Source organism: Camarhynchus parvulus, chromosome 4 (assembly GCF_901933205.1).
Source record: "Camarhynchus parvulus chromosome 4, STF_HiC, whole genome shotgun sequence".
Taxonomy (NCBI): Eukaryota; Metazoa; Chordata; class Aves; order Passeriformes; family Thraupidae; genus Camarhynchus; species Camarhynchus parvulus.
This window is the reverse complement of record NC_044574.1, coordinates 22,045,566-22,333,923: the sequence shown is the minus strand read 5'-3', so window position 1 is coordinate 22,333,923 and position 288,358 is coordinate 22,045,566. Positions and strand designations below refer to the sequence as shown.

Here is a 288,358-nt window from a genome sequence, read left to right as displayed (position 1 = left end):
AAGCTTGTGTGAAACATGATTTTTATTTATTTGAGCATATGTAATTTTTATGAACATAATCCACCCACACCTTGAAGGCAGATGCCACTGGTATTTTCCAAGATTTCCTTCAAATCGTAATAAACACATCTGTGTACTATTTTTGTCTATGTCAACATCATGAGATACAAAAAGATACATTAATCCTTTTACATGGTAAATTAGGCAATAAGCTAAGGGCATTTCCATTCTCTAATAAACCAGTGAATATTTCTGGCTTGCCCTCCTTACACTGGAAGTTTTCAGCATAGTAGAGGTATAGAAAGCAATGAGAATGGAATTGCAGAGATTTGGATGCTTAATTTTATTTAAGTGAACTATGTCTGGGTGTATTTTCAATTTCATGTATTTTACTTGGAGAGCTCAGGGATGTCCATCTTTTCGGCTTTAAAAATAAGGCTCTGTTTCAAAGGTGCGTGGTTGATTCTGACAAGTGGATGCATGTTACAAAACTCGCACTTTCTGCTTCAGAAGGATGATTAAGTGCCTCCTACTTACATACATAGACTGCTCAAGGCAGATTAATTAGCCTAGAAAAGAATTCTAAAAATACTTTTTCTTCTTATCAATTTGCCATGAAAACTAATACATGCTCTGTTTCTTACAATGACTTACTGCTTTGTGGATAGCAGAATACTAAAAAAATGACCAGAAGTACTCTAGTGATTTAGTCCATTGTGAAAATATTTAGAAAGGAAAGTGCCTCTTAGTTCATAATTGTTTTTAAAAAAGGACATTAAATTCTAATATACCTTCTCAAATTTGATCTTCTTTTCTCAGAATATTCAACAACCTGTGAACAGCAGAAAATGAGACAGGATCCCCTCATTACCTACTGCCTTTGGAGGGGGGTTTTCCCTGAACATGTACAATACATCTTGCATTTTGAATTCAATTTAGGAAAAAGAGTTATTGAAATAAAAAATTACATAACTCATATTTTTCTACTTGTGTAGTCTTGGAAAAGATGTTTTTCTTTTTTGAGATTATTAGAATTAGGTCTTCCTGATAATACTCTGCTAGATAAAGCAGGTTATTAAATCCTCTGAATTATTATTTTTTAAAAATAGATCCCTATACATAAACATTCATCATAAAACATAATTGAAATGGGAAAATATCTACACTAGCAGATCTCAGCATTAAATATTCACCCTGGCACCTATAAGAATTCCTGGAGTAATGTCTAGGTAATTTATACCCAGTCTTCCAAGTTTTCTGCAACAACTGACTGGACAAATGACAGCCCTGTTGAGACAGAGACTTGTCTTTCTGATGTACAAGTAATGAGAAAGGTCTCTTTGGAGGAGTTATACTGTTCTGACTCAATTTCTTGTGCCATTATGACACAAATAGTGTAAACACTGATTATGCAAGGTTTTCTGTATTGTAGATTTTCTGGATTGGAGCCAAGTGGGGAGTAAAAAGAGAAGAATGAAATTAGCAGAAACTGTAATCTGCTGGAGGATTTCTAAAGCTGAGTTTCACCATTACATTAGACCACAAACCAATCAATATTCTAGAAATTGGTCTGATCATCTTGGTTTCTCTCCCAAAACCTTTGGGAGAGAAATTGTTGCTATATTGCACCTTAATGGGACAGACTTGTTTGTTTTATAGCTAGTAGTCATCTGATCTGATGATCTAAATAGCCCCAAAGCTTATAAAGTCCTCTGCACACTCTTATGTGAAGGAAAATAGCTAGGAAGGACATTGTGTATAATATTTAATAGTGTAAAAGTGCTTTTTGTTACCTCAGGAATAGCCTTTCCTTCTCTTCTCCAAAACTGAGAAGTGGACAGTGCTGAAGTTCAGGGGGCATTGGTACTCTCTCTTGAGTGTGAGGTGCCTGGTTAATTTGTTCTCATATGCTCAGGATGAGAATGATTAATGAATTCATTGGAGTTTCTGCCTGAGCGTCTCTTGCACATATTCACACACGCAAGCCAATGTGCACGTGACTGGCTGTAGACCCTGCTCTGCCATAAGCTCTTTCAAAGGAAGTTAACACAGACTTTCTAGAAAAACTTAATGAGAACACCAAATCTGTTCTCTCTAAGATTCAGCAGTGGAGATGGATATTTTCAAATTTTCTTGACTTCGTGGGAGATTGAATTTAGTTGATATTGGTAACATCGTAAATGTTCTTATAGCTAATAGGTAAGTTAGAGTTACAGTTGTAGCTGTAAAAAAACGGTTACAGATAATAGGGAAATAGATGGCTTCCAAATGACCAAAACCTGATTGCTTTGAAACTTTTTTTTATCAAATGGTGCAATTCTTTATTCAAGTAAGTAACAGTTCTTAGTTCAACAACTAATGCAAAACTCAGCCATAATAAGTATAATAACCTTCTGCTACAGGATCAATTTTCACATTTGAAGTTTTCAGTCAGATACTGCAATAAAATTTTTAAAAAACATTGCCAAATTCTTCATTTACAATTTTTTTGACTAGCACAGCAATAGCAGAAATTATTTATATTCTTATTTGAATCTCCGTGTAAAACTGGAAAAAAACCCCACCAACAAAACAACAAAGCTAGAAATAAGTACAAATTCACTTCAACAAAGTGTGACAATATAAAAGGAAAGCTATAATAACAAGATGATAAGCAAGATAGATACTGAAAGTGAAATTATCTGTCTTTGCATTTTTCTAAATTGGTATTCACATTAGTAATTGTTGTAGTAAAAGAACTGAATGAGAGAAGTTATAGTAAAGGACTCTGAAAAATTAAAAAAATATGGAAAAGAGTTTACACAGAAAATATATTTATTGCTTCTTAAAATGAAATAGGCAGTTGTATTAAAGGATGGTGCCAGGCAGAAGATTTTAAGTAAACAATCTGAATTATTTTTGAAAAATCTATACTTTCACTGTGAAACTTGTTCATAAAGCTGTGGTGTTTAAAAGAATAAATGGAAATCATAGCTAGATTAAGCAAATTATTTATGTAATGCAGGCCAGGCAGAGACATAGTCTTACTTCTGCGACTTGAAAGGACAGAGAAATGAAAAAAAAATTCTGTATTTTTCCTAATTCATATATTCCCAATTATTTGCTACTGGTTTTCTTCAGAAACAAGACATGGGAATATTTGGACCTATCATTACAGCTGTAGGAGAAAAGAAGCTGTCCAAACTGAAACAGCTTTCATACAAAGAGAGATTACAGGACTAGGTTCCTTGTAATTCTGAGGGAGATGATAGGCATGAAAATGTACACATGTGTAATGCCATTGGTGAGATAGGAAAAAAACATTTTTCATCTACACTGTAAAAATGGCTCAGTAAGTAAATCAGATCTTAGTTTTGAACCCCTTAGACAGCTGTTAGATAACAGCTAATCCTAAAAGAAATGGAGATGTTAAATCAGGCTTTCAGAAATTTATGAAAACACTATTGAAATGCCTGTTATGCATTTGTCTATCTATTTTGGGACAAGGATTGTTATTTTTCTTATGCAAGCCCACACTGGACGTTATGAGAATACGCTGGCATAAAATAGTAAATTTTATTGAGAATATTCCATTAATAAAAAGAAGAAACTTTCTGAAAGAAAGAATTTGGATCACATCAGAAAAGCCTGTTTGAAAGAAATGCACAAAAATTAAAGTACTTGACAGCTTTTTTAAAGAAACAAAGCTTATTCCAAAAAACCAGTTGTCTGCATGATAAAGAATATGAATTAACTTATTGAGTATAGTCCCTAGTCACATTAAGGATTTAGTTTAACATAATGAGCATTTTCTTTTGGTGAGAACAGCCAAGCACTGAAATAGGACTGCATAGAAATGTCATGTAATTTCAGCAGCAGATGAACTTAAAATCACTCTTGGCAAATGTTAAAAATGGTGCATTTAGACTTGATCCTGGTTTAAAGGAATAGGATGGACTGTATGATTCTTCCCATTCCTTTTCAAGTCTACTTTAAAAATGTCTATAATTTTATAATTTAATGAGAGTATCTAAAATTTACTCAGCTTCAGTTTTACACAGTGCTAGAGGTTAGATAACAGAACTGTGATCCCTCAATCTCAAGTGAAGAGCCTGAACATTCTGATTAATAGCTGCCAAGTCCTGTGAAACCTGTAAGCAGCACAGTGCACTTGAGGATCACACAGGTTTCTGGAGAGCCGTGAGATCCTTATCTGTGTGTGCTGCAAAGATATGAAGCTGTTCAGGCATCACAATGCAGGCAGAGAAGTGACTGCTGTGTCTCAGAGAGAGACATGAGCAAGCTGCAAGTTAAAGCTGATGTAAGTCACCATTGGCAAAGTAGTCACAGAATAAGGAAATTTTGTGCAAGCAGTTTACCTTGCTTGTCAGACAGTGCAAAGCTGTGTCAGGAACACAAATGCTGTGACAATGTTGTCAGACTTGACATGACCGCATACTGTTTACCTCCCCATAAGACAAATCTGAATCTGAAAATGGAGTAGTTCTTGATCTCTCTTGCTTGAAAAATGCACACAAATGAATGTGCTCTGAAAATTTCTATTCTACAGTCTCTGATCTGAGTTCATGATGCATTTGATGTTCAATCCAGGAACACAGTGCTTCTCACCTATTTAAACACCCTTCAGATAAGTGCAAAAGCTAGCAAAGGAAAGCAAGCAAACTCAGTAAGTCTGCATATGCATTTCTCTTCTTTTAAAAATGTGGGGATTGCGGACTATTATCCTCTCTCTCCAAATAGCCCTTTAGCTTACAGTAGACATGGGTAGAATACTGCTTGCCTCTGAATGCTTCAAGCCCACATCTCCACCTCCCTAGACAGAGGTGAAACTTAAGATCATACACTACTCTCAAGACTCCCTTTTGAAATATTTCCACTCTTCATCAGAGTGAGGAAATGAAAAAAATCCTGGCTTCCTTGAGTGGTTGGAGGAATTCTGCTGTCCATTGTGTATGTTTCAAGGACAGGGTAAATTGATTAGTGAAGAACTGAGAAGAGAAATAGGTTTTAAATACCAGTTCTCTGTAGAAATGCCTGGTTCTGTGTTACAAGTGGGACCCACTACAATAAACTGATGTTTATTTTTATTCTGAAGCACTAAGTTAGAAACTTTTACATTAAAGCAGATATAGTAATTCTGCTCAGCTTGTTTTCAGGTTCTATGTCTGAATCTTGGCAAATTGTGGCTGAACATACTTGTTATGTTTCCCTTTCTGAGACACCTTGCTACATAAACAAAGTTGGGAGCCAATGCATTTAGCCAAAAGATCCGGAGACAGCTGTGGAAACCAGGCATCTAGGAATGTAGGCAATATCTGCTCAACAGTCATTGTCACTGGGGTTTCTGGACGTGGCTCTTGTCCTGAGCTGTTAGGCTTATTTCATATGCTTTACATTCCATGTAAGGTGTTGCTTCTATGTGTAGAAGCAATTTCAGTGAGTTTTCTCGGCTTCCTACTGGTGAACATTTGCCAAGACCATAGACTGGCTCTGCAATTTATTGGTCCTTGAAATGGACCTTGTCCTATCCCTTCCATATGTTCCTGAGAGCTATCTAGTGATAGCTAGATTTCTCCTCTGGGGAAAGAAAATGTAGAGGATGTAAACATCAAATAAAGCTATGCATAAGTGTTAAAGCTTTGCAAGTTTTCCTTTCTAATTTCTATAAAAGTACTCAGAAAAACAAGTTAATGTTTCACTGTTTCCTCTTTCAATACCTCTACCTGAATATTTTAATTAATTCCACTTCTTACATGGGAAGAAATGGTGTGAATTTAACTTGGCACTAGAAAAATATTCCTTACAGTCAGATCCAGCAAGTCAGAATATTCTTCTAATGGAAGAAACAAATTGCTGTGTCTTCCATAACTTAAAATGATACTAGGCAAAATACTCCATCACTGCACCGACAGTTTAGTCAAGAGTTTTCTTTATTTGTCTGTTTTTCCTGTTGACCCAATGGTTTTCTGAGGAACCTTTCTGTAATAGATTTCAGGACATGGCTGATTTTCAGATTGAAAATAGAGAGCTTTAAAAGTGTCAATTATATTTCTAATAATAGAAGTGAATATTCAGTATGCAACATTTCATAGGCACTTTTAATGAAATTAATTGGATAGATCTGTCTAACAGATTCTTGATTTCCTTTTTTTGATCCAGTGACTTTAAGAGAAAATATTTGCACAAAAGTTTCTAGTATACCAACATAACACAACTTGTAAGCATTTGGGTGGAATTTTGTCCACCTTATTCGGTTGAGAAGATTGAATCTGTTTGTCCTTTTGGTGGTAGGGAATGTAACCTACACTTGCAGGTGCTGGGAGATCCTCACCAATAGAGGCAGATGGTAGGAGATTGGAGCCTTTACCATGGGCCAATAAGTGAATTCCTGTGTTCTTCAGATCCTTTGAAAAGCTTACACATATTGAATTCATAGAGCTGATTTGTTTATTTGTTTATTTTCACTACAATTTGTTCTGTTACATTCATGCTCTAAATGAAAATGCAATCTTCCCATCAAAGGACATAGGACTGTAGAATAAGTTTGGCTGGAAGTTTGGACATTTTTTCTAGTTATTGCTCCAAGGCAGGACCAATTACAAAGTTAGATCAGAGCCTAAAGTTGCGCTGATTGTAATGTGATAAAAAGGTGAGAGAGGCCTGCCTTAACAAAAGGCCTGAAAACTTATCTTTTTACTTTCCACCTGTGTCTTTTCTAGGGCAGAAACGTCTTTATCTGTTTCTTTTAAAGTCAAATTTTAAAAGGCCTTCCTAGCTGCACAAACTCCACATAGTCTTACCAGAATGCCTCGAAAGTCACCTTTTCTCTCAGTTCTGAGGTCTGCTTTTGGAATTGTGAGGTCAGGACATACCAGTCCCTTTGAAGAGTCAGGGTTGCCCAAGCAGGCTTGGCAGTGTGGACCTGGGTCTGGGGTGCCATTCTCGGTGCTTGGGCAGGCGTGTATCCTCCTCCCGACGCACGCACAGCGCTGAGGACAGCAGCATCAGCACCCGCGGGCTCCGGCACGCAGCAGGAGGAAGCTGTGGGTGGCGGTGCTGACCTCACACATCCGGCACTTCTCATCCGCCACCAGAACTGCTCCGTAAGCTCCTGCCTTCCCGAGGCAGTTCTGTGCACCATCTTTTCCCTTTTCTTCTCGGACCATGTGGTTGCCTGGAGGGCACCATCCTGGGGGAGAGAGCTGGCGCCATTCTCTCTTTGTCTTCCTGCACACCATTGGCAGTGGGGGCTGCCATGTTGGAAGGGTGGTATCCAAACATTTTGGGCGTCTCTTTGTTCCCTCAGAATTTCTGAGATTTAGCAATTTTGTATCTAGTGATTATTCACTGTTATTTTTTTTTCTTTGCCTGTTGCTCATTTGCTTGTTACTAAATTGTTATTTTTTCAATTTATACCTACTCGTATTCATATTGGTGGAAAAGGATTGGTTAAAACTGAGAGGATGTAACTCATTTTAGAGAATCCACCTCTTTAAATTGTCTTAAACCAAGACACATAGTTTCTTCCAAGAAGAGAAACTCTTCTAGAGATTCTCACCTGACCCAGGGCAAAGCAAGCAAGAAAACGGACCTCATACACACATTTGAAAACAAATCACAGTTTATAATACACTGAAACCAGACAACCACCACAGTGTTCCTAAGGAGTATCTAAGGGGTATTAGTTTTCTAGGGATCCCAATTGCAGATGAGTTATGCACAAACAAAAAGTTTAAGCTGCTTTTTGAAAGAGGTGAAGTCAAATTTTCTTTTTTAAATGTCCCAACCCTTGTCAACTCCAGAACTACTTCTGGCAAAAGACTGCATTTAGTTACTCACTTAAAAAAAAAAAGTGAATTCCCTGTTAGTTATTTCATGTAATTGACTCTGATTGATCTGTTAAGTAAATATTCTGGATCTCATTAATTACTTAGAACCTTAGCTTGTATTCTTCATTAACATAGCTGTGAATTACTAAATTTCTTCAGGCCAAAAGGGTTTTTTTGTGTTTTAATAGATGTTTTTTACTCCTTTAAGAAATTGAGTCATTAGAAATGTTAAACATCTCTCTGTTAAACGATCCTGTCTATTAAACAAAAATTTTTGTTGTCAGAGGCACAAATGCTTGAAATTTTTCACATGTAAAATTCATAGCAACTTCTATTTAATAATACCTCAGTATGTGGAAGGCCAGCCAGATAGATTAAAACATAATTATATATAAACCAGAATGCATTTAAAATGTTTTAAACATCTCTTGACTTAAATAAATTATTTATGTTTTTCTTTCCTAACAATTTAGCATTTCATAGTCTAAGATTTATACAGATTACTGTCTCTGAAATTAGGCATTCTGGGACCTATAAGGTAACTGATTCTGATTAAAAACAAAGCTATTTATTAATTTCAATTCTCTGTAAATTGAGGTTTTAAATCTTTTCTCCTAATATCCAAAACTTTTCATGTGGAATTGCATTGACTAGATGAGGAGTTACAGTCTTTAGATCTAAATGTTTGGCCTGCCATATGATGGAGGGGGATTAAATTTGCTTTTTTTCTCAAGGAAATAACATGGCTGATTTGCAAACACACATGTGCCCTTTGATTGCCATAGTTTTCAAATAGTGCATTTCATGATGTTTGTCTAAAAGGATAAATTCTCAGAGATGAAGGGATTAGGGAACATTAACAAACACGCTTTGCCACCTGCCAAAGCAGGTAATAACCCTGGCAGTGACTTTTAGTAGATGATTCCAGTCCAATATTTTCTGAGACTCCAGGTGTTGCAGGAAAAGGGGGATAATCACCATGGCTCTGCTAGCTACTTTTGCAGTACAACTGCCTTATGCCACGCTTTTGGCTGGTCAGGCCCAAGGGCAGACCAACATCATGGATAGCAGCTGACTACGGACTCATTTTGACACCTCCAGAACTGCTTAGAGCATCTTGTGTGCTTGATGTTTGCTTACAGTTCCCATCTTGAATTACTTTCCCTATAGATAGCAGTGAAAGAGTAGGAGCTTGAAACCCTAAACAGCAGTGAGATGCTGTCAGTGGGATCCCTGACAGTGACCACAGGTGATTTGCTCGCAATCCCTGTGGAACCTGTCCTCTGCCTACTCACTTGTCTTGTTCCTCTCTGCTGGCAGTATGTTGAAGCTGTAATTTCCCTTGCTCTAGCTCCAGATCTTTATTCACCTTAGCTGTGCAGTCCCTCTTTATGGACTGAGAGGAGTTTCAGCGTGTGCTGCAAGGATAGCTAAAGTATAATCTTGGAGTGTAGGAGAGAGGGAGTCTGTGTGATGTCTAGAGCCTGTGACATCAGGTAGGCATCAGGGAGGAAGGAGAATCAAAGAAGATCCTCAGTAAACCACACCTGTAATCAATTTGCTTTTGACAGAAAACCACAAAAAGTGCTAGCCCTGCCAGAAAGTTTTTTCCAGGATTTCAGTTAGTTTTCCTTGTGGAGCAAACCAAGTTCATTTTTAAACCAATGCTATGACACAGAATTTGTGGCTATTTACATGAGTTGTCTATGGATGCTTAGACATGTCTAGGCTCTTGTCAAATACATGTACTGCTGGAGGGCTGGGCTCTGCTGGACAAATGAGGTTTCATTGCTAAAAAAGTCTTCCTTCTGGGCTGAACAGCTAAACAGTCTAGCTCGGCTGTCTGTATTCATCCTTCCTCGGGCAGTTCTGAATTACAAACTGCTAAGCTTAATGGAAACACTATCTATCTCCTTACCTGTGGAGAGATATGCTATCTGCTCTTAAAATACCTGTTCCATTTATTTTTCATGGCTTTCACTACTTAGTATAAAAGAGTTAAGCACAGATTTCTAAGATTTACTTTCAAATTTTCAGTCTTCACAGGAGTGACCATCAGATGGAATTCACTTGTCTTTGTATAGTCCCACCAAGAATTGTAGTTTCTGTAAGTTTGTTCTATTCCTTTCTAAATTGCTGCTGATTCCTCTATTATCTGATTCAATATTCATTCCCTCAGACCTGAAGGCTACTGATGAGTGACTTAAGCTGAGCTCTGTGGGAGACTCTTTTTTCCTGTGGATGGTCAGGGACAATGACTGACAATGAAAGACTATGCTGTTTTCCAGAGGATTAATCAATCATGATACAAAGTGAATATATAATTATTTTTCAATTATATTCTAAATAGTTGATAATTGAACAATTTTGTTCTTGATGTGGGATAACTCCTAGAAAAGGAGAAAGTCTTTGAAAATTTAATTCTCTCTGGGATGATCTAACACACCGTGAACCTTACAAGCTTCCAAGCTTAATGGGCTTTCCTTCCTGCTTGCCAGTTCTAATTATAGGCAAACTCTGTTTCAGTATGTTATTCTATTAGCTTCCATAAAATCACTCACACTTGCATTAGCCTGTCAAACCTCATATTTGATCCTGCCTAGTCTTCTGAATGAAACAAGAGTTTCTTTCTTTTTCTTCTGGCCATTGTAGTCTTCTGAATTAATTTTTCTAGACCTTTGCTTCTGCAACTGTGAACCTGACAGGTAGTACATTTCTCATTAACAAGGCATTTGCTAGTTCTGGTATCACACTGCTACTTTTCTTCAGGCCACAGTAAGACTATTTCCTTATCAAAGAAAGTGTAAGTTGAAGGGTCTCAGGGACTCTCTATATAAAAATGGCTACATAATGGCACAGATTGTACAGACAGAAACTTGAAAAGATTTTCTCCCATTAGCAAAGAAATACTGATTGGATTTCCATTACTCTCTTAATTCCTTTATATCTTAATATACATTGGTAACTTTAGTTGTGATTATGACATATAATCTTTGAAAATACCATAGAAAATGTAGTGACAAGCCCGCAAAACTATTCCTACAAACTCTTTATAAAAATATTGGCTTTTACTTTGAAAAATTAGGTAATGACAATGTAAACCAACTGAGTATCTTTTCTTGTTAAATATATTTACTTACTTTCACAACTAAAACATTAATTTAAAAAAGGAACAGAATCTGTCATAACTCTAATTCTCTCCATCCAGAAAATTTGCAAACTAGTTTGCAAACCATACACTTTTACTCTGTTGATACATAATTCCTTTATAGGGAAATAGAATGTTTATCTATGTGGAATAACTCTGTAAGTATGTTTGAGCAGATACTGTAGTGCATGGTATTGCATCAAATACAAATCCCAATGTCATTTTTCAGATGGATAAAGTTTAAGTTTTAGCTAGGGCCATTTAGCCATATGTTTAATTTGTTCCTACTGCTTTGAGTAGGAGGTTTTATATTTGAGTGCCCCACTGGGCACCAATGCCACCAAGAAATGATAGTATGGTTAAGTTTATTAGACAAAAGCAGAATTGAGATGCTGAGAAACAAAGGATCCAAGTTAAAATCAATTGAGAAATTAAAATACTTGGTCAGCTTCAGCTGACCTTGGGTCACACCCAAGCTTATATTTGAATCCTGAAAAGACTACAATTGGCAGAGAGTTTCTTAAGCAAAAAATGATTCTATAATCCAAGAGGAGTAGAATTTTTAATCAGTGGAAGTGATATGAACTGCAGTTTGAAATACCAGGAACACTGAAATGTCAGTAGTTGTACTAAACAGTCACCAAGAAAAAAACACCGTTAGTAGTTATCTCCCAAAAGAAACGCAATTAACCTGACACAGTTTTTCTTGAATAGTATTTGAGTTGTGATTACAACAGAATTACTATTCCTGAGGCCTTCGTGTAAGTATGCATATATGTATGAAGACCTTGCTGCAGGCACTTTCATAAAGCAATATCAACAAAGAACTCCTATAGTGAATGCATCCATGCATCTGTCAGTGCAATTGACTTCTCTCAGGAAAACTGTCTCCTCACAGCAAGGGTTCATACAGCATCTATGATAGAAGAGCTGCAGGACTCATCTAACATTAGTGCACAAAATACTGTGAACACAGATTGCTGGAAATGTAAATGTTAAGTTGGAAATATATTATAAAAAGCCTGGTAGACCTTAGCTGATATGATTTAGCTCAGAGAATTTACTATGGACTTGTATATTGAGGGTGACAATAAGAAATTCTAACATTTTAGAAATTTTAAAGGATCTTTTTTATCCTCTTTGATATTTGTAACTGTAGTGAACTTTAGTATACCCAGCTCCAGCTTCTGTCAGGATTAAAAAGCTCCCCAAAGCTCATTATAATTATCAGAGCAGCATCTGTGTTAGAAAACAAGTTATGAATTCCCTTATGAGAGAGGTCAAACAAACTGAAACCTTCAGCTCAAGGTCTCACGTGCTATTACTCAGATAAACTCATCTGTTGGGATGCTCTGTAAATAAAAGCAATTCAACATTTTTTACTCTTAAAAAGAGGGAAAAGGCAGAGAAACCTACTGTTCCACCATATGGGATTTCATAATTCTAATGGATGTATTTGGAGCACTGCAATTATCCAGCTGCTCAGCATTTTGTTATGTCAGTTTTCCTAGAATAATTCTTCCAGACCTGTTCTTCATGTGTTTGCCTCTGGCCATCACAACATGCTCAAGGGGCCATTTTTCCCATTTGGCATGTACTTCAGATGAAAGTTTGTTTAACTCTAGTAAGAAAAATATTCTACAGACAAATTCCTCGCTTTTCAGCCCACTTCAATAGTTACCTCAGTCCTTTGTCCTAAATTTTCTGTTCTGTACTGAGAATCATTAGACTTATCTTTTAAAACATAATTATAGAAAAGTTGCAATAGTAGTTTTCCTTGTATTCTTGTGTTTGTTAACCAATCAAAATTATTTGAGTAGTCAGACATAAAAAATATCAGTGTGAGGGACCTGAAGAAAGAACTGTTGATGGAGCAATAACAAACTTTTATGTTCTAATACAAAATTAATCCCCTTGAACTTTAATCTTAAGTGTTAGAAATTTATATCAGATTATCCAACAGATTATTGGACAAAATTCTATGAATAACCCTTCTCGAAAGAAGACTTTTTAGTTTTGTCGATCCCAAACAAGATCTTGCACTAGTGTTGGGTTATGAAGCCACATGTTGCAATTTATAAGATTTTCAGCTATATCTCATAAGTTGTTCTGATATCTCTGTTATGGTTTTTCAGTCCACATACACATTTTCTGACTTTTTGGCCATCATACTTTATTTTATTTTCTTTTTCCCTAAGAAATTAACATTGTACATGCTGCTATCATATTTGAAAATTCTTATGTGGCCTTCCCTCACATGTGTATATATTACCTGCCTAGATAAAAACTCCCTGAAGCAATGATAAAGAATTATATCAGTCGATTGCTACTTTTCTTGAAACAGTCTAAGTTATTATTAGTTTTCTAAAAAAATTAATATATAATCAAACTATGACATATTCATTTCAGTTATGATGCAAGAACAATAATTAAAGACACAAATATTGCTTAAAAATACCAAGAAGTCCCAAACCACCTGAAGTTTAAAATTATTGCGTGGAAAAAAGGTACTTTAATATAACTTCCACCGCTTCAAAGAGTGGCATTGTATTTTTACCTTTGTCACCTGAAATACAAAAAAATTGCAGTTAAGGTGACTGACACCTGAAGTTGCTTGACTTCAGTATCTCTAGGGAATAAGCTGAGCAAGCATTGTGCTTTGATACACAAGTGATTACAGAATGATCTCATTTCAACATGCAGTTCCGCTGAGACACTCTGTTAAGTGAATACATTACCTAATCTATTTTTACATTGGAAGAAAACTGGAATTAGAGAGCCATTTCAGATGACCTGCATAATTTAAGATTTAAATAAATCACAAAATTATACAGGAGAAGGAAAAAAGTCATTGGCAAAAGCAAAGATACGGTGACGTGAAAGCCAAAATTTAATATAGTACATAAAGTGTGGTAAGAAATAAGATCTGTTTCTGTTGGTTGTGTGGATATCTTAGGAACAGAAAATAAAGACATACAAACACTCTGGAAAGGTGATATGATATGGAATAGGTACTGAAAAAGCAACAACAAAATATCTTAGAAAAAGTGAAAGCTATCAAAAGGTATGTGACGCCATGAAGTGCAAGGACATAGACCAAGGCTTGGTCAATTAAAAACGATTGAAATCTTGTGAACCCGAAAAGAAAGGCTTAGAAACACTCCGGGAAGGAGATAGGATCAAATGAAATGCAACTGAAAACAAAACCAAAAACCAGAAAATTGGGGCATTTAGTGACTACAAGAAAATGGTACGGGAAGAAATCAGGTGCAGTGCAAAGGACCAAAACATAACAAAACTAAGCTCACAGTTCCTGCAAAGGCAGGGGAAAAAGCCAAGGAGAAAGATATAAATTTGAGTGGACGATACGAGAGACATTGCATTGATGTTAAAAAAACAAAAACAATCCTTGCCAAAATGAAAGCCATCAAAAGGCATGGGATACCATCAAGAGCAGAGACATGGACCAAAACTTGACCAAATTGATACCCAATGAAATGCTGCAAACAGAAAGAAGCAGTTACAAACGCTATTAAAGGGAGATGCCATCAAAAAAATTGCCGTTGAAGGAAAAAAGAATAAAATCAGGGAATTTAGTGACTACAAGAAAATTGACTGAGATCAATTCAGGTGCAGTAGAAAGGACAAAAAGAGGCCAAAACAAACCTCACAGATGTTGCAAAAGCAGGAGAAACACTCAATGAGGAAGACACAACTTGGAGGGGAAGATACGAGGGACATGGCATGGATATTAAAAAAAAAAAAAAACTTTCCCCAAAGTCAAAACCATCAAAAGGCAGGCCATATGCCATCAACAGCAAGGACATGCAGCAAAGCTTCCCCAAATTGATCCCCATTAAAGGCCAACAAAAACAAGAAGGACTTAGGAACACTCTGGAATTGAGATAACACAAAGGGAAATGCAATTGAAGGAAAAAAAAGGAAATTGGGAAATTCAGTGACTACAAGAAAATGGACCGGGATCAGGTGCAGTGGAAACGACCAAAAGAGGTCAAACCTAAGCTCACAGATCTTGAAAAAGAAGGGGAAAAGCTCAAGGAGGACGACACAACATGGAGGGGAATTTATGAGGGACATGGCATGGATACTTCAAAAAAAAAAACCTTTCCCAAAGTCACAGCCATCACAAGGCAGGCCATATGCCATCAAGTGCAGCGACATGTAGCAAAGCTGGCACAAACTGATCCCTGCTGAAAGCCAAAACAAATAAGAAGAGCTTAGGAACACTCTGGAATGGAGATACACACGGGGAATTGCAATTGGAGGAGAAAAAAAAATTTGAGAAATTTAATGACTCCAAGGAAATGGACCGGGATTGTATCAGGTGCAGTGCAAAGGACCAAAACAGGCCACAGTTAAGCTCAGAGATGTTGCAAAAGCAGGGGAAAAAGTCACGGAGGAAGACACAACTTGGAGGGGAAGATATGACGGACAAGGCATGGATACTGAAAAAAAAAAAATTTTTCTTCCCAAAATCATAGCCATCCGAAGGCAGGCCATATGCCATCAAGTGCAGGCAGATGCAGCAAAGCTTGCAAAAAGTGATCCCCGCTGAAGGCCAAAACAGTAAAAAGGACTTACAAACACTCTGAAAGGGAGATAGTATCAAATGCAATGCAATTGGAGGAGAAAAAAAAATTTGAGAAATTTAGTGACTCCAAGGAAATGGACCGGGATTGTATCAGATGCAGTGCAAAGGACCAAAACAAACCACAACTAAGCTCAGAGATCTTGCAAAAGCAGGGGAAAATGTCATGGAGGAAGACAAAACTTGGAGGAGAAGATATGAGGGACATGGCATGGATACTTCAAAAAAACCAAAAAATTTCTTCCCCAAAGTCAAAGCCATCAAAAGGCATGGCATGCCATCAAGTGCAGGGACATGGAGCAAAGATTCCCCTCTTGGTCCCCATTGAAATCGCAAGATTCCCTTTCCCTTCCCGAAAGAAAATTTCATTTCCTTTCGGGAAGGGAAACGGAATCTTGTGAACCCGAAAAGAAAGGCTTAGAAAGGCATTGGAAAAGAGATAGGATCAAATAAAATGCAATGGAAAAAAACCCAGAAATTCGGGAGAGTAAGTGTCTTGAAAAAATGGTCAGTGAGGAAATGTGCGGCAGTGCAAAGGAGCAAAACCTGCCAAAACTAAGCTCAGAGAGGTTGCAAAAGCAGGGGAAGAAGTCACGGAGGAAGACACAACTTGGAGGGGAAGATATGAGGGACATGGCATGGATACTGAAAAAAAAAAACCAAAATTTTTCTGCCCAAAACCAATGCCATCAAAAGGCAGGCCATATGCCATCAAGTGCAGGCAGATGCAGCAAAGCTTGCAAAAAGTGATCCCCGCTGAAGGCCAAAACAGTAAAAAGGACTTACAAACACTCTGAAAGGGAGATAGTATCAAATGCAGTGCAATTGGAGGAGAAAAAAAAAATTTGAGAAATTTATTGACTCCAAGGAAATGGACCGGGATTGTATCAGGTGCAGGGCAAAGGACCAAAACAAACCACAACTAAGTTCAGAGATGTTGCAAAAGCAGGGGAAAATGTCACGGAGGAAGACAAAACTTGGAGGGGAAGATATGAGGGACATGGCATGGATACTTCAAAAAAACCAAAAAATTTCTTCCCCAAAGTCAAAGCCATCAAAAGGCATGGCATGCCATCAAGTGCAGGGACATGGAGCAAAGATTCCCCTCTTGGTCCCCATTGAAATCGCAAGATTCCCTTTCCCTTCCCGAAAGGAAATTTCATTTCCTTTCGAAAGGGAAATGGAATCTTGTGAACCCGAAAAGAAAGGCTTAGAAAGGCATTGGAAAGGAGATAGGATCAAATAAAATGCAATGGAAAAAAACCCAGAAATTCGGGAGAGTAAGTGTCTTGCAAAAATGGTCAGTGAGGAAATGTGCGGCAGTGCAAAGGAGCAAAACCTGCCAACACTAAGCTCAGAGAGGTTGCAAAAGCAGGGGAAGAAGTCACGGAGGAAGATACAACTTGGAGGGGAAGATATGAGGGACATGGCATGGATACTGAAAAAAAAAAACCAAAATTTTTCTGCCCAAAACCAATGCCATCAAAAGGCAGGCCATATGCCATCAAGTGCAGGCAGTTGCAGAAAAGCTTGCAAAAAGTGATCCCCGCTGAAGGCCAAAACAGTAAAAAGGACTTACAAACACTCTGAAAGGGAGATAGCATCAAATGCAATGCAATTGGAGGAGAAAAAAAAATTTGGGAAATTTATTGACTCCAAGGAAATGGACCGGGATTGTATCCGGTGTAGTGCAAAGGACGAAAACTTGCCAAAACTAAGTTCACAGATGTTGCAAAAGGCATGGGAAAAATTCAACGAGGAAGACACGTCTTTCAGTGCAAGGTATGAGAGACTTGGCATGGATATTGGAAAAAAAATAAATTATCACTGAAGTGAAAGTCATCAAAACGCATGGGATGCCATGAAGTCCAGGGATTTGGACCAAAGCTTACCCCATTCATCCCCAATGAAATCAGAATAGTTAAGTTGTAGTAACATGTTTAAGAGGTGTCCAGGTTTTGGACTGCTGTATTTTCCTGATCAGTCGGAAAAAGCAGCAATGGTCTGCACCAGGTAATACTTACGAATGTACTACAACCCACAAACTTCACACTGGATATCCCAAATGCAAAGGACACGATACAAAATGTACCAAAATCTTAATGCATTATGTATATTGATTGTATTTTCCTGTCACTGAGAACTTTTTATAACCCTTTTAAAATCCATCAAATATGCTGATACTGAGCACTGAATGTATATTTAGACAATTTGGGTGGGATTGATGGTTAGTGGCCTTGGCTGATGTGTCCTTTCAGCCTCAACAGTGTGCTGGATGTTTGCTACCTCTGGAAAGCTATGGCAGAAAATCCTGCTTTAATTCCAGCTTTCACACCTAAGGTGAGTTTTGGAGCTGAGTGAATGTACTAGGCCTTTGGCACTGTCTCCCACAGCATACTCCTAGACAAGCTGGCAGCCCGTGGCTTGGACAGGAGCACTCTTTGCTGGGTTAGGAACTGGCTGCATGGCCGGGCCCAGAGAGTGGTGGTGAATGGTGCTGCATCCAGCTGGCAGCCAGTCACCAGTGGTGTGCTGTGGTGCGTGCGCGAGGTTTTGTTTGTGTAAATTTTATTTAGTTCTACATATAAGTTGGTTGTTTCATAAGTACTTAAGATGGCGTTTTCAGGTGCTGTTTGCAGGGCTCCCTCCCCCTTCTTCCCCAGTCAGTTAAGTGCCAATCATAGACCACCATGGGAACTCCCGCCTTGTTGTTTCAGTTTTGCTGTCCATGTACGTAACCCCTCCCCATCCATCTCATTATCTTGGTTTACCCCTCCTCTGTCTCCCCGGCAACCCCCCTGTCCGTCACTCTCTGCCCACTCCCAAGTCCTAGAAGCTTCTTCCAGGAGCAGAGGGCGATTGGGCCAGGGTGGGAAGCCACTCCCATGTAATGTTATGATTTGTTCCTGTATTATGTCTATCATTATGTTATGTATTGTCATTGGTTGTGTATGATTTTCCCCTCCCCTCGGGGTTTCTATAACTGCCCCAACCGAGGGGCAGGGGATGGGGCAGTTATCTGCAGTCCCCCTCCTGTCTGTACCCTCCCTACCTCCAATAAACCTACCCCCGCTGCGGATATCTGCTCGCTTCTCGTCTCCTCTGTGCTCCGCTGCCTTTCTACGCTGCTGCCGCGGGTCGAGTTTGCCTCTCTGCGTCGCATTCCCCTGCCTTGACGCAGAGGAGGACCCAGGAAGCCGGCTGGTCGTCCTACACGTTGTAGTGGCCATATCAGCCGGCCCACTAGGCTGACGGCTGCGCCTTCTCTCCACTGTGGAGGTCGCCGGGCTCTTCGGTGTGCATCCGCAGTGGTGTCCCTCAGGGGTCTGTGCTGGGGCCAGTTCTGTTTAGTATTTTTATTGATGACATGGATGAGGGTTTAGAGTCTTTCATTAGCAAATTTGCAGATGACACTAAGCTGGGAGCATGTGTCGATCTGTTAGGGGGACGGAGGGCTTTGCAGAGGGACTTGGAACGGTTGGATGGATGGGCAGAATCTAATGGGATGAAGTTCAGTAAGTCCAAGTGCCGAGTCCTGCACTTTGGCCACAATAACCCCCTGCAATGTTACAGGCTGGGGACGGTGTGGCTGGACAGCGCTCAGGTGGAAAGGGACCTGGGGGTGCTGGTTGACACTCGGCTGAACATGAGCCAGCAGTGTGCCCAGGTGACCAAGAAGGCCAATGGCATCCTGGCCAGTATCAGGAATAATGTGGCCAGCAAGGAGCAGGGAGGTCATTCTTCCCCTGTACTCGGCACTGGTGAGGCCACACCTTGAGTATTGCGTCCAATTCTGGGCCCCTCAGTTTAGGAGGGACGTTGAGATGCTTGAGCGTGTCCAAAGAAGAGCAACGAGGCTGGTGAGGGGCTTGGAACACAAGCCATATGAAGAATGACTGAGGGAGCTGGGGTTGTTCAGCCTGGAGAAAAGGAGACTCAGAGGTGACTTTATCACTCTCTTCAACTTCCTGAAGTGTGGCTGTGGTGAGCTGGGGGTTGGTCTCTTTCTCCAGGCAACAACAGACAGAACAAGAGGACACAGACTCAAGCTGCGCCAAGGGAGATACAGACTAGAATTAAGGAGGAAGTTTTTCACAGAAAGAGCGATCAAATACTGGAATCATCTACTCAGGGAGGTGGTGGAGTCACCATCCCTCGATGTGTTTAAAAAAAGACTGGATCTGGCACTTGGTGCCATGATCTAGTTGAGGTGTTAGAAGATGGGTTGGACTCGATGATCTTAAAGGTCTCTTCCAACCTGGAAATTCTGTGATTCTGTGTGATACTAAAGGTTGCCTGGACACTGACATTTTTGCTCTCTGAATTCTGCAGATCTGCCCTGTGCTTCCAGGAATCAGGGTGCCACCTTAGTGAGTTTTGCACTTCCCTTTTATAGACTTATATGTTTTAGTGAAACTAATTTATTCCTCCCAATAAAGGATTAAGAAGAATTGGAAAACACTGTGGAGACTTCAGGTCTTCCAGTCCAAAAAAGGCCTCATTCTTTCTGGCTTTGCTTATTTTGGCCCTGCTTAGAGCATCTCTAATTACCTTACTGTTGCCACCTTATTGCAGGGGTTCCATACTGTTGTCTCATTATCATAAAAGTTTCATACCTTCACTGTGTTTCTTCTGAGCAGCTTCTCAGAACACAAACTCTTCCTCACACAGTAGACAACTGACACCAGTTCCCTTCTTAAACAGCCACCCCTCTTTTATAGCACTCTTCTCATTGGTTACAGCTGTGGCCTGTTAAAGTTAGGCCTGTTCCTAATCTTTGATAATTGGCCCAGCTGCAACTCCTTAGGGGTAAGATTACTTTCTACACTATCTTTATTTTCTTCTATTCTATCTCCCCACACTTTAGTAATTGAGGAATTAACTGCAGGATCCAGCCAAGGGTATTTCTGCCTTTGAATGTATTTTTGTTGTAGTTCGTCATCCAAACTTCTCTGAATACACATCTCTCAGGCTTCCCTGTCTTATATTAGTCCAACAGCTTTCTCTATTCTGAACATTATACACTGCTTACCCCAAGTAAGTCCAAATGTCCTCTAACATTTATAATGACAGATATGCCTCTACTTCAACAGCTTCCCGATGTCCTTCTTATCCTGGCATGGTTCCCTTATGTCCCCCTGTCTCCTGGCACAGCTCTACTTTCAAGAGTTAGTATTCCTTTCACTTTTCTGTTTGGCATTTCCATTCCTCTTGTCATTAATAAACATCTGTTCCTTGAGTTCTGTGATACACTATAAATCATCCAGCTAAAGCTACCAGGTACTTTTTTTTACTTAATCAATTTTCCCTGCTTCATCTTGCACTGTCGCTTTGATACTGCTATCTGTAGATTATTCTAAGCAAAGATCTTCACTGCCAGTCAGACTGGAAGGTATGCAAGTATTAAAAAAATATGAAAGTTCTGTTAACCTTCACATTCATGACCCCCAAAAAAAATTCAGTTGGAGCCCAAAAGATATAAAAAAGCTTTTAGAAATATTCTTTCTGGAGAAAATTCAAAATGTAATAAATGAGAACTGATTTTTTTATTTCTTTATCCTTCATCTTCACTCTGAAAAGAATTCTTTCATTGAATTTTCATTGAATTTTTTTTCAAAGATAGATCTTTGTCACTTTAAAATGATCAGCTGTAGGTTTGTATTAGTATCACAATGTAAAATACCAGTTCTAAAGACCTGAATGATATAGCTTACCTAAAAAATCTGTAGTCTAATTTGGTATTTTTCTTGTACATACCTTGATCTGGAAGTAGAATTTCCAGTATTTACCTGAATTTGCTTTGATTTCAATGATAAAATTTCAGTAGCTACCCCATTTTCATTAAATTTATTGAAACTGTAAATCATTTTAAGCAGATGAGTATAATAAATGCTAACTTCATGTATTCATGATTTAAATTTTATTTATCTACATCTCCAGAGTCTGAAGCTACACAACTGCTTTGAGTAGTCAATCAAAGAATCACAAAAATGCATATAATCAAATATTACATTTTTAATCCCAAACCATTTGAAGTCAAGCCCAAAAGATAACAGCAATTACTTCTTACATTGTAGGTCAAGAGAAACTGTATCTTTTCTGAGAATATAAAGTATTATACTTTTCCTCTGTCCCTTCCTGAATACTAGTACTTAGCTGGTATTCCTGTTAGAAAATAGAAAAATGCTTAAAGGTTTTTCTCATGAATTTCCATTCTTCAGTTGAACCAGAAGTCAAAACAATGCACAAAGTTGTTGCATTAAATGGCCTCTTGAATTCAGGTACAGAAAGAGTAATACAGAGTAGTCCTTCCTACTAATTTATTGGCTTATTAAAAGTACATATAGATGTTTGTATGAGCTAAATTAAAATTAATATAATTTCTGTGTTCTGAATAAGGCTAAAGTGTTATGCTTTCATTGAGAGTGTGCTCATGTGTGCCTGAACGTCCTTACCATGTGTATGAGCACAACCTGCAGCGCCAATAAATTAATTGTCCGCACTGCCTTTCCAAAGACAAAGTCAAGACACATGAGTCACTTTACTATTGATTCAGGGATTCGCACAGCCAAGTTGTTACCAATAAAGTAATTTCCTAAAATCCTAGCAGTTGTGGTCTAAAATTTATTACCGTCTTTATGCAGCAAAACATCACTTTTAAAAGACAGAAGAAAATTAATTACAAATCCAGTGATGTTCAGATGCCAGTAGCAAAGCTCCCTGAAATAATGCAATATATAAGAGAAAGATGTGTTGACAGTGGGAAAAGAAGCTGTAATGGTTATGTGTTTTTTCTCTAAAAAATCACTGGGGAAAAAGACTTTAAAATAATGAATCACCTGTACTATTACAAATTGTATTACAGTTCAAGAAAAAAATTAATTTGAATAATCCCAGACAGTGTTCTATACAGTTAAGGTAAAACAGTCTATTCACAAAGTATATGGTTACCTAAAGCCTTTCTTATTTCTCAGGAATGGTTGTAGATTAATCAGGTGGTAGTCAGATCCACTGTGTTATTTTCAGCACTCCTGCTCTACCACAGAGAAAGCCCATGCCATTTCTCCTTCCTATCAATATGACCTCATCTATCTTATTGCTGGGGTAACAGAATAAGCCTATAGAATCCTGCTGTAATTTAACTACAAAATGACTCTTTTTTTCACACCACTACCTTAACGAGATGTTATTTAGTTGGTGATATTATTCTGCTGTTTTGTTTTCTTGCTTTCCAAACTTAATGTATTGCTATGGAGCCAGAATGTGAAGGCCCAGAAACATCTGCAGACATGTTAGTCTAACATTTTAACCAAGTAATAAGCAAAAATTATATATATGTTTTTTTCTGTTAATATTAACTCTACTTTAAACTGGAATAACATTCTCTTTAAGTTATTAAAACCAAGATCTGCCTCTGCCTCCTAAATTTCATCTCCATTCTCAGTTGGATGTATATCATTTGCGGTTATGAATGTTTTCAGATATTTGTGCTAGTTCCCTTGGCCCAGTGGCACAACAAAGTGTCCAGCAACAAAATATCCTTGATAGATTATCTTGTCTGGAGAAGATACAGTCACAAAAGCATATGAGAATCAACCCTTAGTTTACATTGGAAAGTATTATATAATCCCCCTGAAAATGTCAGTTCTGGGTTTATTCTTTCCCTGGATCCAATTGCTACGCTGAAATTTGTGCAAGGTACCTTTGCCCTCTGCAAGGCAAAAAATTCCTCAGTGATATTTCCTCTGGCAGCCCCTTTCCCAAGTCCCATTAGCTGTAGCTATGAGCGCTCTTTTGCTCTGAACCCCATCTCTAACCATATATAGGTTATTATACCCCCGGGGATCCCTCTCCCTCTAGGAACCAAACTCTCCACTGGAGAGTTCTAGCATCAGCCCTTGGCTGTTCGTACATAATTCTTTCCAGTTTCCAGCCTTGTATGTAGCTCCAAGCATCCACCCTCTTTAATCTTCACCCTTTACCCTAGGCTGAACTACAGGGAGCCAAGGCCCTTTGACTCATCGAGAAACAAAATGATAGTTATATAAAAATGCTTAATTTCCTTTGACAGCTATTCTCTATTATTATTTCCTTTGTAGCTCTGGGCTTTCCTTCCTCTCAATTCTAAAGTGATCCTAAGACAAGACATTCTTTGCCTTCTTCTCTTCCTTACAGAGAAGAATAATTTTCATGTCCACCATTTGCCTCTCACAAACCCTCTCTGACTGTTTTACATCTGTATTTTCTAACCTTTTCTTTCTTTCATAACTTAAGTGTACACTGAGCCATTGGTCAAATTCCATACTTCATCCAGGGACTAAACCAGCAGCAGCTTTAATGCTGTGTAGTTTCTGGGGACCTCCATGGATTATTCTGAAGTAAGTTTGTGTTTATACATGCTTGTCAATAATGTACCAGGGAATTAGGAGTACAATAAAACAGAAAACATGACGAGTTTAGGTTATTTGCTATCCAAACAGTACCAAAGAAACAAAAAGATTCTTGCTTGACTTTAGAAAATCGAAAATATTTGTAATTTTTTCTTACATATCCCTCTGCTTTTTATTTTTGTTTTGGTTTTGTTATGTTTTTTTTATTATTTAGCTTGTATTACTGGAGAAATTCACACTACAACTGATGTTGCTCAAGAGCTTTCTACTGCATTAGTACAAACTCTACTAACATGAACATTTATGGAAAAAGGGTCATGGGAAGGGAAACCTGCTACATGTGACAAATCCCACCCACCTTACATTGCTCCCCATTCTACACATTGTGTTCGTATTACAATTACCTTGGCCTTGTTGTTCATGATAGTAGTGGTACAAAATGACAAAAATATCAGTGAGGTTTGAACAGTTCTGCCAGCTTGGCTCTTAGGTAAAAGCTGACCCTAATTGTGGGTGTTTTCAAGTAATGCGCTGTCTATGCAGATTGTGTTTAAAGATGCTTTCCACTTCACCCCAAAACCTGTAGTTAGCCACTGAGGTTGAACAAAGATACTTAGAAAACCTTACAAGATGGTTGGAATGTTTAATTACCTGAGAGTATTTCTTGTAAGGAGTTGAAATTAGGTGGATGATCTTTGTCCTTAGATGAATTCTCTGGGCACAGTGACTGATTTTGCAAGAGCTGTATCCTAAAATACAGACTTTAAGGCCTGCTCAGACATAGATATAACCAAGACACGGACCCGAAATGGCAGGATTTAAGAAATATCTCCTCAGGATCTTTTTTGGCTGTCTCAGCTGATACATGATGTATTTTAAAGCATGTGCATAAGATATTTAGAGTTATAGAAAGCACTCAAGGAGTCAGAAACCAAGTTCATCACACTAAATTAAGACACAATGTTAAGACCAAAACCTCTTCAGGTTCCAAATTTTAATTTTTGTGTTGAAAGTCTTATATCCTGTGACTCTTGAAGCACACTAGGAAATTTTAACCAGTCAGGTTTCCTCTTTCTTTTCTGAAAGAAATATGAAGAAATGACCCGTATGATATGGGTTGATCATGTTGATACCCCAGCATCATACTGGCAAGTCTTATAATAAAGCATGTTAAAAAAAATCTGGGAATCGATGAATAAAGAGAGATTTGTACAAAGAATCTTTTAGTGCGGAAGAAAAGTGCTGTCTCTTGTGAAAAGACTGGCATTCTACTGAATGCTAGTGGAGACAATGAATCAGTAAAATAAGTACCCCATTGCATTGGTAACTTTACTTCATCTCTGACACTGACTGTAAGTGAAACGAGCTTGATACTACATGTGAAGCCATAATGCCAGATTTTCTATGTTATGCCAAAAGAGAGTGCACTCCCATTGGGTAATTGCTATTTGAAATCCTTTTGTCATTATTTCAGCACACAAAGTAGAGCTGCCAATGTAATTGGTCTTATTCCTGAAAATCCTAAAGGAAAGATTTATATTTAGCTATGCTTTGTACATTACAAGGCATACCTTCCAGGCTCTTGACCTGTAGAATTCTTTATTCCCTCTGTTAACTGGTGAAGCTTTCAAATGTGGTAAGAGAGGTGCCTAGGGATGGACTCTTGGCAAAAGAGGAAAACATGCATACTGCCCCTTACAGCTAGTCAAAAGAAAAAGCACAAAAGGTGTGTTTGAAACCCCACTGTTCTCTGCAGAGCAGAAGGTATTTTGAGAAAACACCACTACTCCCACAAAATTTCCAAAATCACTCCTTAGAATAGGCAGCCATTCTTGCAACCAGATAAACAGGGCTTACTGTTTTGGAAGCATGCAACTCTGAGGGTAAAACATCTCCATGGTAATGGATGAGTATGAGTCTCCTCAGGCTGTGGAGAATCTAAAATCTCCGAGACGAGGAAAGAAAGAATAATACGTGTGTTCGTGGAAACCCAGAGCACCAGGAATATTTCTCTCTCTGCTCTGGGGTGCCCTGACCCCCAGGGGAGCACTGACTTTGACCCTCATTCATGGAGAAAGTTTCCTAGACTTCAAGACAGACTAGAATCCACAAAAGTGTGAAATAGATTATAGAGAGTAGTGTAAGTGTATCACTTGGTGAGAAATTTAGGTTCTGGGATTTTTAGTATGTTGTGGATGGAAGCAAGATGGAGGGCACAGGATGTCATCCTGAGTTTCTTCTTCATGCTTCTTATTCCTTCTTCTTCATGGGTTTGGGTGGCATTTTGTAATTGGGCAGAAAAGTCTGCACTGGGGGCTCTCTGGGATCAGTTATTGGGTTAAAAGGGAAAATAATCTAGGTGTCAGTTCTTAATTGGATAGTTTAGTCTTAAAAGACCTTGTAACAAGAGATTGTTAGCCATTTTGTGCCTTCTAATGAAAAGCTGCCAAACTCACAATAGTGAGACTGTTTTATTCATAAGAAATAATAAACATCTGAGTCCAAACATGAACTAACTACCATCTCAAGTGCCTTCAATCCACACCCAGAGAAACCGACAACTGGTACCTCCACATGAGTCTTACTTCCTCCCTGGAGAATTACAATATTACTATGTCATTATAGCTAGTGGGCAGAGTGCCCGCACTGGTTTTCAAATGGAATCTGTTCTAGTCCCATAATGCAGAACGAACTAAATCTGTTAGTTTTTAAATAAAAAGACAACAGATTGTTCAGACAGGTTGGTATCTGACTAAATAAATACATTTGTAAAAGTATAATTAATACATGTTCCAAATAATAGTAATAAAGGGCTTAAAGAGATGTTTGTACACACATATAATTCTAATAGTGGCCCCAAGCCTGGTTTTACAAACAACAGTTATTCTGTCACTAATGAAAAATCCCCTGTCACGCCATGGTTGATTGTCAGATGCAATCCTCTGAAGCTTAGTGCATAAACATTCCAATGAACTCTTCGTATATGTTCTTGTTAGAGCAAACATGTAGAAAATTGGCAGTAAAACTGCATGAAGTGTTTACAAGTTATAAGAGACTTAATTTTACCCTCTTTTATGCACTTGAAATGGCAGGATTTTCCTGAGAGCTATTTTTCAGTGCTTCATTTCTCCATCTCCATTCTGATTATCAAAAACAACTGTAAAAAGAGCAAGGAATTGTGAAAATTAAACAAGTTGCTAATGAAGATAATCATCATTTATGCAAAGGAAGCTGCAGTTGATCTCTAGGGATCAGCTGATATGAATATTAGTGATTGTAGTCTCAAGAACTCTTCGACAGCCAGCATAATACAAAAATAGAATACAAAAAACGCCAAGCTTCAATACTTAAAAACAAATGTTTTCCACATTTAAATGCTTTTTTGCAAATAAAATATACTCTTATACAAATTAATTTTCACTTAACACGCTGCTCAGAAAGCCTGAAAAGACCAGCAGGATCAGTTTTTTTATATAATTATATGTCTTTCTTATGACTATCTCTTTTTCATAGTGAAATCATCCTTTCAAGTTGTCAGGAATCATCCAATAAAAATAACTTTACAGGTGTCATCAAAAATTATTAATATATTTTTGAGAAATCTAGTCAGGTTTATACTAACAAGAGGAAAATCCCTTCTGTTGGAAGGCTGTCTATCTGCAATGAGTTAAACTGATGCTGGATGTGGTGCTCCCACAGGCTCCACCAAGAAACATCTTTCCGCAGTGTCAGCTGAGTCAGATAACAAGCTCCCTAAGGAGTCCATCCCTCCCAGGTATGTATACTTGCCTTTAACATACAAATAATTGTCTGGAATCCGTTCTTCCCATGAATGCACACCTGGATTTGTTGACATGAATATTATTTTTTCCACCTCTCTCCTTTCTCTGAAGCAGTCTTGGCAACCCACTGTCAGAGAACAAGGGAGCAGAATGGGAACCCTGTCCCAGTGATCTCTTGCTGCTATCACAGCTAAGAAAGTTTCTATCCTGCCTGTCTTAAATTGTACATGCATTTTTATGCATAAGTCATGGAGAGTCATGCGGCGGTGCGAGAAGTCAACGCTCGGCTAGCCCACAGGAAGGCACCACAGCAGCTTAGGTACGACAGCCACGCGGCCGCTCAGCCCAGACTCCGTGTGGGAGGCAGGCGGGGCGTGCGGCTGCCTAAGGCGCTTTCCCTAGCGGCGTGGCGGGGAATGCAGCGCCTTGTTAGACAAGGTAGACACACGCAGCAGCTAAACGCAGACGTGAAGAAGGGCAAGAAGGCAGGCAGGTCTCCGCAGCAGGGATCGCGTTTATTCAAGAGGGAAGGAAAGCTGCAGGGAAATGTGCTGAGGGGCGAGGTCAACTGAGATTATAAAAGGTTCCCGAGGGGAGGAGAAACCCGCCCCCAGGCAAATGAGAATACAGAATGTAATGATTGATACGACACAACATCGAATGGGAGACAAGTTGGGGAGGGGAAACAACTCCTGCTCCAATCACTCTCTGCCCAGAGTAGAAGGTTCTAGGGAGAGGGTGTGGGCAGAGAGTGATGGACAGGGAGGTTGGCGGGGAAACATAGGAGGGGTTTGGGAGAAACCATAGCAACATTAGAGAGGATAACAGACTGACTGGAAAACTGATACAAAATGGCGGGAGTTCCCTAGACAACCTGGGATTGACATCTAACTGTAGAAGGGGAAGGCAGGGAGGGAGCCCGAGGCAGAACCAATATAACAAATAAATGAGGGGAACAGAACATACCAACCGAACATAACTTGAAACATTGACAATATAACTTGAATACAAAACAAAACTAGGAACAGAAAAGTGGTCACACCGCAACAGAGTCATGAGGTTGTTTCACATCATGTCTTTAATTTAGCACATTAAGTGGTACATATACGGATTTCATGCGTGTGGGTAACTTTCTAATCAGTTCTAGAAGCTACAAGCACATTTCTTAGAAATGGAGCAGTTGATGGTGTACATATGAAAACAATTAAATCAGTAAAGATCTTGAAATGAAACGTTGCTAGGATGTTTGAGCATTCTAGCTGAAGAGGGTGTTACTGCTTTGCAAAAATTTGCACATGTGTATTTGCAGAAAGAGCACAATGTCACACGTAGCTAAAAACGAAAGCTGTCCTGGATGCATTACATGTTAGTGCCACTGCATTGTCTGGAAAAAGCCTAGAAAACTGATCTCTGGATTCAGACATTGTTACTTACACAGCTTTACAAAGTAGATGGATTTCACACATTCCTTCCCTTCCAAAGTGTAGCCAAAAAAAATTGGCTACACTTTCATTGGATGGGTAAAATGAAAATCATGGTTCAGGGTGAGCATGAGAAAACTAAAACTTTGGGAAGAAATTCCACTAGTTAAAACTAAAAGTAGAATATCTTTGAGTTGTAAATGTCAGTGGATAAAACAAAGTGGTTTTATCTGTTCTTAATTTCTTTGCTGATAAGAAGTGCAAAATATTTTAATTTTTTCAAATTACTGTCATCATTGCTGGCTGTGCATAAATACTTATTATGTCAACCAACATATTGCAATAGCATTGCTTTTATTTTTTTCATACAAATATTCTGTATTGGGTGACAGCTGCATTATTGTGAGGAGAGGAGAAGAAATGTGATAGCTCAGAATTGTAAACCAAAATGTATGTTAAAGAAAAAGATGAAAGCAGAACTGCTCATCTCTGCTTACCCAAAATGAGATCACACTTATATGGGTAAACAAAGATGCAAGAGGCTAGGATCATGTATCACCAGTAACCCTTACAAGAGAGGTTCCTGCATTGCTTTAATTAAAAAATAATTTTGTTCTTATTCTTTTGTAAGGAAAGACTTGCTTCTCCCTTTCCAGAAAATGCATTGATTCTGTGACTCCTAGGAGAAGGAATTACCATTAGATGGTGACAAAGACTATTTTCCATTATCATCTGACTCTCTATTTTGTTATCATTGTTCTGTCAGTTTGTGCCTTTAAATTTCAGAGTATCATCCTGGAGACAAAATATTTTGCTAGGGAGCTGTGCCAGTGAAGAGATCAAAGACATGCAGCAAACTAAACAAAATACTCAATGTCTATGCAGTTAAGCTAAGTGATGTTATTAAAATCTTTTTTTCTTTCCATTGTTTATGCAGCCCCAATGGTGCAAAAATTTCAATTTTCCATTGTAAATACACACAGAAGAAGTTGAATTTGTGTAAGGGACTGATTTTTGAGTGCAAAATCCAGGCAGCTTAAAAGCCAGTGCCACTGTGAAATTTATAGTACTATTTTTGTCTGGCATCTGCCCAATCATCTCAGTCTAAAATTGTCCCTTTGACAGATTTTCATAGTTATTGGGAAAAACTTTTAATTTTTCTGTTCTTCTGCAGAATGCTGTAATATATGAGCATCATGCATACAATTGTCAAATTGTATATTTGTCTGTCTATCTTTAGCCTGTCTTAAAGGTGTCATTGAAAAAAATAAGGAAAAATAAGCATACAGTCTCTTGTACAGAGCAAGTATCTCCTGAGATACAGATACAGCCACATACAGACTTCAGGAAAAAAGTAGTGCGACTAAAAACATCTGATCAAATTCAATTATTATGAAACCAGAAGATGTCACACTGGAAGAGCAGTCATAGGACAAAAGTATTGGAAGTTTTGATAAACAGCTCTCTATAATGGGAAAACATAGGAGAATAATCTGTAAAGGACCTGTGAAAACAAGCATACAAAAGGGATTTTGGTTTTTTCAAATTTGTAAGATATTTCTATCACACTCAAATAGCCTATGCCTTTGACAACAGCAATTTTTCAGTCCTACAAGCCTTGTATTGACATTACTGATATCTTTTGTGAATAAACACTTAGGAAGCAAACCATTCTATTTTTTTCCATAGTAAAAAGAAAGTGTGATTTTTGTGGGGTAAGACTTTTGAGAACTAAAATTTAAGTATATAAAGGAACAGAATTGGACTGTATTGGCAAGAAAAGTCATACAACAATATGGGCAAGACAGACCATGCAATTAACCAACCAGATTCTATTAATACCAAATGGGAAGATGTAAATTCTCAGCAGTGTCCAGTGAGAGGACAAGAGACAATGGGCACAGATTAAAATACAAGAGCCAAGGAGAAACTGAAAAAAGAAACTTGTTTTCTTAGTGTCAGTATGTAAGACTGGCCCAGCTGATCTAAGAACTCACTGATGACAACCCAGGAAGCTCACACCAATCTCTCCTGTCCCACTGTCAACTGACTGGATCTATCTCTTTGTCCAGGAGGCAGTTTTCAGTCACCTAGATAAACTAGAAGATAACAGCATGAGATCACCTTGGGGCTGGATGAGAACCTGGAAAAGATGAGGGAGTACAGTGCTGTTTTTTTATATTGGTTCAGCATCTCATTTCAGATGTAGGCACAGAAAATTGCAGAGCCTCGTGTCATTCTGAGCAGTGCAGCCTGTGTACATCTCCAGAGAGCCAGTAACACAGCAGGAGTCATGAGTTTAATAGAATGCATAAGTGGTATTTAACAGCTTTATGTTTGGTACATTTGATGAGAAGCTGGCCCACTGAAAACAGGGAAGGAGGATTAGAAAGGGCTAAAATTCACTTGGGAACAGGTAGTGGATATGGGCAGATACACTGAAGTTAGCTCATGGGATCTGAAAGCTGACATGTGCCTTGGAAATAAATAACAGATTCAGAACTTGCAGCACAGATGAGGGTTTATCTGTCCTGACATGTGGGATCCCTGATGCTGACTTCCAGGACAGGTCTCCAGTGAAAGGCTCTGCTTTAGTTAAATCATATTTCCTCTATTTGAAAAGCTCAGAAAAACAGTGCTTAATCTGAATGTTAAGCTTCAAATGCCACTAAATGCATCTTTTCTATGGCCAGCTGCTAATCTCAGCTGTAGTTGAGGAAAAGTAGATATTGAATTGGTCAGTTGAAGGTTTCTCCGTAGATGAATCCAGCTCAGGTGTCCCATGTGATAGCACCTTATTGATGCTGATCTTCTAACTAACATTTTTTAAGGAAGATTTAAGCTGATGTGTTAAGCTTTGACAAAGTCTTGTTTGTAGTAGGTGCTAACATTTTCTACAGGAAAAAAAGTACTGAAAAACTAAAAGTAAGTCTGGGAAAATCCAGAAATGTAACATTTCACCTTCAAAAACTTCAATTAAGTTTTAATCGGGTCCCCGGAAATGCAGCATTAGAATAATCTTCAGAAGCCTCCTGAAACACAAAGTGGCATGTTCTTTGTTGGAGGCTTCAATCAACTCAGACATGAGATTATATTTAATCACTACTACTGGTACTGTCCCAGCATTTTCAGTGGAGCAGATGACAGTGGAGTTTATTTCCAAGTATGCTGCCTGTTTAAATGAAATTGCTGTAACTCTAGCTCTCCTTCAGTACAGCATAAATATATTGTTTATAATAAATGCGCACTGATATAAGCATTTTGTGACTTGAAATACATAAAGCATTTCAAAGTTTTCTTGCACATTTAGGCAATACTTTCCTGTTCCTCCTGCATTTGGAAGACTTCCTAGCCCAAGGCTGGTGGAATTGTGCTCATGTCCAGTTCCACCTGCAGAGGGTATTATCACAGAATCTGATAAAGTTGGTGCTGCAGTTCATAAACAAGCATTAACATGGGTTGAAATAATGACAAACTAGGTTTCCAAGGCTGACTGCAAGTTTTGATCAACTTCAGAAGTGAGTTTCCACTTTATTAATTTGAATATGCATAAAATGAAAATTACCTAATAAACTAGTCAATGGAAAAGGTTGTCCAACTGTCGCAGACATTCTCTTTGTGAAAAATCCTTTCTTTAGGATTTTTCCTTCTGAGAATCTGTGGCCTCAGAGATAGACATAAACAATAGGTTATCTGCTGCTGTGGAATGCAATGGGTCAGTCTGGATTGGCCCACCTTGGATGTTTGTGGTTGATGGCCAATCCAGAACTGAGCTCTCTCAGACAGAGTCGGAGAGAGCTGCCTTGTTATCATTCTATTCTATTCTTAGCTTAGGTAGCAGCCCCTGGAAATCTCCTTTTTCTTTTTAGTATAGTTACAGTATATGTATATATCATAAAATAATAAATCAAGCCTTCTGATCATGGAGTCAAGGATCTCAACTCTTCCTTCACACAAGAACCCTTGTGACAACCGACACATCCAACCATGACATTTAGTTAATTCTTTTTGGTCAAAGGCTATTTGGATTATCATTAATATACCCAATAATAGGTAGATATTCTCTGGCTTTTTTATATGAAATAAAATTATATGTTCATAATGATCCCATCTATCTCTGCAAATCAGTGAGTAGAACTGTTCTCCTAATCAGTCTTGTCATAAATGATCTTGATATAGCAGCAAATATAATGGCTTTTAATCAGTAAACAACATTTTGTGCAATGCAACTTTCATTTTTGATCATGTGGATTTTAGTTATTTGTGAAAGCAATGCAATACATGGTAATTTGCTGTCTCTTTCCTTAAAACTTTCCCCTCCATCTATATGGTTCTCAATGCATTTTTGCTTTCCTTTAAAACAAATTTGGAGACTTTTTTTCAACACACATGGAGGGCTTCACATAGAGGAAGATGTTCTAACTTCTATAAACTATTTGCCAGCAGTATTTCAGGAAGGGATCAGAAATATCTGTGCTGATTGATATGTTGGAAACTTTTAAACCTGCCTTCCCTCAGGAAGACTTTCATTGCTTTCCTCTGTGCCATTTTGCTGCTTTATCACATATATATTTCAAGTTTGTCTGTCTCCAGTGCCTGAACCCGCAAATGTTCACCACACACTGTCTTCTTTTTGTCCAGAGTTTTTCAATTTATATATTTGAGCAAAAAATGAAAGAGTAATAGGTCATGTAAGTTGACTTCAGATATGTTCTTTGCTGTTGCACTTGGTAAGGGTTGGAAGTTCAATAAACGCAGAATCTCAACAGCAAAACATGGAAGTGGTTGACATCCTGCTCCAGACACATTATATAATTTCCATTTAAAATACTTAAAGTAAGTTCCCTGCTGCAAAATCCAGATAAATGAACAGGAGAAAAAATGTATTGAAGAAATGGTGATAAAAGATTGAAAAGATAAAATAATATTTGAAAAATTCTACCTCTTTTGTAGAATCAGAGACAGAAGAGAACACAGGCTTAAATACAAACCAATGAGGTATTTCAAATACATAATAGGAATTCTATCTGTTGGATATTAAAACAAAACCACCTATGGTACTAAATTAAACATGAAAAAGGCAACTGAAGTTACTGTAAAAGAGAAATGCAAAATTATTTGTAGCAGTTAAGACTTATGGTTTGGGTTTTTTTATCTACATTGACAATTTACTATTCTGTCTTCCAAGAACCCTTTGTATATCTCATCTAAATTTTGCTTACTGATAAATCATAATTAACTCGCACTCAATTACCTGCCTTGCAATTACTCATATTAATTACCAAGAGCAATAGATCATCTTTTGTTAAAGATATTCTTCTTGGAAAAGAGACAAAGAAATCTAAAACTTAAAAGAACAAATACCAAAGTGAAATAATTCCTGTGAGTCTTGGATTTTGGGAATTTGGGTGTGAATGTTGGGGATTGTAATTCCAGTGATTGGTTTTTATCTGTTGGATATGAAATATAATACATCATACTTTATGGATGAATTCAGTAGTCACCAAAAATTTTTGCTGATGGCAGAATTGCAACACAAGAAAGCAAGAAATTAAAAGCAAATGAAATTCAAAGATACTGTGAGTTACAAGTAAATATCTTACTTTTGCCATTGACTTCAGTGAATGTAATGCACACTTAATGGCGTTTGAAATGCAGTTTGAAATGCAGAAATGCAGTATAATTGCATTATACTCTTCTTTGTGGTGTTCATATTAGGATTACAAGTATCATTTACACCATGATATATATTTTGACCTATTTTATATTTTTCAAGATAGATTTTTCTGTCTCAATATTCATATACACTATTCTTATAATAGTTTTTTATTGTATTTCAAAAGAGCGTTTCTCTTATCTTGTGCGTGCCTCTAAAGTGCTTTAAGAGATTTACTAAATGAAAGTCTCCTTTCCTTTTAAAGCTCATGGTTATTTCTTCATGCTGCCAACATTATGACTAAGTGCATATAGGTCTGCTCTTACAAAATTTAATGGAGTAAAATCAACATTTACATTTTGTAATTTTATTCTCACTATATGCTAAAATTATTTCTGCTTTTGATGGAATCAACAGATTGGTTATATAAAGCTGTTTTTCTTGCTCAGGTTCAGATGTCCCAGTTTGCTCATAATCAAGAATCTGTCTATGCTGTGAGATTTAACAAGCCTGAGAGGAGAGTACCTGTTACAATCTTAAGTTCAAGAAAAGTATTTATCCTATTAGAGCGTGTTCTAAAATAAGAATTACTGAGAAAGATGTAAGGAAAAAAGCTGTCAGGTCTTTCTAATTTATGCATTTTTTTCATCAGCTGCTCACTGTTTGCACTGTTTACATGCTGGTGCAACAACTTTTATAAGTGCATTACACCTGCAGTGCCAATAAAGCCACAGACTAGTGTGTAAACCCCTGTGTAAATCATTTGCTAGAAGAGGAAGGAAAGATCTCGAGGCTGAATTTTTCATTTAATTGGAAGTGTTTATATCTCACAGATGAGCAAGGATTATGGTTTAGTCGTGAGTATTTTATATTTGCAACAGTCTTTTAATACCTCTTTGATTCTTGCTGCAAGAAATAAATTGTGTGAGGGGATGAGGATGTAAATTAACATTTGAAGGGAAAAAAATTGAAGCCATTGTGGCTAAGTCATATTGATATAGATTTGAATGTTATATGCTTCCCTGTGTAGTGTCTGTATAGATTGTGTGGTCAATGTCAGAGAACCTTATCCTCACAGCAGAGAGCTAAATATGAACAACTGCTCCATAATGTAGAAATACTGGCATATTTTGACCGTGCTAATGTAGATTCATTGAAATTCTAATCCCAGGCTCAAGAATTATTTACGAACAAATGCAGCTAAATTAATGAATGTATTTTAAATAGTGTATTTTAATTTACAGGTATTAAAATGGAAAAAAACCCCATTTACTCTGTCCTTCATCTCTGAAGCACATCAAAGCCTGACTGAATTCTCTGTGTGAAGGGAGAAAGAGAAGCACCAGATGACAGTATTGGGCTGCTATTTAGACAAAGTAGAAGAGGAATAGGTCTGAACCATCAGCCTGTACTTGGCTTATGTCCAACTTCACTGTTCAACAGGAATACAGCTGCAAAAACTTATATGGACACATTTGCTTGAGAAGGTAACCAACCACCATGAACTCCTTTATTCTTTGCTGTCAAAAGAGATAGAACTTATCCTAAGGAAGTAAAAAGGATAGACCTAAATATTAAAAGTAAGTGCTAAATAGAGAGCTGACGTGAGTTCATCCTTCAAAGGGTACCAGATTGCCCTAAAAGATAGTTCTCAGCATCAGTAGAAATCATGGATATGTCAGATAATGGAAATGGTGTTCACTGGGAATTACAGCTGCCAGTTTTCCAGTTGACAATATGAGTGAATACTTGGGTAATTTACTTGATATTTTATTGACAAATTATTTTTACATATCTAGTAAATAAAAATTTATCTCTGAAGTTTTAAGCTATTCTTTCTAATCCTGGCGATATACCCCAAGTAATAATAACACTTTTTGAAGTCCTGGCTTTTAGAGATTTTAAATGCCCACGTTTCTACCACATCCTTTGTAATTGTTAAGCAAAGACACACATGCTTATGTTAACCCACATGTTCTTAAATATCCAAATTAAATCTTCCAGACCATTATTGGTTTTCTTTAATTCTTTTCCTGAATTACCTATACAATCTAGAGTTAGTGTCTCCTTTTCCCCTAGATACATGATTGATATAAGTTATGGTAATGTCAGTGTTCAAATCTGGACTGTTTCTTCACATCTGAAAGAACTAAGCTATTATGTATTTTTGAAGATGTTCTGATTCTAGTTTTTTCTATTATAAACTAAAAATGGCAACCTGAATTAATTGTCCTATTCATGTTTGCACTTAGTAAAAAACTATACAGAAGCAAATAAATCCAAAATCTTTCATGAAATTTTTTGTACAATTTCTACTGCTGCTCATTGAGAAAGAGTTAGTGGATTTATATTTGTTTTCCTTTCATTTAAAACAAAAGGATTAGTCAGACAGTTCTATTCACAAATTTAGAACACAATAATTAAGAAATCATTTGGAAGATTTAATATAGCAGTATGCTACAGGACAGTATCCAATTATCTCTTCCTTGCCTGTCTATTGTTGTAAATGGTTAACTGGGTATGAAGTGTATATTGTTCTGAATTACAACCAAAGATCTGGACACTTTCATCCTGGGAAAAGTTGACATGCATGCTTGAATTTTAATCAGTAGGTCCTGTATTTCTCCAGTGAACTTCATCAAAGCTAAGATACAACAGCATTTTTGCAAATTTTAATAAGCTAAGACATTTTATGATAATTTCCTCAGCATTTGGTAACAATTCCTCATGGCTTCATAGCTCTAGGATCACAGGCATTTGGTCCAAGAATCACACTCCATCTATTCCAAAATAACCATGTGAAACATGTAACATATATGTAATAAGTTCCTCATGTAAATGAGGAATTTCAACACACACTGGTTTAATCCACCAAATTACTGGTTTTGCATTTATTGGTAATGTATAATATGCTAACACTGTGCATTGAATTGCATTGAATCCTACAGGAACAGAGTGTTTGTATTGCAGAAATATTAAAAGGTTATGACCTTTCAAAGACAGTTTCACATGGTGTTGTCTGAGACTTAATATCAGTTTCTCACCAGCAACACCTCACACAAACCATCATGATTTTTTAAAAAAAATTAACTTCTCTTTTTGTTAAAAAGAAGAGAAATAACAGCAGAATAAGAGCAATTATTTTTCTTTCTAGAACTCATAGTTTCTGTTAGAAGTAGTTACTTTGTCAGCCAGTTTTTGAAACCAGCTACTCATCTATGAATTAGTTGTCTGTTGTCTGAGGCTATGTATCATTATGCAAATGTGCATATTGCTAACTGACCTTTGTGGTTAAATTTAGATGATCACTTAAGGAAAAACTGTCAGTTTCATTTCATTTCCCCAAAGTCTTTTTCAGTGCATTTATGGATCTCAGTCACCCTGGAGTAGTGGTTTAAAATATGCCAAAATGCATTCAAGATATCTGATTACAAATCTAACTTAACCAGTTTCCTCTTGGTTCTCGTGACCTCCTTTTGTTTCAGAGATGCTCCTTGATTTTTTTTTTTTTAAACATGCACTATAAATGCATAAATATTTTATGATAGATATAATTTAATTTGCATTTTCCCTCAGAGGCTTCCGTCAAATTTGGAAACAAATTTTTCTGAAATGGCACATCTCAAAAGAAATGATAGTGGTTTTTTTTAAAGTTTAATGTTTCATTATAATGAACAGGTTTTACTTCTATATAAGTGAAAGAACAGACCTTCCAGATTTATAAAAGAGGATGTCACAGTAAATGTTCTCTTAAGCAATTGAAGTGCATTTACCAAGTAGAAATGCACTGATATTTACCACATTAGTGATTACAAGGCAATTATAAAATCACACCAGCTTATTAAAATTGATGAGAAATGTTATAGATATACGTGATTTGTTAAAAGTGTCACTGTAGCTGATAATTTTACAAAGTATGCTATGAGAAAATTAGTAAGTTATGTTGATGGTAAAAAAAAGGAACATTTAAATTCTTTAAAAAATATTGGTTTTTTTAGTTTTTTTTTTTTTTTTCCTTTGAGTGAGAAACCACGGGAAAAAAACCCCAAACCCTCACAATTAAATATTTGGGGTTTTTCCATTAAAGTTGCAGTAACAAGTCCACTTAGATCAAGACCTTCCCTGAAAACACTTCTGTATATTTCCTGTTTCCTTTATCAATTTTCTAACAATAACAGAAATAGTGATATACTTTAATTTGTCTTTCTGGTTTAGACTGAAATTTTAAGTTTTAAATCATGCAACTATTTAGACAGGTTTGCTTAAGACATATCTTAGGCTCTTCTATGATCTTAAATAAACTGCAATTGTTTAATACTTCAGATATGTTTTATTTGAAGTGTGTAGAAGCTCATGGGGATGTTTTTACTGACCCACAATGGCTTAGGACACACACATTTTTCATTGCAACTGTCAGGGATTGCTGAACTCAGTAGCCTAGCAGGGGTGAGGCTGCTGCAGCTCTGTGTGAGCTTGAGGTGAGCCTGAGCATGTGAGTCTGTGAATTTGTAGACTGAGTAAATTAAAAAAGGACTACTGCTGAAATTTTTTTAAAAGAACAGTAGTCACAGCCTTATCTAAAAATATTCTAGGCTATGCTTCTATAAATGCACAAGTGATTAGCCAAAGGGCAGAATTATTAGCAGTATTCTCTAACTAATATCCAATGTGCAATACCTAAATTTGGAGCAATATTAATTATATCACAAATATTATAAAAATCTAAACAATTAGCAAATGTAAGGAAGTTGTAGCTTGTTCCTAAAATTTCAAAAGCAGAAACAGATGCTAAACTACACATATTATTCTTAATGAGATGTCTACTCGGATCTAATATGTAGCTAATTCGATTTTCATACCAAATGTAATAAGCAAATTAGAGAAACTAGCATAGCAATTTCAGGAAAAAGTAGGGAATGATTCCATCTAATATTTTACTTTTAAACTTTGTTGTTCATCCAACAGTTGTAAAAGTGACACCTTGTGGTAATGAAGAACATTGTTCCAGTGTTCATTAGCCACAGAAAGGGTATTTTAAACTGCCTTCCCTGTAATACAAATAGAATGATGTTATAATTGAATCACAGAGTTGTCCAGTAATCTTTCACTGTGAAAGATACCCATTAAGCATCAGCTTAGTGTTATTTCAGATTCAAACTGTCTTAAATGTTTTTCTAACCTTGCTCTGGTGCTTTTGCAATAATTTCACACCTTTAGAGTACTAATTGGGTTTGAACAATTCTCCTTGGGTTCAGCTGAATGTTGCACTTGCTCCTGATGAAGATGAATGCACAAAGCAAAGGAAACCTGAGAATCAGATTAATTTCATTTTCTTTATATAGATACCATGTGCACAAACATACCCCTAGAGGGCAATATAGAGAGCAGATTGTTTAACTATGTCTGCAGCACACTCAAGGGCTATAGGTTGATATCTCTGTTTGCCACCTTCCTTTTTGTCTATGCACAGTTATTGCAGAGATAAAGGCTAAAAGGATAGTTCAGAGGTCTTAAACAATGTTGATAAGTGGGGTAGCCAAACTGTTTCCCATTTAAAGATTCCTAGTAAGTAATCACAGTTTGATCATTACAGCCACACAGTGCTGAGCCTGGGTTCAGTGAGGTCTCTAACTCTGATAAGAATTAGCTCCTTTACCTACAAGATGTGGTCAAAACTTATTTAGAAATCTAATTTGTTAAGAAATCTAATTCCTCAGCCTTATTCTCATTTAGCTTTAAGTCCAGCTTTAGCAATCCTGACTCTCACTACAGATAAAACTACACATAAACCAATCTCCCCTCACTTGGCAGCAGCTCACATACCTAGGAGGCATGAATGAAAAAGCCTATTCCAACTACCTTCTCATCATGAGGCTCAGAGATTACAGAAATTGAGGGCTAATGTGAGAGAAAAGTTGGTAAAAAATTTTAACAAATGGGTGATAGATTTCCCTGAGTAGTTGGCCAGACACCATCCAAAATGATATTAATATTTTTGAAAGCAATAGTTATATGAATTCCACCTTTGTTAAATGGTTCTTCCAGGAAATGACATTGAAGAATTTGAAATACTGCATGACATGAAGGGATTTATTAAAGGAGTAACTAAAATGTGATAGAATGATAATCATTGTTCCTACTTTTAAAGCCTTTGTTCTACAGGGACAAAAAAATGAAATGTAAAGTTTAGATTGAGTTAAGAACACTGTAACAACCTACTGAAGAAACAAGACAGAATGGGATAAAGATCTTTGCAGGTTTATATAATTTGAGGAAAGAATCAATAAAAATTTTACTTTAACCTGAGCATTTTTTTGTGGTATTCTGACACTACATTTGGTTGTAACAAATTTTTCTGTAGCTCTATATGAAATTATTGAAGCTATATATTTAATTATTTGAAAAATATTAGGATTTTTTTATGTTGCTGCAATGCATAGATGTCATAGTTGAGATGGAGACAACACAAAACAACACACTCCATTTTCAGAAGGCTTCAAAACCATCTTTATTCTAGCATGCATGCATGCTTTTTATTCACTCTTAAAAAACTCCTAAGTTTACACTTTACTCGTTGGTCAGAAGAAACAAACAAAGTGCTTATTGGAATAGAGAGTTGCAGGTTTCTCTTATTTATCCTTCTCTCTTTCTTGGTTTCCATGTCAACGACCTTGGTAGGAAATTCTTTCAGGGGTAAACATGGATCCTTTTATCAAACTTCTCTCTAGCTCAGAGAAGTTGCTGTAAAACCTCTTCCACATATAGAGAGTAGAATTAGTAATGTGGTAATAGATGTAATAGTAGTAGTAAATAGTAATATGGTGCAGACACTGATGACTGTTGTTGCAAAATTCAACATTCAATATCTCTTAATCCAACGTGCAAATAACATCACAATATTGTATGAATATAATTATGAGTTAATAAAAATTAATTGCACTGCAACATTAAATGAAGAAGGATATTTAAATCTTGGCATGAAAGTTATAGTGGAATGAAGTGAAAACTTGCAAAGTAGTCAATTTTACTTATGGCCATACTGTAGAGTCTGATCAATTTACTCTTAGTGAAGGATTAGGCAGGTGCAAGGTACAGCTGGTTACTGTGGAGACACTGACATGCTGGATTTTACTGCATAATTTATACTTATTCATACACTCCTTCCACGAAGTTCTCAATTTCAAAAGGCAATCTTTCATTCATCAAGGGAACTAATTAGAATCAACTTCTTAAAGGACTAGTTGATACAGAGCTGGTACAGAAGTATGCAAGACTATACAAATCAATAAAACTACAAGGAGTCAGGATTTCAAGCAAAGGGGGTGTGGAAAGAACTTGCCTAATTGAAATCTAGCCTGAATTACCATCTGTGAAGTGCCAAACAAGCTGATAACTTACATGGAACAAAAAGTCATCTGACCAGAGAAAAATTGCTAACTCTCAGAAGTCATATGCAAGGGTAACGTGAGAATTGCCAAGGTTCAAGGAGAATTACATCTTGCCAAGATAGTAAAATAAGGTATCAAAGAATTTTCTATTTTATTTTAAAATACAGATAAGCTGTTCACACTTAGTGTCAGAGTCCTGTTCCTGCTACCCAGGAATAACAAAGCTGGCAGGTGTTGTGTAGGACAAAAAGGATCAAATAACTCTTCAGGTTTGCAACAGCTAGGAGTAGTGGAGAATCAATCTCATTGTGCAGCTGTAAGATCCAGGATATGGAATAGGTTTCAAGGCTGTTACCATTTTCTCTTTCTCTAGTGAACAGTTTCACATTAACACCCATATTTACAGGAGAGCCAACACATTCAAGAAAGGAATTAGTCTGCATCTGCTACTGACCTTTGCTTACATGAACTCCCAGACCATTTGGGAGTTCATCATTTGAGATGGTTCATTTGGGACCATCTCTCACCCAATACAACAAAAACATTGAGTAGATACAATAATTCAGAAGAATCCTTACTGGCTGCTGCCATAGGAGAAGAGGAGCAAAGCAGCATCAAATCTTGACCTCTCTGAAGGTCAGTAAGTAAATAGTGGCACTGTCATGAGGCAGGTCTTAAGGCACATTTTGACTTTTAGCATTTGACTGATTCAGTGACCCTCTCCCATCAAGCCTGACTAACTGTGCAGCTGGCAGGCAGGAAACAGAATAGACTGTCCTGTGGATAACAACAAAGACTAACACGACAGACACACACACAAGTCAAAAAAATGTAGATTCCTGAGAATGCAGACACTGCTTGAACTATTCTGTCACCATCAGAAGAGCAGCCACTAGGATCTACTCCGAATAAAGATCTTGCTTAATATTTCAACTGATGGCTTCAGAGTAGAATAGAAAAATGAGAAGTAATGACAAGTACACTAATGACAAGTACACTAATAAAACAACAAGGTAGAGAAGAACTGAAGAAGACAAAACCAATATAATTGAGGAAATGAATTTAAAACTTCAAAGTACAAGGTGGTACACTAACAGATCAGGGAGGACTGGCTTTGCTATCAAAACCTTGCAGCTAAACACAGCAGCTGGAATCATGTCTGTGCAGTATTGAGTCAGACAGTGGCAGCTGCTGAGATGCAGCCGCAGAAAAGAAAACTTAGATATTTCAATCAGGTGAAGCATTTAGCAATGCCAGAAAAATCTAATTAAGGCAGTATTAAATAGTCTACGCCTGATGACATTTACTGCAGGATGCTTAGAGAATGGATGAACTGTCTTTAATGCAGTTGGAGGATATCCATGAAAACCTTTACAGCTTGGGAGATGCATCCAAGTCTGGAGAAGCTATGTCCTATTCATAAAGGGGATATTTTGGGGTAGAAAAACTGGATGATATTTGGATTTTAGATGTTGAAAAACAAAATAGCCAAAAACTATATGCTTCAAGGATTCTATATGTAACAGAACTGTGTTATTTTTCAGGGATGAAGTATGATAATTAGCTACTTTTTGTGTTAGGCTAGCAGCTTTGCTAGACAACTGACACAACTATCTTTTGGTGCAGGTAACAATTCTGGTGCACGTAACAATTCTGGCTCTAGTGCAGGTAACAATTCTGTCTTTGGCAGTCCTATAACTGTTTCTCAGACAAAGTATATTTTCTCTCTTTGAGTAGAACTAGATATTCCATCTTAAAGAAATGGATAGCCATAAGTTAGGCATCAGAAATACCCTTTCTAAGTTTCTAAGATAAATCTCTGGAGAAAAAAAAAAGCACATTTTTTCCCTATGGGCAAATTTCTATTTTAGTTTATTAACTCTGAATCATGCTTCCCAGATGATTTCCAGCATCTGTGTGCTGTTTGTTCACAGAGCATAGCAGATGCTTGTTTGGAAATTTAGAGGGGTGCTGTTATCTGTTGTTCCAAGATTAGAGTTAGAAATTGTCTTCAAATATAATGTTTGTTCTTCCTCTTAAGAAAAATTCTCCAGCTTTGTATTTGAAGCTCAAATAGTAGATCAGTCTGGAGTTTTGTGCTTCTCTGTGCCTCTATATCATATCATCCTCTGCATGATTTCCAGCAACTTTAAATGAGCATGTTTAATGAATAAAAGAAAAGCCCTCTGAAAAAAATTCAAATATTTAAATTCTTTTGTTGTAGGGCACTTTTACTTCTCTGTGCTATTCCTCTTGTAGATTTTGCCTGCTATATCAAACAGTTTGCACACTGCTGTAGGAATTCTTCTCTGGGTTGCTGTTCGGAACATTTATAGACAATTCTTATTCAAATCTGAATATTAGAAAAGAGTATCATAAAGAGCTTTTAAAAATTAAATAAAATACATTCTGGCAAATATGTATTTATAGGTAGTTTAATTGCAATACCTGTTGCAGAGGGGCAGAATCAACTCCCTTGACCTACTGGCCCAAGATGCAGCCCAAGATATGATTGGCTTTCTGGGCTGCTGTCTACAGAAGAACAGAGAATTGATAGACTGACTCAAAACAACTAGGTAGACAGTGTGTGTGTGTGTGTGTGTCTGTGTGTGTGTGTCTGTGTGTCTGTGTATTTGGGAAGGGGCAGGGCAAGGTCTGAACAGGTGGGACAGTGCAGTGCTCCACACCCTGCCCCTGGAGCCTCTGGTCTGGTCCTAGAGTGTCTGCCAAACCACATGGCACGCTGACAGCCCAAAACTGGTCTCGATGGCTATGTGGGCCCCTGGGGTACATTAAAGTACAGGCATGTACCTGGGGAAGGGCCCTGGGAGACCAGAGAAGATAAAAAACAGTGGCACTGTTGTGATGCTGATGAGCCCCACTGCCTTGGATTTACAAGTAGCTGAGGCCATGGTGGATCTAAGGCATTGACTGTATATATCTTCCTCTTTCCTTTTTCCTTTCTCATTCTCTTTCTTCTGCTAATTTATTGAAACATGTCTCAAGCCAGACTGAAAAGTTCCAGTCAATGCTTTAGTAAGGGCCATGTTTTGTCTGGATAATTTGAAGTTGGCTAATTCTAAATTTCCTAAGATAAGGTTTATGAAGTGACTTACTTTGAACTGGAGGTTGTTTCTAAATTTGCCAAGTACCTTATTTTATCTTTGTGTTCTAAAGTTTGCAAGTAAAACTTTGTATTTGAGTGTCCTGAGAATTTTGATTCTTGTGCACCACCAGAGCGAACACAATTACCTTTCCTCTTAAACTCGCCCAGCAAGCTCGTAGCTTAACAGTGGCGTACATTACTTGTCCTTGTTTCCACCACCTGTGCATTTAAATGCTTTTTGCCCTTTAGTTTGACCAGCAGTTCCCTACTCTGCCATGCTGGTCTCTTGCTTTCCTTGCCCTGCTTCTTGCTTCTGGGATTGCCAGGTGTTGCTCTAAATGGAAGACTTTCTTAAAGATTTTTTTTCTTTCCAGCTCCATTGGGCTCATTTGTTCTTGCAGGCAGTCTCCCAGGGGGATCCTATTGACTATTGCTTTGAAGACCTGAAGATCCTAAAGTTCATGATTCTGACTTTACTCCTTACCTGACCCATATCCCTCAGGACTGCAAACTCCACACTGCATCCCAGGCTGCCTCCAGTCTTGACATCCCTGATTAGCTCACTTGTGTTGGTGACCAACAGACCCAGTATGGCCTCCCCTCTGGTAGGGCTGTCTATTACCTGGCTCAAGAAGTTAACCTCCATGCACTGCAGGACTGTCCTGCACTGCCTGCAGCTCTCTGTGCTACTTTCCCAGCAGATGTTGGGGAGGCTGAAGTGTCCCAGCAGGACAAGAGTCTATGAGTACAATGTCTCCTGTGGTGGGAGAAAGAAGGCTTCATCAATAGGCTCCCCTGCATCAGGTGGCCTGTATTAAACATCAACTATGAGATTCTCTTTGTTACCTTGATCTCTGATTCTTACCCATGGGCTTTTGACCTGTTCGTCAAAGACAGCTCCTCACACTCAATTCATCTCCTGATGTAGAAGGACAATCCCTCCACTTCTTCTACCTCTCTTCTGAACAGTCTGTAGCCATAATTAGTCATACTCCAATCATGGGATTCCTCTCACCAAGGTTCAGTAATGGCAACAAGGTCATATCTTTCTAGCACAGTGGCTTCTGACTCCTGCTTGTTGTCCATGGTGTGTACATTAGTCATTAGCAATATCCAGCCTAAGAGAGAAGGAATTTGTCTGGTGCTTGGTAGTGTGCCTTACCTATAACTTAATATTTTAATTCCTTCTAGTTTCCTAATTATTGTACTTGAGCATTAGCTGTTTGGCATTAATCTACCTCAACAGTGAGACTTTCTGCCTTCAGTTATGCTGGACTATTTGAACCTGAGTGAACAGGCTGTCAACAGCTGAGCTGCCTGTTAAAACAAACATAAATGTGATCAAAAATTGACTGATTACTTCAGTTCCTCTTTTCCCAGTATATTAGCTTAATTAAAGTAACTACAGTAGCTAGGAAAAAAGCTAGAATAAAGTGTGCTACATCTTTTTCAAATACCACTTGCATTAAAAAGTTAGAAGTTGCAAAGTAAAGCCTTGCCAAAATCATGTTCCAGCAATAAGCACAAACCAACAACGAAAGTGTGAATTACAATATTGTTTTAAAATAATGATAGCTATTTTCCCAGTATACTTGTTCATAGTTCAGTCATCTCTTACTGAACAGCTATTCTATGATTCAGCTTAATCATTCTGAAGCCCATGATCCTATGCTTTATTTGCCATGCATTATTCAATATCTCCCTCTAATACAGCTATTGTTAAATTTCTTTTCTATGAATCACTTCACTACAGAATGTGCATTTCTGAATGATCACACACAGGGATAAAGAAGGAAGGTATTTTATGACTGTGGATCAAAGACATAAAAGCATTAGTGTCGAATCTAAAAGGTGAAGGATTATTTAACTGGAGATGTCTAAGATGTAGGGTTTTTTTCCAAGTACATGAATTCTGTAAATCTGAATTACAAATATCTCTGGTTTCAGGTGGATTTCTGGCTTCTGAGAAATTCTGCAACTGAGCTATGGGTGTTAGTCAGGCAACATGGAATGAACAAAACCTAGAACAGCCTAGTCTAAAGAGAATACGTAGTGTCATGTGAGATCTACTTTCAGATGCAAACAGATTAGAAAATTGCCAATAAAACATTTTTAACTAATGATGTAGTATCCTTTTCCAGCAAACTTGCACCTCATAGGTCATCCTCCATACCTCATACTGCAACAAAAAGTTTACTTTATTGCCAGAAAAAGTCCAGTCTAGACTTCAATCTAATCCTTCTTGCAAATAACTTTGATTGCTTGTCTCAATGGGTTGTTGTTCATCATTGTGCTCTTCAAGTGTTACTTTATTGGCTAAGAACCACTAAGTAACAGCAGGAAGCATCTTCCTCACAGCAAAGTACACCTAGTAATCTGGGTGGCTGGAACCTGCTCCTGAGCTCCCTGCATCTTTAAGCATTGATTCCAGCTGCCAGATAACCACGTGATTTTTCCCCTTGTGATTTCTTTTCTTATATATTTTATACCACATGGAATTTCATGGTACTTTACCATTTTTGTTGGAACAGAAATTTCCTTTTTATTTCTAGGACAAAATGCTGAACATCTGAGTTCCCTCCTTCAAACCATAGTCATTCCAGATTTCAAAGAAAAGAAAAGGTGATCAGAATTTCTTTTACCCTCTAAATTTTATTCTTCTAAATTACATTTATTTTTGCCATAGCAAAATCTCTCTCAAATAAAAACACAGAATACCTTCAAATAGGAATGTGAAGAGATCTGAAAAATATCAGCTTATATTTGAAGCCTGGCAACTGAGAAGATGAGCTCTTACAATGAAGAGACATAAGAAAATCTTAATGATAAATGGGAGTATTGGTCCCAGCTGTAACTGTTCAATGTTACACCCTCTATTCAGATCCTAGATGCTAATGGCAACACTTTCTAAACCAGGAGTTTTGGTGGCAAGCAAATCTCAGCTGATAAATGAATTCAGCCTTTTGCATGTAGTCCTAAACATTTAGTGTCGCAGTATCTTGTCATCAGTCTCACAACATCAGAAAAATACTATTGCCCTGTCACTGTAGAACATGAAATAACATGATGCACACACACTGCTGTTCTCAAGGTAAAAAAGGGGAAGTTTATTTTCTGACTCTGACATTTATAGATTTCCAAAAGTGACAGAGGATTGGAGGGTGAAAGTGCTGCCTCTCCAACGACACTGGACAAACCAACAGTCCATCAAATTTCTCCCCCTCCATAAAAGAATGCAAAACAGTATGTTATTTACAGAAAGTGTGTCAGAACGCTTAGAAAATCTTAAAAAACCAGGGCGACATTGCCCAGAAAATAGGATTAAAAAGGTAGGAGTTAAGAAAACAATGAAAACTGTTTACAGGAAACAGGTATGGCTGCACGCTGCAATTCCCACGCAATCCTTAAATGGGCAGGCTACCTAAGGTGAAAACTGCACCATGACAGTAGAGCTGCTGGCCCCTTTGTAAAGCCTAAGAAACCACCGTGCTGAGCCATCAGGCACTTTGGGAGATTGCTGTCAGGGCCCAGATTTTGCCTTGACCTTCTCGGGGATGCGGCTGCCCGGGCTCAGGGCCAGCTTAGAGCAGCGCGGCTGAAGGCCCCGGCAGAGCGAGCGGCGCGCCCCCGCCGAGTGCAGCTCTGCGAGCGGGCCTGGCTGCGCCCGCCGCCTCAGGCTTCGGGGCTCTCCTGAGCCGGCTGCAGTGTGCCGTGCCTCTGTCCTGCTGATCCAGATCCTGGCTCGCTGGCTGTGCCCGCGGGACCTTGGCCGTTCTCTGTCACGGCAAGCAGCCGTGCTGAGCGGGGCTGCGGGCTGCGCTGCGGCCTCCCTGGGGCAGCGGGACGGGCCCCGGCTGCCGCCCTTGGAGCGCTGCTCCTTGTGTGCGCTGCTCCGGGGGAAACTGTAGGGTCAGAGGGGTCCTCGTCATTTATCAGAAAAGCCTTTCACTCTTCTGAAATCACATTTTGGTATTTTATACTAAGCAAGCTGTGCTTTCCAAGCAGACTTGAAAAAGAACTGTTTTACTCCAGCTCCTTTATATTACATCAATTACAATAATATTAACAGACTAACTCACTAATGCCAAATTATTCTGGGGATATATTTCTGGGATATATTCTTGGGATATATTTCCTCTCCCAAAGCTGTAGAAGCTGTACAACTTAATTTCTATCAGTTCATGGCTCAGCGTCAGCCAGGCAATAAGTTTACTTCCAACATATTTCCATGCCTTTGATAAAGTTGTTTCTCTAGTATTCATGTGTCTGAAAAATTCCTTTGTTGCAGGAAAATTGAAAATGAAATGAATTGAAAATGTTTTTGTGTTATGCTCCACATATTGCTCTGTGTTATATCTTCTAATTCACATATAATAGTTATAATGGTTTATGGAAAGCCAAAGCATTTGTATGAAAGAGTGCATTTGCCCACTTCTCTTAAAAATAGATCCAGATTGTATTTGTGGTTACAGCTGGTGTACATCCTCAAGGACATCTCCCACAGGAGGAGGAATGGCTGGGAAGTGCCATTGCAGAGTAAAATATGCTACTAGCTCTATTCTAGGGTCTGAGCTGTGGTGAAACAGAAAGGGGAAATAAAATTCAGTCATACAGTGAGAATTGTCTACAAAACTATTGATTCCTTTTAAAAAGCAAACAGTATTTTGCAAAGAATTTTACAGCTGTCTCTTCTGCAATAGAAAATTAATATCCACTTCTTTCAGAAAGTGAATTTCCATCATGCTTCCATCTCCAATTCCTTCAAAATACAAATATGGATATAGAAGTACAAACAAACATCTCTTTCTAGAGAGGTTTCAGCCCTGTAAGAATGCTTGCAGGCAACAGAATGCACGTCATATTTTCAGAAGGTTACTTCAATTCCTATTTCCTTGTTTTTCTCGCTTTTAAAACCAATTGAGGTTAACTATATCCAATTGACAATAAAATACTGAAAATTTTCTTTTAAACTCCATTTTTTAATTAGTAGTGAGCCATTTGCCTCCTCGGATCTGGCCTTCCTTTGTAACCTGAAAATACACAAAAAAACCTCTAAGTTTCTCTGAGGTATAGGTTATTTCTCTGAAATAGCTCTACAATATACACATACAATTAAAACAACTACAAAAAAATCATCTTCTTATAGCTGACTATTCCCAAGAAATTGGGAAATCTGTAATCATGTTGAGTCCAGATTATATGCTGAAGTAAACACACTTTGTGTAGTCTAAAAGAATACATTTAGATTGTGTTGCAATGGCAGTTTAGAAAATAATTTTTTTTGACAGGAAATGTTTGCCTAAAGGTTAAAGTAGGTTCTGACAATCTAGAATGGGATGATTTCACATAAATGAAGATGACATTTTCTGATTTAGAATAGGAAAAAATATAACTAAAAAAAGTGCATCTAGAGATAGGTATTTCTTTGGCTGACAAAAATGGTCTTTTGGCTCAAAAACACTTCTAGCCAGAAGACACTGTGGTTTTTTGACTTTCTGTATAATGTTGGAATTATGATTAGACCGTATTCCTTCAGGTTACGTATTCCTTCAATAGTTAACTTGGAACCAAGCCAGAATTTTTTGTGGTTAACCATCTACACTAGAAAAGACGTGTTTTGTTTCTTTTTTCTCTGAATTTCTGTGTTCACCTGTTGTGAATTAAACTTACAAGCTGTATAAGCATTCTTCTAACTGCTCAATTAATCTTCCTCCTTTAAGACAATCTGACTGATCTTCAGATTTTGCTGGGGATTTTTTCTATAACACATTTAATGTCTTCTACTATTTTGACTAATTCTTTTTATGCTTCTTTCATCCATGTTCCTTATAACTGTAATTTAGACACACAGCTTTGATCTCAGTGTAGTACTATAACAGCTTCTCCCTTGGAATAGAGAAACATTGCAATCCTCTCAGTTATTTCCAGTCTCTCAGACCAATGGAACTGCCCAGCTGCACTTGTGTGTCACCTCTTTTCCTTGGCAGTCTTTATTGCATCCCCTTCTGTTATCTCTGGGACTGGGATCCGGGCATGTGTCTGTGAACTGCCCTTGTTTGTCGTGCTTTGAGATCTCTGGGAAATATTCAGAGATTCAGGCTGATTGCAAAGGCAAAGAGACTGAGTTGTGTCTCTTTATCTGAGTCCTGCCTAGAGAGTCATAAAACCATAGACAGGTTTGGGTTGGAAAGGACATTTAAAGATCATCTGGTTCCAACATCCTTCCATTTGATCAGGTTGCTCAAAGCCCCATCCAGCCTGGCTTGGAATACTCCCAGGGATGGGGCATCCACAGCTTCTTTGGGTAACATGTTTCAGTGCATCACCACCCTCCACAGCAATGAATTTCTTCCTAACATCTAATCTGACCCTACCTCTTTCAGTTAAAAAACATTACCTCTTGTTCTATCACTACATCTCAAACTATTTCTGTCATATTCTAGAGAAGAGCCTTCATCCTCTGCTAATAAATAATCCTCTGGTAATAAATGCAGATATTACCATACTGAGTTTTTCCTTCATTGATTGATCCTACCTTCCTTAACCACTTATTGAATCAACAACCAAATTTATCAGCATTGACTGATTTATTTTTCTCCTCAGGTCTATGAAAATACAAATAAATGTAAAATCAGTCCCAGGAAAATATGATGAAAGAAAAATAGCCATTGGTGATATTCCCTATTTGCATAGCATGTTGAGATTTAATTCCATGTTACTCAGTTGTTAAATCTTTGTGCCTTGATAATTTTTATCAAATGCATTTATAATTTCATAAAAATAAGAAATATATTGGTATAACAACATAATTTTACAAGATCAATTTTCCAGGTAGCCATGTTGATTAGAAGTAATTACATTATCGTCCTTTAGTAGCTTATTTCTTGAATCCTGTATCAGGCTTTACACAATTACAACAATCTTTTCAATACTGACAACACAAGACCTTTGATGACCGATTATTTCATGATAGACATGGTAATGCAGTGTGGCTTTTTACCCTCTAAATAATCCAGATATGGGCTTAAATACCTATTTATCCTAAAATGTTATATTAGTGTGAACATAATAGTGAACTGAATAATATCCTGTCTCATGTTTTATATGATGAAAGATTTGACCAGAAGTTTCAGAAATACTTTAGTCTGAGTTGTCTCTTCCCTAGAAACTTGGGGCTTTTCATATTCAAAAATATTTTTGCAAGATTTCAGTATATGAAACACTTTTTCCTATCAAAGGAATACATTCAAGGCCTTATTTTTCATTCTTGAGAATTCTCTGTGTTTTTCTGTTGGAAGTTTCAATCTGAAAGAGTTGATGACTACATATTATGTATCTTATGCAGGGACCTGTTACAGAAGGAAGAAAAGAAGCCCATGAAAGTCCCACAAGGGCTATAATTCAAACTGACCCTTCATGAATATTTTTAGATGCACCTCCTAGAAAAAGCAACTGGCCTTAAAGCAGAGGTAGTATGGAGAGAATGAGGGATGGAAGGAATATTGGTTACCCATCCTCTCCTATCTTTTTTCCTAACAATTTAAGGTTTATAAAACTTCCAGTATTAGAGTCCTTACATAATTTAATATATTTATGCATTCACTAGCTAGACCGTAGTTTGAAAATTTTATTTTAATTGTCTGTCAGTTCCCTGATAGGTTTTGTCCACAAAATGTAGTCAAGTATACAGCTACATGTTTAAAACCAAGAATCATTTATGTTTCTATACCTGCAGGAGACAGGGAAATATTTTTCTTTATCTTTATGTAAGCAGACATTTAGTTCTGGCATTCAGAATATCAAAGGCACTCCTGTGTAAATAACATAATGAAGAACAAATTAATAAATTAAAGATCAAAGTCAAGTAGATATTTTTATCCTCTGTGTACTCTTAGAGATCTATTTGGTCCAACAATTGTATTGTTTTATTTCCAGTTAGTAAAATAGTTTGCAATAGCCTATGCCTTCAGATATCTGAAGAACAGATATTCAAGTTAATTAATTCTGTTTCTGATTTTCTTTTGCTATGATTTTATTTTAATAATACAATATGATCAATTGTTCTTTTTTATCACATTCTTTCATTAATTTTAATTAATGAAATCATAGTGTTTTTAATTATAAGAAGCCTTTGAACACAGTGAAAAATCAGCACCTATAGGATAAATGAAAGTCTTTGGAAAATTCAGGACTAATTAAAAGACTGGATCTAATACATTTCTTTCCCTCAGTGGTATTGGATTTTATACATGTGTCGTGGTTTAAGCCCAGCTGGCAGCTAAGCCGCACGCACTTGCTTGTTCACTCCCCCCTGGTGAGATGGGGGAGAGAATCATAAGGGTAAAAGTGAGAAAACTTGTGGGCTGAGTGAAATACAGTTTAATAAGGAAAGCAAAGGTTCTGCACACAGCAAAGCAAACCAAGGAGTTCATTCACTGCTTCCCATGGGTAAGCTGATGTTCAACTATCCCCAGGAAAGCAGCACTCTGTTGTGTATGATGGTGACTGTGAAGAAAATGAGCTCTGCCTCAGCCAAAACCAGCACAAGACCTTAAAGGCTTAAATAGATTTAAAACTGAGGCTGAGGCACATAATATTGATGCTATAGGTTGATGTCCCCTAATTTTTTTTTTAAAGATCTGAATTTACTTGAATATATAACTTTGCTGCTATTTTTGAACACTTCTTTTTTCTGAACAATAACTTTGCTTAAACTGTTTGATTTTGGGATTTTTTTACAATCAGTGACTATTTAATATCCTTTTCTAAGTGGTTTCTTTCCTTCGGAAGAGTATCTTGAAAACAGACCATTTTTTTCTGAGATGGGTTTTAAGTATGTGATTAAAGGAATATACTTCTGTCCTGTGATGATCATGGCCAAGCCATGTTTTAATGATAATTGTTTTAATGATAATTATTTTCTCAAATTAAGAAAATAAGTAAGTTTGGGTTGATTGTGTTTGGGTTTTTTGGTACTGCTATTCAGGGATTGATTTTTCTGGATTTTTGGCTGGAAAAAAATAAATGTAATATTTTGTATCACCTTAAATTCATTGAGTAAGAACTTTCTTTAGCATTGTCTATGTCAGTGAAATTTGAGATACATGTGAACAGGAGCTTGAGTAAAGGTGAAAAGTATGTAAGTGCTGTAAGATGATGATGCTTAATGATTTTGAACTGAGGATAACATGTATTCATATGTTTTAATAGTTATTCTTATGTGATTTTTAGTGGTTTAGTGTGGTAGGAAATTAGGTTGGTGGCTAAGTTTCTGGCATGTAAAGACAAGAATGTTGTGGATGCCAAAGACCTCCAATTATATGTAGGAAGTAAAATGTAGAACATATTACAAAGAAAAGGAGCTGTGGGTTAGACCCTTAGCTATTCTTGAAGCACAGTGATTGATATCAAATAGACACATGATCCTAGATAAAAGGCCTTGTCTGATAACTCAGTGATTCTATATTCTCTCAAATATTATTTTGAAAGTTTTTATTTTTCCATTAGTTGTTTTTAGAAGATGGTGGAGAAGGGTGTTAATCTTTCTAAATTCTGAATCCAGAATAGCACATCAATCTGGGAGGCTACCAAAAGGGAAAAATAAGATCTATGCCTGCTAAAATGTTTTGTATAAAAACAAGAGCTATTTAGAGATTAAGAGGTTTTTTTTCTTACTTTTTGTCTGCAAAACTTCTAAAGGGAATTTGACTGGTAGGAAGAAAGAACGTATTTATTGAACTTTTGCAGTGGCTGTTAAAATCCAACACTTCCGTTCAAGCTGAACTGTGTATCACTGAATAACCTTAAACCATCTTTAGTGATCCTTCCTATGTACCTTGAACATCCTTTGAGTGGGATGGTAGAATGTGGTACACAGGGAGGATCCATTCCCACACCAAGTGTTTGGACACCCTACACAATGCAATGCTACTGCTGAGGAGTCATAGTGGTCCATGAATCTTATTAAATTCAACTGAAATAAAAAATGAGTTGAAATGTGCAAGTGACTGCATTGTGCCATGGAAAAAACATCTGTTTGTCAATGATAATATTAAATTTTCATACATGTAGATGTATGCATTCTAGTGTATCACTCTCAAGAAGTAACAGGGTTGAGTTGCTCAATGAATATTTTCCAATGCCAGTCTTAGTACCCATGGTAACTGGGATCACGTTGGGAGATTAGAAGCGTTCAAAGGATATTTTAATTTATACTACAGATTATGGGTAATCAATTCTTCAGACACAAGCTTTAGTTTAAATAGCAGTGATGGGAAATTAAGAGCAAAAATGTAGGAAGAGATATTGTACATAGATGGGTCTGCCATTTAGAGAAGTGTTTCTCACTGCAGTTTTCAGGAAAGATGTTGTGTTAACAAAAATTAAATTCCAGGAAGAAGGAACTTGCTTCAGAAACACAGCATTTCTAATCTACAGAAATGTCATATGATGACCTGCTTAGAACTATCTGCCATATAAGCATATATGTTTGAATGGAACTTTTAGACAGCTTTTGAGACTGGTTTGAACAAGAGAATTTGAAGATATGCAGAATAAGGGTGAAGTCATTGTTGCCATCAGAAAGAGGCAGAATTAGACTTGCTCATGAGATTTTCCATAAAGCAGGTTCTTTTCTGCATGAACAAGGAAACTTATTACTCTAACTGCTTTGTTCATTTCTTTCAAGAGAAGACTTTTTCGAGTTCAGAATAAAAATTCAACAGACTTGCTCACTCTAGATAAGATTAGAAATTTAAAAGCCTTCCTTTCAATGCTGAAACATTAAAATAGCAATATATATAAAAATATACATATTCAAAGTTTTATGCCTATTCCCCCCATTCTGCAAAGTGAGAATTTTGCACTTTTTCCCCCACAAATGTAAAACTTGTTCATTGAATTATGTCACACCTTTTCTAGGGTAAATTATTTTATTCTGATGTCATGCTTATAACCTTTTCTGTCTTGGTGTCATGTACTATTTTTAGAATGTATTCTTTATCATATATAATGGTCCTTAAAGAATTTGATACTTGATAGTTTTCTCCTCTTGTTCCCTGTCACATTCCACTGTTTTTGTCATCTTAATTTGTATTTATGTTCCTTTAGTTTCCTTTTTGCCTTAAGGATTTCTCCAAGTTGATTATTAGCCCTTAGGGTGTCTGTTTATTCCTAGTGACTCTCCTTCTCTTTGTCTGTTTATTCCTAGTGACTCTCCTTCTCTTTATCTGAGCCTTCCTAAACCTTAACTCACTGTCCAGATTTACATTAACACTCTATAGTGGAAGCTCCTTGCTCCACTTTCTTTAATTCTGTAAAAAAATAACTGTAAAAAAGTTATTTTTTTATGTAGTGTACTTAGCATTTTGCAACAAGCATTCAAGCTAGAAGAAGACAAAGCAAAGGTTTTACTGTCATTGTTTACTCTGTTTTTTTAAAGTATATCCAGTACTATACAAATACAGTGTGCAAAACCATACTGTCATTTCTGCACTGGTTCTGTGAAGTACAATGAAGATAAAATGTTCAGGAAAGAAAAAAATTGCTCAGTGCAGATGCTGTGGCTACTTCTGATGGCATAGTAGATCTCAGAATCACAGATGGATACAGTTGGAACTGTGAGTCATCTTGTCATAAGCCCCACTTCTCAATCAGGGTCATCCTAGAGCACAAGGCACAGGATTGTGTCCAGACAGTTTTAAATATCTCCAGTGAGGGACACTCCACAACTTCTCTGGACAGTCTTTTCCAGTGCTCAGTCACCTGAACAGTAAAGTCTTCTGCATACTGAGGTGGAACTTCCTGTGCATCAGTTTCTGCCAGTTGCCTCTTGTCCTATTGCTTGGCACCACTGAGCAGAGCCTGGATCATCCTCTTGACCCCTCTTCAGACACCGACAGACATTGATGAGGTCCTGTCATGTCACAGTAATCCTTTTCACTAAAATCCTTTCTTTAGGATTTTTTCCTTCTGGGAAGCTGAGGCGCCAGAAACAAAAGGTAAACAATAATTATCTGCTGCTGTGGAATGCAACAGCGTGACCCGTGATTGGTCTGGTGTGGATGTTTTGGTTCAGTGACCAGTCACAGCAGAGCTGGCTCTCGCAGTCTGTCAAGGCCAGCTTGTGTGTTATCATTCTTTACTTTTCTATTCTTAGGTTAGGTAGCAGGTTCTGGAAACTCTCCTTTCCTTTTCTTTTTAGTATAGTTTAAATAGATGTATATATCATAAAATAATAAATCAAGCCTTCTGATCATGGAGTCAACCATCTCGTCTCTTCCTTCACCCAAAAACCCTTGTGACCACCGTCACACTGTCACAGTTATCTCTTCTCCAGGCTGAACAAGCCCATCTCTCTCACCCTTTCCCCATAAGAGATGCTTCTGTCCCTTAATCTTCGCTGACCTCTGCTGGAACTGCTTTAGGAACTCCATGCATCTCTCATTCTAAGGAGCCCAGAACTGGACACAGCATTCCAGATATGCCTAACTGGGGGTGAGTAGAGGGGCAGGATCACTTCCCTCAATCTGCTGGAAATTCTCATTCTAATATTCAACATTTGTATATTCCATGAGTAGTAACCTACTCTACTACCGAGGGAAATGTTTAATTGAATGGTATTTTCCTGGCTGTGTAACAGAAAATAAATTTAGCCGAGCTTTGTTTTTTTGAGTGTTTTAACCTTTAGGTTCATTAAGTTTCCTCTTTTCCCACTCAGAAATATCGGACATGCAGCATAGGACCACTGATCCTATGTCTGATTTGCCAGGGGCCATAATTTGGTGCTCCCAGAAAGAATTGCTATGGGGTGCTGTGATTACATATTTTCCTAAAGCAGACCTGTTAGTGGTACAGCTTTGAAGCCTGGCCTGGCCATGTACTAGGCTATTTCATTTCACCCTAATATAACTCTGGAGGATGTTCATATTTATGTGGACATCTTTGACTTGTGAAGCTTCACTGTTGTCTATGCCAGTCTTATTGTGTCAATTACAGTTCTTACTATATCTAGTGCTGTGAGTACATTAAAAAAAATAAAAATGATTTACTGGTTTAGTTCTTCAGACACTGATTTTTTCTAGTTTCTACGAAACATTATGGGATTGCAAATAAATATGATTCACCTGGCTATTCCAGGCACATGGAGTTTGCCCAGGTTTCTAGTTATTGTACAGACTGATATCACACTCCAGAGCGTTGTCACTCCTGTGAACATGAGGCAAAAAAGAACCATCAGAAATGAGCACTTCTTCTCCAAGTACAGGGTGTCTTCAGTGCATTGCAAAATGGAATTCCAGATTCTCTAAATCTCTATCTTCTCAGATAACAGAGGGGTTTGTTTTGTTCTAGTTTCAAGGAAAATCATGAAACTGCTCTCTTCTTTTACAGGTTTAGACTTGCTGTAATTCTGACTGTTTAGTGAGAAATAAAGAGGTTTTGTAGAATTTGAGATTCATAAAAACTGCTGGTTAGATTTCAAATGTAAAAATTGCAAAAAATAAAGTTGGCTGCAATCCCACTATAATTTTGAGTATAGTAACAGAAGGACTGCAACAGATTTTAAAGCTTTAACAGCATTAATCAGGACCACAAAAAATAAGTCAGAATTGCAGTTCAGCATACTACAAAAAAAATTAAAAGAGTAAAAATTACCAGAATAAGTCTTCTACTTTACAAGCTTGTTTGAAAGATTTTCCTTGAATCTTTATGTCTTAGAGATTACATACTAAAAAAAAATTTTAGAGAAAAAATGCGAAGTTCATGCTTTAAGTGTTTGTTTTGGGTTTTTTTAGTATTTTAAAGTTTCAAATTCTCAGGGAAGATAAATTCACCTCCTTCCATATCTTACAGATTTTCATGGCAACTTAATGTGCATCTAATTTTTTTTCTCTTATATTTAATTTTATAATAAGAAACTCTCTTGTAGCTCATGGGTGGACTTAGAGGACTGTGGAGACAAAACATTTTAAAATTCCTTGTTGCATTGCAGTAGTATCGTGGAAAAGAAGAAAAATAAATAAATAAATACTTTCCATTCCGTGGCATGCTATACTTTTTTAAAAAAAATATTTTCAAACCAATTAACCAAATACGTTAAAAAACACATATTTGAAGCATCTCATGAAAGCATATTTTTCTGTTACATGTAATCTCAGTTCTCCCATATTCAAGCATCTAGAGGACTGAAATAAATTATCTGCCAGGGAATCAGCATTTTGTTTGGTGTCACTAAGAGATTCTGTCCCATATCATAGCACACAGTGGCTGAATTTTAGCATGAGTGGGAACAATTTATGCATCATTCCCAACATTACTTAAAATTTTTAAAAATTAAAACTCAAATACTTTTGGTTTGTACTCTAACAACAACCATCTTTGCGGCTACTGGGGATTGCATGTGTATGGTACTTTAATTACCTTCTGTCCTCCCTCCACTACACATATTTCTAGATTATCTTCTCTGACTACAGGTGGTAGAACTTCTTCTAAAGAATCTCCCCTTATTGAACATATTCTACTGCTGAGCATAACACTGGAACACTACCATAAGAAAGATCTGAATTTTTTCCATTTCTAATATTTAAGCCTGTACCAAATCTTTTAAAACTGAAGCAGCATTAGTCAATCATGCAAACACTTTCCAATATGAATTTATCTCAAAATGTACTATACCCTTATACTTAAATTAATCTTCTGGCTTTTTTAATATTTAAAATTTTTAGACTAATATTGTATATAACCTAATTTTGAATGGAATTCTTGCTCATTAATTTATTTTTATGTAGCAGAATGTCTGTTTACTGAACAGCAATTGGAACATACTAGGATATGTCCTCATATCCCAGACAAACTAATTTATCATCATCAGGGACTAACATCACAAATATAAATTTTTAATATTTTTCAGCTGAGTTAAAAAAAAATCTGAAAAGCTATAGCAGTAGAAGAACAAGATAGAGGCCACTGTCTGCAAAATTTGTTTTCAGATTTTAAGACTGCATTTCTGAGACTACTACAGATAGAAGATTTTGAAATAATTTCTTATTCATAAAATAGAAAATTATCTCCTTGTCCTTTTATTACCAGGGTGTTTTTCATGGAAATTTACCTCACCCAAGCCAGATAGATATGTCTAATGAGTTTTATGGGCTTTTGAAAAAGATTGTTTGCATTCCTGACAAGAATGATGAATATACAAATTAGTTGTTAAACTGTTTCTGTAGTTCAGAAAGAGTTGACAGAAATAGATCAATCTTCATGGAAAAAAACTGTGTCACCTAATCCAAACTCACTCAGTTAAAGGATGCACGTTGATGCTTCAGGTTTTAGCTTTTATATTTTCCAGATTCTATTCTGCTTTAGTGTGTGAGTCTAGGCTTCATATTAGGGGATAGTAAGCTCTCTTCACAGAATAAGTAGACAAAACAATTCCTTCTCTAGCTTCACAAGGCATCATGTTCCTGTCCCTTTGGATGTAGCAGTAATAACATTTTTTTTTCATGCTCCTTTCGTTTCTACACAAACCTGCTAACCTTAGCTCTTACACAGATTTTTTGTATCTTTTAGTCCAGAGTTTACCCTTAGTCCTGACCTGGCTAAGTAGAGATAAAAAACCATTCATCAGGTAAATGCTGATGTTCCAAGAGGTCCATCAAGAATGCTGTGAAGAAGGCATTCAGGAAAAAGGTGAAATTGGAATGATATCTATACTATCAGTTTCTATACCATTTGTGGAACAATAGTTCAAATTAATTTTAGTGATGAAAACCAACTAAAGTAGAAATTATTGGATGAAAGTATAAACAGCTACACAGTGGGAAACAGCAAAATCATGCACATCTGATATACAGCAGTCTGCTCAGAATAAAGTGAAAATTTATAGGTGCTATAAATTTAAACTTTGGAAAAAACCACTAATGTAAATGCAAACATTGCATCCAAAGACTTGTAATTGAAACACTTATGTCCTCTACTCCAATTAACTAAAAATCTATCTTTTTTCCAAGTTTTTATTTTTTTCTTGCAGAAGTAAACTTTAAATTGATATGGAAATATAATCTCTATTGTAGAGAATCATAATGTTGCTATTATTTGAATGAACTATAGATGTTAATTTATAAATTGAAAATAAAAAAGATATTTTATATAAAACAGATTTTTATGTTTGTTAAAAGGAGCAATGGGTTAAAATATTACACCAGCTAAAACTATTCAATATAAAATGGCTAGAAGAGCTTTGACAAGCTCATTAAAATTAATATGAACATTTCAATGGGGCAGACTGGCTGTTATAAATTATTCAGGGAAAGTAATTATGCTGTTCAACAAAGCATGCTTCTTTTTTATATATTAAAACACAAGCAAAATTTTAACTAGTAGCTAATTTCCATTTCACCCTGAATTAGTAGTTTTATCTTCTGGGGGTTCCATAACAAAATCATCTACAATAAACACACCCCGAATCACAGCATTGAGGACCAGTGAACTTTATTGCCTCGTGTATCCATGGTTACCAGTCACTGAGGAACAAAAGAGACAAAGATTTGACAGCACTTTATTGTCAGCCAGGAAACCACAAATCAGGTTGATTTTATACCTGTTTTAGACACGAACTGAGGCTACTGCCTGCCAGGTTTAGGAGTGTGCATATGTGTCTGTCCGTGTACACAGTTTGTATTGTGATAAGGAGTGGCAGGAACCTGCTTGCAAGGGGAGGTGGATTGAGAAACCAGTATGCAGGATATGTTGATAATTCCTGTCGAGTTTATATTACTTTGTATAATATAGGAACACAAAAATGTACAAAGAATGCCTCTCCTTGTGACTTCAGTTCTCCACTGTTGAAAATTGCTATTCTAAAACCTTACATGAACTTTAAAAACTGCATTTTAAAATGCTTGTAGTGTTCAGTCCTTTTAATCCTGCTGGAAGATTGTGATAGCTAGGGAAGTACTTCTAATTCTTTTTCTGTTTATGCTCTGCAACCAGTACAGTATTTATTGAATTGAAAATAACTTTACTAAGATTCCTTTTTTTTTCCTGGCTAAACAAAACTTTTTTAGTTTCCTTTGAAGAACCTTCCTCCCTTTCCCTGCTCTTTTACTTATTCCATCTCTGCAGAAGGGCTCAGCAAAGATTTGGTACTTTAAATACACTCTGTTTGAAAATACATGAGCAGAACCATGCAACATGGAGGACGTCTCCTCAACCTCTTCTAGACAGGCAATGACAATTTGCTGTCCCTCTTAGAAATATTTTCTGAGTACTTATTATTACTGGGATTTTATTTATATTTGAACAGCAATTATGAGAAAAATGTGAAGTATTTGATTAAAACTCACAGCACTTATATTGTACGTAACCAGTGAATTAAAAAGACTCCCATCCAAGGCTCGAGGGCAAAATAAATGGGGTAGAAATGGTTGAGTAAACCCACATTAGCTTTGCTGGCTTTACATGTTGAGTCAATGTAGTTTTACCATGTCATCCCTCTTTAGTTCTAAACTATTCAGCCGTATGCACCCCTCTTGGTAACATTTGTTTCTGGAACATTTTGAAAATTGTTTATATAGGTTAAAAAAAATAGCAGGATGCTTTACCTCCAGCCTGACAAAAAATATAGACTTTTAGGACTTTCTCTGTGTTTAAACAGAGATGACCTTAAGTATTTTCCATTTGAATTTAGTTTTATAAACATCATCAAATCAGTTATTGGATCATAACTGTATCATATAATTGTATCATCTAATTTATTTCTTTGCAAATATTCCCAAGAAACTTCTAGATTTTTTGTAGCGTCTTGGTTTTTATGAGAAATGACATTTAATCAAAACTTCATAGGAGAAATTCAGAGAACATGAATTGGCTCTCTTCATTAGTAATTATTCACTTACCTCAAATAAGCGTGGTAGTTTCTTAAAATCTTTGGAATTATGTAGAGCAATAAGGTCTTCTGATTTTGTTGCAAGTTTCCTCACTTTAAAATAAGTTCATTGTTCTTTTAGAGGTAGAAAACTTCAAAATATTTTTACACATTTGATTCTCTATCACTTCAAACTTTTTTTATTCCTTCAACCCTTTTTTATTAATTTCCTTAATTTTTCAAGCATGGACATTGATTTTAACAAAATATTGATCTAATAAAATGAAAAAAATTCCTATTTCTGATTGCATAATATCTACGTCCTAAATTATTTGCATCCCTTAACCTCAAAATACTCTAAAATGGGGTAACTCATTAAGAGATAAGGAAATAATACACAGTCTTTCAGGAGTTTCTCTTTCATTGTCCTAGTGAAATGACTTTTTACATACTAACTTTAGGTCTGAAAATACAGAAAATATTATCTTTGTAGAAGCTCTTCTGCGATATCTGCTGGCTGAATTGGCACTTGCAGTTTGAAAGTGCCAAGTAGTAGTATGAATACTAATACTGGCTGGAATCTTTCCAGTCCTATTAAACTCTTTCAATTTCTGATAATTAGTCTACTCTGGCTGTAATCTGACAAGAATGTCTGAGGACATTTCTGTAAGTCGTACTATCCAAATTGGACTTCTAAATAGAGTACAATGATGAAAAAGATTATGTATGGATTTTTAAGTATAATAACAGGTTGAATAGGCACCGTTTTTTTCCAGTTGGGAAGCTAGAGCACAAAAGGTCTTAATGGGAACAGTGGTGTGGTAGGTGTTCAAAGGGTGAAAAAAGGTGAGCGAGACATAGACATGTAAGACTTCATACAATGCTTTGAAAAATCTTCTGTCAAGGGGTTATACCCACTGTGAAATTAAGAATTTATATATGTAATGAAGAGTTCAAAAGCATGTAAATTTTATTTAAAGACTACGAATAGGTTTACAATAGTAATGATAAAATCTTGTCTTTCACATAAACTAGAGATAAGAACAAAGTCTTACACTTGCATTATTGTAAAATCATTTATCTTATGTTTATGACATTTTCATTGTTCAGGGGGAAAGGGTGCAACATGAACTCTGCTTTTCTATTCTTGTGAACTTTACTATGATTTATTATAATATTATAGTAGATTAATAATCCATAATAAGTCTTTTGCTCATCTCTAATAGTATATGAGAAAGTTGAATATTTTTTGAGGAATTGTGAATATTGCATTTCTTTGGTTGACAGTTTTTCTAATTGTATTGGAAATGCTCAAGGACTTGTTGTATCTTCAGGTAAAGTGCAGAGATATTATGGAAAGGAGGGAGTGATTTCAACTGAACTGTTTTATGCCACTTTCCTGAGTCCCCCTGCCTTTTCAGGGGCTTATCTCACTGCATTTAAGACCTGCTCACTGAAATGAGCTGTTGAGAAAAGCTGGAAGGAGCCTTTCCTCCAGCTCTCCCACCAAACTGCTCTGCTTGTGGGCTCCCTCCCAGTTCACTTGGGACAAGCTTTTAATTCGAGACTGTCATGCTTGAAGATGACTTCACTATAGATAGTTCTGTGTAAACACTACTTCCTGAAGGCTATCTAAAGAAAGAAACAACTAATTTTTGAAAGGGGCTTGGATGGGATACTGATTAAATACCATCTTCAGTTTTTTAATTAAACATCTGTTGTATTAATTAGTTTACTGATCCTGCCCTGTTTCACTAAGTAGAGAATTTGTGTTTTAAATGTTGAATATGCAAAGTCTGCTTTATGGCTTTGTACTTCATCATCTCAGATGCAGTTGGCAATCCGTCCTGTAACAATGTCACAAAAGGAATATTTGGTTTTCTTCCTTTTTTATTTGACTAACTGTTCAGTATTTAAATAATGAACTACTGTCTTCAGTTAGCCAAATTATAGTTGTCTAGGTGATTTCTTTCTGAGCAACTGGCTTCCTATCTTGGCTCATTTTCCTTTCAGTTGCCTTCACTGTTTAGCAGAAATAAGGAATTTAACCTTCTCTTTAGAGTTAAAAAACATACACATTCTAAGCCATAAAGCTCAGATATTGCTTTTTGTCCTACATATTTTTTTATACTCAATATAAACACATAGCACAGAAGTAGATTTATGCCATATAGTTCTCATTCTTTTCCATGTTTTCCTGCACTTCAGAGAGTTTTAATCTCACTAAGGGAGCCCTTTCATTTAGGAGACAATTGCCTGAAAAGCCAAGATCAGTGTTGATAGTAGTTAAGAAATTGGACTTTCCACATCAATACTTGAGCCATATCAGCCTGTGACTGCCATAATAAATGATATTACATGCATGTATTTTTTGTTAGACAAAGTTGCCATCTTGTGGCAGAATGTTGGAAATTGTATCAAACAGTTTTAATTTTGGTGGAGAAACGAAGTCAAATATTTAGCAATATTTCCATTGTTGTTTGTTGTACCATCATACATTGAACCATGATCCTAATGTATATACATACCGAAGATATCTGATGAGCTAGCAACTGAATATTTAGTCCTTAAGAGAAGGCACTTAGGACAAATGCCTGATGGCAAAAAGTGTTCAGCATTGGAAAAAGTGTGATAATTCTTTCCTCTAGCAAGAAGTCAGCTTACAGTTAAAAGATCCTCTTTATAAAAAAAAAAAAAAAGAAAAAAAAGAAGGATGTTTGTTATGTTTCATTCTCAGAGAAGGGATTACATTACTTGTAGATTTGTCTTACATCTAAAAACTGATAATAACATAATTTGAGACATTAGTGACCAGATGAATATAACTAATTAATACTATTCCTGTTGATCTTTTCTTTTACCATGCAATTTTATCATTTACGGTAGCAATTTGTAAATGTCGCAAATGTATGACCTCTATAAATAAAATACATGGACTGTGTATCACAATTAAGATTTGCCAGCCAGACATACAGGTTTTCTAAATGGCCTAAAAATGAATAAAGTTTAGATCAATAAATGATTGAGAATTGATTTTTATTCAGATTAATATTTACATTTTGTATTACATGATTCAAGGAGAGGTGAAAAAGGAAAATAATTGGTGCATTGAGGAGGTATCAGAAGAATAACAGTAATTAATTGTGCACACGTGGGCTTGAAGAAAGAGGCATCTTTTGCACATTTCTGAAGTAGTAGGGAAGTCACACAGATGTGACAGCCTGTGTAATCACAATATAAGTAAGTACCAAGAAGTCATCTGGCTCTCAGAAGTGTTTTTCACTGACTCTTGCCAGCTACTTTTTGCCTTTAACAGAAATCAGTTTAGTGTTTAGGTAAATGTTTGGTGTGTTTGATGAGGTTTGCAATATAGAAGTAAATAACAGAAGATGGTAAATTAAATATTATTTTAGTAGAAACATCATTAAAGAATACCAACTTTACTCATGCTCTGACTTAAAAATCAGGTTAGTCCTACTAAGCATTTTGGAGTTTTTGGAGATTGAAAACATGAATAAGGAATGGCACAAATACCTGTGGTTAACTATCTGTACCTTCAATTCAAGAACTCAGTATAAGAAACAAAATGTCAAAGCCATATAGTTTAGAATTTTTATGAAGAAATAGTTCTTTTTCCATATTTGATGGTAACCTAAAAAACTCCATTAAAATGAGTTTAAAGTGAGGCAACAAATCTCATAAATTCAGGAAAGAGATTACATATTCACATGAGCTTACACTGAAATCTTGAATGATATTCACAAGGATGAAAAATATTCATGGAGAATATAAAAGCAGAATTAATTAATATAAAAGCAGAATTAATTAACAAATCTGAAAGTAAGAAGAAGTTACCTCTGTACATTAGGCTATAATCTGAAGATTTTGGTAGTCATTAAAACTGGACATACAGCAATACATATATTATAGAATGATTCATATGACTTTGATATAATGAATAATTTCTAACCTTTAAGATATGTAGAAATATTGTGTTGACTGTGTATGGCATGGGCAAACAGTTAAAGCCCTCAGAAATCTATGCAGATCAGTCTTGTAATTATTTATACCTATATTTTCAATATCTGACTTTTCCATATAAGAAATGTTCACTTTTATCAAGCAAGGACGTGGCTATTATACTTTGCTTATTAAAGAGGTTGTAAAGTAACAAATAGTCTTCTCCTGACTGATATCCCTGTCATTTGTTCATCCAGAAGTATCATGGAAATATTCATACACTTAACAAGAAAGAAGATAAATTGGACTGTGAGTTGCCAGTGATTCTCTCAGGTGAACACCTTATTTTGCGACTTTAAATGAAGTTCTTCTAAAAGATCACTTCTGCTACTCTTCTGCAAATATGGAGACAAGAGCTGCTGTTTATCAGTTGACTTTGGAAGGGTCTTTTTCCAGCAGCAAAGCAGCTCATACATCTGGTGTGTTAAATTATCAGGGCATTTCAGCCTAACAAGCTAAAGCACACTGTAGAACAGGTAAACATAAAGCAAACAATGATGTATTATCTTCTGCAAGCTCTTGTGCAAGCCAGAACAGCAACTTGTCCCAAAGGGCCTCTGAAGGGCAAAAATTAGTGAAGTAAGAATAAATCTTCCTTTTTTTTGAAAAGCTTTTTAAAGCTGGAGGCTCGGTAGCTAAACTCTCCAGCTAAATAGGGAGTCTTTTATACTTTGGTGGAAACATCATCTCATATCATTTCCAATGCCATTTTTGGTAACTGCTCCGCAGTACAAGTTGAATTTAGTCAAGAGCAGATTCAGCAATGATCTATAATTTTAATAACTGAATGGGGAAAGTTAGCAATAAAATAAAATTGTTTCAGTATTTACTGCAACTGATTCATCAATTATACTGGAGCTTTCCAGTACAAACTGGATTTCCTTATACACAAAACTATATGCTGTTCAAGCATCCCACCACAACAAGAGCTGTTGCATTTCCTGGTAAACAGATCTCTTTTCCTTTGACTATCTCTTAACATATTAACTGTTTCCTTTCTGAATATGGCATTTTCAAGTGTCAGTAACAGCTGAAACAAGCCCTGGAATTAAAAAAAAAAAAAATAGCAAGCATAGGTCTTTTTTATATTGATATTAATTTAATGGTTGTTTTCTTACCTGATGAATCAGAAAAAATTCTTTTTGTTCTTCGTGGATGGTGGATCAATTTTTCATGCTTTTAAAGAAAATGTGTTGAGGAAAGAGAAACGATGATGAGGGAGAGGTGAGTCATATGATTTGGGAGTGGATTGAAGTAAAATCTTGGGGGTTCAACTCTAAGCATTTTAAATTTTTTCTACTTACATAGAATATTTTTGTCATTATTAAAAACAACACCGTCAACAGGTATAAAACAGTATATAGCTATTAAAATAAAGAAATTAACAAAATTTTCATCTATCAAGTGGGTGTTTATTATCTCTTATAAAAAGTTCATCCTTCATGCAACTTTACAAATATTTGATTAATAGCATTGTGCCATAAGTGATATATATAAACTGGCTGTATAGAAAATCTGTATAGAACCTTCCTAGATGTTACAGATTCTAATTTTGAATACTGCATTAGCTTTGCCTTCCTTTCAAGGAAAAGAACAATTTCTAGTTATGCAATAGTTGTGAGGTCAGGTAACCACACTGTATTTGTAGCTATAGTTATTCATTTTACATAGTTCATCTTTTAATAAATCATCATGAAAAATCATCAGAATTCAAAAGCTAAGTTCCATGAGAAAGTAGAGAGTTGTTCCTCTTTCTTCTCTAAACATTGGAGAGAAAGAAAAAATACTTTGTCCTGTTTTACCTATGGCTGAGAAAGATGAAAGTCTTCTGGGCTTTAGTGTTGTTTCCTACTGCATATAGAACAAGAAATTACTTACATAAGCACTGAGCACAAAGAGAGACTAGTTTGTATGAAGTGAAATTCAGATTTTTTTGTTTGAAAATGAAATTATCCTCTTTCAATGCCCATGTTACTTTTGTCATGCACATTCACTTGTATTACCTGGCTGTTTATTCACAGCTCTCCCAAGCAAATTTGCCTGAGGTTTATTCACTGATCTTCTGTTTTTCATTTGGGAATTAAGAACATGAAACTCGGACTGGAAAAGTTATTGTTTTCTTTCTGATATACTGAGCATTATGGAGCTTATCTTAATCACTTCTATAACACAGGCTTTAAATATTGTTCAATATTTGGAGTGTCTCAAACGTACTGACCTGCACAGCCATAAGGTCAATATATTCATAAGCATTACCTATTGTGAATTAAACAGCCTGTACACAGGCTGTGATGTACACATCAGGTCCGTACACAGTCATCCTGGGAGGATGACTGTGCATCCACAGGATGCGCACATTACGCACTGCATGGCAGTGCAAAACCATCCTGTGCTGTACTGCTCTGGAGACCTTGGAGCTTGGACTGGGACACCTATAAAGGACCCTTCCAACCCAAGTTATTCCATGATTCTGTGATCTGAATCTGCCTCGTTTTGCATGATTCTACAGCAATTCTGTCATTGCATACGCCCCAGTGTGAAGATAGAATGACATGACTAAAATCTTTCAGAGTAAAGGGAATATAAAGCTCTTCCAGAAGGGGGCGTTGCTTTTCTTCCAAGACTCAGCTTTCGCTTTGTCTAATGATGCATTTGTACTTAAACTTTTTTCATCCATTAATGAAAATTTACCACCTCAAAGGTCTGTGTTAGATTTTCAGAGTTATTGTAGATGAACTCAATTACCCATGCATTGACTTTAATCGGAACCACTTCATGCTACTTAATGTTAAAATAGTAGTAAAAATTATAAGAATTGAAAATCATTATTGTCTAAAAATAGTGTAATAATATACAATGCATTAGATTTAAACCAATAAATTGCCTTTAAAGATTAAGTGTCTGTGGTGAAGTGCTAAATTCACCCATGGTTCAGCTGCACTGGCATGTGGTCCTGCTGTTCTGGTTGACAGATTAAGTAAAATACTCTTAGCAGTCAAAGCAGTTTTCTAGTCTGGAAGGCCCTTCAATTAGCCATGCAACTGCCTTTCTGAAGCAGGGAATAACATGCTATTCTGCTGTTAGACAGTCATTAGACATAAAACTTCAGCAGAATAGTAATTTCATAATGTCTATATGTATTACAGCAATCTATTTTTGCAAAGCATTCCCAGCCAGTAACATTGATGTGCTATGTCAAATGGACCTCTCAGACATGACCAGACTCTAGTAGCATATTAAACAGGACAGACAGAAAAGGAGAAATTAATCTTTTACCTCCTTAGCCCACTGTGTCACATAAATACAAAATCTTTGAAATCAGTAAATATACACACACATACTTGACATCAAAACCTAATGCACTGTATCTGACTTGTGTTGAACAAAATACGTTAGAGGAGCAGGTGTTTTCTGTTGCTGAGGAAAGAAAAGCACCATAAAATGAATCATTAGTGAAAATCAGATTAATTCTGTAGAAATATATGTTTAAAGTAAAAACTGATATGAATGTTTGCATACAAAGTAAACAAACAGTATTTTGACCACTGTCAGCAATATATTTGTAAGTGGATAATGAAGGCATATACATATAGAAAATGGGTTATGATTGTACAGTTATTGCCTTCTTCACAGTAGAAATTTAGATGGGAATTTTACAGAAATGAGTGAAAATGTAGTAGTCAGAATGGTCACCTTAAAAAGACTCCATCTGTCTTTGTCACAACCAAAATCAGACATTCCAGATTATTTTAACTATCATCTGGAAAAAATAAATTGAGAAATGTGTAAAGACAAATTCAAAAAGAGAAACATGCTACTATTTATCACCAGAGATTTAGACCAAGTGTTTCTGTAGATATTTTGATATAAAAATGTATGCAAACTTGATAGTAGTAGTTTAGTGGCAGCATTTTGTCCAACATAGTGTGCTGGTACATAGGCTCTTTGAAAAGTTTACAATGAGATTTCATTGCAGGAATATTAAAGATTATTTCATATGGCATGAGCTTTCACCGGAGATGGAGATAATTGCCCACATGACTGTACTGCAGAGGCTAATCAGGAATACTGGAATAATCAGGTGATAGGTGGAAGACCGGTTACACAAACCATTTAATGATCCTACAGTTTGCAATTCTGTGCTCCCAAGACAATGAAACAAGAATGATACACCTGAAACTTCAGTAATAATTTCACAGTGCCATAATAATTTCTCCCTTCCAGGTGGGGAGAGTAGTTGGGTGAAAATTTTCTGCTAGAATTTTTTCCATGCTTATATTTGGGTATGGGTCCTTCCCCACAGCTAAGAGAAATTCTGAGAATGTTTGTACATTGATGATGCACCAGAAGTCTATCAGTGACTTCTGTGTTTGTCTGTAAATCAAAAATCAAACCAAGATCCTTTTTCTAATAAATGAAAGGTAAGGCAGAAAGGGAAATGTGTCTAATATTATTGTAGGGGGATAGAATATAAGTAAATAAAGGAAGTATAGAATGTATGCTATAAGAGTTGCAGCTGAGCTAATTATTAAGGATTAGGAACAGGCCCGATTTTAACAGGCCACAGCTGCAGCCAATAAGAAGACTGTTATAAAGGAGTGGATTGGTTGGTTGAGGGGAATTGGATTCAGTTGGCTGCTGTGAAGACAAGGAAGAGTCAGTGCCTAGAGGAGCTACCTATCAGAAAGATCAAGGAGGTGTGAAACTCTAGCAGTATGGAACCCTTGCAATGTAATGATAATAGAACTCTTGCACTATAATGACAACATATTATCAAGTGAGAAGTGCACCTTTGGCAATGTTAATGCTAATTTGCACAGTGGTGACTGGTGTTGATATTCATTATATGGTAAGGTTTGTTCCCATTTCTTTGGCATCATCTCTCTGCTAATTTTATAAAACACTGCTGTTCCTTTGTAATGAGGTGAACTGTGGTTACCAAATTCATCCACTTCTTTAATTTGGAGCTCCAGCCTTGGTTGTCTTTGTGAATGAAAAATCAATCTGTAGACTTTCCTGAAGTCCTCTCCATTCCCTGCAGCCCATATAATAAAAGATTTTTTTTAAAAAAATTTATCCTGTATTTAGATGCATGGCATCTAAAATAATTCATCAGCATGAGTCAAGTAAAGGTAATCATATAACATTTGATTGTTCCTTGGTTGTTCTTTATCATTCCGATTTATTAAACATCTGAGTTCAGCCTGCTTCAGTAGTAGGCGTATCTTTGTAGCTAGCTTTCTTAGCCCTTTAATAGTTGGCTTCAAGAATAAGTGGTGAAGGCAATGCTACAAGTTGAAAATCAAGGAACAGAAAAGGAGGTGTGTACATAACATAAAGAAGAAGAAAAATAAAGGGGTGTTGTGTGAATGGAATTAAAAGTATATGCTTTCTGGTTATTCAGGATTGATAGCTATGTGTAACAGCAAAATGAATGGCAGCAGACGGATAGATGCTTTTTTAGGTTTTCTAAATCCATTTATTTGATACAGCTACAGACAATGTCCTTGGTGTATACAAGCAGACGTTTCTCTTGGAGCATCTGGAGACTTCTCTTTTCCTTTCTTTAGAGTACATGCAGTTTTCAATGGAACAGTTTATGTACAAAATGTTCAGAGGGCCAAATACATATTTATATGTTCAATCTAAGACAGACAGAAGAGATTATATGCAATTTAGGGTGAAAACCTTTCAGAGGCTTCTTATCTCTTTTCCCTATAAGCAAGTCTTTGAATGGTGGCAGCCACTACATGGAATTTTCTCGACTGCTAACAGAAATGGCATAACTATCTCTCTGATCACCTCAATTCATAGTGCAGCTCACAACAGGCAATATTTTGCCTTGGTTTCTTGCTCAGTCTAAGTGAATTTACTTGACCAAAGCAGCAGACAGAAACCTGTCCTTTAAAAATAATTCTTAAAATACCATGTGTTTCTGAGGAACCAGGTTTCACAGAATTCACAGGGATTTAAGAGATCATCTTGTCCAACTCTCCTGCTCAAAGCTGGGTCACCTAGAGCACATTGCTCAGGAGCTTGTTCAGGTTGTACATCTTTACAGTTGGAACAGTTTCCCATTAAGCTCAACATTCCTTTCTTTGACAAGAAACAGAACACTGAAATAAACTAACATTACACACTAAATGTACTGTAACTTCAATCTACATGTGTTCCTATACAGTGTTTTTTAACAGATGAGGTAATTGATAATGTTCATACCCTTGCATGAATTAACTGCCTTACCTGAAGCAGAAATATTTCCTCTAAATCTAAAATGAATCTGCTGTCCTTATCTTAATGGGAAGTGCTGTATAGGTTCTGGGGGACCAAAATAACCCTCCTCATGGAGACTTTGAAGTTCATTGGTCAATTCTCTGGATGTAGACAGCAAAACTACTATTTTATATGGGTTTTCTCTTTTCTAATGTGATACAGTATCACGTTAGTCATTATGCTATGGAGAGCTTCTTCCAGAGCCTGAGCAAAGAGAAGATACCTGTTTTCAAAAAGGAACACAAGGCAAATGACCACAAAGCTGTAGTAAGGTAAAAAAAAAATAAAAGGAAAGAAAATCAATTTTAAAAGCTTTATTTTAAATAATTTATCAACTGCTAATAATTTTTTCTTAAAAATTATATGGGGCTCAGTCTCCAAGGAAACTTTTGCTACCTTCTTTTCAGCCTTGTTTCCAACACATGAAAAGGTGGAAATCTGCTTGTGTTTGTAGTGTAAAGTATGTTGACTATGTAGGTATGATTTCAAATACACATGAACTTTACATGAAAGTAAGATAATGTTTCATAATAAGAATTCAAAACAAAATTATTCCTTTTTAGTTAGAGAGCTAAATCACATTTGCCAATAAGACTGATATCTGCATTTCCTTTTTCAAGGTTCTATGTACTACATTGTGTACATTCTATAAATGAAAAAGATTGTTTTTTTTGTACTTATGAGCAGCAAATTTAGGAGCAAGTTAATGGTTAAATATGGATGATTTCTTAACCCTACTAATTTCCACTTATTTGTAAACACTGAACTAAATATTTCAGTGAATAAAATTCTGTTAAATTATTCATACATTACCTTTCTAAATGCTCATTTAGTTCAAAAGATACAAGCCCATTCTGTGCATTCTGGATAATAACATCCTCAAACACCTTCCACCACTTTTCTTTGTTTTCATGACCTAATAATTTCAAAGTATCACTGAGATTGTCCTGACTTTTTCTCACAGAAGTGCTCACAGCCCTGGAAAGCCAAATAATTCTAGAAAAAATAACATAAAAATAGTTCTGCAGAAAGAGTAAGCTTGTGTTTGTAGCTGTTTTCCCCTCTGCTATCCTTGATGACTTTTTCTGGTTTACCCACCTTGCTTAAAATCTGTATCTGGAGAGATACTTCAGAGTATGTGAATGATAAAATTATTTAGAGATTTTTTTTCTTCAATTCTCCAGAAGCTGCTGAAGCATAGAGATTTTTTTTTCAGGAGTCTCCATGTTTAAATGCTTTTTTAAGACATGCCAAAAAGTTTTAGAAATATTGTACTGCATACTTTGGAAAAATCTGGACTTTTATCTAGTGCATAAAATTGACCTACTATAAACCATTGTGCCATGCATTTTGATTCAGGCAGCCATTGAAATGTGTAGAAGTAGAGATGAAAAAATTCAAAGGTCAGACTCAAATCAACTTGGTGTGTAATGAACACAGCAGCTCTAAGTCATGTCTATTCTTTGTGTTCAATTTTTGAATTTGGTGAACATGTCTGAATATTTATTGGTGAAAAAACTTCATACAGTCTTCATTCTGACTCCTGATAGAAATGTAGTGGTCACCATATTTAAAGAATAAACATCAAATACTGTATTAATTTTTCTTAAAATTTAAACTATAGCATGAAAACTATAGCATGAAAATTTAGAGAGCTTGCTCTAGTGTTTCTAATAAAGCCCATAGGTATTGCAGTCTATATTAAAGAACAAACATAGTTTTAATACAAGAAATCATAAACCAAAAACTGTTAAAAATCATTGATTTTGATGTTTTAAAAAATGGTGAATTTGAAGTGAGGGTCTTACTGAGGATGCTATGCTGCAGCAACCCTCTTTACTGTAGCACCAATAGCTCTTGCATGTTCTGTCTCATCACCTTGCCTTTTTTTGTCTGGGTTTGGAGGACAGGGTAGAGTAATAGTGACTGAGCTGTTAAAAGGTTGGGATGAAGGATGTTGGACATGAACCAGTGCACTCATAGATATCACTGAGTGATACATATCATGTCTTGCTTTCAATGCTGAAATTGATGGCTCAATTGGCTGGATCTACATATAGAAAGAAATTGTATAATCAGCTTGCAAAAAAACCAAACTCTTCTATTACATGCCTGGATTTTTTTACAAAAATTGGTTTTACAAAATTAGTTTATCTTTTGGAGTTGGTTATGCTATCACAGAAGAATCAGACTCCTCTGTTTAACCCAAAAACAAACTTACCCAAGTAACAGCACTTTATACAAAGCTCAGAATAATGCTTGAAAGTCATCAAAACCTGGAACTTCTATTGCTTAAAATATTTATATTATTTTGTTTCTGATTTGAGTTCAAGTTTTGAAACTCATGAGCTTTCTCAGATTTTGAAAAATTTCTGAGATTTTTCTAATTGTATTTTTCATAATTTTAATATCTCCATACTTCCAAATTAACATCTTAATGGGGAAAGGGAGAAACGCAACTGAAGCAGAATTTGAGACTTTACTCAGCCTAAGACTAATACACAATAAAAACCTTTTGTTGCACTTGCTGGCACCAAGGAGAGAAATTGTGAGAGAAATGAGTCAGGTGAGAGAAATGGTTCCATTAACTTGATCACTAGGCCAAGCAATTAAAGTTTTGAGTTGACACATCTTTATTGAAAATGACTATATTTTCTGAACTATATCAAACAAGGGTAGATAGGGTAGATAGATCTTTTTTAGCTAAAGATATCCCTGACATGTGGTTTTAACAAAGCTGACAGGAAATCTGCATGTACAGGATGTGAAGCTGCAACCACTTTTTGTAGACTTCTGATATTGGAAGAGATTGCACTTTAACATCATTAGCATACTCATGTCAGAGCTGATCAGATAACAGGCTTATGGAACAAGTACCACATATTTCAAGCTCACCTTTAACTGCATAGGTGCCAGAGAACTGAATGTTGCTGGATGGTAACAGAAAGAGATTCTAGAATCCACGTTCAGCTATTGTAAGAGTCCTGCCTTTGGAACAGTAAATGTTTCCTTTAAGCATGACGACACAGAAAAAACACCCAGATAATACATTTTTACTTCTGCAAAGCTTTCCTGATTAAAGAGAATGTGAGGTTAGAGTATTGGAGGGAAAGGAAGCTGTGTTTCACAGTTTGAGAAGGTGACATTCTCTACAGAGCAAAGTATGAAATTAAAATAAATTGACTATTATTGCCACCTGCATGCCCAAGTACCTGGTGATCTCTAGTCATCATGTGATGTTATTCATATTCCAGTGTATGATTGGGGTGAAATGAAATAAATTTATAAGCTGGGTGATGAATCTGGTCCAATACAACACTTCTGCATTTAAAAACTGTGTTCATTTGATGTAGTTTGTACTTATTTATCCTCATGTAACTATGTTACTTTGTTGTGATCTAAAAGCACAGTAATTCCCCCTAAATTTTGCTTTTATCAAACAATGCAATGCATTGCACTTATTTACAATAATCATGAAACATTACTAAACCATTAGTATTGTGGGATCAAGCATTTGCTTTACATTGTAAGTAAAAAAAGAATGTTAGTAAATACTAGTTTTCAAATAGAATTAGTGCTTGAGAAAGTAGAAAGTTCTGTTTAACCACACATAGTTGGTAATATAATTTAATAATGACAACTTTACTTGAAAAACTCCAGAGTCTTAACTGGGAAGCTCAAACTCTGCTTTTGCAATCCTTTGATGAGAGTTACTCACCTTACGGTTTCACTGGTATCCTTGCAAAGAAATAGGAGTTAAGTAGTTTGACTGGAAGTTGGTATTGGTCACCTTCACCATAATCTCCCGATAATTTACTCTGAAGCATGAAGTAAATGGGATTGCAATGTTGATAGGGAAAAGTAGTTTTTCATAATCATAACATTCGATACTGAGGACATTGCTGAGCAGCTCCTCAGAATCATCCACCACCAAGGAACTAGTGTGATTGAGTATATTACACTTCAGGTTCTCCAAAACAGTTGCAGGGACTTCAATAAAACAAGCTATTTCCTAGGGTTTTTTTCCACTCCCGTCGACTAGAAATCTATTAAAAAAAATTATTTGTGTTTTGAGTGGGGCAGCATTCTGTAGTTAAATACTTCGATGTAATGATGTGCTATAATGAAGCATAAGAAGATAATTCAGAAAAATATTTTTAAGAATAAATGAGAAAATAATGAAAAATTTTATGTTTAGCCTGTTTCAGAACAGCTTACAAATTGCTGTAAAACTGATGATTGGGGTCCTTTTGTAATAGTTTCCAACAATTTGAGGATTATTGACTTTACTGGCTGTGACTCAGTCCCTCTCTGGCATAAAAAAATTATGCAGATAGAAACTTAGGGTAACTTTAGACTAAAGGGAAAGATCTTCATTGCACATATTCAAATTGTAAACTGCTGTTATGTGCACAACCAGCATCTGTTCAGTACATGTATATTGAGTTTCTGCACCCACACATGTTTATAAGTTAATAAGCATTAATTATGTACATCTGTTCCTAAAAAAAAGGAAGAATATGTGCTTGTCCTTTCTTCATCCAATATCTAGATTTTTGTTCTTCTTCTAAATCACTCACAGAAGGATTCACATCAGGAAGATCATAAGTTTGTGCTGAAGAAGTGAAGGTACTTAGGTAATTTCTAAAAATCTCTCTTTTTTCCTGTCTTCCGTTTTCTCTGTCAATTTGTGGTCTTTGCTTTCTAGCCCTTTTAAATTGTCCCTGACTACTTCCTTTTTCCTCTGTTCAAAAGAATTTGTGGTGCTTCTGTCATAAATGCCCTTCAATGTCCCAGACAGAATGTCTTCCTCATTGCTTGTAAGAGCATCCTGAAAAGCCAGGTCTGGAGGCTTTTCAGTAACAGAGCTACCTCCATGAAATTTTCCACTGCACTCTTTTTTCCCTATAAAAGAGACAATCAGTAGTTGTTCACCATCTTCCTTTTTCATTGGAGACTCTCTGCTGGTATCTTGTTCATGAGCAGCTAAGGATGCAATTGTCCCCACAGTTTTAATTTCACTTTTGTGGGTTTGATTGACATTTTGACTTTGTCTTGTTCAGAAAAGGAGTTCTTTGGAATTGCTGTCTGGAACTGGAAGATGCTTGCACAGAGTCTGTTGCTTCTCCATCCGAATAATGCACATCTGTTTTTCCAGAAGCATTTTCACCAGTTTGGTTCTGAGAATCACCGTCTTGTCTGCAGCTTGCAGCATAAAATTTATTTTCTGCCTCTTGAAGGTGTGAGATAGTATTTATAAAATAGTCCTTCACTTTCTGCAGATAATCTATAATTCCATTGTATTCTGAGGCAAAAAAAAAAAACAACCAAAAAAACCAATTACCTTTTGCTATGAAAGCTAGACAAGAATGTGAAAACTATTATACTCATATTTATTGAATTCCATATAATCCCATAGAACTATTCAATACATGAAGCATGCTCTATTTCCTGGCTTCCATTTAATGTTTTTGCATATATTGCTATTCAGGTGAAGTCAATTTCTAAGGAACTGAATATAGGCAAGTACATTTTTATACTTGTCTAAGAACAACTGTGTGTATATTTGTCAAAATTTTACTCTGGCAACTCTAATGAACACTTTTCTAATGATCAGACACTAGCTAAATTCTTAATGACAATCAATCCAAAGCATGCTATTGATAAAATATAGTCAAATCAATTTGGGAAGATCTTTAAAATGAAATATTATGTTTCCTAAAATTGAATCCTGTAAGATTCTAATGCATAGGTCTCAGCAAGGCTGTTATACATGGACCTAATTTTAAATGCAGACCTTAGAAGCTCTGAATTTTGCTATGAAGAAGAGATGACAACACAAAACCACCAGCTCACATATAATACAAGTTCAGCAGTATGTAATATCCAGTTACAGGAATGGTGAAGTTGCCCTTGCATGTAATTAAAACCGCTTTGTGAAGAAGAATGCACAAAAAGCACACAACCACTATGTGCCATTCATGTAAGATTTTAATTTATATATATTTTTGATCCCTTATTTTTCTTATCTTGAACCTTTTCTTAGAAATTATTCCAGATATTCTCTCCAAGGATTTAAAATGTATTACTTAGAGCTCTTCCTGCATCTTATGCTGTCAGACTCTATAACTGTAGAGGTATCTTCACTGGTTAGATATATTGGAAACCTTGGAAAATTTTATTACTGTGTGCTGTATGAGATCCTGGGATAATTTTGTTTTGCATGTTAAATCTTGAGAAGTCAATACAAACAAGACAATAGGCATAAGGTACAGTATGGTGTGCTCTCCACAGGAAAACAGAAGGGGCTGATACAAGTCTTACAGGAAGCCTTTGACTTAACATTCACTTTTTTAATAATGTCATATGAGGTAAATAATACCTCAAGGTTTTAATCTTGGAAAATAATTTTATTAAGAATGCCATCACATATCAATGTGATCTAGATAGGTCTCTCATCTCTATTTACATCTGATTAATTTAAACCTACAAAAAATACAGGTCAGAATAGATTTTTCTTATTTAACTTGGTCTAAAAATATTCCTTTCTAATACTTCCTCAGTTTCCAAGTGACTTATTAGACTTTGACTATATTTGCAAAAAAAATAAAGGAAAAAGGAAGCAAATGTATTTTTCAAGTATTGTTTACACTGGTAGTTTCAAAAAGGAAATACTATTTTACTGTTTTTCCACAGACACTTTTACAGTAATTAAGAAATTCTTGACAGTTTAACAGGACTGAGACATAAAAAAAAAAGGATTGGAAATAACAGAGCTTTGTTTGCAGAAGGGGTTGTAAAATACCACTTCCCAGTTTCACCGTGAGTTAAAGGTCAAGCTTAGGCAAAACTGTCAAAATTTGCATTTCCCCCTGAATTTTTCATTTTCTAAACAAAACAAAAAATCCTCAAACAAATTGTACAGCCCTTTAAACTTCCCTAAAATCAAATATGAAGATAAGAGGGTAATTCAAAACAATGTCATTTTCTCATGCAGTAAATGTGACTTTTCTAATATGGGCAAGAAAAGGTATGGCCTTGTAACCATACACTATCCAGTTGTGTCACATGGAAGGACATTTTTTCCATTCAATTACAAGGTTAATAATGAAAAAATCTTCTTTTGTGGTTTTCCCAGTCCCCATTTACTTTCTAACACTTTGTTTTCTGTGTTTTTTCTGATGTTTGATAACACAGCTTTAGAATAAAGAGGTAGTTTATATGCAACTGTCTCCAGACCTCTTTGCTGAGTGTTTTAAGGGATTTTTTTCAGGTGAGAAATAGCAGCTTTTTTGAAGAGAATTGGAAGATTGGAAGATTCTTGGAAACCTGACAAAAGAAGAATTGCAAAAAATCGCATAAACTACAAGGCCAACAGGACATTTATCTTGCTTGGGGCCTAGAAGGAGGCTTTTAAAACTCAAATGTTTTGTTATTATTATAGACTTTATAAATCCGTAGGTTAAGACTCAGAAGACACAAGCATAGCTAAACATTTCTGTCTGTAATCTCTTTATCTTTGCATCACAGAATCATTGTAGAAGAATAGAATGGTTTGGATTGGAATGAGACGTTCTTTAAGGTTCTTTCCAACCTTCCTTCCTGTCATGGGCAGAGACACCTTCTAGACCAGGTTGCTCGAAGCCTCCTCCAGCCTGGCCTTGAACACTTTCAGGAATGGGGCATCCAGAAGTTTTCTGCCTACTTCTCCCTCTTCCTGTGTCTCATTACTCTCTACGTAAAGAATTTCTTCCTAACGTCTAATCTAAATCTCTCCTCTTTTAGTTTAAACTGTTCCCTCCTATTCCAGCATGTGATAGCATCCATGTAAAAAAATCACTCTTCCTCTTTTTTAGAAATTAGGAGGATGCAACAAGGTATTCCCAGAGCCTTCTCTTCTTCAGCCTGAACAACCTGAACTCTCTCAACCTTTAAAGGACAGATGCCCTGATCCCTCTGATCATCTTCATGGCCTTCCTCTGGACCTACTCCAACAGGTCCATATCCTTGGGCTGGAAACTCCAGACCTTTATGCAGTACTTCAGGTGAGGGCTCACAAGGGTGGAGTAGAGAGGGAGAATCACCTCCCCTGGCTGTTGGATGCTCTTCTTTTGAGGTTTAATGCTGATAGACCTTTGATAAAAATTTTAGTTTTCTCTTCTTCTTTGATAAATGCTGTTAATATGTAGAAAATTGAGGACTGAGGAAAAAAGTGTGAGAACCAGCCCTGCAAAGAAAGTCCGAGAAGAAGAGAAGGTACTGCAGACATGGGGCAAAGTTTTCCTTGCAGCCCATGGGAGACTAGACTGGAGCAGTTATCGTGCATCCTGAGGAGGACCCAATGCCAAGGAAAGTAGATATTCCCTGAAAGCACTGCAGTCTGTTTAGAAGCCAGTTTTTGCTGACAGGAACTGCAGACCATGGGAAGGACCCACAGTGGGGCATGGAAAAGAACAGGCAGGAAGGAATGTAGAGGGAACCGTTATGGACAGACTGCTGCCCTCATTTGCCATTGCCCTGGAGGAGGTAAGGAATTGGGAGTGAAGGAGTGAAGTTGAGCATGGAAAAAAGAAGGGGTGGAGGAAAGGTCTTGTTTCAATGTTTTGCCTTTGCTCCTCACTATCCAAATATATTTAAATTGACAATAAGTTAAATTAATTTGTTCCATAAATTAAGTCTACTTTGCCCATTATGGTAATTTCAAGTGATTTTCTCTATGTTAACTCAGGATTTTTTTCCATCTTATTTTCTTTCCTTTTTCTGCTGAAGAGGGGGTAGTAAGTTACTGGGTCTGCATCTGGCGTCTGGCCAAGATAATCCCACTAAAGTATAGAGTACATAAAACTTTGAACAATTCTGTTTAGTTGATTTTACTTTAATAATTTTTTGGTTGCATAATGAGAATTATGAGTCTCATATTGAATCTCATGGAATGGACTCAAAACCCGTGTGATACAACTGTGGGAATATGAATTAATTTGGTCTAATAAACTACCAAGTACTGAAATACTAACAAATGAAAATTAAGTCCCCCAGCATCGTCAGACAGCGGAACTCAGCATCTAATATACCCAGCGTGTCTTCTTACAGGTAAGTCTTTCCATACTTGCCTGGACTTCCAGTCAATTCCTTGTCTTTATCATGGAGAGCACTCAGCAAGTGGCAGATGTCTTGAATAATTTCTGTAGCATTCTCCAGCTGCTGGCTGAGAGATCTGCTCAGGTCTTTTGCTAAAGAGGTCAGTCCAAGCACATACTCCTCCAAACCTCCTTTATCCAGATCACTTTTCAGAAGCACATCTCTTGCTAGAAAGTTCAGGCAAGAGATTTTTCCTAGGACTTGTCCTGATTTCCCTGCAGGTGTAATATTACTTTCAGCTATATCCATTTTATGTTCAGAATATGCTACTACAATTTTTTTTTTTTTTTGCTCCAACTCTTCCACAAGTTGTTGTCTTTGGTTCAGGCTACTACACTGTTTAGCATTTCTAGCCTAAATGGAAATTTTAAAAGTACTGTATTCCACAAGCCAGATTCTAGCTGAGAAACTCTGAGCTGATGTTGACTATTAAAAAGTTACTAGGTGACAGGAAGGAGTGGCTGTTCTGTAACCACAGGCAAGGATTGTCAGAGGATGCCAATGTACACCATGCACCTTTAAGGGAGGTCATGTGACCCAGTTATGTAGCAGTGACTTACTATTTCAGGATATCTGAGCAATTTCTTACTTCAGTGGCTACAAATGATCAGTACTTACAAAATCAAGTTTAATTGGTTATTTACAATTACATACTCGCCAACAATGAAACACAGACGCACAGAATCACTAGGGTGGAAGAGACCTTTAAAGTCATAGAGTCCAACCCATGCCCTAACACCTCAACTAAACCATGGCAGCAAGTGCCACATCCAGTCTTTGTTCAAACACATCCGAGGTGGTGATTCCACCACCTCCTGAGACAGACCATTCCCAGTACTTTATCGCTATTTCCATAAAAAACATTTTCCTAGCATTCAACCTAAACTTCCCTTGGTGCAGCTTGAGACTCTGTCCTCTGGTTCTATCAGCTGCTGCCTGGAGAAAGAGACCAACCCCACCTGACCACAACCACCTTTCAGGGAGTTGTAGAGAGTGATAAGGTCACCCCTGAGTCTCCTTTTCTCCAGGCTAAACACCCCCAGCTCCCTCAGTCTTTCCTCACAGGGTTTGTGTTCCCAACCCCTCTCCAGCCTCATTGCCTCCTCTGGACATGCTCCAGCATCCCAATATCCTCCCCAAACTGAGGGGCCAAAACTGCACACAGCACTCAAGGTGTGACCTCACCAGTGCCAAGCACAGGGCAAGGATGACCTCCCTGCTCCTTCTGGCCATGCTATTCCTGATACAGGCCAGGATGCCCTTGGCCTTCTTGGCCACCTGGGAACACTGATGGCTCATGTTCAGCTGGCTGTCACCAGTACCCCCAGACATTTCCTTTTTAAACACAGGATTCTGTACCAGATCTCATGACAGCAAATGAGGCAGTAATGGCCACTTGAATTACAGTTGACTCTTCCAGGTTTTTTACTCTTCAGCGGTCTTAAAGAGAATGTATATTAGGCTGTCTGATGATCTGATGATCAGCATTTGAAGGTCTCTAAATCCAATTATTCATATAGGAAAACCATTGTTTTGGTTAAACAAAAAAATAGGCCCACATCCTATCTTAATTTCAGTACCAGTGCTGGACTATGAAAACCTATTTATTATTTTGCTATCAATTCTCTATTTCTCCTCGGTTGAAGAATGGTGATAAATTATGTAAATGGAATTTCTTAATCCTTGATGCTGTTCACGGAATAATTTTATAATTTAAGGCTTGTGTTTATGTACCATATTGACAGGTATTAGATAATGTAACTCTAGTCTTTGGGAACAGTCATGTGGTTTTTATTTGACATAAACTCTTGCCCAAAGAGATACAATTGGTGCAGTAGTAGCTTTCAGGGCTCTGCATGTCCCCGTGGGGTTTCATGGTCCAGATCAGCCTCACCTGGTGAGTGCATGTGATTAGTTATGATACACTTTGAAGTTTTCTGAACACTACAGATTGCAAAAGAATATGTTGCTGTAATTAGTATATTATAATTGGAAGAAGGAAGGACAAATAAAGTAGGCAACACAAGTTATTCAGATGTACTACAGTGTATATCTTCTGAAAATATATGACTGCCTATAATACATAGTATAGAGTACACTCAAGAAAAGAATATTGTAATATCACATGTGAATTTAATGCAATATGATAAAGAATTTAGTATAAAGGTCGTTTAGATGGAATAAAATTATATCATAGAGTAAATGCTGGAGTCACTTTAATCTTGTACTTTTGTGAAGTTAATTCAGCCTGGATTAGTTACTGTGATGGTGTACTGTGCAGCTCACCAGTTACAATGGGGACGTTGAGACTTTAGGAATAAGCAGACTTGATAAGTACAGTATTACTCAATTCTCCAGCAGTCAAGTTTAACAGTGAAACTATAGTTTGCTCTTTCAGCCTTTACTGCAGAAAATCTGAGCAGAGGAAAAAAAGACACAGATACAAAGAGACACACGAAACCAGTCCGGGGATATCTGATCAGAACTATCTCTCTAAGATTTGGCCACTGCTGGATCTCAGCCTTGCTGGAAATCCCTGCCTGAAATACATCCTTTAACGGAGAAAGAATCAGGCCCATAGTGGTAGGATGAAGACACAAGCTGTCATGTTATTCACTGCCCATGGACAGGAGTTAATTACTATTAAAACAACAGACTCACAAGAAAAGAGACACAGGTGTCCAGCAACCCTATTTTTACAGTAGGAATTTATGTCCAGGGGGTAATGTAATGTAAAACGAAGAAAAGGAATATCATATATGTAAGAAATAATAGTGCGAAATCAATTGTGATAAATATAGAATTATTATTAGATTTTGTTTCTTTCAGGTCTTTTGATGTTATTTATTTATTTATTTATTTACTTATCTATTTATTTCATGTGAAAGAACTAATAACAAAAGACCTGTGCACTCATTCTCAAAGTTTAGTTATCCACTGAAATTTCATTTTTTAAAGAGTGATCATCAGCAAAGTTTCATCAGCAGGAAAAAAACCCCACCACAATCTGGAAAAATTAGCTCTGTGCTTGATTTTGTTTTAAAACAATTCCTATTCCTGGGTTACATTCACATTTAACTATATCGTCTAAGTATTTAAAAAGTCCTTTTAAAAAAGAGCTTTTTCATCCATATTATGTAATAGCCTTGGATACAGGAAGAACAAAATACCCAATTTAGAAAAATAAGGATCAAACCATACATTCAAATTAAATTACCCTTTAGCAGATATTCATGTTCTTTTCAGAATACCTTAGAAGTGTTGCATAGCTGATAATAAAGGAAGTGGACTTTGTTCTGCTAGGAAAAGAGATTAGAGTGTATGGTGCAGATCCAGTAAGTTCTGCCTAAATACTCTGCATATAATTCAAAGTTCAGTATGTGACAATTAATGTATTTTGGTGTGTTTATTGATCTATTCAAATTTGAACATACGTGCAATGGTTATTCTTCCCATCTCTGGCATTCTAAGGCCCAAGTTAAAAAGCAAGAGTAATATAAGAAAAACTAATAAAGTGCTACAGATGCACTGTGCCATAGAATTTTTATCAGATGTTCACGTAAATACTTAATTTAGCATTCTATTGCAGTGACCAGTACTGGCCACTAACATAATCCCTTTGAAAAACGTAACTATGAAGTAATTAAAAAAGGTATCTCTGAGGGCAGTCCACAGGACTTCAAGCAATCTTAACTACAAATAAGGTGTTGAACAGCCTCACATTAGGAAAAGCAAAACTCCAGAGTTGAGAAGGGAAGGAAATCTGAGTTACCTACAAAGTATAGTGAGAATGAAGGAGAAGATAAAAATATCAGTACATACTCAAATCCATAAACTGCATTATCCAATTTACAGTCTTCCACAGGGAAGAATCTTGGAAATCCATCTGAAAATCTACTCTGCCTGAAATCCCTATTGAACTGTAAAATGCATAAGTACTATCCTAATTATAAGCTTTAGGAAAAAGTAATTCTTGAAAGAAAAATGCCATTTTCATGTGATCAACAATAGTATTTTGTAGTTATTAAACACAGGAAGACTGTAGGCTTTTCTCTCCAATATTGAAATAACACTTCTTTAATTGCAATCTTAATTAAATTTTAGAAAGGGAGAGGCTGTTGAAACATTACATGAAAGTATCATTTTTACTTGACAGTGTTTCTTTCTTTAATGAGAAAGTCCCAGTCCATTTTATTGCTGTCCTCAACACTGGAGTTAGACCTTCATTGCCCTTAAGAGATACCTTTGGTATAAAGAAATGTTTGAAGGAAGCATGACATTTTCTATATAGAATAAAGTGAAAAAGATAGAAAGAACTATCTAGATATAGAATGTTGTGCCAACAATATCAGTAGAGTTTGTAACAGAAACAGTATTTGAATGCGATTTCTTAAATGTCAATCTAATTCAAAATTGTAGGCATAATACTTATGCCATCATTTGTTTATCTAAAATAACAAAGGTTACTGGTAGTTTCAGTACCACCTGGTACTACCCAGGTAGTTTGTCTACTTTAAACAGCTGGCATTTTGCCTTTGAGGCTATTGCTCGATTTGCTATTGAGAAAAGAGACAGAAAACCAAGGAAACTGTTTGTGAAATGGGATGTATACAGTAAAACATCAAGACTCAGCTTCTAACTTAACCTAGTAACTTTACAAGAAATTATTCATAAACAGATGGGGTATCTTCACTTTGAGTTTTTTATTCACGTGTCATTTGTATATACAGTAAGCTTCCAGTTTAGCACCTTTGATAGCATCGGAATACTAGGAAGTGAGTCAGCCATCATGAGTTGCTTTCTTTGGTTGGGCAGAGAGCGCTGATGAAAAGAGAAAACAGGAGAGAACAGGTTGTCCAGAGAAGTTATGCCAGAGAACACTATCCCTGGAAATTATCAAGTCCAGTTTGGTCGGAGCTCTGAGCAACCTGGTCTAGTGAAAGGTGTTCCTGCCCATGGCAAGGGGTTAGGACTAGATGATCTTTGAAGTCCCTTCCAACTCAGACCATTCTGCAATTCTGTGATTCTATGATAATGTGTTTAATCAGACCTAAATAACAGTGTGAAATTGTATTTAACTACAGACAATTTCAATTGTGATTGTACTATGGAATATTTTTTCTCTATAAATAGTCCTGTGATGTCTATTATATTTCATTACTTTCCATGACAAATTTGCTTAAGCAACAAGTAAAATGAAAGAGAGAAGCAAGTGCCTGAAATTGTGACCTTTAAATCTAATAGCATCGTTAAAAGTGTCAAATGTGGTTTCTGTTGAGTTCAAATAAGCCAGTGCTGTGGAGATAAAATCTTAATGATGTGTGATTCATTACAATTCAATGAACTGTGCAAAAGATAAATATGGAAAAAAAATAGCACTTTGCTATGCAGGAAATTTTCTCAAAGGGATTTATTTTCAAATAAGTTAAAGAATGCTCCAATAAACTTCTCAAACATGACAGAAAGCTATGTCAAGGTAACCCAATCTCCTAAATGAGAACAATAGCAAAGAAATAATAAAACCTCTGAACATGCCACATGCTTTGAAGATGCATTTGTATTCAAAAACAACTTGAAAACTTCTAAATATAATTGAGAGACAGAAGAGCTAGAATAAGGTCCCACCTGTAACACAGGTACTCGAAAAAAAATTATTAAAGCCACTAGATTTAGATTTTCTCATGACAGATTTCTTGGAGAAACCCTAGTCAGCAACTAGAAATCTTTCATTTACAGCAGGAGCTTAACTCCCTTGCATTGCGAGGATAAATTGTCTGCTTTCATTTCTAGGCTTGTAAATTCAATAATTCAGTAGTACTGCAGAAAAGATTCTCAGCTTGTCTGTAGGTTAAAATGTACCAATTCCTGGCGAAGTGGGGGATCACCAGCCCATAAGGCTGTATTCAGAAGTGTGGGTGCAGGCCTAGGACAGGACTTGGAATGGGTTAGTCCAGGCACATGTCTGTCCAGTATTGTGTGCTTTGGCAAAAGACAGCAGATAGAGCCTTCTCAACTTCCTGGAACCTCATGTTGTCCCAGGGAATGTATTTTGAATTTCTATCTTTGCAGACTTGTGTTGAAAGTGAAGTCAAGTTCAATGTTTCTAATTCACCCATCACCACTATATGAAAGGTTGCTAATTAATTTTACTGTTGGTTTACAAGTAGCTTTGTGATAAGAGTATGTCAATTAATCTAATAATTTCTTGAGAGAATTTTGCATGTGCAGTTGAGTGTTGAATACAATATGTAAGCCAAAAAATTCATTCGAACTTCATTGTCACCAGAATTGGTACAGGAAATAAAAAACATCAATACATTGTAAAAGTAATTAGTAAACAGTACTCTGTGGGATCACTTTTACACATTTGTTTCAAAAGTCATAAATCAATATCAAAATAGCTAAGGGGACTACTTCATGAGTCCTTCAGTAATTTTAACAAAAACTTACAGCCATTAAAAGAAGACAGCAAAACTGAATATCATTGTGTTTTCATACCTGTATAAAATTACATTAATAGCTTATAAAATGATAGTCTCAAAATCTATGATATGGTACAGGGAACTATCTTACAAAGCTTCCTGGAAATCAAACTGACTGTTAATTGCATTACAATATGGGGTATGGGTCGAACTGGCTTACAGGTCTGAGTAAAAATGGGGGCTGGTATGCAGTATGACATACAATAATAATTGACTTATAATACATTGAGTAAGTGGCTGAGAGGAATCCCAAGGACACATAAACAGTTGATAAAAATGCAAAAAGTGAATTTAACTATAGTGCTCATTCTTATCTGCAGTCCTATAGTTTTTGTGAAGCTTTGTGTCATTTTGTCTTACCCTGAGTGAAATATGTTACCTCATGATAGAACTCTGCCTATGAAAAGTGTAATGCATTATTTAATTTCCAAAGTTATTTTCCCTGATTCTTTATTAACAATAATATCAATGTTATACTATAACAATAATAGTGAGTTTCAAATCGTAAAAGGCCTAGATATTCACCTGCTGGTTGATTGAGGTATAGCTAACATTTCATTTCTTATGATGCTTCATAAACTCCAAAATCTAAATATTTAACCTTCTGAACACCTTGAGGAGACTGGTGGATGAATTTTATTACCTCTCCTTTGAAGGGGAGCAAATGAGACTGAGCCAATCGCAGAAGACCAAGTTCAGAACTTTGACCTTGCTTGGACTGTGTTCAATAAGGATATGCGCATTGTTTGGGTTTTTTCCAAGAGAAAGTGAAATAGTCTCATTAAAAGAAATAAACTTTCACAAATAAACTCAGGTCTCCTATGCATTTTTGGTAGCTTTTTGGTAGACAAACTTCATGTAAATATCAGAGCTACTTGTAAGCCATCCATAAAGGAAGGAGTAGCAGTTGTTTCCCCTATTTTACATTACCAATTGGCTGTTTGTGCAGCTGGATTCGGAGTTCTTAAATAGAATGGATATGCAGCAAGTAGAATTGATCTCTAGTTTTAAAAATATGCACACCTAAAAATTACAATATTTGAATTTGGAAAATGTCTGATCAGTAGTTTGAATCAGTTTCATTATAAGCTTAATGAACAATTAGAAATGTGGCAAAGATCTATTCTGATGTTTGACAAACCACAGTGAGTGTGGAAATCTTGGATATATTTATATCCTAAGGATTAGCTCCTATACAGTTTGATGATATTATTCCACCTTTGCTTAAACATAGATTTTCAGGGTTATTCTTATAGACTGATGTTAAAAACAAAACAAAACAAAAAAAAATCAGGCCATTATCAATCACTGGAAAACAGGCTTTTAAAAGGGTTTTGTAATGATAAGTATGAGCTGGAAGGTATTCTTAGCATGTTTACTGTAGGGGGATAGAACATAAGTAAATAAAGAAGTATAGAAAGTAATCTTACCCCCAAAGAGTTGCAGCTCAGCCAGTTATTAAAGATTGGGAGCAGGCCTGACTTTAACAGGCCACAGCTGTAGCCAGTAAGAAAAGTGTTATAAAAGAGAGGATTGGTTGGTTGAGGGGAACTGGAGTCAGTTGGCTACTGTGAGAAGAAGGAAGAGTCAGTGCCTAGAGGAGCTGCCTACAAGAAACATCAAGGAGGTATGAAATTCTAGAAATATGGAACCCTTACAATGTAAGGACAATAGAACTCTTGCATTATAATGACAACAGTTTACTACGAATGACCTTTTTATATGGTATTTGTATTTTAGGATACAAAAGCCCTAATATCTTTTAGAGAATTTAGCAAAGTCATGCAGCTCCTGCTTATAATTAATTCATAGACTGAAATTTTGTCTTGATCTACTAAAACACCTGCCTACCTATGACTTATGCATGACAGCAACATAGAAACTCAAAGGAAGAGGAAATTACCGGATAACAAAACCTCTGCAGTTTTCAGGCCTATCAGCAGATTTTTCAAAACTCAGTCTTATCAACAAGTCTTAGAGTAGTAGTCTGCCTTATGTCATATCTGAGTTACACCAAAATTAGTAAGATGCAATTTCCTGCTAGATTTTTGTAAGATTTCTTTTTTAGTGTAGTGGTAGAAAGCTGCCATTCCATGCTTATCAGAGAATTACATGCTGTAGATAGAGACTTGAGAGCTTTCTTAAAAGATGATATATTATGCTACTTGATTACTAACAGAGTAAAACACCATGTATCAAATTATACTACTTTATTTCTTACAAAGAAAAAAACATCATTTGGGTTTGTGTGGTACAAATAATGTAATTTAGACATACAAAACATGTCAAGAAAAGCTCCTAAACCCCTAATAGCACAACGTGACTTAAAATGATCTTGTGTATATTGCAATTTTTCTGGACATAATGCAAATTGAAAGAAGTAAGCACAACTGGGTATGTGTTTAATGTTCCTTTCTCCCATTCCTTGCCCTTTCCCAAAGAAATGCACTGAAAAAAATTATTCCAGTGATAATGATGTGATGTGATCCAGTATTGTGGTCAAGGAAACTAAGTCAGTAAAACTCTGGCTGAGACACAGCGTGTCAGGGTGCACGTCATGCTGAGCTCTGAGGGAAGATACCACTACTGTACAGGTAATAAATAAATCTGCTGAGGGCAATCTCTTCCAGTGAGTTCCATGTAAGGGTCTGACACCCAATTTTTAAAGACAAATGCTGAGCAGACTGTTATCTGTAGTCTCTGCCACTGGCCCAGTGACATCGGTAAATCACATGGGTCCCTGGAAGAGGAAGAAAAGTGGGCTTTATAGAAGGACTTGGGAACTTCTTGACAGAGAAGAGCTCAGGGGTATTAATCGATGACCATACCCTTAGACTTGAGGCGAAAGAAATTCTAGCCCACCACAAACTGCTAATTAACTGAATTTTTGTGTGGTGAGGTAAGCCTTGCAAAGGAGGTCAATCTTTTGTTTTCAGGGCCTGAATCTTTCAAATAGTTTAAGTTACTGTGGTTAGAATTCCTTTTCAAAGTCAGTGTTCATTGGCATTCCTACTGTTCTAAAAGGAAGCTAGGCTTAGCTGGAAATGTTAGGCAAATTTGTGATCAGATGACTTTGTGAGTCATTAGGTTACAATCCAGAAAGGCTATGACAAAAAAGGGTGTTAGTATACTTACCTGAATCACATCTGTGCACTCACTTGGTTTGGAAACATATAAGCCCCTTAGAAAATAATTGGGAATGACAATTCCCTGTCTGAGATAAATGCTGCAAAAGCATTAATAAAAAGACAAACAAGAACACAATAAATTTATTTTGATTGTCAAAAAAAAGGCAAATTCAAAAATTTCTTGCATATTAAAAGTTTAGGAGGTAAAATTAACTTTTTTTTGTACACAGATAATTATGTATCTAATAATTAGAACCTGCAGCTGGATGTTCATAAGTGCTTGGGCACTGGTGGGATTCGTGCTGTAATACTGAAATGCAAACTTCTAATCTGGAAGTTTTGGAGAGTGAAAAAGCTGTTTGCATTCAAAATTGTGATCCTGAAACCTCACTTTAGTACCGCGGCACCAACAGTTTTTAACAGTCCCCCTACTAGTAAGGCTGTATTTCGTGTGTAGGAAGCAGTCTTAAAAAGAATCCAGGTTTACTTGCTCCTAAATTAGCACCTGAATAATTGGCCTCTTTATCTCTGTTTATCTTTGCTTCTGTTTTGCTTTGGTAGGGTGAGTGGCAGACCTCAGACTTCAGCTGCAACACTGTAAACCCTCTAAAACCTCCGTGGATTTAGACAAGATGAGAACTGAAGTGTCAAGAAGATGTGTATGTTCGCCAATGAACTACATTAAAGTACTTTCTGTATCACTCAGTGTAATAAAATGCTGGTTTCATCTGAGTGACAGTTTTTCACCGACATGGGCGAGTTCCAAGAATTGGGGAATTCCTGGAAATTACTGTAAGCTTAGTACCTTTAGGGTTTTTTTTTTGGTTGTTGTTGTTCCCCCTTCCCCAGCAAGTGCTCACAGCTGTGTCACTACTGGCAAGCTGTCCTCCTTACACGCAGCCGGAGCGCTTTGCCCTCCGCGCGGTGACAGGGGTGGCGCCGGGCCGCCCTTCGCTCACTGCCCGGGCGGGAAGGGACACACTCGCCGCCTGCCCGGCCCGGGCTGGGCAGCACGGGAGGCCTGTGAAGCGATGCGCCGGGGCACACAGCACCCCCGGGCCGAAGCCTGCCTGCGGGTTTCCGAGTGACTCCTCCGGAAATATGTGGCCCGGCCGGAACGCCCTGAGCTGGGCGCGGAGGGCGGCGGCCCCGCCGGCGCGCCCAGGTGCGGCCCCTCCTGCGGCAGGGAGGGACGGACGGAGAGAGGGAGGGAAGGAGCTCCGCGGGCGCGGCCTGCCGGGGAGCAGCGCGGGGGTTGGGTGGGGTGCGGAGCCAGCCAGGCAGGAAGGAAGGAGAGAAAGCAAGCAAGAAAGTGAGCGAGCGGGGAGCCGGAGGGAGAACTGAAAGTTGAAGCACTCTGAATCCCTGCGCTTCCTTCTTCTGCCTCCCCGTCCCTGTGGGCTGCTGGCTTTTGGCAGAGGTAAGGCAGGCGCGGGGTGTGCGAGGCTTGGGCGAGCTCTGGCCGCTGCCGGGCCAGCCGTGCCGCGGGTGATGCTGCGGCTCCGGTGCCGCCGGCAGCGAGCCCCGCGCTGCTGCTGCGGCCGCCCTGGAAAGCTGCCGGAGAGCGCCCGGTGTCTGGGACGGGGCACGTCCCACATGAGCGACACGTACCGAAGCTGGGATCGAAATGGAAATAGTTGTAGGCAGATAGAAAATAAGGCGTGTATTGCTGTTGCTTTTCCTTGTAGCTTCAATTGTTTCAACTATTTGTATGTAAATGTCATGCTAAAGAGCAGTGCTTTAGTGTTGTGTGTTTATTTACTCTATGAGTCGTTTTTGTGAAGGCAGACATGAACAGACCTCATGTTAACTGCCATTATATACCTGGAAATTTTATGAGAAAACTTAAGAAAGTCAAAGAAGCTGTAGTATGTAATGGCTGGAGAATACAAATGAAGGGTACAGCACCCTAGTGTTGCCACTGCAACTTCCCAAAGTTCCAATTCCACCCTGAGTTTGCTTATTCATGCCATGCCGTTCCTTACTCCAGCAACTCTGCAAGTTGTTCCACTGGAATTTCTTGCAGTATGAGGTTTGAATCCGAGGTAACGAAAGTTGCTGAACCTATTTCTAGAAGGCAAGTGCTCTGAAATTAAAAAAAGAAAAGACAAACAAAGAAACAGTTTGACAAAGAATGTGATTAAAGTTATTTTGTAATTATCCTCTAGGTTGACCTATGCTTAGTAACTTCCTTGTATTGGTAGAGGCAATAGCTCTATCACAATTGCCGCAATCAGTATTTTTTTTTAAAGCAGTCTATATGCTGATTGTATAATGTGGGTTTTGGGAAAGACCTTTAATCTACAATGTTTTCTATGTTAATCTTGTCAGTTTTTGTGGAGTCAATTGCAATGCGAAGATGAAATTTACTACTTGCAGATTTTGTTCTGCTCCATGGTAAGACCTGTTGCACTGTTTGTTGGGGCTTTTTTTGTTTGGTTGGTTTTTTTTAATGTATTTATTAGGATATTAATCTAGTATGTTGTTTAGCAGAAGTTGGGAGCAAGCCTGAACTTGCTTGTGTCTGTTGAACTGATTGCTCACAGTGTGGTTATCTTGCCATGAACTTTAAAGGTTTGACAGTTTCTTGAGGCTTGTATCTGTACTGATATTAAAAAAAGGAAAAAAAGCCCAGTCCCACTTGAGTGTTTCTGTGTTCACCTATAACCTACTGTTCACACATTTAATTATTAAAAATTTTTTTGCTTGCTTGCTTCAACAAAGACTCGTCTGTCTTCTAGTCAATTTTGTCTTCAAGACTTTTCAACTTGAAAAATCAGAATTAAAGAATTTTAAAATTAGTAGATAGAGCTTTCCAGAATGCTAGACACATGTGCTTACCCTCCATGTGAGGAAGGGTTCTGAGAATTAGAATTGCCATTTTTATATGATACTATTTAGCTGTCACTTTTAGTAAAAGAAAAGACCTGTTAGGCCACTCTTGAGTTTTTTTGCCACTCCTTGCCTAAGTCCGTTCTATAAGAAGGGAAAAGGAAGAAATTAACAATCAGTTTGTAAGGAAGTGTGAAAAACATCTTCTGTGAAAGAAAGTTGTATGATTCTGTGAAGGGCTTGAGATATGTGACACACATTGCAATTCATCTGCTGCTGAAACTTTTTTCTTAGAAGAAAAGCCAAAATGGTTTTCCTCGTATTGCTTTTTTCACTTAGCAGTTTAGGTGTTTTGTCGCTATTTTGATAAAATGAAATGCTCAGGTGTCTTCGAAGAAGTTTGATGTTTTTCTTTTTTTTTAATAGCCATTATAGCATTTTCCTATTTGTAGTAACCATGTTGAGAATAGTGATTTTTGTTTTAGTTACGCTACTTAAGATAATATATTACAAGAATCGATTTTATTTAAGCAAGTTCAAATTCCCCTTGCATTTGTTTTGTTTGTTTGGCGTTTTTTTTGTTGTTTTTGGTTTTTTTTCCTATTTATTTATAAGTAGGAAAAATCTGTTTTGCCTTGCTTCTGAGAGGAGATTTGTTTTATGGAGTGTATGCAGCCATGTGCACTAATGTTGTTTACAAATGCTGAATTTGTGGTGGTAGAAATATGGATGTGAAAGAGAATGAATGTATTTGTACAAATATGTATATGCCACTCCATTTCTAATACTGTACATTCTTTAGGGTTTATTATAAATGACTTTGTAATCAAAGCTAAGGAGGAGATTAAATTATTTTTTAAATTGATAGCAATCATATCAAAATAGAGTAATGTATTGAATAAGGTGGTCCTTGAGTTCTGCATTCTTGAGTTCAAACCTTATAAAACGTTTTAAGAAATGATTGCATATTTATGTTCTAGCCTGCGAAACACTCAGCAGTGTGTGTAGATTTGTTTAGCTGTTTGTTACATTAATCTTTGTGTAAGTAGTGAAACCAAACCAGTTGTCGGTATAACCCTTTGCTTAGGCCCACAAAATAATGTGATCTTAGTGGTATTTAACCAGTGGCATAGCTAGGCCAGATCTATAGCATGTCTTCAGAAATCTTGATGGATGCACTGATAGCTTCTGCCATAGACAGCTACAGAAACAGAAAGTGGCTTGGGCTTTATCTTGCATCACTGTTGGCATTTTGTGGTCAAAATGTCTTCTCAGCAAGCAGTTCCTTCCTTCCTCTGCTGCATGCTTTGTTCATAAAATACACAGCAAAACGTAATCCTTCTTATAGATTTGGACACAGCTTGTTCTCTGCTAGGTATCTCTTTGCATTGGTATGTGGTTTATACAAAGATGGGTTAGAGTCCAAACAGCTGATAACACATGGCTGTTTGAGTTCCTTAAGTAACAACACTGGAGGTGTTCTGGAATAAGGTGTAGGCAAAGCTATTGCATGTAGAAAAAACAGTATTACGATAGAGAAGAGAGAATGTGTGGATATAAATATTTTTGTTTATCTATAACAGATATATACTTATTTATAAATATAAAGCTAAAGCTAGTCTCCCAGATGCATTTTTTTTGTTATTATGAAAGGTGGAAGGATTGAGAAGATGATACTGTCTGAAAATGAACACTAACACCTTAGGGAAAAAGTAGCCAAATGCTATCATGAAACCCAGAACTGTCAAGGAAGGTGGAAATGGCTGACATAACCAGCTGCAACTGCAACTTTACAAGCCTTAGACTGATATGCTAATGCTGTAGGGGTTTTATATACTCGAATATGTGTGTGCTTTGATTGTTGCTTTTTGGTGGTTTTGTTTGCTTTTTTTTTTTTCCCCTTTTGTTTGTAGTCTGTTTGATTGTGTTTTTTAATTACTGGGTATCTGAAAGACTATTTTCTGTCCCAAACAGTACCTGCCTGATATTTTTTTCCCTGGTAATTAATTTCTGTACTATTTTTTCTTCATTCTGTACTCAGAATCTGAGAATATGTACTCATCTAGTTAAGAGGGTATACACTTACATTTTTCAGGGTTCAGAGATGGGTGGAGACCATACTGTTGAATTTTATCCCTTATGACTAGAGGCTGCCATGAAAATTCTGAGGAAATGCTGAATTTTCAAAATTTTAAAGGAATGATGGAAATTTATATAAGCATGCAGTTTAGGATGGGAAAAAAGTAAATGCAAAAGTGGATTGTTAATCTGTTCAGATCAATCCAAAGCTTTTTGAATTTAAATGACTTGGGAATCTTTAATTGAGGGTTAATTCGGTAATAATGTTAATCTCTCTTGAGAGGCTGATATCTGATTGACCTATAGAGTTGTCTGTCTAAAAGGTTTTAATTGTATCAATTTAATATTCAAGATAAGTCACTTCTGAGAATTGTGGGTAGTGATCGAAGCTGATAAAAATATATCCAGAAAAATGAAGCTGGAGACTAGAAAGAATCCAATGATTTATTTTAAATAAAGGAACAGTTATAGCAATTGGTACAGTGAAAATGTAGGCAATGTTTTAGGCTTAAATTGTAGAGCATAAGTGCTGCATTTTTTGTCATGAAATACTTTGAAGAATTAGGTATTGATGCCTACTACCACAGACAAATTCTGGTCATAAGATTTCTCCTCTTTCTAAATGCTACTTAAATCTTAATGCTGTTCCACTGAAGCTGTTCTTTCTTTTCCAGGCTGCTTAAGGCTAGTACCTGCATGCCAGGACAGCTGTTACAGTCAGCAAATTTCCCCAAGGCCAAATTACTCTTTATACAGAAAGAGAGAGGTGAAAAACCTGTTGAGTGTTGCTGATCTTAAACCTTCTTTGAAGAAATACTGTTTTGGGTTGTTTCAAACACCTTCAGAACAGTAGCATCTGGATTTTGTAAATTGTGAATTTAGATATGGCCCTGAAAGAAAGAATAATTCAAACAGATGGCATCTGGCGTGTAAGAGCTGAGTTGGAAAACATTAAGGAAAAACTTATGAACAACCAGAACTTGCCTATGGGGTCATGCCTGTTCTCTTTGTGGCCAAGGGAAAGCTTCCTTTCAGAGTTGGGATGCTGGTGGTTACCTGTTTCCTGTATTCCTGCAGTTTGTTTGAAGGGCTGGCTCTACTGTTGAAAACTATGTTATTGACGATAGTACTTGTTCAGTTGGGTTCTCAGCTGGACAGGGCTTGAATGCACATTTCACATGGAATGCTCTAGACAGTCATTTTTCCTTTGTTCCTTTGCAGGTGTGTTTGTATGTTAAAAAGATTTTGAGATTGGAAGATAAGGGAGTAGAAGCCCTATTCCATAATTAATTGGTGCTAGTGTGGAAATAGGAAAGTTTTAGGCTCCAGTTGTGGTCTTGGATAACTCTTTCTCTCCCTGATAGCCAAGTACTGTGTAATACAAATGTGTGTGTAGATAAGTGGTTCATCTCTTAACTGTTCATCTTAATGTTTAACTACTAGGAATATGTGTTTTAAGTCTGTATTACTTGTGCTGAGACTTTGATTTTGCTATTTTCTTTATATAGGCTAAGATAAAAGGATAGGTTTACCCTTGTTGAAATTATTGTATACAAACAATTAAAAAATATTACTATTCAGCTGACAGGGAGTCTGTCACAATTTTATTCAAGGTAATTCTGAGGTTCAGGTGAGAATTTTTTTAATGTCCTTTTTCTTTTCCATATGTTTGCAGTCTTTAAAAAAAAATCAGTTTGAACTGAGGAAACTTGAAGAGGTGTTTTGAGGAAACGGATATTTTCTGCTGGCTGGTGGACACCAAATTCAAGAGAGTTTTCTTGCTAGTGAACATGCACGCAACCTGACTATTTCTACATGACTGTGTGGGGCAATATATGGAATGAAGTCATGTCATCCACAGGCAATGGCTCTGATATTGAAGAATTTTTGGTCAACATTAACCTTGCACAGTATCTTCCTAACTTTAAAAAATATGGCTATAACACAGTGACAGATTGTGTGGGAATCAGTAACAGCGTGCTTCAGCAAATGGGAGTGTTGCCTACAGGGCATCGCAGAAGGATTCTTAAGCAGTTAGACAGTCTTTTGGAAATTCAAGGAAATTCTCTTTTCCATGAAAATTTAAAATTCAAAGACTTGAAAGGTTTGGAAGAGAAGCAATATTCATCCTCAGATCAAGAGTATCCTGTAAGCAATTCAAGTGTAGATCAGACTGGCTTGCTACCTGTAACATCATCAGAACAACTTCTTAAAAAATCTTACGTCAAGAAGGAAAAGTTTGAACTTGCAGAGCAAAACTCAATGGAGGCAAATAATGATAACTTTACAAATTTGGATTTTTCTAGTTTATACCAGAATTCAAACAGCATACAAAAAGCTGTCAGTCAAAACAGAAATACCAACATGAATACTCAGCAAGATGCCTCACTGACAGAAGCTGCTGCATACCAAGCTGATGAGCACTTGATTGGCCCTTTGGTGTTCCGTGATCCTCCTTCATTTGTTCGTTCATGTGAGACAAAATGCAAGGAAAACAAACAGCAGAGGCTTGCAGATGAGGGTGATTTATCTGATAGAAAACCAGATTCTCCATTCTTTAAGTTTAAAGGAGAAATGAAAGACAATGACTTATATGATTCCTGTATGCTAAACTGCATGAAAGTATTTCCAAGAGCAAGCCGATCTTTTATCTTAAGGCATCGACCTGTACCAGAAATTCCTGAATCAAGTAAAGTTCCACCTTCATCAAGGTAATTGCTCTTTGGTACTAATGAGAAATTCCTGTCATGGTAGAACTTACAGGTTAGGGTTTCTTGAGTATTTTTTTATGTCTATTTTTTTTTGTGTTGATTTTTTTAATATGTGCTGTAAATACACTGGATCTGATATGAATGTTGCCAGATTAACTGAAGAAGGATTAAACTTCAATGTACTTTAAAAGCAAAAATGAGAGTGTAAAGGGAAATTTTAGAACAGTGGGTCCTTACAACCTCCCCAATTTTCTCTGCATCTACATATTAACAAAGGAATCTTTATTGACTGAGATATAACTCTCATGAACTATAAAACATAAGCAAGAACTTCAAGATGGCTTTTGGGTTAATTTCTGAACTGATAGTAATTTAATTGTTAACTTTGGAGAAGGAAGGAACCATTTATTCATATTATGTGTTGGCTTTTGCTGGTGGTCTCATAACAACGAAACCTTAGCTTTTAATGATGTTTCTACTATAAAAATATTTCTGAGACATTCCAGCAGAGGAAAACAGCAGTAGAAAAAGGAGGAAAAAAAAAGATTATAGCTGTGGATGGTTTTTCAGAGTTTATGGAATATTTTAATTTGTTTCTAAGTATTCAGGTGATGACTGTATTTTTCTTCCTTCAGAATGGTTGAGTTCATAATTTGAAATCAGAAGTTACTGAGTGGCACTTATTTCTTGAATAAGCATTAGTTGTTACAGCTTGTCTTCGAAAAGCATGATAGAATGTTGAGAAAAATATCTGCTGTTGGGACTTAATTCAAGACCTGTCTTAATAAAGGTATAATTGTTGGAATGTTAAAAATAATAGGCACTGAATATGTAGTCAAGCACAATACAATGTTGCATTCTTTAAGCAAAAAAATACCTTCACGCAGGTTAATTTGTAATATAGTTGGATCTATTAAGTAAGTTTTAGTTGTCATGCTGGCTAAGTGTCTTAAACTGAAGAAAAATTAATGCAGAGACATATGCAAAGTTTTGTTGGTGTAGCCATATCCAGATCATTAGGTTGCATTTATTTTTTTTTTTTCATTTTTTTTGAACCACAAGCTATGCCTGGAGGGGACATGTCTAAGAATGTTTTATATTTATCTTGAGTTATTCATCTGCATATCTCGGCAGTTAGAAACATCATCGAGTTTATACATGCTCTAAATGCAGGGATTTCCCAGATTTATTAGTTTTTAGATTACTGAGCAATGTCAAAATTAATCTTGTAATACAATTGTTTGAACAGGTGGAGAGGCAAAGTTTATTTGCAACAATTACTGATTTTTTTTTGTGCCTTAAAAACTGCTTCATTGGTGTCTTCTAAATGACAAAAAAATTGTGCTCATTGAAACTTTAATATACCTATCCAGTGAGGTATACTGCTCCAGTGAGGAGCAGATTTATGTTAACTTTTGTAGAATGATTATATCTACTTCATTTAATAAAGCTATTCATGCTGAGACAAAATGGGATTCTTAACCTAAAACATAACTACATACTAAAAGAGTATTCTATTGTCACTGTCTCTTGAGAAACAGTCATCCAGTTGAGAGAATATATAGTACCACTGGAGTAAATCCTCCAATTCCCAGTCTGTTAGTGATTGATATGTGACTGGGTCACTAACTTCATTACCCAAAATTTTGACTTGTGAGCTCCAGTACGTTTTCTTGGTCTTCATGCTCCAGTTATAGCAATATGGAAATCCTGAGGGACCAGTCTGTCTGCCAAAGATCGAGACTAAACAAGAACTTCACAGCAGAACTTAAACATGGCAGAAACTCTCTTGATAACCTTTCTGACAACCTTTTCATAGGGGCAGAGAACTAATTCTAATACAGAGAACTTTTAAAATGTCGTTGTGCAAACATCTTTAACCTCAGGAAAGATTGTATCTTTCTCACAGAATTGCATAGGCAGACAGCCTCAACTGGCCTTATTGACAGATGCTGGTTTCATACTTATTATATTGTATAAAGGCTGTTCCACAGAGGTAGAGAAATCCTGCTGAAATCTGGGAAGCTCAGCATTTCCTTCTAGTCATTCATAGATATAAGTAATTAAATTTTTATGCCAGGAATACTTTTCTCATCACCTCCTGCGTGCCTTTAGCACAAAAAGTTCTTACAGTGGGTCTCCTTGTGCCCCATAGTAGAGCTGTAAGAGTGTCTTTTTTTACTACTAATGATGCACTTACCTCCCTTCCAATTTTATCTGCTTCCCTGTGCCTCACTTCTTCTCCTGACTCTTGCCTGTAACAAAGCATGCTGGGATCTGGAAAGACACCACAGCATTTTAGAAGCTGAAAATACTTTGGGTTTATTTCTTTTTTTGAATTATGGTGCTACAGTGTGGCAGCATTGTAACACTGGGGGGTGCAGAATTAAAAAAAAAAAGAAAAAAAAGAAAGAAGTGACAATTACACATTTTTTTTAATAGTGGAGTTACTGTGCAGATTTTAGTACTGGTTTTTGTTGCTCAGTATTGATGTGTAGTTATAGTAGATTATTTTCAGCTGGACTTTTCCTTTTTGTATCATTAGGAGCTCTCTCTTGTTGGAGAATTGTTGACAATTGGTCAAAAGGTTTTTAAAACCACAAAGTGAAAAATAGAAAATAATGAAAGTATTGCAATGGATGGAACTAACCACTAATGTGTCTTTAGGACAAGATTAAACATAATTAGTTTTGAAATAGTTTTAGGTGCTTTGGATACTTTGGATAATGTCAACTAGCAGTCACTCTTCTGTGAAATAGTTACCTTTGCATCATTCCGGGAGGGAATCTGTTCAAACAAAAAGCTGAAGCATATTTATAATATGGTAGATCTGATTTTTATACAGAATGATATGCAGATAAAATTTCAGACTGATGATTATATAATTTTTTAGATGTTTTCATGTCACTCATCTTTGTTACTTGTGTTGTGCAGTAGTAGGGTTGTTCTTATTCTTTATTAAGAGAAATAAGAAAAACTAGACCAAAATTCTAAGCAATATCCTGCTTATGGGGGAAGATATAAATAAGTAAAATAGATAATGGTGCTTGGCCCGAGCAGGCACCATTTGTTTTCTGCAGTTGGCAGATCCTATAGTTGGAATTTCTTGCTTGGTGCTGATATCCTTTAGACTCCATTTCTTAGCATACAAGTGCTCAAGATTGCTAATGAGGTGCCAGGCTGGTGTTGCTATGTTTCTCTACTGTGTTCCGCCACACAAAATAAATTTTTTAGAAGAGAGAAGCTGCTCCCTCTCTTTTCCAGTGGGAAAGTGTCATTATTACTTTACCTCTGCAAGCAGTCTATGAACCCCAAGGCTTTAACACAGCATGCTAGAGCAGTTTTGATGTGTTTGCATTATGGGAGGGTTAGGTCTTGAGATAGATAGAAAAGAAAACACGTCTTGAATGAGTTTGAAAACAAAAGCTTCTTTCATTTAAAACACTCAGCAGATGAATACCAAGTAAAGACTTTGAGGCGCTGACTGCTTGCACTGACCTCCTTCCCACACGTTTTTGCAAGGTGACAGGAGTATATTGAATAAACCAGCTTGGTGTGAAGTTCTGTGCAAAATTTTAGCTTTCCATCCTTTCAGCATTTATCAAGACCAGTCACTGCCTCATCACATCTTTCATCCTGTTTATACATAATATGGGGTGCTAGAGAAGTGTGTGCAGCCTGAGCTGCATCCGGTACCTCTTAATATATGAAAACAGGGAGTCTTAATCACCACAGCTGGAACAAAGTCAACACTGAATAATAATTGAAATTATTCTTATATCTTTGCAAAATTGGCACAATTTGCGATTGGCAGATTGCTTGCGCTAACCTTCATTTAAAGAGCAAAATAAAGAATATCATCCATCTTGTTTGAGGTACTCAATTTTTGAATTGAAAAAATTCAAGAGAAGGTGTATTGGCTTTCTGAAATGTCTAAGAAAAAGTCATAAATTGATACAGTTATAAGATTTTTTTTCAATTTTTTTCCTCCAACAGATGCCTTCAGTATTTTTCTCTCTTTTAATCCAGATATTTAATCTGTACAACAACTAGCTTACTTTTCTATTAAGCATTCACAAATCATTATCATTTTATAGCTTGCACTGTTGGATTTTTATGACACATAATCTTTCAAGCAGATACTTAAAGTGAGCTCATTTCATTCATTTTATATCTTCAGATAGATAGTTTTTGATTTACATAAGTTTGAAATTTGCTTTCCAAAAATGACAAGGAGGTGTATTTTTGAATGCTGGAAAAAAAGACTATAGTTGGTTTTTCAGCAGGATTTTGTGCCATGTATGCATAAATATAGGTGCACGATCAAAAAGAATACACAAGTCCTGAAAAGTATATGGATTTTAGAAAAAGTGGGGGGTATTTTGTGTGTGTGTGATTATTTTTGGTTTTTTGTTGGGTTTTTTTTTGTTTGTTTGTTTGTTTGTTTATTTGTTGTTGGTTTTTTAAGCTGACTTGTTATTTTTCATTACCTGGTGAAATTATCCATCCACCCTGAAACTAAGCAAATAACTCACTGTTTTACATAAGGAAAGTCTCCATGATTTTAAAGACTCTTCAAGTCAAAGCTGTTTGTCTTTAAGTCTTAATTTAGTTTAATGCTGCTAGTACCCCTCAAAAGATACCAACCTACCAACAAAAATCTGACCTTTGTTGAAATAAACTAGGTTAGGTTTTGGGTTTTTTTAAGCATATTAAGTGCACACAAACACATGAAGTTAGTTTGCTGATGGAGCTTCAAAAGGTGTAACTGGATGAATTTTAGTAAAATGTATGATGAAACACAGACTTTTTAAGTATTTGCTATGTTTTTATTGTAATTATGACTCAGGAGAGTAGGCAGTTATAGATGGGAACTAGGCTATAATCCACTCTTACTGGCCCAACTCACCCTGTGTTTTCTAAACCCAGGATTTTATAAAGTAAGCATTGGGGAACTTAGTTTATGTAACCTGGATAACATTTGAAATGTCAAGTAACTTTATAAGGTGTGGCTTCCATCTTGAATTTAATCTAATAAAGTTTTTGAGGCAGATTTAGGTGCGGAGTAAAAATTATGTGAAATAGTAGTTCATGAACACCCGCCTTCTGTCACAAAGAAACATCATTTTGTAATTAGGAGTAATTAAATTTGGACTTCATGGGACAGTAGGTCTAAAGTCCTAAACGTAGCATATCTTAAAATAATAAAATTTCTCAATATGTTAAAAGGGGAAACAAAATTTAGGAGATTGATATTTTTAGTAGAAGATAATTGCCTTTGGCTTTAAATGATGGAGGACCCACAAATTGTTAGGAAAACTGATAAGGATCCTACATGGAATTTATAAGCCTCAGAATATTCTATAAGGATGCATGAGAACCTTCAGTACTCTTATTTTAAGCAGAGAAAATGAAAGTAAGAGGAAAAATTGATAATATGTTAATGGGGGAATTCAGAGCTTGACTGAAAAGACCTGTAATACCGACCACTGGACAAGTGAAGGTGGATTAGAAATTTTCTAATTCAGACTTTTTTCTTCCTATGTTCTGATAATAAAGCTGTCTTGGCCTGAAATATTAATAGTAGCAATAATACTGCGCTATACTTGAAATTACTGAAATGCATGGGACCAGCACACCACTAATAAAAACTTTTCTGCTGTGCATGGAGATGCCTTCTTACCCATGTGCAAAATGTGTAGGAGTTGTCACTGGCAGTTGCAATGCAATGTCACTTACCTCTTGGTTTTAGAACTCTGTAGGGGGAAATAATTCACTTAAGGAAATCTAAACTTTACAGCAATTTTTTTCAGTGTTTGGAAGCGTGTTCTGGCTGGATTCTCAGGCCCCTTACAAGTTTAATGTTAAAGTAGATTTTCATAGTGCATCCTTTTTTAAATATAGTCATTGGTATTCATTGTGAAGGAGAAAGGAAGGAAAAGGTTGAGGAAAACTGGGATTTCCATTCTTCAAGCAATCTGAATGTTTTTAATGTCAATTCAGAACAAAAAGAACCCCCGAATTTGGGATGTCTGCTAGGATCAGAGAAGTATTCAGTGTCATTAGGGGAGGAAAACATATTGTTGTGTGACTTAAAAAAAAATTGGAAAATTTCCCAAGATTTAAAATCTTTTGTTTCCATATTTGTATAAAATTTTAATTGTTTAACTGCATGAGATGGTTTTGCTTATTTTCTGGGATATTTCAATTAATGTTTTCGTTCTGTGCTTTGTTTTGTTCAAGTTCCCTTCAGAGAAGAAGAAATATGGACCTTGTAAATATTTCTTGCACTGGGAGGCAAATTTCACAAAACAGTGAGTTAAGTTAAGCCTGCTGATATTTATATCTTGACTATTAAGGAAAAATAAACCTTGGACTGGTTGTATAAAATAAGTATTACTTACAGATTTTAAGAAATATCGGGCATCTCAAAGGTCTAGAAGAATTGATTTATGTGATAGGAGAGGATTGAATCAGTTCTGCATTTTTACTTACTTTTTGAATATGTCCAAATGAAAACAATAATTAGAAAATCTACTCTTTAAGCCCCATTTATTTTAATATATATATATTTAGACTAGTCTTTTAAGTTTCCAATATTAGATCCAGATTTTTTTAAGCAGAGTTAATTTCTTGAAAGATATAAGGAGTGTATTCCTGACTAATGCTGCTTAATTTGTTTATAAGTGCTCATAGCTCCTGGAAAGAACAGGAAATTTATTGTATTAAATAGTTTACTGAAGTGTTTTGAAGTCTTGTGCAGTCAGCTGGAAACTTCTTTCATATTTAAAAAATATGTCTTTTTTTAAGTTATGTGTGTTTATTTTAAGCAAATTCTTGGTGACAAAAAGAAGATGGTGCACAAAAGAGCTGTGTGGTGGTTTATTTTTGGTATTTTTTAAAAGTCAGAATAAAGGGCTTTGGACTAGACAATTGAAGGTTTTTTTGTTTTAACTCGATGCAGGGTAGGAAAGAAGAAAATGCCTGTATGCCAGTTATATTCAAATTACATAATAATAGTGTTAATGTCTATGGTGAAAAGAAGGTATCTGGAGTTCATGTGGAAATAGGACATTGTTTCTTGTTCCTCAAAGTTTTTTCTGGGAAGGACAGAGATATTGCAAGCTGCAAAATCTGTGTCCCTTGCTGATTTTATTACGACTTTAGCAGAGCATTTCACACAGTAGAGACTATATCTATTTATTTATTCTTTATTTATTTGCTTTAAGATACTTCCGTGGAAGAAAAGCCACCCATTATCTCTCCGTACGGGGAAACCTTTATTTGTGACAACGCTAAAGATGCTAAAGTAAGTTGAGAAGCCTGAATGTATATAGTCTGTCTTCACTTTAATCTTCATGCTGGGTATTTCATACTGGCCTTAATTTTTATTTTTTGTGCTCTTTTAGTTGCCAGTACTTGATTTCTGTTGTTTTAGGTATATGCTAAGAGTTTATGATGTAAATATATGAGGACTAATGACTTTTGTTATTAGACACTTTGTATGTTCAATAGTAATAAGAAGCTGCAGTGTATGTTTTGGTTTCTTTGTTCATAATTGAGGTTAAGCTGTTGAAATTTGAAACCGTTAGAATTTACTAAGAACGCTAAAAGTGGCTTTTTTTCTCATCTGAGAATTGCAGATCAAGACTGGTATCTCTGCACAGACTTTTGCATATCCTGTGAAAGCAGCTTGCGCATTAGGTTGAGTGATATGATGGTCACATTTGGCCATGCCCTTTTTCAGTTCCTATATATGAAAGTTCTCAGGACTTTTAAGTTCTTGCATGATATTTTTCATGCGTCTCCTAAACTTGCTGTATACCCCAAAAGTCACTTTTCTTTTAGGATTCTCTGAAGTGAATGTTTTTGTTGGGGTCAGTAGTTGGTGTGAATGCCGCAGATGACATGTGGACAGACTTCTGAATCACGAGCAGCGAGACATGGGAGGTGAATTAGCTTAGTGAGGCATCTGCCAAATGCCATTAATTTCCAGCTCCTGCTTCTGTCTCAGCAGGAGGCAGACCAGAAATTGTTGATCCTGTGATTACTTATACTTTTTCCAACCAGTCTCAAGCCACAGAATTAAAGATAACAGAAAATTCTTCTGTCCTGGTCTTCAGTCTAATGTTTCATTTTTAAACTATTGTAAACTATTAACTAAAATAAAAACTACTCAAATGGTTGTCTAGGGTTTTTCTTTCTGCCATTCTAATTTCTTTAGAATTGATGAATAAAAGTAAATGGTTCAAATTTTGTCTTCCAATGAGAGTAGTTTTATAGGAATAAAAGTAATCTCTTTTTGATGCATACTTTGTTTTGGATGTATACTATGTGTTTTTTGTTGTTGTTGACCTTTTAACACAGTACAAATAAAATCATACCTTGCCTTTCCTACTTGTTATGTGCACGCGAAGCTGACCTTTGAGTGTTCGTTTTCTTTCCTTGAATGCAATGCCTTGTCTGTGCTAGTTATTGTTGTCTGTGCCAATGTCTTTAAAAATTCAAAATTTAACTTCTTTGTAATTGTTTCAATGGTCTAAGCTGATTTTCTAGAAGAAGTTTCCTAGCCCTCTTGTTACTTATTAGCATTATTCTGTACATTTCGTTGAAATGGTTGTTTATAAAAAAGCATACCCAGAAAGGTCGTCAGCACTCCTTCTTATCTTACAAAGGCACAAAGTACAAAAATACCATGCAGTTAAACTGGATTAACTGCTTGAAACTAAATTGCTATTTTGCTGGTTATAGAATCATGATTAATGCAGTGTATTATGACATCCTTTACCTGAGCTGAAGATTTGGATTTTTATATAACTTCCATGAATGTGAACAGTTTCTTGCATTATGTTTATCACATGACTGTTGGAAACATCACAGCTGATTTTAGTTCCATTAGCACTTAATTGTGGACAAAGGTCATAAAGGAGAACTATGTAACAAACACCTTGAGATACATTTCACTTTCAGATTTTTTTCAGCAGAAACAAATATCCTAGGAACACATAAGAATATTTAGATAACACTGTAAAGTATCTGAGATTTTAGAGCTTGTTGCTTCTGGTTCATGTTAAGTCATGACAGTATAGTTTGTCCATATTGAATAAAAGGCGTTATGGTGTTATACTTAAGACTGAATTTGTTCTAAGGGCTTGTAAGTTAGCCATCACCCTTCCTTCTCTTTCATTGGTGTAAAGAAAAGGCTTCTGTAGGCTTTTGTGAAGGGAGTGACTGTATAAATAGGTAATGAGTCACTACAGACTGGAAGTAAGTGAGCATAAGAGAACAGGAGAATGAAGGTTATAAACAAAATATACCTTTGCTTTGGGTCTGGAAGAAAGATAAGTATAAAGAGAAACTTCTGAAAGGCAACCTGAAGAAGGAACTGGGTTTTTTTAAAATGCTGATTCAAAAACAACACAAAAATTCAAGTGTTTTAGCAACATTTTATTGTTGTGTCTAACTAAAGGAGTCAAGTATATTAGAATTCCTCCAGAGGAGGACTGAATTCTAATGAGTTTAGGCCTCATGAGTGACATACTGGCTTTATTTCTTGCTGTAGACAGACTAAATTAAACATGCAATTTGAGCTCAGTAAATTGTGTGAGCTGAGTATTGGGATACTGTGGAAGGCTGGCTGCATTGCATTTCATGAGAAAATGCTTTGTGTAATACCTCAGACACTTGAAGGAGGTGGGAATTTGTCTTGTATTGAGCCTGAGCATCTTGCAGGATATTTCTGTAAACAGGACAATGCAAATGCTTAGGTTTTCATTTGTTTGAAATAGATTTTTGTGAGCAAATAGAACTTCCTTTACCCACAACCTGTCTTCATTTGTGGACTTACACATCTTAAATTCTACTGACAATAGAAACACATTTCTTAGTTATTGCTTGGAAGTTATCTGACTCACTGAATTCACTTGCTCAAGCACTGAAATGATGGAGTGAGCAGAAGCAGGACATCAAACTGTTACTGTATTGGTTCTTGACAGGCAGGAAGAGGTACTACCATGTGGCTTCAGTGGGTGTGGATTTCAGTTGTATCCTCATAAACAAATGAAGATAAAGGACGCTGACTATTTTTACTCTGAGGATGTTTCATGCACCATGATATTAGCCTCTTAACTATTGTGGAGAAGTGTGGGCATTTCCATTTCTTTTGGGAGATTCCAGGCAATGGAAATACTTGATAAACAGTTGATAGATTGCTTTTGAGTTTTCTATTTAATTTGTCTACAAAGTACTTTGATGCTTTTTGCCTAGTTTTTTATAGGATTTGTTTGGTTGGTTTTATTGATGTGTTGGGAAGTTTGAATTGTTCTTTTGTTGGTTTTTCTTTTTTTTTTTTTTAGCTCCTTTAGCTACAGTGCAGTACTGCAACATATGGGTGGTTAGGTTTTAGTGGGTTTTTATTTTTATAATGGGTCTGGTTAGCAGTGGAAGACAGACAGTTCACCTAGATTTATCCTAGCATCAGGCTGATTTCTACATTTTTGCTGCACACTTCCTCTGCTTTGAACTATGTCTTTTTTTAGTCTTGCCTTTCCATGTTGCCAAGTACAAGATTAGGTGTTGCTACTCAGAAAACAAATGGTAATGTTGTGAAAACTTATCCACTTTGTTTCTGCCATTGTTCAGCTTCATTACGTACACATAAAAGCTTAAATGAGTTAATTAAAACACTTCTGCCAGAAATCATGAAGATGTTAAATTTAGGTTTTTTTTTTAAGGAAGAAAGACATATTGAAAAGCCTAGTAGTGCAATATGATTGTCAGATTAAGTTTAGGAAGTGTGAAATGTAATGTTCACAAGCAGTGTTAACCTTGACATTTTGTACACTGCAAGCAGTTTACAAAGCAGTGTGATAAAGATTTCTAAGCAAAAGTTAATAGATGAGCCTTTTAGGAAGAAATTCTTGGCAAGAAACAACCCAAAAAACCCTAGTGACATATATTCAGTGCATCTGAGTTCAGTTTTGCTTTAGGATTTTGAATTTGCCATTATTTTATCTTAGGTGTTCTGTGAAGGCTGTACATTTATTCTAAGAAGAAATACTGTTATGAAAGATAGGCTAGCAGTGGCAAATCATAAATGGTACTTATGCTGCATGTAACATGTGGCTCTTGAGCTTAAAAAATATTCAGTTGTTGTGGTTTAACCCCAGCTAGAACTAGAACACAGCTGCTTGCTCTCACTGCAGTGTGGACACCTGGAAAACAAGTAACCTCTTAGATGGTGGAATAAGACCAGTTTAATAATTGCTACAAAGCAAAATATAATAATAATACTAATGCTGATAGTAACTCTAGTGGAAAGGAGGGAGCAGGATGCTCTGTGCTATGGAGCATCCCTTTGGTCAGTTTGGCTCAGCTGTCCTGGCCATGCACCCTCCTGGCTTCCTGTTCCTGTGCTCACTGGCAGAGCATGGGAAACTGAAGTCCTTGACTTAGAGCAAGCTGTACCCAGCAACATCAGTGTGTTATCAACATTATTCTCATTCTCAAATGCAAAGCATAGCTCTGTACTAGCTGCTAGGAAGAAAATAACCTATCCCTGCCAAAACCAGCATGTCAGTGGTGCCTCGAGAAAAATCAGAGCAGTGGTATTTCTATACACTGAATCTCTTTATCTGATTTGTTTGTATCAGGTTTTTTGGGCCATGCTTAAATGTTGGAAATAACATTTCTTAGAATACAAAAATCAGCTTTCAAGTGCATGTTTGAAAATGGGGGAAAGAACAGTGCTGCTAGCTAGGCTGTTTGTGTGTGATTTGTATCTACAGTAATTTAAATATCACTTACTCCTTCAGTTACAAATGTTAGTTACAATATATTTCTTTTCTAGGAACTTCATGGAAATGAATTTCTGGCTTGTGAAAATAAATTGGATCCAGGAATGAATGAAGAATATTCTTCTAAGAATCTATGGTATTAAATAAGAATTACTGAGAAACTCAAAGTGTAAAGAAGAAAATGCTATTTACTGATGTCACAAATGAATCTCTAGCTCTGCGGGCACAACCATGACTATATTTTGTTTTCTTCTGTTTGAGGCTTTACCCCATCCTTATATGAGGCAAATCTGGGCACTGTGATTTTTCTGAGACTCTTTAAACCAGATTTCAGAATCTCTTGTGAATTTGGAGTGTCCCTGTTTTCTCCAGTCAGAATAAGGAAAGACCAAGTTGCATTTTTGTATGTCTCATAGCTAGGTGTGTCTGAGTGCTCACATAATTTAGTCATTAGAAAAAAAACCAACCCTTCCAAACAAGCACAAAACTAAAACACATTCTCCACTCCTGTCCTGAGACAGTGGCCAGTGGCTTGATGAAGTGTGCTTCTTAGTTTTCCAGTCTACACCAGGCTCCTGTTGAGGTGGGAGAGGGAAGAGAGAGGTGATACTGAAAGTTGTCAAAAGTATTCAAAAGAGCAAAGCTAGTTTTCTGAGGAAGGAGAATTTACTTTTAAATTTCTGTTCAGGCTTCCAAAGGAGTGTTATCCTGGTACTATTCCTGTTGAATGGCAGAAGTAGGATTCAGAGTGGTCATAGTTATGAGATAGATTGTATTTAGTAGGTCTGTGGTTCACTGTGATTATACAAGTTATAAACATAATATACTTTACCAGTATTTGTTCTAATTACTGATTTTATATACTTTATATGTGCATTGTAGTAACACATTTTAAGAGTAAAATTCACTTTTTCTTTCCAGTTACTTGAGTAATCAGAAAGAGAAGACAAAAGGAATTGCAAAAAATGAATCCTTGTCTCAGGAAGACCCATCATTAACGCCAGAAGAATCTGAAAGTGAATCTGTATATTCTACTGTGGAACAGCATACTTTGCCTTTAAAAAAAAAGAAAAAGAAAACCAAAACACACTCAACATCTTGCAGTAAGATACAAAGTGGAGATTCTGATTTCTTGGCCAGTGAACAAATGAATTTTTGCCAATTTGGTGGAGATCAGACTTTGACTGGAAATGAATCAATAACACCATATGCTTGCTTTTATGGACCATCAGTAAAGAAGGTTAAAGCAGGATGGCTGGATAAATTATCCCCTCAAGGGTATGGTATTTGCAGTAGTTATTGTGTAACTGTGACAATATATGCTTGCATGGGAGATCTTAAGTTTGTATTTAGTCACTGCTTAATATTTATAGTGGAAGGGGAAAGGAGATTCTTTGCATTGAAAGAGCACCAAGCTTTTGTGAATTTAAAAGTTTTTAGTGATGTTACCTATCCTAAAGTTTTTTTAGGAGATGTACTCAGGGAAAATATTTTTCTTGAAATTGTTGATCTCTACTCATGAGCTATAGTGGAAAAATACAGAATGAAGTTGTGCCAGTATTTCCAGTTGCTAAATTTTTGCTGATCTTTTGTGGTCCACAAAGTAAGTGAAAGCAAACTCTGATTCTGAAATACTGCTTTAGTAATTTGGCCATGGATTGTAATTTAATAATTAGTGTGACTGGAAGCCCTGTTACTTTCTGTCTGTGTTACTTGAGCTTTGAGTTTAGAATTCACCTGGGTTGAATTCCTCCTATTTAATTTAATTTTTGTGCCTAAAATTTGATGGTAGAAATTTCAGCTCAAGTCTCAAGTTTACAAATAATGAAGAGAAGGGACCACAATAGAAAATGAATTCTCTCTGTCACATTTGGGAGTTAGATGACAACAATAACAACAACATATCTTATATTTGATTTCTGTTATAAGTTCTTTGTTTTAACTGATTTTTAACTCCAGCTATCATTAGACTGTTTTTCACTAAAGAATGCTTTGTTAGGAGATCTTCCATCATAAACACTTGCTAACTCTGATGAAGTTTTTCTAACTTCCTCCTTTTTAATTGTAGTTTTCCGTTTCCATTTTTCTTATGACTTGTGTTCTTATGAATTCTATGAATCCTTTTTTATATTGAAAGTGGTACAATTTCACTTTTTAAGTCTGTTTCTGATCTTCACTAGGACTTAGCATCTAGAACTTAAAGCTGTTGTACTTGTTAGTGCTAAAATACATCTACTGCACTTCTATTTAGGCCTTAATAGATCTGCATTCCTTGTTGTGAGGACAGTATATTGAGCTGTGCTGAAAGGTATTAAGTTTTTGGCCTTTCCTTTGATTATTTTTTCCATAATAATCATCATCAATATAATTACGTATATATAATATATAATTTTTAAGTGAGAAATTTATGTTATTATGTTATTGTTTTGGAATAAAACCTTATTTGAACTCACTGGAAGAAGCTCTGCTGTATAGCAATTTCCATTTTTTTTGTGTTCCTTTCTAGGGAATCTGATTTGACATTATATCTTTTTTAATTTTTGTTTTGTGTTGATACACTGATACATTGTTGAAGGTGATGAATAAGATGGAATAATAGGTTTAATAAAACTTTTAACCATCACACAATTTCAGTGCGCTCAAAACTATTTTCTTTCCTTTTTTAATTGCTTTGAAGGTTTTGTCCACATTTATGGATTGCTGTTGTTCACCTTTACTAAAGAATCAAAGAATAATTATTCACGGAGTGTTTCCATATTTCTTTTTTTTTTTTTTCAGAATTATTGAGATACTGAACTCTTGTTTTATTTTACTTACAGGATTTTTTTTAACACTTTTGGCAGTTAGCTAGCAGAGTGATGAAAAGTATAATTCTTGATTCCAGCTGGCTTGTCTTGCTCCATTTGAAAGGATTGAGTTGAGAACAAGTTATGAAAACTTGAAGAAAGTGCCATGGGAAGATATATTATTTGGAAAAGATAATGAGTTAACCACAAAATTAGTAGTGATTAGTACTGAGTAGAAGAGTTACATGGTCATTAGCCTTGATGCAGTGACAGTCCACAGCTACATTTCAAGGACTTTGTCTCAGGGGTGGTTCAGTGAATGATACGTTTTTGTTTCTTTTACTTACAATACCATTTCTCAAGCATCTGAAGAATTAAAAAAACTCAACCAAATTCTAAAAGAATTTTTTTTCAAACTATTGAAGCGATGTTGTATTTTATTTCTCTGGCCATCAACAGAATATTTCCTTCTGTTCTACACCTCCCATTCTTTTTATAAAGCTCCAATTTACACCCAGAAGTTTGTGATTCCTTGGGAAAAAGAATATATACTGTTTTCTTAAATTGCTAGAAATCATGCAATTAAAGTATGGGCTCTCTTTTTTTAGTTAATTCACTATAAATTCTACAGCCTTTCAGTTTGCTCATATTGCATCTGGTACTTAGGTTCACTTGTCCCTGTATAATCTTGACGTTTATTGACATTTTAATGCAAAATAGATGGTACATTGGCCTTTCCAGGTTATGAAAAATGATGATTTATTGTAGTCATGTAATGCAAGTTAATTAAGTCAGAGCTGCTATTTGATTAAAGTTTTGGTAAGCTATCACAGTCTACTAATCCTAAAGCAGAGCACTCGTTTAAAAGGAAAGGAAATAATGTTGGGAAAATATATTAGTGGGGTCTTGTTCTTGCCTAATTAACTTGTTTAATAGATTTTAGAATGGAGACATTTTTAGATGATAACTAACAAGCTGTCAACATTTTTAGTGAGTGTAATGGACTACTTCAGGTTAATGTAAACATATATTTTTAGAAGGTCTTTATAGAGTGTGAGTTAATGGCACACTGAAAGTTTCCCATTGATGATGTCCAGTTGATAACGCACATTGAAAATTAAATTTCATGTTGTATTTGTTGGGAGATGTGGTGTGCTGCTATCCATTCATTGGCCAGAAAACAGAGTCCTGGGGAGATGTGTTGACATGGACTGACTGGAGGTACCATACATGCAAACAGAGATGTTCTTGCCATAAGCACGACAGTGAGATGGTCATTTGAGATTTTCAGCTTTCATTTCTGGAAAGTATCTTAATAGAGCTTGTGGCAACTAAAGTTATGCTTATGTTCAGAATATTCATTTGAACAGAAATTTGACCCCTCTATAATTTGTGATTGAGACATTCTTAAAACCAGTGTTAGCTGTATATTGATTGTGTTAATTTTTGATTCACAGCAAACGTGTGTTTCAGAAGCGCTGGGTTAAATTTGATGGAGAGAGCATTTCTTATTACAACAATGAAAAGGTAAGAGATATGTTTTGGTCATGTTTGGAACAAAATGCATCTGTGTAATACACAAAGTACTATAATTAGAATCTGAGTAATTAGAAATGAATATCCATCCTAGGTTAATTTTCAATTCTAAAATACTTGGGTGAGAGGTAATTAAGTATTTTAAGGTGTCCTTGTCTTCATGTATTGTTCATCCTTTTATTTCCTAGAAGGGCTTGTATTACTCACCTTTCCAGGTAGGTATCATCAGATTTGTTTTTACTTTAGTGAGAGACTGACACTGCTGCTGTTTTTGGAACAGAACAGGATCATGCTAAACACTTTTAAGAGAGGTGTTATTTGATGGTGTTTGAAGAGTGTCTTGTCATGGGAGCCTATCATGTTGGAGATTGTGAGAGCACAATTAAAAGTAGCATGGAAGACCATTTGAAAAAAACAAACTTAACCTATATACTTCTTGACTCTTTGATTAAAAATGTCTTTTTCCTGTTTGTCTTCTGTGCATAATTGCATGTCATGAAACTAGGTTAGGTTTGAATGGGAGTGTTCAAAACCAGTTCTACAATGTATATGGCTGGTTTTGTTTCTGTACTGAGGATTGAATCTTGCTGAAACATTTGCAGACACGTGAGCTGCTTTGATTAAAGTAGTTCACTTCTTATATGTGATACAAAAATGCATTTGTAAATCATAATTTTCAGCAAAGAGTGTATTCCTTGTAATTCTCTTAGAATTCCATGTGATTACCCTTCAGAGCACTACAAAATTTTTTTTTTTTTTTTTGCTCTGTGATTTAATAATTAATATTTCCTCTTGGAAGTAGTGAAGACCTTCTTAGACTTAAAAGTGATAGATGATTTTACAATATGCATGTTAAGGGAAGCTGAGGTTCCCTTGCCCGTGCATGTGTGTTATTTTAAATGCTAGAAACCATTTCCTGTTGAAGATGCATATTACATTAGGAAGAAAATACAGTTTAAGGTAAAAGTTTGGAAACAGTATGCTGATTGGTGGTAAGAGATCTATAGATGCCTTATGATGGGGTGAGGATGTAAGAACTGATGTAGGATGAGACTGTTTATTTTCTGAGGGGCTGGGGAACTAAGAAAAAGCTCAAAAATACTTACATCAGTCTTTTTGCTTACTGGTTGCAAATTTGAAACAATCTGTTTTTACTTGCTTACTTTGCTTCACTTACAGTAGAAGACTTGATTTTGTAGGTGAAGGGAACAGTAGAATAAGGAGAATAATGTTTGCATTCTGTTGACAAAAAATGGTACCCCTTTGCAGTATTGATCCCACAGCTTCAGAGAAACAGAAAAGCAGGGTTGATAATGAAAAAAGACTTGAAAAAATAGAGAAATGGGATTTGCTTAACACTATCTGTAGCATAATTAGGGAAAGAAATGCTAATAAAGAACTTAGTCTTTTATCTGCACTGGGAATTTATTTTTATTTTTTTTTCTTCCTTTTGAAAGTCACTGAAAGTGTTACTTGGAGGTCAGTTATGCTAGAATAGCATTTGTTATGTGTCTGTTTGTCATAAGAGATTCCAGAAGTATTCCCTTCTGCTGAATTGAATGTTTAGTGTGTCACATGATGCGTAGGAAGCCACCAACTCCGCATCCTCTGTTTAAAAGGTCTGTGTGGTAGATTAGGCTATCAGCAGCTTGGCAAATGCTTGTGTGGAAGCCTCTTTGTCTCACTTTTGCTGGAATCTGAGTCCAAGCCTCACTCTGGGTATTGAAGGGAGAGGCTGCTTGGTCTCTGTGTATAGTTTGCCCAAATTTGGGTGTCTGACTTGCTAACTTGGTGAGTCACATACATGAAAAAATGTTATATCTGAGAACTGCAAGGCCTGAAGCAAAATTCTGGGAACTGAGGATTTGGTGAAACTCAAAATAGTTTGCAGGTAGGAGGAAAACATAGTTGGGTACCAGTATTTCTTAGTGCCCAATGGGATTGTGCTGAACGAGCAGTGGTGTCACTCAAGAAAATGAGTTTTTGGTGTAGTGGTCTCTGCTGGATCACTGTCTCCACACCTAGGGTGTTCATATTTCATGTAAGATGGATATCAGCATTTTCCTGCTGTTGCTTGTGTGTTGTTACCTTGACATTATAAATAACTATTTGCAGACCCGTCAAAACCTGTGTGCAGCTTGAGCCCCTTGCAAGGTCTTGCATGTCCCCCTTCCTAGTACATAGCTGGCCATTTATATATTTAAGTGGGGAAGTTGTTGTTTTAATTTTAGAACTTAATGGCAAGTTCTGTCTGTTCTAGTCTGTGTTTGTTTTAGGACGTTCCTACACAGACAAGAAATTATACTTTCAGTTTCATATATCAATTAAAAGCAGTTCTCAGAAGGAAACCAATCCATACTTGATATTTTTCTTCTTATTACAAGCAGAGAAGGTTAGACTCAGTGGAATGGAACTGTTTATTTCACCCAGAAACACTACTGATATTAAATAGCTCTATTTGTCATTCAAATTAGGAGCTAGAGAGAAGTGAGGTTCTCAAGAAGGGAAGTGTACTACATGGCTAATGAAGAGTGAAATAACCAGAGACTATAGGGGGAAGACACAGAGAATATTATTCTTGAAAATGCCCTTATGAATACTTCTTCAAATGATTTAAACACCAATTTTATACATATTTTTCTGACATTGTTTTAGTTGTCTATCAACTTCTACTTGGTAGAGATCTCTTCTTTACTTTGTATCTGCATACATGAAAAAAATGATTCCGCTTTTAACAAGCAGCATCTGATCTAGGGAAAGTTTTGGTTTGAATCTGTGTTGCTCTCTGTGTTCTTGGTCCTGAGAAAGCTGATGCAATCAGAGCAACATCCCATGTGGCTTTGTCTCAACAGAGTGTGGTTAACTGAGGAGGGGAAGGTAGAATTTGAGTTGTTTTTTCAGCTACCCTATATGCACAAGTTTTGCTTCAAATTTCTTCCTACTTTTGCCAGAAATCTGGTGTTTTACCATGCACTTTATAGTAAGGCAAAAACTTGTGGTTATGTTGAAAGTTTTTATTTAAAACAGCTTAGCATCCCTGACAAATATATTAGTGATTTAGGAAAAAGATTTAACTCTTCAAGTGGAGAACTTCAATATTTTGTTGTGTCACAGTACAAGTGAACATTACAAAGAGCAAAATTCACTGCAAAACAGATGCATCACTGTCATTCTTGAAATAGGTCATACTTAATCTGTTGTAGATGTAAAACCAAAGTAGTCAAAAATGGTATTTTCCATGATCTGTTAGCTCATCTCTGAATCACAATCATCAAGGGGTGATGTGGGGCTTTATTTGAAAGTTAAAGTTTCTGCCAAACAGCTGATATAAAAAACCCAACATTTTGCTTTTCCCTGCTGGAAATTCTTTTGTCAGGGAATTCTTAGCAGCCTTAAAACTAGTTTACACCACTCAGTAACAAAATAAATAGCTGTGAAGTTCTTGGCTGTGTTTGTTTTGGTTTGTTTTCTATATTCTTAAATAATTCACCTAATTTCTAGTCTGGAGTATTTCAAAGAGAGTTATTGTATCTTGATCTACAAGAGCTTTTTAACAGGCATTTTTTTTGCACATGAAAGAAAAGCTGCTGCACAAGAAAAATAGATTGATAAATTATTATGGTTTAAACTGTATTTGAAAATATGTACGCCTTGGAGAGCAAAGCTTTAAAAAGGATGATGGATGATTGTTTAAATAGCAAAGCAAAACTATGCTCAGCTTAAAAGGAAATTGACTTTTTTTTAGCAAATGAAATAAAATAGTTGTAACTTCCCGCAGTCTGTTTCTGTTATTCTCTCGCAGTAGTACCGAATACAGCCAGTAGATGCCTGCAAACACCATAACATATTTATAACTGAACACCTACAGAAACAGTAGATGTAAAAATTTTGCTTTACCATGGAAGGATCAGTAGTTAACTTAATATCCAACCTCATTAAAATTTGTTAAAATCACTCTTTTAACAAATATAGCCATAATGAAAATAGCTATGCAATTCTGGCTATGGTCATTCTGTCTATTCCTTGTGTGTAATTGTAGTAACATGCTTGCTTCTGCTATGTTTTAGTATTTCTTTTATTTATCTGCTAAACTACCTTTGCTGACATGTATTAGTACCTCAAAGTGAAACAACATTAGTATATTAAACTCAGTAAACAAAGAATGATCCAGGGTATCCTTTCTGCTTCATATTTATAGTGTTCCTTGAGTGCTTGTATGAAGTCTGTTATAATAATTTATACTTTGGGAGGGAAGTTATTACAGAGCAATTTCTTTATGGGGAGCTGACTCGGACTATTACTGCATCTGAATCATAAATTTTGTCAGTATATCTGACTTGTCTTGGTCAGAAAATGAATTGATGAAAGTGTAGTGGAGACAAGAGCAGCATTAACTCTGGAATCCAGAAATAATGCAGATGTATTTCTGAAGTGCACGTCTGCTTCAGCTTTCCTTCCTGTCAACCCCCACCCCAGACCCTTAGGTTAATTAGTTTAAAAGGGCAGCTACTTGAAGGAAGTACTTGTAGCAGTCCCTTTTTCCCATCTTGCATTTGTGTTCCATTCAGCTGTCCTAATACCTAGTTGTAAATCTAAAAAGATTGGGAAAATTTGTGCTGACCCCAAATAATTGTGGTTTAACATCAGCCAGCAATCATGCCCCACACTCACTCACTCTTCTCACAGCTAGGATGGGGATCAGAAGAATGAACACGAGAACTTGTGGGTTGAGATAGAGACACTTTAGGAGGTAAAGCAAAAGCTGTGCACAAGCAAACCAAGGAGTTCACCCACCACTTCTCAAGGGCAGGCAGGTGTTTGGCCATCCCCAGGAGAGCAGGACTCTATTCTGCTTAATGGTTACTTGAGAAGACAAACTCCATCACTGTGAACATCCCCCAGCTTTATATACTGAACATGCTGCCATGCGGTGTGGATGTCCCTCAGGTCTGCTGGGGTCAGCTGTCCAGGCTGTATCACCTCCCATCTTCTTGTGCACCTCCAGCCTCCTCCGGGGTGGGGTGGGACGAGGAGCAGAAAAGGCTTTGGTTCTGTCTCAGTGCTGCTCAGCCAATAGCTGAAACATCCCTGTGTTGTGAACCCTATTTCTATCATCAAGCACAGCTCCCTACTAGCTAGTATGAAGGGAGTTAGCTGTATCCCAGCCAAAACCAGCCCACACGTATAGCAGAAAAGCATATACCTGACCCAAGCTAGAGCATTCTTGTTAGCTCTGACAGGACTGTATTTTTCCAGTGTGGTGCCCTTGTTTGTGTTCAAACTTAGGGATAAAATCAGTGAATTTACTTTTCTTATTGGCTACCCGCTGAAGTGGCAAGGTACGGGGGGGAGCAGCAAAACTGGAGTTATCTGCCTGGAGAAAGTATAATATTTTTCCCATGTCTGATTCTATCATACAAGTATAATAATTACATATTTTTAAATAATTTTTCTTTGAGATAGTAAATGTAATTTACTTTGGCATAAAATTGCAAATTAAAGTGTTATGTTTTGCAATATTAATGTCATGAGATAATTTATGAAGCTGAATCTTAGATATGCCCAATCTATCTCATCATGGGATTTTATTCTATTTTAGAAGGTAGTAGATGTGCATAGATCCAGAACAGTGAAGTTGGTGATAGGTAAGTAGTGAAGGTGTTCACTTACTCAGTTATGTTAAGTGTGGTGAACTCCCTAAACATCATGACAAGTAGTGTTACATCAGAGGAATTAAAAATTCTCTGAGAATTAAATATTTTGACTGTCTTTTTATTACAGGAAGTGTTCTCAAAAGGAATAATACTGCTCTCTGCAATAGCAACAGTAAGAACTCATGGGGAGAATAAGTTTGAAGTTGTCACATCCCATAGGACTTTTGTTTTCCGTGTGGATAAGGAAGGTAAGCAGAAAATGTGTTTTTCTAGAAATTGCCAAAAAGCCATGTAATCACTGTTGATAAATTCTGTTTGTGAAATATAGCTTGTTTTATGATGAGAAATATTTCTGGAATCCAGTTGGTTTAAGCTCATAAAGTGAAACTGGAGATAACTCTGAACTTTGTTAGAACAGTGGAAATTGCTGGGCAATGGCTTTTTCAAATATCAAAATGAGAAGGCTGTTTTCCCGACTCTTCTGCCTCCTCCCCCATCCTTCCCAAAGATTAATTTGTCTGAACATTTCTCAAGTCTCACTAGCAGCTCTTACAGCCTGTGTGCTCTCAGACATCTCTGAGTTACCACTTGATAAAAAATTGACAAAGAGACAATGAATGATGCCTGGGATGTGATGCTGTGATCGAAGGAAGTCCGAAGTTTTCTGTCCTATACAGTATTTTCAGCCAGGTATTGATAGAGATTACAAATGTAAATTGCAGCAAGGAAGTTAGTATGCCTTCTAATTGAATGCTTTATCAATCTGCAGCTGTAATATGTGGAATCAATATCAGTGCATGTATGATTTATTTATGGAAACAATAAAATAAAAATGAATGCCTAGAAAAAAGGAGTTGTGCAGTATGTATTTACAGCAGTACATGCCCGAACCATTATAGCTCTGGGGTCTCAGCATTTCCATTATCAAATCCCATTTTTATGGGTTATAGTTGGTAGTAAACATTGGCTGCAGGCTGTAACAGGAGTGCAGCATCAATGAACAAATCCTTCTTATCAGGTTTGGCTCAAGTAATTTCAGTCATTTTTATGCTCTTAGCTGAGTTAAAAAATATGTATTTCTTTATTATTTTGCAATTCTCTTCTATATGTATTTAATTTTTTTTCATAAATTAAAATATAACCATCTTGGTGCAATACATTTTGGGGGGCTGCAATTTTTTTTGTACATCTTTGCCTTGCATACTATAAAAATGTTAAAAACTTATGCTGACTTGTAAAATATATTCAGAGCTACCACTTCTTATACATGAAATTCCATTTTCATACAGTGTATAACCTTCTTCGGTCATAGTAAGATGTCCGTAAAGCTGTTCACTTAGGGTTAGAAATGCCTATTGTGTAAGGAATGTGATCCAGAACTGGATGATGTATTCCCAGTAAAGTATATAAATAACCCTGCTTGATTTTTGTTATGTGCTAAAAACAAAGCTGTTACTTGATGCTATTACTTCTGTGGATTTGTGTTTAGGAATTGTTCTGGGAGTATTCAAAGGGTACTAAACTTCTTTCAAAGATTTTGAAATGGAGACCTTTACATGTATTTTGAGATATCAGAAATGCATTACTTTTGGATAGATTTAAATATCTAGAGGAAAAAGCACTATATGTAATGGTTTGGAAAGTTTAGGGGCTTTTGGGCGCAAAATAAATAACCAAACAAGGGATAGCAGTGAATTAGAGTATAACTTGCTCAGATGCAGTGAGGTTTTGTTTCGCCAGAGTGAAATACCATTGAAAAAAGACACTTCTAGCAATTTGATGCCCTTAGCTATACTAAAGTACTTTGAAAATATTACTGGAGTATTCCAAGACAGCATATATGTATTTTAAACCAAAATTTTTTACAGGAACACTTGTATCACATTCCCTGTGCTAATCTGTCAGACTGCTGTCTTCCTTTCCCACAAAGTATTTTACAATACCTAAATTTGTGTATTTATTGCTGTATGTTGCACATACACCGTTTATGAAGTAAGCAGGTTATTATTTCAATGGTGCTTCCTGCAGTCTTTCAAGCTAATTTTGCCAGCTTCGTACATACTGTGAATAGAACTTCCAATCCCTCCCTTCCTCCCTCTACGTCTCCCCTGCCCCCAATATATTTTGTGATCTGGCTCTTTCAGAGCAAACGGTTGAAATATTCATGATATTCCAATCGCATGAGGCAAACCTAATTCATTCAGACTACTCAGCATTAAAGTATATTGATCTTAGTCCAGTCAAATGTCTGAACATAGTGAATGAGATTGAGAGAAACTTTATTACTTCACCTCCTTGTGTTCATGTATTTGTAAGATGTTACATTAATAATGCATGCAAAGATGCTCAAACACACATTTTCTTAATTACTCAGTACCCTTGACAATGTCAAGCTTAAACACCACACCTTAATGGAATAGATTGTAAATTACCAAGCATTTTTTTCTTAAAAGCATGGCCAAACATGGAATAGCAGTGGTGATGATTTGCCTCTTCAGTGACAGATCATATTTAGGCTCTCTGGTTTCTGCTTACATAACTTGTAATGCTGTAATTCTTTCCCATTGATCTGGCTTCCAGAAGGTGAACGTGCCACCTGTCTGTCACCTCAGTCTTTAACTGTCTGGAATAAAGTATCTCAGAACTAGCAGTCATGATTTTAAGAATCTTGATCATCTGTTTGTTTGGATTGGTGGCAGTTAATTGGATGTCTGTCCTTCTAACACCTCCACTGATACAGATTCTCATTATTTTTATTTACACCTACTTGTCAGCATAGATGTTCTCTCTTATTTCGTATTGCTGTACCATCAACCAATATACAACAATGTTGGGAAAACCAATGTGCAGAGAAGAATGAAGCTACTGCTTAACTAACTGTCTTTGACTAACTTTTTTTTTCTTATTTAGAAGAAAGAAATGACTGGGTTAATACGATGCTCAATGCCTTGAAATTGATGTCTGATAATAACTCTCAGTCTCGAACTTCTGTGACCCCTGAGAAAAGTGGATATCTTGAGCTGAAAGGATACAAAACCAAAATCTTTATTCTACTTCAGGGGAGTACTGTATGGATCTGCAAAAATGAGCAGGTACATTTTTCATGTGCTTTTTTGTGAATGAAAGCTTATAAAAATGGTTTAACTGGTGAGTTGGAAATTGATGGCTCTTTGTGAATAGGTGCATTTCAATATAAATGCATATCTCCTTATATGTAGTGCTTTATTGCTGAAATTCTCAGAAGGCTTCACAAAGCAGGCAAAGAATCATTATGTCTGTTGTACAATAGAAAAAAAAGAATACATACTGAGGTGAAGTGAAAAGCTCTGAGTGTCAAAACATGTTAGTGTCAGAGCTGGGATTAATTCACTCTCAAAATGTGGGCCATAAGCACTCAACTTAATCAGAAGGCTTATTTTGTGCAGTGGTTTCAGTGTTTTATAATACACTGTCCTGGAAAGTGTGCTGTACAGAAATACATCGTGGTATTTAACTGATACTTCAGGGAAATGTTCAGAAATTACGTTCCTTTTGTTTCCAAGAATAGAGACTGGCCAGATTCTGTTGTGCACTGTAATACTTTAAACAAATTCAGTGTTAAAAAATGTGAAGTAGGCCTGTCTTTTCAACTTCCAAAATCTAGGGCTTTTAGTTTTGTTTTGGGCATGACTATATGATAATATGAAGTGGAATTCTCTAGGGTGCCGTAGGCAGGGAATAAATGGGGATAGTTGGTTCAATGAATAATTGTGTGAACTAGTGGAAGAAAAATCTATTGACATTAAATGGCAGGTGCTATTTTTTTGTGAGGCAATTCAGTACCCTCAAGTAGCTGGAACCTGGGATGGCATTGGGGGAGGTGTTTTTACATTCTTGCCTTGTTCTTTCAAACTTGTCTACAGGCAAATCCCTGTCTCAAATGTCTCTCTTGGAGTTGATCTCACTTCCTCTCCTGTTACCCTCTATGTGAAATTATTTAGGTGTGCTTGAGGGTCCACTTATTGTTTGATATAAAATCTTACCATTGTTTCCCAGGCTATGACAGGAAATTAGAGACTGAGGAAGACCTGTTTTTCTTTGTTTTAGTTATTAGGTACATTCTTTGAGGTCAGTCAACAGCCAACAAATCAAGAATATTGTAATTGGGTTTGCATGGCAAACCTGAGGAAGGAGGAGCAGCAGAGACAAAGTGTGATGAGCTGACTACAACACCCCATTCCCCATCCCCCTAAGGTGCTGAGTGGGGAGGAGGTAGCGACAATCAGGAGCAAAGTTAAGACCAGTAAAAAGGGAGGGGTGGGGGAAAGGTATTTTAAGATTTCATTTTATTTCTTATTGTCCTGCTCTAGTTGGATGGGTAATAGAAAATAAAGATTAAACTAATTTGCCCAAGTTGAATCTGCTTTGCCAGTGACAGTAATTGGTGAGTGATCACACCTTGTCCTTACCTCATCCCTCAATACTTCTCTTATATTTTCTCTCTCCTGTCCAGTTGAGGGAGAGGGGGAGTGATAGAGCAACTTTGATGGGCATCTTCCATCCAGGGTCAACCCACCACAAACATGATACAGTTTATGGATTTCTGCTGTTCTGTAACTATAAAAAACCTCCATAAATTATTTAGATATGTAATACAGTACCAAAAGTGTATTTGCTGTGTGTCATTTGAATTTAAACCCACAGTATATGTTTTGCTGAATGATCATCAGGGAGAAAAATTGGTCTTCGTAGCTGAACACAGTACTCTTTATATAGACTGAAATCTTTAGGCCTGATTATTGTAATGAATAGGTGACCTGTCAGTTTATTTAAGTTCACAGCTCATGTTTAAGGAGGAACAAAACCAAGATGCAAACACCACCCCTCCTTTCTGAGACCCTGTATTTCACTGAAGTGGTGTTGCACTTCAAAGAATGAAGTTGACTGACTTCATAGTTGTTGCTTGTGGGACTCACACCATGAGTGTGCTCAGTGTTACTCTTCTGTCATGGCACTTCCAGGTATTTTATCTGAGAAGGGTCCATGGAAAGCATTCTCATCCATGAAAATCTTTTTGTAGATGTTCATTGTTAACAAGCCGCTTTTCCTTTCAGGACTTAGGCTTTTTGAATCTTATGCCCCTGAGTATTTTTGAGTGGTCCTTGTGAATGTTCTGAGCTTTTTTGATTGAGGAGTAAAGATATCCAGACCTGTGAAGGAATTTCTCCTCCAGAGTGATAGGTAATTTGAAATTATTTATGTCCCTCTTGAGTATTGCACTACCAGGTGTCAAATTTTTGCTTTTTCCTTTGTTCTTTGTCTGCTTGAATATAACTTTCGGGAGCATCTTTCTTGCCTCCAGTTGTGCTTTGAACTTCCTCTGTTTACATGGGGCATTCCAAGCTCTGCCCACTGTGCTGAGTCAGTTTTTCTGGCTGTATGTTGATACAAAACAGAGCCATCTACTCTTGAAGGTTCTTGATTGCTCTTTTCTGCATTTTCACAGTGCAGTTTATATGATTCAGATACCTAAGACTGCTCCCCTCCCCCATTACTTTCTGTTTCTACAGATTTTTTAATTTTTTTTTTGGTGTGTGCACATGTGTGTTGGTTCTATTGCTTGTGCTGTTGTGTGGCAGGTTGTATCTGCTCTGCCCTTTCAGCATCATGCATTTCAGGATTGCTTTATCTGATCATGAAAGCACATAATTATACAGCCCTTTTGCTAGATATTTATTCCCTTCTAATACATGGATGCTCTGCAAAGATCACTGGCTGCAGTGCAGCAGAAGGCAAACCAAAATCAGGCCCTGGAACAGAATGGTTAGAAGTGCTGCCAGCCTATTAACTCCTCCTGTGTGTATGGATATTGTAAATAATAGTGCAAAACTATCTTCTTCCCAAAGCCTACTTATCTAACCTTCAGAAAATTCAAATGGTCCCAAGATATTTCTTTGCAGATTCTGCATTTGAACAGTATCCTTTCTTCATGCAGTTTCTGGATGCTTGTGAATCAGAAGAAATACCTTCTGTTTTTGGGCTTTCAAAGTCTGCAATTCTTTGGCTACCTCTGGTGTTTTAATTTCAAGTTGGAAAACAGAATGATTTTTACTGCAGTACTGAAGAAAACCATCACAATACAGCACTGGTCCATTAGAGGGCGCTGTTGATCCAAAAATCCTTCCCGGCCTTAAGTTTGCAGTTGAGCCAGTAATTATTAGGCAAATCTGTCCAGGGATGTCCTCAAATCCTGTTCATATTGGAATTCACATCCATACTAGCTCCTGGAGAGCCTTAGAGGGGTTTATTATAACTGCAGTGCTAAAAGACACCTATTTAGACTTCTTACAATGTTGAAATGAGATTGGATCGAGCTTATTCATTGATTTCTAATAAACCTGATAGAGGAGAGTCTGCTGTTACTTAAAAAAAAACATCTTCAGTGTTAAAAATGGAGAAGATCCTAAGCCAAATGCCAAATTGTAACTTTACCGCCATGAACTTTGTGAAGTTCAGATTGAGATCAGAACATCATGTCTCAGGCCTCTTTCTAGTTAAAAAGTGATTGGTTTAGCTTGAACTTGTGGCAGTGATATAGTGCTAGTACGAAACCATCAATTTCTTTGACTCATGTAGTGTAAATTTCTTAAGCTTCCTCTCTTGAGCAGAAGTGAAAAGTAAATCGTACTGGATCAATTTGTTCAACCTGCAGCTTACTGAAATTCCCATTTCTGTTTCATTCGTGCTTAAATAAAAAAACGTAATCTGATAATTCATGGCAGTTCAAACATTGGCTTGAAATGTCAGTCTGCAGTGGCAGTGCCAACCTTCCCTTGGTTACCATCAGAAGGAGTCTGACAAATGCTTGTCTGGTCTGCTTGAATATATCTCCTTTGTAAGGCTATGTTTAAGATTTACTGGTCTCTAACATCAGGGAGAGCCTAGGTGTCATAGTGTTTGTGCTAGAATTTGGCTTTGAATAGAGAAATCAGGATAATCTTATGACTGTTTTGGGTGATTAGATGTATTTAGCTGGGATATTTGAGGAAATTTAGCCAAATATAAAGATGGAGGACTGGTATGGCTGTGTGCCATAATAATTTGTGACATGTTTTCTCCATACCTAACTCCAAGTTAAAGCTACAATGGTGATGAGTATTCTCTTGGTTATGTATAAGCAATAATATACATTACTTATTAAAAACCACTTGTTTCATTTTGGCTCAATGTTTCTATTGATTTCGGAGGGTGTTTTGTTTTGAGAAAGATTTAAATGATGTGCTCTGTGGCAGATGGAAATGTTTATTCATGTTGAATGAACCAGTAAGGGTGCCTAGTAATTTTAATTTCTTCTGTGATGCTAATGGTGCATTTAAAGCAAAACTGGACAATACCAAAGGATGCATTACGAGAAAGGATATTAAATAGGCAGAAAATGGCAAAGGGAGGGATAATGTAGAGAACTTATACAAAGATAGCTGAAAGGACAAGCCAAAGCTGATGCTTGAGATTGGCATCTTGAAAGAGAGGAAGTGATGTGAATGTCAGTGGAAGGAAGCAGAAGGGATGTGTGCATGAATCTCTGTCTGCATAAGAGCAGAGATATGTCCTTATCTCTGTTAAGAAATGGAGGCTTAAAGGGGAGCATTTTTGAGCAACCTGATCTAGTGAAAAAGATGCCCCTGTTGGATACATGTTTCAGGGGGATTGCATTAGATAATTTTTAAAGGTCCCCTCTTAACCAGACCATTCTGTGATACTATGAAATACATATTGACATACCTACATACAATGCCAGAGACTTTGTGGTTGGGGTTCAGGGGCAGACTTGGAAGTCTTTTGGTATACAACAATGGGAATTTATAATGATACTCTGCAAAGGGGATTGTTTTTTAGGAAATGTTCTGGTTTTACCTGGAGAAAATGGTTATCTGATTAATAATCAAGAACATGATGAGTGAGATAGAAATCCTTTTTAAAAAAAGTATCTCTTAAGAACAGTCAAAAGTGTTTAACAATGGAAGGTTACCAAAGAACACTTAAATGAAGTCCTGAAGATGAGTAATAATGATTAGTTGTCATGCTAAAGCATCATGAGAAATTCTTTTTCATGTAGGTAGGTTCTTTGGTGTATCATAATGGTTATATTTGTGAATATAATGAGTACAAGGTGATGGAAACAGCAATACAAGAAAAAATTAGGGAGGGCAGTTGAATGCAAGTTAAGCAGCAAGGAAAATACTTACAAGTTTTGAGATCTAATGAAGAACCCTGAGAAAAGCAACTGAGTTCTGAAAAGGATGCTAGGGAAAAAGATAGGGGAGTAAAGGCAGCAAAAGGAAGCAGGAGGAGGAACCAGACCGTTTAGATGGCTGATAGAGAGGGAGGGAGAAGTGCCTGGTGTGTATGGGATGTGGCAGTGGAAGGAGGAATTACTGAGAATAAGACAACAAGAAGCAGCGCAGTCCTTGTAATTGTGTTTCTCCTGTTCCCCATTCTCATTCCACATCCTCATCTCCCTTGCCCCAAGAACATCTGTGCTTTTAGAGATTCTATGATGAAAAACTGTTGTTTGTAATAACTGGGAAACTCTAAAGAAACTGATGTACTTGATTGCTAGTGCAGACCTTGATCAAACTTGGTTACAAACATAGTTACAACTGAGCTTGTCCTGGAACACCTTAAATAGGTGGAGGTAACAGAAAAACAAAAGAAATTTTGCTTTTTGTTTTTTGATTAATTCCAGCTTTCCTCCTCTTCATAACTATACAAATCTGTAGCAAATGTTAAAAAGCAAAAACAGAACAACCCAAAAATATACCAAGTACATTGGAGGGGGAAAGACTAATCTGAAGAAGTATTTTAAGGCAAAATATGCTGATACACTGGTGACTTGTAGTGGAATTGAATGATCCAGCCCCTTTTAAATATAGTTGTTTGCATCAAGCTGTAGTTGGGATGATAGATTAAGGTCACATCCCTAATTTTATAGCAGTTCCTTGCAAAAAATTCTTTCTGATTTTCCACACTCAAAAATATAGCAATGATCAATTGCTGTGCATGACATAAGAAACAACTGAACAGGAAATAACTTGAATGGTGTAAGAAAGCTTTAAGTCTTTTGTTCTTGCTTGTTATGATACAAAATTAATGATTACAAGAAATTGTGTTGAGTGGGGAAAAGGTTGTTGTTTTTATGACAATTACTTCAGTTTTAAACTAATTGCACTTAATTAAACTAATCAAAAAAGATTAAAAAATAGATTTAAAATAATATGCTGCTAAAGTGGCTCAATCAGAGAAGACAAATGTGTCAATGACCACCTTTATAGGAAGATCTGCATTTTACATTCAAAAATAATTTTTTTGTGATGTTCTAGGTTGTGGAAAATATTAGAGAACACAGAGAAGGGCATAAACAGGACTTCTATCAAAAAAAAAAAATAAGAGTTAGTGTTAAGTTCTTCTACATGCAGCTAAACTTTGGCTCTCAGGATTTTTTCCTGCTCATTTGTTTTTATGCTAGATCTTGTTGAGATGTAAGTACACCTAAAGCAGTCATGAAACATGGTAAGAAGCTTAATGCTTCCACAATGATAAAAAGCTTCCTGATGATCTGATTTGGAGTAAAGTTGTCAGTTTTCAGTAATGCTCCATCAAGCTTTATGGATGACTACTACATATATAGCCAGCTACCTTAATCACTTAAAAATTAACAGTGAATAAAAGTGGGATTTGTTTGAATATCATGAAGATTTTACATAGTGGCAGAGCACACGCATAAGCAGTAGAAGAATGTTTCAGGTCTACTTGCCATAAGGCTATTACACAATTAATGCAATGTTGGGGAAATCAATTTACTTCTAAGAGTACTGAAATTTCCCAAGACCGTTGTCCATTACTATACATGTTGCTTGTTTGTAAGAACTGCTAGCTTCAACTCCCATGGTAAAAGAATGTATTGGATCAAAAGCCCTAAATAGAGGAACCAGAGTATGGTTATAGGAACTTCCTTTTATAATTGTAGACTGGCTTTGCATTTATCTTTTTATTTTAAATCAGATGAGAAAGTTATTTCTACATTCAGTTAATCCAAAAGGTTGTATAATCAGCATATATTTGTATATACACACTTAAATAACAAAGTCTTCTTTTTTGTATGTGTGTGCAAAAAGAAGGTTTGAGGTGACAATGAAACTGAAAAAGTGTTTTTCAAGAGCACTTGGATCTCTCTTCTTTCAGTAGTTTGATATACTGTTGAATTAAATGCAGCTAGAACACTATTTGATTTCTGTTTAATTGTAAACATATTAGTCAGCTCTTACAGGAAACATACTGAAAAACTAGTCAGTAGCTTTGCTTTGCATTTCTCTTTTAAATTGAAGGCCATGTAAAACAAATTTTCCCCATTCCTCTATTATTTCTATGCATTTGCTGCATTTGGTTTAGTTTACTGATTATTTTCTTTCCTCAGCCTTTTTTTCCTATACTTTATTTCAAATATTAAACTAATTAGCATAGCTAAAATATTAATACTTACATAAAATTACATGGCTGTTACAGCAGTGAAGACCAGAGCATTTCTGAGGTAGTGTAGACAACATATCTTCACAGAAATATTTGTTCTATAAACTTAGGTGCAAACATATGTTAAGATCATCCTAGAATCATCATAAAATGGCTTGTGTTGGAAGGGACCTCAAAGGTCATGTAGTTCCAGCCTCCCTGCCATGGGCAGGGATGCCACCCTCTAGACCAGGGTGCTCAAAGACCCAACCAACCAACACAGCCTTGAAGGCTTCCAGGGATGAGACATCCACAGCTTCTCTGGGCAACCTGTTCCAGTGCCTCACCACTTTCACAATAAAGAATTTCTTTCTAATATCTAATGTAAACCTACTCTCTTTCAGTTTGGATCCATTCCCCCTTGTTCTGTCACTACATGCTATTGTAAAAAGTCCTTCTCCATCCTTCTTTAGACTGCAGATAGTGGCACCCTACAGCCTTCTTCAGGCTGAACAAACTCAATTCTCTCAGCCTTTCCCATTAGGAGAGGTGCTCCATCTCTCTAATCAGCTTGGTGGCCCTCCTCTAATGGGTCCATGTCCTTCCTGTGCTGGAACCCCAGAGCTGGCTGCAGCATTGCAGGTGGGGTCTTACCACAGCAGAGCAGAGGGGCAGAATCCCCTCCCTCCCCTGCTGCCCTCGGGGCTCTGGATGCAGCCCAGGACACCTTTGGCTCTCTGGGCTGTGAGTGCCCATGGCTGGGTCATGTCCAGCCTCTCATCCACCAGTATCACCAAATCCTCCCTGGCAGGGCTGCTCTGGATCTGTTCATCCTCCAGCTTCTATTGATACTGGGGGTTGTCCTGACCCAGATGTAGCACGCTGCACATGATCTCATTAAACCTCATAACATTACCATATGCCCACTTCTCAAGTTTGTCCAGACCCCTCTGGGGACCATCCTGTCTCTTGGGAGTTTCAGCTGCGCCACTCAACTTGATGTCATCCTCAAATTTGCTGAGGGTGTATTTGATCCCTTCATCTATGTCAATAATGAGGATATTAAGTAACACTGGTCCCAGTACAGACCCCTGAAGGGCACCACTTGCCATTGATGTCTGGTGGATGTCTGAGCCATTGACCAGTACCCTCTCCATGTGACTTTCCAACCAATTCCTTATCAGCTGAACAGTCCACTCATCAAATCAGGGTCTCTGCAGTTTAGAGAAGAGATGTTGTGGGGGACTGTTTCAAAGGCTTTACAGAAACTCAGAAGAATGACATCTGTGACATTTCTCTTGTCCACCAATGTAGTCATTCCATCATGGAACGCCAACTAGGTTACTTAGGCAAGACTTTCCCTTGAGGAAGGCAAGCTGGCTGTCTCAAATCTCAGTCTTCTCCTCATCTGCTGTCACCAGACTTCCTTGATAGCGTATGTTGCAGCAGCGCTTGCCTTGTTGACAAGCGTCCCGGCTAGCACTGCTAGCAGTCTGTGGGGGCACTGCCCCACCCGCGGGAGCACTCGGCTCAAGGGGCAGTGCCTAAGGAGAGCCCCCACGTTGTAGTGGAGAGCCGTCTCCTTTGGACAGGCTTGGAGTCTGCTGTGGCCAACAAGAATAAGAAGAGTCCCTTAATCTGTAGCGAAGTCCTCGTTTATTGTAATCCAAGGGAGTCCAACAGAAAAAGGGCGCTGAGGGGCAGGTGCAGGTGGGTTTTAAAGGGGTAGGGGAAGCACCCGTCCTCGGACAAATCAAATCACAGGTACATATGAATGACATAAAGGGAAAACCAACAGTAACTAAGTGAGGGAGGGAACCCAGCCTCTGAACCAATCACTTCCAGCCCTGAGGAGAAGGTTCCAGAGAAAAATGCGGGGTTAGAAAGTGATTGGCAGGGCACTGGGGGGAGAAAACCAATTAAGTGTCATGGAAACCGGGGAGGGGTGCAGGGAGAACCAAGGGGAACCAATTAATGTCATAGTAACCTCTCGTCTGACAGGTACTGAGCGTTGGAAAGCGCGGGAAGGAGAACTTGGGCAGAACTATTAACAGAATATGAAGGGGGAATTAGAACGAACCATCAAACACACCACAACAATATATGAATTCCATGTCATAATTAGTTAAAAATACCATAATATGCTATTGCAAATTTTTGTTTAGTATATAAATTCTGTTACAAATTTGCCAGGTTTGAAATCCATTACAACTGAAGTAGATTTGAGTTCTGAATTGTATACTTTTCTGAATTCTATACTTTTCTACACGTTTTTGAATTCTATTCTGAAGTCTATACTTCCTGTGGCAGAGCTCAGGCAAGTAGTGTCACAGAAGGATGTTTTTCTTTTTTGGTACATTGCCTAACATGAACTAAATTGTATGGATATCCTTCTGTGCCAGGTAACAGGTGGGGTTATTCTTTTGTCCAGACAAGGGGAAAACAAATATTGCTGAAGACTAGGATTTGCTTAATCTATGAGAAGTATCATCATCAGATGAGCATCGGCAGTCACTTTATGATGATTGAAGTTTTCTCCTTGGTTGCAAATCTAAATAAAATGGATTAATGTGCACCTGCAGGAGACCAAAGAACATGTCTGCAATTCATTAATAAGCCTTTTGGCTGACACTGTAATGTCTAGAACTCCAAACTCTTAAAAACAAGTGATTGATCATAATGCATTTAGCTTGCAGGAAATAATAATCATGCAGGAAATGCACAGTGTTCATAAAGAAAACAATTTTAGCTTTCATGGATTTCTGTAGTTATTCAGTGGTGATTTTTGAGATGGGGTGGTTTTACTTCAATCTCTGTTGGAGATCATCAGAGTAAGGACCATTATAACCTTTTGAAAATACCCAGAATTTGTAGTACCCCCTCCCTTCTCCTTTTCCTATTCATACTTTTTCAGCTTCCACCCCTTTTTGTACAAAATGCTTAATTCAACAATAGACGCTTGCTCCAAAACTGTTCTTTTCTGCGCAGCATGGGCTTGAAATGGCAACAGTAGCTTTGATGGCAAGGCAGAGAGAGTAGGTTAGAGTTGCTATTGGTCTACTAAAATAATTAGGCCATTGGAGTTTTTGTTAGTTATGCAAAGTGAATTGTTTAAAATAAGAATTATAGAGATGATCCTTAAAATACTAAGATCCTTAATATCATTGTAGCTCAAGTGACATTTTAATTTTTTTTGGCTGTAAATATTTTATTTTTCTTTGTCTGTGCTGGTTTCTTTATGTTGTTTGGTGCAGTATGGTATTGTTTAGGTAAAAAACATTATTTTTGATATGCCACTATCTTATATCTACAAATTTTATTCTAAATAAATGAACCATCCTTATAGCAAGGGAAGAGAATTTATGATTTACAGCTTCGTGTGAATGTGGGGAATACCCCAGTGTGCCTTCTCAGCAATAATTTCTGTCCCTAGTTAATAAATTGCTAGGCCAACAAATTTGAACTTAATCAACTCAGACTGAATTCTTACTGCATGAAACACTTCAATGCCGTGGTTATTAAATTAAGTTCTCTCTCTTAGATATTTTGCATACAAAGTAACATCTTTTTGGGGACGGCATGTTTAAATCTCATTCATTAAAAATCAGTATCTTAGATATATTTCCAGAAAACTTCACTCAAAAGTTACTTCCATCTCAGCATGTGGGTCAGGACCCCTCAGAGATCCATCAGAATGATCGATTGATTGATATCTAATGCAGGTGAAAAATCTTACATGCAGTGAGGAGTAGGCAAAAATCAAGTTTTGTTACCTTCACTTAGGATGGAAGGTTGTCAAAACACTTGGCTGTGGGCATGCAGCAAACCATTTGAACAGGCCTGGACAATGGTTGAAAGAAAAATATATTCAGGAAAATATATGGAAAGCTATGATTCAGGAAATAAATGTAGAAATAATCTTGCTTGTATTGTGAGTCATGCCTAGTGATGCACTCTAGTATGTTTTGTTTTCAAGCAAGTTTTATTTGGTTTGCCTTGTTTTTCTTGGTTCTTTTTTTTCTCTTGGTAGACCTTTTTATTGTACCTCCGTGGCATTCTCACTAAAATTCCTTTGAAAAAAAAGCTGTCCCAAATAATACAATGGCTGAGGAGTGTGTTTTACTCATGGAGATAAACACTTTCATTGTTGACTTTGTTCATCCTTTTGGGGATTCTGGTATGCAGTATTTAATTATTACATTACATAGATTTTACGTCCGTTTCTTGTTTAAGGTGAGTTAGGCTATTAAAAAATAGTAAAAAAAAAACAACTCCTGCTTCTGTCTGTGGATATGTCTCTATTTCAGTTATCGCAAAATTGTTTGTCTTGTGCCACCCAATGTTTCCAAACTGTAGAGGTTTCTATGCTCTGCAGGCAGAGGGGAATCTATATCCACTGCATTTGCCCACATTTATCCTTGTCTGTGGTTTAAGACCAGGATGCAGACCTGTGTTAGCAATACGAGAGTGAGGTTTAAAAAGGATTTGAAACAGAGTGGAGTGGCTGCATTGGTATAATAAATATGGCTTTGTGTCCTGCTTCCTGGTTCACAATCAGCCTGTCTGGCACTTCCTTGAGAGGCTCTGCAGGATGTTGTATGTATGATGCTTTTTCCAGCCAAGGGCTGTTATTCCTTGCCATGGGGTCATAAAGAAGTTCAAAGGCAGATAAAACGACAGCAGTCAGCAACAGCAGCTCAGTTCCTGCAACACAGGAGTATTTGCAGCCCATTATTATAATTGGCTGTCGCTTCTTTCCCCTGAAGGAACTGAGCAGCTGCCAGTTTAGTGGGGTGCAAGAAAACCGATGAGATGGGAGATGGGGGTCATAGCAAAAGTTGAGAAACTAATCAAGGCAAAATTCATTAGTCCTGAGTAGCTGTAAGAGAAGAGAAAGAGACAGTGCTGTGACTGGTTATCACCGATGCCCATGTGGGAGATGGATTTTGACTTCCAGGTTGGTTTGTTTCACCTTGCACTTTTTTTTTTTTTTCACAAAGAGAAGCAAGGGTAATTCTATGATCTTTCATCTTATTTTGTGCAAAACAAACCATCCACACAGCATAAGGCGACCCTCTTTATGGGGCTTAGTTAGAAAGGGTTTATTTCAGCCCAAATAAGTGCATCAATTGGTTTTTCATGTGTGCTGCAGCTAAAAGGGGGATGATCTACAACTTGTTTAATTTAACAACAATGTGTCGATGTTGACAACAATGATCCTTTGGTACTTGCTTATGGTAAATATGTACAATTAGCAGTGTGAAACATGTGTCTTTATTGGTGTTCTCAGCAATAAATGCTAATGTAGAAATGGTGGCATGACGTGTAGGAATGAAAGGGTTGCATCTGCACACACTGTGTAGATATAACTTCTGTGTTTCAGAAGAAACAAACTGTTTCTTCATCCATCTCTCACTGATGTGGTATGGAATATCAGAGACATATTTCTTAATATGTACAAGTGGGGATGTAGGGGAATTTTACAGGGAGAAGAAAAAGTAAAGGTTAATAGAGTGCACTGTAGATACAAAACCAGAGGATGTTATCACAGTTCTGTGTGATTCTGTGGTGCTCTTCAGGTCTTCTATTTGTGCAGGTCTTCTATCCTCACACCTAAATTTCATTCTCCTATACTGCATGTATATCTATTTTAAAATGAACCTGAAGAGGCATGTGCAGATTTTGTTGTAGCTGCTTGTCTTTTTAAATAGAAAAGTTAAAGATGCGTTGCATTTTCAGTATTTATGGGGCTGTATCGGGAAAGCTGTTTCTTGTAGGATCTATACACAGATACCTGGGCTGAATTTTCATCTCTTTGAATGTCAGTTGGAGCTTTGCCATTCATGTCAATTGCCAGTTTTTCACTTTAGTGCAGTATTTTGTTTCATTCCTGAATTCTTCTTCATCCTAGTTTCTTAAATGACATGTTCATGCTGAGAAAATATACCTTCTTCTAAGTTCAGTGTGTTTCCAGATTGCAGCTGCCCATTCCTACTAATACAGAAGGGTTTTTTGGTAGATTTCCTGTTCTTAAAAATCATTGTAGCATGTTACAACCCTCCTCACCCACAAATGGCGCAAAATGCTGCTGCTGGGTTTCTGAATATCCTAAATTGGAGTGATTTTGTAATTCTAGTTCTATTTTTACTGTTTGCGACATTCTCTTTTATGTGTTACCTTGATCGAGTCATTGCAATTTTGATGCAACTTGTGTGTGCTGAGATGCATCTGCATAGTTTCAGTTAGGAGCCAGAACAGCGTTTTTATCACCGGGCTTCCCCATGGCATGAAGTGGGTTCAGTTTGTTGCTCTCTAGGTCAGAATGTTCCTGTATGATCAGCCTGTAAATCAGTGCTTCCCTGTTTGCTTTGGTCGCTTTCCATTAACAAATTGCCACTACAGGTGCTGCTCTTCATTAACCACTGATTTGTAAAAGGCATCTTGACTAATCTGAACATAGCAATACGTGTTTCAGAAATTTTTATTTTTTTATCACTGGGTGATTTTGAAGGCTATTCTAGCACACACAACATCTGGGAAAGAAAGAAGTTGTAGTCCAGGCCTGTTGCCCCTACCCAAGAATGTGCTCTGAGGCATGAGTTAACATTGCTGTTGACAAATTTTGTTTTTTCAATTTCTTATTAAATTTAGGTGAGTGGATTTATTTCTTGCTTGTAAGGATTTGGGCATGAGTGAGAGACTTGAGAAGTGAATTGAATGTAGTAGACAGGTGGAATCAGTATGCTGCAAAGGAACCATGTATCTGTAGCTTATTGTGGGTCCTAAAAGACCTTCCTGTATTTTTCAGTGGGTGACAACAGGAAGCTTAATGGAACAAGCAGAAGATAAATGTGTAAATAGAGATAATTTGTTAAAGATTTAATTTTTAGTGTTCTTTCTATTAACTATCTGTCTAGATATTAACAAAGAGTGTAAAGTTTATTTGAAAGATGTATGTGGAGGGCTCTGTTTTAAGGATTTTGGTTTCTTTCTAACTTCTAATCTGTTGAAGTACATTTTTTTAGAGAATGGTTGTTCCATATTTTTACAATAGTTTTTCCTTTTCTGTTAGATATTAGCCTTTGCTCCTCATTATGAAGAAAATAATTTCATTGAAAGCTTGAATTTACTTTATTTTTACATAAGGTGCTTTCAGCTCAGAATTTGTGATGGGAGGACATATTCATTAAAAAATTAGATTACATTCATTATGACAAAGGCATTGTGTTTGTTTGGAAGGGTATATTAGTTCTACACGCAGTCCTGAAACATGAGTATAGGGCAGATATTTTAGAGGCAGATCCTTCTTATCTGTCACAGTTGCCCATCTTAGCCTTGATAATTGTAAAATCAAAATTAAAAAAAAATCACTAAAATCAAATGGCAGTGTCTTTTACATGGACTCATAATAAAACTTATTTACAATGGATTTACTAGGAATTCAGTAATCTCTGTACATATTTAGTACTTTAACCACTTCAGTATATAAGTAGTGAGAAGTAGACTGCTTATTTGTAAACTGTACTAATTCTTGAAATTCTCTTTTATATATTTACTTTTATATTTTTTATGTGACATCACTACCTTCATGGCATAAAGCCTAGGCAAGTATGAAAGTGAATAGCTGCTGAGCAGCAGCTGTATGTGTGTTCATAAGTGATTTTGCTTTACAAAAATTCAAAACAGTTTCTCTGCATTTATCTGCTATTTTCATCTTTGTTTGTCACATAGAAACAAATTAGTATGAGTGAATCTATAGCCAGCAGAAGAAAATATTTTCTTTATAAACAAAAACAAGGAAACCAATCCCTCAAACAAAAAAAACCCCAAACCCACCCCACTCTGTTTTTATCTGAACCAGATGCAAGGAGGATGTCTAAGCAGGAGACTTAATGCTGAAATGACTGAGTGAGTTAGGAAGGATTCAGCTTATAAAAAGCTGTGGTGCAGCATTGCTGTTGTCATGGCATCAACCCTCTCTTGGTCCAGGCACAGAAGAATGTGTGGCAAAACTGTTGGTGCTGCTGTCCCTTCACTGTTTTAGAATAAGTGTTACAGAAGTGGGAAGAATTCACAAATGATAATATGGTCTCTTTAGGTTGCTGTTTCTAGGCATTAATGGTAAGTTTATATTTTATATTGGCTTCTAGAAAAGGTCTGAACGTCCATGAAGTCTGACACATTCTTCAAAGTTAATGAATATGTGGGCACGCTCGCAAAATTTAGATCTTCTGTTAAATATTTACTTATGTATTTCGGAAAGAAAAATGTTATCTTTTTGGTTCAGGTAGTCCGACAATTTCTGAATTTCAAATTTTAAGCAAATCTGAAATTTTACAGCATTCGATGCTTCTTTCCTGCAAAGGTGAGAAATAAATAGATGAGAATTTATGGTGTCTGGCCAAAAGCTTTTGTGAGGGTCTGTACCCTCCTTGGCTTATTTTTTTTTTCCTTTTAAATTTAAGATCATAACACCAGCTGTTAAAGTGAGACATTTTTCTTCATGGCTCTCTAAGCAGAAGATATCTAAAATCTCCCAAGCTGGAAAAAGTGGTTAGCACAGTCCAGAGCTCTGCATGTTTCATGTAATTCATTCATTTATTCTTATAAGGTGTGTGGGTATGTGTGTGTGTTTTCAGTATACACCATCTCAGAAGAGTAATTCAGTTTGATAGGATCAGAAATTTAAACTGTTCATTTTATCAACATCAGCTGGAAAGTCCCACAGGGATCCAGTCATGATAAAATGGAGTATGTTTGTATTATATTGAGATAGCCATAAATACATTTTTTTTAAAGATGGGAAAATGTCTGTAATAATTAGTGCTCTTTGTATGGTACTCTAAAAACTGTTGAAACTTTTTTAAAAAATTATTTTCCCTTTGTAATTATTTTGAGCCATGCAGATTACTTGGAAATTGTGAGTAAAAAAAAAGCTTTGAAAAACTTTCTCCATCAGGAAATGCTATTTTTGTTTGTGGTTATTGAAATATTATGAATTATGTTAGTTATTAATTATTTCTACTTGTGAAATATCACATCATAGAATTAAATTTCAGTTTACTGAGGAAGGAGGTAGTAAATAAAATAAGAAGTCTTGATATTTACTGTGAGGACTGTTTGTCTTAACACCTTACTGTTTGTAGTCAATAAGTAAAAGCAGTGTGCTTGGTCATTGATACTCTTTTTGTCAATATCATATTTGTTTATCACCAAGGGCAAATTTTGGAGGAAAGCAGACACCCCAGTGTTTGGAGGATTTCTTGGTTCATTAGGGAATTTTGCCAGTGGGGATGTCATAACAGTTTTCTCTCTTATCTGGTGACTACTGTACTAAAAGGACAGCCAAAAAGTTTGTCATTTTTGCATGACAGTGGTTGTAGATTTTAAGGTACTGCAAAAATGGTCATAATCTGTCCATCCTGTAAGAGTTCAAACACTTTTTTTAACAGTTTTTCTGGATTATGAATACATAACAAGATCTTTTGGAGTGTACGTAAGGCTTTGGCAAGAAGATTATAAAGATAGGAATTCAGAAAATTACAGCTATATGTGGTATCTTAAAATTCACTGATCCTTCTGGTCTCCAGAGAACAGTCTTGCTAAATCTAAGAAGGCTTCCATTTGTGAAGTGCTTCCAAGGAAGCGTCCAGATGGCTACTTAAACCTGTAATAGTAGTATCTGTGCTTAAAAATGTCCTTGTATGAACAGGAGTTTCTCTGGGTGCTTATTGCAGGGAAGTGTTTAAAATGGTGTGTGATTTTGAGATGGTGACTATAGGGATAGCTGTTTCAGCTAAATGAAGAAAAAAAAAAGGTGGAAGGGCTCAAATATTAAAATTGAGGAAAATTGATGCATTTCCACATAATTTTAGAATTTGCATATATTAAACCAGTATCCCTTTGGGATGAAAAAGATGTGAATTGAGTAGCAAGAAATGGGCTCTAAAATGGAATGAGTTTCTGTGTGTCAGAAGTTGTGCACCTTAAGAAACATGATTGCCTCTTTAAAGAAGAGACGATGTTATGAATAGCTATTGGAATTAAAGTAAAGGTGAAAGCCTTGAATATAGGCTGTACTTGCTCCTGACAGGCTTTGACTTTTATTTACATGTTTATTTAGCTGTACCATATTTATGTCATCTCATTATTTTTCGTGGAGCAGCAAAAGTAAAGATCATAGCCCAGGCAGCTGCAGTGGCTTCAGCCTCTGTAGCTAACAAGGTGCTGATTTCTGAATGAGCTCCAAGCTGCAGAGAAGCCCTGCTGGAAGGGAGTTACTGTAGTTATTCGAACTGGAGCTTTGCCTACACTTGTCTTCTGTGTGTGTGATGGGGGAGAGGGGGACATAACACAGAAAGCAGGTTTGTCTATCTTGCTTGGCTACCTGTCAGGGTATTTGGGAAGACAGCAAGGAAGGTTTTGTGTGCAGTATTACCAGCTTGCTTTTGATGCTTGGTTTTGTGTGCTTTACATGTGAGATCTTGCTTTCCTAGTATGTTGAGTGACAAGAAAAAGAAGGCGTGTGTCTGAAGAATGGAATACGGTCTGAATCACACTTTCTGTGTGAAAGCGAAAGCTGAGCTCTGAATTGTGGAATAGTTGAAGAATTCAGGCCCTTTGGTATATTTCTAAAGCAGGAATGCGAATGACCTTTAAGTCAAGAAATCTACTTTCCACTAATAACTTTAAACTGCTTTGTGTCAAAATGTACATCTTTATGTAGAATTCAGGTTCTTATATTGAACTTGTACATGTTGTTTCTGAAGTATATAATTTGCATACATACAAATTATTTGTAATGGCATGGTTGAAGCATGGATTGTTTCTTCCCTTTTAGCGTGTCTTAGCACAAGTGAGAAACGTATATATATTTGGAATTATGATCTTTACTCTCTGTTGTCTTATTCTCTCTTTGCTTTTGAGGATTAAGAAATAGAAGCTTTTAATTTATATATTTGTGTTTGTGTCTGGTGACTTTGAACACCCCCTTACAAATTGCATCATCTTGCCTCAATTCACTGTGACCATACTCTAAAGCCTTTTCTTGTGGGACTGGGTAGTAAAGATGTGGGGAAATGTAGACTCTGTGTTCTCTGTTTTGATCTACTTTCCTTAAGTCATGTTAAGACCTGAAGATTCATTGGCTGGTATTATGTTGAAATTGATTGAAGCCAAGGATATATCTAGAGTAAAAGCTTACTTGGGGTTACATGGGGAGACAAATGCTCCTCTGTTATTTAAACCTAATTTTTTTGAAGAACTCAGCTAAAAACCTTTGGTAACATTACCTCAGTTACAAATTTTTGCCCCCCTCTAATCATGGGAAAACTGGTCTTATTTCTAAGACCTTAATTTCACCTGATTATAATATTGTGTAGTAGATATTATAATATGCTATTTCCTTCCACAGGATCAATTCCTCTTTCAGTGCATTGTCTATTTAGTAATTGTTTGATAATTCTAATTTCTTTTCATGGTATATAGCCCATGCCTTTTTTGTAGCACACTGTTGAAAAGTGCCTTACATTCAAATTATTCCTTCACTGATAAAGGAATATTTTTTGAGGAGCAGTGAGGAATTTATTTTTCATCAGTTCCTGTAAGTTAAAGGAACATGATTGTCTCCTCCATGTGACCACACCATTCTGAGAAACAGAATGAAGGATTCAAATATCCATATATTTAGCATTCTCTGTTTTTCTAGTCTTTTGTGGGTGGTTGGGAGGGAATAGTTCTCTGTCAAACTATACCTGCTCAAAATGCTGCTTTCATAGGTCTTGGCTGGAGTTCCAATTGCTCAGCAGTTCTGCAAATCAAACCCTAGAGCATAAAGTCAGATACTAGGAAATGAAAAACGTATAGTGAAATGACTGTATGCTAAGGCTTTGATTTACACTGAGTAGAAACTGGAAAAGGCAAAGATAAGAGCTAACTCTCCAATATAGTATTCAGTCACTTCAATTATGTGATCCTCCTCATCTTTTTTTTGTATTTTGCAGCCAATAAAGGAAGGGAGCTTTCATCTTCATATGTCCTAGATCCATCCCATACAACAAGCGAGGCATGGGCCTGATGGTGCATAATCAAGCAATATAAAATTGTATTGATATTGCAAAATACATACATATAACTGCTGAAGTGAGGATTCTGAATTGCTCCTGTAGTAAGTGAATAGAGAGATCTCTAACTTAAATGAGAAGTACCATCTAAGGTTGTAACTACCTTGGAGTGTTCATCAGGAATGCATTTTTTTAAAGTAATCTCTTAGTTATTCCCACTTCTTATGTACTTGCTTTCATCATAGAACCATCTCAAAGTACAGGTAGTACACTTTTTTATAAAATAATGATGTGGAATCATACAGAGAGGGAGGTATTCCAGCAGCATATCCAAAATACTGCAGGCAAGCTTACTACATGGCACTGAATAGAGCTAGTCTAAGTGGCCCTTCTTGTCATTTGCTGTCTTCTTTGTAACCACCAAAATTTTGGATGCCAGGTTGTCATTACCATTTTTTTTTCAAAAATAGGGTGAATCATTTTCATTCTCTAATGGGGGAAAGAATTTTTTTGGTTAAGTGAAGAACTTAAAACTGATGATGTGACCACCTCACATAGCATAACAGATGAGCACCCAGCTACAGAGCTAACATGCACAGAACGCTGGAATTTTAGCATCTCCTTGCTCATCAGGGATTGAGTTAGCAACCTTTATGTTCTTTTAATATTATTTTTGAGTGTGTAATTATATACTGTATGTTTCACTGTGGTTGTATTTTGGGACCTCATTAGAAGACTGTAAGACAGAGTACCTATGTGGGTTTTGTATTACAATCCACAATATGTAACTGTCACTGGAAATCTATATTAAAAGGTTTTGGACTGTGATGAGGGATGTAGAGAAGCCTGATGAAAAATAAATGGGGGCTCTAAGCTCAGTACATATAGAAGGAGAGGAAATCAATATAAACTTGCGTAAACTTAATATCATCAAAGCAATTTGCATTACTAGTCACTCTTTCTTAAACTCTTTAATCTATAAAAAGGTCCTAATTTTTTATTAATACGGAAGCCAGTTTTTTCCTATATTTCTGTTGCAGAAATTAGCCCTCCTTAATAGCTGGAAAGGCTGAAGTGTAATGCCTCCAAATAATGAGGAGAGGAAAGAAACTATGCATACTTCATTTGAGTGATTCTAGTTCTGGCTTTTACTCTCTCTGGAATAATTTGGTTGTTTGGAAGGAATCAAATACCATGGGGTAAGAATGAAGGAAAAGACTAAATCATGCTAAATTGTTAAGGGAATTTTCAGATCTTGCAGGAGTAGTGTAGTTGTCACAAACTTCGTGGTAACTTCCCCAAGGTAAATCTAAAGAGCTGTTGCAAATTAAATGGTAAATTCAAGGAACCATATAAGGTCCTGTTTTGGAACTCTGATCAGAGATATTGTGATTAAAGGTCAAGATTGTTCTGAGTATGGGCAGGAGGACAAGAGTAGTTTTAGAAATATGAATAATCTTTTTATAAATTAGTGTTAGGGTGGTATGAAAGATAGCTGTTAAAAAGGAAACAAAAAATGTGCATTTATAAACACATACATACACATTTGTGTGTGTAAATATATCTTTATATGTAATATAATGTTCTTGATTTGTTACCTCTTATCACTGTTAGATATCTATCTATCTGTCTGTCTGCATGCACACTCTTAAATATTGCATGTCCTCAAGATCTGACAGCCAAAGACAAAAAAAGCAAATGCACCTTGATGTCATAATACACAGGAAGGAAACTGATGTGGAGTGAGAGTACTCACTTGATGCAGAATTTCCAAAAGTGCTGTGTTCCCAACATATATCAGTGCTATTTCTGTACTTCAGAGTTCTGTACTTCTGTATTCTTTTTACGCCAAAATAAGCTACAAACATACATTTATATATTAAGATATTACTTACGTGTGTATATGCATGTGTGAGTATGTAGAAACATAGTCTCTTGAACTCATGCCAGCAATTTTCCTTTTTCTCTGCTGTTGCTATTATCCAGTTAGTCCTCTACCAAAAAAGGAGGAGATAAAAATATGGATTAATATTTCTAATATGAAAGTAGTAGTTAGCTAACCTTTTATTTTTACTATTTATTTTATTTCAGTATTTTAAGTTCGTTAACTTTTTATTTTTATGTGAGGATTTTGGGTAAGGTTATAATTGTGGCTGCATTTTTTGGTTTAATTTCTCTAAGATGTTTTCCTGATGCAAATATTTTTTTTTATCAACTTCATACATTGGGGAGCTAATGTTAGATCCATGAAAGACAGTGCATGCAAAGACATAGAACTCCTGTGTTCAGATGAATTTTGGTCTGACTAAACCAAGAAGAAGGCCAACCCTGGTGTACTGGAACAAAACCAAGTGAAAGAGAAAAAATAGAAAGAAAAATAGTTATCCTTTATAGGCAGCAGAAGAGAATTTTTAGAAGTGCTGTTTCTTGGAAAAAGTGTGTTCACTGAGAGTCACAAGGTTCAGGCTCTGATTACAAATTTATTTATGACTTGCATGCAGAAAGGTGCCCAAGTCTGTCTTTTTAAGACAACATACTGAAAGTTAGGCATCCAACAGCTCTGAAAATTTCACTTGTTCAGATATAGTTTCATGATTTTATACATATATACTTCAGTGTTCCTTAGCCTTGGTGTTTATTTCTGTGTCTGTTAAACAGTGGTGGTATGTTAGAAAAGGTATGAGACTAATTTTGAATCTCCATGGATTTCATCCGAAATAGAATTGAAGAAATGTTAGTAAAGCCTGTCATGGGCAGCTTTTACCTATGAAAAGATAATGCATAATAAAGAGGACAGTTTTGTACACTGAGAGGCACTTTATAGATACATGTTAAAGGTATGTTTTAAAATAAAAGTTAAATAATTTCATGATTTATATAGAAATGACAGGTTTTCATAGGTTATGTCTTTTTCAGACAGGCGTGATAATGACAGCAACAATTCCACATTATAATAATACACCCTTCAGGACAGAACAACATCTAATCAGAAAGCCAGTACTCATCTTAGTATTTTTAGCTTTCAGTTAACTGTGCTGTTTAGTGAATACTTTTGTTCTATTATTATATCTATAAAGAACTTTTGGGGTTTTTTTTATAGCTCTTATTGTCAACTCATTTTTCAACTTTTTTTAGAATTCATGCAGATAGTATAACTATAGGCATTTAAGTTGTATCTATATTTAAATTAAAAAAAAAAAAAACCTCATCTTTCTCTGTGAATTTTTGAATCTTAAACTTTTCTTACTTTGTCAGAAATCGTAGTGCAGTTCAGTGTATCTGAAACAATGAGCTTTCAGTGGGTAGAAGCAAGACAATTCTTGTTCTGAAAAGATACTGCTTACTTTTGCTGTCGATATTTTTTGTATAGTTCTTGAATAGCCCTATTGTCCTTCTGTGCACTCAAAGTGAATGAATTCATCTTTCAAAGTGGAGCACTTCTTTCTTCCCTGTACCAATTCCCACTTCTGTTTCTGAAGTAGAGAAGAAGACTGCACTCCTGAAAGCATACAATTCTGAGCACTGAAAATTAGATTCTACTGTACCTGTCACTCACAAAGCCAGATTTATGCCAAGTGTTGTGCAGTTACCCTAAGGAGTTTGTTTGGACCATTATGGAAATAACTTCACTCTAATGTCCCGATGAAATTGCTTAATTTTCCACCATATTCTGTTCTGAAAAGTAGATTCAAATTTCTTAACATTTCTGACATTCCTTACACTGGAATTCAGTATTGTAAGTTCTCATGCCCTTGCTGAATGTAAAGCATAATTAGTTATCCTTTCTTTAATGGGATTGTTCAGACCCTGGGAACTTGTGCAAATTTTGACAGATTTGTGCTGCACCTAAAGGTAAAGATTTTCAAATTAATGTACTTTGTTTCTAGACTGCTTTCTTGGTTCTGTGTTTTTCAATGAAGTACCACAAAGTTTGGTGTCTGTTTTCACAGACATAAATATTTGTGTGTGAGCTTCCTGTGGCAGGTTGCTTCCATGCAGCTTGCTCTGTTTTGCTCCAAGGAAAGGAGGTGCAACCAGCTGTTTGAAGGCATAAGAAACAGTCTGAAAGAAATATAGAATAAATATTTTCAAGAAGGAACATTGTGGGATAAGAAGTTAATGAAGTTTAGTTAGCGTTTCTTTCCTCTTGTGTTATGTAATGAAATTCTCAGTTGTCAGGTAAAAAATGGAAAATTATCAGTTATCAAGTGGCAATATAGATATACAAAAGGACTTCCTTTTTTTACAACCAGTATTTGGGAAATTTATGAAGTAAGATCCTACAGAGACCTCAAAGTATGTTGTTGGGCTTTTAATTCTTTGAGGATGTATCTGTCAGTGGCTAGGAAGTATAATTTTCTTTGCTGCAGCTGTTTGTTTAGGGACTTTTAAGTGCATAGATTGCTGGAAGCATTTCTGGGAAAATGAGCATGTACATTGTCTTATTTGCATTATTTTTATGACTGTCACCAGTAGGAAATGCCTAAAGGGAAGCTACTCTACAGGGGAACTTTGATCTGGCTCAGTAAGGTAGTTATTATTTTGGTTGTCTTTGTTAATCATTTACCTTCAGTGAACTTTAATCTGGACCTAGAAGTGTATTGAACACCTTTTAATCATGGCTTCTGGTGGTTTTTCAGCGGTTATTTAATAAACAAAGAATGCATTGCACTGTGCAGGTTCAAGGATGGGCTTATTACCACTGATTTAAAAATCAGGATTTCTTAAGGCAAATTATTTTAAATAATTTGAAATACTTGAATCAACAAATGAAACTTGCAACCAACTTACATCTCAGAAGCATAAACCATTTAATTCTACAGAAGTAATGGTTTTGGATTGTTTTGGTTAGGTTTCTTTTTTTTCATTTCACTGATAGAAATTAAGGTTTTATATTTTTCTTTTCTCATTCTTTTTTTTTTTTTTTACTATTTCATGCTCCTCTTTTTCTCACTGGTGATGTGAAGTTAAGAATTCTTTACTGCTACAGAGGATGCTGTCAAGTTCACACTCAAAAGGAGGTTTTTCTGCCCACTCTTTTCCTATACAGGGTGAATTGGGGACTGTGTAGGCTTAACAGAAGTCTCTGCTCTCTTCTGAGGCAGATGTGTCAATATGAAACCCCTTGATTTATACACAAAGAGAGTGGGGGCTGAAGATGAGGGGAGAGAATAAAAATGCCTAGGTTATGGAATAGGAGGGTAGAAGAAAAGGAGAAGTATTTAAAATTATTTCTATTTTTTGTCTATTTTCTAAAATAAATTATATGAGGAGTGGCTAACATAGATTACTTATTGAAATGCTTGTACATTTTATAAAGATTTTTGTTGAAATTCACACCTGGTTCCCCACTGCTTCTGTCAAAGATAATGGCATGTAAAAAAACACCCAAAAATTTTTAATACGAAGTCTGGCAAAGAAACATTAGCTAATTTATCTCACAGTATATTTAATTCACAGGAATTCTGTCATTCTAAAAATCTCATATTTTAGTTGATGTTGTGCTTTTTGGGGCATTATTCTATTCAATGCCTTGTGTGATACAATTGATACTTCTGCTTGTGCGTAGACACACACGTATATGTGGCTTTTGTCAGATTTAGCCTTAGCAATGATAGTTTTATTTGCTCATACCTGAAATAGGGAAATAAAATTAAAAATGAGTTTTGTGAAGTATGTTCTCCATAGTTCATAGTGCTCAAAAATTTGTGAATCTTACAAACAGAAACTTGTCAGTGATGCAGGTTTAAATATGTATTGACTAGAAAAACAGTCCTCTCTTTAGAGGCAGGCAACTGTGAGGCTTTTACCCTTCAGTGCTTTTATTTTTATCAGTCTGTACCCAATTACTTGTTATGTGAGAGGTAACAGTAAACACGCAAATGGTAAGATATATGAATTTGGCTCTTTGCTTGGGTGATGCAGCTTGGTTTTGGTTCTGATTTATTTACTATTCTCAAGAAGTATGCTAATATTTCCAGAAATTACACTTGTGGAAGTGGCAACCTTGAGATCAACATGTAAATAAATTTAAAGAAGGAAATGCTGATGGTATTCTAAATAAATAAGAAATAACGTATGTATTCATCTGATTTTCTAAAATCCATACATTTTGAGAGGCCCTCACCGGAGCTCCGTGTGAGCTCAAATTTTATTTCCCAATTCTGCCAGTACAAAAGTTATTTTTTTAGTACATTTTTCCATGCATAAAAAAAAACCCCAAACAATTTCACTTGTTTCACTTGTTCACTTAAGATATAAAAATACTTTCTTATAATTGAATCACAACTAGCTCTTTGTCTATTTTAGCTGCTGTATAGACCTTTTTTGAAAGACATGTTTAGTTCATGTTCTACATCAGAAGCATGAGGAATCAAAGGTTTAAGAAATAATTTTATACACATTTAGTTTGTTAAAACACTCAGTCTTAAAGCAAGAAAAACTGCTGTCAGTTAGAAGGATTTAGATTTATAAAGTTTATTTAGACGCTAAAGCATGATTTAAGCTAGATCCTTCCAGAATTTTGCATTTACCTTTTAATGCAATCTAGTGTTTAACCTTTTTTTTAATTCTTTCCTTTATTAATAGTTCAATCATGCATTTTTATTCCTACCAACAATCAAGTAAGGTCATTATAGCAGTTGAAAACTTTTTGGTTGGACAAAATTTAGGGGAGGTTTTTTTATCCATTAAAAAATTAGAAGTGGCTTATATGTTATGGCAAAGATGTCTGTTACTGATCTTGTTTTGTTTGGATCATGATGAAATAATTTTTCTTTACCTGTTTTATTCTTGAATGATAAACTTCTAAACCTTTATTATCTTTTTCCTAGGACTTTAAGACAGGATTTGGTATCACTTTAATCCCTATGAATGTGGCAAATGTTAAACAAGTGGATCGGGCTGCAAAGCAATCCTTTGAAATAATTACTCCTTATAAAAGCTTTAGGTAAGAACTTGAGTATTTACTTTACAAAATATGCAATTAACTAAGGCACTAAAGAAATACTGGTTTCATACTGCAGTGCTGTAGCTAGTTTGGATAAAAGGTAATGTTTTTATTAAGGATGTTCAGCTGTGTTCAGAAAAATGGGAGGATGTTCTTTAATTTGTTTAGTTGTGTGCTTCATCTCTTAGTTCCTGACTAGGCATATTATACCCACAGGTTTGTACTTTTATGTAGCCTTCTTTGTTCATTCTGTGCAAGGGCAAAAGGAAAAAAAATAGAAATTAATTCCTCCACTTTCACAAATTGACTTCATCTTAAAGAATAATAAATTTCAATAGTGAAATTATGCTGCATCCATTTATTTGTATGCATTTTATTTGAAAAGAAGCTTTCATGTGCTATCCCTTGTAGAAATCCTTGGTTGAAAGTAGTTGAATGTTTTACTTTGGCTGATTGCTGAGACTTGTAATGATTTTTAAGAAAATTAAAGTACATGGTAATAAAAGCCTTTTGTTAAGTGTTGTAGTGTTTCTTAACTGAAATGTTGTAATGAAGGAGGAAATGTCTTTGTTCTCCTGGGATTGTTAAATGTTAGGAAATACTTTCACTCTCAGCTAGCAGGTAAATTAGTCTTGATCAGCAATTTTAATCTGTTGCTGATTGGTAGATAGCTAGTTCTTTGATTTTTTTCTTAAGACATGACCATGTTGATTTTTTTTACTATTTAATTTTTAAAAAGATAAATTTAAATGAAAAGCAAGTATTTTTTTTTAATTCTCAGTAATTTTTTTAAAATTCTCATTAGTTTTTTTAATTCCCAGTCTTTTTTAAATTCTCATTCAATTCTCCATGTTTTTTTATGTCATTATATGCTTTTGTTACAGTTCGATGTTTAAGTTTGGTAATTGGTAACATAAAAAGATTGAAATTAACTCCGGGATGTTACATGAATGTTAAAAAAGCTACATACCTTATACTAGTAGTGGTTTTGTTGAAAACAATGCTAAAACAGAGGGAGTTTCGTTGAATTTAAAAACACAAAATAATGCATTCCATCTTAGGATTTATATCTTTGTGGAGGAAGATTTTTGACTGTGATTTCGGGTGTAAATGTAATAAATAAGGAGGCTACAGACCATGTTTAATTGGGCTTTAAAATAAAGATCTATAACACAGAAAAGTCAATTGTTTCAGCTTTACAGCAGAGTCAGAAAGAGAGAAACAAGACTGGATTGAAGCACTCCAGCAATCAATAGCAGAAACTCTATCTGATTATGAAGTAGCTGAGAAGATTTGGTTCAATGAGTCCAACAGGAGCTGCGCTGACTGTAAAGCTCCCGGTCCCGACTGGGCATCCATCAATCTCTGTGTTGTCATTTGTAAGAAGTGTGCAGGTAGAGTAATTAATGACAAGCTATGTGGGTTCCACAAAATGTCATATTTGCATATCTATGTATGTCCTTGAATTGGCATTATTTTTTTTTTTTTTTTTTTTTTAATTTTTGAAGTGTTATTCTCATAGAAGTTTTGAGAAACAAAATGTGAGCATAACTTTTTTTTAATACCAAGGTCAGCCTTATTCTAAAGCACTTCCATGCATAAATGACATGTCTGTGGTGATTGAGTTCTCTCAGGTGAATCATCCTTCACAATTAGTGGAAATTAAGACACACTAACACTTCATGGGAAAGGAATGGCTTTCAAAAGGCTACATGCCAAGGAATAACAATTTTCAGTGGGTAAATTTTGGGTATTAATTTTTTTACATCTGCACATATTTTACTGCCAATAGGGGTAACTTTTTCAGATACTACTCGAAATATAGTTGTCATGTTTTATATTGAAATATATGCTTAAACTGTAGATTCAAGGAAATAATTTATAATTCTAGGCTTTCTTTCAAACCAAACTATCCCAGAAATAGTCTACATGAGACAGCCTATTTTTTTTATTCATTACTATCAAATTAAATTAACTTTTTTTAAAAAAAGATATGTATTTTTGATGGTTTTATTTTAATTATTCAAATGTCAAACCCAACCTTTTTTAAAAATAGCTAGTAGAAGGAATCTGGCTTGATCACATTTTTTTGTTATCTAAGCAGAAGAGAAACCCTGTTTAAGTGCCGTCGTTAACTAATGCTATTGGATTTTCAGGACAACACAGATCTTTAGGACCAAGAGATTCAAAAGTCCGGAGTCTAAAAATGGATGCAAGCATTTGGAGCAATGAACTTATTGAGGTATGTTGTGATACTCTGTCTGACTCTTTTTTCCATCTTGAAGCCTGCTGTATGAAAGGGAGGTATTTACTGCTTTACTCACAAGAAAACAACATACAACTGCTAAACAATATGGTGCTGTTACAGTAAACTTGATGTTTTTGATGTTTCTGTGTATCATGTACCTCTCTGGAATTCCAAATATTTGTTTTGCTAACAAAATGTAGTTTCTCTTAGTATTTCTCCAAGTACCTAATATTTTGGGGGAAAAAGAAATAAAATGCTTTTGGAGAGCATTCAAGATGAAGAAAGAGGAGAAGAGAGGAAACTTGTCACTACCAGTTGAGCTGCTTGGAATGTTAAAAAGGGGTGGTTGTAAACAGTGGTCCTGATAGAGAGGGTTGGAGCCATCAGTGTTTTCTTTACAACACATGCTACTCTTCTCTGAACTTGAACTAATATTTTCTAATACATAATGAAGTGTTATAACTGATTAACCTTTTAAAGCTTGGCTGCTATTGATGGGAAATGATGGCTGCTGGCTTTATTATTCGTTTGTAGATGACCATAGGCAGTGACTGAGAGAGGCTGCTGTCTCCTGAACAAAATTTTCTTTTCTTTAATAACTTTCTTTTTCAACTTTTACCAGCTGAAAACTGTTCAGAGGCTAGCTTCATATCCTTCATACTAATTTGCTAATTTATTCCCTGCATCTCATCCAGATCTTTATTGTCATTGGAAATAAGAGGGCAAACAGTTTTTGGGCTGGAAATCTTCCTCCAGATGAAGAATTGCATATTGATGACCCTGCAGAAAAAAGATTAGCATTCATTACACAAAAATACAAAGAGGGAAAATTCAGGAAAACACCTTTCCAGTACAAAACCAAGGAACAGCTGAATAAGGTAATACAGCATGGTTAAGCCAACACCATGTTTTGGATTGTATTGTATCTGTGTGCAATTTGGTCATTTTGTTAAAATGGTGAGAAATTAATTCAGTGTCCTGAGTAACATTCTGACATAATTGAATAAGGGTTATTTAGGAGCCTTTGCAGTAGTCATTGCATAACTACCTAGTTTATTATTTTTCCTGTTGGTTTATTTGAAGAAGGTTATTGTAGTTCTTCCTATGTTTTCCTGAGCCATCAAAATATGGATCTTTATTTTAATATAAGCGTAGTCTAGGGATGCAAATTTCCACTTCACTTCTTTAGATTACTTCCTTATGTGTTTGTCTGACATCTCACATTCAAATATAGTAGATGATTCATTGTTATCAATGGTGAAAATAGCTGATACACACTTACACAGTAGCTTGTAGCTTATTGGAAATGAAAAAGCTTAAATTAATGATGGAAAATGTATGTTCTCTACTTTTACAAAAATAACAAGTTCTTTAGAGTTGTAAAACAGAGAACTTTAATTTTCAATGTCTCTGTAAAGTCTGATGTCCATTTGACTGAATTCTAAGATCTGATGGTTTGAGTCATGATTTTCAGGATTACTGAATACAGAAGAGTTTTAATGCATTCTGCAATTCAGTGCACTCAATTGCATGAATCAAATTGTCTCAAAGGATATACAGAGATTGTGGGGTTTGTTTTTTGTGGGGAAGGATGTATGTCAAATAATCATTTAAATACTGGGAAATGTTATCAAATTCTCTGTAGAGACATGAAATTACCATGTGATAAGGCATTAATTGCCAAGTAATTCTAGAATTTCACGGAATTGTCTTCTCTGTTATCTTATGCATCCTGGGTGCTTATGTGTTTATTAGAACAGCTAAATTTTATGGGAGTAATCTTCCTATTTTGAGTGACTTTTGCCTTAATCATTTAAGAAAAACTCATTCATTAACTAAATAATTTAAATAAATATTAAGTCATATAAATTTTAATGGAATAGGTTGCTCTAATTGTGTAACTATTTTTGGTTTTAAGGTTTTGGACCAATCTTGTAAAAAAAAAGTTCAAGTTTATTATGTTTGTCTGTGTATACAAAAAATAAAAGGAGACTCATGATTTAGGATGTGGTGAGATGTTTAAATTTCAGGGAAGATGAAAAGTATCAAGATACAGGTTAATAAAAAGAGTGAAAAAATATATGTTAGTTATCTTAATATATCTTATAATACATCTTAATAAAAAGAGTAGTTTGCCTTATTGAGTGATGGGGGTTTTAAAAAATCTACCTAGGAATTTCAATATGAGTCCCAGGAACAGAGTTTAAGAATCCAATCTCATCTCTTTTGTTGAACTTCTGAGGTCTGAAATAGTAAGAGTTTTTCTTTAGTAGTTTGATGCAAATAAACAACAAGCTTCCCCTCCAATTGTATTTACTCATGTTATCCTTCCAAAGTGTAATTTGTGAAAGCAACATTTTCCTGGGTTTGGGTTGATATTTTGGGATACTTTTGTTGCTGAATTCTTCTAGATTCAGACCATACTTCATGGCTTCTGGTACTTCTCACTGTTTATGGTCTAGTTATATCAGAGTTGAAAGGATTTGTGTCTAGGTTGCATGTATTTGTTGCCAGTAACTTTTTAATTTAAACAGACTTCCTGTTTCCCCTCTTTATGCTAAGGCCCTGTGTGCTGCTGTAGTCAAGCAAGATGTGCTAGAAACTCTGATGTTGCTCTTCAGTGGGGCTGATGCCATGTGTGCCACTGGAGACCCTGTTAACAGCACCCCATACTTACTGGCCAAGAAAGCTGGACAAAGGCTGCAGATGGAATTCCTGTATCATAATAAGTTCTCAGGTATGATGCATTTTTTTTCTTTTGATCTAATTTTTTATTATGAAAAAGAGAAGGAAATAATTCAGAAGCAGAATTGACTTTGCTTTGAAGAATAGTGGTATATCAGAGAAACAGTTGTGATGGCATTAACTATATTTTATTAGAGCACAATTTCAATTGTGTGCAGTTTTGCTGTTTTGCTCAGACATCATGTTTAGGACTTAGACAACACAGTGATAAGTCATAGATCTCATACCCTTAGTTATAGCGCAGAAAAAACCCATCATCTTCTTGCCAATATTTTCAGTCTTTTACCAGAAAAAAAAATGGCTACACAAACATATGTCTAAAGAATTCATCTAGTGCTTTTTCTTTTCCTTAAAGGATATTTAAATTGTTATCCGCTCCTATTGCACACAGTCCTAGCTGTTTTTTCACAAACTCTCCTCCCAAAATACAACTCCCCTCTTGAACCTGCAATATGATCTATCCTAGAAACCTCCTTTTCCCATCACAGCTTCTGTTGCAGCTTGGAGCAAATGATAAACTTCGGCTTGGAAGTGAACAGTTCTGTTTGCAGTGTGTGGCTGCTATGAGGCTCTTGGCTCTTGAAAACAGAAAGCTGCTCTTAACATTAAATGTATTGAGGTGCATGGATGTGACTGAGCTTTTCTTTTAAAAGCGCTGGACAGTATCTGAAACCATCAGGGGCTGAAAGTTCACATACAGATCTATATTGAAAAAATAAAAAAAGCTATGTGAATGTAGTCCTGGACCAGCTTTCCCTTGGCTTGTGTCACTCTGCAAAGTGACAATGATTCACATTCAGGCTGAACAAAAAAGGATTAGTGGGAAACACAGGAATGAATTAACGCTTCCAAGGGCAGACATAGTGTCTAAATTTCTGCCTGAATATTGCTCAGGCCAGTGCCATGCACTGGATCATAGGATGTGGAGCTCAGTCAGGTGCAGACATGTAGCTAGGGTGGTTTCTTTACTACCTATGGTCTCGAGTGGTCCTAAGGTTATAGAGAAGTTTGCTAGTCTTTTCTACTTTTGGCTTTCCACCCAAGGCAGCACCATCATGTTCTTATCTTTAGGGAGGGGGAGATAAGTGTATGTTGATGATGATTCCCAGAATTGTTGTCTGTCTGCTGTCAGAGTTGCTGGTAAACTCTCTATAATACCTCAAGAGAAGCGATCTCCTTCTGTTGAAGTATGTTACACAGCGGATGAAAATCAAAGTTCGGAACATCAGGAAACAGTATTTTAGATTACGTTGGCAAGCAGTGGATGACAATGGCAACATTGTAACAAATGTGAACCAGTTTTTTTAATGAACCTGTTTTCTAATTATAAAAATAAAACCAGTAAGTTTTATCAGTGTTGTAGTAAAGATACTGCAGATCAGCTGCATATTTACAGACATGCATTTAGACAAGTGGAAAAATGGCTTTAACTGATATAAATGAAGACCTGTATGTTTTTTACTCCTTTGTCTTTGAGCAGATTTCCCAAACTATGATCCTTGTTCTGAAAGTGGCTTCTCTGAAGATTCTTCACATTCCACCTTTCTTTGTGAATTCTTGTACCAAGTTTCTTCTAATGCGGCTAAGCTTCCTTCAGAGAAGAAATTAAAAGAAGGTATTTAACTTTCAATTTATGTATTTGAATAACACATGAATATGTATGATTTGGACTAATTTTATTCTTTTTAACTTGCATTACTTTTTTTGAGATGAAATGACTTTGATAAGAAATGTCCTCTTTTGATTCAGTAGACCTCTTTCAGATAAAGAAAATACTGTTTGTCTTGATCTCTTCATTCAGTAGTTGACAGAGGAAGAAAACTGAACTTCTGACAAATTGTTCAGTAAACACAGTAATTGATAAATAAGAAACAAACAGAAACACTTCTTGCTTTAATTATATTTAGATTAGTGCCAAGAATTAATTTTCATCTAAAATGGTTCTATTACAGGAGTCATTTACAAGTAGCACTGAATTTTTAGTAGTGTATTTCTCAAGCTCACAAATTTACAAAATCTTCCAAGTAGAAATGAGCATCTACAATGACTCTATGACAACTTGAGCTTTGTGGGGTGATAATGCATGTATATCACAGTAGATATACACGCCCCCCCGTGCATATCAGTCTACTGTTTTTCTTTTTTTTTCTCTGAGAGAGGGAGGTGTTATCAGATAATTTTCCCTTTTTCTTCCCATTTGTCTTCCTATATTTTTCTTCCATCTAAACAAATAAACTGGATTTTTAAAATCTGTTGTGATTTATTATTGGATTTATTGCTTCTAAAATCCTTATATGGCATCCTGCGCTGTTGTATACGTATTTTTGTATGATTATGTTCATATTCTCATGGTGTATGTCTTTAATATTCTTAATGGATATTAAAAGTATGCTAAAGCATAGAACTCCTGTTTAAATATGCTTTTGAAGAATCTGTATGTTAACATGGCTCCAAATTCTTGAAAGCACTGGGTGATAACTGTGCTAATGCCTGATCACAGGCATTTCCTAGCAACTTTGCAATTCTAAACAAACATGCTGTTTTGACAGAGGACTGCTGCTGGATAGGAATTATTTAGGATGCTCTGAAATTGCATGGAGCTTATTTGGGAAACAATGTATTAACTGAAAACCTCATTACTCCTTGCTCCAAGTTCAGGCCTGATCTTCTGTGCTGTGGGTATCTGTACATATTCATAAAGAGGTTTATAAAAAACCCCAGAAATCAGTGCTTAGCTGAGTGGAGAGCAAATACAAGGCAATCTCTTCTGACACAATGCCATATTGGAAGTGGCATATTTCTAAATACCTGTATAGATTGAAGATTTGGCGGAAGGTGCTCACAGAATGGCTTTTGTAGCCCTTTTTGGGGGAGATGCACTGCGACTGAGCATTATTAGTAGGATGTCTTAAAATTTATAAGGAAAGCCCCCAGACAAGAAATTTTGTCTGCCTTCCATTTCAAGTCTTTAGTGGACAGAAATGAAGCTGCTTTGAAAGTTTGTAGTCTGTTGCTTAGCATTGCACTTACTACTTGAGGGAGCATACAAGAAATGGAAAGGAACCAGATTTCTCTGAGGTCAGGTTTTGTTCTGTGAAATTGTGATTGTGTCTTGAAGATGGTAGATGTTCTATTGTTTGCTTCTTTGGGCGTGAACATTTGTTTGCTTTGTTTTTGTATTGATGTTCAATTACCCATGAGTTTGTCAGGACTGATATTTCTGGGATGGGCTCTTTACAGATGCATAGGAAAATAGGTTTCCCTGACCATTTGTTCAACGAGACACATGGAACAAGGCAGGGAGATGTAATGACATCCTTTAAAAAACAAAAAAAACCCCTGCAACTTTGAATGAGAAATTCCTCTTTCCTTAGGTCTCTAATCCATCTCTGCCATGTTTAAGAAGCAACACAAAATATATAATCTTTCTTTTTCTCTTCTTTCACTACATTCAGAACTGTTTCTAAATCTCACTAACATGAAGTAATACTCATATTGCAAATTATTGTGAATAAGTGGACATACTATTTTTCATTCTCTTTAGGAAGTAATTTGAGGGTTAGAGTACTAATATGGAGGAGAAAATTTCAGTTCCTTCCTCTGCCTGTAAATATTCAAATAAGGTCATGTTACCTGAAAAATCTGACCTATCTAGTTCTAGAGAAGAGAACTCCTGTTGAAGCAGTTCTGACTTGCCATGAACTAATTGAGACCTCTGCAAGCCAATGGGAGCACCATTTTCTCACAGCATTTAGACAAATTTGGGGCCTTTTTTTTTTAATGCTGTGTGTAGATAGGGCTCCATCTCAGAATCCTGTGAAGCTGTTTAATCATTAGAATTAAGTTCTTCTTCAGTGTTAGGAATCTCTGAGGCAGTTGACAGCCTTGCCTTCAGCACCAAGGGCGGAAAATTTAAGTGCTTGCTTGTTGTCACAGAAAACTGTTACCCCTTTGTAGACTTGGCCCTAATGGTAAAAGGACACTGAAGAGATCATTCAATACTGTGAATCAACCAATGTTTTATACCAACCAGGTGGAACACCTGGAAATACAGCCTCATTTTTCATTATGTGTGTCTCAATACAGGAGAGAGCCAACTCTGTGTGTACTTCTCATTATAGCAGCATCAGTGTTTTCAGCAGGGGTGCGTGCATTTTGAGGAGAGTTGTTGTTAATTAACAGCTGTTGATATCAGCGGGAGGAGAGCTCAAATGCTGGTGCTATTCTGAAGTAGTGGACCAAAAAGTAAAGCTTAGGGGCTCAAGTTTGATTTTTGCTTTTGTTTCTAGTGTAAAAGGTTTTATGGATCCCTTTAAAAAGCTTCGATATTCCAAAATTGTCCTTGAGAGTTTAATAGTTTAATGAATATTGAAGTAGTGAGCTGTTTTGTAGAATAGGTTTTGGAAGATGGGGGAGGAAAAGCTGGGGGACAAAAAACCCTGAACATTCAAAACCTTAAAATTTGGTGCTCAACTCCTGTAAACCTATACGTTATCAAGCCATTTATCCTATGTTTGATTTTGTACCTAACATTTGAATTTAGACAGAATCTAGATAGCACTAGGTAGCAAATAGCATGATACAAAGAAATATTAATAAATAGTACACAATATTTATAAAACTTATATAAACCATATAGAAAACAACAGAAAAGGCACAAAATATCACATAACATAGTTAATATTTTCAGATTAAAACGGGGTTTTTTTGTTTGATTTTTCTGGGGTTTTTTTGCCAGATCTGTTTTACCAAATTCTCAGAAGTACTTTGCCAGCTGTATAGGAATTTTTAGACAGTGGAAAATAAGAGGAGTATTTTCTTTTATGATCTACTTCTCTGCAGCAGTGGAAACAGATGAACCTCAGATTTTGTTCTAGGAACTAGACATAAGCTAGAATGAATTCGTGACTATTTTCAGTAGCAAATAGACATTACTGTGCTATGTCATGTGTTGTATTCATATTTTAGGTCATAAGAGAAAGTAAACATTTAGTTGTAGTTAAATATACCAAATAATTAAATGAAGTTGTTCTGCAGACTTTTTTCTCCATCTTGTATTTACCTATTAAAAAAAAACTTAATGAAGAAAATCTGACGTTTCTATTATTTTTTTAATCACAGATTGCAACAAAAGATGGTGCACTTTGGAAAGTGGCTTTCTGAGCTACTATGAAAATGATAAAACTACCACTCCTAATGGTATGATTGACATCAGTGAAGTTATCTGTCTTGCAGGACACAAGTCAGACTTCTTTTTAAATAGAGGGTAAGCTCCTGAATTCATATTTCAGTAAACAAACTGTTCATTTTTTCCTGAATTTTGAATAGGCAATTTAGAAAAAAAGCTGATTTTATTTGACTTAAAGAAATTAGTGCTATGTCATATTTAGGGATTTTTTTTCTAGTGATAGAATGAAAATATTGGGGTAATTTAAAAGGACACCTTAAATTAGATGCATATGTTTCTTTTTAAATCTGTAGGAATATTCTCAGTGCTTGAAAGGTTACATGATGATAAATTGAACAATGAATACTCATTTTTCTTTCTGGGATTGACCTCTGCCTCAAGCCAAAATTCTCACTTTGCTTCTTCCTTCTAATGCAGCAGACTAGAGCTCTCCACAATACTTCTGGGTTTGGTCACAGATGTATTGGTTTTTGAAATCCATTCTTAGTTCTGTAGCTGAGAACAACAGTGGAACTGATGAAAATTTCTAATTGGAAGAAACCAGCCTTTTTTTTTGGTGGGGGGGAGGGGGAAGGTCTTGTTTTTTCTTTTATAACTCACTCACATCCCATTTGTACACGAAAAGCATCACATGGAGAGTGGCCTAAATCTGATTACAGTGATACTCAATTTCTTTAGTGCAACATTTTTATTTAAAATATGCTTTGTATTTGTCTAACAGACTCCATAACACTTTATTTTTAAACCTGTGTACATGTACCTAAAATAAAAATAACTTTTGTAGTATAATGCTGTAATGCTTTTTGTTACAAAACAAAATTGCCTGCAAAGAAGGCATAGTCTATTCAGTAAGCTTCTGAAAAAGATAATGGGAGTAAAGGACTTAGACTACTACAGGGGAGAGAGATCCTGAAACATGGTGATGTCTCAATATGCTATCAAATACAGAGAAGTGACCTTCACTATTCTGCAGTAGCTCTGCGGTACCCAGAAAAAAGAAAAAAAATCACTTTTTTCTTCTGTGTTCAAATCTAACCTATTGTTTATTGCATTTCCAGATGGTTCCATTTTAGGTTAATAACTAAATTAAAAAACATGTTGGCTGAATTCTTCACTCTTTGGAAATAACTAACTTCCTGTTGTGCTTTACTTGTAATTGAGGAGTTTTATGAGAAACTTTACTTAGATTTGACATTTCATGTAGTGAAACAGCGGGTCCTTAAAATGCCTGTTCTGTTAGTCAGAACTAAGTGTTTATATAATTTTCCAAGGGCCTATTGAAAATTATAGAAGTGACTCATGCTCAGTTCTCCACATTTAGACAAATCTCAGTCTTCAGCATTGAAAGGAAAAAGCATATTCCATCTATTTGGCATCTAACAAGAAGTCACAGGCAAAATCATACTGTAAGTTGGTGAACCATAATTTGTAATTTAAAGAGTGACCGACCCTAACTTCAGCATCATATTTACTTTCCAAATTCCACACCAATTTAAACTGCTTTGCATTTTCTTCTTATTTGTCCATTAAAAATTGAATAAACAGGGTTCATCCGCTGAAATAGTGGTATAATTTTAAAAGGAAAAGCACCCAAGAACCTCCTTTAAGAAAACTTTTAAGAGTTTCTTGAGCTACAGCAACTTCAAAGTATTCCTGCTCTTCTTGGTGATGGCAGGTGATACACAGTGACCACGCATTTCACCCCAGCAGATTCAGGCTGTCTGACAGGAAAAGCCTCTTCAGTTAAAAGGGCAGGTGGAGGGCACGAACAGGTTGGTGACAAGAATAGTACTCTCCATCCTTGGCTGTTTTCAAGGCTTCTCATTGTGATAATCCCTCTTTGAGCAGGAGATGAGACCAAATGACATCTAAAAGTCCCTATGAAGCAACATTTCAACTTGTTTTCAACTTCCCATTCAACTAGTTGTTCAGTTTATATTAAACATACAAAAAAATCTTTTGAAAGCATCACAAAAATGTTCTTGATCAAATAACATGAGTTTGTGAAAGCAAAAAATTCCCTACGCATTTTTAATGACTATGTGTAAACATTTTTATGCATTTTGGAATTATTCAAAAAACTCTTACACCATAGCCTTTAAACATGTATTATTGACCTGCAAAGTACTTTGATCCTAATGTATGGTACAGTGCTTTATTATTAGCTAGGCCCTGCTTGTAATATTAGAGGAGAAATGCAGACAGGTTCAGAGAGGAGACGGAGACTAAATACAGCTGTGTTTCTTCTCTTACTTCCTTTAGGGACATCTTTACATTTGAAATATACTTACTGTCAGAACGTGTTTTTCTGTTTGGAGCTGAAACTGCACATTCACAAAGAAAATGGACTTCAGCAATAGCTAAGGTAATACTGATAATTATCTTTTTCAGTTAGGCCAGGAGCCTTTGCACAAATAATAAAGTGCCATTGTTAGCTTAAAACCTTTGAGAAGCCATTATTGATGAATACTGATCTCTCCTGCGTGTAAAGGTTTCTTGTGCAGCAGGAAGAAATAACTTTTGTGATTTAATGTTTGAAACAAGATAATAAAATGTGAAAGGAATTGAAGCAGCATTTGAATGCCGACCTTAAGAATATATTAAATGTGCTCTAATATAAAGACATATACTGTATGAGTATATTTCAGCTAAGTTTTTTATGGTTGCAGTTCTATTACATTTATTTGCTGAAATGAAATTCATAAGGCAGTACCATATTTTATACTGTTCCAAATGTTAATAATCACATTACTAATTAAATCAATGGTAGTTTAAAAGCAAACATGTTTGAATTGTAGAGCATGAATGGAAAAAATTTTAAACTTGATTTTGCATTTGAAATTTAATGTATCTGTGGGCATATGAGTGTGAGTTTTATATCTCAAAGTTTGAGGTTTTTTTACTGTGACTTTAATCCTGGAATCCTGTAGATTTGCAATATTTTGATTTTGTTTTCTAGGGGCAGAGGGTTTTTTTCTTCATCTGACTCACCCCATTTTCTTTGGTAGCATTTTGTTCCCCCGGTGGCAGAATCATTGTTAGAGCGAGACTGTGACCTTATTGGGCAGCTGTACTACAAAGATTGCCACAACCTGGATCAGTGGAAAAAAGGCTGGTTTGCTATAGAGAAGTCGAGCCTTTATTTTTGTCTTGAAATGGAGAATGCTGAAGAAGATTCTATATATCTAAGGAGGTTGCAAGAACTAAGTAAGAACATCTAGTATTCAGAAAGTGTTCTGTGGGATTAATTCACTGTATTCAAAGTAATAAATATTGGGAAGCTCAGTAACTATTTCTTCACATGAGTCAGATGTTCTTCCAACTTATCTAAATATGGGGTTGGTTAATTTCTGTCTTGGGTTTTTTTTTTACAACTTTTTGGCACATGCCAGAGAAATTTTTCACAGCTTTAAAATAAATGATGACAGTTTTCGTTCCGGTTGCAGCAGTATCTTTCTTACAAGAGTACAGAATTGAATAATAATATATAACCTTTTGGGATTATTGTCTCATATTTTTGACAGGGCAGAAATTCTCACTGCAGAATACATTCTTGAGATGATTGACAGGTCTAGTTTTAAAATACTCAAACATACTGGAAAATTATAATTCTCTTGGAAAACTACTTCACAGACTAATAGACTTTTTTCCAATTCTAAAAATATTATTTGCTCAATATCATGATGTGGAGAGATAAGAATGTATAAATGCTCTTCTATGACCAATTTTATATCATTGTAATTATGCTCTGAATCCTCTTTTAAGCATATCTGCCCTACTTGTTTTTATATTGAACAAGGCAATATGTTACATAGAAAAATACATATAATTTGAGTTTTATAATAAAGTAACATAGAGATGATAGTTTAGCGCTTTATTGATGTTACTTTTTATAAATGCTGACAGATTGTGGACTGTTTTGCAGGAGCTTGCCTAAATGCCGTTGGGTTTTCTGCTGTTTATTTACTGCCACCTTATATTTGGTGTAAATAACACCATGAAGGTGGTTTTTAATCAGCAATGTTTTTATGCCTCTAGGTGTCCTTTAATTTGTGAATACTTTTGATCCTAATTCAGAATTAAAAGATTAGGCATAAGGAGGACTGTTCCTGATTTTTTTTTTTTGATGATGCAACTATAATTGCCTCTGCCAGAATCATAAGAGCGTGCAAAATCTGTGTATATTATATCTCATGTATAAAAATGAAACACTTTTGACTTGCAGTTGAGAATTTTTTTTGCTTGGGGTTTTTAATATTAGTTGTATTTCTTGGAAATATTATATATCCATACTCTTTTCTTTGATTTCTGCTTTCTCCAGAATATATCTGCTCCACTGTTAATACTGATAATACTGATTTGTGAAATGAAACTTGAAAACTAATGAATCATTTGTAGAAGTATAGTGACTTACCTTCTTGATATTTGACTCAGTAAATATAGATGAAGCTAGGAGTTTGTGTAATACAAAAACATCATATAACATGCAATGTGTTTATTGGTTTTCATTGGTATTTAGGACTTTTCTCTCTCTGGGAATTAGTTGAAATAAGATGTGCATTATATATGACATGCACTTTGAGAAATTAAGTTTTCAGTATTTCAAACTAGTAAGCAGGTTACATTTAATTTACTGGTTTTAGTATAGTGCACAGTATAGTTTTTAAGCAGTGCAACTGAAAGCTATCCAGATGTATTTGATGTCTTCTGTACAATGTAAGTGTTTTACAGGTTGCTGTTTTTAGCAAGGATAACATAAGGCATAAAGAAGGGTGGAAATGATCCTCATGCTAAACAGATAACTTTCATTATCTTACTGTAAATATGTGCAGCCATTAAGGTGCAAAAAGTTAATAGATTCCAAAATCCAGCTTGCTTCTGAATCATTATGTCTTCTACAACTTGTATTTACAAGTTGAGTATAATAAAGCACTGTAGCATATTTTCACATTAAAAAGTATGTTTAAGCTTTCTTGATAATGTTTTGTGTTCGTTTTTCTTTTAAATGTAAATATGGTGTGGTATTTTGTGGAGTTTTGTTACTATTATCAGCAGCATTCTTTCTTTGCAAAGTTTAGGAGTTCCATACTACTTTTGCCACTGGAGATAATTTTGAAAAAAAGGTGTTTGTATGTGCATGCATGTATGTGTTTGTCTATAAATATGTGTCTGTGAAGGTCATATGAATGTGTATGTGTTTTGTTTTCAGCAACCAGCAGTGTGATGCAAAATGGAGAGAGAATAGATGTCCTGCTGCTTGTTGAAAAAGGAAGGTAAGGTTCCTATCTGAAAAAATATTTAATCTGTTTTTGTAGTCATATCTTAGAATTATTGTTGATAGATTCTGGAGTTTTTTCACTTAGGGTTGCTAGCAAGAGAGTAAATTTGCCAAGTTTTTAAAGGAGGGAATATCTTTGTGTATTAATTACATTTTATGTCTGTGTCACAAAATGTTAACAAGCACTACTTAATTAAAAGCTGTTTTCCCACTGAGAAAATTATTCCCAGATTAGTCTGCCAATAATGATTTCTTTAAAAGGAACTAACTGTTTTTACCTTGTAAAAAAGGAGTACCTCTTCGGAGCTTTTATTATAAACTACTTGATTTTTTTAATGGTTCTTATGTCTCAGAATTCTGTATCTCAAGCTGCCTTGGTCAGGTTTGAGAGGATATGAATGGATCGTCTGGTTAATCTTATTGTAATATATGATCTCAGTTAACAATATACTGTCTAGGAAAAAGCATGCTTACAAAGCAAACACGATCCATATCTGCTTCCAAGGAGGTAATATTTGGTGGAGATGACTGTGTCATATTTATAGTGATAGGGGAGGTTGGAACTTGAGGTGAGGTAGGTATTTCTGCCTCAAATATGGGTACAAATTCAAAGATGAAAGTAAAAATTGTGGAAGATAGTTCTTAGTAGGTTGAGGCTTTTTTTATTTCAATGATAGGTTATTGGGCAGGAGTCTGTCTTAAGTGGTGCAGTATTTATACAGTCTTTTGAACAGCCAATAATAGGTTAATAAATGGAGGGTGTTTTTCTCTTTGGCAAACAAAAAAGATTTCATAGATACCTTTGACATCTATTCAGAGTTGGAATAACTTGTCAGAAATGCATTGTAACTTGTGTGTTCTGAATTTTAATTCTTTCTAGGAGATTGTATAAGTTTCAGAACTGAGTAAGGCTACGCAGATTAGAAGGAAACGCTTTTTCTTGTCTTTTTGGGAGGGTTCTGTTTTGTTTTGTGGTTTTGTTTGTTTGTTTGTTGGTTTGATTTGTTTTGGTTTGTGTTTGTTTGTTTTTTCCAAAAAGGCATATTGAAAGATGTAGCATTAAGTAAGCTGCATACACCAGACAGGGAACCTGAAGTATCCTGGTCAAGGTGCAGTCCAAAGATGGATATAAATCATGCATATAATTTCTTAGGTATTAATGCTAGAGCAAAACTTCTAGCTCCAAGTCAGGGTTTATTATTTATTTCATTAGAGTATTTCTTTCAAATGAGGGTAGGTTTTCCCTGAACCACTCTGGTAGTTTAAGGGAAATTCTGGACCATTTGAAAATAATTTCAGCAGGGACCCTGGCTGATTTAAAGTGGACATGAATATATTTAATTTTTCTTCACTGAAGTCTGCCATAAAAAAATTAAATGTACAGTCTTCACATTATCTTAAGCATTGAAAGCCATATGGGTATATAGGCTTTGGCATCATGATTGTTTTTTAGGATATTGCTTCAAAACTATCCAAGTGTAGAGTGCAGTTGTATGAGATGGCATCTTAAAATGATAAGCAATTTAATGGGAGTGTGGAAGATGATTAAATATAAAATCACCTTGGTCTTGAGACTCAATTACTGTAAATGGAAATAAAGCCACTAATCCTCTTTGTGCTTCTTCTAGCTCTAGATAAATTAATATCCTTGAGATGTCATCAGCATCAGCTAAATGAAATCTCAGAGTCTCTAGGTTTTCCTATTCTGTCTGTTATTTTATATCAGTGCTTGTCTAATGTCAACTTTGTCACAGATTGATCACTTGGAAGAGACTGTGTAGCTGATGACTTTCTTGTTAATTTGTTAGTCCCTTAAATGCAGGATAAATTATAAAATAAACAAAGAGTAGTATTGGAAGAATTAAGTTAAACAAGTAAGATTTTTCCAGAATTAGGAAAAGTTTAGGAGAAAAAAACAACCCAACAACCACAAGCCAAACCAAAAAAGCCACCATCCTTTGCATAAAAAAATAAATGTGGTGAATTTCTTAAAGTGTCTCATTAAATTTTATTAGAAACTTTTATGAAAATTCCTTGAGGTATTTTTCTACTGACTTTCCATTTCTTACAAATACTTATGCCTTTTTGACTGATTAATTAGGGAAAGTCACACACTTACATGTATTATATCTATCTGTTTCACACCTTTTCTTTTAATTACTGTAGGTAAAAGAATGACTTCAGTTGTTACAAATGGACTTCTCACTTAGGAATGATTGCATATGCAAGTAAACATTTTCAGAAACTATAAAAAGTTCCAAGTCTTACTGCTGAAATTATTACAATGTAACAAATCTATGAATTCTTGATTCCTAAAAAGTTAATAAATTGGGGATTAAAAAAGTAACATTAATCTGATACATATCTACTCAGAAGAAGAATTTACAGTTAATTTTGGGACATAACATACATAGTACTTTAGAGCTTGTATAAAATACAAAATACTACCAAAAAAGGCATGTGAAATTTTCCCAAAATGTCTTAGATATTAATACAATCCGCTCGTACCTTTTCTTTTTTTTGCCGCCTCTTCCTTTACCCTGCTTTCTGCTTGGCACCCTGCTGTTCATTTATTCTCTGTATGACATGTTCAGCTGATGATGTCTATCAGCTCAGAAATAAGAGGTGGCAATCATACCAGGTAATAGCATATCATCAGAGGCTGAACCACACTAAAAGATTTCTGAAACCACAAGACTGCTTCTCTGTTGAAGTATGTTGTCTTTTTTTGAAGCTCGGTGTACTCAGTGTTTTGAAGCTCAATGTAAATTTTCACGATAATTCTAGATGACTTTTAATTTTACATAATTTTTTTTCAGATCTTATGCATGTTAATGCTTGTGTTTGTGTATCTTCACTAAAGTAAATTACAGAGCGCAGTTTTTTTAACACTACTGGAATTTTATTACATTCTGGTCTCTATTGGAGCATATTGTCTGGACTGCTAGAGCTGTATCTAACTCAGCTGGAAATCTTGACTTCTCACAGCACTGTGGTGTATAGTTTTACACCCTAATCAGATGGCCATTTGTCTCTTCTTGCTTTCACTTTCGTAACTGGAATATTCTAGTGTCATAGTTGAAATGCTTCTTGACTTCTTGCTAGAAGTGGCAAACCATTTTAAGGTTTTCTGTGTTTGAGGCTTCCCTTTGTCACAGAGGTGTCCTCCGATTTGATCCATATTCAGTCTGGATTCTTTCCCTTGATCTCTGTGTTTTTAAAATGCTTGTAGTGCCTGGTGATACTTGACCTCCTGTTGCTATCAATAATATGCTGTCGAAACAGAAGTTGCATGGCATAGTGGTGAAACAGCTACTCCTGTGTAGTTCAGCAGAGGCCAACAGAGGGATGTGCATGATGAAAAGAAGGAAGTTGTCTGAAAACATCTGTATACAGTAGTTTTTAAATGTATCTTCTATATGTAGAATTTAATGCAAAAATGCTAAGTTTTAAAGAAACAGTTATACAGGTATTTCAGTATCAAACACTTATTACATTTTTCTGAAATAATTTAAGCTCTCTCTTAGGTGTCAGTGAATGTTTTCAGACCATAATGTAATCCAGATGGTGCTTTTTTTTCCCTGTTATGCTTCTGATGTAGTTAGCTCTTTCTTATTATGGATAATAAACCTTCCCTACATACTGGCACAATTTCTTTAGACTGATGGTTCATTCAATGCTTTCTTCTTAACCCTTTGATGATAGCAATAAGTTTTCTCATAAAATGCAGTCATGGGCACAAAATTCTAAAATCCAGAATTAATATAAACTTAAGCGTCAGATGAAAGGACTTGTGCTTCCAATCTGGTGTGCTGGATGTAAGACCTTTTGAAGGGTCCCTTAATTAAATATTGCTTGAAGAAAAATTTTAATGGAATACCCATGCTTCGGTTGCAATTTGATTTTGCCAAACAATTTCATACTGATATTTGCTTTCTCAGTACCTCTGTTTTCAGACAGGTAAATTATTAGAATCTTGTGGGAATTGCCAGAGGGCACTAAGTTGTGCCAATGTCTGTTTCTCACTCTCCTTGCCCACCTCACCCAAAATCTCCTATTAGCACTGCTTTCCCATTACACAGCTGTGCAACAAAGCTAATAGACATAGCTGAAGCTAGGGGACTTTGCAGGATGGGTTAAAGAGAAGCCTTTGCACTCTTGTGGATGGAGTGTGGTTACATTTGTTGTCTGTCTGACTGCTGGGGCAGAAGGATGTGCTGGTAGTCAACAATAAAGCTGTGTAGGTAATGGTAGCTTCCTTAATGTTGAGACTCATTGATCTGCTGCAGTCCTTGTGCCAATTCAATTCTCTCAATTCACTAGGGCAGAAATCTACGTTGGCAGGCTGCCTTGCTTGTTTGAGTACTTAAATTATTAATTTCTTGGCTATGGACTCTATGTGCTTCACACAACATAGCAAAAATTCTGCCATTTTTCACCATGTTGTCATTTTTGCTAACTATTTGCTATGAAATGTGAGATCTTTATCAATTTTTAGAACTGAAAAAATAGCACATATGTAAACATATTATAGAAGGCAGTGCATTTGTATTGAAGGAATGCATTTTGCTCGAGTCTGTGGAAAATAATTGTTAATCTGCATGGTAGATCTTCATAAACATTACAGTATAAATTCTTTCAAATATGATTACTTCTATAAACTCTTTAAATTCCTCAGTTTTGTGCTACATGGGACGTCACTATATTTCAGCCTGTGTTTATGCTTAGTCTTAAACCTTGGATTTAATATTACTTTATATTTTGATGATGACAATTAGTTCAGTGAGAAATGCATGTATTTGTTATTAATTCTGTCTGAAAACTCTGTGAAAGAGATAAACACAGAGATTAAATCTGCAAAGTTATCTCCATTGTTTCATGAACTTCTGTAGAAGACTTCTGCTGTTCTTGAGGAGAGTTCTGCTCTTCTGCTGGAAATTATTTCTCCTTTCCTCTTCATTACTTCCAGGTTCAAGTAGATAAAAAAATAATTTCCAATTAGGGAAAAAAATAATTGTTACATTTGTCCAGAAGGACTAAACTGAGAAGGACTGCTTTAAACATCTTATTTCTAAATTGTTTTGTGTTTTTCTGATTTAAATTTATTCCAGGTGTGTTCTCTCTCAGCCAAAAATTATTGAGGTTTGAGATGAGCTTTTTAAGCCACTTCCATGGGAAATTGATTGAGTTCTGAAATGTGTCTGGCACTAGTTTAATTTTTTTTTTCTGCCTTCTTTGCTCTTCTGGTATTGCAGTGAAAATTTGTCTCTCATTTATCTTACTTTTTGATGCCGCTGCTCTGGAGATTTTTGACTGGGCAAGTGTAATTTTTTCCAGAATAGTTAGTATTCTTCTATGAAGAATTCGGGTTCCATGATAGCAGTATGTTTTGTATATTTGTATTTCTTACCAGCAACTTCTCTTTCATGCCTGTTGTGGTCCCTTGGGATTACAACTTAAACATAACCCACATTTTCTTTGCTAATTATTAAGTACGCTCTTCCTCTGTAACTGAATTGAGCTCAACAGCTTCTGGAATTTAAGAAAACAATGAGAACATCATCACTTTGTAATTCTGAAATCTTTTTTCTAATGTGATATGTTGAGAGGAAGATGGAAAGATCCATAAAATACAAGGTGGTCTTTTCCACATAGTTTAGGTATTTCATATATCACAACAATTGATTGACAGGCATATGATTAGACTTTCGTATCTCTATGAAAAATGCTGATAAGTTCACGTGACCTTTGAAGTTCAGTACAGTATTTTTTCTCTCCTCCTCTGGTATCAATTCATTGATATGCAGCAGAGTTGCCCTTTTCTTGTTTAGAAGTAATAATATTTTCACTTTACAGTATGTACTTTCTGTATAGATCATAATTCATTGGATAAAAAAAAATCTGTTGAGACTTCCATTTATCCTTTTGCGTAATACAGTAATGTGAGTCCTGCTGTTCTGCAGGGGAAATAAACACCCAGTAATATGCATATATATGTACATTTCTTGTGTTGGAAAGCACCATAAATCTTTTATAAATCATTGTCCTCACCTCTTCTGATCTGTGAATAATCATTGAAAATGAGTAGAGTATCTTGCACTGTCCAACTTTTTTCTACTCCTAACCTTTTACTTTCCTTATATATGTATGGCAGTAGCAGTACCAGAAAATGTGATGATGTATTCTTTAGAAGGCATTGATTGAGAACTACTTGTTTTGACAAGTCTTAAGGAAACTTTGGACAGCACTGAATTAGGCTCACTCATTTTGCTGCAAAGATAGGAGAGGTTTTTGAAAATTATTTTTTTTTTCTCAGTGGATGAGAGGGGCTGTGTTTCTGCTATACAGGCATATATGGTAGTTAACATGACTTTTGAAGTAATGAAGTAAAGACTTCCTAAAAACGTGGTTCAGTAGAATGAAATATTTTAGTGTCATCTACTCTGCTGCTGTATGGCTCGGTCTGTATGGTGGATCCTGACAAAAGTTAGGATCCTGACTGTTTGTGTGTAATACACTGACTGCATCTCCACTGCCTACCAAGACAGGAGTGCTAGAATGGAAACATTTATAAAAGCAAAATTGAAAGATATTAGCAAAATGAAATGAAATTAAGTATTCCCTCATCATATAAGATGCTCCCCCTTCCAAAAATGAAATAATAAAAATAAATGTATTTTCTATTTACATGAAATTGTTTTTATAGAAGTTCAGTAGAGCATTTTGACTTATCCCAATTAGCAAATAAATGGTCATTAGAGAAAATTGATTCCTTTCTTGTCTTTAGTAGAAGATAAGACAACATATGTACAAAAGTTTGCTTACTATTTTAACACTTTAAACAGCTGTTTATTAGACACGTACATATGGTTGGACATACCCCCTTAAACTTTTCAATTTTGGTATTTTCTCTTAGAAGCTAGCTTGTCAGGGTGGCATACAGGAGATTACTGTAGCATGCTTAAATAAAAGAGTCAGAAAAAGGCTGGGCTTTGAAATACAGGCAAAGTTGTTGCATTAATTTATTCCACATCAATTCATAGCTTTTTCATATATGTTCCTTACCTTTGTGGTAGTGGGTGATCATTTTGATACTTGTTTAAGGAGGGGAGTTCAATATGTCTCAGCTACTCTATAGAAGAGGTTGGTGGGTGTCTGGGGTGTTTTGGGGTGTGAATACAAAAGAAGGAAAGCTTTTTACACTGTTGAAAGTTGTCTCTAAATTTGTTTCCTTCTTAACTGTGGCTTGGACGTATGAATCCACAATGTAGGAACAAGACTGAAGAAGAGTAATTAAAATGCTGGCAGGTGCTTTCAAAGGGGTTGTGACAGTGTTTGTGGATCTTCTTTCATTTTTTATAGCACTGATAATACAAATGAATTTGTAAGAAAAAAAAAAAAGATGCTGTAACAATAGACCACCATCGCAGCTTTATGTGGTGAATGGTGCCTTGATGTCTTAATCCAAGTATATATATATTTTTTTCCTTTTCTGAACATCTGCTTTGTTGCCATGGAGTACTAACATCAGTTTTTCATTTCTTTCCTGAACTCAAAATATTTTCATAATTTTCAGAACGCTATACATCCATGGCCATACAAAGCAGGATTTCATGGTCTGGTATACTGCAATTGAAAAAGCAGCAGGTACAGATGGTAATGCACTACAAGATCAGCAGCTCAGCAAAAATGATGTCCCTATTATAGTGAACAGCTGCATAGCGTTTGTTACACAGTATGGTAAGTAGAGTGGATTTTATTCAAGCTAAGATCATTTGTATAATACAGAAGCACCCCCAGCACCAGGTCCTATTGAACAAGTTTATATATTACTTAAAGTGCCCTTCATTAGCCTTGACATTCTTTAATGAGATGGTGCAGTATACTACCGCGCAGCTGAGAATGGCCATTTTGGGGAAATACAGCTTGGTAAGTGCCCTTTATGGACACTTTTCTATTTTAAATATTGCATTGTTTGCCTTATGAAACTTGGCCTCAGGGTCCAGTGCCCCAGTGCCGGCAACTCAGCCTAGAAAATAAACTCTGCAAATCTGGAAAAGCTGTGGTCTGAACACATCTTGGAAGCTGGCATTAACTGTGGAGTTGAGTTCAGTCTTAGGCTGCTGTTTTTTCACTGAAATAACCTGAGGATTAGTTGGTTACCATATATTTAGGTAAATTTGGCAAGCATAACTTCCCCTGGCATTAGGTTATATGCAGATGATATTTGTGTCCTTTTACTACTGCAAATTCATGAGTTTTCTTGTGAGATTGCTACATGCATGTCAACCCTGTACAAACCTGTCTTTGGTATAAATGTGTCTGTAACCTCTGTCAGTATGAGAGCACCTAATTTCTATTTGAGTCATTGAAGTTTAACTAAATAACCTTTGGATAGGGCAGCACTGCTCTATTGTAAATAGTAGTATTGGGCTTACATCTAGTGCCTAAAAGTAAGAAAAAAAGCTTTTGCTAAAAATAATTACTAGCATAGAACTCAAGTTTCGAAAAAAAAAATTGACTACAATAACATATGCAGTGATTAAAGGTAGTCATGACTTCATTTTAAGTTATATGTTTTCTTTTTAATTTTACTTTAGTCTTTTTTTTTTTATGTATAAGAATAGTAGCTAAGTGATGTCTTCCAGAGCATGAGAAAAATCAGAAAAAAGGGTATTTTCTACTAACTTGAGGATTTTAAGAATAAAATATTTCAGGTTGGATGAATGCAATAATACTTTGAGTCTTAAGATGAGTTCATCCATAGCGTAATAAAATAAAAGGAATTTTCTTGTGAAAGCAGCTGTGTTTTATGTGCAATATAATATCTGTCATCAAAACTTCTTCTCTTTACTGTGCCTTTCAAAAGTACTGTTTTACCAAGCCCTGAAGAGATTTGGGGATTTGAAATGCCTTTAGAATACTCTTGAAATCGTGATCCCAGGCTTGCTGACTATTATGATGAGTATTTTTCAAAGAGGTCTAGTTTGGTATAAGAAGACTTGGCAGTGTTTTCACTAAGAAAGGGAGTATGAGTACAAGATCAGAAAGATACTGTTAGGAAATGCAACCACATACAATTGTTTGGCATTCACATATAATTTTCATATAATGATGGCTGGGATTTTTGAAAATTACATTCATTTATTTTTCTCTCCTGTATTTTTGTGCCTTAGGTTTAGGTAGCAAGCAAATCTATCTTAAGAATGGTGATTCTTCCAATGTGGCTGAACTGCTGGAAAGCTTCAAAAAAGATGCAAGAAGTGTTAAACTAAGAGCAGGGAAACATCAACTTGAAGATGTGACAGATGTACTGAAAAGTTTTCTTTCTCAAATAGATGACGCACTTCTGACTAAAGAGCTTTATCCATTCTGGATCTCTGCATTAGGTAAGGTATTCAATAGCATTCCATACAATAAAGGTTATATGTACATTTTCAGTATCAAATTTGAGGGGGGTGTTAATTTACTTACCCTGTGTCAACCCATGTTATTTCATAACTGGCAAAACAATGTAGTGAGGAAAAAATATTTGGGGCATGGTTGCAATAGACATGTGTTAATAAGAGATGATTTTTATAATGTTCTTTTAAAATGTTAGTTTCTATATTGCAATATTTGCAAACTGCAAGAAACAAGTGGTTTCCCTGCTAAACTGTGCTATAAAATTGCAGGCACAGCAGTAAGAGATGCGTGGGAAATACTGACAGAACGTTGGTTTCTATCTGAATGCATAGGAGTCACATAGGCATATTTCTGTGTGGCACATTTTCTCTTTATAAAGAGATATTAAAGCATATTCCTCTTTGATTTTATTTAAGTTCAAATATATGGATGTTGCTTTAATATGAGGCAGTAGACTTTCAGGAAATTAAAATATTATCAATGTTACACATTTTCGACCTTTAAACTCTATTTCAAAGACTAGAGGAAAAAGTATTAAGAGTTTATTCACTTACCACATGATTAATTGCATCAGAAAACAGAAGTTCTGAGGCAGTTTAGATTTGTCAGCTCTTTTTAATGGTGTTACAATGATGCCCCTTCCTGATCTGTACACATGGCTAAAATTCTAGTTCAGCTTTACAACAGAAAATCCTGTCCTGTTAAGTGATACAGAGAGTACTTCTAGGAAGACTTTAAGCATTTAAGAAAATGGAGTAGAAGGCCTTTAAACTGTTGCTTTGTTATTTACTTTTTCTTCCAATCACCAAAGAAACCAAAACACAGTCAGTAGTTAGTGGAGAGCGCCATAAATCAGCCAGAAGATTTCCGTGCTTTCTTTTCAGAAACTTGAGAGAAGCAAGGGACTGAGAGGGAAAAGCTAACTAACTAAATGCAATCTACATTAACTTTGTATATGCCCTGAGCATAAGGGGGCAGCACAGAGAGGCAGGCTTAAGGTAGAAAGCTGTGGTTGTGTTTCAGATATTGTCATTCCCAAAACTGGAATTCCTGCCGTTGCCCTTGCCATTGTTCAGCTATATGTAACTTATTTACCCTTTAGCTCTTTCCCCTTGTTCTCCTCTAATCAGCCTTATATATGCTTAGATCCTTAAACTACTTTGTGCCCTCAGACGCTTTTCCAGTAAATATTTAAAATACGAAAAGGTCTTTTCCTTTCTCATTGCTGGGAACACTTAGAAATACATTTGCACTTGTGCATATGGAGTTGCACTCACGCATGTGCATGCACAAACTACAGATTAAATATACTTTGAGAGAAAATGCAATTGCTGTTCTGGCCTTTAGTCTTAAACAGTGGCAAATGGTGCTTGAATGTAGAACTCTCCCTCTTTATTGGTGTTTCCCTGAACTGGTGTACAATAGTAGACTTTTTAATAGTATATTTTCAGCATTGCCTCTATGAAGAAGAGGTTGATTTGCTAAATAGTAATTTTAAAAGACTAGATGTTGCTGATATAGTTAATGAGAACTGCTGTTGATTTTTAGTGTGCATTGTTATTAATGCTCAATGATTATTATTTTCTGGCAGATACGCAGAATGAAAAGGAGCGTGTGAGGAAGTACAGAGCTTTTATTCAGAGTCTTCCACCAGTCAATAGAGCAACTTTGGCTGCTTTAATTGAACATCTTTACAGGTCATTGCAAATAAAGCATTGTAGCAGAGAAATTATTATAATGTGCTCTCAGTATAACTGTACAATATATGAAATGTGGCTTGTTTCATTCACCAGTAATCACAAAAGCTTATCTAGTTGCAGCAATTAATTGCATTTGAATTCCTTTCATTGATAATGTGTTTTTTCTTTGGTTATATTTTTAGCTGTAGGTATCTATAAAAATCAATGGATTGGAGCAGTCTTACAGGGAGAGAGGGGCTGCCAGTGTATGTGTCCAAGTAGGGTAATTTTTGATGTAGCTTCTTTATGCAATTTCATTTTACTCCAGTCTACTAGTCTTCCAGAGAATTGTTGCAAATGGTTCTTGAAATTAAAATATTTTTTTCAGTGAAAATGTCCTTCTCCACAATCTGTTTTGCACATAATGACTTTGAGAATTACCTACCCTTCCTGTTTTTCATCAGTGCTTCATTTTACAACTGAGGTAGCAGTACAGAATATCCAAAATACAAACTTGTTTAAGCAGCAAAGGTCATGACTTATTCCTAGATCAAATAGGGGGCAGAAAATTTGTGAAAAATATTTGACAGGATGATTCTGAGGTGTCAAGGTTCAATAGTACTGGTCTATGTTATATCATCTGTTGAACAAGTCAAATTATATTTTTGGTGAATTGCAGTGAGTATGGAATATGTAGAAACTTCTCTTTACAGAATGTTGTGTTCAGAAATTATGGCACATAGCCAGGTATATAGCCAATGTAATTTAAAAATTTTTATGTGATTATGAAATTGATTGGTGCCATTATTTGGATAAAGATTGTATTACATACTGGGTTTAAGAAGTTTCTAAGCATGTCCAGTTAGAGATACTAATATGAGGTTGCATCTGTTCTGAAAGTAGTATGAATTCATGCATTTAATGGCCAAAAGTCTGTGGTAGTTTAAAGTGTTTGCCTCTAAAAAATGGCATGTTATATGAACAACATAACTGATATGAAAACTTTACCATAGGGATCGGAACTAAGAAGGACCTAATTTCTTCCCACATTTTGTTTGATCTTTGATCTCGAGTTTGTAGGATATGCTTATATTTCATAATACAGTGAAACTGTGTTTGGCATTGATTTGGCCTCACCTGGAGCACTGTGTGCAGTTCTGGGGTCTACAGTTAAAGAATGTTAAGGTGTTTGAATGTGTCCAGAGGAAGGCAGCAATGCTGGTCAGAGGGCTGGAAGGAATTGCCTGTGGGGCGTGGCTGAGGACTCTGGGATTTTCTGCTTCAGAGAAAAGGAGGCTGAGGGATGACCTCATTGCTCTGTGCAGCTTCCTGAGGAGGGGAAGGGGAGAAGGAGGTGCTGATCTCTTCTCTGTGCTGGTATCTGGTGGTAGGGTACATGGAAATGATTCAATACTGCATCCAGAGAAGTACCAACTTGTTGCTAGGAAGGATTTCTTACTAAAAGGGTGGTCAAACATTGTAACAGGCTTTTTAGAGGGATGGTGGATGACCCAAGCCTGTCCGTGCAGTTGGACAGTGCCCGTAGCAAGATGCTTTAGCTTTTGGTCAGCCCTTACGCAATCCAGCAGTTGGACTAGATGATCATTATAGGTCCCTTGTAACTCAGGTATTCTATTCTTGTTTTATTGTTTTCTATTCTAAGTAGTTCTGATATCACTTGAAATGCAGTTAGAAATTTTTCATTTTTTGTAATGAGAAATAAAGAGTATAAAAAAAATTAAATAAATAATAGTACATGTTTTCATTGCATTTAAGGTAGTTACCTTTTTTTTAAGTGCTCTCCATATTCTGTAAAGGAGTCTCAGACAATCAAAGGAACAATGAAACTATCTAGATATGTTTATTTTTCCTTCAACAGGGTGCAGAAGTGTTCTGAAATTAATCAAATGAACCCTCAGAATTTAGCCATGGTGTTTTCCTCGTGCTTATTTCAAACTAAAGGCCAAACCAGTGAAGAAGTCAATGTAATTGAAGATCTAATTAAAAATTATGTGCAACTTTTTCATGTACGTATCTTTATATGTATCCTAACTGCTCAGATGTTAGAGATTCAAAAATATAAAAATCTGCTTTAAAATGGTCTTCCTACTAGTTCAAAGATCTGAGGATTTACAGGGTTTTGGAACTCTAATTCAGTGAATGTTTTTCTTGTCCTGCTTTAAATTTTATCTCCCAGTTAGTTTAACCTGTGTAGGAAAGACTGTTTATGGGATGCTGTGAGCTACTGTTTTCCAAAATGATGCTCATTCTCCTTGCTGGCAAAAGCTTACTAAATTTAGGATTTTTTTTTTTATTATTACTATTAACAATACTGCTTCTAATCAAATTTTATAGGCCTGATCAGAATGGAAGCATAGAAGGATTTTGTGTTCTTAGTCTCTGAGCTGTGATTACAATTTGTTTTGTTCCTTAGACCCAGGAATAATGTTAAATCCAATTGGATAGAAAAGCTACTACTAGCAGCAATTTATATTAGCCATTTTGATTTGGAGTTGACTGTGCCACTATAACATTGTTCTGCAGCTTTTCATTGATTCCTCTCTGTTTCAATATATATTCCATGAAGTTTATAATAATGAGTCCCATCTATAAAGAGCTGTTTCTGACTGATCGAATATTTTGCATACCTGCTTCTATGAGAACGTGATTGGCAGTATTGGCAATTGTTGCCATAACTGTTATTAATCACTCCAAAATTATTTATTTATACAGATAAATGAAGACCAAGTCAAACAAATGGACATAGAGAACAGTTTTATTACAAAATGGAAAGACACTCAGGTAAGTGTCCAGTTAGGCATGGATAAAAGGGAGTGAGGCCTTAACATCTCTACATAGGTGTGGCTGCTCTTCTGTTCATCACTGAGACAGCATCGCCCCAGGCACTGCACAGATGCTAAGTCATGCTTGAACCAGGTGTGAGATAAAGTGGCTCAGCTCCCCTTCTTGCTCTCCTCATCAGTTCTCCACAGCAGTTTGCCACAGGCTTCCAGTTAGAGTTAAAAGTAATGATGTGGTGCAATTGAGTGATGTAACAACAGTGCTGTAATCATGTAAGTGTCATGGGTAATTGGAAACTTAGTCCTCAAGCAGCTACAATTAAGAATTGTAAGAATTCTTTACATCTAATGACTGAGAGTCTGACATCATTGCATCAAAATGTGTGCATATAAGTGGGAAAATCAGTGATGTAGATACTTAATACTTTGGACTATACAGGTTGCCACAGTACTGTTATCTCTGGTGATGCAGAATGTTCAGAGAACAACTGAACTGAATTTCTGCTGAATTACTCAAAGTTCACATGTCTGAAATGTCACTGAAGTTCTGTTCCAGGTGGCACTTCATTAGTCGCTTTTCATTTTCTGTCCACCATATACTTACGCCAGCTGTTGCAGTAATTTACATAACATTTTCTCTCCATACGGTTGTTTATGTGAGCCCAGTGGAAATCATGTGTCAGCTTCATTCTTATTTCCAACCTTTTTCTGTAATATCATATGAAAAGCAAATTTTATAACTAAATGAGCCTTTTTGAGTCTGTGCCACTATAATTAAGCAGCTTTCTTCAAAGTAGCTTTGTAATGGTTTTCCTCACAAATGTTTCCATTAGTTTTCTATTCTCAAAGACTAAACTAACTTAAAAGTTGCTGGTTTTCAGAATGTGAATGTTCTTTAAAATTCAGAACTGCCAGTTATTTTTCTATAGAAATGTAATCTTAGCTTCTGTAAATTGGTCAAAATGTATCCCAAAGCTGAACTGTTTATATATATATATATATATATATATATATATATATGTGAATATATGTATATTTCTGTATACTTTTCTTAAACTTTTCCTTTTGTAGTAGTATATAAATAAGTAGCATCACTATCAATATCATTCTCAAAAATGAAGACAAAAATTGTTATCTTAGTGTTAATTTGATTATGAATTCTTTGTATTTACCTATTAATTGAATGGTACACCTTCTGATAGTCCCCGTTTCTGCCTTAATTTTTCTTCCTGTGCTCTGATCATCACTTATTTTTTCGGAAATATTTTTTGGTGGTGGACTGAGATGAATTGCAATCTTTTGAAGATGCTTATGACTATACTAAAAGGGAATTAGAGCAGGCAAAATGTGAGACATTTTTAATTTAGAAAAATAAAGTAATTTCTCATCCTTGAAAATAATTTTATTGCCATAGATGAGCAAACCTAGTTACAATGGAAAATACTATATATCCCTTCTCATACATCATACTTTTTGTCATGATCATAAAATGTTGGATTTACTGCCTTTCTAATTTCTTTCTGAGCTTTTTGTTGTTAGACATTCTTAAATAACATTTGTTAGTCTTGAGCATATGAAATTTATATATGTCATAAATTTGCTTTATCTGATTATTCCACATTAGCATTGGGTACAAAGTCTAGCCTTTTCTCCAACAAATTTGAAGAGCTGTATTTAACAGAGGTTGATATCAAGAGCATGCTTTAATTCCTTCTTTGATTAGGTAATTTTGATTAAGAATCATAAATACACTATTTGTAGTAATGACTTTTTATTTTTTTTATATGTACGTATGGCTGTGTGGCTAAAATAGTCTGTTATTTGTAATTTTTCATCTCACTTTTAACTAAATAACTTTGGGGTTACAGTCCTTTTTCATTGTTTTAAATTCTATTAATCTGTTTTGATTCTGAAGTGAACCTGACTAACCTCCAAATCAGAGTTATGGGTCTGGCAGTTCAAGATACTGAGATAAACTTATGTCTTAGACTTTGTAGTCTTAAATGTAAATTTAAAATTTCCACTTATGCCATGTTGCCCTTAATTTTCCTGCACTTGGATGTATATTTGTAAATTAATGTTAATTTTGTTTGATGTGATTCGGTTGGATTTATTCATGGTTTGGATTTTACTCCTGAATCTGTGAATTGGTATTTTTTCCTTACACTAGTTAAATAATTGTATTCTCCTTGCTTAAAATGTTTATTTTTAACAATCAAATTTTCAAATTCTTTCTTTTTAGGTTTCCCAGGCTGGAGATTTGCTTATTGAAGTTTATGTGGAAAGAAAGGAGCCAGACTGCAGTATTATAATCAGGGTTAGTGTATAAAAATGATACAATAATTTCTATGAAGCACTTTTTCTTGAAGTATTTCGCATTTATTTTAATACATGTTTTTGTATAAGTACACAGTGAAAGTATGAACTTATGTTTATCTCTGTTCTTTTAAATATTTTGTTTTAGAATTTGTTGTGTTGCCTTAATTATGTAAAGACTGATTATTATGCATTTTTGCATTTTTGAGAAAAATTTTAAGAAAAATTATACAGTTTTAAAGCGGAGGTGTCCTGCTATGGTTTTGCTGTAGTATGCAACAGTGTAAATTCTCCCAGCTCTACATGTGCAATACATGAGAGCATTAATAAATACACAATGAATGGTGGTTCTGTTTAGTAGTTACAACCACTAAAGTGACATTTCCTCCTTTCTTTTTGTCTGTGGCTTTCTTCTTTCTTTGAGTGTTAAGAAACCAAAGCTTGTTACTAACTATAATAGAGATTTTTGATCTTTCTATTCATAGTGTATTTAAACATCTGCCTCTCCATGTAGTGGTGTTCTGTCATTTTTTATTACACCTCTCTGGTTTTGTTTCCTTTTTGTTCTGCTCAGCATACGACTCTCAAACACTTTTGTTTGTGCATATATGGGGTATGTGATATACATAGATGGACATATGCACATAAAAAATGCTTTTTAAAATAGGAATAAAAATAGGAATATGTATCACTAAGATAAAAAAATGGTGCTTTTCTAATATTTATCTTTCCACACCCAGGAAAAAATGAAAGCTTTTTTTTTCCAAATTTTTCTGGGGTAGAAAAAATTAATTTAAAGCTACCAAGGTAATAGTCACCTTAAAAATATAACTTAAATCTCATGGAAAAGAATAAGGAAAGCCTGCTGGAATCTGATGGATATTTTATGGGTTTCCAGCTCAATGCTTGGGTTTTTCCCCCCCCCCTTTTTTTTTTTCTTTCTTATCCTTAGGGAAATTGCCTTAGGGAGGAAGACTTCGAAAAAATGTATCAGAAATCAGTAATTGAAATGTATTATAAACTGACTCAATTTGTATTACAGGTATCACCTTTGATGGAAGCAGAGGAATTAACTAATGATGTTTTAGGAATCAAAAACATCATTCCCAGCAAAGATGATATCTGGGCTGCTTTTGAAGTACTTGAAAATGGAGAATTAGGTTAGTGACACTTAAATGTATGCGTGTCAATCAGCTTCTATTATTTTAGTTTTTCAATACTTAATATAATCAAAAGTTTGGTTAAAGACTTAAAGGAAACAAAAAAAAATAGCCTTCTTGCCAATGTTTTACATTTGGTTGTTGTGGCATCTGCATGATTTCTTTCTTCCCTTTGCCAGAAATTATTTGATGAATTGTTTTAAACTACTTATAAATTAAGGGCTGAGAAGGTGTCCTTTATATTACAGTGCTTTGCAGTTCATTAGTCATCAGCTACAGAAAAGTAGGTCTTACCAGTAAGTCACAGAGGAAAACCCTATTTTTTTAAGAATATCAGCACTTGATTTTATAAGCAACAATGCTTTCCAAAAAATTAAATGAGAAAATACATGTCATACTTAGGAGAAAGGATCTTCTCTGTTTTGCTAATTCACATGTTTAATGTACGTAGGTGAAAAAAGGAGACATAAAGTATGTAACTCTTTACACACTTTAAAGTGTGTTTTTGGCAAGTGGCATTATGTTGTATGTAGCAGAATCTTGAAAATTTTGTTTGAAATATGGTTCTGTTGCCAACAAATGCAAATATCACATGGCCACAATATTCATGAATGGTAAAGAGGCTTTAACACTGGGAATACTTTATACATGCTGGAGCATGTTTAAAATGCTGGAGAATTTTCTTGTTAGAGATAGCTAAAATAATGTAAGGTAGTAGGGATTTTGTTAATTAAGACATATCTTGATGAATATTCCCTAAGGTAATCTCAGGGAATTTTTGAAGAATACATGGAGACAGAAATATGCAACATCTATTTGCATTTCCTAGTAAGTTGCTGATCTTAACTATTTCCATGTTACAGTGGAGGACTGTGAACTTGTTTATTTCTATAGTGAAGATACCTGTTTTCAAGGCAAGAAAAAAAAAAATGAAAGTGGACAAAATAAGATTACTAAATATTGCTCTAATATTTTTGTTACTTTTGTTGTATTTGATTTTCAGATGTGCTTACAATAATTCTTTCCGTTTTAGTAATGTTACTTATGACCTCAGTCTTGACCCTGCCAGTATAAAAACTGGGATGGAAGTTTATTCTCCCTTTCAACTGAAAATCAATTATCCTGAGCCCTCTTCACATCTTACAGTCTGCTGGTGATGCTATACAGAGATGTAATACAGAGTTTGTTTCCAGATTCATAGATGTGGGTGACAACTGACAAAGAATGCTAGCATCTCTTATCTTTAGAAGGGTCCTGATAATTCCTGCAAGTGCAGTACAAATCATATTTCTTTAGACTGAATAACAGAAAAAAAATTGAATTTTATTTTCTTAAACTTGATATATCGACACAGGAACATGAAAACCAAACTAGATATGGCCAAAGGAACATTAAAGTAAATAAACGGATAGGCCCCACAACAGCTTCTTCACACATTTAGGTGCAACAACTAATGTTTTGGTGGGGTATGGAAATGTCTGAACTAATGACTATGGAAGACAAACAAAACTAAGCTAAGAGTGAGACACTAGAGGCCCTACATAACAAAATAAATATGGGCAGGACATTAGAGTGTGTCCTACTGAAAGAAGAGTTTCCAACACAAAGTGAAATAGTGCACCAGTGTTTTAAATACAAAACAACCAACCAAAAAGCAAACTAAATTAAGTCCTAATTCATCACATGACTCCTGTCAGTAGAGACTGTGTTGATGAAATGTGTTCTTCATGGATCCCTTTCTGGAAGAATCAGTGCATCAGAAAAAGTGAATTACTTTTTCAAAATAAAAATAATTTTGTAGTAAAGAGATACTCAGGTAGACTCCTGTGATCCTATGGCTGAACCTAACAGGTTTGTAGAGGGCGAGAGCACAGAAAAAATTACTTCTAGAAAATATTTGGTCCAAATGTGACTCTGAAGAACTAAAAGACTACTTGAGTCTTTGCTCCTGCAGGTTGATTCTACTGGTGTCATTTGACAAACACCATGAGGCATTTACAAATTAGTTTAGATAGTGACACATAATGACAGAAAAAAGTTTGCATATTTCTTTCAAATGTACATCAGTAATCATGGTGTCTTTCTCAAAAATTAATTTTCTGCATCTGCATTTTTTCCTGGTGTGGTCTGCTACCTGTCCCAGTGCATGGTGGTATTCTGCTTGTTACACTCAACCCTGAATTTTTTTTACTTTTTAAGTTTTTATTTTATGTTTTAATATATACTGTCAGGAAAACAACCCCTGAGAAAGCAAGAAAATTAGAATCATATTTTATAAAAAGTCAGTTTCTACTAATAGTTAATGTTGTTTAAAGTGAAAATGACTGGTTTAGAACATTTACTAGGATATGGTGACCTAAGTGAAAGAAAGGGTAATTGAATGTATGTGTTGACTGCTTGCTGTTCAAAATACTAGAATTGCAGTATTAAAAAATCAGCTAAATTATTTGCATATAGAAAAGTTGCAATAATTGATGATTTTATCAAGCCTAATGCGAAATATTTAATACCATATGCTTCTACAAAATAGGGTGTATATACTTTTTTAATAATAAGTGATTGATGGATAGTTTGTAAATGAGGTGTGTTACCAGTAAAATAGTTAATGGTTTTCAACATGATGATTTATGTACCATGTAATCCATGATGACAGATGGTCTTAAATGTAACTATAAATAAAACAGTAGGTGTTTACTGTGTGAGTGCTGGTGTTCTAGGAAGATGTGGTGATTTGCCAGTCTCTTGCGTCTGATTTGTAAAGTTCTTCTTAAAGTGGATTTTCTCTCTTGTACAAAGGCATCAAGTGTTTAAGCTTTATCACATTAGAGTCCAAAATTTCCCAAAAATTCAGAAGTTTGACCATTTAAAACAAAAGGGCCGGAAGAAGTAGTGGTAATAAAGTAGGGGTTGAGCTGCTATCTACAAAATGGGATTCTTGTTAGGCTGCTTTGGTGTCATATCTGAAAAATGAAATATTTGTATGGGTGGTATCACAGCTTTACAGGTAACGTAGGTAATTTTGCCGAAAAATCCCGAAACAGCAGTGGTTTTTTTCTGTCGTGAAAGTGTGTTATTTGTGGCTGCTCCTTTCTGAGGCTCTAGTGTTCATGTGTTCTAGAAAATGCCTTCTGCTAGACTGTAGTGCTGGAGAGTCCCAAAGCAGCTGTTGACATTTCATATTCATCTACCATAGCAGGAATGAAAAATGAGATTATGGCTGCATACTTTGCCCTTCAGTACTCAAGGGACATGGCTAGACTGTGTGACCCAACATGACAGTGTCATAGAGGTGTGACTTTTCAGGAGCCATACCCAGCTCTTCTCAAGACCTGACCCAAATAAATTGGTATGCAAATGGGAACACAGATCTATTGGAAAAATCTCTCTTTGGAGATAAAATGACATTTGAGCCCACAAAGCCATTGTTAAGGCTTTTGTGGGTTCATGAATTACAGCAGATGCTTGCTGCTGAGCAGGTGAAAGCCTTCAGGGATGTGAGTGTCTTCTTCCACTCACATCAGTGTTGCATCAGGCTGTGCTGTTCATGTGACACTCAGATTTCTGCTGGGTCTGGTAATGCAGATTTAGGGACAATTTGCAAGATCTTTTCTGCCTTCATTTGGTAGGTGAACTGGGGTTTGTATGGAGTACTGGCTGGGCTTTCTTATCACTGCAGTTTTTCAATTCTGTGCTAGGTCTCAGAGTTTCTCTTCTAGGATGGATGATGCCTGTCAAAAAATGTGTGTTTGAGCACCTGAAGTTTTGCAGTGCACACATACAGTCTAGTCATGCCTTCAGTGGTAGTTTAATCTTGCTGTACTTTTTGTACAAGATTGAAATACACAGGTGCAAGTTTGGATATTCCCTAGCCACTGCAACAGGGAGAAGATCTAGTAAGACCACATACTTTTCCCCTCTAGTAAAAAGAATCTAATGAAACCAGAAGTCTCTTTCAGTCTGCTTTGATCAATAACAGACAGTATAATCCATACCAGTTGGAGGCATTTTTTTCACTGTGATCACTCCAAATTCTTTGGTTCTTTGAATGCAGAGAATTGGTAGTTATGATGTTTCATTTTCATACTGAGCATAGGCCAGTAAGGCACAGTATAACTGCAGGTTTCAGTTCTGTTTGATCATATTTAGGCATGTCCTGTAATTGGTCCTAACTTTTGTATTTAGTTTGAAAGCAGTGCCTTAGTGTCTTTACATGAAATATTTAACATTACAAAAGAGTCACTGAACATTTGGCTACTGTTTGTTTAATTTTATATTCATTACCTGTGCAAACACCGCCAGCAAAGGTATTGTCAGTAAAGTGCCTAATTGTCTTATTTTTGAAAGCAGTATTTTTCTTCTATAGTTCAAAGTCAATGAGACCTTGTTGTTTACAGACAAATGTAACTTGTGAGGGCCTCCAATATTGTTGGGTTTTCTCTTTTATTTTAATTCTAGTTTTTTGTGTTTTGTTTCTTTGGCATTTTTCAGAACGTCCTCTGCATTATACAGAGAATGTGCTAGAACAAATTCTTCATTGGAGTTCACTACCAGAGCCTGGCACTGCCTATCTAATAATAAAGAGATTTCTAACAGCAGACATGGTGAATCTCTACAGTGGTATGTAATTTTTTTTAAATTTAGTTATTTTACATGGAAATATGAGGATGGCAATTGTTTTCAGTGGAGCGAAGTGTCCCAGAACAACTGAATTACTGCTACTTCATAAAAATTACAGATTTACGGAGGATTGTGGTGACTCCCTATGGAAACACAGAGATTATGGATGTTTGTTTCTACAAACTATAAGCTCTCCCATTGAAATATAAAAGTGTACAGAAATTCTGCAGTCAGTTCACATTTTGTGAATTTCTGCTGTGAAGCTTGAAACTGCTCTTATCTAGGTCATACTGTGGGAATATATTTATATAACTATGGTATGCTAATAGAAATTTCTGTTATCTAATTTGATGCCTCCCAACTACAAAGCTAATTTCACGGAATCAGAATATTCTGAGTTGGAAGGAACCCAGAAGGATCATCAAGGTCCAGCTCCTTGCCTTACACAGGACAGCCCCATGAATAATACCTGTGCCTGAGAGCATTGTCCAAACACTTCTTGAACTCTCAGGCTGGTGCTGTGACTGCTCCCCGGGGAGCCTTTTCCATTGCCCAGCCACCCTCCGGGGGAAGCTTTCCTGATATCCAACCTGAGCTTCCCTTACAAAACTTCAGATCATTCTGTTATCCTGACACTGGTCACCACAGAGAAGAGATCAGTGTCTGCCCCTCTGCTTCCCCTCACAGGGAAGCTTTTGACTGCAATGAGGTCTCCTCTCAGTCTCCTCCAGGCTGAACAGACCAAGTGACCTCAGCCACTCTTTATACTTGGGGGCTTCCCCTCAAGGCCCTTCACCATCTTTGTTGCCCTCCTTTAGACACTCCCTAATAGCTTTATAGCCTTCTTATATTGTGGTGCTCAAAACTGCCCCCAGCACTTGAGGTGAGGCCGCCCCAGTGCAGAGCAGAGCAGGACAATCCCCTCCCTTGCCCAGCTGGTGCTGCTGTGCCTCATGCACCCCAGGACAGGGTTGGCCCACCTGGCTGCTGACTCACATTCAGCTTTCTGTTGACCAGGACCCCGAGGTCCCTTTCTGTGGCACTGCTTTCCAGCATCTCATTCCCCAGTCTGTCTGTATATCCAGGGTTGCCCCATCCCAGGTGACATACTCATTTGAATGACATACTCAAGCAACTGAATATTTTGGAGGGTATGTGGCCTTTAAAAGGGAACTAGCGCTTAAAATACAGATCAATTATATAGTGAAAATATACAGTTTAAACATTGCCCCAGTCTATTTTTTTTTCCACATAACACCTGGCTTTAAGTCTCCTGTGCAGTATGTATTATCTGCTTTGCGAGAAGTGGAAGTTTGGGAGTTCAAAAATTATATCCTGTTTTCAAGCAGTTGAAATTCTGTGTGCTATCACTGTATAATGTGTGATGGCAACACATGATGGCTGGTTTAATGTTCATCTTATTTTATCTAATGACTCATTCGAATATATCTATCTTTTCCTCTCTTTCTCATATATGGAAGTGTTAATCTTTCCATTCTATATATCTCGTCTTGATTTCGAGAAGTAAAATTTATGCTATTGTGCTTATTCTTCTGAAAGTAATGGCCTTCTTCCTCCATGCTTTATTCCTGTAAAAGCATATTTCACAAATGTGAACGAACCTGAACAAGTGTGCTGTTCATGACTTTTATGGTTGGGTTGCACCGTCAGTAAATGTGTGATAGCAGATCATGAATGGAGAGAAATGGCCTACTTCATTAAAAGCTTGATATATGAACTCCCATCACCTCACTAGGTATGTGTTGAGATCAGGAGAGGGAATGGGTCATAAGGATTGTGTGAATCACTGCTCTAAGAAACACATAAAGATTAGGCTAGTGTCAGTTTATAAAATGTAGTAAAGGAGAGCTCTGCTGCTATTTGCACTCCTTTGTGTCTCCTAGATTTTGTATTCATTTGTTCCCCCAGCTTATTACAGTAATGGTTTGCATCAATTCCATTCAGTTTGATGTTACTGTAGACACACTGTCTTTTGACTGTTTATATTTAGTAATTTTTTAATGTTTGTTTTAAAATAATTAAAACTTTACCAAATAAATTATGTTGTTTTTCTCAGTACTTTGAAAAGGAAAATTTCTGCCATATTGCAGACTTACAGTGTTGATGTCTGCAAACTCCATGTGGCAGAGTAGTCTTGTGAATCCATCACTACATAGTGTCAGAATGAGAAAATATACAGAATGAAGTTACTGGGCAAGAGATGTTCCCAGTGTTTAGGGTACAAGGCACTGATGGTTATGGTGGGGCTCTCCATCTCAATGTGCACAGGCAATAACTGCTAGCTCGAAGGAAGAAGGGGAGACCTCAATCTTTTCTGTCTCTTACACTCTATATGTGGATAACTCCTTGTCACTTAATAATAGGGCTGGGGCCAGATGTCCAAGCAGTATGATTTGAAGTATGTTTTTAAGAATGGATTCAGCCCATACAAACGGGCAACTGGTTGGATGGATGTCCTCCTACTTTGCAGTAAAATTAATAAGACTTCGATAATTTAATGTTTATAATTTGATTCCATGAATATGCCTTGCTTTCCTGATTTATGTAATGGTCTTAAAGACTAATTGTTACTTTCCAGAATTTTTTTTCTGTTAATATTACTTGAGAGATTTTCATTCTCAACACTTCTTTTTCTTCCTGAGTCTATAATGTTGTTTGAAATAATGTTTGTTCAATAGTGAGCATAAGGAACAGCTCTTTGGGCCTCGTTTCATTTTGGCAACTTAACACAGTCTTCTCTGTCAGTGCAACTTTTCCCATGTTCCTTATACATAGTACATTCTTGATTTTGATACTTATTCTCATCTTGTCCATTTTAAACTATTTTCTCATGTTCTGCAACTGAGATGAGCTCAGTTGTTCAGAGCAGGATGCTAATAATATCAAGGTTCTGGGTTGGATCCCTGTGTAGGGCATTCACCTAAGAGCTGGATTCTGTGATCCTGGAGGGTCCCTCCCAACTCAGACTATTCTGTGATTCTATGATCCAAACCTTACACTGAGGTCTAGATGTATGTTTTCTCTTGTATAGAAACCAACTTTCCTTTTCAAGGAAAAAATAGTTAGTTTATTTGTATTGATATGTTTCAGCAAATTTGTGGTGAGTTTTCTATTTTATTACAGATTTTAGTTGCTAGTTGTTGACAATTAATTCCATAGCTTTTCATGCTTGTTGTAGGAGCACTCTTTAAAGTGCTACTCAGTAGGGCAAGATGTGCACCATATTTTGGTATAAGAGGTACTCAAGAACAGCTTAATTCTATTTCAAGACCCATTTTCTTCTCCTTATCTAAAATTTTCTCATATTAAAGTTTTATTTGTTAGAAAACCAGATATTATTTATTTGTTAAATTTACTATAAATTCTGTGTATATAGGTCCTTGAATTTTTTCCAGTACAGTGTTGTATAATTTAAGTGGTAAGTATTGATTTCTGAGAACAGGGGCTATTATTCAGAGATATTCTTTGAAATGCAAGCGTCTAAACCATAGGTGGATCGATCATCCATGGATTAAGTGTACCTTCTTGCTAGTTGCAAGGTTCTGTCAAGTTTAGCATGTTTTGTAAAGTTTGTGTCTGAAAAATACATTCTGATTAGGACACATCCCTATTGTCTTAGTTTTATTTAATGAAATGCTGGCTTCTAAAGTATATGGAATATCATCAGTTTAGAGAACTATTTTTTTCCTCCTTCATAGCAGCCCTGTGAAGTTTAGAATGAGTTTTTGTCATGTTGCAAGCTGTGCAGAAACGTAAAGTCTTCCAGCTTGGTAAAGATGTGGAAGTATCCTGCTACTTTCACTAAGTATTCTGCTATTCTCAATTTGTATAGTTAAAAAAAATAGAAAAAAGTGGTTATGATTGTATGGATAAGGATTCATATTCTATTCTGAACATGAAATAAATATTCTTAACGGCAAAAAGAGAATCAGGTTTTTTTTAACTGTGCACGTATATTTGCACTTACAACTGAGGACTTCTAAGTAATTTCAGATTTTAATTGTAGAAATATATTGATTTTGGATTTAGATTCTTATTTTTGGATATTCTATCATGTACTGCTTCTTAATAATAGAGTTTTGATATCACATGCTTAAAATCTAAGTGGAATTTTTATGAAAAAAGCCAATTGAATGCTTGGGTAAGAGATTTTCAATACACATTACACCCTTTTTACATCACAGTTTTATTTCTTATCCTGAAAGCAATATAGTACAAAAGCTAGTGGTATCATTCTGTGACTCCTAAGCAAGTTGGTTCAGTATTTCCTAAATAAATGAATGACTTACAGGAGGTACCTACACTTAGCTAAAAATATTAGGTGGTGAAAGCCAGTATATGTCATAAGTAGTAGGCTTGTAGTGTTTGGAGGTAATTATTAGCCCTGTTAATCTGGCTCCCTCTTCAAGGTGAAAAGATACTGAATGGGATGGAGGAGAAGGCTGCATCTGCCTACCTGCTCTCTTCTCATGTCTGCTGTCTGCTTCCAGCACTGTTTACCTCAGGGAGAAAAGAATACTTCAGAATTCTGCTGAATTCTGTGTTCTGTTATTAAGACAGTAGGAATTACTGTATTTTCCTTTGTTTTTCCTCACTTCAACTATTAAAGTGCCATTTTAGTTTGAGTTTCACTTTATGTGCATGAGTCATAGCAGCATGGCAATGACTGTAATTGTTGTTCAGATGTTTTTGCTGGGGAGGAGTACTTACTGGGAAAGCTGAGAAAGTAGTGGAAAAATATATGGATATTGAGCAGAATAGGAAACCTGAAAATACTTAGAAGTGGTGGTGTAGTAGTTTATATGTACTATTAATACTTCTTTGCATTATTTTATTTAGGATTTTAAATTGCTAAGAATGCACTGAAAAATCTGGTCTTTAACACTGAAAGCCCTTGATAGCTCTGCTACTTTTATTTTTAAATAAAAACTTTCTCAGTACAAAGTTAAACGCTTTATAAAGCTGACTGCAAAGTTACTATTTGGGTTTGTGTGGGAGGTGGTGTTTTGTTTCAGTTTTTTATTAATTTTACCAAATATATGTGAGTTTGTGTGTATTTTAACACAAACAAAAAAATCCAGACAGACTCATGACAAGTAATTTTTATGGAAATGTTTTGCCTCTCAAGCACAGAGATTAAAAGTATCCGTGTCATACTCTTGGTTTTAACTACACATTATATGCTGAAAACATTCTTTGAATTAAAGTTTGTTGGTAGATTCTTTGCATGTTATCATACGAGTGAAACAGAGAAGACTTTTTTCCCACCAGTAATTAAAATAATAATGGTGTGTGTATTTAAGAATGCCTTCCTTATGAATGCAGAATACATTAATATGCAGTATGTATTGAAAAGTAATATATAGTGTATATATATGTGTGTGTGTTTATGTAATATAATTAATATAATTTTATATATAATTAATATAATTATTTATTTATATATATATATAGCATAATACAAAATCAATTTTACCAATGTAATTTCAGTTTTTTGATATCTAGTAATACTTAAAAACTAGGAGCTTCCACTGTTGTAAAATCCTCTAACAGAATGCTTTTTTTTTCTTGGTAGAGAAAAATGAGAAAGGTAGTGTGAAAGCAGGCAACCTGAAGTACAAGGAAGAGCCATCAAAACTACTGTCTGGAAACAAATTTCAAGACCGTTACATTGTGTTACAGGAAGGAAACTTGCTTCTCTATAAGGATATGAAGGTACAGCAGACAAACTTTGCAGTAAGCTTTCTTCTTTGCTTGAAAAAGAAAGGATCAATAAACAGATCAACATTTCTCATATGAAATGGCAACTTATAGAATCTGGGTTGACGTCTAAGATTTTTGTCTTCCTGTTTCACAGATGTCTTAGTAGAAGGAGTTTCGGTGGGTTCATCATTTAGCTATTGTAGTTATGCATTACTATAAGCTTAAAAAATTAAAAAGAGAACAATATTTGGATGCTTTGTGCTGACATTAAATTATTTGAAAACCTGCTGTAGAAAGGTGCAGCAGGAGTAATATGGAACTTAAAGGAATGCATGCCATTTTTTTCTTGGTATTTCACACAAAGCCCTTAAAAATTCAAACAACAGGGTTCTTATGCATACATGTCTCATGATAGAAGAGATTATAGGAAACAATAACTCTCAATACACTAGGAGAATATTTCCCTGCTTCTCAACAACATTTTTCAGATGTATTCTCAGTCCTTTAAAAACTAGTATGGATAATTAGGTTATGTATACCTCAGAATTCCATAGAAGTGAATTTAGTCCTGATTAATAGCAGGAAGGGTTCAGTTTTAAATATTTCATGGGAGTTTTCTTAAAACAGTGGATTTGAGTGTATGCAGCTTGTATTTAAGTATAAAGCCAAATAATATTAATAAAGAGCTACGTTTTAGTTCCAATTATTTCTGGTTTAAAAAAAAATCAAAGTTTCAAGTGCTTTTATTTTTGCTGACTGCTGGTTTTTTCCCATCCAAAAAATACAGATGTATATCGCTGACCTTCCTAAAGTACTTTTTTTAAGACATATCCCTTGCTCACGTAAACTAATGCACTGTGTCTTCTTGTGAAGCTGTGGATACATCTTAATTAGAATGACCCCAGAATGTCACAAATAGTGTCTTACAATTTAGTGCTAAAACTCAAACTGGCACATATGTGAGAATAAATTAATATGCCCATAAAGCCTTAATTAGTATCTTGGAAAGAATTTATGACAGGATTGTTTTACCACTTTATAATCTCCTCTTTTAAGCCATTCTAATTTATAAAAAATTTAATTCCCCAACTTAGGAGGCGCTTTGAACACTTATTTTTAAATTATTTTTTTAATGCAAATGGCAATACCATTCTGATCAAATAGTATATGAGTTTGTTTTAAATTTTTTTGAGAGCTATTAATCTACCATGAATAATCTTGGTTTAATTTTAGTCATGTTTAGGAATGAATAGTAGGAACGCTTGACATTGCAGATGGAAAATTATAGTTAATAAGGCCACGTGTACTAATTAATTTATAAATTCTCATTAATAGCACATTAAATTTGTATATGCAGGTGGAGATACATTCTGTTCAGTGTTTCTCTTGTTCAAGAGCAATTATCAAAAACATTGAAAGTTTTTATGACTACTATATTCTAAATTGCTATATTGTGCTAATTGACTGAAATAATTTATCCCTTTAATGTTCTGTTGCTAAGAGATAAGCTCACAGACAAAGGAATGGCTCCCTTAAGGTGCATTATTGTGAGAAGTATGCAGTTGTTTAAGTGAATGGTGTGTTCTGCAGGGGTATTTTTTCATCCTGGCAGTACCCTTCTTTTGAGCAGGAAGTTACACAAGAATACCAACCATAAAACTGTTGTGTGTTTTGTTGTTTTTTAAGTTCTCTTAAGTGCCTCTTTTTTCCCACACCGGAGTGTTAGAAGTTGAAAGCTGCAGAATGGGAAATTGAGAATCCAGGGACAGTAAACACTGGGGAGTAGCTTTGTGTACTGGGATTATAAGATTTGTTGTTTGGTGCAGTTTTTTCTATATTGAAAGCTAAAACACTTGACCTAAAAGTACTAAAGGAATGCTTTTGTGTTGTGTTAAATATTTTTCTCTGTAATAGTGTGCATCTATTGTTTCCTTTCAGCACTTCATCTTTCAGTAACATTCAGTTCTCACAACTGTGGGTCTATGTCTTCTGTAGATTGACTAGAGGTAGTTTGTTCAAGAAGGAGCAAGCAAGGAACCTCAGGAGATCCTTGTCCAGCTTCCTGTGCACAGCAGGGATAGCAGCTGAGGTCAGGACATGTTGTGCATGGCTTTAATCTGTTAAAGTCTTCGAAAACCCTGAGGACAGATAGTAAACCTTTCTGGGCAGCCTGTTGCAGTACCTGACTGTCCTCATGGAGGAAAATTTGTCTGTCCTTAGATGTAGTCTTCTCACAATACAAAATGCCTCACTCAGTCTGCTTCAAAATTTCCCTGTAGGCACTGGGAAGCCTCTCCTCCAGGGCAAGTGCTCCAGCCCCCAGATGGCCTGGTGGGCCCCTGCTGAACCCTCTCCAGATTACTGATTCTCTTTTTTTTCTGAAGGATCCAAAAGATGAAGTCACACAAGTAATAAGGAAAGGAGGAGAATCACTCTCCTCCACCTCCTCACTGTGCTTCTGCTAGCTCAGGAAAGCGAGACCACCTTTGCTGTTAGGATACTCTGCTGGTTTATGCCCAGCTTGGCACCTACCAGCATGCTCTGGTTCCTATCAGTGGAACTGCCTCCCACTCTATCATTCAAGGAGTTTTTTCCTTCACCTGTGCAAGAGTTTGTGTATGTCATTGTTAAATTTAATGAGATCCCTGTTGTTCCATTTCTTTGTCCTGTGTAGGTTCCTCTGAAGGTCCCAATACTGGTGTTCTCCAGAAACCAGGTGGATTCCTTCTGTCTCACTGGGCTGCCCTTTCTGAAGATATAAGGAGGAACAAAGCCCTGTCCTCCCCATCCCCTGTCCCATAAAAGTCAGGATATGTTATCAAGAGACTTCTTGTTGTTCAAAGACATAACTTGCTTTTTTTTCATCCTGATTTAGCGGCCCCAGTGGCCTAATGGATGAAGCACTGTCTAAACCAGGGATTGTGGGTTTGAGTCAGTCAGCACAGCTTCACCAAGGGCAAGTCCTGCCTGACCAACTTGGTGGCCTTCTATGATAAATTGACTATGTCAGCGGACAAGGGAAGAGTTGCAGGTGTCATTTATCTGAAATTCTGTAAAGCCTTTGACACGGTCCCTCACAGTATTCTTTTCTCTTAATTGGAGAGGGATGGAATTGATGGAGTGGACTGTTAGACGGATACGAAAGTGGTTGGATAGTCACATCCAGAGGGTGTTGATCAATGGCTCAGAGTCCTGATGGACACCAGAGGTCCTTGCTGGGATTAGTGCTACTTAATATATTCATTAGTGACACAGAAAGGGGGATTGAGTGCATCTTCAGCAGATGACACCAGGCTGGGGGTATGGTTGATACACCTGGGGAACAGGATGCCATCGAGAAGGGCCTGGACAAGCATGAAAAGTAAGCCCATGGGAATCTCAGCAGGTTTAACATGATCAAGTGCAAGGTGTTGCACCTTGTTTGGGTCAACTCATGATATCAACCCAGTCTGGGGGGATGAACAAATCCACAGTAGCCCTGCTAAGGAGGATTTGGTGATGCTGGTGGATGAGAGGCTGGACATGACCCAGCCATGGGCACTCACAGCCCAGAGAGCCAGAGGTGTCCTGGGCTGCATCCAGAGCCCCATGGGCAGCAGGGGAGGGAGGGGATTCTGCCCCTCTGCTCTGCTCTGCTCTGGTGAGACCCCACCTGCAGGGCTGCAGCCAGCTCTGGGGTTCCAGCACAGGAAGGACATGGACCTGGGAGGCTACCAGGTCGATTAGAGGGATGGAGCACCTTGTCTGTGAAGAAAGGCTGAGAGAACTGTCTTTGGTCAGCCTGGAAAAGAGACCTATTTGTGGCCTTCTAGTACCTGAAAGGAGCCTAGAAGAAAGATGGAAACAGATATTTTAGAAGAATGTAATGCAGAAGAATGACAGGAATGCCTTCAAACTGAGAGTAGGTTTAGACTGAGTATTAGGAAAAATTCTTTACTGTGAGGGTGGTGCGGCACTGGAACAGGTTACCCAGAAAAGCTGGGGATGCCCTATCACTGTAATGTTCAAGGTCAGGCTAGATAGAGCTCAGAGCAATCTGGTCTAGTGAAAGATGTTCCTGTTCATGGAAGGGGGGTTGGAACTAGATGGTCTTTAAAGTCCATTCCAACCCAAACCATTCTCTGATTTGAAGAAAATTTTCACCATTTCATAGAAGAGGTTATTTAACAGAGAGCAATCCCATTTCCCATCTTCCTGTCTCTTGAAGAGTTTGTGTTCATATATAGCACCACATCTTCATTATTCTAATTGTGTTATAGTTTTGTGATTTCATGTGAACCTTAAGCTCTTAATCAGGCTACTTCCGGTAAAAGTGACTGGTACACTTTGTTAATGGCAAAGAAGGAGATAAAATATTTTAATGATTTACTAGAAAAGAGGGGTGCACTCCATGAAAGAAACTGAACTGTGAAATCAATCATGTGGCATTCTCTCTTTGGCACATTCCTGATACAATAATTAGCATCTTACTTTATTTGCAGGCTAGCAAACCTGAAAAAGTGTTGCCTGTCAGTTCTCTGAAGCTTTATCTTGGAGTGAAAAAGAAAATGAAGCCACCAACAAAGTAAGAATAGAAAAGAAAATAAACACAGTGTAAAAAGTATTGTAATATCATCAGTAAAGGGTAACATAGAACATTGTGGAACAAGGAAAAGTCAAGAAGCCTATAGCAGTATACTGAATTAAATTATCCCCTGTAATATTATTTGTTCTTTTCCTATATTTGTTTTCATGTTCCATGTTAACTAATCTGTGCTAGTAAATTACTTTATTGATTGGTTCTTTGTAATCTAAAGTGCATTTGTTATCTCTTGTGGATATGGTCGCTCCTGGCTCACTTAGTTTTGTGCTATATGTCCTGCATGTCATTGGTGGACACACTTTCCTTGCACCAAGTAAAAAGAGAGAAGAGAAAACCAGTTAGTCATAGCCCTTACTGGCAGTTCCTGTTGTTCAGCAGAGGATTTTCCTTTTTCACCATCTTTGTTATTTTGATGTTTCTGCTAGCTGAAGACTACAGTGCCCTTTACAGACATCAGTGACAATCTCTCAGGAAAGGAGCATTGGGAAATGACACCTGTTTTTCTCAGATGTTTCCAGTTCTTGTTCAGTCAAAGCTTTGAGATACTGAGACAATGCACATAGGATCTTATCCCGGAGGGAGTCTAGGTTGGCTGTTGCCTTTAAACAGATCTGCTTGAACTTTTTCTTTACAGTTGGCAAATCAAAACACCCCAAAAAAGTCTGTGAATTTCAAAGCTTAGCCACCTTAAAGAAAACATTGGTGGGTTTGTGTTTTTTTTGCATTTTTTTTTAAGTCAAGTGCAGAATGAGTAGGAGATTAGTCCAAAATAGGAGTAAAAAGATTATATAAATGTGTGTTTGCAGGTTTTTTTACCTTGAGGTTATTTTTAGTCTACTTTCAAAAGAAGAGTTTACCAAGTCTCTTCTGGATCTCCAGAAGTGTCTGTTTGTTTCACCTCAGAGGCTTCACTGTGCACCCACTCCCTTTTCATTTTCCTAGTAATTATTAAATCCCTATAAAATCATGTGATTCCTTTTGTTTATAGTACAAGCATAGCTCTTTTCTCTCTGTGACTTCCACACTGTAGTGGACTCTTTACCAGACAGTTTTATTTCCAGCTCCTTTTAAAAAGCACACCCACAGCAAAAATGTGGCAACTAGTCAGCTGTCATCTGCAGTGCTTTGCTATAACCTTTTGTCTAAAACAGAAAGTTCATTAACTGTGAATCAATTGTAAGAAAATTAGCAAAATCCATCCTCAAACCCACAACTTTATTCTGGATTTGCAGTACACATTTAGACTTCACAAAAAAAATACTTTTTTTTCAAATTAAGAGGACTATATAGAGGTAATTAATCTCTGCTGTTTGAGGAATATGTCGCTGTTTATGGAACTAATTTTTGAAAGTCTTCTTTCTTTCAGCTGGGGACTTGCAGTATTTTCTGAAAAACACCAGTGGTAGGTAAACATGAAATGCATGCTTGGTTTAATTTCACTGTCTAATATTTGTTGAAATATTCAATTGCAAAATAAGAGTGTTTGAAAACTAATGGGCATTATTTTGCTTTCGTGTCAAATTTTATTTTTGTTTTCTTAAGTAAAGAAACTTTCTTAGTTGGTATGTTTGGTTCATGTTTTGGGTTTAGGTGTCTGGCTTCCTTCTGTGACCAGAGAGCAAACAATAGTCATAAAGTTAGAATGATAGGTTTTAATCCTGTGCACATGCTTAAAATGAAGCACAGGCATTGTCATCAAAGTAGGTAAAGTGATAATTTGAAGTATTTATCTATGCCTATTTTTTCTGGTAGTGTTAATAATAAATATAGATAGCATGAATGAATTTAAGCACTATTTGATGTAGTTTAGAAGCCTGTTCTTTAATATGTTTAACTATAACTGGCATCTCTATTGCTTTTAATATTAATTGTGTTTTGTGTTCTAGGTATATATGTTGTGATGGACAAGATGTGCAGATGGAGTGGATGATAAGCATTTTTATGGCACAGGTACTAATCTGATCAGAAAATGTAACTTATTCTGCTGTTATAAAAATCCCATTAAATATGTATGTGTTATATATAAGGTTCAGTGTCAAAGTTTCTGGAATACTTAATGTAATGAGAATGCCAAAAGATGTGTCTTAGGCCATGAAGACTATGAGTGCTCTGAGAGTGAGAACATTAGATTCTGACATCATCTCTTCATCCCACCCCACTGTGTTGTAGAGAAGCTTGGTAAAGAAGGACAATTATTTCCTTTCCAGAAAGCTCTTGTGGGTGAAATTTTGGCCACTGACGTAAAGGGTGTGTCTGTGTGCCACAATACCCAAGTGCTATTTCTCTGCTCACTTGTTTGGATGCTGCTAAAGTAGTGATGAAAGAGGGGTGTAATGTTTAAAAGCATAGTGGTGTGAGCTAGCCCAGTTGAAGAGCTGTGCTAATATGGCTTTTTTTCTCTGGTATCCAGGTTTGTTTTGTTAACACTGACAATTCATTGTGTTGGGTAGGTTTTATCCTAAATTAAGTACTGTTCTGCTTGATATGAGATTGTAAGAAGGGTGTATGTTTGAGTGGCATACAACACATCCTTGAAAATGGAGTTTAATGTTTGCATTGGAGAAGTGGAAGTAAGCAAGATGGGAAGAATTTAGCCTGACAGAAGAGTGGAACATAGTTTAAGGTTTTAACAGGATTTTGTGTCTGTGTCAGATTTTTCTTTTTCCCATGATGTTCAAGGAGCTTTGCAGGATATCACTGTGAATAAACATTGCTAGATTTATGATTACCTGGGAGCTTTGTGTTGCATAAAGTAGGCTGAGCACAAGACTATTGAAATACAGACTTAGTGACTTCCTAAAACAGGATCTGACTTTCAAAGATAGTAGTGCTAGAAGTATAATGCATGTCTTGAAAGTAAGACTTCCATATTCTTGTCTTATTCAGCTCTCTTAACTGAAATGACTGTTGTTGTTTCTATGGAAACAGCTGGCATACATCTCATGGGCATAACATGAGCAGTGTCACAGCAAATAGGCTCAGAGGTTATTGATATAGGAAACTTAGAAGTAACTCATGCAAGGTTGGTAACTGTTGAAGTCCTTTTGACATAAAATCACAATGAAGGACAGTCTTAAGATTCTGCTCAGGCAGATGTACAGTGTTCCTTTCACAATATAGATTAAAAACTGGGAGCCATTGCTCACTGTCCAAGATAAATTTTCCTAACAGAAAAAATAAAGATAAAATCATTTTATGTACATTAAAAAAATGCTATGAATTCATAATGTTTATGTTCCGTTATTCTAAGGAATGAACAGTGCACTGAATTAGCAGTACTACATTGAAAGGGTTTTTTGGTTTGGCTTGATTTTTTGTGGAAACTGTTGGGTTTTTTTTACAAGTGTTCTGGACATCAGTAAAGTTGTCAGTCTATAGACTACATGAGAAATTACATGCTAATGATGCAGATTTAGTGTATTGTTCTTGCTGCAATCTACTACTTCATTACAGAGAAAATTTCCTTAGGAATGCAATGCCTCGTATTGGTAAAATTTGCTGTAAGATCTCTAAAAAGTCTTGTATCATACAGCAGCAGACAATTATTACCACATTATCCCATTTCTAAACCAGAAAACTGTAAATGTCAACTGAGATTATTTCTAGTTAGAATTTGGAAGTTGAGACCCTCTTTAGGAAAGTCAGTTTATTTTTTTACTGTATATGTTGTCACTGTATTTGAACACACATGTTAGAGAAACTGCAGGCGGCACATCATCATTGTGAGTGGAATAAGTTAGATTGGAAATTGAAAAATATTGTAAAATTGGTTTTGAAGTGTTAAGACATTGACATTTAATGATCTCGTGCAATTAAGAGGGACATAAACCAATATTACTGCATTCCTTGGTGCTTGAGCAGACTCAAGTTTTATTAGTAATTAAAATCAGTAAGATAGTAGTACTATTACTGTTCTTTTCCTGGTGTCTGATAATGTTTATTCCTGTAGTATAAATAGTGCAGTATAGTATAAATAGCAAAGTGTGTGTACTGCTGTAATCTAGGTACAAGAGTACTTTGATACAGGCCATCAAGTTAACCCAGAGGTTATTAATCTTCCATTTCAAACTGGTACATACTAAGTGTTGGAAGTAGGACCAATGTTTCTTTGAGTTCTATGCAAAACCATCCTGAAAAGCATGATTCTTGAATTCTATAATAGTTCTGTAAAAAAATCTCTTAAGAGCATGCATAGCATTCAGTTGGACGTAATTAATTCGTATGAAGATGGACACAATAGTTTTCTTCCAGTTTCCTTGTCTTTGATCAGCTGGAGGCACATTATACTACCATGAGGTGCAGTTGAACAGAGGGGTCAAAACTATGAATAAATACATTTTTATGTGGCCTAATGCGTTGCTAGCATTTCTGATATATTTTCTCAGTTCTATTATAAGAAATGTTACAGGCACAAAAGGGAAATCAGTCTGCTTAGCTGACAGGGATGGTTTCCTTAGGCTTGCTGGGATTTAAGGCAGATAGTTTTCTTCAGAAGCTTCTCCATCACTTTCTGGATTGTGTTTGTTTGTTTTATCTTGATCCACAATAAACTGATTTTGGTTGGCAAGAGCTGCTCTTTCAGATAATAATTTCTCATTTCATTGGACGAAAATGTTCTTAATGGACAGAACTCTTCACTGGAGAGAACTCATCACAGACTTTTGCATCACTCTGGTCACACCATGTGTGAGAATTTTTTACTCCATCAAGATATGAGTCTATAAAATACTTTTTCTAAATTTGGAGCAAGGCTTTCAATTTCTAGTCAGCCATCATGAGTCAGTAATCACTGATTCTGATGGATTTTAATGGTAGTCGTCTTTTTACTTGCAGACCATGTGCAAAGTTATGATCATAGCTCCTCGTAGAGCACAACTTTTTTTTTTAAATACAGTCTTTAAGAGACGTGCTTCATGGATTTGCAGTCCTGGCTTGCCAGTTTCCTTCGAAGTTTTGCTGATTTAGCTGTAGGCCTTGGATATTCTCTTTGATTCACAGAATCTCATGTTGATGATTTTTTCAGTAAAATCATCTTGAAATACCTTGTCCTCAAATCTGTGTTTCTGGTTTTTATTAGCATTACTTGAAGAATGTGAGCTCATGTGCTCAAATTTGAAATGTTCAGTAAGTAATATATGTTTTTTTACTTCCCTTCTCTTCCCAGACTTGTTTTTCACTCAGAGTGAAACTTCCCATTTTTCCCCAAAACTGACCTATTTCAGTTGAGCTAAAGCAAAGACTACTGTTGAAACCAGATCTGCATATTTCTAGATTGTGTTTTGGATAACACATATTGTTATCATATGTTAAGCAATTATTTTCTCTAAATTATTAATACAAATTTTCACAGAATCACAGAATCAATTAGTTTGGAAAAGATCTTTGAGATTACTGAGTCAAAGCTATGACCTAGCACCACCTTGTCAACCAGACCATGGCACTGAGTGACACACGTAGTCTTTTCTTAAACATCTCCAGGCATGCTGACTGGTGACATTCCAATGTCTAATCACCCTTTTTGGGAAGAAACTCTTCCTAATATCCAATGTAAGCCTCCCCTGGTGCAGTTTAAGGCTATTTCTTCTCACTCTGTCGCTGGTTGCCTGGGAGAAGAAGCCCATTCCCACCTGGCTCCAGCCTCCTTTCAGGCAATTGCAGAGACCGGTCAGTTCCCCCCGAGCCTCCTTTTCTCCAGCCGAGCACTCCCAGCTCCCTCAGCTGCTCCCCACAAGCCTGGGGCTCCAGACCCTTCCCCAGCTCCCTCAGCTGCTCCCCACAAGCCTGGGGCTCCAGACCCTTCCCCAGCTCCCTCAGCTGCTCCCCACGAGCCTGGGGCTCCAGACCCTTCCCCAGCTCCCTCAGCTGTTCCCCACGAGCCTGGGGCTCCAGACCCTTCCCCAGCTCCCTCAGCTGCTCCCCACGAGCCTGGGGCTCCAGACCCTTCCCCAGCTCTGTGTCCCTTCTCTGGACACGCTCCAGCCCCTCAATGTCTTTCTTGCAATCAGGGGCCCAGAACTGGACACAGGATTTGAGGTGTGGCCTCCCCAGTGCCGGGTACAAGGGAGCAATCACTGCCGTGGTCCTGCTGGCCACACTGTTGCTGACACAGGCCAGGATGCCATTGGCCTCCTTGGCCACCTGGGCACACACTGGCTCATGGTCAGCAGCTCTCAGCCAGCACTCCCAGGTCCTTTTCCACTGGGCCACATTCCAGCCACTCTACCCCACCCTGTAGCCCTGCCTGGGCTTGTTGTGACCCAGGTGTTGTAACCCTGCACTTTGGTCTTGAACCTCAACAAGAAACATATTTTGAAATGCTTGCACATTGAGGTGATTTTATCTTATTTCAGAAACTTTTGTTGGGACTCACGAAAGCATGCTTCTGTGGAATTTTGAAATTGTGAAACAAGTCAAAATGTATGTTGTGTTTGATGATATTTTCTATTTTTTGAGGATAATGAGAATAATATTAAGGAAGGAGGATGTTTGATACATGATAATTATGTAGAGACAATTTGGTTCTTTTCACTCAACATTGGGCAGCACTTATGAAATATTAACATAATTTTAATCATCATAGTGTTTTTCCCTTTCTCCCACAATAGGAAGGAATGGTATTGTGCAGTTTATAGCTTTTTCCAAGGGAGTTTTGCATACCAAAGAATCTTCTGTATTTATGAAATTGTACATGGAAAATACGGAATCATTTTTTTCTTCAGCATGCAGATATATGGCCACCTGTTGGGAAAGCAAGAAAACAATCCATAACTAAAAGTCCAAAGATCAGAGGCTTACCACTTATTCCCATTCAACAGGAGAAGAACACTTGTAAAATCAGAGGGAATACAGAGGTAAGTGGGGTTTAAACTTGATGTAGAACTTTTAACCACAATGCTGTAATAAGTAGTCCAGTAATAATGAACTCCCTCGAGCTGGATAAATATAGAATGCAGATGTTCTTATTATCAATGCCTCTTCCAATATTTTGTCATTAAAGGTACATTTAGGACAATTTAATGTAAAAAAACTATTGTAGTCTCAAGTTGCATAACCTCTCTGGCTGTTCAGTAAATCATAATGGACTTTTATTTGTACTTGTTGTTTTGGTTTTTTTTTAGTAGAGATTGTTCATTCGGAGTAAATAAGACTTTTAGCTGGAAGTATTATGCATTTTATTACAATATGGGTTTTATTTTTAATAAGATCCTTGAAAACTGTCCTGCATGCGTATCTTCAGATATTTTTTCCTCTGTCTAAAATAACTGCATGGTTTTAGTTATCTATTCTGTGAACATAATGGAAAAGCTCAGATGGAACTAATGTTGATACATTTAAGTTGTGCTATTATTATTCTCAAAGAAGAATGAGAAGCTTTAGTTACAACTCTTTGAATAGGCTGAGCTTTGTTACTACATTACACTAGTGCACTAGTGATGTATCTGAACCTTATCATATTAGTTTGAGATTACTTTTCTGGTATCCACATAGAGATACTGATGCCTGTGGGGAGAACTTGAGATGAAGCAGTGGAGGCACTGTTCTACTAGGGAATAGTAGTGGTAACTAGCTTGACTGCAGCAGTGAATAACTGTTGATGCAACAGCTTGATCCTTTGACTGCAGCACTATAATTTCTTGCACATTTTAGAATATTTTGAAAGGAGAGGTTAATATGGGATGTGTTATCACCACTAACAGAGATGGTGGTTCAGGTACAGAATGGTAAAGTTGGCTATTTCCGTAGTAAATGAAAAGCAAAAGGCAGGCATAGTGCTTTATATAAAAGACAATTCCATCTTCTGTTACACTTTCTTCCAGAAAGAAATTCTGCTCTGCCTAACTATAAGAGTATAAAGCCATGTGAATATAAGTATTTTGTAATTTGTTTATAAATTTGTTTATAAATTTGTCTTTTTTAACCTTCTCTCAGAAAGTATTTTTGCAATTTTTAATAAGTTCTTTCAGATGCTTGTATTTTCAAACTTCTTTGATGAAAGTAATCAGGTTAACACAATACATAATGAAAAATAAAAACTAATGCTTTTTTACATGGAAAGCTAAAACTGGAATGAACAGTAAAATAGCAGTAGAAAATATATATATGATACGGTTTATTAAGAAGAAATATTATACCCCAGTGGAGTCAGTTAAAAAAAATGTACCATTGGGAGACCATGCTTTCAGCCTTTCCATGAATTTGAGTACTCTTCCAAGAATATCTCAGTTTTAAAGCATTAAAAAGTAATACCAGGAACAAGCATTTTCTGAAATATGCTGGTTTATGGAAAATGGAAGTCTATTTACAGATCAATGTGTAAACTTGTAGTAGAAATGTCATCAATTTACATAGGCAGGAAAAGAGACTGAAAGTTTTCCAAACTTGTAGTAGAAATGTCATCAATTTATATAGGCAGGAAAAGAGACTGAAAGTTTTCCAAACAGTGAAAAAAGTGATATCTTTGAGAGAGAAAGATGAGGGGGAAAAAACCCAAACCACTATAAGCTCAAAGATACCCAGAAACTGAGTTTAATATTAATATCTTTTGCTAAAATGTCTATATTAAATGTCTGATTTTTCCTCATCGTTGGAAGCAGTTTTATTGAGGGTTAGCAACACAAATGTGTAATACCAAAGGTTTGAAAGGCTCAATAACTAAGAATCCTAATAACAAATAGAACCAAAACATTTTGATTATTTCTATACCACTTGTTGCACATGTGGACAGTGCATTTGAAATATGCATGTTTCTCATGTAGAATTATTTAATTGAAATAGAAATGTATTGCTGTGTATCTGCAGTAAGTATTTGATTTTATTTCAAAATACAGGAAGGCTGAGGAATGAGGAAAAACCTTTTCTTTCAAGCACGATCAAATAGCATACTGACTTAGAATAGGTCATACAAGAAGGGCCCAAACCATTCTATAATTCTGTGTATCTAAACTAGCTCCTCTCTAGTGTTTGAGTAGTTTTTAATGTTTGTTTTAACGTATAGGAGGTATTAAGATTCCAAGGAACAAGTTGCTCATATGCTGTGGATGAATAACTCTGTAAAAAATGCAGTCAAACTGAACAAGTTCCACACAGGAAATACACAAAGACCCAAAATCTCTCTATGCTAAAATTTAGTCTACTGTGGTAGAATGAAAAATCAAATTGTGATTATATTAAAATAAATCTTCATGTCTTCATTGGTATGGTGCATGATTTATGTAAATTCCAGAAGTATAGCTAATTGAGAATTTGCTCACTAAAAATTAATAAATAATAATATGACAATTGTGGTAATTTAAAACTAACTTTGCTGTCTCAGCTCTTGAGTAAAATTAATATTTTTTTCTTTAAAACTTATGTGAAACTAATGAGCAAAAATTGCAATCTAAACATTTTTTAATATGGTTTGAATGAACTTATTTCTCTTTGCTTGTTTGGTAAGAGTATAGAACTACAAGCTGGAAAATCAAGATTTGGTGAACATCATGATAATGAACTTCTGGAAGAAAGAAAAAACTTGAAAGAAAAAGCATCTATTGTGGCACAATGTTTGGAAAGAAAGGAGGAGAAAGGGCGAAATCATACTAAAACACATCGAAGCTTGATTTCTGAAGATGATGCAGGCTCAGGGATGACTGAATTACACCAAATACCACATAAGACACTGAGGAAAAATAAAACCAAAACAAACAAAACTACTTTGGAACTAGATAGTAAATTGCCGTCAGATGTGATTCAGGAACTAAATACAGTGCTGCAGAAGAACAGAGCACTTCATGAAACCTCCAGCTGATTTCCTGAGCCTGAAGTGTAATACTTACATGTATATTCTTGTGTTATATATGTATATATATATTTGTGTGTGTATTTTCTGTTCAAAATAGTCTGCTTTGATGTGTCTAGTTTGTACAGTGCAGACGAAATAAGGAAATATAATTTGTTTATATGCAGCTGTTGATTTTGTATATGTGTATACCCCGTGTTATAATTTACAACTGAACTGGGAGAACTGATTATGTAAAACTCCTGAAGTTTGGAAGTTTTTCTGTGCAGTGCAAGGACACTGGGTTTTTGTCTATTTTGTTGTTGTTTGTTTCAGATTTTGTTTGATACAAGGATTCTAAGGACTGTCAAAAGCTTTTGCTGTTTATACTCTGTACCACTTTGTAAATACTGGGGAGGTATTTTAAAAGACAAGATATACTATGAAATTCATGCTATGAATTGGCCTGCAATATTTTTAATTGTCTAACACTATAAAATTAGTAACATCTGATTTGAAATTGATTTTTGGTTGTTTTTTTTTTTTTTTTTTGTTTGGTTATTTTAATTTGTGGTTTTGTTTTTAAGGAGAAAATTAGTATTTGCTTCCACAGAATTGTCCTCTGACAAGGCATCATGTGAAGGAATCAAAAGGGAGGGAAAATGTAGTAGGTAAGACAATGTATTAATTCTTGTATCTTGAAACTGTGTCTCTAGGGTGTACATCTGATTATTACATCTAAGTAATAAGACTGTTGAGGAGGAAAAAAAAAGTCTTCAAAGCAACGTCTGATGGGTATGTGAATTGGAAGAATTGCACTATCTCAGTGGGCTGAAGTACTTTCCTAAACAGGCCTTGCTCATCTCAGGGTGACAAAGGCAGGCTTTTCTATTGCTCTTTGGATAGAGCTTGCTAACAAAGGTGCTAACAAAGTTGCTGACCTCCCATAAATATTTAGTATTTAAATGAGAAATTAATTCCTTTAAGAAAAAATGGTGCCCACAAAACCAAATCAGAATGGTCCCAACACACCAAGTGTTAAGGAGGGCCAAATCCTAAACAGAGGAAGAGATTTACCCCTCTCTACCGTGAGGACAAAGGTAATAATATTCTGTTTGCAGGGACTAGCAAATGCTTGCCCTACAACTTTACCACTGCTCTTCTGAGTGTGAGGGCTGGTCCCAGGGTGGAGAGAACAGCCTCGCTTGCTGCCTTCTGAGTATGTAGGTAGCAGTCCCTGAAGATAGTGATGTAGCACAGTACAGCTACTTTGATTTTTAGCCCCAGAGTTACTTAAATTTAAAATTCAGCCTTGCTTTTCAAAACAAAACCTATTCAAGGAATGAAATTATTTTCAGTTGTTTTGTAGATTTTGTCTTCACTTATCCCTTGGGACTGCTGATTTGACTTTGTTCCTTAGCACCTGGATGGGCAGAAGGCACTGCTGTGCTGAGGCTGTTTTCAGGTGTTGTAGATGCTGTCTGGTTAAGCAGCAGGACCGACAGACCTGAGCTCTCATGAGCTCACAAGGCACTTTGCTTCAAGGGAGGCATTAATAAGGGCATCTGCTTGTTTTTGCTGCTGTCCCTTTCATGTCTGACTAGTCAAACTGCCACAGATTTTCACCAGCCTTTTAAGAATCTACTGATGCCTTTAGTGTTTGATTGGAATTGGCCAGATCTCTTAGAGTAGGAGAGACGAAGCACAGAAGCAGCATGCTCACTTACTCCCTCTTCTATTTTTGGTAGTCACAGGTGCCCTAACATTTCTCACATCATTTACTTCTATTCCTGATTACATTGAGCAGCTTAATTGGAAAAATAATTTGTTTGATTGAAGAAATTATACAAGTGACTCAAATAATGTATCTGGCAACTCTGCTAGGAAGCACAGAGGAAATGAGACCAACCTCAAATATTTTTAGTAGTATTTATTACTCTGGAATGTAGCACTGACAAAGCAAGTCTAGTCTTTCAGACTTTGCATCTACCTTATTTGACCAGTTGTTAAAACTGAAACAAGTTTGTAGATTTTAATTTTCCCAGTGCACTGTTGACTGTTTTGCTACTTTCACTTTGTAATTGAACCTCTTCTAATCATTGAGGCTCTGTCTCAAATAAGCATATCAGCCTGAACTCAAATTTTATTGATTAAAGCTGGTGTTTAATGTTAATAAACACATTCTTAAATGCTGATTTGAACTGGGGGCTAATGTCAGAAGGAAAAATTGCTTTATTTTCTGTCAGGCTGGACTTGAATGTACTATTTACAGTTGTACTTTGATTTGCAGATATTTCTCAATATTGAGTTATGGTTCTTATATTGTTTATGTTTTTATTGGGACCTTAATGATGACATTCACTTCACTGCTGAAATGATGCTTCATGCATCATTTAAGCCACTACACTAATGGGATAAATGGGGCAGTGGAAGGGTTTGTGCGTTGGAGTGAATATATCCACAAAGAAAATGGTTTGTGTATTTTTATTGGTTCTGAGGACTTCAGAAACATTTGTTCTATTTCAAAACCATGTCACAGGTAAAATATCTGTATAACTGCTGCTAACAGGCCATAAAAATCAAAAAGATGTTTAATAAAATGTGTTTAAATTTGGCATTGTATGTATTCATACACAAACACATTTATGCACATTCACAGAGGCACACTGAATGATGACAGTGTTGCAAGTAAAGATTATTTGGGGAAGTCGAAATTAAATTTTAAATTAATTCTTTTAAATAAGTATCAAAGTGTTTAACAAAACATCCGACGCATGATTATTACACTACACATTTCAGACTGATCTAAGACCTGCAGAATAAACGTGGTTTGTTGCAATATCTTAGTGGCTGCTGATCTTTTGTTGTTCCTGTGCCATGTTGAGAACTGGTAAAGTGTAATTTTCAGAGAATTGTAATTGAATAAATGCTATTTCTCGGAACTAGGTGATGGATTTTTTCAGGAAAAAAAGCATTAAGAATGTTTAAAAAATAATCTGTGTCTGCCCATATGAAAGCTGTTGAATAACCTGGTAAGAGCTTACTTTCTCATCTGCAAAATGAAGTTAAATGGGAGACTGGTATTTTATGTATGGGCCTATAACAGTTAGAAGACTAAGGTTAATATCTTAATAAATCTTAGTAAATCTCAGGTTTATCATTGCCTTGTTAAACTTCTATAATCATGATAGGTAGGTGTAAAGTTGACATGTAACCATCGTTTTTGTTAACATAATGCCTGTGTTCTGTTTGTGCATGGGTTTTTCACATTTATTAGGATGGGTGGGGGAAGCAGTGAAAACCCAAGAAGAAATATGAACTAGATTCTTCGTTTTCTTTTTCTTTACTTGAGCTGGATATTGTCTGCTATTTTGGAATTTTTCTTCACAACAGATCTGTTTCTGAGGTACTATTTTGGGATGCCAGTTCAAAAGAGCAGTTTGACTAATAGGTTTTGTGCCTCAGCAGAGACTGCCTTAGTGTGGGATCAGTTTCACCAGCTGGGATCTACAGGGTGTATTCATGCAGACCTTGCCTTTACTGTGTTACTGGGGTTGAGATGCAATTTTTGCATTAAAAGATTTTGCAAATGTTATCTGAGAATCTGTCCAGTGGGGAAAGGATATCCCCGAAGATTTCTTCAGTTAATGGGGAAGGTTTGGCTATATCATTGATTTTTGTTTCTTCCTTGGGAAGAGCTCTGGGCTGTTCTGCCTAAGGCAAGTTGTTAGGATGCCTCCAGCTCTGTCTGCCAGAGGCACCCCTGGGGTGCCTTTTTCTGTCATGTATTGGGGTACTTTTAGACTGCTCTGGAGATACAGGGTTTATCTGAGAGTAAAAGTTACAGGATTTTTATCTCACTGCAGTGATTTTTTTCTCCCCTGATACAGTGCTGACACAGTTTGTGTTCCTATGAGTGCTGCCAGGTTTCCACCATCTCCACAGTTCAAATTGCAGATTAAGAAGCCTAAGAAAAAATTTACATGCTCTGCTGGGGACGGGGTTGGTACCTGCAGGAGTAAGGAAGTAAAGGGTACATCTCTCACTGGCTATGACACTTTGTTATAGGCCTACCCTGTTATGTCACCTCTCTGATTTTTATATCCTGTTTCCCAGTGCAGTCTGTTTCATTGGGAGAGTCAGCTATCAGACTTTACTTGAATTTGAACTAGAACAGCTTCAGTTCTGTTGGAGTGCAAATGGAAACAAACAAACAAAACAAAACAAAAAAAAAAGAAAAAAAGTACTGACTTGAGTCCCTGTTTGGAGCACAGAATGCTCTAAAATATTATTTTGATTTGTGCTACTTAAGAGAAATTTGTGGATTCAGTAAGTTACATTGGGACTGAACTGTATAGAAACAGACTACTTTGATAGACGGATTGAGTGTATTCCAAGTGGAATTGTTTGCAAGAATATGTACCAACTTGCGAAACTGAGCAAGATGTGGCAAGATTGCCTGGGAAGAGTAAGGATCCTCCAATACAGTATTCCTGCTTCTGAACTGCTGGAGAGATTCTCTGTGCTGTTAAAAAATGATTTGTCAAATGCACTGTTTCTTGAGATTAGACTGTTCTATGTAGAAAGGCAGAAAGCCTTTGCAAAATTTTTTCAGTTTGGAGATTACACTGCTTTAGTTGTGGCTCCACTGAAAATGGGATCCGTCTGCAGCTCAGATAAGGGGAAAACCAATCCTGCTCCTTTTTTTAGCTCTTACCACTGCTGCAGCTTAATGGTTTAGTTATTGTCTTTGCTGAAATTTCTTTGAGAATATTCCTATTATGCTTTGCCACTCATTTTTTGCTGCAAATTCATTATGATCTGTTGTACTGATGAGGAAGGAGGATGTGGATGTTAATGCCAAACAGACAACTGTATCTTCCTGCTTACCTGTACTTCCACTGCAGTTCAGAATTTTGCTTAGTCTACCTGACCTTACTTGAGCCCTGCCTCTTTTTGCTCTAGACCCTGTTCTCCGTCTTGGACTCTGGAATATCCTAATCTTTAAGGTATCTTATATACACACTCCCACTCTGGTCTAATGTATGCTTCAAACTCTAGCCATTTCTGGTTAGATCCCATGACATCTCTGAATATGTTTTTTGCCTGTTTGCAGATAGTATATGCATTATGGTCAAGACCATCATGTCAAGGTTGCCTTAACCTTTTTTTTAAGTTCTGTTAGAGGTGTTCTCAGTGCCACCATAAAGAAGGAGATTTTGCTGAAGTAACTGAGAGAGAGAGAGAAAGAGATTTAGATGTTGGCTTATAGGTATTCCAAAGTTCTATGACCCATTCCTATAAATGCCTCTGAAAATCTTCTACATTTGTATTCCTCAGCCAATCAGAAGGCAAACTAAAGCAAATGTACTCTCTTTGCCTTTTTAAATTATTTCAGTTCAGTTCCTTAATGATCCTGTAATAATTGCTTGTGCCTGGTAATAACACAGTTTCTTGCAAGTTACACCTTTGGCTACATAAAGTATTTTCTTTCAGAATTTAATTAACATCGGTTTGTCCAATAGTGCAGACAGTTTAAGAACTAATAGGTTGAGGTTTGCTCTATGTCTGAGTTTTATTGCATTGTTTTCTCCCCATCCACATTTAAAATATGTTTCATTTAAAAGCAAATAACTTCTTTGTATTTGACTATATTTGCTTTATATATCTATTTAAATTACATCATGATTGAAATTTCATTTCTTCAAAGAGATGGTAGCCATTAGCCTTTAGTTTATTGTGTCCAGCCACTTACATTTGCTTTCAGATTGTCTCTTTTTCCCACTGTTAACTCATTCATCCTACATATTGGGACTGTTAAAGATCATTAGATGATAAATATTTTAAACTGCATATGACAATTCTGTGTCTTCTCAGGCTGTTACAGGTAGAACATTTTTCACATGAGAATCCTTATAAGCTTTTCTTCCGGAGGAAATCAGGTTTTGTGAGAGATTACAGAACTTTGATGTAGGAGAATGTGTCTTTGAGTCTTGGTTAAATAACTGAGTAGAAGAAGAGTATGCTTTGTCCATAACGTGGAGACAGTAGGATTGGTTCCCTTTCGTTGCTTCTTGATCTCATATAGTGCAGTTTGGCCAGGTAAATGAGTTTTGAAAATGTTTGCATAGGATCTGTTCTAAGAACTAGAACAAGAAAACCAAATATGAAGCATCTCTAAAATAGCAATAAATCTAACCATTAGTTTAAGAAAGTTTCTGGGTTTACTCAATAAAAAGCAAATGCATTTCCACTGTCTTTTTCCTTCTAGATTTTAGAAAAAAGTTCTCACTAGCTTGAACTTTCTATGGATTTTCAGTATTAGTAACCAAGTCTAATTTAGAAAGTGTATTTTTCAAAACACAAATCTTGATACAAAAAAGGTACTAAAGGTATTTTTTTAAAATTACCTTGTATAAAGGTTTGTTTTCTTTTATGCTAGCTATATCATAGCAGCATTAACTTATTTAGTTCTCTCTAAATAGTATTTCTGGGATAAATGCGTTTCTTGTGATGATTATTGATCTTTTTTAATGTCAGTAATGCAAAAAATTCAAAAGTTTTCCACCTATGACTGAATTAATAAAAAATGCAAGTTTTTGTTATTTACCATTTAATCTTGGGTTTTGTAAAAATAACCTGACAGTATTTCATAAAATATTGCTATTGAGATTCAACAGCCCTGAATGTGTCGTTTACTTAAATAATGCAGCCTCGATTGGTTATGGACAGTTATGAGAAATTAGTTACAGAAAATCTAATATTTCTGCAGTTAGTGGTTAATTTATCTCCAGTTGAGTCTCTTGCAGCCATCTCCTCTTTCTCCAGATTTCTTGGGTTTTAAGAAAAGATACTAGCTTAGACTTCAAGATGTAAAGCCAGAAATTCATCTTGAAAATTCTATTATAAAAAAATAAAATTCTATTATAAAAAAATAAAACTACAAACCACCTACAACAAATAACCTTCCTCTTTAACATGTATGCAAAATCTTCCTTTATTGAATTATTTTTGAGAGCCATTTAACAAAACAGAGGGAGGACACCCATGCTGAAATTCAAATCAATTTTGTGGTAGATGGATGCTATCTCCCTTAGAATAATTATTTTTCCATCAGGTGGGTTATGATGATCAAGCAAATGTTTCAAAGTACTTGACTTGAGGTCAGAATTCAATGGCAAGATGTTGCACCTGTGTCTTGCTGAGGACCTCAAAGGTGAATGTTGTCTACATGCTTTCGTCAGATTTTTATTTCAGTTATTGTAGATCTCCTGAGGCAGTTCAAGGTAGTAGAATTTAGGACTTTCTATAATTCTCTTCCAGCCTGTGGACACTGTAGTTCTGTAAAGAACACAGTGGTTTTCCACTTTTGAGCAAGTGCTCTGGCCTGTACCTGAGACTTGCACTCCTGAGCCATATCAAAAGCATATCTTATTAGTAAGTAGGTTTTCTTACAGTTTGTGGGTTTATTGTCACTCTGGACTTTTTGAGAGAGATTAATGAAGTCTGTAGCCAAAGAGATAGTTATTTTTTTGTGGAACTAACCTAATATCTTTTTTTATATATATTCTGAAATGAGCAGCCATGTTTTAAATGGACCAAGTCCGTTTTGTCCGGATTTTTGTCCAGATTTTCATTAACGATAACAGTGTTGAAATCTCCTTTTGAATGTTTACCTTAAATAGAGCCTCCATCCTCACAGATACCGGAGGTTTGATGTGATTTGGTTTTTTTGGCAAATCAGACATGTCATACAGCCAGATATTGGATCTCTGGTAGACATAACCTGGTATGTTAGAAGGTGTGTAACAAACCAGAAAATGTTAAATCATGCCATGTGTTACCTGTTGGTAACCTTTTTTGATGATGCTCTTACATCACTTTGGTTTTCATACTAAAACTTTCATTACACTTAAAAAGTGATTCAAAGATATTTTACAAATCAACTAACATTATGCATTCAAGTTTTACTTTCAAATTTTTGTTTGGGCTTTTTAAGCAGGTACAGCAATCATTCTTTCCTGATTGCTCTAAGCAAAAGCAATGAATAGATAAGAAATGTTGTTGTATATACCTTATTTCACCCTAACACCTCCATTTTCAAAATATTTAATTTTTTTAAAAAATTGTTAAATAAAGAGTGGTCAAATTTTTTTCTGGTGCACTCATGCTCCTTATTATGAAGAGAATCTTTATCCTGGCCTGTTGTCAGCTGTTCGGAGGTGAAAAATAAGTAGTAAAAATTAAAGACAGGTCTGTTGCTTCCAAAAGTACAGTATGGTGCATACTGCCTCTTTTTATAAATGTTTTCAGCTTTAGCTCTTGATATTCACTTTTCTATTCCCTAATGTATCATTAGTGAGATGAACACATAAAAGTGGATCCCTCATGGCCTTACAGGACCTTATTATAAAATTGTAAACTCACCATTCACGTTATCTCTTTGCAATTAATGGACTGTGAAAAGAAATTGCACAGTGAAAGAATGTAGCTGTATTTATGATTAGGTCTTAAACAGAAGGCCAGTTTATATGCTACTTGAATTGAAAAAATTACTTACTTTCTCTCACTATATTTTTATTATCAATATAAAATGTCTAGTAGGCCAACAGGAGTAAAAATTCTGAATGCAAGCAAAATTGTATAGGCTTTATTCTGAGTAAAAAAATGTCTCATGAACATTGCTATTTATATATTCCATTTTCAGACAATAACTGTAATTTATGAAGAAGCTGAGTTCACATCACCATCTGCTTTCAGTACTAACTAATATGAACTATGAACTAATATGTAGACTAGAAACTGTTTTCTTTCCCTGAGTCACAACTTTGCCATGGATTTCTAGAAACAAACTGGATTTATATGTTAGAAGTATTTTTCAATTTGTTTCACAATCAGTTAACTCAATGGATAATTAACTGAACCATGAGAAAGCTTTCCCATGAAGGCTGACACCTCCCCCATTCAGCATACCAGACATTTTACACAATTGAAGAGACATGTTGCCACTTTTTATGTTGCTTTTTAAGACCAAATGCTTGTTCTTGTGTCCCCTGATATTTGTTTCTGCTTTAAGTTGTGGAGCTCCAGTTTCCAGTGGAAGAAAAGAATTTCCCATCAGTTTATTTGGTGTTGCCCTAAACATTTACAGGTGAAGGAGGCGTGTTGCTTAAAGAGGTTTCAGAGTAAGGTGATCGATCAACTGGTTTGACAGCAATAAAAGTTCCCCAGGAAGCTGTATCTTCACCTTCAAGAAACAAGTAAGATCATCTCACTCTGATCTACAATTTCATTCAGGCCCCCAAAGGCTAATGTCCAGCACATTAGGCATGGTATAATTGAACTGTTGAGAAGCAAAATATTAATGAACTGCCTTCCCTTTGGAAGTAATCTGGGTTTCTCATTACTAGCACTGCCAGCATTCTTGTTCTTAGTGTCTAATCGACGCTTAATGACTCTCTCTTGGTGTCTCTAATTTTCCATAATTAATGTGCATGTAAAATGAATCTTGTAAATAATGTGTGCTTATATACCACATGCTGAATAATGTAAGCAAGCTATTATAGGTTGCTTATTTTTGCCCCTTGCGGTCTCTGGATCTCTAAACTTTGCATTAACTTGAAGCTGTGAGGGAAAAATCTACCAGGCATCTCACCTCATTGAAGCATAAAACCCAGAAACAGTGAAAAAAATTCTATAGAGAAAAGAGATCAAGTAGGTTCTTTTTGTTTGTTTTTTGTTTGTTTTTCCACACCAAACCAGTCTAGCAAATAATAGATTGCAAGATTTTCAACTGGTATGTATTAGACTGTTTTGCAAATATACATCTCAAAACTGACTATGTTCTTAATATCTAAATGTCTTGCAGATGATCTTTGTGACTACTTACCAAGAGAAAAGCTGTCCACACTTGTAATATCTAGTGAAATTATGAAGTACAAACGTTAAATTTTATGGCTTGTTCACATTATATCGAGGGACTCTACCAAGTGGAATTTTTATTTTTCCAATGTTAAGTATGGGCTGATTTTCCAGAAAATTAAATATCAGGTTCACTAGGCAGAGATTTGATTTAGATTAGAGAATCAAAAATTTCTTTTTATTTTTTATAATCTTTTGTACCAGTCTCTACTCTGCAGTGCAGAATGCTGGCTTAGAATTATTGTATTTGATAACTGTGATTAAAGAAATAAAGATTTTCTCACTTTATTATTTTACTGCTGTTATTTTGTATTTAATCCTGCTTCCCTTGTAAGCTTTACTGAGTTTAAAGGATTTTCAGTGAGACAGGTCAGGGAGTCTCAGCCCTCACAGAAAATAGATACCATAAGTGTCATCTTTTAACGGTTATGTTTTTAATAAGCTCTTTTCCAGCTGCTGCTTATAATATACAGTCTGTTTCATGGAAATCAAATAGAGTTTTCATTTTTCATGATTGAAGTTAGAAGGGGCTTGCTCATCAGAATTCTGTACCAGTTCTCTTTTTTCATCTCTTCATTTATCACCTGCCCCTGGAAATTACATGAAGGTTGAATCTAGGTCCATGCAGCAATCTGGCAGCTAGGATGACTTATTTTGATACATTTTTCCATAGAGTTTCAAATAAAAATGAATTTTAAAGTAGGAAAAAAAAAATAAATATTAATTCAGATTAATTGGAGGAAAACTTATGGGGTCCTGACTACAACAAAACTGTCTGTAAGTGTAACTGAATGGCAGTCCACTGTTGTATGTCTACTATAAACTTGAAGAAAATGCTTGTTTAGCAGACTGGGGCCACATACACTTTTGTGCTTGTATGTGTACATTTTGAATGAAAATATTTAGCCATGCACTTCTCTTTGCAGTTCATCAATTTCCTTCTCTAATGCTAATGCCCCTTCTGCTGCTGTGAGTTGCTGTGATGTGTATATTCAATATATTTCAAAGCTGCTGTTGTTGCCTTTTGGTTAAGCTGATAGCAGGTGTGCTGTTGAAGCCGAGTGGATTGCATTGTCCAGGAATGCCAACCTGACCTTTGCTACTCTGGCTCCATTTTTTCTTTTTCTTCAGGCTCCTCCTACCCATGCTTCCTGTAATTATGGGGGGAGAGCTTCCTTCAGTCCCACTGATACATTTCTAGTGTCAGATTAAATTAGGACCTCTCTGTTCTACACAGTCTGAGAAATGGTCACACACCTCAGTTACCAAAACATTGGTGGGAACATTATGTGTGTCAAAAAAAACCAAAATAGTGATATTTTTAAAACAGCAGTGCAGAGATGAGAGACAAGTGCCTTCACTTCCCTTATAGTTTCTTGAAGCTCTTCACCAGAAAATGAATGCAACTGATGTTTTTCATGCCGTAGAGATTTTTGTTGATTTGTGGGTGATGGGGAGGTAGAAAAAGGAGTTTACTGTCATTAATGCAGTAGTGGAGAGGAACTAAATATATTAGCTGAAACACCACCACCCCCACACAAATTCCCCTAGCTGTAAAAAGCAGTGATTGTTTACAAAACATTGTAAAAACTTTTTCTCTATTCTCCAGGAGTGTTAATTCCTGTCTTAAAGTATTATAGAAGAACAAGTAATCAGTAGTCAGTAGTTGAACACAGCATTATTTCAGTAGTCTTTGAATTATATATTAATATTTTAAATTTAATGAAAAAAAAAAGTAATTTGCTAAAAATTTGCATCTTCAAGCTATTTCCTTCAAAAATTTTAATTGGCACAGATCAAACCTCAAATCTAAATAGAAGTCTAGTATCAGCATCATGTACCAAAGTGAAATCACATTTTTCATGTAGATATGTGTTAAATTCAAGTTCAACAAAACAACTATTTTTATCTTCACTTACAGAAAATTACTAGCATCCTTTTAAAATCAGGTCAAGGGTAAAATGGAATGGAATTCCTAGATAAACCTTTTTTCTTAATCCCTGCAATGTAATTTGGAGACCTGGTGGTAAGTATTTGAAGATGGAATGTCGATACAATTTTTTTACTTTATTATAGTTGCTTTACAGCACATTCACCTCTTGTGGTGCCTTGCTGTGACCTAATACGAGTGAGGTCTGAATGTGGAGCAATCTAGATAGAAAAGACCACTTCAGCAGGGAAAAAATAATGACTTAGCTTTTGGAAGGCATTACAGTGAAGGGCTGAAGCTGAGGCATGTTCCTCTGTGCTGCTTATCTGATGTATATTTTCTACTTTTTCTGCAAATTCATAACCTTAAAGAAAGGCTTATGTAAAGTTACAAAAGGCTGTTTCCACTGTATGTAGTTACTGTCAGGAATCTATTTTATGGTGAAGGGCCATTTTAAAACATATTTTCTCAACAGATTGTTCAGGACAATTGAGTCACTTGGAAACTTAAGCTTTCAAACAATTCCTTTCTTTTATGCTGAATGTCCTGATCTTACCTTCAGCCAAGAAAGATCATCTAGACTTGGAATACTGCCAATCTGCTCCTGTACAGCAGAAGATTATTTCCTAGATTTCTCTGCTCTTATTTAAATAATAACAGATGCAGACAAGTGGAGATCATCCACTGCTAATATGAGCAATGTAGAATTTATCCATTTTCTATAGCTAATCTGGACACTAAACAGAGTTAGTATTTTCTTTTGATTTTTTTTTTCCTTTAATACTGCACCACTGTTACAAGGAAATACCTTTCCCAGCTACTTAATTTCTCCACCACAAAATGGATGGTTAATGGACAAGATGATTCTGCCAGGTCTTGATCTGGAGGTGATTCAGCTATTACAGAACTAAATAGTATTATCTTACTGCATTCCCCCTTGACAAAATCAGTAAGTATAAAAACAGTGTAATACTCTAATATTAAAATTGATAGCATAGATATTTATAATATTTTAGAAAAAATATGCCTATACATTACTTATAGTAACAACCTATTGCTACACATGTAGTCTCATCATTCCACATGCATTAGGCAAATAATCCTGAAGTGCAGAGAAGGTCTGTAAACCACCAGAGAAAGTGGGGTATAAAATATTTTGAGGCAATTATAGTGCAAATTTCCAGCTGCAGATTGTAACGTGCGTTCAGGCTATGGTCATATTTAATACATCACAGGCATGAAATTTGTGTTTTGTTATGTCTTACATGGAAAGATGTTTCCATCTAGTTTTACTTTATAAATAATTAATGAAGGTGAGATAATGATGTCCTACCATGATTAGGTGTGCTGGCAAGGGTGACTCATCAATCCTAGCTCACCCCTGTGGAAAATAGCTTCTTGGATAACTTCACAGTCAAAGAGAAACATTACACTATGTACAGTATTTCAGCACACTTCCAATTCAATGTTACTTTCAATTCAAATTAGAAAATGAGAACTTTCTGGCAAATGAACAGTTTTTCCTTATTAGTGCTGAGTGGAAAAGAGGAAAAACAGCTATTGACAAGTGAAGATACATATCCCACCATATGGATTCTAACACTTTAATTATATTGTTCTTTTTCTTTTTATGGCAACTTTTAGTGATAATAATTTTTCAACTAATTAAAGACCAGCTGCTACTTAGCAAGCTAGGCACCCAATTAGGAATCCAAAACCTGGTAAACAACCTTTACTGCCAGACAGCTAGTTGAATCACCTCCTATCATGGGCATGGAAGTCTTTTTGTAGTTTTTATAAATGCACATTTTGGTTGTATTGACTGACTCTGCTGAATGCTCTTCCTTGAGACTAGCAAAAGAATCCAACATCATGTTCACTTTTTTTTTCAGGACAGCCTGCAATACTATGTGGTTTTCTATTTTTTTTTTTTTAATGTTTGTTAAAAATTAAAACTTTTTTTTTAGAAAAAGGTGTACTGAGCATAAAACCCGATATATTTCCTGGATGCAAACAGCAGTTTGCCTGCAGCAGCTTCCAGCTACTTAATGGTATTAGAGAAATTATTTCAGATCGAAGTCTAGTTTCAACACGTAGTGTACCATCCATTATGAATGGCCATGTTTTTCCTGGCTAGTGCTGTGGAGTTAAGAAAATAATCCATATATATGTGTATATATATATATATATATATATATATATATATATATATATATATATATATAACTTGCCTTGACTTTGTTTATAAAATATTATCACTCTAAAACTCTTTAGGACCAGCAGTCATGGAAAAGAAGTCTTTGAAAATTGTCCTGACTTTCTTCACTGATCACTCTGATATATATGTTTACTTCTGAATTTAGTGGCAGAGACAATGGGAAAAGAGATGGAATTCTGCAGCTGACAGAACATGAATGTAAGTTCAGGTGCACAGTTGTGGAAAAATGTAAGATGAGTCATATGGAAATTGAAAGATTCATATGTATTACAGCAAACCATCTTTGGTGTTGTAGTAGGGATAATAAACTTCAATTTTATATACACTCTTGCTCAAAAAGACAAAAATATAGCGTATATCAACAGAGTGAAAAAGGTTGCAGCTACAAAACGTAGTTGTGAACTTTTCCCTGAATCTAATGCTTATTTAGCTAGCAGTGAGGAAAAAAAAAGCATCATTAACAGACCTAAAGGGAATTTTAAAAGCATGAGAGAAAGAAATTGAGAAGTCTTAGTAGGTTAAAAAGAAAATAAAATAATTTCTAAAGAAGCAATAAATTTTTTTTGTAAACTTGATATGTGAAGATTTATATTTCATAGTTTTAGTGATGAGAAATCAGTCATGTTTTCACAGCAGACTGACAACTTCAGATGAGAGAGAGTTTCCTGCACAAATGATAGCCAGTTCCTGTGGCAGCTGATGCTTTATTGCCTTTGGAGGTCTGTCAGCACAGAAGGTAAACTTCACAGAATGAAAAGTAGATCTTTCAATACAAATACAACACAGTAAACCTTGAAATTATAAAAGAAAAAAACTTCTCAAAACAGCACAATAACTTTGTCAAAAGGAATGGACTCAGATGAAGATATTAGAAGAAATAGGTGCTTTATGAACTATGCAAACTTTTTCTTCTTTGTTTTTTCAAAAGCGAGAGAATTTAGTTACTTTGGAGAAAAATATAGATACTCTTTTGTGGTTTTACTGGAAAATGTATTTTCTAGCATCAAGATTAGATTAAGAAATGTCACAGATTTTCAGTCACTAGCATGAAATCAGGTGAGTTTCCCAGGCTCAGATTGTCCGCTAAATGCCTTTCTTGCCATAGTCTCATTCTGCACTCTACATTCTGACTCTCCTCAAGAAGAATCAAGATCATCTGCTGTAATATTTTCTCTCTGTTCCTGCCACATGTAAATGGCTAATTTTACATGGCTCTGCCCATCTCTTCTGTTAGTCTTGATCAAAGTGACAGAATTGTAAGCAGAATGACTCCATATGTCCTTCCCAGAATCAACCTGGAGCCAAGGACTCTCTTTTGCTACATACAAGAATTAGTTTATCAGCATCCTGCAAGAACCAGTTCCCTACTCTCTGCACTTGTTGAGCTGTTAAGGATTTTAGCCTACAGCTCTGCTGAAAGCTCAAGGTTTTGTTATGCTGCTAATCCTTTTTTAAAACCTCATCCCATAACAACAGACTAAAGGAAAACAAAAAAGACAAAACACACACATGCAAAAGTGGTAGAAAAGTGATATTGGAATTGTAGTTTTCTCTTTGTGGATGACGTTGTTTTCATGGATCTGGGACAGCAGACATGGTGGTATTAACGGTGGAGTGCACTTCAAGCAACACACTAGCTTCATGAAGTTGCACTGAAAATAAGCTGGTAAACAAATTTCTATTATTTAGGATTAGATTAAAGCTGAAATCAAGTTATGGCCATCAGAGCTGGGTTGAAGTTTCTCAAAGATGTTTTGAACAGCTTTCCTTTCTGAACTTCTTTTGCAAATTAATTTCTTTTAACCCAAATAAAAGTATTCTAAGCTTTTGTGAGACATTCATAGTATTAATGTTTCTGAGTATTGTGAATGCTAAGCAGCTGTTCTGCAAAGTTAAATAACTTGGCTGTTTCTCAGTATTTTTTGTGAATAATTGATGAGCTTAGTGTACTTTATGGATTGTCTACTTGTTATATTTAATTTTGTCCCTTTTTCTTCTCTTAAGCCCAATGAAAATAAATTTAAAACTGTACCCAAGTAATATGGTTTTACTTTGTATACGTTGTAAAAAGAACATCTCAGCATTAGATGTTTCAACGTAGTGTTGACTTATTCGATTGGAATTGGAATTTGGTTATCTTCTCCCATCTATTCCAATTGACCATATGTTATAATCTGATCAGTGAGACTTGTCTCTATTCGAATTAATGTGCAAATGAAACCATATACTGAAATCAATAATATAGATTTTATTTTCTTTTCAGTCATCACCTTTATACAATCCAGGTTCCACGTATCCACAGGGTGGTTGCAGATATTTGGGGCAGTTTATACATATGCTACCCCAAATTGTTTGTTATAATTTGGGGTTGCATGTGCATAAGCAGTTACTTCCTTTTCCATAGTTTGCCACAGTGGGGATTTTTGTCCAGAGGCAGTAACCAGGATGTTTTAACCAGAACTTAGCTCTGCTAGGCCTGGAATAAGCACCTTCCTCTTATTTTTATTTCAAGTACTCACTGTGGTGGCTTAATTACGGCAAGTTACTTCTCTGGCTTTGACAGTGTTTTGAGACAGAAAGCTATGCTCAGTAAGTCCTTTCAACTTATGACATTGGGAATATACAGTTATTTGCTTTTTACACTCAATGTTTAACTTTGTAACTTTATCTATGGGTAGCCTTTAAATTTAGAAGTGGATTTTTTTTTTTTTTTTGAGAATTCTTTTCATTGTGGCTTTACCCAGAAATTTGTCTTAGTATTCTAGAATATGCAGAAATGCATGGCATGGAGGTGGGGCTGATGATGGTGGCAGAAAAATCAGTAATGATGTACATTGAAAGGTGAATTCAGCAGTACAGTAATGCTACAGTTGCTCTCTAGTAGGAGGAGTGCTATTCAAGTCAAATGCAACAATTTTACTGTTCCTAAACCAGTTAAATCTTAGGGATTTTTAAATACCTCGGCATAGGGCTGTAGAACTGGAAGGGGCCTGCTGCAACTTTATCCAGCCTCCTAAAATTACTTGTGCAAAAAACCCTACAAAACAAAACCCCAAATCCAAAACAGAATCTTCATCTTCCCTGACACTCACAATCGAGGTCCCACACTGGCCACACTAAATGATGAAGCAAAGACTAGTGCTGCTTAACCTAAAGTAGCAAAGTAGCACAATAATGGGAACAGGGAAGAGAAAGAAAATTAAATGGGTTACCAATGGATCACATGCTGAGCTGACTGTGGGAGGTATAGTGTGCCACATTTGGCCAAGATAGATTTTGAAATATTTTTTTTTTCCTGAGAGAGAGGAAAAAAAAAAACAGACTAAAATTTTAAACTATCAAGAAATTTCAGTAATGACCTAGAGATTCTAAAGCCGCAGCATAACCATGCATTGTGACCAGTCTTCAGATATAGGCAATCTCTAGTGTTACATAAGAAGTTTTTTCTTGAAGGAGAGCAAGAAGATGAGGGGAATCCTCCTGCAATGCAATCAACTAGCTTCTGGCATTACACAGAAAAGAGATTAATCCTCATGCTGCAAAAAACAAATGAGACAGCACAACTTTCCTCGGGTGATTCCACCCTTCCTCCATTATTTCAGAAATGCATGTACAGGAATTTACATCTGTGCGCAGATTAGTGTGGGAACAGGCGTTTGAGGTCACACTGCAAGTACAGCTTGCACAGCTTTGGGTTTTTTTTTCACAGATCTGACAGAAGTCATTATACAAATTATAGGAACTGTATTTCATTGATGGAATAGAAGAAAATAATGCATTCCAGTATTTATCCAAAGATTACCAATAATTTCCTGTTCAATGTCATTTCTTTTTTTTTTTTCTGTAGGTGGCAAGTAAGATTGATACTTTTCTTTTTACCTGTTTTTAAAATTTATTATTAATTTGATTTTTTAATGGCTATAAGAAGATAGAAAGTCTGCTCACCCAGAGTGTGAATGAAGAGGCTGCAGTTTTATTTGGGACCCCAAATGCTAATTATTCACCAACATTGTTAATATTTTCTTTGTTCTTTTACACAGATCTTGATAAATACACAGGCACCTTTGTTTCTTACTTTTCCAGAAGAGAGTAGGGACTATCAGCCTGCAGCAGGTAAGGAAGACGGTCTGTGCAAGCTTGTGAAACACTGGAAATGTGTTACCAGTGCTTAATTTTTTCTTGGAGATATCAGGATATGAGATTGAATTTTGACTCTCAGAGGGAATGTTTAAAAATATCAGTTATTTTAATGCCCACTCTTTTGACTAACTGAATGCTTCACTAGGAAATGTCTTGTTAGGCACTCCTTCTTGAAGGATGTCTTAACCTGAGCTGCAGTTTGTTTATAACAGCTCTGGCTGATAGGCTCCCTTTCTTTCTACCAGAATTCTGAAGAGTGCTTGAAAAATATACAATATTGTTTCTTTGTTCAAGCAAAACTACTATTATTATTTTCAGGATTTAAATATCTTCACTTATTTTGGGCATCTTAGTTTGGATGATGTAGTTTTCATTCTTACTGTATTTCAATAGGAACAAAGCCAAGTCAGGATTCAGCATTGTATGGTGCATCTCCAAGAATTAGAATAGCCTGCAGGTGATTTAAGGTAAAAGAATAGAATAAAAGAATCATTTATATATGGAAATTCAAGGATAGTTCTTGAATATCTTTATCGGTTTTATATTGTCACATTATTATCATCACTTATGTTATTTTTCCACAGGATGAAAATATATTTAATTTCTTTATGATAAAAGTGACAATCTACTAATCTTTATTCTTTATTAATCAAATGGAAAATACTCTTTTTATTTTTGAAGAAAGTTTTCCGGTTTCACTTTTTGTGAAAATGCAACAGCAATGACAACAGTACCTCTAAGGACTGTTAAATCTTTAGGAAAATGAAAGAAGCATGGTCTACCAAGAAAATTGTTCTCTTGTTGCAAAGTATGTCCATTCCAGAAAAATAAAAGGGAATGAAGTTCTAACTTAAGGTTTGATAGAACCTCAACATTTGCACTTTATAGGAATATTTTATCATGTATTTCTCCATTCTGAGGTCATAAACTCTCTGCATTTTGATAGAAGGATAGAATAAAGGTGTAACAGCAAGTACAGGTTCCTGGAATTCAAAAAGGTGTAGCAACATATTAGTCATTCTTCTTCCATATATGGGTAGTGCTAGAAGTTCACATCTGGTGTAGAGCAATCAAACCACACAAAGAAATTACTGAACAATAAAAGAATTCTTCTGCTTTGACACATATTAGGAGCAATTATCCCTTTATAGTTGCTCATTTAACATATGCAAGTGACAAGTGTTTAGTACATCTGTTCAGCTGACAAAAGATCTTTACATTTTAGAACTTCTGACTTGTCTCTACAAGACAGATGAATTTGAAATAATAATTCCTTCTGAAGCCACCACTGTAGAATAAGGTAAAAATTCCTCTCATTGAAGTGTGTATCATATATCTGGGAGGTAAACCCAAAGAAACTTCCTTCTTTTATTAACTAAATCCACAGGAGACAGCAGGGTTTGAAAGATGTGTAACCTTCGGATGTTGCTGCAGTACAGGAACTCTACCATGCTGTTGAGTGCAATAATTTCTTCACTTTTTTCTTTTTTTTTTCCTGATATGCTATGGCACATTTAGCAGTGGAAGGGTAGATGTTGTGATCAGTGTAAGATTCTTCCAGATTTTAGGTCTTTAGAATTATATAGGAGGCTTTAATTTGGGTTTTTAAGAAGTACAATAAACAGTGTTATAGTGATCACTTGTTTTCTCAATCACTGACACATCTACTACTTTATAATGTGGATTTTATGTAGTATCGTATTTATGAAAAATTAACTGGTATACAAGCTGAATGTCTGCTGGATCATTTCCTAAGCACTCAGATATCACTAAAAAATTAACATGACAACCAAAAAGTGAATTATAGAACACAGGACCTGAAGACAAAGGAGGAAGAATGTAATTCAGAAGCATAAAGTCATCTCTGAAACAAAATTATAGCAAAGGTCTGTGGAAATAAACCTGGCAGTTTTCAACTGTACTGAAAACTGTGAAATATCTCCTTGAGCTCTCCAAAGATGCTCAGATGAGACAGAACAACTAAACAAGAATCAGGGATTTTCATCTGCTGGCCTTACTCATCGTCAAATTCTATCTGCAGAAACCCACACACTTATCAGACATTAAGACAGTCTAAAAAGGGCACACTAAACAAAAATAAAATCAGAGATTCAAGAAGTGATACTTTTCATTGTTGTTTAAAAACCCAACCAAACAAAAATCCCAAGCCCACTAAGATCAATTTGTCCCAGCAACAGAAATATAACAAATTCCTATTTCCAGTTTTCTGACATGTGCATATTTTTCTCAAATAGCAGCACGTTTATCAAATAGCAACATTTTTTATCTTTTACTGCAATGCAGTTGCTTTTTCAATGATATGCAATAATTGCACATCTGTCTGTCCAAATTGTCATGCTTGGTAGAATATGCAAGCATCATAACCTTGGTTGTGTGCATGTTGTGGTGCTGCCTGCACAAGCACTGCATGCAGGAAAAGCCTCCAGAGGGATCCTGAGCTATTTAGAGAATTATGACCCCAGTTTTTTTCCTTAAAAGGTTATTTTTTCACTAACAATGTGTTTCTTCTGAGCTTTGTCTTTCCCTTCCTTTGCTTTTCATTCCTGATTGCCACCATTTTAGTAGCAAGTAAAATTAATTAAAAATCTCTCATTAAATGTTTTCATGCTTTTGTGTACTTTCCATTAAAATTTCATCCTCTTTTGTGCTTCCTTTCTGACTCCTTTTGAATATACATCTAAACTTCAGTCTCTTTTGTCATTTTCTTAAAAGCAAAATCTGAGACCCTTTTGCTCCTTTGTGAAGATCAGTGAGGATGTCTTGCTCCATGACAGAGTTTTAAAATGTGAATTTAAGGTTTCCCTTGAGCCCTAAATTATCAGCATCAAGAAAGGCAGTATTTCACACATACCCCTATCCTTTGTATGTATTGTTCTTTGCTGGTAGTTTTAGTTTCTTTATAAAGTCTGGTGAGTTGAACTATGATCCTTACTGGAACTACTTTCTTAGGTTTCCAAAATAATTGCTTTCAAGCCTGGTTTTGCTCTTTCCTAGCACTGAGTCTCCTTGTTGTCAGTGGGCAGTGTGAACTGGTCCTTCAAATTACAGCTTAAAAAAAATGGATACCTGTGCTGCCATGCAAATGCATTGGTGTTTGTGGGAAGGTGGAAAGGTTGAGAATCAGTGATTTACTTCAAACTAGGAATATTTTTTGTTTTCCTGCAAGGTGTAACCTGTATATTTGTAGTAACCAATGTTGTACCAACCGTACAGACAAAACACCTGACTGAGAAAATGTAGGTGTTGTCTGCATTCCTCTTAAGAAATAGTTAAATAAAAAGAATAATTTCCTTTTATGGTATTTGCTAGTTTTCAGAGATGAAAGTTAACTGAAGGCTGAATGTGGTCCTTTGGTATGAAACCCTGGTTTCCCTGAAGGTGGCTGAAGTATACACCTTGGTCTAACCAGGGACCTAATTTTCACTTCTACTTTGTATATGTCCAGGAGGAGTATGGTGAGAGTTAAAAAAATGGTTTCAATTTAATCTGTGCCATCAGGAAGTGTGCTGTATTTTCTACTGTTAGAATAAACCCAAGTAGAAAGAAAGTGTGAAAGGACTAATCACTAGTGTAAGAATGAATGCAGGATATATCATGGCACAATATGAAGCTATAATTTACATGAATGTATGAAGTCTGCTGAGGTCTCTTCAATATCCACATGAAGAGTGTGGCAAAGGAGTCGGCCAGCAGTATTGAATCTTGATAATGAGAAAATTAATTAAACTCAAAGTTTATTAGCACAATCTTACATTTGCAATTATTTACTCTATGTAATGTATATGCATATACATACATATATACGTATTTATATATGTATGCATAATATGTATATGCACACTGCTAAAAAAAAGCCAATCAACCAACAACAACAAAACAAACAAGCAAACAAATCAAAACCAAGAAAGCACAAGCCCTTATGGTGCCAAAGCTACCTCTGTAAAGAAAAGCACATGGTTATGTTGGCATGGTGTCACCCTAGGAGACCCCTCATGAAAGAATTTAAAATTAAATTCCTTATTTTGTCATTCTTAATCTTGTGTTACAGTGGGATAATCTTAATCTGAGGGAAATATAGGGGGTTTTAATCTTCAGGTTTTGAAAGCAAGACAATTATTTTGAGCATATACACTTGCCGTAGGAAATGAAAGTGCATCTTGCATTGACCAAGAAAGCAAAGGGAAAGAAATTTACTATTATTCTTTCAAGTGAGTGATGTGAAGAGTAGAAGGAAGGACTGTACACTTCAGTATGGTGTTTCCCCCTTTTACGTTGCCACAATGTGACACTGACTTATATTAAGCTTATGATCCAATGTAATTCCCCCATCCTTTTCTATGGCATGTTTTTTGGTCTAGTCATTTTCCATTTTGGTGAGAAAGATTTTAAAATACAAGCACTATTTAATTTCAGGAGAGCAGGTCATTAACTGTCTCAAAATGCCAACACAGCTACTGAAAAGTAATAAAAAAACCTCTGTTATTTTCATTTATGACTGAGCAAGAAAAATTGGGCTGAACTGAAGTACCCATTACTCAGTTCAGATGTCGGGAAATTTAACAGATGCCTGTGAGGCACTGCATGTTGTCTAAGGAGTTAAAGGAACCTCTGAGTACATGACTAATGTGATCTGTCTGGAATGAAGTAGCTGAGAGTGATCCTGCATTGGAGAGGCACTAGGTTATCTTTCCAGCTCCATTCTGGTGCCCTGTATGGAGATAATATTGTTATAATGTGCCATGGCCTAAAGATGAACAGAGGACTTCAGTGGTGCTCAAATCTGTGCAGCAAAAAACCAGGTGCCTATTTACTTGGAATTTTGGCTCCTTTCCATATTATTTTTAATACTGTAAAAGAATGAGGTAAACAAAGAGAATTGCCGAAGAAAATTATTAGCTTTAAGTATAGAACACAAGCAAAACCAGATGCAAAATAAATAAATTGATAAAACCAATATATTTCTTATAAAAAGTATTGTATTATTTTCCCTTTATTTAAAATGTTTCATTTAATAAATTTTACACATAATTAATGAGATAAAATTTGTGAGCGTTTTTCTAGTGTTCAAAATTCCAGAGCTTCTGGCTTACTTTCCTGGGGTATCTAGGTCATATATTTTCTTTTATCTAGAATTTGAATCACATTGCTTAACTTTAAGAATCAGCATGAATTTCATGCCATCCATGGTAAGATTAATGAAATTTTCAACATAATGTTCATGGCAAAGCATTTTAAATGATTATTTTATTTATGTGTAAAATTACCTGTCCTTAACTAATACTACTGTGAACTTGATTATATGGGTCAAGAGTACCAATATAAGGAAATTTTGCATTTAATTCAATAAAAATGCATATGAACATTTTTTCATATGTATTTAGATACTTTAAAAAGTACATAACTCCATTTTCACTAAAACTTGTTTCACTTGAAACAATTGAAATTGGCTTCCAGTTAAAAGAAAGTAACTTTATTGCTTTCTTGCTAATTTTTGGTCATGATCTTTTCGTGTATTACCTCAAAGCAGCAAGAAAACATGATAATTTGAGATAAAGGTAATTCAGGATTTCAAAACGGGCTAACCTTCTTTTAGAAATTTTATTATTATGAGCAAGGAGAGGTTTATTTTCATGCATCCTATATTCCTGCAGAGTCACAAGACAGAAAGGAAATGTCAAGGTAAGCACAAGTTTATACTGATAAACTGAAAAAAACTTTCCCTGCTACTCATTTTTCCTCATGCTCTTCCCTTGCTCCAGCGTGGGGTTCATCCCACAGGCTGCAGGCTTCCACTAACTTTGCCAATGTCCTTGCCATGGGCTGCAGTTCTTCACAGAATGCTTAAGCATGTGTCACTTCCATGAGATGCAGCCCATGTGCTCCAGTGGTGGATCCTCAGGGGCTGGAGAAGGATATCTGCTCCACTGTGGATATAACCTTCATGTTCTCCACGGGCTGAGGGGAATCCCTGCTCCTGTGCCTTGAGAACCTCTTGCTCTCCTTCTTCATGGACTCCACCTAGTGTCTACAGGGCTGTTGCTGATTCCTGTCGCTCCTCTCTCTCACAGCTGCCGTGCATCTTTGCCCTTTCTCAAATGTTGGTTGAGGAACTCTGGCATGCTCTGTGGTGGGTCCATTGGAACTGGCTGGAGCCAGCAGTTTCCAGCCATCCACAGTTCCTCCCTCCTGCCAGTGCCTGGACACCAGCACCAGGCAACCACACCTGAATTCACGCAGGCTGATGGACACCTGCTGAGGTGCCACCACCAGCAAGGTCCTTCCTTGGAAGGAATCAGAGTGTATCCCACTGATCTTACATGCTGAGATGGCAAGTCTCTATTTCTTTGATGCTCCTGTGCTGAACAGGTAAACATACAGGTAAGTTTATTAATAGGGTTTATTCTTGTGTAATCTCTTTTCATTGTAGCTGCTTGAGTATTTAGTGTTAAAATATATTTATTTTGCCGGAGTGGGGACCTTAATTTTTTCCCCTGTTGCTCAATGCCATATGATGCCAGGAGCAGCAGGAGGGCTGGCATGGCCCTCACCAGCGTGGTTCCTCCTGCACTTACGGTTTGTTCCCTGGTCAAACCTTAGCTAGATGCTGAAACACCAAGTAGCAAACATGGCTGAATGCAGGTAGCCTCTGAGAAAGGTTGTGGAGCTCTTTTCCAATGCCTGAGGTTATTCTGTTTCCACTGATTTGAGATTTTACTCAGTATTCTATTGTTTCATGATAATTTCATATTGAATGGTTTACAGATTCAGCACAGCATTACCAGAACATGCTGAAAACTGGTGCTTCCAATTCATAATTAGAAAAAAATGGGACCTACAGTCAGAGATTTAAATAAATTATTTGGAAACTGCTGCATTGCAATGTCTGTGAAATTGCTTCCAGGCTTTTAAAAAGCAGCTTTTTCACTTGAGTTTCTGTTTGGATTTTATGCAAAGCATGTTCATTTATCTACAAATGAATCCTAATGAGGAGCCTTTCAGGTTTCATGATGTGCAAAAGATTTCTGCAGAAACTGAAGCCACTCGCATACAAATTCTTTCTTACCTTGTTTCAGTGGTGGATCCTCTGATACTAGAAATGAATTTTTCACATCTGACTCCTCAGAGCAGTTGGTGGCTTAGTAATAACATTTCAGCACCTGCAAATGCCATATTAGAAACACTTTCATGACTCCCTCGCACCCCTGCACCAGGACTCACTTGCTGCAAAAATCTTCAGGATTTTCTCTGCAGTCAATTTTACACTTTGTAACCCAATCTATCAAGAATATTCCCATTTGTATGGCAATACAGCCCTGGACTTTCTGTAAATTTTAAAGTATCTATAGGGATTAAAGTAAAATTATATTTTTGCTGTGACAGAAAATAATATTCCCAAGTGTATTTAACCAACAGAAGCATGTCCTTCAATAGCAGTGAGCATATTTATTTTGATTGTTGCTGTATTTGCACCTACTGTTGTGTTTTTGAAAAGGTTATGTGTGTTTTATTTAATGGTTCAGTGGCAATATAAAAATTAAGATGAATAGGAAAATAGATGACATATCTCTAGATTTAATTGATATTTTAACTCAAGTTGAATCATTTATTGTTGTTTATATCAGACTTATTTCCATCATGGTCCAAGCATTTGCATGATTCTTTAAGTATTTTTCATACGTTGATTCCACTTTGAGAAATTTGACTCATATTTCCTTAAATGCAAGACAAACAATGTCTCCTGGTTTCTACCAAGTAAAGCAACAAAGAGAAATGCATAAAAGATACACTACCCAAACAAAAAAACATATTCATGAATGTAATTCCCTTTCCCTATAGACACAATCCAACAATCTAAGTGCTAAAATACTGAAATATAAATCCTAGTGTAGGTATGTAATACCTGCTAAAGAAGTTTCATGTTCTAAACAGCAGTTTCAAAACAGAATGTTGTAAAAGTACATGTGTCAAAACAGAATTTGATGATGGGTTAAACTAACTTGAAAAAAAACAGACAAAAAGATTTGTGTGAGGTACAGATAAAGAATGTTTTATTCTGTGCTGTTCAGGTACATTTTTTTTTTGTGACTGCTTGATGAAATACTTTACTGAAAGAATTAGAATTTTAAATAGAATTCTATCATTTACAAAGCAGAGAAATCGAGGAGCCCTAAAACATCAGCCATCTTAATGAAATTTTTTGGGGGTTTTTTAGTGCAGGAGAGTAATCATCTTGCTACTTGTGTCTGAACACACAAAGTCCATTTTCATTTTAAAAGCTTCACTCAAATGATTTTCAGTATTGAGTTATAATTACCTCTGCACTTTTCTTATTGCTGTCAGTGTTGTTTACCTTTAGGTAGAAAGTTTGACTCCCTCTAGGATGAAGAGTAACTTGGATTATCCTCTTTTCAGGCAAAAATGAATGGTAAATAAAATTATTTGTGTCATCACTCTTCCAGACCTCAATTGAGATACCTTTGTGCTGCTTTCCTTGAAGTGCTGGAGTTACACACAGCATTAGGATTTCTGATGAACAGCTGTTTCTAACATTTTAAATTTGGCCAGTAAGAAGTACTTTTTATTATAGTTACTTCAGATTCCAATGGCAGCATCCAAGGGTTTGCAGAATGTTGCTACAGAAAGAATCATTTTCCATCTCCTAAGCCCAGCTGCTGCTAGTCTCAGGTTCATTCTGTTTCTTTATCGAGACCTCAGCATGTTTATGCTGCCTGCTTCTCTACTTCTACTATGCATCTCAGGGATTTGATCCTAGAATTCTCCTAGAGATGGACTGCTGGTAGTGCCCTGCACTGACTAGTTCTCTGGCATTCATGTTATTTCAGGCATCTAATTCTCTGCCATTTGAGTGTATCTCAAATTATGACAGTTAGGAATGTTAACTGAAATTTTGAGAATAATTAGAATCTGTACAAATATCCAGTTTGTGTGTGCTGTTTATGCATTTATGGCAAGTGTTCCACCTGCCCTTATGATATAGCTGTCTCTCTCTAGATCCACAAAATATTTAAGTTCCTTACTGATTCCCTCTGCTGTTATCTCCAGATCCTGCTCCTGTTTTTTGGCCCATCCCACTGAATCACCAGTCACTTGCTGCTCTTTACAGTGCAGGACACAGGAGTTTTCCTTCACCCTTGGGAAGAGAAAGGTGTGCAGCTGTATCCCCTGTGGCCCCTGAGTGGCCAGCTGGGCTGTGCTTAGGTATGTAGGCCGCCAAGTTTAGAAAAAGCCTTTGAGATTCTCCTGTCAACAGTCAGACCTGGAAAACAAGATCAAAAATGTGTGCACATGTGAGGGAAAGGAAAGAAACAATGATATCATAGGAAGTTAATTTCGTGAAGATTCAAGGTTAATACATAGATGGAACATCACCTTTGTATTACATTCGATTGATATTTGTAAGGTATATATTCAATAAAAGGGTCAAAAAAGAAAAGTAGGGCTGAAAAATTTCTATGTGAGAGCATTTTCAAAGACTATTCCTTAAACATTTATGAAGAGAAACCAGGAGACTCCACAGAAAATTCAAATTGTGAAATTCTACATCAACTATTTTTGCAAGAGAAAAGTCTCAATTACTCTTATTTCAGAATATGATCTCCTTTTCATAATTGCTGTCAGAGTCCCCCATAATACTTATTTCAGACTTTTTCTGAAGAATATCACAAGGCACATAACAAAGAAGAGTATTTATACATAAAGAATTGCTTGATAAGGTATCCTTTTGGGCAGTAATGCAAAGGGAATTGTGAGATGCTACAGTAAGTAGACAACTTCCTAATAAGTACAGTTAGTAGAAAAGTTAGCTTTTACTATCTTCAGGTACTTAAAACCCCTCCCCCCATCTTTTATTTTGGAGTTGGGAATAAACAAGACTTATGTTCATTTTCATATTTACAAGACTAGATAATGCCCTCTGTATCTCTACAATAGTAGTTTTGCAATTAAAATTTCCTTAGTCTATATGGTGGAAAGTAATTTACCGATATCAACTTGAACTTTCAATAACAGATACTAAAAACACAGCATAGCACAATAGCATTTTATATTGTATGAAACCATTCCTGTCTGATCAATAATGTATTTCTTCTTAATTATTCAATATTATTTAGTGAAAATTTTATGCCTACTGGAATATTAATATGATATAATAACTGTAAATACAACCATTTAAATTAAAATACTTTAGCAAAAGTTTTGATGCATTGATATTCATTACAAAGCAAAGTAATCTATTGAAGTGCAAAACAAAGACAAAGAATTATAAAATTCCTTAAGAATTGCAGGAAAATTATCTTTATAAATCATATACCTGATTTTTTTTCTTTCAGACACTAATGTATATATAAATCATAGATCTGAAATATTCATAAATATTCTGAGTTTCTATTTATTTTTCATGGCCTGTGTATAACTTTTTTGTTTCTCAGAGCTTTTAGGAACAAAAGATGCTCCTATTTAGGGTTTTAAGATGTCAATCTCAGATCTCCAGAAATTTAAATTTTCTTTTAACTGAAAAGGCTCATTCTAGATGGAGAATATACCAGATAATATATTCCTGTGAGAACCATGAAAGTACTACCAAACTTCTGGTAGTACATTTATGTAAGGGTTATAACATCACCAGGCAGACAACCTCCACAGTGAAGAGCTGCTTCAGATCCATTGTAGACTTCAGGCTGTGGCTGCAGTCCTGGGTTCACTGATTTTAATAGCAGAAGTCTTCTGATGGGACATCATTTCTCAGTGGTGTAGGGAAAATGTCTCATTGCATGTCCCCTCTGCTGAAGGTGTCTGACCATAGTTGTCTGTGATACCTGGGCAAACATGGAGCAGGGAAAGGTGGAAACAAATGACAAAGAAATTCTGCAGAAGGGGAAATGAAAATTTTTGCAGAACTTTTTAAAAATCTGCCTCATGCTAGTACCATTAGGTACTTATTTGGAAATTTAAAAAGCTATATTTCTAAGCTATATTAGTTATATTCCTAAACAGGAATATAGCAAGCTCTCTCTCCCCCCAAAAAACTAAGAAATCATGTAGCAGAATAGGAGATAAAGGAAGTTTATGAGATTCCGAGATCTGAGATTTATGAACACTTTAAACACATGAACTTGTACAGTCTTTGGAGTAATAATCTCAGACAAACTGGAAATGAGTCTGTTCAAGGGATCCTTTCATTAAGGATCCTAAGCTACCTAAAACATATGAAATCTGCAGCTCCTAATACTGAGGCTGCCTCTATGAGGACTGCCTCAGGTAGTGCCACATCCCATCCAGTCATCCCTCGCTGATGGTGCTGCTGTGTGGGGCTGTTCTCAGGGTCAATGCACATGCTTGAGTTACCTTGTTCAATGGTACCTACAGTACTGTGAAATTATGAAAAGAGTAAGAAGGAATTAATTAGAAAGGAGATAACCTTCACAGAAGCAAAAGAGGGGCAAAAATTTATTGTATCGCATTTTCCCTTTCACTATCAAGTATATTGCTGTTCCTTTGGTAGAAATGGCTATTTTCACAACAGCAGCACCTTATTGTCACAGCTATATGTTTCAGACTGTCAAAATGTAATAGGCCTTACTAAACTGCTGCTGGTGGCTAAGACATGATGCTTAAAACAAAGCCAACAACACAAAAATAAAGCCAACAAATAATGGATATTCCTCTCTCAAAGATGCAATATTAGCAATAAAGCAAAGGCCTAGACCACTTAAAATAACAGAGGTTATGAATAATGTTGTAAACTGTTCAGAGACATTCTAATTAAAGTAGGCTGAGATATCTCTACCATGAGATGCCCTCTGAAAAGCCACATAACTTGCATATGCCCATGCTTAGATAGGGGTCTGATAGATAGGTTGTTGGTTCAGACCTGGACTTTAATTTGTTGTAACATTTCATACAATTTCTTTCTAATTTTTACCTCACAGATTTTCTGTTCTTCAGTAAATGCATAAACCCAAAGTACTGGGAAAACACAATCAGCTAGAAGAGGACAGAGAGCTGTACAGGACACCGGTCTACTGAGGCAGACCAATGACCCCTCTAACCTGCATGTTTCAGCTCTTTAGACAACCAAGACAGTCCCCAAAGTCATCCCCATGGGACATCACTTGGGGTTCTTCTCTATCCCAGGCAGAAACTATTAAGTCTTAAACCTTCGTTTTCTATTTTTACATCAGCTTTCATCTAATAAAATATTTCCCACCTTCCAAGACTACGTTTGTGGCAGCTTTGTTCCTGTCTAAGCTTTTAGCGTTGTATCTTCTCAAGTGTTTCTGAAAGACGCAAGTACTTTATGTCCACTGAATCCTCTTTATCCATGCATTTAATTACATGCTCACAAAGTGCTAGGAAATTAGTCAGACAGCCTTGTTCTTCACAAATTCCTAGCCCTTCTTGGTTATAGACTCTTCTCCTTTAGCAGAGATACCAGTTTCCTCAAAAGTCATTCAGATCTTGAGACTGGAAATATTGCTGCAAACCATTCCTTTTCATTTATTAATTTATTTTCAGGAAAGATTTAACAAATATTTAAGGGTTTGCATCAGTGTTTCTGTGTGTTGCATGGAAGTCTCTCCAAGAACCCCAGTACCTGAGTTGAAAAGAGAAAAATGGAGGGAGGGAAGGGGAAAAAATCTCTCTTTTACCCTCTCAATGTCCCCCCATTTTAAATACAGCATTTGAGGAAAAACTAGAAGTGTCATCTCAAGTACAAAAGCAGTGGAGCTACTGCATTTTTTTCATGAAGGTTTAAATTCATAAATGCTATAATTACAGTTAGCAGTAAGCAATATGACCAGTAAGCATATCCACTTGTTCAAATCCTGCAGTGTTTGCCTATGTGGGAAACCCTGAGAATTCTAATTTAAGGCTTTGAGTCACCTCAAACTAAGATAGGGAAGTACAGTTGTTTGTTATAAGGCAAGGCACAATACTGTAATTACTTTTTATGCCACTGTCAGCATCTTTAATAAGTATATGTGCTCTCCTCAGCCTGTGTACTAAACCTTGATGCAGTGGGTATAGAAAAAATTGGCACTTCTTTGTCCTGCTTTGTCCTTTCTATTAAAGTTGTACAGCTAAAACTGAGTTAAAGATTCTGCTTTCTAAATAATGAATAGAAAAGATGCTTATTTTCTTTATTTGTGGCATTATTGAACACTTGGAACACATTAGAAACAGATTTCAGGGTTTGCAGACTGCTCATCATGCAAAGTAGGGGAAGTATAACCTTTGGAATATTTTTTTTTCTGTTTTTCTCATTCTTGGCAAAATCTTATCTGTTCTAGAGGTACTGACCTTTTTCCTGTCAAACATAAGAAATATGTTAATAAAAATGAACAATATAATAAATTAAGTGCAGAATGACTATTCCTAACTTTGATCTCAGAATGTATCATATCTGTTTCAACCTATAGAATCATTTATGTTCCCCTAATCTTGCTTGTCTCCTTAGTCCTGTTTCCCCTTTTCACTTAACCTTTTCAAAAAAATATCATCTCCTTTTAAGTCTTGCTTTCTCTTGGGTTTTAAGCTGTGTCAATTCCAGTAGCATTACAACTTCAATATCTGTGGTAGTTAGCAGATGACAAAGCCAGTATCTTGTTGAAGGACTTTCTGAATAAGTGATCAGATACGTTCAGTGTGATGATTTAGTTTCAGACTATAAGCCATAGGACATCCTCAACTTTTCACCTGCAATGAAAGAAAATACTGTCTTGATTTTTAAGTTGCCAAATGGAACCTGTATAACCTGTTCTAATTACTTCCCCTCACAGTTAAAAATGTGTACCTGATTAAAAGGCTGTGTTTGTCTAACTTCAGCTGCCAGCCATAGGTCTTGTTACGTTGCCAGCTGCGAGGCTGAAAGCTCATTATCATTCCATTATTACTTTCATTCATATTTGTTGCTGCTTTAAGATTAAACTCTTAACTGGTATTTCTAACTGTGCTGTAAAGTCACCTGAAATGTCACTCACCGCAGCCGCTCATTTGGGGCATGGCTCGGCAAAGAACATGCAGTGGGTAATCAGAGCAACTGAATTTTTTTTCAAGATGCTGGCAAGCATAAATTTAAATTCTGAACAGCTGTCATGTTTCACCATATTCCTGCCCCTCTTTTATTTACTATTTACAAATATTCATGTGAATGCCTTATTGTTCCAATGGATTTTTGGAGAATAGCTACTCTACTTATAGAGACACGTATTTGCATGCAAATAAGTATTTCTAAAATAAAAAGATTATTATATTTTTCCATTTAAAAACACTTAACCAACCAATCAAGGAAGAGAAACAAACTCTAAGCATTAGATGACCACTGACATGCCCTGAATAGAGAGTAGCAAACAGCTGAATCCACAAAATGTTTAAGGACATTTTTGTCTATCTGTCTAGTAGGTCTAAAAAATAAGCATTTTCTCATAAATAATCTTTGTTTACTGAACAGATCTCCATGCAAATTTTGTTTACTGTGAATAATTCCCTGTTGTTCTAAAAGCAAAAATTATTTTCATCCACTTCTCATACAGAAAGAATGCTATCAACCATCAAAAGCTGGTCTTTAGAACAGTCTTGGCTTTCATAATTTCAGAATGTGCTTGCTTTTGGTGCTCCTGCAGTGTGAAATGTTATCTCGTTAGGTCACTGCTTTCATTCACTGAAGTGCTGGAAGTGGAGCAGGTGATAGTGCCTGCATAGATAAAACACATTCTCAATACCTCTCTTAAAATATTAGAACTGCTGGTCAGGCGTGCTCAGACTTGTTCAGGAATTTTAGGTTCTCAGTGTTCACAGATGAAAGTACAAACTGTTTGATCTCAGTGCACATGGTGACATCTTGGATGGGTACAATGAAATCTTTCTGCCATGCTTGTGAGTAGCTGTGGGAATGTATTTACAGCTCAGTGACTGAATTTGCAAATCTGTTTCTCTTTTCACTTACAGCATGAAAAGTGGTATAATATTTGTTTCTGTTTCAAGAAGTCAATGGTCTAATAAATATCTCTTTTCTTTCAAGTGGGAATGGAGAGAGCAGAATATGTTCCCTAAATATCTATTTCAGAGAAAACTAAATTGCATCTGATTAGCTTTTTATCTAATTAATAGGAAGCCATCATTTGTGAAGTAGACAAGTTTATAGGCATGTAAGATGTGACAAGATATTTCTCTAATTTGCCCTTTAGCTATTCTTTTGTGGAAATCTATTTTTCATTGCCTGGAGATTTTAAACATTTCCCAGATCTATTTTAGAAACTGGAGAGGCCTCATTGTCTTTCTCTTGAATTTTCTACTCTGAAACTAGCTCTGGTGATGAATAAATGTACTTTGTATGCTCTTGGCACTGGCACTAACAGCTTAAAACTGGAAATTAATTTTTAAACACCAGGCTTCTGTGACCACTGCACTGCTATTAGGCTCTCTGGCATGATCTTCAGTTTCACTCAGTCACAGTTGATAACAGCTTGTTTTTCCTTTTATTTTTTCTTTTCTGTGTTTTTTTTTATTTCTAACCTCTGTTTTATGGTGCAGGTTACCTTTCCCTTAAAATTAATATTTAACTCAAAGTATATTGGGAAACAAAAAAAAAAAAAAACACCTCTTAGGACAGGTACATCCTGATAGTCTCACAGTTTTCACTTTGTCTGCAAATAATAGAATTTCAGTTTGGCACAGCTGTTTGCACCTTAGTGAAAAAACATGGAATTGGCAGTTTTCTGTTCCGTTCAATGGCTGTCCTGCTGTAAAAAAAACCCAAAACTGCGGCATCAGCGGGCCCAGCAATTGGAATCTTTCAAAGGAAATACCTGAGAAGGAAAAGTCAGCTGTCTCTTCCAAAGTTTTATCCTTGCTGTCTGAAGGAAAGAAAATAAGCTGGTACATCCATTGCCAGCCTGGGTGTTTTAGTTGTCTTCTAAAATGGTCCTTGGAATCATGACTGTCTTGATTGGCATCAAAATACAGATGAAGATCTCTGGTATGTAGTAGAAGAAGGATGAAGCCAAAAAATCTCAGATAAGAATTGGGAAGCATGCACTTCAAATGTACATCTCTCCACTCCTCTGGGACCAGCGCTGAATAGGTTTCAGAACACTTGAGAATGAAGGTGTTTCTCTGGGAGCTCAAATATTTCTATTTTTTTTGTCTCCCTTCTGAATACAGCGCATTAGTTGAAGCAAAAACTTTACTGCTGGTAAAGCCAGGTACTTCCTCTATGTTATTGTTGCTACAAGTGTAAGTAAGCCACAGTGTGACATTGTGTTGCAGCTGGGATATGCTCTAGGTATTTCAGATATGTTCTAAATTTTTCTAAAAGCATCTTTTTTATATCAGTGTGCCAACTAAAAATATTCATTTGGTGTGATAATAAAACAAAGATTTTACCTTTATGTTGCTGATATAGACTGTCACAGTAATTTTTTGTTTCAGTAAGGAATTTATATGAAATATATATGTATACTGATATATTGTAATAACAGACAAGCATCATTTATCTTATGGTATGTGTTGATACTACCTTTAATGCTGAAGCAGGTTCCAGAGTTTCTGAGGGCAGATTTTATGGTCTTGAATATTTTATCCCAACACTAACAGTGAGTAAGGTTTAGTTCACACACGTCAATGGTTTTAATGCAGCAACCTATTCAACTGGATCTAAGACATAAAAATTCTTTAGCTTGCTTGGAAGGCTTATTCAACACTGTGAACTTGAGCTTAGCTGAATCACAATGTGGCAATGCAAAGGAGCCTACAGAAAACTAAATTAAAGATATAAATTAAAAATTCAGAGCAGAAGCTATTGTGAAAAGTTTGCTCTATGTAGAAACAAAATGTTGGAATGCTTGAATAAGTTATTGTTCCATGTAGAATATCAAGTTTCTCTCTTCCAATTTATTCTGAAATGTAATGAAAGCTGAAAAATATTGAGCCTACTGGTTTTCTGGGATAAGAGTAAAAGAATGCAATTGTGAGTTATCGTTGATTTGCCAGGTGGTCATTCAGTCTCCTGAGTTTGTTGTTTTGTGACCAGGGCATGAGGACTACTATATAGGAGCAACAATTTATTATTCTGTGTGTGCTGCTTTTCCTATCTCACCTATAATTTAATGATAATTGCAACACATTCCAAGCATTGAATAGTTCCTTAAATTCATGCATGTCATAACAATATTTACAATATTTAAGTCTTCATTTCTGGGCATAAATTACCTTTTTTTTTTTTTTCAATAGCTACAGTACATGGATTAACTTGGCTGGAGGGCTGGAGAAAAATTATGTTTCACCAAAAAGCTGGGAGAGAATTTGCTTGCTCTAAAGTATACATAGTTATTACTGGAGTTCTGAAATGTTCTCTGCAGCCACTTTTGGATGCTTGCTTACCTTGGTGCAGAAGGAGGGTTTAGTGTACAACTCTGTGTTTTGTAGCGATGCAAGTACCAGGCTGGTGGGGTCTGCTGCATGGCTGGTGGGCAAAGGGAGAAATGGTCACAGGGAAAGGGGCCCAGCACTGGATAACAGCAGTGTGTCTGCTCCCAGGGATACCACCTGAAAGGCAGAGACATCAAATCATGTTTTGTGAAGGATTCAGTCATCTGGCAAAAAAATCAACAGGATCTGAAACTTCTTGGTGAGGACTATAAGTTGCCTTTACCATATACAGAGGTAGTGGACAAAGAACCTGTGTACTCAAGTTGAAAACTGAAAGAGGATATGAGGTTAAGATCCATGTGACTTTTCAATTAAAAACTGCATGTTTTCACTTAATGCATGCCATTCTGAGGTTAATTCTGGTATAAAATTTGCTCACCTGTATCAAACTGGAATGGTTAAATTATACTTAATAGTAGTGGTAAAATGTCTGAACTCTGAGTAATAAGATTAGTCAAGGGGGGGATGGGAAATCCAAGATCTCTCAGTATATAATAATGCTCCCTAAAAATTGCATGAACTGATAGCTATTGTAAAATGAGACTGTGAAATGCAATTCCTTGGTCCAGCAGTGAGTTTCTCCCATGTAGCTGGTGTGGAACAGTGTTAATTGCAATAGCTATATCAGTTCATTAAAAATTTGCCTGTAATAGGCACAGCACAAATAACAGTGTGTATGAAAATGCCCAATGTCCTTGTTGTAAAGAAACATCTTTCCAAAGGGAGTAAAATAATTTCTCCTGATCCTCAAATATTCTCTGATGGCCTTCATTTGCTGAAACACAGCAAGCATAATATAAATCCAGTCATCCTGAACTATCCTGTTGTGGTTGTTTATTACTTTTACGTCTTTCTTTCTTCTAAAAGCTAATAATGACCCCCTTTCATTGTTTGTCATTTATATTTGTACAAAGTGTAATTTTTCTAATGTAAGTGGTTATGAGCTGAAGTGTAAACTTCTTCTTTCTAGTCTGCAGAGGAAATTTGCTGTGGGTGAGTGCTTTGTTTATATCAAATACCACCTAGCTGCTTGATTTTTATTTGCCAGTGATAACTGGGACAACAGTGTTTCTGGGGTGACTGAATATAGCTGTCAAATATTCTTTTGGAAGAAGTGATCACATTTCGCAGCCCTGGAAAACTCTAATATAAGGTCAAGGAGGTTTCAAAAGGTCATGGATGCTGTTTCACTAAGCTACAAAGGAGCTGATAAAGCAGAGTGTTGGTCTAGCAGAAATGATTCCCAGAGGGAAGTGTTAATCAGACTGTCTTTGGCAGGTAGAAGGGCAGTGCAGAGAATGCTTGGAGGAGAATGTCTCCTTGGAATGGTAAAATCACAACCCCTTTTGTTTCTTAAAGTTTTAAGTATGAAAACAACTAGCCTTTTTATATTTTGTAATACATATATATATATATATATATATATATTTACACATACATACAGACTTTTACAAATTTTATTAACAAATCATGTAGAATTCAGTCTTATATTCATGCTATAGGATTCTGTCCTTATCATCTTTTAAGCAGAAATGGATTTTGAGCTCTTGCAGGTAATTCTCGGTTGGAAGAATTCGGAGATTTTTTTAGGCTGCCTAGCTGTATTTGTGTTCCTACTTCTGAAAAGAAGGAATACAAAATACACAGGCAACTCTATTTTTTAGGATTCTCAGCCAGAGCACTGGAATCTGCTTCATAGAAAGCAGCGGTACCTCCAAAACTGGCTGTTTTGGAGAGAGACAAGACCTAGACTGCAAGAGGCAGACAGCATTTTTCTGGTATTTCAAAACAATATCTTAACTAGTGAGCACTTCATTTAGAACAGGGTACCATAAAAAAAACCCCGACCAACCAACAACCAAACAAAAAAACCCCAAAAAACCTGTGTGGCTGAATTTGAAAACTCAAGTAGAAGAGAATCTTTGTAGGAAAATGTTAGAGCACCTATTGAAAAGCTTTCCTTAGCATCAGCTTATTAACAAATATATAGTTAGAAGAAAAAAAGTGGGGTTGTTTATTGGTTGGGGTTTTTTTGGTTCTTTTTTTTTTCAGTTTTCAAATGGACCTGTATTTTTTAGGAAACCTAATTTATCTGAAGATTAGACCACCTGCTCTGCAGTTTGTATCCTCCAGGAGCAGTCTTATATGTTTTTTCACCTTAAGTTCTAAGTTTGTGTCCTGGTTTTCAACACTGCAGATTTTCAGTTACAGTTTTTTCCATCAGTGTAACACTACCTAATTGCATATGAGGGCAGTAATTCAACAAATGCTGTTCAGCAGTCTGAACAGGATAGTGTTCATCTTATTTGGATAATAAATGACCCACTGAGTGTAAGACATGTTTATCTGTGTGTAAGATCTATGTAGTTATATAGTGATTTGTGCGTGTGTGTGCGCGTATGTGTATGTTCTGTGGTGAAGAAGTGATTAACCATCTACAATGACATAGATAGGCTGTGTTGTCACATAGCAAGTAATACTCCTATCCAAAGCATCAGGCAGGAAAAAATCCTCATAATGATTACCCCGAAAGATGAGTAATTTTGATATTATTTGTTCCCTCACAGACAATAAGGGAACACCCTTTAGTTAACTGTACCTTAGCACTTTGAGAGAAAAGCACAAAATTTAAATATAGATCCTTTTTATTTTCCTTCTAGTTCAGTTAATCCTGCCCACAAATATTGAAACACAGGTTGTGTCTGGAAGAATTTGCAGTCTTTTGTGTTGATTCACTGGCACGATAAGGACTTAAGAAGAAGGAATATGAGTGCAACCATATAGGTAATTCCTTACAGAAATAAGGTGTGTGTTTACTTTTAGATAATGAAAACTTACTGCATTATTAATATTATGATAATAATATATTATTAATTAAAATTAGTATAAAATTGTGTTACATGTAATCACTGCTTAAACTTACACAGTATTTTGCCAAGATGCCATTTTGTTTTTATTAATTGCCAAATTTTTCTTTCACTTTGACTTTGTCATTCTTTCACATTGGCTGCATGCTATTTTTAGCCCTAACTAGTAAAAGTCTGCCTAAAACCTATATAAAACTGGTATTTGAAAGCATCATGCATTGCATGTTGTTCGGAATATTAAAAGACTTTAGTAAAAGATAAAAACCAACCAAACAATATTTGGCTTAATCCTATTAAGCCAGACTGGCTTAAGAATTTTCCTTCCATGTAGAAAGCACATCAGACAGAAGGTCAGGGAAGTGCAGCTTTTGGAGCTGCATTGCTGTGGCAAAGCATCAGCCGCTGGGTGCCACTCTTGATCCACGAGGCTTTATGCAAAATACTTCCTTTGGCTGAACAAATGCTTCTCCCCCATGAACAGCAGGTGCTCTCTTAACTGTTTGAACATCCCTACAGAGAAGAAGAGGGCCTGATTAAGGAAAAGGCTTTCTTCTTTCTCTTTTTTTTTTCCTCCTTATTTTTCTGACAAAGATTCTCTCTATCCACCACCTCTGTTATTAGTTAGCCTCACTGAAGACGTGTACAAGAATAAAACTGGAACTAAGTTGAAACTGGGGTTACCTGATGCTTTGTTTAAGGGTTGCATGGATTGTGATCTGCTGAATTTCAAATCTAGTAGATTTGCTATAAAGGAAACAGACTTCTATGCTAAGAGTGTTTGCTAAGTTTCACCAGGATTTGTATTTTTTTCTGTTGCTGTTTGGAGTGTGATGTACAGAAGCATTGCAGGAAAATGAGAAGGAACTTGCCCGTATATGAAATAATATTGCTTTTGTAAAGTCTGTGTAAAAATAGAGAAGCATACTCTTCCTCTCACCTGTTTTTTTTAACAGAATGAGTAGTTAGTTATAGTTATTCCCCTGTAAGACTGAAAACAGAAGAAATGAATGCTGTGAAGTTACTTCAGTGGCCAATGTCAAAATGCTTCCTATTTTGACTGTGTCAATGAGCTTGATGTTTTTTACGTAATTGGATTTCCTGTAAATTTTTTATTGTTTGGGTATTATATTTTTCATCAAGTAAAGGTTTTCTGTTTGTGTCCTCAGAATAACTCAAAACATTAATGATTTTTATATTCCTATGAACTGGAAGGTTGTTTTTCAGTGCTCTGTTATAGAATTCAGATGTCATAAATTCATAAAAGGACACACAGCAAACAACTGAATATTCAGTGCCATTCACTCTATTTAGGGCTTTCCATTTCAAATCCTTACCAAGGCAAAATGCAATCTTTTCCAGATAAGCCCAGAATTCATGGCGAGTAGAAGAAAGACAAATGTTTAGAAAGTCAATAAACCAATGCTATAGCTGTACAACAAATTTGACTTTTAGGAACAATTAAAGAAAATTATACCTTACCTTTCTTGCACCAAGTTATCTTCTTGCTCAAACAGATAAAAAAGACACTACAAGCATATGGAAAGAGGGGACAAATTTCTATGAAATAGCTATTAAATATTTTAAAAATGGTAAAGGAAATATCTGAGAAACCTGTATACATCAATTATTTGAAGAAGTAATTTGTTTATAAATTTTCTGTTCCTTTCAGGACTATAAAGTGCACTAAACTGGACAAGGCATTTATGAACCCTTATATTTCTTTTACATCATTCTTAATGTTAAGAAGAAACAATAATGAAACACACGTTTTCCCAGTCTAACAGAACTCTTTTTCTTTTCTCTTTTCCTAGTCTAGATCTGCATGCCAGATTATTGCTTTACATTCTGTCCTTTTTAAAAGACACTAATTCAATTCAGAATGTGATTTTACCCCAAAGCATTTATTTCTTTTGGTCTTTCTTTCTCTTTCATTGTCCTTCTATCTCTTTCTTTTCCTCAATAATATCTGGAGCACTGCATAATCAAATACAAATCCACTTCAAATGAATAATGATAGATAGACCTTTACAAGAGTCTGTGAGCTCTTATATAGCTAAGGCAGACCACTTCTATGTCATCCTCCCTTTTGTGAGCTAATTTTCAGAGAAATAGTCCAACAGAGTGACACAGCCACACAAACACCACCTTTCCCCAGTGCTTTCACTGAAGATTTGTCTGTTCAGTAGTGTTAGTGTATAGAGTATCACCAAGAGGGATTTCTAGGGTATAACAAGGGTATAGCCAAAATGTTCTTTCAATTCAAAGCTTGACTTCAGTGCTTTCTTTTCTTTTCATTGATCTTTTTTTTTTTTTTGGTGTCTTTTGAATATCTTGAAAAATATAGAGGTATTTGTGAAGTGTCAAAAAGACATGCACTTATTTTTGTGTACACAGCATAGCTTCTTCTGTTTGGATGAACAATATATCTTCTCTGAAAATGCAGTGTATCATATCAGGGTCAACAGTAAACAACAAAACTGGTAAATAAAAAAAAATTCAAGCAGCAAATTTGTTTAACAGTGTTTCAAAAGAAGACTAATTTATTGGTGAGAAAGTTCAAAGAGGTATGAACACTTAAAAAAACCTAAAATTACTGAGAAGGTGTGAATGAATTTTTGCCACAGAAAAAGCCTGAAATAATACAGTGATTTGAAATCAGTACCAACGTGCTAAAAGAAAGGTGAATATGAACTGATAACTCTTACTGAAGCTGTCCTTTCTATATGTTGTCTGTGACTAAGCAGATTTTTGGGAAATATAAAAAAATTAATATTGAAGCTACGTAATTATGTTACTGATAAGTCAAAGAGACATCATATTTATGATAATGTAGCACTCAAAAAAAGGCCTCATATTTCCAGGAAATGGGTTATGATTTCGGAGTTAGTTGTGATTTAACAGAAGTGTAGTACTACTGGGGAGACCTGAGTCGATATGAGATGGATATTTCTGAAATTACAGATCTTAGAAAACCATATGGTATCTCAATTTTGCTCATTACTATCTCAGTTTCTAAATATGTTGTGTACTTTTCTTTTGAAATAGAGAAAACCAAACAGACTTATGAAGGAATATCTAGAAAGGGAAAAGTTTATTATAGAGTAATTTTATTATTTTAGGAATTCCAAGTTCTATACCACAACATTGTGAGAGAACTTGAGCAGGTCTCATCTTTGGCATGTTTCAGTGTTCTCAGGCTGCAAAATTAACAAGGTACCTCAATGACGAGGGCAATATACACACAGGTGTGTCTTTTCAGATAAGAAGAAATTTTGTGGAGTAATGAATAATAGAGCAATTAAGATATAGTTTTATCTTTTAGCTATATGTTGTACAATAACAGAAAGTAGAATATATTACACATTAAATTATTTTCCTGCAGGATATAACAATTCATTATTTGTACTGAGTCATGCAGTATTATTTGGCTGAAGGCAAAGAGTATATTTAAACCAATACAGATTGAGAAAATTACCAGAAACAGGTGAACTTGCTTTTTTAAAGTAATTAAAAAATATCTGAAATTTAATAAATTGTTTTAGTGAACAAATTACCAAGTATTAATGGCTTGCTCTTAGCTTGTAGTAATCTATATACATTTATGTGTGAGGATAACAGAAACATTGTCACTGGCTATTAAAAATATAGAAGATACACAAGATTTAACAGGAAGTGTTAAACAATATTCTTCTATCTTGAAATATGTGATCAGAGAAAAACCTCATTGAATGAGATGATTGTATATTAGATTATGTGTCATAGTTTTTATATTCTTCTCTAAATAACTGGTCTTGACATCTGCCAGAACAAGTTAATAAGGGCTACAGTGGCAATTCCTCTATAGACACAGCACAGGAGAGAAACCAAAGGAGTGGCTTGATTCACCCAGGTCATGAACTCCAAACGACAACCTGTCATTGTTTTTGTGATAGATGAAGTTGCTAAACCACTATCCATCACATTTAAAAAGTCATGACAGACTGGTGAACTTCTCAGCGACTGGAAAAGCAAAACATAACCCCCAATTTTAAAAAGGTAAAAAGGGAACATCCAGGGAAATACAGGCTAGTCTCATCTCTGCTCCTTGGAAGATTATGGAGAAGATCCTCCCGGAAACTATGCTAAGGCACATGGAAAAGTGACAGGTGATTGTTGACAACAACATGGCTTCACTAAGGGCAAATGATGCCTGGCAATCGTGGTGAACTTTTACAGCAGGGTTACAGCATTGGTGGATAATAGACTTGTGCACAGCATTTGACACTGTCCCAGCATTCAAGAGTGTCCTGTATGACATCCTTGTCTCTAAACTGGAGAGATGTGGATAAGGAATTGGCTGAGTGGTCACACTCAGTGTTGTGGTCAGTGGCTCAATGTCCAGGCAGAGAGCAGTGATAAGCATCTCCCTCACGGGTCAACGTTGGGACCAGTATTATTTAACACCTTTGTCAGGGATATAGACAGTGGGGTTGAGTGCACTTCCGGCTGGTTTGTAGAGATGGGATGCCATCCACAGGGACACTGACAGGCGAGAGAGGTGAGTCCATACAAACCTCATGAAGTTCAATTCAGGCAAGGTCCTTCACCTGGGTCAGGGCAAGCTCAAATATGGATAGAGGTTGGTCAGGGAGTGGATTGAAAGCAACACTGCAGAAAGGACTTGGGGATGTTGGTAGATAAAAACCTAAAGATGAACTGGAAATGTGCACAATATGCACTCGCAGCCCAGGAAGCCAGTCCTATCCTGGACTGCATCAGAAGTGTGGTGAGCAGTTTGAGAGAGGTGATTCTTCCCTTGTCCCCAGCTCTTGTGTGATCCCTGTGGAATACTTCATCCAGGCCCCCTGAGAAGGACATGGATCTGTTCAAGCAAGTCCAGAGGAGGGTGAGGAGGATGATCGGAGGGATGGAGAACCTCTCCTTTGAGGACTGGCTGAGAGAGCTGGGGCTGAAGAAGAGAAAAGTCTGGAGACACTTCTAGCAGCCTTCCAGTACCTAAAGAGGGCCTACTGGAAGGATCCAGAGGGGCTTTTTTCCAGTATTGTTAAGGGTAATGCTTTTAAACTGAAAAAGAGTAGGTTTAAATTTGATATTAGGAAGAAATTATTTACTTTGATTGTGGTCAAGCGCTGAGAGAGGTTGCCCAAGGTAGTGGATGGCCCACCCCTTGATGTGTTTGAGTTCACGTTGGATGGAGATTTGAGTAACCTGGTATGGTGGAAGGTGTCCCTGCCATGGCAAGTGGGTTGAAACTAGATGATCTTTAAAGCTCCCTTCCTAACCAAACTGTTCTATGATACTCTATTTTCCTTATCTTAGGAAATTAAACTAATTAAATTAATTTCTTAAGGAATTAACCTGTAAAATGGGCAGAAAATAGTTTTATTCTCTTTGGAAAATTCATATTTCAGAAATATAACAGATAAGTAGAAATATGTTTCTTATGAATCTTATAAGAACTTAATTAACCAGGGTTTGGACTGTGGATTGGAATTTGGCAATGACATTGTGAGATTCTAATTAGTTTGTGGTTGCCTAGTTTATGTTTCATTCACATGAACAAGATCTTAGGGGAGATATTAAATTGATTAGGGTTTTGGAAATAGGAAAAATCAAATATAATACTAAAAAATTACAAGCAGACAATCCTGTTCAAATATATTATTGTGTTATCTTCTTTTCAAATGATAAATGATACTCTTCTATTTGTCTAACAGACAAGCAAAACTCTTCTATTTGTTTCTCTTTACTTGCATTGCAGGGTATGGTCTAGAATTAAAAAAAAAATATATGAAGCAAACAAAAATTAAGAAAAATATAGAAACTTTACAACCCTCGGAATTGATAACTGGAAATGCGTTCTGTCTGAATACCTACAGATTACTCAGAAGTTGAAAGAAATTAGATTTAAAATTATGTGAGATTATAGCATTTTACCACTGCAACTAGATTGATACTGGGGGGAGATGAAAGCTCTGGCATAAGTGAATGCTGCAGTTTCAATCTGAGCACTTCCAGAAGTTATCTGTTAATGAAAAATAAGGTCTGTACCTCACCTGATGTGAAGGAAAAGAGGTTTTATAGAATCTGAAAAAAAAAATTATAGAAATATACACTGAAAACATATTTTCCTCACCATTAATAGAAGAAAAATTACTGTTTCTGCAAGTTAATTCAAGTTACTAATGGTTAGAAAATTTCAAATAGTCTCTCATTTTGGAAAAAAAAAATTGAAAAGACTGACATTCTCTGTGTTTTTTACTCTTTATTATGCCCAGATGTGGATTTTTCTGATTGGAAAGAAGAGATGTACATGGAACAAATAAGTGGACCATTGAATAATAATTTGTGCTCTGCTGGTCTCTTCATATTCACTTTAAAATCCTATCCAAATAAAAGTAAACATTCTGCTCTGGTCTGCTCTGGTATTAGTAATCAGCCAACTCAATAATTTTTCTGTAGCCTTCTTAAAACAGTATTAGTAATAGAATTGATATATAACAACTGAAATTTTGTAGGAAGATTTTACTTCCCCTTGTGAATTATATAAAATTGCTATTTAACTGTGTTGTCACCTTAAAAATCTGTAAATTTCACATTTTTAAAATACAATGAATGCCTTACAAATATATTGATCCAATTTTATAAACTGAGGTGGTTAAAAGCCTATGCCAGTAAATACTCATGGTACAGAGGTTAATGGTGGTTGAAGATAAGAACCTATAGGCTTCTAGTGAAAAGTCTCAATGATTTTTTTTTATCTCCAATGATACTAAAATATTTTCTAAAATATTGACACATCAACAAAATTTTAGAAGTATTCAACACTTGAGGATGAGGGATAAGCAAAAAGGAAGTTTCCAGAGAGTTCTCTCTCCCTCTCTTTCTCTCTCTCTCATTTATGCAGAAATAAGTTTATAATTTTCTAAATCAAGGAAAACTACGTGAGACTTTGCAGGAGATCTATCCATCCACTTTAGATATTTTAGGCTCATTTTATGGTTTTGGTTGTGTACTTGGTTGATTGTTTCTTTCTGTGCTGTTGGTATAAAATCTGTTTTCTCCTTATGTTTTTGTCCTAAATAAATAATTTAAGCAATATTCAGTGTTCCATGTTATGACTCTAAGTCAAGAACGCTTCAGTGAAAACCAGTGTGTTGCATTTCAGTGTAGAACTGCACAATGTCATTTCAAACTAGATTTTCTAGTTAGAGTTGTTAATGCCTGAAGGTTGTCGGAGGGATGGGAGGTCATTCTGAATACTGTCACAGGTAGAAATTTCAAGTGCTCTGTAAAATTAGAACTGCTCTATAATTTTCTTTTTTAGGGTCGGGAGAAAAATGAATTTTTTTTTTAATGTGAATTTCACATTGAAAGGAACATTCAGTGTTCCATAGGACTTCAGTTTATTAGAGAGAGAACATTGGTGCAAATTCCACATTCCTTGTCATTCTTAGAAAATTATTTTTCTTTAACTATAGGTGAAACAAATGAAAGCCCAAAGCATGAGGGTTCTTAGACCACTGCCAAAAGTGAAAGTTGGAATTATTATTCCACAGTAGAGGTTGTGCTAAAATGTTCCCTCCTTCAAATTCTTAAAATTAATAGTTTCCTTTTGTATAAAATCTAATTCTACTTTCAAGAAAAGTGTCAGAAAACCTTCACTTACCTTAAGTAGTAAAACTTTTAGAGTAGCTATTCTGAATATTAGAGTAAAATAGCATTGAACTGAAGTATCTCAAACTCAACAATTGACATATTGTAGTCCCTCTTTCTTAATAAACCTAAGCAAATGCATAAAGTGTCAAATTACCTCAGCTCAATATTAAAGTTTATTTGGAGAAATAGAAATGGATCATTTTTTTTTGCTGATTTCTGAAACAAGGCAATGCTCAATCTCAGAGAATGGGTCTCAGTCTCTCTACCCTGTAGGGACTCAAAACTCACCAGGGATTTCTGCAGTTACTGTGGGAACATCTTATTTTAGCCATTACTCCTATTTTTCACATAGGGACACACAGGAACCCTCGTCCTGGTCAAAACTTTTCCTTTTGTAACTGTATCAACAGTACTTAGACATGCTTCTGTCACATAAGCATTTGATAGAATTTAATCACTGGAATTTCTTTGGTATATCTCTTGAGACTACTTTTCTGCAATCTAAGTGCTTAATTCTCTTATGGCTTCTCTTCAGCCTATCAGCCTAAACTGTCAGAGAGACCATACACCTGAGCTCTGCTTGCAGTCTCTATTAGCTTCAGTCAAAAAAGTGTTAGGCCAATGCTTAGTGGCTTTGAAAATCTCTTTTGAAGGGAATTTTATTCCACCTGATACATCCAGCTTTATGACAAAGGAGCAGCTTCAAACACTGTATTTAGCCTTTCTCAGTTGTACAAATGACCACTGAAACAACAAGAAGCATGAAACATTTATTATACTTTGATGTAGAGGAAGCATTTGACTCAACTGAATGGTCCTACAATTTTTTTTCTTACTTTAAAAGGTTCTGTTTTGGAGTGAATAAGATTAAATGGATAAAGCTGCTGTGTATTTGAAAACATGGTTTGGATCAGCCATACTTTTTATAACAAAACTAGTAACCCTGCTTTGCTTCAGCTGCTATAGAATCTGTCAGAACAGAAGAGCCAAATGGCCTCAGTTTGCTGCAATCTTGAACCTCTGACCTTTTGCAAATGCACCTAAGTGGTCAGGAAAATATGTTAACTGATGTAACATGCAAAATCTGCAAAATCCTTTTAATGTCTTCTTTTCTCCTAAATTAAACAGGTTTTGTAGGTAGGAGATATTAATAGCAATCTTGTAGACTGTACTACCTGGGGTTTCTTTGCAAAAACTCTCATTAGAGAGCAAATTCTGCCACTACTATTTTTTGTAATGCTTCCCTAAGTCTTTGTTTACCTAAAAAGAGAGGCAGAGAAGAGAATTTTGTCTGATTTGGAGGGAGTGGTATAGAATATGGAGGATAAAAAGAAGTGATAAACATGAGGAGAAAAGGGAAAGCACAGAAAGGTCAACCAAAAGAAAAAAAATCATAAAATTTTATACAACCTGAATATCACTGTCATATAAGATTGAAATGATACAGAAAGTAAGGCGTTTATGCCAGCAGTGCTAAAGCAGCAATTAGCAAAAATCAAGTGTTTTGGAGGAAAAAAAACTTCTAGCCTCTTGATAAAATCATGGTGACCGAAATGTCTTTGTGTGCTATTGAGAAGTAGTTTTTTTTCAAATTTGTGGGCAAAAATTTTGGTGACTGCTACTGTAATTTGCTGTTCTAACACCATGTAATGGCCAGGGTAGAGGGCCATTAATCTTGTTCACTGGAAAAAAATATTTTTCCTGGTGGCTATATGAGTCATTATTTTTTCTTTTTACAGCATTAATGGTAATATTTTTTGCTGAAGGAACTGGCAGCAACTTTTGCCATATAAGAATAAAACAAAGTTATATGAAAAAAACCCTCTTGAAAGAAACAATCTCCTCATGAGTTAAAACTGCAATTTATTTAAAATTTAATGAAATGTTTTTTTAATGTATTTGTTGTATTTTGTCACAGCGGCAAGGGTATACATAATTTATATCTTGTTTATAAGCCTAACAAATGTGTTTTCCAGAGATAAGGGGTCTGTTTCTAATACCAGTTATTCTTTGCATAGTAGAACTTTCCTAAAAGGTTTATGAACATTACTTATGATTATTCGTTGATGTTGCTGCTTTTTTAAATTGTAACCCCTGCTTTGCATGCCAGAAATCCTGACACTTATTCCCTTCACTTGATGATCAGCAAAGATGAGCTTCCCTTCAGATCAGCAGGGAATTGAGCATCCTGACCCTGGCCTGTAGATGTACAACTCTGTTAAGTAAGAAACTCTAATGCTGTATTGCTGTTTACAGAAATTAGATATTAAGACCCTGGGTACAAGATAGCTGTCACTGAATTTACTCTGACGTTTTTAGCTTCTGAACCCTGTAGTTTGCAATCTAATCTAACATATTGCAAATATATATGCCAGAAGGCTTTTATCAATTTGAGCTTTGTAGTCCATTTTAGCTATATTTTCTAAAGGGCTGATTTCTCCTTAAGCATTGCAGCAAAGTGCCATATTTTAAGAAAAAACCAGCACTACGAATTAAGCTCTTGAGAATACACATACTAGTGCTGATTGTCACAATTAAACAATCAAGGATGAAATCTTAGCCCCACTGAATTCAGCGGCAAGAACACACATGGCTGCAAGAGAAGTTGGGATTTCACTCAGTAGAATGGAAGCATTATCAAAAACTCTGCTTGAAGTTCACTCTCAGCCTCTTACAGGACAAAACAAGTTGCAGATTATTATAGTGTTATCATTCTTTTTTCGGTGATTTTCAAGTCAGCAGAGAAATAACACTCACTGGTGGCAAAATAGGTTTTGGAATTATCACTCAGGGAGATGAATGCAGGGCTTGTGTACTTCACTCCCAGATCTACTTCTGCTGCCAGCTGAACTGTCAGCTCTCACAGGCACGACAGTCTGCATTTCTCTTTGCAGTGTTTTCTTCACCTTGATAGATTATTAAGCATAGATTTTTCTTCCAAATGAGAGGTTGTATTGTGGTACATAGACAGGATCTGATTTACCACACTGCTGGGAGCTAAGTTGAAGTGACCCCAGCTTGCAAGACATCCTCTTGTCAGTCTGCAAAATGAAGTCTCTAAAGAACCAAGTGGCCTTGAGAACAGATATGATGTCTGTGTCTCTCTTATCTTTCAGGTTTCTGTGTACAGAGCTGGGTTAGTGATGTGCCTCCTAATCCCTGATGATTATAAACAAGCCTCTGTGTATGCCTCCAGGTGATTTCTTCCTCGAACAGATCTGATACCATTTTAACAAGTTATGCTTTGTGGCTGAGAGTGGGGTACTGGATTTAGACTCATAAGGGGAGAGAAAATTTGTTTTTTCCTTTTCAGTCCTGAGGTCCTTTGTGAACTTGAGCAAATTAATTCACCTCAATAATTTCTCCAACATGTGGAAGGGGAATAATATTTCTTTATATAAATAACTGCTAGTTCTTAAATTACCTCAGGTAGACCTGTGACAGAACATGTTCTGCCTGAAACACTGAGGTGTATAGGAGAAGTGACAGATCTTGGAGACAGCAGTAACAGGAGATGTAGAGGTAGCAGCTCTTGTCCTTGTCACCAACTCTGCAAACAACCTTGAAAAAGTAGCATATTCTCTTTGTGTGGAAGTTTCCAGGGGCACTCATCTTTCAAACAATGGTTTTCTGAGGTCAAATTAATTAACTTATGTTAGGCATTCATCTACTTGAAACTGAAAGTAGTTTTCTCTTTCACAAAGCAGAGGTACTTCATGGGAGAATCTGGCCTGTGAGGTAAGGTGCAGTACAAGTGAGAAGCAGGGCAAGGGTTCTCTTGTCATCAGCACTCTTTTACAGATTTATCCAAAGTATTCTAAAGTTCATTCAGAAGTTATAGGTTGAAATTAATTGCCCCAGTAAATATAATCTCTCTTTCTGAGAAACTCAGCTTTATTTTTAAGTAATCCTGAGTTGGTTAAACTCTGATTTACATCAGAGATTTGCAGAAAATTAGTTTAAAAATGGGAATTATGGAAAATATTTATGGAAAATAAAGGCATATTTCCAATGGAAAGCAAATTAGAAAGTTGGAGAGGATCTTTGTACAAGGACAAGTAGTGACAGGGCAAGAGACAATGGCTTCAAACTGAAAGAGTGTAGGTTTAGATTAGATGCTAGGAAAAAAAATATTTACTGAATATAGTGAATATAGTGAGGCTCTGGAACAGGTTTCCCAGAGAAGCTGTGGATGTGCCATCCCTGGCAGTGCTCAAGGCCAGGGTGGGATGGGGGTCTGAGCAATGTGGTCTAGTGAAAGGTGTCCACACCCATGGCAGGCAGGTTGAAACTAGAGGACATTTCAGGTCCCTTCCAACCCAACCAAATTAAGAACAAATAGAGTTACAATGAAAATTCAAGGAAATAATGGGAACATATAAATAATAGATCTCATAGATTAACTACAGACCTAATATTAACAAGATGTGATTATGTTTTTGAGTCATTACCAAAATTTGTAGTGTGCTAGTTATTTCATGTAAGATAACAAAATAATGTTGCAAACCTGTTCATGTACAATGAAAATGTACATGTTTTTGTTTTTTTGTACACAGCAAGAATCAAAAAACAGCAGCAGAAATTTATTTTGTTTAAAATTTCAAATGGCTTTAATCTATTCAGGCCACTGTTTCACAAGCTTGGTTTATCTGTCTCCGACACTCACTGACTGTCAACTGTTTTTGTCTTCTGCTGTTTTTCTCAGTACTGTAAAATTGAATTTCAGTTAATTACCCACCTAGGGTCTTACTATTCACATATATTATTAGAGTACTAGGAAACCCATTGGCCAAGCCTGCACAGGATCTGGTTGTCTGCACTGTGGTATGCTGGTGGATGATGCAATATGAAAGAGCCTGGATCCCATGAGCTGTGTTTTCCATGAGTAATTCTTGCAGGCTGCTCTAATTCAAAGCACAGGGCAGTTCTCAGATAAAGCCTGCCTCCAGGCCAGGGATGGATGGTATACTGGCATGTGTGTTTGTTTAAGGTATTCAGCCTCCATGAGCCAGTGATCCTACTCCACTGGGCTCCAGCCCATGAGTTACACACATCTGAATATGTTGTGGTGTATTAGCATTGTTTATGATAGGTAAATTTGGACTAGAAAATGGATCTGGACAGCTGTTTAAATGGAGTTTTAAACTAACCTTGTCCTGTCACGAATCCCACTGCTTGGATGCTTGTGCTGCTGCAAAGAAGTTGTTTGTGCAGGGAGGCTGTTTGCCAGCAGAAGGGGACTGGTGCCAGGTTACCTTGTTCTCTGGGAGCTGGTCAGGGCTGCGGTGTCTGCAGCCAGCCCTCCCTGCCCAGCCAGCCTGGGCACACGTGGCTGCTGGGCAGGGCTGTGTGCCTGGTGCCAGCTGTCTCCAGGAGCCCTGGTGACCCTGCCACATCCTCCTTTTTGCCAGTTATCACTGCAAGAAGAAGCAAGTAGGTATCTACCTACTCCCTTATTTCACTGAGCAGGATCCTCATATTCAAAAGCTTCTGTAAATACCATAGCAACACTGAACAGAAATACTTCAAGGCTGCAATAGCATGATATAAAAAAATATTTACCCATTTATTTTTCCTGAAAGTTTTTGACCAAAGTTGTGTGGCTGCAGCAGTTTCTCAAATGACTCTTGATTTGGGAAGAGTAAATTACTGATTATTTAGCTCAAAGGATTAAAAAACAATGGAGGACTTTAGATAGTGTGTTATTTTTTTCTTATTATTACAGTCACCAACATAAATCTTCTGTTCAGATTGCCTGTGCTTTCCCCTGGCTGCAGAAAGTTGCTTAGCAACCTGCTTGGTTTAGTCATGTGATAAAAACACCAAGATGCCAAAAAATTCCACATTAAAATTATTTTTAAAAGGGTGATAGGCTTTTCAAAATTACTAAGGTGAAAAAGAAAAAAGATTTGTATAACCTGAAAATTTGGTTTTACCCTGTTGCTTGAGGTGTAATCATTCACTGAATCCTAAATTCCAAGCAATTAGTTTTAAATTTTTACAGGCCAATCATTCCAGATTTCCAGTGCTCAGCAAAACACACCACTGGTTGCACAACAGTGTGGTCCTTCTTGATAACAGAAAGAATATTGCATGTCTCTGCAAAGAGAATTAATGACATTAAGACATTTACTGAACACATAAAGTACTTAAACACATCAGAAAATATGCGACTTTGTAAAGGAGTTCAATTTTTAAATGTCAAAATCTCTTTAAAGCAGAGAGATTTTAGAAAACATATTTGGATTCCTAGTACAATCACTATCTTTTTTTTTAAACAGTATATTTTCTTCAGAGACTTGGTGCAGCCTCCAGCACAGAAATTTCAGCCAGTGTTATTGCCTGTCAGTTGTAATCCCTCAGAATTTCAGCCAGCAAGGATATAATAAGGTAAGATTTGTCTTTTCAAACTCATATCAGATAAAGAATTCTTGAAGTTTATTCTTTACTCACTATGTTAAATATTTGGGATTTTTTCCACAGAAAGTTAAATTCACATGTTTATTAAGCATTCAATTAAAAATTCTCATGTTAGTGTAGATACCAATATTTTAGTGTAGAGACAGAAAAAGGAAAACACATTAATATAAAATGGCTCTGACTCAAACTTTCTTTGCTGAAAAAACCTAGACTTGAATGCAGATTTTGAGAAAAAAAATTATATTTGGATTTGAGGATTAAACACATAGTTTCATATACCAGAATATTATTAAAGAATTAAGGAGGTATTGTTTTTCTTTTTGTACTGTATTTTGGCTAGGTCCAGCCACATTGTGAAGTCTTCCTCTTTTCAGGAAGATTCCTTTTGCATTTAAATTTATCAATAAAATAAAATATTCTCTTATGAATATATTGATGGGCTATCACAGCTATATGTACTTTGAAAATGGAAATTCAGGTTGCTAGACAGGTGGCCCCACTACCTTGCACAATTTTATTATTAATTTAGAGATGTTCTCATATTCTTTTCCTTTTCCTAGCCCCACTCACTGAGCTGCTGATCACTGGTTTTAACTTGGGCTGACACCGTCTCTGTTGGAGCAGGGTGAAACCACTCATTCCTAGGGTTAGGGTTCCTAAAACCACCAAGCCCAGAGCTCCAGGCACACTGCAGCTGCAAAAGGCATGCCAAGGGGAACACAAAACTCCCGCAACATGGTTTGCTCAACAGCTTTCTCCTTTGAAGCAGCCTTAGCCCAAGTCTGCTTTTACTGCTCTACCTAGGGTTAGGGTTCCGAAAAACACAAAGCCCAGAGCTAGCTCCAAGCACACTGCAGTGTAAATGTCATGCCAGGGGGAACACAGAACTGCCACAACATGGCTCCCTCTCCACGGCCACCCACTCAGGGCCACAGGCCCCTGAACACCAGTGCCAGCCTTTTCCTTGGGAAACAAAACTCACCAGCCCAGGGTCCTGATGTCAGTTTGCCTGTGGCCCTGAGTGCTCGGCTGCCTGCTGAGGTTCTGCATGGTGCAGGATAACTCCCAGAGCCAAGCTGCCACCACTGCCAACCTGGGCTGCTTTGAGAGTCCAAAGCGTCTCCTGCAAAGTGACACCAGGAACCTGGACTGGTGAGTTTTGTTTCCTAGGGAAAAGGCTGGCATTGGTGTTCAGGGGCCTGCTCCTCCTTTTGCGTGATGGGAATTTAATTCCTTTCCTTACCTTCATTGCTCTCTGCTAGTGAGCTGGTTCCCTTTGTCCTTGTTTCTAGCACCTCTCTGTTGGAACATGAATGCATTTTCCTGGCTGGTGAAAGGATATTAATTGCTGTCCAATGGAATGAGTTGCAGTTGCCTGCTGAGCCTACTCTGCATTTCCAGGTAGGGATCTATCATTCTGACAAATATATTCTCTTATTTAATGGGATATTGTAGAATCACAATTTCCCTTTGCATATACCTGCAAATGTACATTTATGTTTTCTAAAACATGACATCAAGTGTTTGTTTTGCAAAAAATATAATCTCTGAAATTTGTGAGAGGCAACTCTGATAAACAGGAAGATGAAGTGAAACCTGACAGCCTTGTCTTAAAAACATTTATTCATTATTTGAGGCAAGGAAGACTAGACATAGAAGAAGAATAGACTAGACAATAGACTAGACAAAGAAGCCAGAATATTCCACCAGCTTTGTGAGATACTCTTCTCTTTCTGCTTTTCATGGTTAAGAACAACAGTCCACTTAGCTGAATAAGAGTCAAAATAATCATCAGAAAAAAGTACTGTTGAAAGACAGTTAAATTGCTCTGCAGGATCAAACATGATGATACCTGAAGAGACCAAGTCCCCTGGCTTCTCATTCCTTTCTCATACTTTAAATAGGCAAGGTATGGAATGGTTTGTAAAATGATTATCTGTGATTTAGGAACACTGAGGAATATATATATTTCCTATAGGTTTTATGCCACCTGAGAGTCACATTTATCTTTCACAAAAACACTCAGCAGAATTGAATGAGAATTTAAAAGGGCAGGACTTTGTTGTCTCACAAGCCAATGAAGGCATACCTGTGAGGAAATCATGTTAGAGCAGACCCGACTTTTCAATTAATGAAGTTACATAAAGCTTTGTAAGAGCAGTGTGGAATTTCATAACACTCCATTGAGTGTATTGTAAGGGGCTGAAGGGGAGGAGGGGGAAGGCTGAAGGGGAGGAAGAGAATATACATCACTGACATACTTCATCACTTCACATACAGACATCACATTCAATTAAGTATAGAGCTCTCTGTCAACAAACTTGACACATACATCTAGGGAATGTCACCAACCCCCCAAAATCAATATTCAAGTTATGACAGACTGACAGCTTACCAGCTGAATGAGTCTCCTGATTTTACCTATTACTGCTTCAGAACCCTGCAAAGTCCTTGTAACATGAACAAACAAAATTAACTAAGGCATAAGACTTAGAAGAAACCAAGAGTCAACAATACATACAGAGTTTAAGAAACTGAATAATGAAATTCAGGCCATCAAGGAAGTAAAATACAATGCTGTTAAGGAATCTGAAAATACAACTTCTCAATATTCTAGGAATCTAAAATTGCATTTTTATGTAATTTATCCAGATGAATACAACATTCCCTCTAGAAATAAATCACTAAATCACTATGAACCTAGGGAAGAGTTTACCAGTGCTGCAATATTATTACCATTTTTCTTTTTATGATATATAAGACCATAAAAGCAGATCAAGCAGAAAAGACCAATGAGGTAGCTAGTTTGAAAATTACTTGATAGTGGCCATTATATAAATGAGATGAAGGCTAAACATACTACCTCTGAAACATTACTTTTGTAAGTGTAGCTCAATAGGTGTACAGCATACCTGCATATCTATAAGAGGAGAATATTAGTTCTATCACAGTTTCATGTTTTATGGGATGACAGCCTTATTATGCTCAGGACTCACAATATGTGAATAGTATAATACCAGGATACACAGATATACTTAGTGGTCTTATTTATGCTAAGTAGAACAAATTGGCCTTTTAATTTTTTTTTTTTTTTTTTTTTTGTGAAGACAAGCTCCAGAATGAGTTTGTCCTTATGGATCCTTTTTCTGGCAACTTGACCTTCAAAAGAAACATCAGTAAATACATCAATTGCAATTATTTTGATCCATTTAACAAGAGTTTGGGTATTGAAGTACAATTTATGGGAGGTGCACAAAAGAGCGCAACAGCCCCCTTATGCAGTAGCACAGAAAGGTCTGGTGCATGTATTTGGGATCTTTGCACTACAAATTATAGAATCATAGAAAGGCTTGGGTTGGAAGGCACTTTAAATATCATCTTGTTGCAACCCACCCTAGCCATGGACAGGGACATTACCTACTAGATCAAGTTGCCCAGAGCCCCATCCGATTGGCCTTGAACACTTCCAGGAGTGGGGCAATCTGTTCCAGTTCCTCACCACCCTCTGTGTATATAACTTCCTCCTAATATCTAATCTAATTTTTTTAAATTTTAGTTTAAAACCATTCTCTTTTGTCTATCACTATGCCTGTGTACAAAGTCCCTCCCTCATTTTTGTAAGTCCCCTTTAAGTACTGGAAGGCCACAATGTGATCTCCCTGCAACCTTTTCTTCTCCAGGTTGAACCATGTCAGTTTTCTGTCTGTCTTCATTAGAGAGGTGCTGCATCCCTCTGACCATCTTTGTAACCTTCCTCTGGACTTGCTCCAACAGATCTGTCTTTCTTGTGCTGAGGACCCCAGACCTGGATGCAATATGCCAGGTGAGAAGTAATCACTGTTTGTATCTTGAATCATGAACTTGCTTGTTCCTCTCCTTTCTGTTTTCTTTCTCTGTGCTGCTGGGGGTGGGGTTGGGGACGTAGACAATAAAGGGGGAGGGTGTATTTGGCCAAGGTTAATCCACCACAGTCATCTGATTCCTCCCCTTTTTAAACCACCTGCAAACTTGTTGAGGGTATGCACAGTCCCATAGTCCAGGTCATTAATGAAGAAGCTGAGCATTATTGGCCCCAGTATCAACCCCTGGGGTACACTGCTGCTGGTTTTCTTCCAACTGGATTTTGTGCCACTGGTTAAAATGCAGTGGGCTTAGTCATTCAGCCAAATGTTAATCACTCCATGTGCACTCATATAACCCGTGCTTCATCACCTTATCCAAGAGAATGTTAGGTGAGACAGTATTAAAAGCCTTAGTAAAGTGAAAGTAAATGACACCCACTACTCTCCTCTCATTCACAGAGTTAGTCACCTCCTTGTAGAAGGCTAATGTCTTGGTCAAGCATGATCTGCCTTCACAATTCTATGAAGATTACTCCTGATCACTTTGTCCTTCATGTATTTGGAAATGCTGCAGAAGGATTATGTCCATCATCTTCTCAGTTAGAGAGGTGAGGCTGACCACTCTGTAGTTCTTCAGTTCTTCCTCCTTGTCATTCTTGAAGATAGGAATGGCATTTGCTCTCTTCAAGATCCTCCCCACTCATAAATTTTCAAAAATCAAGAGTGACTTCACAATGTAGTCAGCCAGCTCCCTCAGCACTCAGATCCTAGGAACATATTCATGTATTTAAACTAAGTTTTGTCCTAATGCACTTTCTAGAGAAATAAAAAACTTCATAAAAATGACAGCATTTCAGGAGAGACTTTAAGACTAAGCTAATAATGTCTTTATGAAAGTGATTTGAACTATCGGATGAGTGAAAGAGGAATCTTTCAAAATATGTTCACAGTCTTCTGCAAATAACACACTACTTAAAGATCTAACTTTTTAAAAGATCTCTTCCATATGTTCTATGCATGAAGTAAATGTGAGGTCAGGTTCTAGAGTTAATGAACTAAGCCCATCCAGACAGAATTTTGAATGGAGGGAGGAAGGCAATCAGAGATTATAATATTTGCTTTCTGATCAGATATTTACTTTAAACCCATTAGAAACCACAAAAACCTAGAGAATATACTAAAATGCAAAGGGCACAGGAACAATAAAGGGAAATGAAGTGACAATTTCATTATATACTGGCATTTGGTTATCAAGAGGTAATTATTTCAAATATTGTTTTTCAATAACATGGCGTGTAAAATAGTTTATTATTTTGCAATATATTACAAAGATTATTTGTATTTAATAATTGTAATTTCTTGTATCTGCCATAAACTGCCTAATCTTTATTTTTTACCTTTTTTTATGTGCTAAGTAGAATTTTACTGTTACTTGCTGCTGCATTGTTGAATTGAGATTTCAACTTCTTTCATTAATGCATAGCCTTTGTTGTTTACCTCGACTCATGATGAAGATCCAAATGTCTATATGCATATGCAAGATGATATATAGAAAATACCTGTATTTGTTTCCTAATGCAGAATTTAATGAGATAACAGCACAAAGAAACATCTATTTCCCATACATATTATTCCACCTGTTAGTAAACTGGCATTTGTTAAATTTGCCACCTACAGAGGAATAAAATGTATATTTGATTAACTCCAGGTAAATCTTTGAAAGAAAATATTTTTCTGTACTCTTCTAGAATTCTGCTAATTTAGCAGCCAGAAGGAGTTTTATGGTCTGAAAAGATGTAAGTGTATTTACTAAAGAGACTCCAGGAACACAAATTTGCAAACATTTTGTAATCACTTAAGCTTAGAGAGAACAAAATGTACTCTAAAAAATACAGCTTTTAAAATGTTCGCTGAATACAGCTCCTTCAAATTTTCAGAAAGACTGCTGCTTCCATATAATATTTAAACAAATACAATAAGTCAGATTTTCTGAGTGCTGTTTTAAATTGAAAGTAAAGAGGAAATTTTGTTCTTCTTATCATGAAGTTAAAGGCAGGTACATGAAATAACTTTTCAAGGTCAAATGGCAAGTGAATTGCTAATGGGGCATAGAGTCCAGATTTTTTGCTGTGTAGCCTTGTATATCATCTAATAAATCACAGCAAACCTTTTCAAAAAGCTGAGCTCATTACTTGGGAATTATTATTGCTGTACCTGTTCCCTAGTAAAGCATACTTCTCTTTTGGGTCAGGATATGAATGTTGACATTGTACTGAAAGTTTGTTTCAGGCCACTTGACCAAGATGAAAAATCAGATAAAGTCTTTAAACAACTCAGAAATCATTTGTTCCTGGGGAATGGGAGGTGGAGGAATGGGGGAGACTGGGGACATCTGCTCATTCTGATGTCTTATGGAAGGGCAACAGAGCAAGATATAAGGAACCCAGAAGATTTCTGGTGAATGTCAGGTTCTCAACACAGGTACTGCATAGTCTAAGGGGCAATGCACAGATTGATCTGCTATTCACAGTCAGGGAAGAAAGGATAAGACAGAGAATAAATAATAGAAACATTGGCTATAGTAATCATGAAATTGTGGAGTTAAAAATCCTGAGGTGAAGGAAGAAACAAGTAGCAGAGAGCTGATCCTGAAATTTAGGAAACCAACTTTCAGATTACTCATGGAATCTGAGGCTGCATAGGATCCCTTCCAGATACTTTTTAGCATCTGCTGCTTCTAGTACTATATTTAGCTTAATCCCATTTGATGTTTTTGTCTGATGAAATGGAGTTTGTCTGTATTTATTTATCCTGGAGATTTCTGCAGGCACTTCAAGGCACAGTTCATTTGACTAATACAGGCTAGAGACTTTAAGTGTGCCTACATGCATCATTGCCTAAAGGATGGCTAATACAATAATCTTGGAATACAGACACGTAACAATAGAAGAGATAAATCCCATCATTTTGACATAAAAGTAGGCTTGGCTTGGGAAAATGTTTTTAAAGTCTCTTAATGCTACTGTTTTTACACTTAAAGATTAGATCCCCCAAAATTGTGGTAATAAATACTGTATTTAGATGACGATAGTTTCTAGAAATCCAAACTCTCAGTAGGTCCTGAGGCTGCTCCATTTTAATGGTGCTTGGTGTGCCTAGTATTTCTTTGCTGCAATCCCATGTCAATAATGATTCATAAGGAATATGTTACTTCTCATACCAAAGCATCCTTGTAGGAAGGGGTAACACATAATTTCCTACCATACAGATGAAAAAAAGAGAGAAGGTAAGAAAATAAGAGCTCTGTCATGGATTGAGTTATCAAGTCCAAATTAATCTTGCTTAAACCTCAAAGTAGAAGCAAATGCCAACATAATTATATCACATGTGTTTTGTATTCTGCTCTATCTCCAATTACAACTTGAAGAAGAAAGCTACAGGCTGTTGAGAACTGCATGGAATACATCTGGAATATACGATTGTTGCTTTTAACTTTTTTTTTTTAATGGAGACTTCTGTTACACTTTTAAAATCCTTATGTTGAAGCAAAACAACATTTTTCTTCCTTGTGTACCCACATGAAGATGTGTATAATTAAAACCAGGAGTGGCTTTTCTCTATTCTGTAGTTGTCAATTTGCATAATAGCAGTGGTTGTATGGATGTCTTGACACACACAAACAAATCCATGTATTAACATTCAGAACACATCTGCACACTGCTTGAATTTTGGGGTTTTTTTCTCTCTAATGCTGCACCTGTGCATACACTATTTTCTTTTTCACTGGTGGCTTTTTGGCATTAGCAAAGTAATGGAAATATTGCCTTTGTCATAGAAAATGAGTGAACACTGTATATTTTGTCAAAGCCAGAAAATACTGGCCCTGTGGTAGAAGACAAGAAAAAAAGAAGTACAAAATGGTGAAACAGTAGGTTCCAACTCATTGGAACTCACTGTTATGTACTTCAAAGGCTTTCAGTGTAGTAAAAGAAATAAACAGAGATGTGGAGGAAAGCTAGTTCGGGGAGGTATGTTCAGGAAACTCAGAATAAGAAGGGCTAATGTCCTTATCACCTCTCATTATATCCCCAGAGGCAGTACTATTCTTTTTTTGTTAATAATTTGTTTATTTCAAGGTTTTTTATATTTATCTTTTTCTCCCAAATATAAATATTTGTAAACAAATATCACTGGTGGCTAGTGACCAGGTCCCAAAGCAATGAATTTGGAGTGCTTGCTCTTTCATAATATTTTGTTTAACTAGAGAAGCTTAAACTCATTTTCCTGCTGTGAACAAATATTTCTTATATTGCTCGAATTTTGGCAGTGATCTTATGAAACACCAGACAGAGGTCAAATGCAGAAATGATGAAAGAAGCTCTTAGGCTGTCTTTAATGGTCTGGCTTAAAAGCAGTAACCTCATATATTCCTTGCCAGTTCCTAAACATGGAAGTTAGAACAAATGGCACTCTCTTGAATTTGACTTCAATTTCTGAAAATGCCTCATTTACATGAAGATCTAGCTATGAGGGTTATTGCAACATTTACTGTATTTTTCACCTCTTCAGTACTGTGACTTTACCATTTAAATTTAATGCCAAAAAAATTTGCCCTTCCATATAAATGAAAACAGTAACTTCAGTAAAAAGGGAGAGTTTAAGGAGAGAGAGACAGAATGTAAGATCTTGTTACTTTAAAAAAACAGAGAGTAGTTGATGCACTTGAGTCATATGGTAATAAACTATGCATGGGGTATGCAAAACTTAACACAATATGTGAGTAATATATAGAGAAGTGGGGAATATATGGGTAGAGGAAAGATTTAAAGAGACTGACTCATTTGGAAGCAATCAAAAACCTCTTCACAGCAGCAGCACCAGAAGTACAAAATAATGTAATTTATTTAATACAACATTCAACTAAAATCCCAGGTAGAGAAGGAGGTGGCAGTTTCAATGCATTAAGCATATTTTTCCCACCAGAAATAACAGTGAGGTTCCACTTGAGTCACAAATAACTTTGTTTATTTTTATTTTACCAGTCTTGGACAGCAACTTGACAGAATTGAGCACAGCCACTGACCTAGATGGTTGGCTACATGCAGTTTTATTAGCTTATATTTGTCAGTGAAGCTCATTGTTCAGTTGTACAGATATTCATTGTCTGGCAGAAAAGGCCACAATCGGGGTGCTGGGTGCCTGCTTGGTGGTGGGATGTAGTTACGGTAGTAGACTGCAGTGAGGCTGCTGATATTGGCTTGGTGATGAAACATCACTGGTGAAAGCAGTCCCAGAGTGAGCATTTCACTACATAATCAGATGAAATTATGTAATCTAACAGGGATTTTTTTTGGGACTTGAGGAATCTGTGACTAAGACTCCTGGCAATTCCAACTCTATTAGAAAATATTCGGTAGGAACTGCTGCTGCTATCATTGGTGAAAGTAATACAAGAAAGACTGCTTAGCTGGGATAAAGCTGGGACAAAGCTGGGATAAAGAGGATTAAAGAATAAAAAATTTTCCAAAGACAATTTGGCTGCATGTCCCATATGAACAGTCAAGATGAAGTATGGCTTCACCAGGTTGAAAGAATTTAATGGTAAACTAACAAACTTGATTTTATAGCTTGAAAAGAAAGGCATGACATTTGTATGTTTTCCCTTTGGCTGATTTTCTTTTAAAATTTGCTAGCTTGCTATAGGGAATGCGTACTTTCAAAATTATTTCCTTCCTCCTTCTAAGCAATTTGTGACATGGCCAAAAGAAGGTGCTTGATTTATATCACACCCTTACAATGCACTTTTTCTAGCAGTGAGCTTGGGAGTAATTCAGCTTGCATACAAGCAGGTGCTCAAGTATCTAGGAAGAGGAATTCTCTGAGTATGTAGGGACCTAGTCTTACAAGGCTGTTTTTAGCACGAAAGCAGTCAAGGGTATTCTGTCTGTGGCAAGGTCATGCAATGGCATTGAATTTCTTTTCTGTGATAAGGGAAGACATTTACTGAGCTTTAGAAGTGCATGAAGGGTGAGGGGATAGTTTGACAGACACTTGCAGGCTGCCTGCAAACACCTGCAATAGCTGGATGATACATCTAGAGAGTATCTATAGAGAAACTAATCAACTTGCAATCAACAGTGGCCATGTCCCTGGTGTCAAAACAGTGGGCAAGAATTCTTTGATCCTTGCATGAATTTTAAGTTTAGATGCTAATAGAAACAACACAACACCAGAAATAAGCTTAACTTAGGCAGAGTACAGGCTTATTAAGCATTGCTTATTTTTAAAATCTCTGTTATACTGGATTTTAAAAAATGTACTAAGAATATTGCTTTTGCTCTGCAGAGGTATCAGCACTCTCTTTGACACTACAGAAGAATTCTGATAAGTACCTTTTATCTCTACAGGATATATTAAAAGAGTAGAAAGGGCAGTGGGATGTCATGACTTTTGTCATGCCTCTGTTGACATGATCAGGTTGTAAAGCTGCTGATTATGAGATTATTATGTGGCCTTTCATTATTATTTTCTCCTTAAGGCAGAGAAGGAATTTGGTCACCATTTGATTGTATTCCTGTTCTGTCAGCTGTGACAAATTTAAGGCATTAATACAAAAAATGGCGCTGTTTTTCTCAGATATTTTTACTGTTTGGTTGTTGTCTACAGGTAAAGCACAGCCGAGGAATTGCTCCTGACTATAACTAGGGATAGTCTGAACTGGGTCAGTTCAAATGCTGCAGGGCTACACAGGCTATTGAGCAGTGTAAAACACTGCTAAATCTGCTTGGGAATGACAGAATAAATGGGTTATGTGTTTTTTCACATATAGGCTGTAAGTGCATACACAAGCCTAAATATAATCAATGAAATCATAGTAAAGTCTCTTTACACCAGGTTTCTATGTAGCCTAGTGGTATCTCATTTTGTATCTGAATTATCTTTATGTCACTGTTTTGGAATTTGTTTAAAACAAGAATAGGAAGACAAAGACAAAACAGGCAGAATATTTGTATTCATAAAATGATCAAATTGCAATGATGCTAGTTCATATGAAATCTCAAAAATAAAATGCTTTGATTCTCCTACAGAATGTGTGAATAGAGAGGTAAGATTGGGATGCCTAAGACTGGGATCAAACCAGAGAGTCTTCATAAGGTAGAAGAAAAAAGCTAAGTAAGTTGTCTAATGGTGGCCAATAGAAAATACTGAGGTAACAGCTGGGTCTGCTTTCTCCAATGTTCAGGCATTTTGCTGAGTCAGGATTGACTCCATGGTTTTTCCTCACCAAGAAAACAAAATTCCAAAACCCAGTCAGGAAATCACTCTTTTGAGTTTATTGTTAATACTTGGCTAACTTTGCAAGAAAGTGGATTTCTAGCATTTGTTTGTGCATTTCAAAACAAGTCCTTTACAGTAAGGTTGGCTTTATCTTCCAAGAAACTGCTCTAGACATTCAGTTATGTTTCTTCTCAATCTCATCTCTGTCAACTAATTCAGAATTCTTTTATGTGTAGTAGAAGAGGTTGAAACTATGTTTTCCTTCCTTTCCAGAAGCAGCATATTTCTTTTCTGCTAAGGGATTTGATCTTCCTTGTGAAAGCAGATAAATCTGTGTCTCCCACAACACACATGACTCCACAAAACACAGGACTATGGAAGAAGGCCCATCAACCATACTGTCAGGCTGCTTTCAGAGAGAATAACAACTTCTTATCACTTTCTAGGAATTTGTTTTCGAGGTATCAGGAACTGGCAGGCACTTTTTCTGGATTACTTTCCTCAGGATTCAGCTGGAAGATTGTTTAATTTCAGGATTACCAATAATGAAATGTTTCTACATATGTGTGTATCAATACACTTTCAGGTATCAGATCAGCTTCAAGAAAAAGGTTGAGCGGTGCATTCTATTAAGTTGCAGCTCAGTTAGATATCAGTAAGTGAGAAATGGGTCATGATTCTGAAACCTTTTGTCAGGGTCATGATCGCTATTTTTCTGACTATCAGAGAAAAATATTACCCACTCCCTTTTAATTCACTGTTTTATTTCTTTCAGGATATCTCCATTTTGGGGAGTTTGTCCATTTTGACAACCTTAATGTTAGTTCAGGTAAACACAGCTAAGGTAATTTTTAAAAAATTTTTTTTTTAACGCTTCTCTAATACTGATGAGACGCTGAATCCAGAAAAGTGTTGGCTTTCATGGCACTGAACACAAAGGATCAAGCCTTCCTTGTTGCTGTTGAGCCTGCTGTGAATATTGCCCAAAGGCTGAAGTCAGTCCTTTTAATCTGGTATTTAGAGCTGTGGGCTCCACTTAAAAGATATTGCACAGCATTAAGAAAGTATTTCAGATTATTTTTTTATTGTAGTAAATATCATATCAGTATCAAATTAATTTAGTTTGACTAATTAACAGTCTTCAGAAGCTATTGCTAAAGCAAAGGGGATCTAAATGCCACACAAACTCCATAATAATAAAAAAGCGATGAAGTGTACTGTCACAATCAAGCTGTTTCTTGGACTCACTTTAGGAAATACAAGTTAGGTTAGAGTTCCTTTTGGTTGCAAGGCAGTGTTTTAACACTGTTTCTCAGACAAAGCAAAGGTTAAGTAAAAGAGAGGGTACCTCATTGTTAGAAATCACCAGGGGCCCGGTCTGATCTTAGGATCATGAAGGTATTGGCTTAAAGTGCTAAAAAATGTGGCATTATTTTCTGAAGCTAAAATATCTCCCCTTTCTATCTGTTTTGAGTATTGAAGATCCTTCATTAACTTAAATTTTAAAAATAATTTATTCTTCTATGTAACTACTACCATTTCATTTATCTCTCCTTCTGCAATAGAAACAGTTGGAGAAGTGCGCCAAATCCCTTTAAAAAAAAAAAAAAAAGGAAGTGGATGGGGGGTTGGGGGTGTGGAGTGGAGATGAACAAATAAACCTACCAGATTTTCCATTTGGAGATGTTATACATTGCTGCTGTTTCCCATATTAAGCCACTTTATATTTTTCTACATGTTGATCTGGATCTCTCATAATAGAAGATTAGAAATCTGTAGGGAAGTATGAGCCCTCTCTTTTATAATTGTATCCCTAGTAAAGTGTGTTTATTTCCAACACAGGCTTCTAATCACTACCATACCTTAATTAATCTTTGATACTTGAAATATTGGCAGGTTCAAGACTGCAAAGGATTTTCTATGTAAATATGCTGTCTTCTCCACAGAAGCCTGTGAATTAAAACACTATAGATCAGATTCCAAGCAGGAAGCTACCAAGAGTAATCTGCCATCAAGATTTATTCAAATTGTCATTTTGTCTGAAATTCTGTATTCCACGTTAATATAGTCTGAAGTCTTAAAAGAATGTGCATTTTAACTGAGTGTAATTGTTTACCTTCAGGTGAAGTAAGCTAATCTAGAAAATGGAATATTGGTAATATTTGCAGTATTCTTATTAGATGGCAGCAGAAAAAATGCTAGAAGATATTTTATAATTTAAAAAAACCCTTTACAATTTTGTCAGAACATGGATAAGTTTTTCAACTATTTTGGATCCCACTATTACGGCTTTCAACAAGGAATGCAGTAATTAAAATTTCATATAATTCTATCTTAAGTATACAACAATTGAACCATAAAACATTGAGAATCTTCCATGACTTCCTCTCATGCAAGGCATTACACTATTATTAGTAATTATAGGTTGTTAATATTCTGTGTATCAGAGTAAGTTCAACGCAATTAGCAACTGTGGAACTGAAAAACAATATTTACAATTCCTCGGCAATTTTTCTCCTTTCTGGTGCTCACATGACTGTGTAAACAAACACCATCTGAAACTAAGAAGTTGCTAACTTTTCTAGTAGCTGGGCTCCTCCACATCTATTCATTGACAGTTCTCAAAAGCATAGGTAGGATACAGCAGATAGTACCCATGAATTGCTTGTAGGCATTGTTTCATTGCTTAAGTTTTTCAAACAGAGCCACAGAAAAATCTGAGATTTCTGTTAAATATTTATGCTTCTTCTGCAATATCATTACAAGAATTTAAAATCAAAATTGCATGCAATTTATGTCTTTAAATGAAAGGACAAAACCAAAAGTCGTGTGTACAATATTTCAGACAAGTACTGTGTAAGTTATTCTAGATTTGAATGTTTCTCTCTATTTTTGTTTTTTTTTCCTTTTTGTTTGTCTCTTTGTTTTAGTTTGGAACTTTATTGATAAATTAAGTCCCTAAGAGGTGTATAGGGCAGATAATTTATTTACTATATAACGAGCTGCATAGCCACTCTGAACTACAATCCACACTAAACCTGACTAATGCTATTTATTATTTGACTCATGTTCTGCTTAAGAGCTTGTTTTATAAAAGTTTAAAATATTTGGTTTAAAGCGAAGTATGTAACTTTCACAGCTGAACTATCTTTGAAACCCTTCAAACTACATGGTTTTTCCGTTTAAAAAAATAAGCCAACGTATGATAATGATTTGCGAAAACTCTGCAGAAATATGTAGTCTGCTGGATTTTAGTTGCACAATGAGCAAAAAATACTAATGATGCATGCTGACAACATAGTCTCACAATTACCTTGAATTTATATCAAAATTTATTTCCAAATTGTTTACTTGTACAAGTGGCAAAAGGGAGGAATTAGGCTTTATAGGTTCATACTAGGAATCTTTTACTGTCTCTTTCCATCTGTCTCCTACAAAAAAATAACCTCCTTGATTCCAACATGCCGCCTTCCTTACTTTGAAAAGATGTTTCAGATCAACAGCTGCACTCACCACAGAAGATAAAACATTCTGCACACTAGCAACTGACTGGACTTAGGAATTCATAATCTTTTCTAGGAGAGCATTTAAATTTCCCTAAAGAGTAGAGAACCTTCTCATCCATGAGAAGAGGCTCCCTGAGGTTCTGGTTGAGGTATGAGTTCAAATGCTTTAACAAGGCTTTTATGCCTCTATCTGTTCAAAGGAGGTTACCCTTTCCACTGCTTGTTGTTACAAAGGCTGGTGGATTTTAGGCTATATGTAATATTTTTTATGATTCAGAGAAGTATCAGAGCAAAGATCTAATTCACCTATATACATACAAATTATTTCAATGATCCTTCAAAGCTAAACAACAAACAAAAGACAACAAAAAAAGCCAAACCCAAACATAACACCTTTTGGAAATGCATTTTCCTTCCTATCTTCGTTTGCTTTTTGTCTCAAACTCTCTCTTTTAACCATGACTGCTTTTTCCATTTGCTCTGTCCTTCAACCTCAGGTGGCTGGAAAAGTCCTTTTAATGTTCTCCTTGATGATTTCTTTTTTCTACTGATCCCAGGCTGCTTCTTGACTAACCCAAGAGCTCTTCTCACCATACATCACTGTAACTACAGTTCTTCTTTATCGATTCCAGGATGTTGCTTTCATTATACTCTTTCTAACACAACTGTTGAAGTAACATCTATCCTGTGATTCCAGCATCAGGCTTTTTGGCACAGCCTTGCTAGGTCTTGACACAAACTGGCTCCAGAGTCTCTCCATTTAGAGGAAGTTTCAAAGGATGACTTGAGGAAGAACAGTTATTAAATGAAAATAAAAAGCTACTTCCCATTGCCATACAATCCTGAAAAATTGGCTAAGGCATTGATTTACTGGGACAGTGGTAGACTTGAGAAAATCAGAACTATTGGCAACATGAAAGAATGAGTGTCTGGAAGGAATTACTGGGGACAGAAAGTGAAACAGATGGGAATGTAATACTGCAATAGGAGTTTGTTAAAACAGGTAATGGTCTTTCTGAAAGGATTTCTTGCTTGTGCCCAGAACAATAAACTCTGGACACAAGAACATCAAAGGAAAAATGGGGTTAGATTTACTGCTATTAATTCCACTCAGCAGGTATTCTGTCCCTTTAGTTATATGGATTTACATGGAAAATAAAGTTTTCTGCTTCTTTGGGCCTCAATTCAGCAAAACACTTGAGCATATCCTTAACTCAAAATTCCAGCTGTACACAATGGGTCTTAGATATGTTTAAGGATATAAATTATAAGCTGAGGATATAGTTAAGAGTTTCAGAATAGACATGCCATTGGGTGTGGCAGGAGCACACCACCCTGTCCCCTCTCTCCTTTGTGTGGTCATCTTCAGAGCAGTGGGTCTGTGACAGGAAGCCTCTGCTCGGGTCTGGGATGGTGCCCAGAGACTTCCCAAGACTATGTGCCCCTGTCTGTCTCTGGCTGAGCAACTGTTTCATGCTGGGCATCTGTTACTGATATATTGGCCCTTTGTGAGGACTGAAACTCTTCTTTGTACCCTTGAATGAAAGGCCTCCCAAGTGTGTTTGTGTGCTTTGGGTCACAGTCCTTGGCCATGTAGTGACAATACACCTGATGGTGGTTAACTGCCATTGGGGCGTCGCTGTACTTACCCCCACTCTTTATTATTTTTAGCCACTGGTCTTCATAGCAAATACATTTTGTTTGTATTTGTTATCTGAAAATGAGTTTGCTTTTGTATACTCCCATGACATTGTGTCTCAACAGTTCTTTTCAGTTCAGTGCGTTCAAGGCAATTTATTCCTGTTTCTTTTTATGTTACCAGATCCATTTTAATACTGATGGTTGTTTGTGTGCTTTGTCATTTCAGACCTCTTAACAGTCCCAAACCACCCAGGATCCATCCACAAACCAAAAATAAAAAAAAAAAAAGAACCAACCAAAAACCAACCAAAAAACCAAAAACCCCAATTTTCTCAGGAAATGAAACCTTCTGTAAATCTTCTAAGCCTGTGTGTCTGCAGAGGGCAGCATCAACTTTTTCTGTATTCTGATTAATTCCTCTAATTTGGGAAACCCGCATTTTACATATGCTTTATAAGCACTTATGATTTTGAATAAGAAAAATACATCTGGTCAAATCAGACAATGGTGTTCTCAGGAATAATAAGAAAGTTTTAGACTTCCACCCTATCTAGTTAGAAACTGATACTTCTGGAGACATAAGCTGTATTTGACCACATCAACACTTCCATTTTCTTGAAAAAAAATCTAATTTCTATTTTCCTATGGAGTAATATTGGTTCTAGATTCATTACAAAACTCTGCCATTCTTTCTTTTAAGCTAATAGAAATTTTCTCTGTTTTTTTTTTTTTTTTTTTTTGATACAGAATGTTCTGGAGGTATTTCTTTATAATGCTAAATTAAATTCATAACATGAATTAAACATTGTGCAATTATGCAATAGGCATTCTAATATTGCTTCCTTTGAGAATTTTTGTTTGCTTTGGCCTGAAACACTGCACTTGGATTGTCCTCTGAATGTTCCAGAAATGCAGAAATGACAGTTTTGGCAGGGTATGTTTCAAGGATTTAAAAAGAAGAGATATCTGTGATCTGACCCAATCTCCTTCAGAGGCATTCATAAATACTGTGCCTTAAGCTTGTTAAAAGTTCCTGGGAATTGTCCTATAATTATACTATACCATTATCAAGGAATAGACCATGATAAGGACAAGAGTCATGTCGAATTCTTCCATTCTTATGGTCCTAATTCTGATATCTCCCAATTTCTTTGAGTTGGAATGGTCAACTTATTCTATTAAAAGCTGGGGGAACTAAAGTTGATTCATATTTGGCAGACTCCCACAGTCACCATTCATAAAAAACTAAAACTTTGGTAGGAATAATCTTCCTTACAGACAGCATGGAAATGATTGCATTTTGATGCATGTAAAAATTTTTAATTGGCTCTTATTTACTGAAACTCTTATATGCTTTGAATAAATCCTACTATATTCTAGTTTAGTAAATTATTAAAAAATTCTCCCCTATGGATAATTCAATTTTAGTACAGTATGTGAAGATTAAACTGCTGTTAACACTAATTTATAAATTAGTACATTGTTTTAGGGAGATTGGGTTTAGGCAAAAAGGGTATACCAATTTTCCAGGAAAACTTTTGAAATTAATACTTGAATGGTACACATAGTGAGATTTTTAGAGCTGCCTTTAAGAATTTAATAAATATGTTCATGTTGTCTAAAAATTATCTATAAATATAAATAAATATATTATAAAAAGGCCAAATATTAAAAGTTTTGCATTAGATAGTATTACTAAATAACTTGGACAATTGAATATCTGAAGATTATCAAAATAATAGTGGGCTTTATTACGTGTGTCCTAGACCAACATAAAAAGCTTGGCCCCTGAAAAACTCTAGTTTCCAGGGTACTGGAATCCAGGGTACTGTAGGATTCATCTACTAGGTCAGATAATGGCACAGAATCAATATCTGAAATTACATACAAGCATCATATATGCAAAAGTATTTGAAGTGTTTGAAGATATAAGGTGATACCCTTTAAGGATAAGATGTAGCAGTGTGTTTCCCAACCACATTTTTTTTCAAACCTAATTATAATCTATTCTTTTAATAAAATACTCATTGGAAGGTAAAAATCAAATCCAGCTATATAGCTACCTAAAAGAAATAGATATATTAAGGATTTTTCTAAATCCTCTTTTGTTTTTCTGGCTCAAGCAAAGCATTATCAGACAGGTTTTTCTTAGAAATCATAAAAAAAATAATTCTCACTGGCATTCTGGCACAACATAAAACCAGTGTATCTTTCAGCAAGAGCAAGAGATTAATGCCTTACTCAGAAGTAACATCCTTGTTTGTTGAATTAGAAATTCTTCCATCGTATCTCAGATGAGCAAAAAATTATTAATCACTAATTAGCAGAGAAAGCCTCTCATATTAAAAGGCTTATGTTAAGGAATACTTTGAAAACTCAGGCTTCAGCACAAGCTTTGGTTCTTTTCAATGGGACACAGTTACAAATGCATTGCAGCATCTGTTCTTGTTTTAAAACTAATGTTGCAACTTTTGATGAGAAGACATGAACTAAAATGTGATGAAGTGTAGGTAAGCATTGTGAATAGATAAGTGGCTGCCGAGTGACCAAAGAAGCTGTCATTAGCTGGAACAACCAAGATTTGGGAGAGGTTGTATGGCGTGCACAATTATGGAGACACTCTTTGTGAATGGAAAGAGAGACGTAATCGACATTTCACAAAAACATCAACAGTGAGAGTTTTCAATACTTTCAGGTACGTGAGACAACAGATGTGGGTACAGACTTACTCACTTGGTGGACAGCAAACATAACATCAGTGAAGATACAGGATTAAAGGCAGAACCATTCAAGGACACTAGGAGCAGATTTACCTTAAAATAATCCTGAGAGACCAGAAAGCAGTGTAATGAAGATTCATTTTACAGGTGGTGAAGAGTTTACAGACTGATTTGTGAACAATGAATGACAAATTCATTGAAAAATGTTAGCTGACCATAAAGAACAGTTCAATGGTCCTCCCTCACAAATTAAAATGATATAATTATTTTACTACTCTCAGAAAACAAATGAGAAAAAATTTAAAAATGAAGAGATACTGTTTCCCAAATCAAATTGGATTTATGAATTAGATTTTTTAGAAGCACTGGGTAAAAACAAGCATATTACAGCTGGATATGGTGTTGGACCTTATGGTACAGGGGGTATTGGAAATGTGCATTTAAAGACATTAGTGGGTTTTCAAATAGCAACCTTTTATGTTAATTTTGGGGGTTTTTTTGTCTTTTTTTTTTGTTTGGTTGGTTTGCATTTTTTTAAAATACTTGCAATAGTTGGGATTTCATTACTTTTATTGCACTTGCAGTCACTATCTGTACTAAATACTCATTTGTGCTTTTAGGAGATAGACTAGAAAATGCATTGGTTATACCTGATAATTACAGCCTAAATATAATACTAATTCCAAAATACGATTTCTTCATTGCTTCTTTTTCTGTTGTTCATTAAATCAGAGTAACTTTTTTTATAATACCTTGACCGCCTTTTTTTTTTTTTTTTGCCAGGAATGATTTCCCTTTGCAATATTATACTTTATTTTATGCTCCATGATGTTACACTAATTATAGCTATCTGAAACATGTATATAATTTAATGGATTTTGCCCCAAACCATCTGCTGCACGTGTACTTTCACCTGCCCACCCCAGATCCACTTTAAAAAAGTGTAGATATAAACTAACTGGAGTTCAATAATCTGAAATTGAATTTGATGGGTCCAGGATTGCTAAGAGGATGTCAGCTATGAAATGCAAGGTACAATACTAGCCATTAACTGTAACAGTTCACTCAGGGAATCTTCCCTCAGTTTCTTCATTTATATTTTAGAGTATGACTACAGTTTCCAACCCTTTGTATATTCTCCAAATTGGCTATTTATTTTGGCAGGAATGCTACTTGGTCCTGTCATTCAAGCATCACTATATTGAAGAGAATTCCAAAATAAGCTCAATGACAGAAACACTGCATTATTTGAAATAATATTTTCATAAATAAAATCATCAAAAATATCAAAACTGAATTCTGAATAAAGTTAGTTTTGTTAACATTATGTTACTTAAAAACCTCTACTATGCCCAAAGAGTTTTGAATGCACTATTTTCTCTCAATGGAAAGTAAGATTGAGACCAAAGATTTTTATTTTATAGATAATTTTCAGATCAGTGTTTTACATTGATGAATATTTTCATACTATGTAGCAGTCACTGTGTGAAAGATTGTCCATGTAGACCCAAATTCTGATTCACACATGCATATATATGTGTGTGCGTGTATGTTCCTCTCCATATCCATATTTATTTGTTATATATAGTTTCTTGATATCAAGAAAAAATATTTATCCACTAGAATATGCTCATATATATAGCTTAAAACATAGTAAATTATATATATATATATATATAAATAAAGTTTTAATTTTTTTTGTTAAAGGCTTTCTAGTGAAGTTTTATGATAATGACTTAACTTTGAGAGAATCTTCTCCTGACAGTCAAGCATCAAAACTTCTGATCCAAAAGTGCCTCAAAGCTACTTTTGAATGTTGCACTGAAAATTCTGAAACTCAGCCAAGCATTGTCAAAGCACAGAACAGAAGCCATCACTCAAGACTCCTAATCATATGGAATAAATAAACTTTTAGAGCATTCCTAAAGCTGCCAAAAAATACCATCCATTCTACAATTATACTTTACTGTAGCAACTTTTTGTTGAATTCCTTCTGCACCTAGATATTACAAGACTATAGTCGTCTACTAATAGAGAATGACTATTTTTTCACAGAATATAGAGTCCAGGTAAAACTACAAATTAATATTACAAGGAAACAGATGAAGCATAAATCTTTCAGTGGAATCCCTCCATATTTTACAGAGGTTTCTGGGTTTTTATTTTCAGTGTAAGTAGCTGGCATGGTCTTTTACAGAATTTTTACAGAACTATTTTACAGAACTATTTACATTAACTGTTGCCATATGTGAGAACAGTGATCTTCTATAAAAGGCATAATATTTGAAACTCTGAGTCAGTCTTACCTCTCTTCATGGTGAAATCATGGAACAGATCCTCTGAAAGACATGCTGAGACATATGAAAAACGGTGAGGTGATTATGGACAGCAGGTCTTGGAGCAGTCTTTCAACAAATAAGGGAACTTAAAGAGGAAGACTTTCATGGCCTGTAGGGAGAGAGCAAGAGGTAATGGTTTTCAACTAAAAGAGGGTAGATTTCTCTTGTATATAGGAACATATTAAGTATGGGGAGATATCATGGTAATTTTTGTCTGATGGGTGGGAAGAATGAGGAGCAGGACTCCATGATATCAGAAGGCTAATTAACTACTTTATTATGCTATATTACACTACATCTAAACTGAAAACTGAACAGGAACTCAACTGAACAAACTCTCTTGGCTGTCTCCTGACTGACTGTCAGGACACAGCTTGCAGAGATTGGTCAAGAAAGCAAAACACTCACACCAGAATCCAATTACCAAATCCCTTTGGGTAAACAATCTTCCATGATGGATTCCACTTGTGCACAAACACAGGAGCAGCAAATGAGATAAGAATTGTTTTGATCATTCTTTTCTCTGCTTCTCCAGGAAAAAATCTGAGAGAGAGAATTGTCTCTCTCTGTTCAGAGAATGTGAATTCCACAGTCAGACACTGGAACTAGTTGCCCAGAGAATTTGTAGATGCCAACATTCCTGGAATGTTCAAGGTCAAGATGGACAGAGCTTTGAACAACCTTGTCTTGTGAAAGATATCCATGTTCATGGCCCAGGCATTGGACATTTAAAAATCTCTTCTGACCCACACTATTCTATGATTCTAATATCCTATCTGGATCCATAACTTTCCATTGCAAACATTTGTATGATTTCGGGTGTTTGTGATAATACCCACGTACCCTAATCAGTGAAGCAGGGATCTACATCTCTGTCCATCCTTTCTAAAAGGATAGCATTGTTTAATTTGCAGCAAACACATTTTCAGAAGGTGGCAACTCATTTTTTATCTGAACTCTTTCACAATGTTGTAATCTTAAATATGTATCAGAGTTATGCTTTGCTCCTTTTCAAATCTGCCCTTCTCTTTGATGTTTTTATCCACACACTGGTTAAGGAGATTGGTGTTCTGTCAGTATCTATGTTGTGTTTAAAACACAACTCTTACAACTAATGTGCAGGAAATTACATTCTACTGTCAAATGTTATCTTGATGGTTATGCCATATCTGGTGAAAATGGATTCGACAGCACAGATTACACACAAATCTTACTATTTTATGGAAAGGCTAGTTTAAGGAAGTGAAAATTCTAGTCTAGGCTTTATAAATTGTTTTTTTCACAGCCAAGAGGAACAATTTTTTTGTCTCTGAAGTCTATTCTCTAAGGTACAATGTTCCCTCTTCCATGTGTGTTTTTTGTGCTTCATTTGGTCTGCATTTCTGGCATGTGGGATAAACTGTGTTGCAGATTTCAAAGATATACTGTCCACTTTGGGTAAGGATTTAAAATGCCTGGGTTGTTCTTTTTGTTTTTATTCCATAAATTAAATATTACTTTTAAAACATATTTCTGCAAATCTTTATCACTCTCTAACTGATTTAAACAATACTTGGTTTGATGACATTTGTATTAAGTCGGAAATGCTGCACAGGAGTAGTTCTACTAGTACACTAACAGCCTTACCTAGTTTTACTTTTCACTATCTTTCTAATATTAATACAATACTAAATCTAATTTGCCTTTACCTGAAAATACTTCTGCTAATAATAGCCTATATTTCCTGTCTAGTTAGAATTTTAGAAATAGTTATATATATATATATGTATATATATACACATATATATATGGACTTTAACTTGCTGATTTTTGTTTAATGTTTGAGAGTTTGTATCTGTAACGAGAGATAATAGGTACAAACTAAACTGTGGAGGTTGTGTCTGACCATCAGGAAAAAAGTTTAAACTCTGAGGGTGACCAAGCACTAACAAAATTGCCCAAGGAATTTTTGGTCTCCATCCTTAGAGATATTCAAAATCTCTCTGGATATGATCTATGATCCTGGGCAACTGAATCTCTGAGACCCTGCATGAGCAAGGTGGGGTTGGACCTGATGACCTCCAGGGATGCCTTCCACCTGCAGTTGTTCTGTGAAGTTCTGTTATAGTCCCAGCGACTCTCAGTAGAGCAAAATCGCTTCTCTATAGATCTTAGATCTTAGCACTGTCTTCGTCAGTTTGCAAACTTTGTCGGTTGTTTTGAGAGAAACAGTTACAGGGAGTAAAATTTACCACACCTTCAATTCTGTAAGTCTAATGGCCAAAGAAATGTGAGGACCTGCTTTATACCCTTCAAGAAGTTTTGACATTTTTTTCTCCCCAGTTTCAAAACAAATTTATATTTATTGGAATTACTGAGCACAGCACAATAAACACACTGATGCTACAAATGTAAAAAAAATCTGCTCAATTTTTCTGAGAATTTTGGTATTTACAAATATATGGAACACAGTTTTTTTTTTTTTTTCTGTCTTTCAATCACCTAAAGATGTTCCCTTTTTAAGACTTGGAAAAAGTTGTTTTTGTTAACATGATTTGGATACTTTTCATGTAAGTTGAAAATCAGACTTTTCTATTTTAGACCAACTACTGTAGGCATCCTGGTTTTTTCCTCAACTTGATAGAAGTTTATTTAGCTTACACTTTCACTGCAGAAGAGGTTCTTACCATATTGTTAAGAATTACTCCATCACATAGAAAGCATTTTTTGCTTCCTTCCTCAATTATTTTGATTATTTTCTCCTCAAGAGACCACTCAGGAATAGAAGACTGTGCCTAACAAAATATAGTATAAATTGCTTTTTTCCCCACCAAGTTACATCAGAATTTTTTTAACAAATACAGTCCTTGACTGATTGTGGATCTCCTTATTTTAGGCAGACAATCATGATGATGAAATTACGAGCTGTTTTGCCCAAGGCTGTGTCCATTTCCATTGCAAAAAAATGGAACTTTCCATTGCAAAGAAATGGAAATTTCCTTACTGAAAGTTTAATCTCAGGGGTTTCTAAGTGCCCTCTAAAGACATTTACATCTCCCCAGCAGCCACAGAGAATACTTGGACAGCTGTATATCTAACTTAAGTGCCTCAGTAGAGTGTCTGTCACTAGCTTAGAAGTATCCAGACATGCTCTCTCTTTGAATACAGATTCACTGACTGTAGTCAGATCATTTTAGTTGTTTACCTTCCAAAAACTGGCCTTGTATTATTTTGTAATATTCAGTAGAAATATTGCTAGATTACATTACTCCAGTGAAAATTAACCTGCGTGCCATTTGCATTTAGGCTAACAGGTCTTTCATCATCTTTTGCAATATTTTCCCATTAAAAATTCCTCTTTGCTGCGATGTAATTGCCACTGACTTTACCCAAGTGCTACATTGCATTCTCAAAACATAAATTGTCGAAAGCCATTCGTTGTTCTCCTCCAAGCCTGAAATACTATTGGCTTCTTTATGACTTTGGGCTTTGGCTTTCAGAACTCCTTCCTTCTATAACATTTAAATGATCATGATATTGGGATCAGAGCAGTGTCCACCTTCAATCTTTTTCTGTCTAAACTGTGTTTACAGAATATGAAATTGTCTTGAAAAGGTGGTAGATGCTGTTTTCAAGCTGGGAAAGCTGCACCTGGGGTGAGGATCTAACCTCAAGATTCTGTTGATTGATGAGTGAGATCCCCTCCTCCTCTGTTCCCATTCTCACAACTGCTTGTCTGCTTCCCTCAGTTTCTACCATCCTGGCTAGGATCCAAGGGCCAATTGGTTGCTTATTCAGTAATCTCACTTGGCATTCAATATCATAAACCATAACTGCAATTTCTTCCTGATCTTAGCTGAAGACAGCTCAAGGGTCACTTGTAAAAGAAAAGATACTCTCATGAGAGGCTCATAAGCAGCCTGAAACTTACATTTTTAGTAAAGGAAATGAAAAAATATACAGCTGATCTAGTAGGAACAACTAAAAACTTTTCCCATTCTTCAACTGATTTGAAATGCCTTTATTAGATACTTAGCTAAGTAGAGAAAATTATATTTTTATTGTTATCTATGACTGAAAATCCCAATCCCTGCTTTTGCAAAATTAAGACTATAAAATGAAATATATTTGAGTTTGTTAGGGATGTGGTCATTCGTATTTTGTGCACCATTGATTAAGGTAGTTATTGACTCAATTTCTGGTATATAAAAAATTACAATTTTGAAAGTATGTTCTAATAACAATCCAATGATCACTTTGAGTGAAGTAAAGAGACAGCATGGTTTCAAATTCTGAAATAAATGCATGAGGGTACACTCATGCATAAGGTAAAATACTGGTTTAGCAGAACGCCATCAGTAGAGAAGTTTAAGTAGTTGTGTGATGATTGTCCAAATCTTATCAGCTGAAGACCTAAATTTCTTCTATTCTTTCTTTGAGAAGAAGAAAACACTTTAAACTATGTGGCAGGAGAGTAAAGCTACAAAAGAACACCAAAGACAAGAAAAAGCAAATGGTTCTTCATGAAATGTGAAACTCAAATCAATGACAATGTAGTAGAAAAATGAGAGAGTTCAAAAGAAGTTGGGGGACAAATTGCTTTGAGGTATAGAAATCTCACAGGGAAACAGAAGGACTAGTAAATTGTTCCAGTAAATTGACATAGCAAGCTCTACTCCAGAAAAATCATAACCATGTTAAAAGTAGATCAAGGACACAGGGAAGACAGAGGCTAAGGATTCTATCACCTCTTTGGAAAATTAAAAAAGATTGCAATGAATACATTTTTTCTAATGGATATTATGCCCTCTGTGAAGATGAATGTCTGCTAATTTTCCAAGAAGTTTTTTTTTTTTTACTTGTTTTGGGGTTTTTTGGAGGTTTTTTTTGGTTTGGGTTTATTTGGTTTTTTGTTGTTTTTTTGGGGTTATTTTGGGGTTTTTTTGGTTGTTTCATTTTGTTTTTAAATTGTGATAGGACTAGTTCAGGAATTCTAACTAAGAATCACAAACCAAGACTGCTGAGTCAGAATTTATTAGGCAGACTATGACTTATCGCATTTCATTTTAGGTAACTAACATTTCAAAATTATCTGACCATAGCAATGTTGCATAACAGTGATGCAGGGATGTTCTCTTTGCTTGTACTTCTGGATATACATTCTCTGTTTAGTTATTCTCATAGCTAGTCTGAGGCAGTAAAGCAACCAGGGTAGATTAACAGATCTACACCTCAAGGAATGTATTAAACTTGAATTGTATTCAGACTCATAATCAAGGACTGAGACCTCCTGCACTCTCATTTGAGTTAATTGTTTTGCCATGGCTTTCAAGAACAGAAGAATCAAGCCAATGAAAGATAGTGCTTATGCAACAATGCTTAGTTTATGTAAATGGTGGTGCATGGTTGGCAAGGCAGTGTTGTTACAATTAAGGAGACTTGAGATGGTTGGTCAAATATGGATTAAAGCTTAAGGTCATGTGGTTGGTTATGTGTCATGCAAAAAGTAGCTACTGCTGTTTGAACTGATTTGGAATTACTGTAGTTTGAATAATGTTAAATTGTGGATGGATTTATATGAGTTTATCATGCCCTCAATAGACAAAAACCTTTATTAAAAGGTTTATTAAAAGGACAAATGCTTTATTAAAAGGACTCTCAAATTATTGCCCCTTCCCTTAATATATTTTTAAAAATAGGCGTATATTGGTATATTTTAAAAGTAACTGGTTTGATTAAACAGAAACAGGGTGAAAAGAGTTTTCAGGATAATTTTAAACTTGGAACAGTTTGAGTTTAATGAATGA

The 288,358-nt window shown here is 36.0% G+C and overlaps 2 protein-coding genes across 2 annotated transcripts; one reads left to right on the top strand and one right to left on the bottom strand.

Annotated features, from left to right (window-relative positions):
- Positions 1-67,481: 67,481 nt before the first annotated feature.
- On the bottom strand, positions 67,482-82,872 carry DTHD1 (death domain containing 1). The gene is given in 12 exon segments (XM_030947464.1): positions 67,482-67,683; positions 67,685-67,769; positions 68,331-68,388; positions 72,003-72,247; positions 73,456-73,636; positions 73,639-73,747; positions 74,299-74,481; positions 75,369-75,535; positions 76,381-76,557; positions 77,204-77,497; positions 78,218-78,390; positions 82,596-82,872. Coding segments are annotated over 12 exon segments (2,151 nt in total).
- Positions 82,873-93,507: 10,635 nt separating this feature from the next.
- Positions 93,508-208,795, top strand: ARAP2 (ArfGAP with RhoGAP domain, ankyrin repeat and PH domain 2). Its single transcript, XM_030948180.1, has 33 exons — positions 93,508-93,653; positions 98,820-99,855; positions 106,099-106,169; positions 107,085-107,164; positions 111,704-111,786; positions 112,572-112,928; positions 115,894-115,963; positions 121,754-121,874; positions 124,537-124,718; positions 151,007-151,122; positions 152,317-152,516; positions 153,279-153,364; positions 154,066-154,248; positions 155,933-156,107; positions 157,596-157,730; positions 161,237-161,381; positions 163,566-163,668; positions 164,312-164,510; positions 166,513-166,576; positions 174,158-174,321; positions 175,758-175,970; positions 177,578-177,683; positions 179,545-179,692; positions 180,399-180,467; positions 182,709-182,783; positions 183,825-183,942; positions 188,431-188,559; positions 194,156-194,295; positions 198,765-198,847; positions 200,232-200,267; positions 200,752-200,815; positions 205,585-205,716; positions 208,302-208,795. Exons 2-33 carry the CDS (start codon positions 98,960-98,962, stop codon positions 208,650-208,652), a joined length of 5,094 nt encoding a protein of 1,697 aa, XP_030804040.1. The 5' UTR covers positions 93,508-93,653; positions 98,820-98,959; the 3' UTR covers positions 208,653-208,795.
- The last annotated feature ends 79,563 nt before the right edge of the window (positions 208,796-288,358 follow it).

Coding starts and splice junctions, on each gene's coding strand:
- ARAP2 (XM_030948180.1), top strand. CDS start 98,960: ATGACTGTGTGGGGCAATATATGGAATGAAGTCATGTCATCCACAGGC. Junction 183,943..188,430: donor ACTTGAAAATGGAGAATTAG/GTTAGTGACACT, acceptor GGCATTTTTCAG/AACGTCCTCTGCATTATACA. Junction 188,560..194,155: donor CATGGTGAATCTCTACAGTG/GTATGTAATTTT, acceptor TTTTCTTGGTAG/AGAAAAATGAGAAAGGTAGT.